General features: G+C 42.6%; 2 protein-coding genes across 2 annotated transcripts; both read left to right on the top strand.

Annotated features, from left to right (window-relative positions):
* Positions 1-69,243: 69,243 nt before the first annotated feature.
* Positions 69,244-166,934, top strand: LOC124798835 (cytochrome P450 6k1-like). Its single transcript, XM_047262366.1, has 7 exons — positions 69,244-69,466; positions 75,815-76,053; positions 97,964-98,226; positions 102,610-102,803; positions 115,607-115,828; positions 123,314-123,565; positions 166,837-166,934. Exons 1-7 carry the CDS (start codon positions 69,244-69,246, stop codon positions 166,932-166,934), a joined length of 1,491 nt encoding a protein of 496 aa, XP_047118322.1.
* Positions 166,935-168,708: 1,774 nt separating this feature from the next.
* LOC124798834 (cytochrome P450 6k1-like) lies at positions 168,709-229,635 on the top strand. Its single transcript, XM_047262365.1, has 7 exons — positions 168,709-168,783; positions 175,614-175,886; positions 191,887-192,149; positions 196,416-196,565; positions 208,528-208,736; positions 221,557-221,808; positions 229,466-229,635. Exons 1-7 carry the CDS (start codon positions 168,709-168,711, stop codon positions 229,633-229,635), a joined length of 1,392 nt encoding a protein of 463 aa, XP_047118321.1.
* The last annotated feature ends 14,041 nt before the right edge of the window (positions 229,636-243,676 follow it).

Genomic DNA, 243,676 nt, shown 5'->3' with positions numbered 1-243,676 from the left:
ACAACACTATAATCAGCTAATACAGTGTGAAGTTACGCAAATCACAATTGAAAGAACACACATTTGCATATCGAGCAGATTTTAATTGAAATGGATTAGGTAATTTCAATACATCATCAGTCTCTGGTACAAAACATCTTTCATCTGTTGTCATAAATTTCATTCTTCCCGTCAAGCATTTGTAAAATGACACTTCAGCTCCATCTTTTAGGACTTTAAGAACCTTAGCAACGTTATGTCTGAAAGTAGTAGAGTCTTTACCATAAACGTTCACAATCACAGTGTTTCCTGAAGAATACACCATACTGTCTTCATAGAGAAGAGATCCCTCAGACTCTGCAGTTCTTCCAACTCAGAGCTTTCTCTTTGGTCTCCTATTCTGATCAGACTTCTTTCGTATCATCCTATTAGATTTCCTCATTTCCTTTTCATTTAATCTAACTTCTCCTTCAAGAATGTTTTTAATGGGCGTGTCTGTCAGAATCATTGATTTTGATTTCTTGGTTTTTCTTGGAAGAGGGGCTTTGGGATGAGGCCAAGTGTCTTCTGGAGAGATTGGTTCAGTTTTCTGTTGCCATTCATCTTAACTTCTTTACAAGGCTGAGGAATATTTAAATCTGTAGTTATGGTCTTGTCAAAAACAGCAACATTGGAAGTAGATGGCATATCATTTCTCTGGTTAGATTCAGTGGGCAAAGGCTGATAAGTTAAATAAGTTGGGAGATAGTCTTCAGGTCCGAAAAGTCTCTGTTTAGTGGTTCAGTACCACATGTCCTAAAACCACTGCATATATTTCGGCTAGTGAATGCAAGGGGAAAAGCTCCGCCAACCAGTCCAGCAACATCATACATTGATAGATCTTCCTGTATCTGCCATAAGATCACAACATGCTGTATTATAGAACTTCCTGAAAGATGCAAAAACTTGCACATCCAGAAGTTGGTGCTTATGGCTTGTGTGAGGAGGCAAAGTAAGCAAAATAATTCCATTTTATTTTGCATATGATACTGCTGCTATGCTTGTGTGGCTTTCATGATTGTCAAGAATCATGAGCTTAGGATGTTCCTTTGTAGGCCTTTCATGTTTTACAAAGGGCTGCAGGTACTCCTTAATGTTGAAAATCCCTCTCATGTGGAGTATCTTAATAGAAATTTGAGAGGTGTTTTGATCACCTTTCACAGTGAAGTCAAAGGTTATGGGATTATTTGTTCTTTGTTCTTTTGTCTGATGATAGCTTTCAATACAGGCAAACACAAGACATTTGTTCACACCTGTTGAGTTACTCTCAAGTTTTAGAACAGCCACTCAGTTTAGCAATCTGTATCCTATTAACGGAGATGATTTTACACTGCAGCAGTGGTAGACTAAGTGGGGGTGGGTGGGTAGGAGGGGGGGGGGAGTCCCCGAGCCTCTGGTCCTTCGAACCAAACCATTCTTAATCAAATCACGAACACTGAAATATGTTCAGTAAATTTACCTATTGTCAGACTATGGAAATTGTGAATGAGTGTGTTCAAAATTTTTATAATTTTTGTGAAATGTTGCAAGGAACTTAACAACTGTAGGATGATAACCAGTTGTCAGCTTGGCACATTTATTCTACATGCAATGTTTCCTGATACCTGTGCTACCCATATAGGCATACAGTACAGTTTAAAGACATGTGCACAAGTGCACTGAAGAGCTTAAAATTGATTTATTAATTTCTAACTGAAGAATTACATTTTCTAAGATTATATATGATCATAAAAGAAGGTTGTATACATGGAAGAAGCCTGGAGATACTGACAGGTTTCAGATAGATTATATAATGGTAAGACAGATTTAGGAACCAGGTTTTAAATTTTAAGACATTTCCAGGGGCAGATGTGGACTCTGACCACAATCTATTGGTTATGAACTGTAGATTAAAACTTCGAAACTGCAAAAAGGTGGGAATTTAAGGAGACGGGACCTGGATAAATTGAAAGAACCAGAGGTTGTAGAGAGCTTCAGGGAGTGCATTAGGGATCAATTGACAAGAATTGGGGTAAGAAATAAAGTAGAAGAAGAATGAGTAGCTTTGAGAGATGAAATAGTGAAGGTAGCAGAGGATCAAGTAGGTAAAAAGACGAGGGCTAGTAGAAATCCTTGGGTAACAGAAGAAAAACTGAATTTAATTGATGAAAGGAGAAAATACAAAAATGCAGCAAGTGAAGCAGGCAAAAAGGAATACAAACGTCTCAGAAATGAGATCGACAGGAAGTGGAAAATGGCTAAGCAGGGATGGATAGACGACAAATGTAAGGATGTAGAGGCTTATGTCACTAGCGGTAAGATAGATACTGCCTACAGGAAAATTAGAGACCTTTGGAGAAAAGAACCACTTGTATGAATATCAAGAGCTCAGATGGAAACCCAGTTCTAAGCAAAGAAGGGAAAGCAGAAAGGTGGAAGGAGTATATAGAGGGTCCATACAAGGGTGATGTACTTGAGGACAATATTATGGAAGTGGAAGAGGATGTAGATGAAGATGAAATGGGTGATACGATACTGCGTGAAGAGTTTGACAGAGCACTGAAAGACCTGAGTCGAAAGAAGGCCCCAAGAGTAGACAACATTCCATTAGAACTACTGACAGCCTTGGGAGAGCCAGGCCTAACAAAACTCTATCTGGTGAGCAAGATGTATGATACAGATGAAATACCCTCAGACTTCAAGAAGAATATAATAATTTCAATCCCAAAGAAAGCAGATGTTGACAGATGTGAAAATTACCGAACTATCAGTTTAATAAGCCACGGCTGCAAAATACTAACACAAATTCTTTACAGATGAATGGAAAAACTGGTAGGAGCTGACCTCGGGGAAGATCAGTTTGGATTCCACAGAAATGTTGGAACATGTGAGGCAATACTGACCCTATGACTTATCTTAGAAAGTAGATTAAGGAAAGGCAAATCTACGTTTCTAGCATTTGTAGACTTAGCGAAAGCTTTTGAAAATGTTGACTGGAATACTCTCTTTCAAATTCTAAAGGTGGCAGGGGTAAAATACAGGGAGTGTAAGGTTATTTACAATTTGTACAGAAAGCAGATGGCAGTTATGAGTCGAGGGACATGAAAGGGAAGCAGTGGTTGGGAAGGGTGTGGGACAGGGTTGTAGCGCATCCCCAATGTTATAAAATCTGTATATTGAGCAAGCAGTAAAGGAAACAAAAGAAAAATTTGGAGTAGGAATTAAAATCCATGGAGAAGAAATACAAACTTTGAGGTTCGCCGATGACATTGTAATTCTGTAAGAGACAGCAAAGGACCTGGAAGAGCAGCTGAATGGAATGAACAGTGTCTTGAAAGGAGGGTGTAAGATGAACATCAACAAAAGCAAAACAAGGTTAATAGAATGTAGTCGAATTAAGTTGGGTGATGCTGAGGGAATTAGATTAGGAAATGAGACGCTTAAAGTGGTAAAGGAGTTTTGCTATTTGGGGAGCAAAGTAACTGATGATGGTCGAAGTAGGGAGGATATAAAATGTAGACTGGCAATGGCAAGGCAAGCGTTTCTGAAGAAGAGAAATTTGTTAACATCGAGTATAGATTTAAGTATCAGGAAGTCATTTCTGAAAGTATTTGTATGGAGTGTAGCCATGTATGTAAGTGAAATGTGGATGATAAATATTTTGGACAAGAAGAGAATAGAAGCTTTTGAAATGCGGTGCTACAGAAGAATGCTGAAGATTAGAGGGGTAGATCACATAACTAATGAGGAGGTATTGAATAGGATTGGGGAGAAGAGAAGTTTGTGGCACAACTTGACTAGAAGAAGGGATCGGTTGGTAGGGCATATTCTGCGGCACCAAGAGATGAATACACTAAGCAGATTCAGAAGGATGTAGGTTGCAGTAGGTACTGGGAGACGAAGCAGCTTGCACAGGATAGAGTAGCATGGGGAGCTGCATCAAACCAGTCTCTGGACTGAAGACTATTACCTAAAGTTTAGTTTAATGTTAAAAAAACACGTTTGTTGCACATTATAAATGAAGAGTACTTGTTGTTGTTGTTGCTGTTGTTGTTCAGGACTTCAGTCCTGAGACTGGTTTGATGCAGCTCCCATGTTACTCTATCCTGTGCACGCTTCATCATCTCCCAGTACTTACTGCAACCTACATCCTTCTGAATCTGCTTAGTGTAGTCTCCCTCTACGATTTTTACCCTCCACGCTGCCCTCCAATGCTAAATTCGTGATCCCTTGATGCCTCAGAACATGTCCTGCCAACAGGTCCCTTCTTGTCAAGTTGTGCCACAAACTTCTCTTCTCCTCATTAGTTATGCGATCTACCCATCTAATTTTCAGCATTCTTCTGTAGCACCACATTTCGAAAGCTTCTATTCTCTTCTTGTCCAAACTATTTATTGTCCATGTTTCACTTCCATACATGGCTACACTCTATACAAATACTTAGTGTAACAGTTTCTCGGCCATTGTCAAGACCTCACAAAATTTAGCATTATAACCATTTAACCTGTAATTTTGCATAGTTTAATTAGTTATTGTGCTTAACATTACCCATTATACACAGTGTAATTTCAACGTTAAGAAGCAAGTTTGATGCAGAACACTCTGTGCTAGCAATTGCATCTTTGCCTACAGTGTTTGGTTACCTAAGAACTAGTGTCCCTTTGATTCAGGTAAGCTGTTTTATGAAAATGACCTGATAGTTTGAAAGAAATAAAACCATCAGTAGAAATAAAATAGTGCACTTGTTATTCATATTTAAGTATGGAATTGTTTTACCACAAAGAATCCATAAACAAATGTTTTTCTTAACCTTTCCATTGTGACCGTATTTGCCCAATCTCCTGAGCCACTCCCTTCATGAGACAGTTTGTACTTACATAACCAAGTTCTATCCAACAAATTACCACTTTCTCCCCTTTTTGTGAGATTCTGGTTCTATGCCTGGTCTTCTATGGGAATATCTTGTAAACTGACGGTCAGCATTAACAAAACTGGAAACTGTCCATTCTGATTGCCCCATATTCTTCATTTTGTTGACTGTTCCCCTGTCCTGAAACAGGCTTCCACTTCTCCCTTCTAAAATGTGTATAACACATTGCTTAAACATTTTGCACCAACTTGTCGAACTGTTCCCAGGTCTGAGGGATGTTACAAAATATTGCTTTGAACCATGGAGGATGTGTTTGATGATTTGCTTTTCAGGATATGGTAAACTCAATGCCAACACACTTTTTCTAACTCTATCCACATGCCTAATGATAGGTTCATGATAAACGTCTTCCCTCCCATATTCCTTGTAAATGTCTTCCTGCAATGACAGGTTTGATAATTTGGCTTATTTCCAAGCTAAACTGACTTATTGTACTCCCTTCTCATGTTATCACTAAAAATGCTTCAACAAATCACATTTTGCTTTAACAGCTACTAACTTTAATATCTCTAGATCTTCATCTACCACATGGGCTTTCTGTTGAAAACCTATGATAAAATACAAAAACTGAATAATTTTTGAGTGTAATCTAATGATAAATTAAAACAATTATGAAAGTACATGAACAATTGATCTGGGATTGTGTGCTCCACCAACTAACCTCTCTCCTGTTACCTCAGCCTCAGCAAATCTGTAGGCTCACTGATTATTTACAATTTCTGCTGTTGGGTACCTGTACTACTGTGCCAGTCAACCACTGTTACCTGCCCTGTGCCACAGAGCCTGTCACCCACGCTTTTTACATATTCCTTTATGTGCTCTTCCTCTGAAGGATCAACACCTTCCAACTCCTCTAACCATTCTATGTAATCTAGCCTGTAATATTCTAATTTGGTTGCCCTGTATTATAGCTTCCCTGAGCAATTTCCAATATCTCTTCCAGAGTGGCATAAACAGGAGAAGTGGTCAAACATACTTCATTTGTCCAGTACCTACCATATTATGGGGCATTGCATATTGTGCCACAATTGCTCAATCAGTTCCTCTACATCCCATGGTTCTACCACTCAGCTTTATAGTTCATAACATAACTCTCCTCTCCTTAAATGAGCTGTCCCCTTCACTGTCCCACACGCATTCTGGCACAATCACGATAACTAAACCCTCCAAATAGTTCATCTTAGAATCCCCAAAGAGAGAGATGTCTGTCCAGACAAGACTTTCCTAGTCTCTCAAATCACCAAACCTATCTATAGTCTGGTTCAGGTCCTATGATGTCATCATTATCTGGACTCGGGGTCAAGACATCCTATCGTTATTCCTTCTCAACTGTAACACTGCCTCTTCCATCTGCTTCACCTGATCCTCCTAAACATATCATGCCACCTTTCCTGGATGTTGACATTCTATCTGATGGCTCCATCCACACCTCTGTCCTCATTAAACCTGCCAACCACCAACAATACCTGCATTTCGACAGCTGTCATTCCTTCAACACCAATCCCTCCCATATAGCTTGGTCACCTGGGGACAGCATGTCTACAGTGTCAAGAACTCCCTTGCCCAGTCTGCAACTGCCCGGGGTGGCCAAGTGGTTCTAGGCACTACAGTCTGGAACTGCGCGACCGCTACGGTTGCAGGTTCGAATCCTAACCCAGTCTGCCAAGGGTCTCACCAATGCTTCCACAGACAGGCACTAACCCCCAGATCTGGTCCACAACCAGACCACCTGTGCCATTTTTCCCACACACTGCCAATCCTCTCACCAACCCCAAGAACCAGCTACAGAGGAGTGCCGCCCCCCCCCCCCCCCCCCCTTTGTCTCTCAGTACTACTCCAGAGTGGAAAACTGAACCAACCCTTTATCAGGGCTCTGATGACCTATGATCATGCCCTGGAATGTGGGATATCCTACCAAGAAAGCTGACCCCTTTCGTCCCCCCAGCCCCTTTCGGCCATTATGACAACACAATGGGAGAAGCTGATAATAGTATAAATTTTATTCTGCCTGCTGCATACATCATGGAAAATGTCTAGCAGCTTAACTTATGGTGCCAACTTTGTGAATATACATTCGTACTCGTCTGTTTCATACTCCTAAGTTTCGTAGCTTTTTTTATTCTGCAGAAAGTTTCAGCTTTTGTTCTGTGTACATCATTCTCTGCATTAGTTATATTTGAAGTTCCAGTTGTGCTTCTTCATTTGTAATTTTCTTCAGTCTCTGGGTAATGACTTGCATTTCTGCTTGAAATTTGTCATAAGCGCTGCAGGTATCGCTTCTGCGAAAACCAAATTTTATATTGAATTGTGAATTGAATTTACTTCTATAATATTATAAGGTATGTTACAGAACCTTTTTTATGCACACACATTTGATGCATTTTCCTAACATTCAAGCCTGTAGAGAAATAAAGTTTCTTACTTAAACTGCAGCAGTAATGACTTGGCCTACATCTGAAAAAGGCAATGTGCTATTTAACTGCTTCAAACACCTCAGGAACTTTTTTAATATGCAAATGATTGTATCTTCCATGCATATCTTTTAATGCTGCACCTAGAGTCTTACCTAAGGTTTGCAAAGTCTGTACTCTTCATGATGTGATACCGGGGATAGCAATGAAGGCTTTAACACAGACAGATATCTTGGTCACGTTTTGACCATCTGAGACATGCACTTTATAAGAATATGCATTGCCATGGAACTCTGCATGGTCCAAATCTTGTCTAGGCCTATGTTGCTTTACAGGGGTAATGGACATCAGTCTAAAGAAGTAGGTATTCTGCTCATCCTAATGTTTCATTTGATTGTGATATCTGTACAGGAGACACATTTTCAAAACCTTTTAATGTCTTGCACATACAGTCATGTCTGCCCTCATGAGATGATAAACAGTGTCTTCATTACCTTGTACATTTTGCCATAGCTGTTTCTCTTCTCAGAAGACTCCTCTGTGTTAGATACATTTTGAATATCATCTACGTCATCTTCCATACTTCACGTATTATATTCTTGCAAATAAACAGCACCCACAGAATAATAATTCTGAAAACAAAAGACTGAGAACAATAAAAGTAGGGTTGCCAAAAGTTTTTTCAAGGAATACAGAATACAGACTATAGGAAAGAGTCGGAAACATGCAGGAATGACAGTTGTCATTTTCCCATACATTGCAATTGACATCTAGCAACATTTCCATTCATAGGTAATTTTCAGGTCATTACTAAACAACTATCAGTGTTCTTGCTGTATAATGCTGTATGTGCATTTTACTCATCTTCAGCTGTGCATTGTTGCTCCTAGCTCATTTTTGACAAAAATGTGACACCATCACTTTTCCTATTACCTCTTCAATTTCTCTACAAAGTTAATATTCTTGTCAAGTTGCTAACAATTCCTCAGAAAACAATACTGGATCTCACCATTGCCTCAAATTAGTGATGGTACTTTCTCTTTTTACGTACATAACAGTGACATTGGCTTAGAGTGACATAGACAAAGGACAGGCTGTTTAGTTTAGATGGGCCATGTGTGACAACCATGATAGATTTCTGTCCAACTGCATTCATAAGAATTTAATACATCTATCTTGTTTAGTTCCAGACTTCTTTGTGTTACTTGAATATCATTTATTTTAGATTGCTTTGTCGTAAACTGTATCAGCTATGTGTTTGAAATATTTAATTTTAGGCTATTTACACAGAACATGAGATATAGCTTTTCTACAAATTTTATGACATTTTCAGGAATTTCTCCTGGATCTTTATTTTCTATCAGTACTGATGTAGCATCAGCTAATAAAACTGAATGCTCATTTATATTTAAGACTTTTATGTGAAAAAGAAAAAGGATTGGGTCTCATATTGAATGTGTGATACCATCTGTGAGATAGTTCTCCAGTTTGAGTAGTACTTTCCTTTTCTTGATGTTATGACAACATTTTTGCCCCTCTGTCAAATATGTCTTAGATAACTGTAAGGCACTACCCATAATACAGTACTTTTTTCATTTCATTAAATAGTAGAGAGTAATTAAGGAAGCTTTAGCTTTTCACTCAAGGTAGCAGCTGTCCTGTTAATTCATTGGGTTACATTTACGTGATGCAAGCAAAAATAGTATTATGCAACATAGTGATAGTTCATTGTTAACACGATGTGTATATTATGGTCGTCAGTTTTCGAGCTATAAGACAAGCTGTGGATAAAGCAGTCTGCTCAACACGTAAATGCATAACTTCAGGAGTTGTTCAATGGAGTGGGATATGTAGATAAAATTGTCTAAATCTGAATGGTTCTGGTAACAGAGTACATGGATAAGTAACCAGGGCACTATCTATTCAATCCTCATCATTTCCAGTATTTCCACTAGATCTTTGTTAGGACATATTTTTCCAAAAGACAGAGCTGTTGATTAGTATACACAAAGTTGCAAAAATTAATGGAGAAACGAAAAGCAGCTGCCTTGACAGTATAAAGAATTGTTCTTGCGGCCTTCAGTCAGACGACGGGTGTGATGCAGCTTCCCATGCTACCCCGTATCCTACATGAGACTCTTACTAACACTTAAATCTATATTCAGTGTTAACAAATTCCTCTTCATCAGAAATGCTTTCCTTGCTATTACCAGTCTAAATTTTATATCTTCTCTACATCTGCTGTCATCAGTTATTTTGCTGCCCAAATAGCAAAACTCGTCTGCTACTTTAAAAGTCTTGTTTCTAATCTAATTCCCTTAGCATCACCTGATATTATTTGACTTCATCCCATAATGCTTGTTTTGATTTTGTTGATGTTAATCTCATATCCTCCTTTCAAGACGCTGTCTGTGCTGTTCAACTGATCTTCAAAGTCCTTCGCTGTCTCTGACATAACAATAATGTCATTGGCAAACCTCAGCCTTTTTCTTTCCATGAACTTTAACTTCTACTCCATATTTTTCTTTGGTTTCCATTACTGCTTGTTCAATGTACATATTGAATAACATGGGGGATAGGCTATAATCCTGTCTCACTCCCTTCTCAACAAGTGCCTCCCTTTCATACCCCTTAACTTTCTTGATGTTATGACAACATTTTTCTCTCTCTGTCAAATATGTCTTAGATAACTGTAAGGCACTAACCATAATACAGTACTTTTTTCATTTCATTAAAACTGCCATCTGGTTACTGTACAATTTGTAAATAGCCTTTTGCTCCTTATATTTTACCCCTGCTATTTCAGAATTTGAGAAAGAGAAGTGTTTGACGATGTTGACTGGAATACTCTAAGTCTACAAATGCTATAAATGTAGGTTTGCAGGGTCAGTAATGCCTCATGTGATCCTACATTTCTCCTGGAATCCAAACTCCTCTTCCCTGAGGTATATGCAAATAATTTGTGTAAGTATTTTGCAACCATGACTTTTTAAACAGATAGTTTGGTAATTTTCAAACCTGTCAGCAACTGCTCTCTATGGAAGTGGAATTACTACATTCTTCTTGAAGTCTGAGGCATTTCATCTGTCTCATACAGCTTGTACACCAGATGGAAGAGTTCTGTCTCCCAAGGCTATCAGCAGTTCTGGTTCTAACAGAATATTATCTACTCTTGTGTCAACTTAGATCTTTCAGAGCTTTGTCAAACTCTTCTCACTGTATCATATTTCCCAACTCATCGTCATCTATGTCCACTTTCCTTCTATAATATTGCTTTTAAATTCATTTCACTGGTACAGACTGTCTATATACTCCTTCCACCTTTCAGCTTCATTTCTTTGCTTAGGACTGGTTTACCATCTGAGCTCCTGATATTCATGCAGCTGCTTCTCTTTTCACCAAAGGCCTCTTTAATTTTCTTGTAGGTGGTATCTCTCTTACCTCTAGTGAAATATGCTTCTAAATACTTGCATGTGTCCTCTAGCCATTCCTGCTTAACAATTTTGCACTTCCTATCAATCTGGTTTTTTAAATGTTTGGGTCACATGCTTCATTTGCTGCATTTTTAAATTTTCTCCTTTCATCAATTAAATTCAATATCTCTTGCAGTATCCAAGAATTTTTACTAGTCCTTGTTTTTTATCTATTTGATCCTCTGCTGCCTTCACTATTTCATCTCTTAAAGCAACCCATTCAGCTTCTATTGTATTCCTTTCCCCTGATCTAGTCATCCATTGCCTAATGCTCCCTCTGAAACTCTCAACAACTTCTGGTTCTTTAAACTTATCCAGGTCCAATCTCCTTAATTTCCTACCTTTTTCCAGTTTCTTCACTTTTAATCAACAGTTTATAACCAATAAAGTCCTCATCTGCCCCTGGTTCCTAAATATCTGTCTTATCATTATATAATCAATCTGAAACCCTTTGGTGTCTCCAAATCTCTTTCATATGTGCAGGCTTCTTTTATGATTCTTAAGCCAAGTGAGAAACAATCAAAATACATTTGAACTTCTTTGTGAATCAATTAAAGAAACAACCAGGTCACATGCCTTATCCAGTTGAGTCACCAACCTGATATAGTTTTCTGCCAAACATTATACCACAGATTCCTTACTAAACAAATTCCCACAGGATCTCATCTACACCAGGATTTTCATGCCAGAATTATCTGTAGAATGTCCCTTGTACAAAGGCAGTGCTCAACTGTAGACTGCAAAAGGGAAGTATGACAACTATGTTGCATGCACCTTTTATGTACTGGGCATGTTTGTGGTCTGACCAGTGTAGTCTTTGCTACAGTATTCTGTAGACTTGAATCTAATCATCTATCCAAATCCAAAAACCCTTTGCCAAGCTAAGAAGAGCACAGAACTATTCTTCTGTTATACATCTCATCTGGCTGCAACATAATACAGTTTGTTTGGCTTTGTGATTGAAAGTAGTGCTGTAGATTTATTTATTTTTTCATTTTGTGTCTTTTGTAATTGATTAGTCTCTCACTTGAGCAAAATATGTCTCTGCTGCCATGTTATTTTCATTTGTCACTAATGAGAGGCCAATAAACAAGTGTAGCAAAAGTCATACTTCCTTCCTGTGGCAGTCGTGCAGAGTGGGCACAAATCTTTAACACGTTCAATGCCACTTGAATACTGATGGATGTTTCACCAGGCCAGGAGGCTCTGCTTTGGCCATTGGTGGCCTGGTTGCAGTCAGTACATTAAGCCTTCTCTTATTGGAAGCAGATCATTTATAATCAAGGATGACTTTTTCCCCATATTTGTGCTACACATGTCATTTAAATAACCAATCATTTAATGTTTTCTCAGTTCAGCAGTCAACAAAATGAGTGGGAAATGATAAAATTTTATCACACTTTTTAGGAGAACAAAAGGGTACTTTAACAAAATGATTTCCTAAAATTCTATGTAATTTTGATTAAATGTAGCCAATACATGAAAGGAATAATCCAGACTTTTGGCAGATAATTATCCTCATCATCTTGCAACTTATCACACATACTACTCCTTAAAGTTTTGAAAATCTGATAAGAATACTCATTTTCCTTCAACACAGATTGCAGATGTTCCAGCAACATGTGCCCAGTGCACTAAAGTTTAAAGGCTATTCATATTTTCTGAAGAAGAGTGGTGACAAATAGACACCCGTAATGTAGATCTGCTGTAATGGTACCATTCAGTAATTTACAAAAAATCTAAACTATTAGTTAAAGTGGACTTCAAAAACAGCAGAGCATTTGATTGATACAAAGTTCCAATGAACACAACCAAGAGGTAAAAACAACAAATTGTAATGTACAATTGAAATAAATTTTTAATTGATTATTACTTACCTTTGGGATGTCTAACTCCAGTATTGGTCTGAGTTGTTGAGTAGTAATAACCGAATAAATTTTTGCTCATGTTTCTTCTGTTTATTACTTCCAATTTATTAAAAGAGATGAGTACAATTGGTAGCACAAACTAAGTTACAGTAACACAGATTAAAGTTTAACTGAGCTGACAGCAACTAACTAAATTGGTGGGTTCCTACGGCTGGACAGTAAATAATATACAATAATTACCATTTTACAGTCCATTGACATATTTATAAATTTTAATTATTATTATTAGAAATTGTGATATTACATAAGTATTGGTTCAGGATCTGCTTTTAAAAAGCTAGTAACATGTTTAACATAAATTTGCTAAAAATGTCTTCAGTACCAAAAGTAAAAAAATATATTTTACAAACCATTAATCTCAAAAGATATTAGTTTAATTTTTAATTATGAAGTTGATTTTCATACTAACATTTTTGCTGAATCTCCATCAAATACTGAAGAAGTAATTACTGATGAACATTTTCTGAATTGTTTGTGTGTAACTTCAATCTGATGTTTTGTTCTAGAACATTCCACATGGTACTTTTACGTATCATGATGATATTATGGCACTTACTAGTATACTTTTTCAGTAGGCTTTTAAACTTGCAGTCTCATAAAATATCAAAATTATAAACAACAGAAATTTAACAGTAATTACATAATGTTTATGTACTCATGACCTGTGGGTCAGGTTCTGTGTATCAGGTTATGTAAGGACTAATCAAAAAGTTTCCATTTGAGGACATAGTTGTGGCTTACATGCAACATACCCTGACTCTAATGCAAGTATATAAGCACTGACATGTTGGCAATGTATTAGTGTGGCATTCGTGCATTTCTGATAGCATGTGGTTAAATGTGGAACGGTGAGCTACAGTGGTGTTATTGCCAAATGTGTCCAAAGAAGACCAACACACTGTTGTTATTTTCTTGGTTGCTGAAGGACAAACAACAGTAGACATCCACTGGAGAATGAAGAACATGTGTGGTGCAACACATCTGTTGAAAACCATCATTATAAAGAGTTGCACCATGTTCTGTGGTGCTCACAATTCGACACAAGTTGCTGGTCGATCTAGGAGGCCAGCCTAATCTGCTTCAATGGTCCGAGCATCACTGGGGAATGCTACTGTGCAACACTGGAGAAATTACAGCATGCAATTACAGAGAAACATCTGTGAAAACTGCAACAAGGGGTGCTGTTGCTTCGTGATAATGAACATCCCCATATCACAAATGTCGTAATACAGAAGTGAGAGAGTGGGACACTCTCTTCAGGCCCTTAAAAAATACCTTGAAGGACTAATGATTCCTGTCAGATGAGAACATGCAGCAGGTTATGGATATCTTCATGCAGCAGGACTCAGTGTTTCACCAAACAGGTATCTTGAACCTGGTGTCTCTTGAACCTGATGCATGAGTGCCTCAGTGCTCTTGGAAATTTTGCTTGATTGACATACAAATTCTGGACTTTACAGTCTTAGTGCAAATATTTTTTGAACACCCCTCACATATTAACCTATAACTGTGGGCACTGACTTATAAAAAATTTTGGGGCAGGGGGGCGTGGGGGGGCATATTGGGGGTCTTGCTCCAGGAAATTTTCTAAATTTTAGATGAAAAATAGTGAGTTTTTTAAGCATTTTAGAGTCATATAATCAACTTTAGAACCCTGAAAACTGAAAACTGGACTCTTGATAACTTGACACTCCGGGAAATTCGACAAGCCTGACACATTTTTTGGCTTTGAAAACATAAATACCCATGATATTTCATAAAAAACTAATTTAATTTACAGTAATGATCATGCTTATAGACTATTACAGAGCAGTGAATATATAGTTCTGAAAAGATTGAAATTATATTTAAATAAATCCTAAACTATCATTAAAGGAATAAAAAATATATATTGCTGTCACACACTAATAGCACTTTGATTAATAAGTGAAATAGCTAATTTAAGCTTACTTTGAATAAGGCTCAGGGTTCATTAAATAAAAACAATGTCTCAAAGTTAATGCTTTAATACAGTTACTAAAGTTAATACAGTAAGCCTAATACTTTCAGTCAAAAGGTATGTAAATAGCAGGTTTTAATTGGGTCTTACACCCTAAAAATATTTAAGTGTTTGAAAATAACTAATACAGTAATATAGTAATACAGTGGTAAACTATCACTAATATTTCGAAACCGAAAATTTAACTTATGCATGTATTTAATTTTCTATTTTATAAAGATTTTTAATATTGCTCTAAATGCCATTATTAGGGGTAGAATGTCTTTACATAAGTGCAAATGTCGACTGTCTGACTGGATTACCGAATATGAAGTCATTGATGAATGGTCAGATATTCAATTCATCCAAAACATTTCACTAGGCATGAAGAACAGCCAAGTTGTTCAATTGCTTCTGTCCCATTGTTGATCGTAAATATGACTTCAGACGTCTAAGGGTGCTAAATGACTGTTCTGCTGTTGCTGTCATGATTGGAACCACTTGGAGAAGCTTAATGCACTTCCCTACTTCCCATAACATTTCTCCAACTTCTGGCTCTTGAGTAGTGTACTTTCTTACGTCATGCATGTTTTTTAAGACCAGTTGTTTTTTATCAGCAATATCAGCTAACATGTTCAAGTATAAGTGCAGTCTCTCAATGTCTAGGTCATTTTTTGAAAAACTCAGTTGATTTTTCAAATTTGTTTCACCTCTATTTACTAAAAGCAAGCACTTTTGTTCAACTGCAATGACCTGTGTGAGTCCAGTTGAAGCAAACTGCTCAGTAATGCAAGATTGCACTGTTTCACAAACTTCAATGTGAATAGCTTTGTAGTATTCCTTTGGGGTTTTAAAACTGTGTAGTGATGTGGCTTTGTTGTTTACATATTTCTTTGGTATACGTAGATTCTGAGGAATCAAAGGATCAACAACTTGTGAAGGCTTTTCTTTTAAACACAATTCCCAAAAGTGTTCATAACATCATGTCTTCCATTCAATCTACAAATCAAGCCCTTATATATGTTTTGCAGATCAGCAACACTTAGATCAGGGCATTGAATTTTTTCATTGACATCCTCTACTGGGTTCATTGCACGGCAATAAAGACTTCAAAAGAAATCAGTCTTGAACGGTAACATTGACTCAATGTAACCTGCACATTTGAACCTGCCTCTGTTTTGTCCTCTGCAGAAAATGTTTCCAAAAACTCTAGAAGTTCTTCAAAGTTTTTTAATATTCTCAAGATACTAGAAGCTCACATAATCTATCGAGTTGGGCAAAGGGGTTTACAACTGCCAAGTCTAAACAGTGCAGTGCACATAATGTGCTTTTGGTTGTATATCCAAAACTAACTTATTTAGTCCTGTGAACGTACCTCTCATATTTGAGGCACCATTATAGCACTGTCCTCTTAAGTTATCCATTGACAAATCAAGACAAGCAAAAATATCTTATAAAATATCAAACAGAGCTTGTGATTGAATGCTGAGGGTCTCGTATAAGCCAATGAAGTCTTCATTGATGATTAAGGAGTCATCGACATTATGAATATAAAATGGCACTAGTTCATGAATCAAAGAATCACTTGATTTGTCAACCATAATAGGAAAATTGACTGAAGCCAATACCTTTCTCAACACAGACTTCCCTAGGAGATCAATGATCTTGTTTTGAATATAGTGAGACGTCCACTTATACCCCGAATGCCATAACCAGTCTTTAAACTCAGGTATGTCATTCTTTCAGAGTTCCAACAATTGAAAAAAATGTTTGTTTATGTCTTTATGCTGTCTAATTGCTAGTCCTTGTCAGCATAGAAATTGCATGGTAGTAAAAATTGTGTCAAGAGCTAAATGGCCTTTCTTCATATCACTATCTAACTGTTCATTCAGTTGGGAGGCCACACTCTGGTTAGTGATAGAAATTAGTTTCAGAACACCTTCTTTATGCGTAAATGTACGAGGGCGGTTCAGAAAGTAACCTCCGATTGGTCACAGTGCGGGTTGTAGGGGGAGTAGCGACGCCATCTGTGCGTTCGCGCACTCAACAGGTCAGTCGGCATCAAGCCGTGGTCGAGTGAACGTCGTACCTGCGCTAGTTTAGTTTTTGTGGCAGTTTGAAATGTGTGCTGCAATAGAAAACCTCGCCAAATGTGAAGTGCGTGCTGTCATAAGGTTTTTTACAGCCAAAGGATATTCTGCAGCAGCTATTCATCGTGAGCTTTGCGCCGTGTACGGACCAAGAGTTATGAGTGAAGGAGTTGTCCGTGAATGGGTACGTTTATTTAAAAGTGGACGAGAAAATGTTCATGATGAAGAGAGGAGTGGTAGACCATCATTGGTGACTGACGAACTCGTTCAGACAATTGATGCAAAAGTTCGTGAAAATCGACGTTTCTCAATGTCGGAGTTGTCTACTGGTTTTCCACAGATTTCTAAGACTCTCTTGTACGAGATAGTGACAGCAAGATTGGGTTACCGTAAGTTCTGTGCACGATGGGTGCCCAAAATTCTTACCGACCACCACAAAACTCAAAGAATGGCCTCTGCATTAGACTTTCTGTCACGTTATGAGGACGAAGGAGAACCATTGTTAAACAGAATCGTGACCGGTGATGAAACCTGGATTAAGTACGTGAACCCTGAGACAAAAGAACAATCAAAGATGTGGGCACATTCAAATTCTCCTACCAAACCAAGAAAAGCCTCGCAAGATTTTTCTGCCAGAAAACGGATGGCAACGGTGTTTTGGGATGCCAAAGGGGTGTTGTTGGTTGAATTCATGGAACGTGGTACGACCATTAATCAAGATGTGTACTGTGAAACAATAAAAAAGTTACGACGGGCTATACAGAATGAACGCCGTGGTATGCTGACTTCTGGTATCGTTTTTTTGCACGATAACGCCCGTCCTCACTCTGCTTGAGTCCTTCAAGTGGGACGTTATCAATCATCCACCTTACAGCCCAGACCTGGCGCCAAGTGATTATCACCTCTTCATGCATTTGAAGAAATGGCTCGGGTCACAGCGGTTTGATGACGACGAAGAGCTCAAAGATGCGGTCACAGGCTGGTTCCAGGCACAAGCGGGTGATTTTTATGCAGAAGGAATTTCAAAGCTTGTGAAGAGATACGATAAGTGCCTCAATCGCTATGGAGACTATGTAGAAAAATAGTGCAAAGATGTAGTTGTAAGATGTATATATTAAAATATTTTTATTTAACTTGGTGTATTTTTTTAAATCAACCGGAGGTTACTTTCTGAACGGCCCTCGTATTTTCATGAAGACAGAATTTTTCAAAAGCTCTTTTCCTTTTTTTTTAAAGAAAATTATAATAGATTCTTAGCATCTGCCTCTTTGCGGGTTTTGCAAAAAACTTCTTTGGTAGATGCTTCATATTCTAGCCATGTGTATTTGATCAACCAAGACTTCTGAAATGATCTTCCCTTACCGGATTGTCTAGGTTTTGGCTGTGAACAGTTCTCACCTGAAGATAGCAAAGCAATTGATGACACAATAATTGTTGGAGGTTGACTTGCAGTATCATCAACTTCCAAGCGTGTCTTTTTGGTAACAAATTTATCCATTGCAAACTTAATTCACAATACACTAAGAGACTAAAGTAAATGATTAAAATATAGTCATATAAAATAGTCCACTAGACACTATAGTTGGAACACTAAACATGTCTGCAGCATGCACTGAATGAAACTATCCACACTGAATGACTGCCACAGCAGGGTTGGCTTTATATAGCCTAGGCGTTGTAATGTCTCGAATCGTCAAGGCGACGCGAGGTGGAGGGTTCCAGGTGTTTCTGCTCCAGTCCTTTTGATGTCACCACGGCTGCAGCACTGGCCCACCGGCGCCAGACTTTATCTGAAGGTTTGTGCACTGGGACAAATTGTAAGTGTGCCCGCACCACCATAACACTATCATGATTCACACCACTCATTTTCAGTTAACCTGCTTACTTCCGTAATAATTATTTGTTTTACTCACTACTGAATGTATTTTAAATGGGAACCATCGTCAAACAAGGAAATAAAAAATTCCAGTATAATATAATTGATAATTTTCTTAAATTGGGGGGTCTCCCCCCCCCCCCCCCCCCACCCCCCAACGAATTTTTGAGGGAGCTCGGGCCCCCTCAGGCTTTGTGGAGTTGGCGCCTGTGCCTATAAGAACTGAATAGTAAACTAGTCTGACATATTAAATTGTATGTTTGGTCTCCTGGTAAAAGGCATGCTCCAACAAATCCTCTGCTTTCTGATAAATTGTCCAGTAAAGGTAGATAACCATCTTTTTCAACATCCACTACAAACTGGTTATTCATGTGAGTTAAATGCAGATGTAAAAATCAGAATATATTTTTGTCACCATGAAGCTTTTCTAGAAAAGTTTCACCTACAAACCTTGAATATGGTTTAATTTATAATGACTCAAATGGCCTCTCTTTAATGTATTACATAAAGCCCACGCTGATGAACCAAAATATTATGATTATTGCCCAGTGCAAGACTGGGTGCTGCCTGAAGGTGTTGTGGGCATGTGATGCACTAAGGAGAATATTTAAGTGGAGCAGAGATGAGTGGGGAATCATTCTAGCAATGATTTGGGCAACAAATGAGGAAATCTACTAACATGAGTGTCTTTGACAACATACAGATTGTTATGGCCTAGTTCCTAGGAATAAACATCTCTGAAATGCCAAAACTGGTCAGCTGTTCACATGTCGCTGTCATGAGCAACTACTGAAAGTGGTTGAAGGACAGTGAAACTGTAGTAGGCAACTAGGTGTTGGACAGCAATGCCTAGTCATAAAAGTGGGCGTAGGAGGTTTACCCTCTTCGTTAATCATGACAATGCTGGTCAAGTACAGGTGCTCAACAGCATACGATTCAGTGCAGTTTGATGAACTTGGGGTTCTGCAGCAGATGGTCTTTATGTGTCTCCATATTGTCTCAATGACATCATCAGTTACCTCATCAATTATGACTGCTGTGGGCACTGTGTCATCGACATCAATTGAAATGCGTTACCTGGTCAGATCAACAACATTTCTTGTTACACCAGGTTGATGGCTGTCTGGATATGCCATGCAAGCAGGCTGGTGAGTGCAGTTTCATGCTATCAGAGACATTCACCTGGGCTTTGGTGGAATCTGTGGTTGTAATCGATGGCACCACGACAGCATCGACATCTTCTAGTAAGATAACTAGGCTTATCACAAGGTGAAAATTGTGATGCGGTGGTTTGAGAAGAATAATAGTGAACTCATGTTGATGTCATGGCTGTCAAATTGGCCTGATCTCAACTTGATGGACTGCTGCTGGACACTATCCATGTGCACAAAGTGCTGACCCATGACTTATGGAAATTGCATGTCCTGTGCATAGACATTTGGTGCCACATACCTCTAAAAACCTACCAAGGACTTGTTCAATCCATGCCACACAGAATCACTGCTGTGCTGCAAAATGGTTCAAATGGCTCTGAGACCTATGGGACTTAACTTCTGAGGTCATCAGTCCCCTAGAACTTAGAACTACTCAAACCTAACTAACCTAAGAACAGCACACACATCCAAGCTCGAGGCAGAATTCGAACCTGCGATCATAGCGGTCACGCGGTTCCAGACTGTAGCACCTAGAACCGCTCGGCCACCCCAGCCAGTGCTGTGTTGCATTCCAAAGGTGGACCAACTAGCTATATAATGTTTTGGCTCATCAGGATATTTCCTACCACAAGGAACAGGGAAATGCCCTTGGCAATTCCATCAATTTCTTGAAAATATTTACTGTCGATAAAAAAATAGGTTTAGGATATCGAATGTGGCACCATGGCAGTGTATGGTTCAAACAAATCAACATGCCCTAGTAATGAAGTAATAAAATTCACTTGAAGATGGCTTTGTTATTAGGCAAAATGTCAAGTCAAGATGTCGATATCATTTAGCTGGAATTCCAAAATCTTGTGGAATACTCTATATACTGCGAAAAACTGTTACCATACTATTGCTGGCCTCATATGGTGGGAGTAGCTGAATACATAAAGGTTGAATGAACTACCGTAATGAGTACTGAAATCAACTGCTCCAAGTGCTGTGCTTCAGTAACAGATTTAAAAACATGGAGTACACTACAATTACAGATCCCAACAGGAATTCTTATGGACTCCATAAAAAATTTAGAGATAGTATTCATGGAACTTTGAAATAACTCACAAATTATTGTATGTGGTTATTTCATCATTTGTTTATCAGTTATGTAGTGTTGTCGAGAGCATTTAGTCAGTTAGCTTCATGTTCCATGGATCACTTGCACAATAAATTGGTAGAATTTGGAATGAGACTTTTTTATTCACATACAAATTATTTTATAAATGTGGATGCATCATTGTTCCTTTTGAACTGCAGTGGACTGTTTATGTTGTAAAGCAGAAGCCAGGATGCCCAATTCCTTAGAGATGATCATGGTTGAGCACCACACATTATTCTTAGAGCCCATTTTTGAGCAATGAAGACTTCCTTTCTTAAAGGTGAGTTAGCCCAGAACATTACTCCATATGAAGTTGTTGTTGTTGTTGTTGTTGTTGTTGTTGTGGTGGTCTTCAGTCCTGAGACTGGTTTGATGCAGCTCTCCATGCTATTCTATCCTGTGCAAGCTTCTTCATCTCCCAGTAACTACTGCAACCTACATCCTTCTGAATCTGCTTAGTGTATTCATCTCTTGGTCTCCCTCTACGATTTTTACCCTCCACGCTGCCCTCCAATACTAAACTGGTGATCCCTTGATGCCTCAGAACATGTCCTACCAACCGATCCCTTCTTCTGGTCAAGTTGTGCCACAAACTTCTCTTCTCCCCAATCCTATTCAATACTTCCTCATTAGTTATGTGATCTACCCATCTAATCTTCAGCATTCTTCTGTAGCACCACATTTCGAAAGCTTCTATTCTCTTCTTGTCCAAACTATTTATCGTCCGTGTTTCACTTCCATACATGGCTACACTCCATACGAATACTTTCAGAAATGACTTCCTGACACTTAAATCAATACTGGATGTTAACAAATTTTTCTTCTTCAGAAACGCTTTCCTTGCCATTGCCAGCCTACATTTTATATCCTCTCTACTTCGACCATTATCAGTTATTTTGCTCCCCAAATAGCAAAACTCCTTTACTACTTTAAGTGCCTCATTTCCTAATCTAATTCCCTCAGCATCACCCGACTTAATTCGACTACGTTACATTATCCTCATTTTGCTTTTGTTGATGTTCATCTTATACTGTCCTTTCAAGACACTATCCATTCCACTCAACTGCTCTTCCAAGTCCTTTGTTGTCTCTGACAGAATTACAATGTCATCGGCGAACCTCAAAGTTTTTATTTCTTCTCCATGGATTTTAATACCTACTCCGAATTTTTCTTTTGTTTCCTTCACTGCTTGCTCAATATGCAGATTGAATAACATCGAGGAGAGACTACAACCCTGTCTCACTCCCTTCCCAACCACTGCTTCCCTTTCATGCCATCTGGTTTCTGTACAAATTGTAAATAGCCTTTCGCTCCCTGTATTTTACCCCTGCCACCTTCAGAATTTGAAAGAGCGTATTCCAGTCAACATTTTCAAAAGCTTTCTCTAAGTCTACAAATGCTAGAAACGTAGGTTTGCCTTTCCTTAATCTAGCTTCTAAGATAAGTCGTAGGGTCAGTATTGCCTCACGTGTCCCAACATTTCTATGGAATCCAAACTGATCTTCCCCGAGGTCAGCTTCTACTAGTTTTTCCATTTGTCTGTAAAGAATCCGCATTAGTATTTTGCAGCCATGACTTATTAAACTGATAGTTCGGTAATTTTCACATTTGTCAACACCTGCTTTCTTTGGGATTGGAATTATTATATTCTTCTTGACGTCTGAGGGTATTTTGCCTGTTTCATACATCTTGCTCACCAGGTGGTAAAGTTTTGTCAAGACTGGCTCTCCCAAGGCTGCCAGTAGTTCTAATGGAATGTTGTCTACTTCCAGGGCCTTGTTTCGACTCAGGTCTTTCAGTGCTCTGTCGAACTCTTCACGCAGTATTATATCTTCTATTTCATCTTCATCTACATCCTCTTCCATTTCCGTAATATTGTCCTCAAGTACATCGCCCTTGTATAGACCCTCTATATACTCCTTCCACCTTTCTGCTTTCCCCTCTTTGCTTAGAACTGGGTTTCCATCTGAGCTCTTGATATTCATACAAGCGGCTCTCTTTTCTCCAAAGGTCTCTTTAATTTTCCTGTAGGCTGTACCTATCTTACCCCTAGTGATATGCGCCTCTACATCTTTACATTTGTCCTCTAGCCATCCCTGCTTAGCCATTTTGCACTTCCTGTCGATCTCATTTTTGAGACGTTTGTATTCCTTTTTGCCTGCTTCATTTACTGCATTTTTATATTTTCTTCTTTCATCAATTAAATTCAGTATTTCTTCTGTCACCCAAGGATTTCTAGTAGCCCTTGTCTTTTTACCTACTTGATCCTCTACTGCCTTCACTACTTCATCCCTCAAAGGTACCCATTCTTCTTCTACTGTATTTCTTTCCCCCATTCCTTTCAATTGTTCCCTTATGCTCTCCCTGAAACTCTGTACAACCTCTGGTTCTTTCAGTTTATCCAGGTCCCATCTCCTTAAATTCCCACCTTTTTGCAGTTTCTTCAGTTTTAATCTACAGGTCATAACCAATAGATTGTGGTCAGAACCCACATCTGCCCCTGGAAATGTCTTACAATTTAAAACCTGGTTCCTAAATCTCTGTCTTACCATTATATAATCTATCTGAAACCTGTCAGTATCTCCAGGCTTCTTCCATGTATACAACCTTCTTTCATGATTCTTGAACCAAGTGTTAGCTATGATTAAGTTGTGCTCTGTGCAAAATTCTATCAGGTGGATTCCTCTTTCATTTCTTACCCCCAATCCATATTCACCTACTACGTTTCCTTCTCTCCCTTTTCCTACTGCCGAATTCCAGTCACCCATGACTATTAAATTTTCGTCTCCCTTCACAATCTGAATAATTTCTTTTACTTCATCATACATTTCTTCAATGTCTATTGAATGAAAATGTGCACAATATGTCAGGTTACTGATTTGTGTGTCTCAAAGGTCTGCAGTGATTCTAACTGCAAATTTGGCTGAACTAAGTTGTTGTAAGAGTTCCAAAATGTGCTTTTTCCAATTTAAATCCTCATCAGTGTGGACACGTAAGAATTTTGAAGTTTCTGCCTTATTTACTATTCACCCACCATGTGTTACACTTATTATTGGTGCAGTGCCTCTAGATGTGTAGAACTGAATATGTTGCATTTCCTAAAAACTGAGTGTGAGATCATTCACAGAAAACCAGTCAAATGATACTTTTAAGAATTTAGTTTTATCATTTTGTCTGTTGCTGTTTGTATGCTTGGATTGATTACAGTACTAATCACACACAGAAAGAACTAATTCTGCTTGTTGTATAATGGATGGAAAATCATTTAAGTATATGAGGAACAATGGCGGACCTAAAATTGAGCCTCAGGGAACCCCATGTGAGATTTCTCCTCAACCAGAATAATGTTCCCAGACGACATAGGTTGAATTATTAAGTACAAGTTTCTGCATTCCTTTGGTCAGATGACATTATCCATTGTATGGCTGTACCATCAATCCCATAAAATCTCAGTTTAACTAGGAGAACATTGTTTGCTACACAATAAAATGCCTTACACAGGTCACAGAGAACACTAACTGGTGCTATTTTGTTAGTTAATGCTTGTAAAATTTGGTGAGTGACTGTGTAAATGGCATTCTAAATAGAGCAACCCTTCTGAAATCCAAACTGTGATTTACTGAGGATGTTATTGTTGCACAGAAGAAATATTTAGTCTTGAATGCATCACCTTCTCAAAAAAATTGGAAAACATCATCAGTAGTGAAACAGATTGGTAGTCACTGACATCCCTCCTATCGCCTTTATTACAGAGGGATTTAACATCATAATATTTCAGTTTCTCTGGAAAAATGCCTTGAGTTAGTGATGGTTATTTCCAGTTTTTGTTGGATTCACACAGTAACATTCCAAAGAAAGACAGAGGAATATAGTGCAACAGAACTGCTAATTTATTTAAAAAAACCAACTGTCTCAGAGATTCAATTCTTTTTAAAAAGTATTTTTACAACACTCTGAAACCAGAATGAGATTTTCCCTCTGCAGCAGAGTATGCACTGATATGAAACTTGCTGGCAGTTTAAAACAGTGTGCTGGACCAAGTCTCAAACTCAGGAACTTTGCCTTTCGCAGACAAATACTCTATCAACTGAGCTACCCAAGCACGACTCACGGCCCATCCTCACAGCTTCAATTCTACCAGTACCTCTTCTCCTCCCTTCCAACTTCACAGAAGCTCTTCTGGTAGAAATGAAGCTGTGAGGTTCGGTCGTGAGTCGTGCTTGGGTAGCTCAGTTGGTAGAGCACTTGCCCTTGAAAGGCAAAGATCCCGAGTTTGAGTCTCAGTCCAGCACACAGTTTTAATCTGCCAGGAAGTTGCAACACACTGACTGTTTTCTGTCACGTAGGTCAGGGACAATTACAGTGGTTAACATCTAGGGTCAAAGTATCTTGTGCTACAAATAGAGAGTTTTACTTAATACAGAGGATTAATTGTAAACAACACTGCAAGCACAATTACTATTTTTGTCACTGTCATCCAAAAGGCAAAAAGAGATGTACTATGAACAAAAAATACACAATACCAAGAATGAGACAAGGACAATGTGGAGCGTTATTTGACATTAAATGAATAAACTCAGCAAAGCAGACTATATTCATTCCCTTGATGACAGCAGTATTGGGAAGCTGCTGTTAAATTACAATTATTGACCATGAAATACAGTGAATTCTTCCCAACAATAGAGGAAGACAGACAAGAAAAGGTTCTTAAAGGCAGAGCCATTACATTTATTTAGAATGTATTGCATACTGCCACCAGACATAGTTTTGCCATTTCATCTGTTAGACAGATCACAAACACTATTAGGGGACTAAAATCAGTAACTCTTCTGGTTGTGTTGGTCTCTTCTGGCTGTGTTGGTATTTCAGCTAAACTATTAAAATCTTGTGTAGCCTCCTTCTTGGGTTACTTTTGCAATGAGTTGATGAGTAATTTCTGTACTAACGTACATTTACAAGAGTGGAGTTCATCTGATTACCTTCCATTAGGCATGTCGGTGCATTCAACGGTCATAATGTGACTTTCAAACGATAGAGCAGAACAATCAGTCATCTTCTTCTTGCAGGTTTTATTTGGCAAATCTAGATTCTGGCTAGTGCCTAGCCATTATCAGTGCACCATTTCATAGTGTCAATACATGTTGTAATACGTCAGTCCCCTGTTATTTAGGCGTCCGTCACAGTTCTTTCAAGACCACTGTTTACTTATATACACTCCTGGAAATTGAAATAAGAACACCGTGAATTCATTGTCCCAGGAAGGGGAAACTTTATTGACACATTCCTGGGGTCAGATACATCACATGATCACACTGACAGAACCACAGGCACATAGACACAGGCAACAGAGCATGCACAATGTCGGCACTAGTACAGTGTATATCCACCTTTCGCAGCAATGCAGGCTGCTATTCTCCCATGGAGACGATCGTAGAGATGCTGGATGTAGTCCTGTGGAACGGCTTGCCATGCCATTTCCACCTGGCGCCTCAGTTGGACCAGCGTTCGTGCTGGACGTGCAGACCGCGTGAGACGACGCTTCATCCAGTCCCAAACATGCTCAATGGGGGACAGATCCGGAGATCTTGCTGGCCAGGGTAGTTGACTTACACCTTCTAGAGCACGTTGGGTGGCACGGGATACATGCGGACGTGCATTGTCCTGTTGGAACAGCAAGTTACCTTGCCGGTCTAGGAATGGTAGAACGATGGGTTCGACGACGGTTTGGATGTACCGTGCACTATTCAGTGTCCCTTCGACGATCACCAGTGGTGTACGGCCAGTGTAGGAGATCGCTCCCCACACCATGATGCCGGGTGTTGGCCCTGTGTGCCTCGGTCGTGTGCAGTCCTGATTGTGGCGCTCACCTGCACGGCGCCAAACACGCATACGACCATCATTGGCACCAAGGCAGAAGCGACTCTCATCGCTGAAGACGACACGTCTCCATTCGTCCCTCCATTCACGCCTGTCGCGACACCACTGGAGGCGGGCTGCACGATGTTGGGGCGTGAGCGGAAGACGGCCTAACGGTGTGCAGGACCGTAGCCCAGCTTCATGGAGACGGTTGCAAATGGTCCTCGCCGATACCCCAGGAGCAACAGTGTCCCTAATTTGCTGGGAAGTGGCGGTGCGGTCCCCTACGGCACTGCGTAGGATCCTACGGTCTTGGCGTGCATCCGTGCGTCGCTGCGGTCCGGTCCCAGGTCGACGGGCACGTGCACCTTCCGCCGACCACTGGCGACAACATCGATGTACTGTGGAGACCTCGCGCCCCACGTGTTGAGCAATTCGGCGGTACGTCCACCCGGCCTCCCACATGCCCACTATACGCCCTCGCTCAAAGTCCGTCAACTGCACATACGGTTCACGTCCATGCTGTCGCGGCATGCTACCAGTGTTAAAGACTGCGATGGAGCTCCGTATGCCACGGCAAACTGGCTGACACTGACGGCGGCGGTGCACAAATGCTGCGCAGCTAGCGCCATTCGACGGCCAACACCGCGGTTCCTGGTGTGTCCGCTGTGCCGTGCGTGTGATCATTGTTTGTACAGCCCTCTCGCAGTGTCCGGAGCAAGTATGGTGGGTCTGACACACCGGTGTCAATGTGTTCTTTTTTCCATTTCCAGGAGTGTAGTAGTCGTGAAAGAGCTGAGACAGATGCAAGAACAACAGGATCCTGACATCATACTAGAACATTTACTGATACTATGAAATGGAGCATTGATAATGGCTAGGCACTAGCCAAAATCTCGATTTGCCGAATGAAACGTGCAAGAAAAGTGTGACTGATTGTTGTTCTCTATCATTTAAAAGTGGAGTTAATAATTTAACTCAAATTATAGACGCCCCCCCCCCCCCCCCTCGAAGGCTCATGGTTCTTTGCGAGTTTGTGCATGGCGCACACTGGGCCCCTAGCTATTGCAGCCTATTTTTCCTTCCCTGGCTGCATTTCCTTCATTGTGTCCCTCCCTCTCTCCCTTTCCTCATTCCTTCGTTGCTGCCCCCTCCTTCCCCTCTCTTGGTGTTCTGATTTATGTCGACCTGGCTATCCACATGGTTCTCTGTATGGCTTGCAATTTTGTTTCTCCTGCCTGTTCTCTTTCATCCTTTTTGGCGTTTAGGTCCCCACTTGGGGTTTGATCTCTACTTGTAAATTTTCTTGTTTTAGTGCGGGCCATTTGGGGAAGAACTCCCTCCCTAGCGTCTACAATGTGAATTCCTCTTCCACCTTCCCCTCTTTCTTCTCCACCATAGCCCCCCTTCATCCCTCTGGCTGAGCCCCCTGACAATACAGGGATCACGTTACTGATACCTGAGCTGTCCCCTCTCCATGCATGCCAAGGAGATTGCTTGTCTTCCTGGAGCATCGGAATTCCTGGCAACAGCCACCATGCCAGGTAGCCCTTGGTATGGCTGGGGGGCACCTGTGGAGACAGCCCTGGTTGGAGTGAATGGCATGAGGGTGGATGCTTGGCACATGAAGCGTATCAAGGTGCAAAAATACAGCCGTCCTCAAATGGCTGTCTCTTGGAATAGTAAAGGTTCATTGAAAACTTCTTCATATGACCCAGCAGCCTCCCTTCTCTGACCATTCCCTGGGCCCTGGAAGAAGAGCCAGGCTTGCCGTCTTGGGACGAAATACTTTCCTCGCTACCTCATCTGTACTGGGACAGACACTGACACACTCATCACCACAAAGCCATTGTTTTTTGTGTAGAATATTGAGACAAGTTTGGTGAAGTGGAGTCTCTCAGTAAGACATGGCTGGCCTATCTGTTAATCAAAGCTGCTTCTGCTGCCTAATCTGCAGCTCTTCGTGCTTGTGACCATCTCAGTGTCTGTTACCCCTCACCATTCTCCAAATATCGTCCATCGAGTGAATTTTCATTGGGACCTCATCCTAAAAACTGTTGAACTCCGGGCTAATCTGGAGCGACGTGGTATTCATTTTGTTTGCCATGTGCAGAAGGGTAGTAAAGGCAACCATACCTTCATTTTGGCTTTCGAGGGAGATACCCTCCAAGAGGAAGTTAGGGTTATGTGCTACAGATGTGACATGAAGTCGTATGTCTCCACACCCATGATGTCGTTTCAGTGCTTGCATTTTTGGCATATGTCTTCTCGCTGTGTGGTGGACCCTCTGTGTGGTGACTGGGGACACGCACCCCATGAGGGAAGCCCCTGTGTTCCGCCATCTATGTGTGTCAGTTATTATGACCGCCACTCTTCTCGCTCGCCAGACTGTCCAGCTCTTTTTTTTTTTTCCCCCCATCAGTCTTCTGGTTTGATGCGGCCTACCATGAATTCCTCACCTATGCCAACCTCTTCATCTCAGAGTAGCACTTGCAACCTGCGTCCTCAATTATTTGCTGGTTGTATTCCAATCTCTGGCTTCCACTATAGTTTTTACCCTCTACAGCTCCCTCTAGTATCATGGAAGTCATTCCCTCACGTCTTAAGGAGACTTGGACGTGGAGGGGCTGCATTTTTATGCATCGCTCTCAGTGCACATTACTCTTGATCTTCAATGCGGAGGAAGCTGTGTTTTTTACCAAAAATGAATGACATTAACTCAAGCTGCAAAAGGAAATATATTGAAATATCTGTTATAGTTTAAGAATTACAGTATTTTGCCTGATACATATTTTTATGACACACGTTCCCATTCTGGTATCATTTTCTGCTCCATCATCAGTGTAACAGCATTCAAACTGTGGCAGACTACTGTCAACATTCATAGGAACACATTATGCCCCTCGTTTTGTAGTTTGGAGTATATCTGAGGAAACAGAAAAACCCTTATTACACCATATTACTATTTTGTCCAAAAATGCCGCTAAAATTATATACAGAATGACAAACATAGATCATCCCTGCGATGTATTAGGCATAATACAAAGATACTATTCCATTCATCACTTGAGAGAAATTTGGTGAACATGGATAAAACCATTGTGAGGTTACATGTACGTAATGTTCTGAAAATGTAGTTTCGAGAGAATCACAAAAGAATGTTCAGTGTTTTTGAGTCACCGTATGTCTCTTTCAGAACATTCCAGCAACAGAATCTTGCTGGTCAGCTGCTTCTTTATGCTCTGTAGACTTCTTCAGGATCCTTTTCCTTGCTCTGGACTCTTTAGTGGTGGCTTCCACAGCCCTTTCAGCTTCAGATAGTCGCTGACGATCTATGGCACTCAGAGCAGCTCTCATATTATTTACTGCCTGGATGCATGCGTAATTTGTCCATTACTTTTGACCTGCTGATTACACCATCATTGAAACAGATGACAACATCCATCACACCCATTTCGAGTACTGTCCATCCAACACATTGTGTTTGGTACTCGTTGCCGTACGTAGCTGTTGAAACTCTCATTAGGGTTTTGTGTACGGCTATGTAGACATTTGCCAAGTAATTTTGTATCTGCAAGGTCCCTGTATATTGGCTTTTTTCATGAATGTGGCAGGCAAGAAATATTCATGGTAGTATTCCTTGCCTGTCGCATGAGTGTGGCTGGTTTGCAGACATTTGTCCAAAGAGCTTTTAAGAGCAAATCAACAACTGAAAATTAGATAAAAACTACATTTTTGAAACGGGATAAAATTCTTTCAGATGGCGACAAAAAATGTTTTCGAAAATTTGTCATTTCACGTCCAGGTCCCCTTAACAGATGTCCCATCATCCTGTCCCTTCTCCTTAGCATTGTTTTCCACATATTCCTTTCCTCTTCGAGTCTGTGCAGAACCTCCTCGTTCCCTACCTTATCGATCCACCTAATTTTCAACATTCGTCTGCAGCACCATGTCTCAAATGCTCCAATTCCCTTCTGTTCTGGTCTTCCCACCGCCCATGTTTTGCTATCATACAATGCTGTGCTCCAGACGTACATTCTCAGAAATTCCTTCCTCAAATTAAGGACTATGATACTAGTAGACCTCTCTTGGTCAGGAATGATGCCTTTTTTGCCATTGCTAGTTTGCTTTTGATGTCCTCCTTGCTCTGTCTGTCATTGATTATTTTACTGCTTATGCAGCGGAATTCCTTAACTTCATCTACTTCGTGACCATCAATCCTGATGTTAAGTTTCTCGCTGTTCTCATTTCTGCTACTTCTCATTACTTTAGTCTTCCTTTGCTTTACTGTCAATCCATAATCTGTACTCATTAGGCTGTTCATTCCATTCAGCACATCATGAAATTCTTCTTCAATTTCACTTAGGATAGCAATGTCATCAGCAAATCGTGTCATTGATATTGTTTCACCTTGAACTTTAATTCCACTCCTGAACCTTTCTTTTATTTCCATCTTTGCTTCTTCGATATACAGATTGAACAGTAGGGGTGAAAGATCACATCCCTGTCTTACACCCTTTTTAATCAGAGTGCTTCATTCTTGTTCGTCCACTCTTATCATTCCCTCATGGCTCTTGGACATATTGTATATTACCCGTCTCTTCCTATAGCTTATCCCTATTTTCCTCAGAATTCCGAACATCTTGCACCATTTTACACTGTCGAATGCTTTTTCCTGGTCGACAATAAATTCAGACTGCATGTCGCCAGACACATACATTTTACACACCAACGTGAATAGTCATTTCCTTGTCACTTCCCCCAATGATTTTATAAATTCTGATGTAATGTTATCTATCCGTTCTGCCTTATTTGATCTTAAGTCCTCCAGAGCTCTTTTAAATTCTGATTCTAATACTGGATACCCCATCTCTAGTGAATCGACTGCTGTTTCTTCTTCTATCACATCAAATCTTCCCCTTCATAAAGGCTTTCAATGTATTCTCTCCACCCATCCGCTCTCTCCTCTACATTTAACAGTGGAATTCCCATTGCACTCTTAATATTACCATCCTTGCTTCTAATGTCACAGAAGGTTGTTTTGACTTTCCTGTATGCTGAGTCTGTCCGTCCGACAATCATTTATTTTTCGATTTCTTCACATTTTTTATGCAGCCATTTCGTCTTAGCTTTCCTGCACTTCATATTGATTTCATTCCTCAGCGACTTTTATTTCTGTATTTCTGAGTGTCTCGAAACATATCTGTACTCCCTCCTTTCATCGATCAACTGAAATATTTCTTCTGTTACCCATGGTTTCTTCACAGTGACCTTCTTTGTACCTATGTTTTTCTTTTCAACTTCTGTGATGGCCCTTTTTAGGTATGTTCGTTCCTCTTCAACTGTACTGCCTACTGAGCTATTCTTTATTGCTGTTATCTATAGTCTTAGACAACTTCAAGTCTATCTCGTCATTCCTCAGTACTTCCGTATCCCATTTCTTTGCGTACTGATTCTCCCTGACTAATCTCTTTAACTTCAGCCTACTCTTCATCACTACTACATTGTGATGTGAGTCTATATTTGCTCCTGAGTATGCCTTAAAATCCAGTATCTGATTTCGGAATCTGTCTGACCATGATGTAATCTAACTGAAATCTTCCCGTATCACCTGGCCTTTTCCAAGTATACCTCCTCCTCTTGTGATTCTTGAACAGAGTATTTGCTGTTACTAGCTGAAACTTGTTACAGAACTCAATTAGTCTTTCTCCTCTCTCATTTCTTGTCCCAGGCCCATATTCTCCTGTGATCGTTTCTTCTACTTCTTCCCCTACAACTATATTCCAGTCCCCCATGACTTTCATCTCCCTTTACATACTGTATTACCCTTTCGATATCCTCATACATTTTCTCTCTCTCATCTTCAGCTTGTGACGTCGGCATGTATACTTGTACTATCGTTGTCGTTGTTGGTTTGCTGTCGATTCTGATAAGAACAACCCAATCACTGAAATGTTCGCAGTAACACACACTCTGACCTATCTTCCTATTCGTAACGAATCCTACTCCCGTTATATCATTTGCTGCCACTGTTGATATTATCCTATACTCATCTGACCAGAAATCCTTGTCTTCTTTCCACTTCACTTCACTGACCCTCACTATATCTAGATTGAGCCTTTGCATTTCCCTTTTCGGATTTTCTAGTTTCCCTACCACGTTCAAGCTTCTGACATTCCACGCCCCGACTGTTATTATTTCGTTGATTATTCAATCTTTTTCTCATGGTAATCTCCCCTTTGGCAGGCCCCTCCCGGAGATCCGAATGGGGGACTATTCCAGAATCTTTTGTTAAAGAAGAGATCATCATGACACTTCTTCAGTTACAGGCCACAAGTACTGTGGATACACGTTACGTGTCTTTAATGCCGTGGTTTCCAGTGCCTTCTGCATCCTCATACCATTGTTATTTGTTGATTCTTCCGCCTTCAGGGGCAGTTTCGCACCCCTAGGAGAAGAGAGTGCCCTGAACCTATGTCCACTTCTCCGCCTATTATGACAAGGCCGTTGGCAGAATGAGGGTGACTTCTAACGCCGGAAGTCTTCGGCCACCAACGCTACTTATTAATCAAAATTTAAGCAGTGGCGGGATTCGCACCCGGGACCGAAGGTGTTTTGATTATGAATCAAAGACGCCACCCTAAGACCACGGGTGCGAATCCTATTGGATGTAGTGCAGCTAAATGTTTGGATGGACATGGCTGCATCACTATGGAGCTCCAGCATTCTTTGATGGCGACGTGTGGAATCACCTCAGTGTCATATATCTCAGTCGATGGAGTGGTAGAGGTGGACCAGTTTCATGGCCAGCACAGTCACTGTATCTGATACTTCTTGACTATTTTCTGTGGGGTATTATGAAGAGTATTGTATACGGTATACCTGCAGCATCAGTAAATGACCTTACTACTCGAGTTCATGCAGTGTTTGAAATACTTCAGAGGCGACTGCCTCTATTGGTTGATGTGCGTGAAGCTCAGCACTACTGATGTAGGTTCTGCATTAATGTGAGACATACGTAGTTCGAAGCGCATCTGTAATGTAGACAATGTGATGTCACTCAAATTGGGTTTATTGACGTAGTGTGGAATGCACACCCATCTCAGACTTTGATGCTCTCCAGTGCTCAGCTTTTCTGGATATGGGTCCCTTCTTGGAAAGCGATCAGTGTACATTCCCATACAACATACTAAGCGTCGTCGATATCAATTTTTTTTTACCCCATGTGTAAGGAGCATGAACAACATCAAATGTTTAGTGATATCGCTGAAGGATATGGAGATTTTGTGTAACTGTGCGAGACAGCGTTATCAGCATCTGGCAGTTTGAAAGGGGTCTCTTGTGGGTCTCCATTTGGCTGGCTGGTTGAATTGTGCAACTTCCATATTTTTGGGCCATTCAATAGTGGCAGTGGCTGGTCGTTTGACTGCATGGGAACATGAAGGCGGTCACAATCGTGGTCTAGGTTCTGGTTAATTATGTCTGACCACCACAAGGAAGAATCTTTGTATGATGCAGCTTGAACATAGTAACCGCACTGCATCTGGGCCTGCCGTCCAAGAACAAGTTACGGATTCCCTTCAACATCGTGTCATCCTGAACCTTTGGTCAGAAACTAGCAGCAGTTGGACTACAGAATTACCATCCCATTTGTAGGCTGCCATTAACACAACACCACACGCAGCTTCATTTGGAATGGTGCTGCGGTGAGGAAGCATGGACTGCTGATAAATGGCACTGTATTGTGTTGAGCAATGGGTGGCGGTTCTGCACTACCCCCAGTGACCTTACTTAGTCTGCAAGGACAGTGGTGACCTGCTGAGAGGTGCCGTTCTTCCAGTGTTTAAGAGAGGCACAGTGATGTTTCTCCTGGCATATGATCTGGGGATTCATCAGGTGTGACCACAGGTCATGGCTGCTAGTGACTGAGGTAACCCTGATGGCACAAATATGTATCATGGACATCCTGTAGCTTCGTGTGTTGCTTTTCATGTGGTGTGTGGTGGAGAATGCTGGTCCACACACGGCACGTGTCTCTGAAGTGTCTGCGTAATGTTGAGGAACTCTTGTGGCCAGAAGCGTCCTCAGAGCTCTCCATAATGTAACAAGTGTGGGACCAACTCGGACGACAACCCTGCCCCAGTGCCAGTATCTGGGTTATAAAGAACCAGTTACAACATTTATGGACGAGCTTGCTCCAGAAGCGGATAGAACAGCCTTATGACACCCTTAGTGCATGCATCCATGCCCGTGGGAGTGCTTAGTTGTAAATTTGACTCGATTTTGTAATCACTGACATAAAATCATATACCCTCTGAAAAAGTGAAATGTCGTTTCGTTTCCTCCTACCCCTCTAGATGCTTCACTTCCTTGTCAGTGTAAATGGAATTAAGAGCAACAAGTGAATGCAGTAAAATGTAATACACTGTTAAATATCGATTGTACTTTTGGATTTCTGATTCTCTTCATCCACAATGGATTTCCTTAAAAGGGGGTGGGGGTGTGGGGGTAGGACGTAAAACGGGCCGACTTCGGGCAGGCTAGGCACCACAGGAAAAATTCAATTTCCGCTGCCTATATCTTTACAAATAAATTCATAAAACTTTGTTAGCATGGTCAGGAAGGCTTCAGGATTTACGCTCATAGCAGTGGAAGTTCAAAAACATAACAAAATTTTTTTTACACGTAAAATTTCATAATTTTTCACTTACTATTGGCTGCATTTGTTGCTACAGGTACACTTTTTTTCGTAAGTAAGAGATACTCTTCGATGAATTTTGCACAGCATACAAACCATACTTACAGGTGTATAGAATTCTAGAATTTATTTAATTTATGAAAAAATGAATGTGCTGTTACGTTTTAGACTTCATGTTTAGAAAAAATTCAAATATTGTAGTTAATTATCTCAATTTTTACCATAGTTTTTAATAGATTTGGAAAATTCTAGAGTTTTGCATAAAGGAGTTGGTGTTTAATAAGCAGTGCAAAATTCATCGAAGAATCTCTTACTTATAAAGAAAAGTGTACCTATAGCAACAAATGCAGTCAATAGTAAGTGAAAAATAATGAAACTTCAAACGTAAAAAAAGTATTTTGTTATGTTTTTAAGCTTTCACTGCTATGAGAGTGAATCCTGAATCCTTCCTGGTCACGCTGACGGTTTTATGAATATATTTGTAAAAGTATAGACAGTGGAAGTTAAAATGTCCTGTGGTGCCTGTCCTGCTCCAAGTCGCCCGTTTGAGATCCTACTCGCCTTAATATCATTTTACTTCTAAGACAGATGTAAGAGCACTTAGGAAAATAAAAATAGATTACATGGATTGTACACCTGCAAGTTTTTTTTTGTTTTTCCTTTGGAGAAGTGCTATTCTACAGACATTCTGTGTCATGATGAAAAATTGCTGAGAAAGATTTTACTAGGGAACTTTCCCCGAAACATTACAAGAAATAATAAAACATTTTAACATTCTTTCTGTGTCAAGAGGGATACAGGCAAAGCAGACGATTATAGGCGATAATAAAATAAAAGCCGACTATTAAAACTGAAACACCATAAAGGCAGAATGCAGCTATCATCAAGTGCACTACATACTCGGACATGCAAATGAGGAAGACGTCAATGAAGCTGCACAATGCAGTTAGGGGTACCTAAGGACAAATTACGCAACTGATTTCTCATTCAGAAACTGCGTTTGCGTGTTGTTTGCGAGAAGAACGTGTTAGGTCTCTCGTAAGGAGGAGAAAGGTTTTCCCGCACGTGTTGGAACTCCACAGCGGTGGGACCGTGGACCATCGAGAGTGCGGTTTATTTTTCCTCGATATTGCTGCTCACTTTGGTCGAGATTTTGTGAATGGCACGAGAAAATTAAATCACTATGTTTAATAGGGATATACTGAAGGTCATGGAGGATTTCGATGACACCTCCCACACAAGTGGACAGGCGTATCGTTTGCTCGGCCGTGTGGTATGGTGCAGACAAGACGCTTATCTTCAAACAGGAACTGGGTTCATTTGCGTAGGAGGCCTCTCGACACGGATAGTGAGATAGCGTCTGGAACATACTGTATTACTTGTGTAAAGGACGTCATATTCCTCCTATGACTGCAGAAATTTTTATTTTGCTATTAAAAATTATTTTGGAAATGCGTAACGATGGTGTAACGCCGAAACTACGACAGCAAAAAAAAGGTTCTACAGCCATAAGTGGAATACGACGTCCTTTAAACAAGTTATACTTGCTGCAGAACCATGTTCCAAGCGACGTTACATCATGAGCTTCCTGGAGACGTGGTGGGACACCGCAGGAAGTACTGGCCCCACAACGAACTTGCGACGTCACACTAGTTGCTTTGCCCGACATACTTTGCAAATGCAGGGCTCTGTCTGAGGCCAGGTGGGATAGCAGTTTGTCGACGAAATGATACATACAATAAAGTCCTTACCTTTATCATATGTTATCGAGAGCGTGAGTGTAATTAACCATGCAGTTACGAAGTATTAAACTTCTCCAAAATATGTGTACCAAGGCTAGAAATCGAACTCATGTCTCCTGCTTAGTAGGCAGGCGTGTTAGCCACTAAGCTTCCTCGGCACAGCGGTTTACAGAACTGCACGGATTATCCTGACATCCCTCCCTCCTCTATCCAAATCTCAGTGCTGCCGCAGTCTACTTTAAATTCCCCCTTACACGCGAACAGAACTGCCAAGGCTCTCCATGTTCTAGAACACCACCTCAGCATCGAACGTAAATGAGAGATCCAGCTTGAAACACAGGTGCAAGTACTTACACAAATGCAATGACGAAATTTCAGAGACTTTAGTGGTCTCAAAAAAAATTATCATACAGAAATGATTTTTATGTATATAGACGTTTTTTTTTCTTTATTGATTTTCAATTCCCCCCCGAAGGGGGCGGGCCGGCAGCAGCTTACTACGCTGCTTTACAGCCTACAGACTTTTTTTTAAATAAAGGAAGAAGAAAGAAACAAGGAAAAACAGGCGATAAAATGGCTATTTAAAGTGTAAAAGGGCGTAAAATGGCGGAAAGTTAAAACAGAAAGCAAAAGGGGTTGGCAATGTAGATAAAAGACACAGAAATCAGACAAGTAACATAGTAGACACACAATTAAAAAACATGGCGACAGTCTGGTTTCTGTTCGCAAGTGATAAAAAGCACACCCAGCGACAGTATGAACTGTTCGCTACACTCCCCAAAAGACACAACACGGAGCACGCACTGGAAAAACACGCTGTAAAACACTGCACGAAAAAGGCAGCACAAAGATGGCACTCCCAATCCAAGGCAGATGGGGGGGGGGGGGGACCTGGAGTAGGGGGAAAAACAAGGAGGGAGGAGAGGAAAAAACAAAAAGGGGGGGGGGAACCAAGGAGGGAGAGGACTAATAAAGGGGGAGAAGGGCAGACGCAAGAGGGAAGGAGAGGAGGCAGAGGAGGGAAATGTAAAAGGACGCGGGGGAGAGAAGGGGGCAAAGAGAGCGGAGGTGGGGAAGAAAGAGGATGGAAGGGGGGGGGGGGAGAGGGAGCCCGGGAAAAGGACAGAGGAAAGGAGGGGGAGTGAGGATCAGAGTTGATAGGAGGGGTAAATGGAGGGAGAGAGGGCATCAACCGGGAGGGGGACTTGATGGAAGCCACCTTGGGAAAGGAGATGTAGGGTGTAGAAATGGAGGGTAGGGGGACACAACGGTGAAGACGTGGCAGGGGGCGGGGATCGGAGAGGAGAGGAGCAACCAAGGGGTGAGGGGGTTCAAGATGGCGGGAGGTGTAGAGGATGTGGATATGTTCGAGGAATAGGAGCAGATGGAGGAAAGGAATGAGATCATAGAGGATCTGCGTGGGGGACGGGAGGCGTATACGGAAGGCGAAGCAGAGTGCATGACGCTCAAGGATTTGGAGGGACTTACAGAATTTGGGGGGGGGGGCAGATATCCGTATATAGACTGAAGCAGCGAGTCTATATACAGATTATCTTGATAACTACACATCAGGTAAAACTAGTGGGTAAGAGAAGTTCATAAATGATACTACACGTGAACCCCAGCTCCCGCCCCCTTGGGTGGTGTGGGGGGCAACTTTTAAATTTTAAATGGAAACCCCCATTTTTTATTGCAGATTCGGATTCTTCGTAAAAAAGTAATCAAGTTTTGTCTGAAACATTTTTTAAACTATTGACAGATGGCGCTGAAATCGAGAAAAATTAAAATTGGTGAAGAGCTCCGATTTATTTAGAACGATCCGAGATGGACGCATCAAATCGATACAAAATGTGCACCTCATGACGCCAAATTAAGCCTTTTTTTTTATACGCAATGTATCCTACCCGCCACAGTTTTTGATGGAGGGAGGCGGAATGGTATTAACATCTCGTCACGGAGCTCTTCACAATTTCATTTCTCACCCGACTGTGTCGCTACCGTGGCCAAACTGCGAACTATGGCTCAGTATATTGACAAGGGAACCACCTCATTGCACCCCCTTCAGATTTAGTTATAAGTTGGCACAGTGGATAGGCCCTGAGAAACTGCACAGATCAATCGAGAAAACAGGAAGAAGTTGTGTGGAACTATGAAAAAAATAAGCAAAATATACAAACTGAGTAGTCCATGCACAATATAGGCAACATCAAGGATAGTGTGAGTTCACGAGCGCCGTGGTCCCGTGGTTAGCGTGAGCAGCTGCGGAACGAGAGGTCTTTGGTGCAAGTCTTCCCAGCAGTGAAAAGTTTAATTTTTTATTTTCAGACAATTATCAAAGTTCAGGCAGTCACACATAATCAGCTTCGCTCTCCAAAATTCCAGGACATGTTCAGATTTGCTTGGACACATGCAGGATTTGACAGTCTACACACGGAAAAATTTGAAAACGTTAAAAACATATGTTTTGACAGAGCACAAGGAAAACTGTGCGACTGAGAAACTGTTGCATTCATTTGTTGCAGTTTATGTGACAAACTCTTACGTTTTCATCACTTTTTTGGGAGTGATTATCACATCCACAAGAAAACCAAAATCAGGCAAGGTAGAAGAATCTTTTTACCCATTCGCCAAGTGTACAAGTTAGGTGAGTCGACAACATATTCCTGTCATGTGACGCACATGCCGTCACCAGTGTCGTATAGAATATATCAGACGTGTTTTCCTGTGGAGGAATCAGTTGACCTATGACCTTGCGATCAAATGTTTTCGGTTCCCATTGGGGAGGTACGTCCTTTCGTCTACTAATCGTACGGTTTTGCAGTGCGGTCGCAAAACACAGACACTAAACTTATTACAGTGAACAGAGACGTCAATGAACGAACGGGCAGATCATAACTTTGCGAAAATAAAGAATGTTAACTTTGCACTCGAGAGAAGACTTGAACCAAAGACCTCTCGCTCCGTAGCTGCACACGCTAACCACGGGACCACGGGACTCCTGAGATCATATTCTGCTTGATGTTGCCTATCTTGCGCATGGACTACTCAGTTTATATATCTTGCTAATTTTTTTTCATAGTTCCACACAACTTCTTTCTGTTTTCTTGGTTGATTTGTGTTCAGTTTTTCAAGGCCTATCCACTGTGCCAACTTATAACTAAATCTGTGGGGGGGTGCGATGGGGAGGTTCCCTTGTGAGCATAATTCGCAGTTTGCCATCTTTCGGCCGGTCTGTGATGACAGAATCGACGTGCAAGCCCTGAATATTTCTTGAACAATTTTGCAGAAACTACTTGGTAAAAGAATTTCATTTTTTCTTTATTTGTGGCTTTATATGTCAGGTTCATTATGATGAACCCATCATTTCGTTAATGGACATATTTATTTTGATATTTATGTGGAAGTTAGACACTGCGAGCAATTAGAAAAGTTTGCAATGAAAAATAGGGGTCGCTATGGTTTTGCATTTGATGCACATTACAATATATTTTGCTGCCTATGAAATTTAGCTAACACATTGAATTTTTATTTAGACTTAGTTGGTGGTCTCTATCTGTCACCAATCTCGAGAAAACTATCTGTCGTAGAGCACTCATTTGCGATCGTACCACGCCAGCGATAAAGCCAGTGTGAAATATGCACAGTGTTCCTGATATTCCTTAAATGGTTAGAGATATCGAAATGAGATTTTGGCAAATGATTGCACATTATCTACCGTGTTATTCTTCTAACTACATACTTTTCAGACGAAAGAATATAATTTTAAGGGCCATCGATAGCTGATGAAATGAGAAGTGCTAAGGGATGTGAACAACATAAGTGAAGTGACTAGATGTTTATTTTGGACCGAGGGTATGCTTTTTCAGAAGATCCTGACCCTGCTTTTCCTCTGTACATCACTTAAAAAATTTAATAAACCACTGTTTCAGAATTCTCCCGCAATTGCGTCTGCACAACATGTCAGTGAGTTGAGACTCTGTGAACTCCGCTGAATTTTGGCAAACGGAGCAGATTTTAACATGGCAGCCAGAGAAATGTGTAGGTTGTACTCAAAATTCTCCACTCGTCATTCTTGTCTGAAAGTTGCAAATGGTTAACAAAACAAGCGAAAATAAATCGCTATATTTTCAGTGGAATTCTTTTTAGATACCAACTAAAGAAGAGGTGACCTTGCAAATGTGGGCGTGGAGGGGACCTGCTTAATATTCACCAAACGAACTTCCCCTCCAGCGCTTGGCATTTGCCCTACAGCACTCTGAGCGACCCCCATCACTGCCATTTCCCTCATGCTTCCGCAGTCGACTGGTACTTTTGGCGGCCATGGCATTTTGCGCGCCCTATACCTAAAGCTGCTACTGGGTTTCACACTCAGCAAGTTGTTTTGAGAGAGAGGGGCCAGCGCCCCCAGTGTAAGGCAGCCAGTTTTCTGCCTAACTCTGGTGGCAGGTACGAACGGACTATAGCTTTGCGCAAACTCTGCTGCTGAACCACTGGCAATGGGGAAAATACGCTACTAAACGTGTTTTGAACTGTTGGTGCTTGTTGTTGTTGTTGTTGTTGTGGTCTTCAGTCCTGAGACTGGTTTGATGCAGCTCTCCATGCTACTCTATCCTGTGCAAGCTTCTTCATCTCCCAGTACCTACTGCAACCTACATCCTTCTGAATCTGCTTAGTGTATTCATCCCTTGGTCTCCCTCTACGATTTTTACCCTCCACGCTGCCCTGCAAAAACGTAAGAAGAAATTACGGAAAATACGCTACTAAACGTGTTTTGAACTGTTGGTGCTTACTGGGCCAATAATACAGCTCCCTAACAAGAGCACCAATACGATAGTTATTGGTGGGCGAGGGCCTGAGACCTGGCGTATGGAGTATTTTCAATACTTTAGAAGACGAATGGCGACTTTTAAGTAGCCATAAAAAGTTGCAATTCCGAAACTGTGAAAAATCTACGTAATCCGTTTTTAAATAGTTTTCTTGAAAGAAAAGGTCCTGACAACACTAAATTTCTTCCTTACCCTGAGAGCGAGGGGGGGCGGGGGAGAGGAGGACCCTCCACTCTTCCCCCAGGCATGGGCACCCTTGCTCCCTAGCGCTAACTATGCTGACAATGCATGGAGTTCAATACAGTGTATGTAAGATATTTATGTAGGTACACAATACTGCTTTGAAGCTTGTTCAGAAGGCGAATCCCTTGACATAACCAGAAGAATTTGAACTAAAAATTTAGGCATTTTAAGATTGTAGCTATATATGACGGTAGTATCTGTTCCCGAAAGAAAAGTTACCATTGATGACCATGCAGCTATTGCTAGAATGAAATGATAATTAAATGGACACCCTAGCTGCAAAGAGGCGTTGATATATTTCATTGGGGACATGTTGAAAATGTGTGCCCCGACCGGGACTCGAACCTGGGATCTCCTGCTTACGGTGTCAAGTAATGTCAGTCCGATTTGTTCAGCAAAATATCTTCAAGCAGACGCTTATTTGCAGTAAACAGTGTTAAAGGAGCCAGTTACGAATGCGAAAATAAGACATTCTAGTAGATTCTAGTGCATAAAAATTCAAAAATGTAGACTGCATCTACAGAAAGATCTGCTGGTCAACTGCAAATCCATGTTTCCTGGATATTCTCTATCTCTATTTACTTCTAATGCCCAATAATTTCGTCTTTCTTCATTCTGTATAGAAACGAGCTTACAAAAGGTACCAGTATTGTTGTTGTTGTTGTTGTTGTTGTTGTTGTTGTGGTCTTCAGTCCTGAGACTGGTTTGATGCAGCTCTCCATGCTTCTCTATCCTGTGCAAGCTTTTTCATCTCCCAGTACCTACTGCAACCTACATCCTTCTGAATCTGCTTAGTGTATTCATCTCTTGGTCTCCCTCTACGATTTTTACCCTCCACGCTGCCCTCCAATACTAAACTGGTGATCCCTTGATGCCTCAGAACATGTCCTACCAACCGATCCCTTCTTCTGGTCAAGTTGTGCCACAAACTTCTCTTCTCCCCAATCCTATTCAATACTTCCTCATTAGTTATGTGATCTACCCATCTAATCTTCAGCATTCTTCTGTAGCACCACATTTCGAAAGCTTCTATTCTCTTCTTGTCCAAACTATTTATCGTCCGTGTTTCACTTCCATACATGGCTACACTCCATACGAATACTTTCAGAAATGACTTCCTGACACTTAAATCAATACTGGATGTTAACAAATTTTTCTTCTTCAGAAACGCTTTCCTTGCCATTGCCAGCCTACATTTTATATCCTCTCTACTTCGACCATTATCAGTTATTTTGCTCCCCAAATAGCAAAACTCCTTTACTACTTTAAGTGCCTCATTTCCTAATCTAATTCCCTCAGCATCACCCGACTTAATTAGGCTACATTCCATTATCCTTGTTTTGCTTTTGTTGATGTTCATCTTATATCCTCCTTTCAAGACACTGTCCATTCCATTCAACTGCTCTTCCAAGTCCTTTGCTGTCTCGGACAGAATTACAATGTCATCGGCGAACCTCAAAGTTTTTATTTCTTCTCCATGAATTTTAATACCTACTCCGAATTTTTCTTTTGTTTCCTTTACTGCTTGCTCAATATACAGATTGAACAACATCGGGGAGAGGCTACAACCCTGTCTTACTCCCTTCCCAACCACTGCTTCCCTTTCATGTCCCTCGACTCTTATAACTGCCATCTGGTTTCTGTACAAATTGTAAATAGCCTTTCGCTCCCTGTATTTTACCCCTGCCACCTTTAGAATTTGAAAGAGAGTATTCCAGTCAACATTGTCAAAAGCTTTCTCTACGTCTACAAATGCTAGAAACGTAGGTTTGCCTTTCCTTAATCTTTCTTCTAAGATAAGTCGTAAGGTCAGTATTGCCTCACGTGTTCCAGTGTTTCTACGGAATCCAAACTGATCTTCCCCGAGGTTGGCTTCTACTAGTTTTTCCATTCGTCTGTAAAGAATTCGTGTTAGTATTTTGCAGCTGTGACTTATTAAGCTGATAGTTCGGTAATTTTCACATCTGTCAACACCTGCTTTCTTTGGGATTGGAATTATTATATTCTTCTTGAAGTCTGAGGGTATTTCGCCTGTCTCATACATCTTCCTCACCAGATGGTAGAGTTTTGTCAGGACTGGCTCTCCCACGGCCGTCAGTAGTTCCAATGGAATATTGTCTACTCCGGGGGCTTTGTTTCGACTCAGGTCTTTCAGTGCTCTGTCAAACTCTTCACGCAGTATCATATCTCCCATTTCATCTTTATCTACATCCTCTTCCATTTCCATAATATTGTCCTCAAGTACATCGCCCTTGTATAGACCCTCTATATACTCCTTCCACCTTTCTGTTTTCCCTTCTTTGCTTAGAACTGGGTTTCCATCTGAGCTCTTGATATTCATACAAGTCGTTCTCTTATCTCCAAAGGTCTCTTTAATTTTCCTGTAGGCAGTATCTATCTTACCCCTAGTGAGATAGGCCTCTACATCCTTACATTTGTCCTCTAGCCATCCCTGCTTAGCCATTTTGCACTTCCTGTCGATCTCATTTTTGAGACGTTTGTATTCCTTTTTGCCTGTTTCACTTACTGCATTTTTATATTTTCTCCTTTCATCAATTAAATTCAATATTTCTTCTGTTACCCAAGGATTTCTACTAGCCCTCGTCTTTTTACCTACTTGATCCTCTGCTGCCTTCACTACTTCATCCCTCAAAGCTACCCATTCTTCTTCTACTGTATTTATTTCCCCCATTCCTGTCAGTTGCTCCCTTATGCTCTCCCTGAATCTCTGTACAACCTCTGGTTCTTTCAGTTTATCCAGGTCCCATCTCCTTAAATTCCCACCTTTTTGCAGTTTCTTCAGTTTTAATCTACAGGTCAATAGATTGTGGTCAGAGTCCACATCTGCCCCTGGAAATGTCTTACAATTTAAAACCTGGTTCCTAAATCTCTGTCTTACCATTATATAATCTATCTGATACCTTTTAGTATCTCCAGGGTTCTTCCATGTATACAACCTTCTTTCATGATTCTTAAACCAAGTGTTAGTTATGATTATGTTGTGCTCTGTGCAAAATTCTACCAGGCGGCTTCCTCTTTCATTTCTGTCCCCCAATCCATATTCACCTACTATGTTTCCTTCTCTCCCTTTTCCTACACTCGAATTCCAGTCACCCATGACTATTAAATTTTCGTCTCCCTTCACAATCTGAATAATTTCTTTTATTTCATCATACATTTCTTCAATGTCTTCGTCATCTGCAGAGCTAGTTGGCATATAAACTTGTACTACTGTAGTAGGTGTGGGCTTCGTATCTATCTTGGCCACAATAATGCGTTCACTATGCTGTTTGTAGTAGCTTACCCGCATTCCTATTTTCCTATTCATTATTAAACCTACTCCTGCATTACCCCTATTTGATTAAGGGATCTGACATTCCACGCTCCGATCCGTAGAACGCCAGTTTTCTTTCTCCTGATAACGACATCCTCTTGAGTAGTCCCCGCCCGGAGATCCGAATGGGGGACTATTTTACCTCCGGAATATTTCACCCAAGAGGACGCCATCATCATGTAATCATACAGTAAAGCTGCATGCCCTCAGGAAAAATTACGGCTGTAGTTTCCCCTTGCTTTCAGCCGTTCGCAGTACCGGCACGGCAAGGCCGTTTCGGTTATTGTTACAAGGCCAGATCAGTCAATCATCCAGACTGTTGCCCTTGCAACTACTGAAAAGGCTGCTGCCCCTCTTCAGGAACCACACGTTTGTCTGGCCTCTCAACAGATACCCCTCCGTTGTGGTTGCACCTACGGTACGGCTATCTGTATCGCTGAGGCACGCAAGCCTCCCCACCAACGGCAAGGTCCATGGTTCATGGGGGGGGGGGGGGGTACCAGTATTATTGATTAAAATTCCTGGCAGATTGATCTGGTTTTAAGCTGCGAGGGAGTTTCATTTCAGCGTATACTCCACTGCAGAGTGAAAATTCATTGTGGATTATTAGTGCTGTATATTAGTCATTTCAGATGTCTGTATGTAATTAGAATTTGTTTCATTATTATTATTATTATTATTATTATTATTATTATTATTATTTATTTTATGGCCTTCGTTGGACCACTGTAGTCAAAAATACAAAGTTCTAAACAAGTTGTTACACATGGATACAATTTGGTTTGACAATAACTTAATATATTTAGGTAATATAATTATTAGAGCCTATTCTTATATGAAAGGTGTTTTGCTCTTCTGTCTGCCCAATATTTCTTCATTCTTTCAGATATTTTCTTTCTTTCTTCATCTGAGACAACTCTTCCTGTACTCCTTTTATTGATTTTCATTTGCAGTCTGGTTTGCGGGCCTTGCAGTATTCTGATTTTCTCTGTCTTGTTTTTTAGGTCATCTACTGTAATTTGAAGTTCTTTTATATCTTCCTTAATATCTGTGATCCATTTAATGTCGCTCTTGCTATTCCACAATTGTTGTATTATTTTTTTTACTAATTCTGTTTTCTGGAGTTCTCATCAGATGTCCAAAGAATGAGATGCGTTTCTTCCTGATTGTGCTCATGACTGGTTCTATTTTCGTATATACTGTTTCATTTGATGCTATTCTCCAATGTCCATTTATTTTATACTGTTTATTTATACATGTCCTAAATATACTTCTTTCTATTTTTAGTATTCTGTCAATTTCTGCTGTATTAGTTGTTTTGAAGATAGTTTCAGCTGCATACATTATTTCTGGTTGTGTAACTGTTTTATAGTGTTTTAATTTTGCATCTATAGATAGGCTTTTTTGTTGTATGTAGTTTTGGTAATGTAATTTGCATAGTTCAGTTTTTTATTCTATTTTGCCATGATGGCTTCTCATTTAGATTGTATGTTATTATTTCACCTAAATATTTAAATTTATCAACAATTTTGATTTCCTGTTCTCCTATTGTAATTTTGTTTGCAAGTGGTGGATCAGTTAGCATAATCTCCGTTTTTTCAAATTATATTCTAAGGCCTACTTTCTCTGCTATTTCTTGTAGTGATTTCACTTGTTGCCTGGCTTCTTGAACGGTGTTGGCTAGGAGAGCAAGATCATCAGCGAATCCCAGGCAGTGTAAGCTAATATCATCTTTTGCACTTCCAATTCTTATCCTCTTTGGATTGTCCTTGTACCATTCTCTCATTATGTATTCCAGTGCACAGTTCAAAAGTAACGGTGATAGGCAGTCACCTTGTCTTAAGCCTGTTTTTATGAGGAATGGTTCCGAAATTTCTCCTCTAAACTTCACTTTTGATTTGGTGTTGGTTAGAGTGAGTTGTATTATTTTAATTAGTTTTGGATGGAGTCCTAGATTTCTCAAAATTTTTAATACTGAAGGTCTGTGGAGACAGTCATATGCCTTCTTAAAATCTACAAAAGTTATTGCCAGAGGTTTGTTCCGTTTCTTGTAGTATGCCATAATCAATTTTAAACTAATTATCTGCTCTGCACAGCTTCTCCATGGTCTGAAACCTCCCTGATATTCCCCTAACTCCTGTTCTAATTGCTCCTTGATTCTTTCATATAGGATCTTGGATAGAATTTTATATGTGCAATCTAGGAGAGAGATTCCTCTGTAGTTGTCTGGGTTGCACTTATCTCCCTTTTTGTGTTGTGGGTGGATGATAGCGGTGGTCCAATGTTTGGGAAATTGTTCTGTTACCCAAATTTTTGTTAGAGCCATGTGTAAGGAGGTCTTGACTGTGTCACTTGCATATTTCCACATTTCAACAAAAACCTGATCTTCTCCATATGCCTTATAATTTTTTTGTTCTTTAAGAATTGCTACTACTTCTTGGAAAGTTGGAGAGTCTAGTTTGTTAGGTTTGGTTTTTATTGGGGTATTTATGTTGATTTATAAGGGTTCTTTGGGTTCCTCGCAATTCAGAAGTTTGTAAAATGCTTTTGCCATGATTTCTGCATTTTCCTTGTTACTGTGTGTCATTCTTCCATCTTCATCTTTCAGTAGTAGTTCAGGGGCCTCATATTGTTGTAGTTGTTTCCCAAAGATTTTGTAGTAGTTCCTGGAGTTGGTTTTATGATAATTACCTTCTATAGACTTTATAATATCTTTATGAAATCCTCTCTTGATTCTTCTAATATTTTGAGTGAATTTTTTTCTTTCATTTTTTAGGTTGATGGCATTTTCATCAGTTTTATGTGTTTGAAACTTTAAGCATGCTTGGTGTCTATCTTCATGGAATTTGTCACATTCTGATGTCCACCATGCATGTTTCCTTCGTGGGTTCAAGGGAGCTAGATTCTCTGCTTCTTTTTTAAGATTAGACACTAGTTGTTCTAGATCATCTGTTAATTTGATGATTTGAGTTATTTGTTGGTACTTATTATTTTTAATTAGCTGATGTGGGTCAAACCTCCTTTTTATTTTATTAGTTTTTCCGGTCCTCTTCTTTAATGGTGTGAATTTGATTTTAATTTCAACCATATAATGGTCTGAGCCTGTGTCTACTCCTCTCAGTATTTTAACATTGTGGATCTCCTTATGAAAATTTTTGTCCATACAGACATGGTCTAGCTGCCACTCGCCCTCCCTCAGTCTGGATGTTTCCATGTTTTAAGTTTACTTGGCTTCCTCTTAAAGTATGTTGATTTAGATATAAGGTTGTGTACTCTGCAGAGTTCTACAAGTCTTTGACCGTTTTTGTTTGTAAATTTATGTGGACTCCATTTTCCAATTATATCTTTATATTTCCTTTCTTTTCCCAACTGAGCATTGAAATCTCCCAATAAGATTCTTACATTCTTTTTATTTACTCTGTTCACAGTTTGTTCTAGAAGGTCCCAAAATTTATCTACCTCTTCCTTTGTTTTTGTTAGACAACTTTTTTCATTTGTTGGGGCATGAGCATTTATTATTGTATAGGTTTTATTCATTGTTTTAAAGCTTAGAGTCGCAATTCTTGGTGATACTGCTTGGAAATCCGTTACTGAATCTTTTATTTTTATGTTTACTAAAAACCCTGTGCCAAACTGGGGACATTGTTTCATTGCCCTCGGTCCTGGTTTCCCATTATAAATTCTGTATCTTTGTGATTAAAATGGGTCCTATGTGGTGTTTCTCATTTCTTGGATCCTTGTTATTAAAATTTTTTGTTTATTTAGTTCATCTGTGAGCTCCTTGAGTTTTCCGGTCTGAAGTAGTGAGTTTATGTTGTGTGTTGCTATATAATTTATTTGCTCATGTTTAATCTTCTTTTTGTGTTTTAGTGTGCATTTGGATGGTTGCAAACGCTCCGATTCATTGCTGTCTTCTAGTTGACTACCCACCGAATCCGATGTAGCCTTTTCCTGCCTTTTTGAGCAGGACGGTGGAATTTTTTTCCTAAAAGACCTTTCCATTTTTGACTGTCGAAGGTTGTCAACCTTAGTTGGAGCAAGCTCCGATCTACAACTCCGGTTTTTAACCGCAGAGGGTGTCTTTGGTCCACGAGAACTATTTTATTTCACTCAAGTCCTCCAGTAAACTGGTGAGGACTTCCCTATCCGCCACCTGGGATGCGCCACGTAGGAGTATCACCTCTCCTCCTACTATGACAGCATAGTAGGTTCGTGGAGAATTTGTTTCATGTAACCCATAACTGAAAATAAAATGATTATCATTAGAAAATTATGACTCTATATTTATTTTATTATGTCGTCTCATTGTCACTGTAGGAGTATACCATGGGAAGCAAGGAGAGGATGTTGTTTGGTGGCTGATATCCTCTTCTATAACACAAACAGTACCTATGTATTAACAGGGTTATCTGTTCATAAGAACAAGACGTTACTGAAGATAGTCCAGGTGTTGTGGTACAAGCTCCTTTGTAGTAGTCCACGTTAACCTGACTGCTGGTGAAGTAAAAGTCCCACTATGCACACTACTCTGGTCTCCAGGTACTGGGTGACTGAGCTAGAGGCTGAGCTAGCTGCAACTGTGACTCCCACTTGGCTACAACTGATGACTCGACTCATTGACTCACTGGATGACTGACTGGCTCCTCTGGTCTGTGGCAGCAATCTAAATACTCGCAGTCGAGGGGGTGTTGGAGGTGTATTTCTTGCAAGTTTGTCTTTGGCCTCTCTCCTGATAGTCTTGCTTGCTCCGGTGCCTACTATCGATATTCTTGCAAAATTTTTTCTTCTCGGAGTGCTGGCGACAGCTTTCACCAGCACGTTTAGTATAATTTCAGCTTGACATAAAATATAGAATTTTAAAAAAAGTAATCAAAATTGCTGTACAGGAGACTAGTACCACAGATGGCCCGGTTACCAGACTTCGACGCTACTCATTCAGCTGTATTAATCCGTCTAACATCAACAAACTTTTTTATACTTAACACAACTATCATTTTCAGAGGCAACTTTTTTGATTTTTTCTTTTTTGAAATTGTGTCGCCCTCTTTTAGGAAACTGATGTCTAGGCAGAGATTTTCAAATTCCGTACTGTTAACATATATAAACAAAATCGAAAAGGCCAGTCCATAAATTTCCCTAGTCGGCTAAAAGCTCATATGTACGCTCACTGGAGTAAAATCTATACAAGCTCCTAGGTGATCAGAGTGGAAACACATACAGAGTGCGTAACAAATCCGACAATAACTCTAATACCTTCTTGTCGTAAAGGTTTGACACTGTCACGTAGGAGGCCAGCGACCATTCTTGTAAACATGGGTAGATCTGTAATTACGTCATATTACGTAACATTCAGGACTGGTAACGCTCTTGTCCGTTTGCTGCCTTGCACTTGGATTTCTGAAGATGGAAATAATTCCCAAACGCACATTCATACTTTGTTATCCATAAATTCATTCTTCACCTGCTATCTGACTTTTTACGTGACCTACCCAGCTTAAGTATAGACCTACGCGTGTTTACACTGCAGCCATTTTTAAGACTGGGAAAGACCGACTCGCCTAGTGTGCCATCTAGTGGCAGTTCTAGGCACTGTGAGGCGTGAAGAGCCGCGATTCCAGAAAGCTCAGGACTTACCGTCGAGCGTGGGGACAGGCCGATCCTTAATCATAGCCGAAGGCCTAATATACCTTGAAAGGTAACTAATGGTTATGAGCTGACAAAACCAACGAATATGTTGTCATGATAGTAGCTATAATGCTTCTATTGCCGAGTATTTTACCCTTATTGGATTTCAATAAGTGCGTTTTTTTTCTTTTTTTTTTCGTTAGTGCAGGCGGGTATTATCTGTAGATTCAGCAAGTCCCAACACTGTACAAAATCTGCATACAACAGCCAAAGGAAATGTTTCCAAAACGAACGTCGTACTGTTCTGCCACATCCTCTCTAAAACCAAAACTGTAGTTACTGTAAGTTTAATTGCTCACCGGCAGTGGCATTTTTCTGGTTGCAGCATAATGGGCGCATGAAAATTTGAATATTTATAATCTGATGAGCGCCTGATACGCCAGGAATCTGTGATTGCTGAGCAACCTTGAAAGATATGAGTACAAGAGCTGACCTTCGTGTCGTGGTATCAGTGAGATTCCCCGATACGTACGTAAAAACGCCAGTGATACTGACTGCGAGGTCGCTGGGAAGCAGTATCTGATTCCTAGTTGTCGACGTCGTAGTGGTAAGTACAAACCTACATCTCTGCTGACGGGTGCTTCTGGCAATCGGTTTAGACTACTTTTGTGATCTCATAAAAAGCGAAGTTAAGAAGTCTCTTGCTTTCCTTCACATGATGCCTATTCTATTCGTTTTACAAAATTGTTTACGTTTCATTAATTATCTAAAATTTTTTGTTAGACTGTCGATGGAGCAGCGGTGAGAGTGAACATCAATTTTCACACCCAATAATGTTATTCAGTCCGCAGCTCGTGGTCTTGTGGTAGCGTTCTCGCTTCTCGCCCATGGGGTCCCGACGGGGTCAGGGATTTTTCCTGCCTCGAGATGACTGGGTGTCCTTGTGGCGTCTTCATAATCATTCATCCCCATTATGGTCGGAGAATGGCAATGGCAAACCACCTCCATTAGGACCTTGGATAGTTAGGCGGTGCGGGTCTACCGCATCGTCCCCAACGCTCGTCGGAGTATGGGACCTCATCACCATCATGTTATTCAAGCGATAGAAAAAAATCTACTAATCCTACTGCCTCCATTTCTGCAGAAAAAATGTTTTGCAAATACAGGAGGTGCAATGTAGGTCTGACAAAAGAGAAACGAAGCTCCTCGCGTTATTATGCAACTAATTCACGTGCAGCATTTGTATGCGACATATTTTTCGATCATGAACAGTTTAGTTAGGCTGCAGCAAGAGTAATCAAAATCTACTAACAGAGAGTTTACTAAAGATGATTTGATACGTTGTTCCAGATATAAAACGCAGTTGAGCTTCTGTGGTGCCTCACGGCAAACGAATGTTCTCAGCAAAGGAAGAGACCAAAGCAATCGCGTGAGGACTTACAGGGCTCGTGCTCTGAAGGCTACAACCAACAGTTGAACATACACCGTCAGTAAACAGCAGTAACAACAGAATGGTTCGGTCAAGGGGAACTCAGTGACAAGGTGAACTGGTAGTCATTGGATGTCACCTGAGCAACAGATCCATCAGGGATATTCCAACCCTTCTAAAACTGCCCATGTCGATTGTACGAGGGTGAGTCAAACGAAAAACTTAAATTTGTAATAAAAAATCGAAATTTCGCGCCGTTATCCTGTTAGTTGGTAAGCATGCTACAAATAGTGTGCAGGATGGCCTGTAGGTGGTAGCATAGTGCAGATGCACACATACCGTCGCAGTATCAGTGTAAAGATGGCCGCCCCACTTGCGACTTGCACCAGGGAAGAATAGCGTTCTGTTATTCGGTTTTTGCGTAGTGAAGGTGTGAAACCTATTAAAATTCATCGACGAATGAAGGTTCAGTACGGTGATGCATGTTTGTCACAGTAGCAAGTCTAAGAATGGAGTAGGAAGTTCGCAAATGGTGTGACTTCAGTGGAAGATGCTTCTCGTCCAGGTCAGGCACAACGAGTTGTGACTCCACACAACATTGCAACAGTTGAAGCCATAGTGAAGGAAAACCGCCGAGTGACACTGAATGACACTGCAGCATGTTTACAGATTAGTCGCGGGTCACCACACCACACTGTGCATGATGTGCTCCAGTTTCACAAAGTGTCTACAAGGTGGGTGCCACGGCAGCTGACTCCTGAAATGAGAGGACGACGTGTGGATGCTTGTGAAGAACTTCTTCGGCACTTTGAACGAGAAGGTGAGGGCTTCCTTGCATGAATCGTAACTCGGGACTAAACCTGGGTTCACTTCCACCAACCGGAAACGAAGAGAGCGAGCAAGGAATGGCGCTATTCCTCATCACCAAATAAATTTCGAACAGAGCCATCAGCAGGGAAGGTTATGCTGACTCTCTTTTGGGACGAAAAAGGCGTCATTTTGGAGCATTTCGTGCCTTGAGGGACCACTGTCACCCGTCCATCATACACAGATCTCCTAAAAAATCATCTGCGGCCTGCAATCAAATCAAAGGGACGTGGATTGCTGTCAGCAGGTGTCCTTTTGCAACATGACAATGCAAGGTCCCACACTGCCTGTACAACAGTTGCAACCATCACAGACTTGTATTTTGAGTGTCTTCCTCATCCACCATACTCACCAGACTTTGCCCTAAGTGATTTCCATATGTTTGGACCACTCAAAGACGCTTTGGGAGGAAAGAAGTTCCGTTCTGATGAAGAGGTATGCTACGCGGTGATTGAGTGGTTGCGCGGACTACGAAAAGAATTTTTTTCTAGAGGAATTTATGCACTTTGTAAGCGCTGGAGGACTTGCATTGAGCGTGGGGGAAATTATGTTGAAAAGTGATACAGCTTTTTACCACTTCTGCACAATAAATAATATTTAAAAAAATATTTAAGGTTTTCATTTGACTCACCCACAGCTAAGCCGAGATCAGGCAGACCTGATCACAAAGACCGTCTAGCACTGTGAAGGGTGGTTGAGAAAAAAAAATAAATCTTGAAATCAACAGAAGGAATAAATAGCAGTCTATTTCCCTGTCACTGTAGGTAGGGGGTTACAAAGAATGTGTACAATGATCAAGCATCTCATGAGCTATGCATTTCTGTAGTGAGTGCTAAGCGACGCTTGGGGTGCGTGAGTGGACACGGCTGATTTAAAGTGAATCACGCTATACTTTGCGGGATCCGATGGGAGGATTCGGGTTTGATGGATGCCCGGAGAACGTTACCCGACATCATGTGTAGCGCTAACAGTGAAGAATGGAGGAAGTGGTGTAATGGTATGAGGTGGTTTCTCGAGGTTAGGGTGTGGTGCCATTATTGCGGTTAAGAAAACACCAACTCTGCTCGAACATTATGAATTACATCGAAGAGAACGGTCTGTTGACACACAGTCAACACGGACTTAGAAAATATCGTTCTTGTTAAACACAACTAGCTCTACAGACACACACGAAGTGGAGTGCTATTGACAAGGATTTCAAATTGATTCCGTATTTCTAGATTTCCGAAAGGCTTTTGACACTGTACCACACAAGTGGCTTGTGGTCAAATCGCTTGCTTAAGGAATATCGTCTCAGTTATGCGACTGGATTCGTGATTTTCTGCCAGAGAGGTCACAGTTCGTAGTAATTGACGGAAAGTCATCAGTTAAATAGGGATGATTCCTGGCGTTCTCCAATTTAGTGTTATAGGCCCTCTGCTGTTCCTTATCTATATAAACTATTTGGGAGACAATCTGAGCAGCCGTCTTAGGTTGTTTGCAGATGACGCTGTCGTTTATCGACTAATAAAGTCATCAGAAGATGAAAACAAATTGCGAAAGATTTAGAAAAGATATCTGAATGGAGCGAAAATTGACAGGTGACCCTAAACAACGAAAACTGTAAAGTGATCCACATGAGTGCTAAAAGGAATCCGTTTAACTTCAGATACACGATAAATCAGTCTAATCTAAAGGCTGTAAATTCAGCTAAATACCTAGGAATTACAATTACGAACAACTTAAACTGTAGAGAACACGTAGAAAATGTTGTAGGGAAAGCAAACCAAAGATTGCGTTTTTTTGCCAAAATACTTACAAACTGTAACAGATCTACTAAAGACACTGCCTGCACTACGCTTGTCAGTCCTATGGAGCACTACTGCGCGATCTGGGATCTTTACCAGACAGGGTTTTAAAGGAGTATAGCGAGAAAGTTCAACGAAGAGTAGCACGTTTTGTGTTATCGTGAAACTAGGGAAGAGTGCCTCACTGACATGATACAGGATTTGGGGTGGACACCACTAAAACAACGGAGTTTTCTGTTGCGGTGGAGTCTTCTCACGAAATTTCAATCACCAACTTTCTCCTCCGAATGCGAAAATATTTGGTGGAAGTCGACCTACGCAGGTAGAAACGATCATCATAATAAAATAAGGGAAATCAGAGCTCCCACGGGTGTTCGTTTTTTCCGCGCACTGTTCCGGGGTGGAATAACAGAGAATTATTGTGAAGATGGTTCGATGAACCGTCTGCCAGGCGACTAAGCGTGATTTGCAGAGCATCGATGTAGATACGGAACTGCAGAAGAATATGAACACATTCTTTATCTTGATTACTGTGTACAGTGGAGTAGCACTTCGGGGACGATGATTGTATCAATATGACAATGCCCCCCCTCCCCCAAAACAAAGCAGAATCTGTGAGGCAATGATTATTGGGCAGTAACATTCCTACAACGGACTGGCCAGCCCAGAGTCCCGATCTGACCCCGATGGAGTACCTTTGAGATGAGTCAGAACGTCGTTTGCGCTTCAAACCCAGCGTTCAACACAAACTGCCTTCTCTGGTTTCTGATTTTGGCGAAGAATGGGCTGCCGTTCCTCCACGAACATTCACGAACTTCACTGCAAGCGTCCCCAGTAGAGTTCAGTCATAACAGCGAAGGTTATACACACTCTGCATTAATATCCACTAACACGTTTCGGGATGCTTTTGATGAGATAATGAATTTGGTATCCAAACAAAATTCCAGCTTTAGCATCGTTTCTCTTGTGGAAGGTCCCGTAAATGACAATTTACAGCAGAGCGAAAGCGAAGACGTATCTCTTTTCTTTACGAATGTTAAAGTTCTTCAGTTGTAGGTGAAAAAGTTTACTTCTAAAAGACCATTTACTTGGTTTATTGAGTTCGTTAGTAACACGCTTCCTAACAATGTCTAGACGCATTCGTACTCATATTAGCAATTAAATTAGTTCCACATTCACAATGGAATTTGTCATTGCTATATTACTTTTTCAAAATTTAACTATCACCCTATAACAGTTCTCAGTAGCCTTACTAATCGTTCAAGTAATGATACAGCTCGCCAATGGACGCTACTGAGAATGATAATACTACTATATTCTCTGATATCACGTGTAATTACGCTCTCCCTTCGTAAATAAACCGATTAATCACTGAGTGCTGCCCTGCCTTTCGAAGGAAAAGTTTCAAATCATGTTTTATCGGCATACGTAGACTGTTAATTTATTTTTGATGCTACTCGATTGGATACATTTTCACGCGAAACCTGGACGACGACGACTGCCCCCGCTTCGTATAAAGGCGGGTGGACGGTAACGCTTGAGCTTTGTTGAGCGAAACAGCAAGACAGTATCTTCTGCCGGGGGTGGCGCTTTCAGCACAGACTATTTCGGATGTGATTGATTTCGCCGAACGACCATCCGTAGTAATTCCTGTTACACGCAGATCCATCGGCGGTAGCAAAGCACCTTAACAATGAGCACCCTCAATAGAAAGCATCAGAGACAGCTTTAATATATTGCAGTTACAAGAAAATGGTCGGCTGTTGCCAAATTTAGAGGAACGATGAATATTTTGCGCTTTCAGAGACTAACAGACACAAGTATCAAAAAAATGGTTCAAATGCCTCTGAGCTCTATGGGACTTAACTTCTGAGGTCATCAGTCCCCTAGAACTTAGAACTACTTAATCTAAGGATATCACACACATCCATGCCCCAGGCAGGATTAGAACCTGCGACCGTAGCGGTCGCGCGGTTCCAGACTTAAGCGCATAGAACCTCTCGGCCACAGCGGCCGGCCCTGCCTCCTCACAACCCTTCCCTCTACCACCTTCATCCCCACACTTCGTCCATTTTCTAACTGCCTCCTCACACCCTCTCCCTCTTTCATGTCACTACCGCTCGCCCCATCTATCATCTGCCTCCTTGCACCTTCTTTTTCCACCTCCTAACTACCTTTCTCCATCTGACACTTGGATACTACATCTCCCCCTCCTCCCCACGTCTCTGTCCATCTCCTCCTCACTGCCCACCTGTTTGCCTACCATGCAGCAGGCCCAGGTTCGATTCCCAGCCGGGTTGGAGATTTTCTCCACTCGCGGACTGGGTGTTGTGCTGTCCTCATCATCCTCTCATGATCAGCGACGCGCAAGTCACCAAGTATGGCGTCACCTGAAATAAGACTTACACCTGGCAGTCAAATTCCCCCCAGAAGGGGCCTCCCAGCCATCGCTGCCACACGATCATTTCATTTCATTTCCCTCCTCCCTTCTCTCTCTGTGCATCTCCTCCTCCCACTCTCTGTGTCCATCTTCTGTTCACCTTGTTTTCGCCCCTACCCCAATGAGAGGTATGTGGCTCTTAACCTACAGTGTTTCTTTACAGACAATAACGGATGTATCACGTTCTGTTGAAATTGATCCACTGGTTTAGGAGAAGGTGCAGTACATATCTACATATTTACACACATGTACTAACTGAGAAACCTAGTGTTGCATGGGTATTTATTTATTCCTATCTTCTATTATCCCATCACCTCCCCCCCTCCCCCGCCCCCTCTTTCTCTGTGTGTCTCCTCCTCATTTCTGTCTCTGTCCATCTACTCTTTCCCTTCTCTCTGTCCATCCCCCTGTTTCTGTTCATTTCCTCCTTCCCAACATCTCTCCATCCACCTCTCCCCCCCCCCTCTCTCTCTCTCTCTCTGTCTCTCTCTGTATCTCTCTTCCAGTCACCTCTCTCTGTCATCTTTCCTCTCCCTGTCCCTGTCCATCTCATCCTCCATCTCTGTGACGATACATTCCCCCCCCCCCCCCCCTATCTCTCTGCTCAGTCAGTCGTGCCAGTCCACACACACATTCCCTCAAAAACATTCTGGCAGTAGGCCTACCCACACAATACACTGACCATACAGGCAGCCTAGATGTCAGGCGTTATCACTACTTTACTCCAAACCCAACCCAATCCCAATTGGCATTAGGTAGTCCTTATCCCCACAGTGCTTCTTACCAGATAATAAGTGTTATGTGCACTAAATTTGGCTGAAATCGGTCCAGTCGTTTAGTAGGAAAAGTGTAAATACACACACACACACACACACACACACACACACACACACACACACACACACACACACACACACACACACACACACACGCACAAAATCCATTTTATATATGTGTATATAATAGAGATATAGATTCTATAGCTCTTTCAAAAGTGAGAGTTCAGTATGAGTACCAGAAAAACGTTTTGCACCAAACTCATGACTTGCATAGATGGAGTTGTTGTTACTATCATTCTATAGAAAGACCTTTCTCAGTTCTCTTTTGTCCACAGCAAGACGCTGTGTACAGCAGCTACCTGTCTAATGGAGATCTACATCAAAATCTACATTACTACTCTGCGATTCACACTTGAGAGCTTGGCAGAGTGTTCATCGAACAACTTTCAAACTATTTATTTACCCTTCTACTCTTGAATGGCACGTGGGAAAAAACGAGCATGTAAGTCTTTCTGTGCAAGCTCAGATTTATCTTATTTTACTACAATGGTAATTTCCCTCTGTGGAAGTCAGCAAAATATTTTTGCATTCAGAGGAGAAAGGTGGTGGCTGCAATTTCTTGAAAAGATCTCGCCGGCTACGAAACACGCGTTCGTTTTAATGCTTGCCGCTTTTCTTGTGCATCATATCCGTGCTACTCTCTCCCCTATTTCACGATAATACAAAACGAGAGGCCCTTCTTTGAGTTTTTTCCATGTCACCCGTCTGTCAAATTTACTAGTAATCCCATACCTCACAGCACAGTACTCCAGAAGAGGATGGACAATTGTAGGGTTGGATTTTGCTGCATGTTGTTAAGTGTTCTTTCAATAAACGGCAGTGTTTGGTTCGCCCTTCCCACAACATTATCTACGTGATCGTTTCAGCTTATGCTTTTTGTAACTGTTGTCCATAGGTATCTACTTGTGCCGACAGCCTCTAAATTTTTTTAGTCTATCGTATAACCGAAATTTAACGCGTCCCTTTCAGTACTCATGTGGAGGACCTCACTTTTTATTGTTTAAAGTCAACTGTCACTTTTCGCGTCGTATAGATATCTTGTCTAAATTATTTGACAGTTGCTCTTGATCTTCTGGTGAATAGTAGACGGCAAATGACAGCATCATCTGCAAACAATCTAAGCGGACTGCACAGATTGGCCCCTAAATCGTTTATATAGCTTAGGGATATAACAATTCCTCGCCGAACGCCAGATATCACTTCAGTTTCACTCGGTGATTTTGTTAGTTACTGCAAACGCTGACCCTTGTGGGACGAAATCACGAATAAAGTCCCACAACTGCGAAGGTACTCCACAGGCACGTAATTTGATTAGAAAGCTGTTGAGAGGAACAGCGTGAAAAGCCTTCTGGAAATCTAGAATTATGGAGACAAATTTCAGATCCACTGCCGAAAGCACTAATCACTTCGTGTGAACAAATACAAGGTGCGACAATAAGGTAATGAGACTGATTTTCTTTGCAAGATGTGGTAATCCTGCAGGCTTGCGTAGGCACAATGTCTTTGACCTTGGTCTATAAGCTGCTTCTAGTCCAAGTAACACATCGATGCAACTGCTCAGTCGTGAGTTGTGCTCTAATAAGTTAACACGTGTTTGTCTCTCTCGTCACGGAAATGGAACCGCATAATATTTCGCAACGGTATGCCATTCTTATTGCGTTAAATTGAGTGAAACGCGACAACTTACGGTAAGCTTCAGAAAGCTTTTGGAGAGGAGGTTATGTCAAGATCTCAAGTTTTTCGTTGGCATAAAATGTTTAATGAAGGCAGAACGAAAGTTGAAGATGAAGACCGCAGTGGACGACCATCAACCTCATGGACGGATGTCAACTTGGCCAGGGTGCGTGAACTCGTACGATCTGATCGAAGACTGTCCATGAAAATGATTGCAGGAGAACTGAACATCAATCGAGAAACGGTTCGTCTAATAATAACTGAAGATCTTGGTATGAGAAAGATTTGTGCAAAAATGGTCCCCAAAAATCTCACACCACAACAGCGAGAAACACGGAAAAATGTGGCAGCCGATCTGTTAGAGCAAATGGAAATCAATCCAGAATTGTTCAGCTGTGTTATCACTGGTGATGAAAGTTGTTTTTTTCACTACGATCCAGAGACAAAACGCCAAAGTTCGCAATGGTGCTCAGAGGGATCACCCAGACCAAAAAAAGCTCGCATGTCAAAGTCGAAAGTGAAATGCATGCTTGTGTGCTTCTTTGATTCCAAGGGAATTGTTCATAAAGAGTGGGTGCCTGCTGGACAAACAGTTAACCAATATTACTACAAAGAAATTTTAGAAAGACTTCGTAAAAGAGTTCTTCGCATCCGTGCCAACATTGCTGATAATTAGATTCTGCATCACGATAATGCGCCATCCCATACTGCCCAGTCAGTAGAGCAATTTTTAATCTCAAAACAAATTTCAGTACTACCACAGCCACGTTATTCACCAGATATCGCTCCGTGCGACTTTTTTCTATTTCCAAGAGTCAAAACGGCGGTCAAGGGACACCATTTTTAAACAACACAAGATGTCCAAAAAGCTGTTACGAGGGTCTTGGAGGATATTACAGAAGATGAGTTCCAGAAATGTTACCATCAATGGCAGAAGCGTTGGAAAAGTGTGTGCAGTCAGAAGGGAACTATTTTAAAGGAGACAACACTAAACTTGACTAAAACGGTAAGCATAATTTTTTTTCACATCAGTCTCATTACTTTATTGTCGCTCCTCGTAGCTAATTGTGTTTCATAAAAAGACATTTTCTGAATACGTGCTGACTATGCGTAAATAAATAGTTTTGTCGGGGTATTTAATAATGTTGGAACGCAATATGCGTCCCAAACAGGTAAAAGGACAGCTGCATTGTCAGTGCACTTCAGTGGAACGCCCTGTGTCTCCAGTCGTGCACAGTGCGACTTGGGTAGACTGTTCAGTCTGTCAACAGGCGCGGAAGAGTAATTACAAGCTTAGACTGTGCACGCGCTGTCAATTTACGGCAAGATGACTCGTCAGTACGAGAAGTTGCCCTCCATATTGGAGTACGCCACAGCGATGCCAGACGAACGCTCAGCCGCTATCTTGAGACACGAAACATCGAAGAACTGACTCTAAATAGAGACCCGCATTCCACACCAACTTACAGGAGTTGGACAGAAATATGGGAACAGCGCGAGAAATGCTTGCTTGAACATAGACGCAGATGCTAGCCAAGCCTGCAGGTTGCACTGTTGGATCTGACCGCGAGCGGTACCTGTGCTAGTTAGTTAGTTAGTTACGTGTTCCATTGATCAATAGCACGGAAAAACCGTTATGATGTGGAACGTGTCAAATGCATAAGAAATGCACACAGGAAACAAGATTTTTTTGTTTACATTATAATGTTATACCTAAATATTTCTATTATCTATCCCATTCCCTTAAATGGCACAAAATGCATATATTATATCTCCAGATTTATTTACTCATATTCAAGAATTTTTCTATGGTATGGAAGGAGTTGTCAAGGAGGTATGATTTCAATTTGTTTTTGAAACTATTACTGCTGTCTGTCAGACATTTTATTTCATCTGGTAATTTATCAAAAAGTTTTATAGCAGCATATGTTACCCCTTTCTGTGCCAAAGATAGGTTAAGTGAAACATACTGTAGGTCTTTCTTTTTTTCTGGTATCATAATCACGAATGTCGCTGTTGATTTTGAACTGGCCCATGTTGTTGGAAAAAAATTTCATTACTGAGTAAATGTACTGTGAAGCAGTTGTAAGAATTTCTAACCTTTTTAACAGATGCCTACAAGACTTGCGACTATGAACCCCACACGTTATTCTAACTACTTTCTTTTGAGCAGTGAATACCGTTTGCCTAAGTGCTGAGTCGCCCCAGAATATTATTCCGTATGACATCAGAGAGTGGAAGTATGCAAAGTACACTACTGGCCACTAAAATTGCTACACCAAGAAGAAATGCAGATGATAAACGGGTATTCATTGGACAAATATATTATACTAGAACTGACATGTGATTACATTTTCACGCAATTTGGGTGCATAGATCCTGAGAAATCAGTACCCAGACCAACCATCTCTGGCCTTGATACGCCTGGGCATTGAGTCAAGCAGAGTGTGGATGGCGTGTACAGGTACAGCTGCCCATGCAGCTTCAACACGATACCACAGTTCATCAAGAGTAGCGACTGGCGCATTGTGACGAGCCAGTTGCTCGGTCACCATTGACCAGACTTTTCAGTTGGTTAGAGATCTGGAGAATGTGCTGGCCAGGGCAGCAGTCGAACATTTTCTGTAACCAGAAAGGCCCGTACAGGACCTGCAACATGCGGTCGTGCATTATCCTGTTGAAATGTAGGGTTTCGCAGGGATCGAATGAAGGGTAGAGCCACGGGTCGTAACACATCTGAAATGTAACGTCCACTGTTCAAAGTGCCGTCAATGCGAACAAGAGGTGACCGAGACGTGTAACCAATGGCACCCCATGCCATCACGCCGGGTGACACGCCAGTATGGCGTCACGAATACGCGCTTCCAATGTGCGTTCACCGTGATGTCGCCAAACACGGATGCGACCATCATGATGCTGTAAACAGAACCTGGATCCATCCGAAAAAAAGACGTTTTGCCATTCGTGCACCCAGGTTCGTTGTTGAGTACACCATCGCAGGCGCTCCTGTCTGTGATGCAGCGTCACGGGTAACCGCAGCTGATAGTCCATGCTGCTGCAAACGTCGTCGAACTGTTCGTGCAGGTGGTTGTTGTCTTGCAAACGTCCGCACCTGCTGACTCAGGGATCGAGACGGGGCATCACGATCCGTTACAGCCATGCGGATAAGATGCCTGTCATCTCGACTGCTAGTGATACGAGGCCGTTGGGATCCAGCACGGCGTTCCGTATTACCCTCCTGAACCCACCGATTCCATATTCTGCTAACAGTCATTGGATCTCGACCAACGCGAGCAGCAATGTCGCGATACGACAAACCACAATCGCGATAGGCTACAATCCGACCTTTATCCAAGTCGGTAACGTGATGGTACGCATTTCTCCTCCTTACACGAGGCATCACAACAACGTTTCACCAGGCAACGCCGGTCAGCACGTTGTAGGTGTCGCCACCTGCGCCAACCTTGTGTGTATGCCCTGAAAAGCTAATCATTTGCATATCACAGCCTCTTCTTCCTGTCGGTTAAATTTCGCGTCTGTAGCATGTCATCTTCGTGGTGTAGCAATTTTAATGGCCAATAGGGTAAATGTAAGCATTGATGATTACATGTCCGGGAAAGTGTTCATAGTACACCACGACGTCGCTGTTCCATCAGATACGCAACATTATCTTATTTGGATGTACGGGGAGTTGCTGCTTCGTCTGGGTCCAAACATTCCTCTCTTCTTCCTATGTTATCATAAGAACACTTTCATGTCTCCATTAACGATACAGGATAAGAATGGACAGCGTCGTTCAGGTGTCAATTGATGACGAACAAGCAGAGATGCACATATGCCCACACGCTGATTTTTGTAATTTTGGCTTAGTGTATGCAGTACCCATACATCCGATTTTTGAACCTTCCATATTACATGCAAAAGTCGCACGATGTTGTAATGACAACTGTACATCACATTGGATCAGTGTGGATTCAATATTCATCAAACCCCGAACGTTTTCCTGAACGTGGAGAGTCGCTAAGGTCAAAACGATCCTCTTCAAAACGAGAAAACTATTTACTTGCAATGTCCTGTCCAATGCATTATCCCCATTCACGGCGCTAATGTTCCTGGCTTCCTCCGTTGTTGTCACAGCTCTATTGAACTCAGACAGAATAATTTGCCGGAAATGTTCCAATTCCTCCACTTCGCACTCCATTTTCTAGCGTCCACAGCTCCATCCACTATTTCCAAATGACCAAACGACAAGATGTAAACTCACATAGCACAGGTAACTAGAAATAAAAATGACAGTATCTCAATAAATCCATAGCAACCGGAATACCAACATACAAAAAAAAAAAAAAAGATAGCCAGGAGCATCTTCGTGGTGTCGACAGCAGCCACCAGCGCTACGCCTATCGAATACACCAGAGACTCCCTACGCACAGTCTTGCTGCTAGCTGGACTGGTGGTAGCACTTTGGAACTCACGAATTCCTTTTTCGTGGCTTCATGCAGCTTTTTACAACCACCCACCGCAATGTTCAACGGTCCCTGTCCATCAGTGTGTGAGGTCTGTCTGCTCTTGTCTTGGCTGTGGATGTATCTTAGCGAGTCCACTTAATAATCACATTTCCAACCGTCGACTAGGGCGGTATTAGAAGGGTGGAAATGTCGTTGATGGATTTGTTACTCAGATAACTTCTAATGAGTATTCCACGTTCTAAGTGACTGAGCTCAACCTTACGAACCATTGTACTGTTGCTGCTGCCGTACTGACAACACAACACAACACAATACAATACTCTACGCCTCCTTTTATACCGGACGGGCAGCCTCCCGCGACATATAGTGTTCAGTACCGTATTGAACACGAATGTCCGGATACTTTTCATCAGATAGCGTATTATAACGCTCAGGGTAGAGCAAGAAGGTACTGAATGCTATTAGCAGATTTGGATTACTATGAAAAATTAGGACGAAAGAGTACAGCTTGTGACACATAAAGGGAAGGAACAATAAAGTGTGAACAGAATGAAATGACAAAATTCCTTCACTTCATCAACAAATTCTGGACAAAGAAAGACATGCCGAACAGATGGAAAGTAGCCATAGTAACGACTATACTTAAGAAAGGAGACAGAAACGCTATGAGAATTATATGGGCACTTCTCTACTCAACACTGGATGTTCAACATTTTCAAGGATAATATCACAGATTCGCAGTAAGTTTCGAAAATATCTTGTTGAAAGAACAAGCTCGGTTCAGGAAGAGTACGTCCTGCTGAGAAGAAACATTTGTCATTAGATAAATAATCACAGAGCATGTAGAATTTAACAGAGAAACACACTTTCAGTTCACTGACGACATAAAAGGCTTTAATAATGTAGAGAGCACAATGTTTTGGGAAATCCTAGATATTTAAAAAGAGTAATCCCACAAATGTAGCAAAACTCAACAATCGTCATTGCCGGAAAGGAACATGTTATAATAACGACAAATCTAGGCTTACGACAAGGATTCAGTTTGTCTCCAGTGCTTTGTCTTGATGATGTTGAAACTTCTTTACTTAAATGTGTGCATCTACGTTATTTGATTCTGAAACAGGTGAGTAAAACTGAACGTGCTGAGCCTACTTCCCCTTTTTTTTCTTATCGTGTCAACACTGACTCACAATATTCTAGCGCAACGCAATCTGACTGCTCAAAACAAAACAAAATAAATAAATAAATAAATAAATTACAACCTGACTTCAAATAATTAATACAAAGAAATGGCCATGAATAAGAAGCAGTCCTGACAACGTATACATTTCATTAAGCACTTACCCCACAAAAATCTTCATTGCGCGAACTACTGCAGTACAGCGAGCGTCAAAACTGCCAGCTAAATAAAAGATTCTAACTACTAAAGCCATGTGGTTAGCAAACGAAAGATTTTGTTGCAAACCAACTACGCCTACGCTAACACTTCAGACCTCTACCCTTCATCAATGCCAACTTCTCACATCTAACATCCATCACTGCTGGCGACTAACTTCCAGCGAGTCCAACCAGCCACAGAGTCTCTTACAAAGAAAGCGCAGTCATAGATCCAATGCAAAGCGCTACACAGCGCTGCCAACACAGAAGCAGCCCACTTACAATGTGACGAAACAATGGCAAAAAAAGAAAGTTTTCCACATTTATAACATTAACCGACGAAATTAGATAATAACACTTTTTGGCGAAGACCAAATTTGTATCTCACTGAGGGCAGCCTTCCAGAAGCGATTTATAAATTAAATATAACTGGCAAGAACTAGAACTAAATCGTTTCGATTCAAGAAACAAAAATCACAGCTTTTATAGGCCAAGACCTGGCCCCAAAGAAAACTGTAATAAACAGCTAGAAGGCAGAGTGGAAGAACTCGACTTCTTGGGAAATGGCATCTCCTCCACAAACAAAAAAGAAATACCAAGAAAATTGAAAGATTTAGTTACGTTACTGGGACCACATAGAGAACACTGGACTATAACAGCTGGAAATGAACAAAGAATGCAAACTGCGGCACTAAGTTTTTTGAGAAGAGCACCTGCTAGATTATTTGATAGTATGAAGACTACATCAAACAGACAAGAACCAGGACCTAAAAGTATTAACTGAACAGATGAAGGAATATAGAAATCAATGAAGTGACCCTGTTGTGAAAGCAGAATGCACAAAATAATAGTGGATTATCGACCAATGGGGAAGAAGTCAACAGATACACCAAGAAAGAGGTGGAGAAATCGATTAGAAACTAACAGCAGCCAATACTGGCACACGAAAAGAGGACATAACAAGCAAATGCCTTACACCTGAAGAAATATGAAGTAGCACAAGATTAAGATTTAACAGATGTGCAAAGATATGCAATTTTCAAACAGACTGCCTTTACATTGAGGTAACAAAAGTCATAAGATGGCGATATGTACATACACAGATGGCGGTAATATCGCCCACACAAGGTATAAAAGGTCACTGCGTTGGTGGAGCTGTCATTTGTACTTAGGTTATTCATGTAAAAACACTTCCGAAGTGATTATGGCCGGATGACACGAATTAACGAACTCTGAACGCGGAATGGTAATGGGAGCTACAAACATGAGACATTCCGCTTCGGAATTCGTTACGGAATTCAATATTCCAAGATGAACAGTGTAATGAGTGTGCCGAGAATACCAGATTTCAGGCATTATCTCCCACCAAGGACAACGCATTGACCAAAAGCCTTCACTTAACGGCCGAGACCAGCAGAGTTTGGGTAGAATTGTCAGTGCTAACAGACAAGCAACACTGCGTGAAATAACAGCAGCAGTCAATGTGGAACGTACGACGAACGTATCCGTTAGGACAGTACTGCAAAATTTGGCACTAATGGGCTGACAGCAGACGACCGACGCGAGTGCCTTTGTTAACAGCACGACATCATCTGCATCGCCTCTCCTGGGCTTGTGACTACATCTTTCAGACCCTAGACGAGTGGACAACCGTGGCCTCGTCAGATGAGTCCAGATTTCAGTTGGTAAAAGGTGATTGCAGGGTCGAGTGTAGCACTGATCCCATGAGGCCATGGACATAAGTTATTAACAAGGCATGGTGCAAGGTGCTTGTGGCTCCGTAGTGGTGCGAGCTGTGTTGCCATGAAATGGACGGGTCCTCTGGTCCAACTGAACAGATCATTGACTGGAAATGGTTATGTTAGGTTACTGGGAAACCATGTGCAGTCATTCATGGACTTCATGTTCCCAAACAACAGTGGAATGACTATGCTCCATCTCACTGGGCCACAATTGTTCACTAGCGGTTTGAAGAACATTCCGGACAATTCGACTGAATGATTTGGCCATCCAGATCGCCCGACACGAATCCTGTCGAACATTTATGAGACATAATCGAGAGGTAATTTTCTGCACAAACTCGTGCATCAGCAACAGTTTCGCAGTTATGGACGGCTGTAGAGGCAGCATGGCGCAGTCTTTCTGTACGGGACTTCCAACGACTTGTTGAGCCCATTCCACGTCAAGCTGCTGCACTTCGCCGGGCAAAAGGAGGTCCGAAATGAGATTAGGAGGTGTCCCATCATTTTTGTCATCTCAGTGTATTTTCACTATTGTTTTGTTTTTATTTCAGAGTCAATTTTTTTCCTACTTCGTGAGGCTCAATCTTTCATGTGCTACACCCATTCAAACTAAACTTAACCATGTCAGCATATGAAGGGCTTATTTCAATAGTGGTACAAGTCCATTTTTGTTCATTTTGAGATACAGAGTCCTAAAGTTAAATGAGCGCTGAACAATCTGCAGTTGAGACACCAGAAATATTCAAGCATATGGCTTCTTGCTAGAGATGAACCTTTCTTTCTGTTTGTTTGGATCATTAATTTTAGAAGAATTATAGACAGAAAAGTGGAGGTAATGGACTTGCACCACTATTGAAATAAGCCCTTCATATATGCTGGTGGTAATGCAGATCTTTTTTCCTTTTTTGCCGTTCACAGTTTCTTTTCGAAACTGAACCTGCTGTGCGCTTCCCATACAGTAGGGTTCATCATGTCAGTGAGTGGTACCTACGTTTTCTACCATTCGCGAAACACCGTTTTCCCCCATTGGTCGTCAGCCAAATTTTGCTGCTATCTGCTACATTATCTGTCTGTGCGATCCTGTAACGTTCCACATGTTTTGTGAGAGATGAATTTCTAATTTTATTCAGTTAGTGTTTGAAATCACTATGATGAATGAGATGAAGATTAATGTGTTGGGTGTGATGAAATCTCTTACGAAACAATATATAAGACGATCGGATTCAATGCATTTCCTGTTCACATCGTCTCTGGCACTCTCAGGCAGTGGTATCCAGGGTGATTTGAACTTTGGCCGCCGCTGCTAGCGCCGTCGCCATGGCAATGCTGCTGGAGTCGTGGTGGAGCGAGGCAGTGCTCGCGGTTTTCGTGCTGTTGGCCGCGTTCTACCTCTGGTTCCTCTACTGGTACGCCTACTGGAGACAGAGGGGCGTGCCGTACGCCGAGGCCGTCTTCCCATACGGGAGTATCGGGAAGGAGACCATTCTGGGAAAGATGCGAGTAGAGTTTAAAATACACGAAATCTACGAACGATATCGAGGTATGTAATAAACTTTTGTACTATTTTCCCTTACATATGGTTACGATCACCTCTCGCTTTGTAATACAGTAATTCAGTGTCACTTAAGTGTTTCATAAGTTTTTCAATTTTCATAATAAACTTTTCAAATGAATGTTTATCTAAATGAATTGTAACTGTCGTGTGCGTATACGAGAGTACATCAAGACTATCTGCGGAACATTTTTCTAGTTCATTACAATAACAGTGAAAAATTTACAATAACATCATTTATAAACATGTTAACCCTGCTTTGCAGCGCAGTTTGTCCCAAGTTATGTAAGCTCTCCAATACATTCAATTAAAATCTTCAGTTGCATAGCGAGCCACGTATCCCATCAGTCCAAAAAAATTCGACACTGGGTTAGTAAAAACTAGAGAAAAGTTAAGATGACAGTTTTAATGCTTCAGGTGTTCTATGTGGTCTCCCCTGCATCTTATTTAATACAACCACCTGAAACAGTTGAAAGAGTTCTTCTTTGGGATGTTGTTCAACTTTCGTCACATTCGCACCTTCCTCGGTTTTGGCCAACCATCGGGGACTCATTATGCACTTTGTCGTTTTGTGCTAGGTTCGTATTGGTAACACCAAGTTTCCTCACCCGTGATGAAATTTTCCAGAAAAAACTGTCCGCGTTTTTCAAAAATGGTTCAAATGACTCTGAGCACTATGGGACTTAACTTTTGAGGTAATCAGTCCCCTACAACTTACAACTACTTGAACCTAACTAACCTAAGGACATCACACACATCCATTCCCGAGGCAAGATTCGAACCCTCGACCGTAGCGGTCGCGCGGTTCCAGAATGTAGCGCCTATAACCGCCGTTTTTCATTTCAATGACGTTGCAGCAGGTTTCGCGTTGTCGTTTTTGTTTGGGAGTCACTGTCTGTGTGCAAACTTTGCACACGCTTTTTTCTTTTTCAAAACGTTCTGGAGGATGTCTCGAACACTTAATTTAGAGATGTTGTTCTGCAGCGATTTGTGATGCAACAACGTTGGCACACTATGGCCGCACATCACATCCTGTGCTTAACACTGCTTGCCCACAACTGACTGGTCGAATGCGTATCTGTTGTTTACATCTGTTAATTACAGAAGCCACCGTAGTTACTGCGCTGATGTCGCTTATACACACACCAAGAATGAAATCAATTTTGAAACACTTCTTCATCACAGGTGAATCGATGGTCTCTTAAAACATCTTTAATTGGACCAAATAAATGAAAAAAATGCCGTTTGACTACAGACCTCGGTGCGTTTTTCGATTTGCAGGTCGGGTGTTTTCTCCTGACACTTTTTCCTAATAAGTGTTCCCAAAAGTGTTCGGTGGACATCCCAAAAAACTGTTAGCACCATTTTTCCCGCAGAGGGTTGACTCGTGCGTTTTATTTTGGCTGGCATTCCGAGACATTTCCATTCCATGCTCTAGCGTTTTTCCTCTGATTCAGAATGATGAACCCATGTTTCATCTACAGTGGTTTATTTACTTACTTGACCGTTCGGTATTTAGAAAGCCATTCATCACATAATGTATTAATTAAATATTCTGTTAGCTCTGTACGGAGTTAAAATATTCTTTACATATATTCTTATAATGCTGTACAATATTACAAATATTCTTGTGACACTCTGTGGCTGAGTCCGAGAGTCTGTGTATGTTCTTCAGATCACCCTCATAGCCATGCACTTCACACAGAAGTAAATGGTCCTCTGACTGGATTTCTGCGCACTCATATTCAGGATTGTCTGATAGGCCCCATTTGTTCATTAGTTGCTTACGCCTACCAACACTCGTCCTGACAAGATTCAGAGTTGTCCACAATTTCCTCGGGTGGCTATATCCATCGATCTTCTAGTTGGGGTCGTTCACCAATTTTCGGTTCCTGTGTCCACTTACAGCCCATAGTTCTTTTCAAGCTGTTTTCGAGTGCAGCCTTGCAGTTCTTCGACGATTTTCCATAAAGATGACTTGGATTTCTATAGGTGCTAGGTATATGGGGAGTTCTGTGTTGTCTAGGATTTTGCTGTATGATCTTGTGGCTACCTGTGATTGCATAGTTTCAGGAGGCTCAACATTTGCTAGGACGGGGAGCCAGGCACAGGAGGTGGCCCTGAATGTCCCGAGATCATCAGCATTGTCTTCTTCAATTCGACGTCCACTATAGCCACGTGTGCACTTCTCATCCAGACTGGTGACACAGTATTCAGACACACTGTGGACAAGCGCTAGTGCCGAATTCCTCCACGTGCTCGCTCCACAACCCCATGCCGTTCCAGATAGTTTCGTCAAAATAGCATTGTAGGATTTTAGTTTCTGTTTTGTACATTCTGGATATGAGTTACATGTTAGAAATTTTGAAATTTGTGTTAAGATCTTATTGGACCAAACTGCTGAGGTCATCGGTCCCTAAGCTTACACAATTCTTAACCTAACTTAAACTAACTTACACTAAGGACAACACACACACACACACACACACACACACACACACACAGGCCCGAGGGAGGACTCGAACCTCCGACGGGGGAGCCGCGCGAACCGTGCAAGGCGCCCGAGACCGCGCGGCTACCCCGCACGGCCAGTTACATGTTAGAGTGCGACCTACAGTGATCAAACTAAATGTCACATATTTCTTTATTGTTAATACTGGACGTAGTAGGAAACAAAACTTGTTTCGTTCTGTCAGATACAATCGCAACAAGACACAAATAAAGAAGATAAAAACATTTCCCCTTTCATAAATCCTTACCAAAGGTTCCTCTGCAAACACTGCAGCTTCTCCTCGCTGTCATCTTGCATAACACATTGTTTTGTGAATAATTTGGCACTACTCGTAACTGGAGACACTTAAGAATGCTGTGAGCTATACTCTTTACCAAGTTGTCTAGATTAGCCTTTGGGCTATTGCTAATCCCTCCACAGCGGCCTCTGTGTAGTCTCTGGTGTGACAGGACGATAGCCAGTCGCTCGTTTTAGTATGGTCCACGCATTTTCAATGCAGTTAAGATCTGGACAATATGGGGGTCATTCCATCCGACTGTTTGTGTGCTCCACTAGGAAGGTCTTCACTTCACAAGTTTGTGACGATGGCGGTCATGCACTGTCGCACATCGGCGTGAATCCTGCACCAATATGCTCACCAAATGAAGCCATAATGCGTACAAGGATGTCATCCCAATACTTCACAACAGTGATCTATTGTATTGGCACAAGGAGTGTCATGCGACCATACACGATTGTATGCCAAAACATGATTGGATCACCTTGATGAGGGTGGTGGTCTACAGTACAGTTGGTTTTTAAACATTGTCCTCATTGCCTCCACACACGAATACCAGTATTGGTAGGGTGGAGGCTGATACAGGTCTTATCAGATAAGAGCGTTGTGTCTCATTGCTACCCAGCCTACAAAGAGTGGTTTCATGCCCATGCGATATGAACCCCTCTCCAAACCCGATTTAGAGGAGGAGCCTTGACTTGTCTTCTGGCACGTAGTACCTGTTCATGGAGCGTTATACACAGATATCGGTCCTGCACACCTTTTCTATTTTCTTCCGCGGCCAGTACTGTTGTGATCCTTAATTGAACCTGTCGCTAGAAACTTGTTACAGATTCAAGAGACATTCAGTGCGACGTCCGCCTGCCTGTCTCATCCACTGTCCCACTGGCGTGACTATACGGAGACTCTGATCGTACGTTATTGTTGTACAAGCCATCCTGAAGCAACACAACTCTAGTGATGATACACAGCACAAGGACTGCAGTGTTTACAGCTGACACGGTTGCCATAGACAACTTATACTGCCCTCTCACGGTACAAACATGGATTGCTTCCTATAGATTTGCGTTACAAACAAATCAGTGTATTGATATCACATCGTGTTTCTGGATCACGACGTTTAGTTTTAAAGTTTCGGCAGTGTGCAATATTTATTTCGACCACTGTAGCCTATACCCCCACAAAATGATGAAAAGAGAAAAATGTAAACCTACTAAATTTTCTTTGTTCATGCAGTGAAACTGTCACAACAGGCATGTTGTCTTGACGTTTAAATTTATTACTTCTTTGCTACTAACTCTATTCATAACACATTTGCCAGGCAGTATCCAGATATTCCGTTGAATGTACATAACGAAGTTACATCACTGTAAGACACAGAGAGACGGGTAGGGGGACATGGCCAGAGAAAGGGAAGACGAGGACATGGACAGGGGGAGGAGAAGAGGTTATGGACATACGAAGGAAAGAGGAGATGGAAAAGAGGGAGAGGAGCAGATGCACAAAGAGAGGAGGGGAGGGAGTAGCAGAGAAGGGAGAGAGGGGGGGGAGGAGTTGGACAGAGACTGGGGGCTGGAGGAGGTGGACAGAGAGAAGGGGGAGAAGAGGATGGATCGACAGGGGGCTGAGGAGATAGAGAGGGGGAAGGAGGAGATGGTCTACTAGAATTGAAATACACACATCAAGAAAAGTTTTGCACCACCTCGGTTCCGAGAGTTCCGGAACCTGTGCAGAAAATTGGAATAGAGATCAACATAAACACCATTTCCGCCCTTTTTATTGCTCATGAAAACCACATTGCATATTGTACCACCATGCATCGAGACCATTAGGGTTTGTGGTCCAGATTGCTGTACACACCGGTACCTCTAATACCCAGTAGCACATCCTCTTGCATTGATGCATGCCCGTATTTATTGTGGCGTACTATTCACAAGTTCATCAAGATTGTCCTACTCCTCATCGGCGATTCGGCGTAGATCCCTCAGAGTGGTTGGTGGGTCACGTCGTCCATAAACAGCCGTTTTCAACCTCTCCCAGGCATGTTCGATATGGTTCATGTCTGGAGAACATGCTGGCCACTCTAGTCGAGCGATGTTGTTATCCTGAAGGAAGTCATTCACAAGATGTGCACGGTTGGGGGGGGGGGGGGGCGGCGGCGGCGAACGGTCGTCCATGAAGACGAATGCCTCGCCAATATGCTGCCGATATAGTTGCACTATCGATCGGAGGAAGGCATTCACGTATCGAGCAGCCGTTACGGCGCCTTCCATGACCACCAGCGGCGTACGTCAGCCGCACATAATGACACCCCAAAACAGCAGAGAACCTCCACCTTGCTGCACTCGCTGGACAGTGTGTTAAAGCCGTTCAGCCTGACCGGGTTGCCTCCAAACACGTCTCCGACGATTGTCTGGTTGAAGGGATATGCGACATTCATCGGTGAAGAGAACGTGATGCAAGTCCTGAGCCGTCCGTTCGGCGTGTTGTTCGGCCTATCTGTAACGCGCTGCATGGTGTCGTGGTTGCAAAGATGGACCTCGCCATGGACGTGGGGAGTGAAGTTGCGCATCGTGCAGCCTATTGCGCACAGTTTGAGTCGTAACACGACGTCCTGTGGGTGCACAAAAAGCATTATTCGACATGGTGGTGTTGCTGTTAGGGTTCCTCCGAGCCATAATCCGTAGGTAGCGGTCATCCACTGCAGTAGTAGCCCTTGGGCGCTCTGAGCGAGGCATGTCATCGACAGTTCCTGTCTCTCTGTATCTCCTCCATGTCCGAACAACATCGCTTTGGTTCACTCCAAGACGAGTGGACACTTCCCTTGATGAGAGCCCTTTCTGGCACAAAGTAACAATGAGGACGCGATCGAACGCGGTATTGACCGTCTAGGCATGGTTGAACTATAGACAACACGAGCCATGTACCTCCTTCCTGGTGGAATGACTGGAACTGATCGGCTGTCGAACCCCCTCCGTCTAATGGGCGCTGCTCATGCATAATTGTTTATATCTTTGGGCGGCTTTACTGACATCTCTGAATAGTCAAAGGGACTGTGTCTGTGATACAATATCCACAGTCAACGCCTATCTTCATGAGTTCTGATGCAAAACCTTTTCTGATGTGTGAAAATTCTTACCCAGGCAACACCAGGTTATCAGCCAGTAAACAATAAGATACAGATTATGTGCTACTTCAATTTTTTAGACAGTTTGTAAAATTAATTTCCCATAACGTAGTTTAAGTAACAGTTGCACTATTGCTTCATTTTTCTTAAACTCACTTATAAAATTATAAAATTTTCTAAATCTACGGAGAAAAAATTGGAAACAGGAACGGTGGTGATAGTGGTAGGACGGGGGGGGGGGGGGGGGGGGGTTCGCTATTCTGCCAGGGACGCAGATTCACTTTGGTACTGAGCTGCCCCTGGGACAAGACTGTTTAAAATAATATCAAGAAGTGTTACAGCTTGCCTGCAGCGTCTAATCACCACGGTACAGGGAACTACAACTCAACGTTTTCTCAATACTGTTTTGTGTTGCCACAGACGAGCGCTTCCTTGGCATTTACGCGCTGCATACGCCGGCGCTTCTGGTGATGGACCCCGATCTCATTCGCGACATTCTGGTCAAGGACTTCGACGCATTCCAGGACAGGTGCATACCGTTCGATGACAGCGAGCCGCTGAACCAGCACCTGCTGTTTCTCAACGGCAGCAAGTGGAAGAGGCTGCGCTCCAAGCTCACCCCGGCGTTTACCTCTGGAAAGCTAAAAATGATGTTCGAGGTGAGCGGATTCAAGTGATTAAACGGTGAATGTAGAATGTGAGTGCTTCGCAGTGACAAATTTCTGTGCAACGTGACTAATTTGTAAAACTATGTAAGACTGAATGACAAACAAACGATCTAGGTAATTTCCATTTCTCCTGAGGGTGAAGTTTCTTAGTACGAATGATTCCGGGTAGATTTGAACCATACAATCCACAGGCATATTTATTTTAATTTTCTGAAATTTTGTGCACTTTCCTTTTCGCAAGCTTTTGGGGAATGTAAATACCTTCACTGCCTCTCGTATTACACTGTCAACTGACATCAATGTGACCACCTGTCAGATTCTTGAATAATCACTTTTTGCAGGCCTGGCCGTTGCGAAACGTGCAGGAAGAGACTTATTGAGGTTCTGGAAGGTACCGTTAGGAATGTGGAACCAAGCCGATTCCAGTTGTAACCTCCCCACAAAAATTTAAAAGAAAAGACAATATTATTTATAAATACTAATGGACATTGCGCTAAGTGTAAACTTTCCACTGAAATTTTAAAGACAGAAATAATAAATGAATAGGAGCCAAGAATAACCTCCCTGCAATGAAATGTACTGACAAAGGCAACAAAAATGTGAAATTCGCAATCTGACTCTGGTGTAAGCTCCCACAAAAATAATGAAAAACAATTCAGTGCTAAAGAAACTTCAGTGACAATGAAAATTCAATTACACCGAAATATCGGTCTTTGGCCCTGTGCAAAAATCAGAATTAAATTCTTACCTCATTGTAACTGCTAGTCAAATTTCTGCTCTTATTCTTGCGCATGGCTTGGAGGAACTGCATTGCAAATAATAATATTCCTTTTTTTTTGTGATTTAACTGAAATTTTTCTTTAACGGAAGTGGAATGAAAGGGGATGTGCAATTAAATAAATTTTGTTTTGTAAAATCTGCTTTGGAATAAAAATTGTTATTGGGGCACTTGTTGGAGATTAATTACAATAAATAAACTTTACATTATGTGAAGATTACCTTAATTAATAATATACCTCATTCAGCATCTTGACCAGTGTTGCCGACAGACTACATCACACACCCGCACTGGGCTGCTACTACTGACCGACCGCTCTGCATGACGACTACTAGCGTACTGCTCGCAACTGTACTGTACGACTACTACTAACAGACTGCTCGTAACGACTACTGACAGAGTACTGCTCGTAACACTCGCGCGGTCAAGCGCATACTCTCTGGTCAGAGACGCTGCAATGCCTCGCCATCGCTGCTACGTTACATACGTGTTTCATAACCCTCCACTGGGGGGCAAAAATTTGGCAGCGATGGTGAGTCATTTGGACTTGCCAAGCGCGGCAAAATTTTTCATTAATTAGTCAACTTGTACAATTTACAGAATGTTTAGATACATGAATTAAATGTGGTGCACATGCACAGAGTACAAAACATTTCAGACAAAGACAAGATATGAGTACAAAACATAGTAGCAAATCAGAAAAATGTATATACAAATTATTTGACAGAAAACAAAGTGCACAGGCACTGAAAAAAAAAATCATGTTAACAAGTGACATGAGTGCACATGCACTGCAGTTGAGAACATATCAGCAAATGATGAAATGTATATACAATTAGTAACAAATGACATAAGTGCATACGCACTGAAGTATTGAATAAACAGAATGAGTACAAATCATATTGAAAAATGAGAAAAGTGCACAGGCACTGAAGTTCAGTAGAAAACATATTAACGCCTAACATAAGTGCACATGTAATGTAGTTCAGAACATATCATTAAAATAAAAATGTATATACAATATAAAAGATAAGAGTGTACATATACTGTACTTCAGAAGAAATCGAAAAAATGTCTTTAGCATTTTCGCAATAAATAAACATAATGGCAAAACATCATGTCGACCAGTGACATAAGTGTACTTGCACTGGAGTTCAGCAAATCGAAAAAAAATGTATAACCCATGAACATAAATGATGTTAGCAAAAAAATGATTTTCACTATGTGACAAGAATTAGGATAGGAAAGGGAAGGATTGCATCATGGTTGTAGCACTTTAGATTGCACACAGCTGTTCTGAAAGTCCATATCTTTCCACAGAAGTACAACACCAAGTGATACAACTTGAAGTTCTTTTCCCATCAGAATTTATCAGTGTAGCCAAGACACTGAACTGTCGTAGTAATGTTCCATGTTTTCATTTTGGCAGTACATTAGGTACACCAAACAGTGGGACCATAATAACGTCTTCATCGCTCACGGTGGTGGACAGCATGTCGTGTCAACACCACGCTCTTACAAGGCACACCAACGTAGAGTTAGTGCAAAACCAAATATAGTGCTCCATGATCACTAGGATAAACAGGACAAATGGACATTGCAGTAATGCAGGGTAGTTAGTTCATAAGGTAAAGGACATTAAGTCACATAATATTGACAATTACAGTCTTCATTAGTAGTTTGCGGCATTCATAGCCCAGTTATTGAACATTTCTGTACCAAGTATGTAGTATTACAGAAAAATGTTCATTAATTGTTTTACATAGAATCAGTAACCTTCTTTTCCTAGTTACAAAGTATAGCATGGTTAATTAATCATTTGTCTTTCCAATAGTATTAATCATTAGCCTTTTCCTAATTACAAAGCATTATTAAACAGTCACATTCCTTTCCAGTTACAAAGTATGGCATCGTTAATTAATTATTTGTCATTCCAATATAGTAAGAATTATTAGCCTTCTCCTAATTACAAAGCATTATTAAACAGTAATTAAGATTCATTAGCCTTCTAATTACAAAGCATAGCATCATTTGTCATTTCAATATAGTAAGAATCATATTCTTTTCCAGTTACAAAGTATAGCATAGTTAATTAATTATGTGTCAGTTAATTAATCATTTGTCATTTCAATAGTAATAATCATTAGCTTTTTCCTAATTACAGTTAATTAATCATTTGTCATTCTAATATAGTAAGAATCATTAGCCTTCTCCTAATTACAAAGCATTATTAAACAGTCGCATTCTTTTCCAGTTACAAAGCATAATTAAGAATCATTAGCCTTCTTCTAATTACAAAGCATTATTAAACAGTCACATTCTTTTCCAGTTACAAGGTATAGCATTGAAAACAAGAGCTAATTAATGGCATAATTAATAACAATTCATTGAGTGACACTAATTATTGGCACTCAGTGGCCAGCAAGTATTGAATGGAATAAAACATATTTCATCATTCAGTATTATTCAGATCATTATGAAGTCATTATTAAAAATCAGCTAATTACAGTCATAGCATTAATAATCATGGGCATTATAAGTAGTCTCATTACAATAAACAGTGGCAGTTATTAGCCAGTTACAAAGCATTATTTTATACATATATTTTTTTTTGTATCATTAAGAAGTCATTACTGAAGTGACATACTATTCAAAGTTGATCAGTATTATTCAGAATTATCATAAACTAGTGACATTATGTGGGATTGGTAATACATTTTTTTTTTGTTAGCAATGCATTGCGTTGGGATCGATAATTAATTGCTGAGGCATAACACTATTTGTTTTTGACCTATTGCTGCAAATGAGGATAGGTAACGTCATTCGTCATGAGTCAGCTGTAGCAAGGTTATGTAACAAGGCAGTATATGTGATCACATTTATAAATGATAGACACAAATGGGTAAAAAATAAAAATGCAAGTACTAGAACAGGTATAATAAGTAACAGGTTTAGTAAGTATCATGAAAAGCTTCTCCTGAAAAAAATACAAAATGGATTATTGACCTGAAAGAAGAAACGCACACTATGCTGAAAAGTAGTGAACTTCAAATTAACAGGTAGTGAAATGTGTATAAAAATGTGTTCCATAGCTGTCCTTTCCAAAACTTTCCGTCATCCTACTATGCAATATAACACCTGCTGTCAATACAAACTGCAACAAATACTTAAATAACTACATAACATAAATACATAACTTCAGCATTATCCTCATCTGTAATGAAAAAAAAACTTCATTATCAATCACTTCATTATCCACATTATCATAACTTCATTATTATCATCACCTGTAAAGAAAAACTTCATTATTCATAACAGCATATCCTTCATCATTATTCGTCAGCATTCATTATCATCTGTAAAAAAAAAAATCACTTCATTACTCATTATACAACTATTCCTTATCTCTAGCATATTTCATCACTAAAACTAAGATGTGTAGTTCTGTCTGACAGCCTGCATCAATCACCTTGTATTCTGAAAGAAAAAATTAGTTAAGACTGCTATTCTACGATGAGTATAGTATATTCTTGTTAATGCTTGTTAATCCTGATCCATTTACTCTTCCTCATAAAGTTATCGCATCTCCTTTCGTTTATTCCGTGGGTGAAATTCCCATTTCTGTTGAATTTATTTCTTACACGCATCATTTCTTTCTGAAATTGATGAACAAGGATTAATGTCTTGCATTTAAATCATATACCCACTAAATAATGACTGGTTTATGGTGACACAATTAACCATACAGCATAACATGACAGAAAACGTAATATGTCAAAGACATTGACAGTGTTCGAAGCCAAAATGTACAGAGAATATCACAATGCAGCAGCAAAATGTAAAACAGTCACGATGTTGAGATGTCATAAGGCAAAAAAAAAATGTCAAAGTCACTGGTGTGTTATATCTTAACTATTTCACAGTGCATACAAACAAAACTGGAGTACAATCATACACACAAAAAATGGAAAATGTGCACGGTCTGATGTGTAACGACAAGAAAAGCGACCTGCTAACCTTACCTTGCCGGGCACTTGCCAAAAAAAAATACGATAATCATCAGTAATTAGTCAGGTGAATATAATTGCATTAGTAAATGGCATCATAGTGTGTTGAATCATAAAGTGTCTTCATTCAATAAACGGTTTAATGTTTGAGATATGGTGATTGCCTTTCGATTTTCTAGTTCTCAAAGTTTCGACGTGTACAACATTGGGGTGAGGGACGCTGCGAATCCGATATGGACCTGCGTATAGAAGTTCAAATTTACTGCACTTACCTTTTAATTTGCTGGATAAATAGTGTGTACGTACTAATATCTTCTGTCCAACGTGAAAGTCTCGGCGTCTACAAACCTGTTTTTGCTGTCTTCTCCGGCGCTTTGCGGCACGTTTGATGTTGTTCAGCGCAATGTCAATTATTTCGTAGTGTCTTAGTCGACGACATTTAGGGAATTTAACTAATTCTTTAATTTTGTTTGGTGGTTCAACGTTTTTCAGTATAACAGACGGAGATAGCATAGTGGATTCATTTGGAATGGAATTAATTACATCTTGGAATGAGAGTATGTGTGTATCCCAATCAATACGTCTTTTGTGGCAGTATATTCTACACAGTTTACCAATTTCTTTCATTAATCTTTCACAGGGGTTCGAAGAAGATCGGAGAAATGTTTCTGGCTCGTAACATGCGTGTCCATACGCTACTACGAAATTGAGATCCATTGTCAGAAATTACTTTCATCACATGCCCTATATGAAATAGAAAATGTTTTACAAATGCCTTCGAAACAGTTTTAGCAGTAGCTTTGCGTAACGGAGTGAAAGTAACAAATTTTGAAGTGAGCTCAACAGCGACAAATATGTAGCAAAAACCTCTGTTAGTTCTCGGAATCGGACCAAAAATGTCTACAGCGGCCATGTGTCTTAATTTAACAGGTATAATGGGATATAATGAAGGAATATGTGAAGTGGTGTCTGATTTAGCTTTCTGGCAAATTTTACAAGACGCTAAAACTCGTCGTATACGTTTCTCCATGTTAGTAAAATAACAGTTCTGTCTCAGTATAAGAAAACATTTTCGTGCTCCGTAATGTGCGTAACTTAAATGAGTGTACCAGATTAATTTGTTGACCAGTTCGTCAGGAATGCATAATAACCAATTGTTGCTGTCAGGATGAGAGCGGCGAAACAGAATGTCATTGCGTACAGTGTAGTGGTTCCTAATCGTTACATTATTCTTATCTAGCCAAAGGTGTTTAATTTCTATCCACACATTGTCTTTATTTTGTTCTCGTGCTATGTCCTGTAATGACGATGAAATAAAGTTTTCAAATGCAACTTGCTGAATGTACATGACACTGAAATTTGTTTTGCAGAAGTTGGTTGCTACGTCTTGCTGATTGTTGCCGAGAGAACGCGATAGTGCATCTGCTATAACATTTTGTGTGCCGGGAATGTGGACAATCGTAAAATTAAATTCCTGTAAATAAAGTTTCCATCTACTTAACCTGTCGTGAGTAAATTTAGCCGAAAGTAAAAATTGTATCGCTCTGTGATCTGTGTAAACGGTGGTATGTCTGCCATAAAGAAAATGCCTAAATCTCGTAAAAGCCCATACAACACATAATGTTTCCAATTCTGTAACGGAATAATTTCGTTCAGCAGGTGACAGAATGCGGCTTGCAAATGCGATGTTTTTAATTACTGTAGAACCATCTTCTTCAATTTCCTGGAAAATATGTACGCCTAAAGCGGTGTTGGAACTGTCGGTGGCAATGGAAAAATTTCTAGTAAGATCTGGGTGCGATAAGAGTGGAGCATTCAACAAAGCATGTTTCAAATAACATTCTCGTGAACAAAATTCTGCGTGTCAAAAGTAATGTTTGCGTTACTGTAATATGCAATCTGTGCTGTATCTGGTTAAAATCTATCGTACGTGTTATTATTTACTGGAGAATGTTGTGGCATATCCACTATATGAACTGTTCTGTTATTTCTTACTGACGTGTTACGCTATGGATGACACCTATTGTCTGTTTCATTCATGATTATTCGTTGTTGTTGATGTTGTTGCTGCTCATAAGATCGACTGTTATTAAATGTACGCTGAAAATTGTGCTCATCATTTTTTTTTTTACGTCTGTCCTGATAGTAATTTCTATACGGCGCATTGCGATACGAGTTGAAATAGTGTGTTGTCTGTACGTAGTTATTTCTTTGCTGCCATGCGTCACTATTTGTTGGAGCTGGGACTATACGTGCACGCGGCGAAACATTAAAGTTTGGTTGACCTTGTAGACTGCATTGTTGGTTAGGTATGCTAAGCGGCTGACTTTCATGCTGTTGTGGTGAAAAGGTCTATTGTTACCAAAAAAATGCGTTTGCTGTTAATTTTACACATACTGATGATTACGATTTTTATCTGTTATTTAAGTTCTCGTGATTCTGGAGTGCCTAATGAAAATTGTCATATTCGCTAAAAATTTGTCACATCGGGTTTTCTTTACATATTCTTAATCCTAGATAGAGCAATAGTTAAAGAGCAGTTTTGATAGATATAAAGGATAGTAGAAGAAAAGGCAGCAGTGCAGAAAACTAAAGATGAAACAGCACTACTACAGCTCGGGGCCCTATGCTCGCTACGGCACATATTCATTAAAGCGTAATGAATCCCCTGAGGTCAATTACGCACTGCAAATATTTTTTAGCTTTTGTGTTAGAGGCAATGGCGGTACAAATTCAAAAGCAAATAGTTGTATCCAAGTTAATTCTAGTTTCTGCATTATAGGCAATGCTGTTGTAAATACAAAAATAAATTGTCGCATCTGTTTCAAAGCTAGTTTCTGCATTACACGCAATAGCGGTGAAAGCATAAAAACAAATTGTCGTATACCGTGCAAAGCGTGTACCTGTACGCTGTCATTGTTAAATTCCTTACATTTTTTTGCGGATAAAAATTGCTCGTAATCTACGTTCTCGTCATTGAATTTGAAAACACGTTCGGGTTTGTGTGAGAATTTGTTTGTCTGTGTCATTTCGTACTTCAAGTTACGTAGCTTTTCAGATTTTAAGTCGCGTGGCTTTTCGGATTTTAAGTCGCGTAGTTGCTGTAAATTGCTCACATTATACACGCTGCGTGAGTCAGACAAATGTTCGCAAAGTGGCGGATTCTGTGACGTATTGGTGACTGAAATAGTTTTTAATTCTGTTGCTTTAATATTTTCGCCAATTTGGTTGTTGTGTCGTTCACTTTTATTAACAATTTCCGTATTCAGAGTGTGTGAAACTTCCAGTGGCTCTAAATTAAACTCGTCGCGTATCTGTAATGCGTTTTTAGGCCATTGTTCAGTGACTGCATTAATTTCGTGTATCTGTGTTTCGTTTGCTGAACATTGTTCGGTGACTGCAATAATCTCGTCTTTATGTGATTCTCTTGTGCCTACACGTGTACTACTTAATTCTTGTGCAACAGTGCCAACCTTTTCATTACTGTTATTAGCACAAGTCTTAGTATTCACACGTAATTGTTCTTTACTGTCCTGACATTGCACGGTAACAGCTGTAATCTGCTCACTAATTTGTTTGTTCTGTTCTTTAAGGTCGTCATGTTTTTCGTTTGTGAGTTCGAAACTTTTATCAATTGTTTCTCTAAGTTGTTTGAAATGGTTGTCGAAACTTTCATCAAGTTGTTGTTTGAGTTTTTCGTTATCTTGTTTGATCTGTTCACTAAGTTGTCTGATCTGTTCACTATGTTTGTCTAATTTTTCGTTCTGTTGTTTGAAATTGTTGTCTATTTTCTCACTTTGCCTTTCATTCTGTTCTATCAATATTGCCATAAATTGCTCCAAGGTGACATTACCTACTCTATTCTCAGTACTGTTTGATGGTGTATCTACAATTGTCGCGTTTTGTGTGACCATTTGATCATTCTGTAATTTACAAAAAGGTTTATCAGTCGGATGTACACTGTCAGACATTATTTCGGAATTAAATAGATCCGTCGTACTTTGAGTATCCTGTTCATTTTCATTAGACAAATTTGCCTGTACGTTACTTAGATTTTCTAAATCCGGTGTGTTAAGCTCGGCAGCGCTCATTACAATAGAGCGTTCTGCGTCATCAATTGTCGTCAAGTTAACAGACGAGACAATTGAGTTCGTTTGTTCATCATTAAGACAAAAGTCATCACTAGTGGTTGGAATGCATTGATTGTCAGTGAACGCAGGATTGTCATCATTACACTGCGTGTCACAATTACTATCGGTCACGCTGTTTAAGTCGGTAATTTCATTCAAAATACCTCGCGATACACTATTCACAGTCTTTCGCGGCATTTTTACAATAGTCACAATTTTTCACAAAATAAATAAGCACAATGCAAAAGCAACACACAAATACAACAGAGCAACGAATTGCCGTTGACCTGTAGAAAGAAAGTCACAAGTTAATAAAAGCGTTGCGCCAAATCCTAATTATATCTAAGCAAATAAGAGCAGATATCTGACTGTTGTTCAAAAGACTCTCAACGAAATACGATCCTGGCAGGGTCGCCAAGTGTAACCTCCCCACAAAAAATTTAAAGACAAGATTATATAGAAATACTAATGGACATTGCGCTAAGTGTAACCTTTCCACTGAAATTTTAAAGACAGAAATAATAAATGAATAGGAGCCAAGAATAACCTCCCTGCAATGAAATGTACTGACAAAGGCAACAAAAATGTGAAATTCGCAATCTGACTCTGGTGTAAGCTCCCACAAAAATAATGAAAAACAATTCAGTGCTAAAGAAACTTCAGTGACAATGAAAATTCAATTACACCGAAATATCGGTCTTTGGCCCTGTGCAAAAATCAGAATTAAATTCTTACCTCATTGTAACTGCTAGTCAAATTTCTGCTCTTATTCTTGCGCACGGCTTGGAGGAACTGCATTGCAAATAATAATATTCCTTTTTTTTTGTGATTTAACTGAAATTTTTCTTTAACGGAAGTGGAATGAAAGGGGATGTGCAATTAAATAAATTTTGTTTTGTAAAAACTGCTTTGGAATAAAAATTATTATTGGGGCACTTGTTGGAGATTAATTACAATAAATAAACTTTACATTATGTGAAGATTACCTTAATTAATAATATACCTCATTCAGCATCTTGACCAGTGTTGCCGACAGACTACATCACACAACCGCACTGGGCTGCTACTACTGACCGACCGCTCTGCATGACGACTACTAGCGTACTGCTCGCAACTGTACTGTACGACTACTACTAACAGACTGCTCGTAACGACTACTGACAGAGTACTGCTCGTAACACTCGCGCGGTCAAGCGCATACTCTCTGGTCAGAGACGCTGTAATGCCTCGCCATCGCTGCTACGTTACATACGTGTTTCACAGTGCAGTGATCAGCTGCACTAGGTGCCTCGGTTGAGGATCCATGGTGTAAATAGCCCGATCGAGCTGGTCCCACAGATTCTCAATTGGGTTTAAATGCGGAGGGTCTGGTAGCCAGGGAAGCACCGTAAACTCATTCTGGTGGTGAAACTTCCTGGCAGATTAAAACTGTGTGCCAGACCGAGACTCGAACTCGGGACCTTTGCCTTTCGCGAGCAAGTGCTCTACCAACTGAGCTACCCAAGCACGACTCACGCCCCGTCTTCACAGCTTTACTTCTGCCAGTACCTCGTCTCCTACCTTCCAGACTTTACAGAACCTCTCCTGCGAACCTTGCAGAACTAGCACTCCTGAAAGAAAGGATATAAGTAAAGCTGTGAGGACGAGGCGTGAGTCGTGCTTGGGTAGCTCAGTTGGTAGAGCACTTGCCCGAGAAAAGCAAAGGTCCAGAGTTCGAGTCTCGGTCCGGCACACAGTTTTAATCTGCCAGAAAGTTTCATATCAGCGCAAACTCCGCTACAGAGTGAACATCTCATTCATTCTGGTGGTCTTCGAGCAACGCACATACTCTGCAAGCTGTGTGACGAGTTGCATTGTCCTGCTAGTAGATGTTTTGTGCCGAGGAATAACAATCTACATGTATGGGTGGACATGGTCTCCAAGGACATACTTGCGTTGACCCACTATACCTTCTAGAATGACAAGATCACTCAAGGAATGCCACAAAAACATCCCCCAGATCATAACGCCACTTGTTCCAGCATGGATCCTTCAGACGGTTGTTGCAGACTGTTTGCTTTCAGACGTTTCACACCGTACACACCAACTCCCATCTGTCCTGTGGAGTAGAAAACGTGATTCAATGGACGTCCAGTTGCGGTACTGGCGTGCAAATTCCAGCCTCCTTTGCCGAAGGACGTCAGTCAGCATAGGTGCATGAACCAGGTGCCTGCTACAGGGGCCCATATGCAACAAAGTTCGCTGAACGGTCTTTGAGGAGACACTGTGGGTAGTCCATTTGCACGTCTATTCGCGCCTACACATCTCTGCAGCTGTCGTTCTCTCCTGTCATCTATGGCCTGAGGTGCACCACAGTTGCCTCGACCCCAATTTTGGATAGAGCCATTTTGCCATGCAAGTTATACTTAAATCATGGCGGCATGCGAACAGTTCATAGACTTAGTCGGTTTGGAATTGCTTCCATCCTTGTCCCAAAGCCAACGATTATGCCCTTTTGGACGTCAGATAATTCGCTCCGTTCCCGAATTACGACGACCACTGCATTGTTCCCCCCCCCCCCCCCCAACCTCCCCCCGACATGCTTTCCACTGTTGGTGGTGCTAACACTGTGAGTAGTTATTGCACGTTGACGTCGAACATACGCGGTGGTCACTTTAATGTGACAGAACCATATATATTACATTGCTTATGGTGTTCAATCTCCATGTCCCAGCTGATTGACAATTACATTACTAAAATTTAGCCGTTTAGCTCCAATTAGTTCTGGTATGGAAAAAATGATTGTATGGCATTGTTGGCCGGGAGGCCCCATTTTTCTTTAGTTGACGCCACATCGGCGACTTGCCAATCAATGAGGATGAAAATGATGAAGAAGGACACACAACACACAGTACCTGCTGGGAATTTTTTCTCCCACAAAAACAGTAACGGAAATGGATAGCTTACAATAAAATGATAAATAAGGTGACAGATAATTGCAGTCATAAATTACAGCAATCGAAGAATGAGGAATGATGTGCAGTCTTTAGCAGTAGCACACATTTAGCACCTTCACTGTCACCTCCAACTGGTGGCAGCTCAGCATGCACATTTTCTTCTTCTGCAGCCTGAGGTTCGTCATCATCATTTCCCATACCCAAATTAATCATTCAGTAAATCCTTGATGTGTGTTCCTTCCAGGGTAAATTACGTGGAGAGAAGAGCAGTCCTGAACAGAGACATCACAAACTACTTCACTGCCTTGTTATTTTCGTCAGTTCCAGCCTTCTAAACGCATCCATAGGGAGTTCAAGAGCTTCCTTTATAACAGACCCCAGATGTTCGCCGTGATATTATTGTATTCTGCTGTACTATTGATTTATTTTTCATGTGTGACTTGCAGGTGAGGTTAGGGTCGGGAGCGAGACACAACCCATCCCCTCTCCACGAGGAATCTACGTGTTTCTAGCCTATACCGATTCTGTTGAAGACAATTCGGAGCATGCTACCATATTTCTTATTGTGATTCCGATACTTAAGTGTTTTATCGAATTCATTTTCCATATACATCGTGTATTCAATATGTTCATCGCTCCCAATATTGTTAAAAATGTTACTTGCATATTTGCCCATTAACCAAATCACTGCGTTATTTTTTGCCTGAGGGTAGCAAGTTTCTTCTGGTCAGAAGAAAATGTTAGTCGGTACATTGTTTGCTGAAGTTCTTGTTATTTGAGCAGTTTTCTCTCTGGTCCACCCCCAGTTGATAATCCGATCTCCAAATTTGTGACGATGAGGCTCACTATCAACGAGGTTGCATTTGCTGCAGAGGTTAGTGTCACTTAAACCGATGGCAAAGAGACGCTCATTAGTGCTGATGTGTTATTGACTACCTTGCATCACGCTCTTCTCACGTCAGACGAAAGAACATCACTACTGATGTTTTTCCAGACTACATTCCATGCTATTCCAGCATATTTTGTTTCTATGCTATTTTTCCTTTCGTGTTTCCGTCTTTCAGCTAAAATCGCCTTCGCTGTTACATTTTTGGAGTTTAGAAGCTTTTTGCTGAGATAGCTTAGTTAAAGATAATATTCCCTAATATGTTTTAGTTTAAAACGTATTTTACTTTCTGTCCTGACAATGTCGTATAGTTTTGCTGTAATGCATCCTGAATCGTTACACATTGTGCTCCATGTTCGTTTGACATACAGTGCCATTGCTTTGGACTTGATGTCGGTTAGTCCCATTCCTTCATTGCTTGGATCCAAAACTGCTGTCTTCAGAATCGAACCCGGGCCCCCTGCGTGGTAGGCGGTAACGCCACCGCTACGCTATAGAGGTGGACGGTTCTGGTGATATACCGACACTTACTATGAATGTTCCACCTGCTAATTCATCCTGCTTATGATAAATGCCATGTTTCATTCATTGCAGATTCCTGATTGATTTACACGTCACCCCACAATTGAAGGGATGTCGTCGTTCTTAGTTTCAGAATCGAAATCAGTTCCTAAACATATGTTCCACACTCTGTACACTGTGTAGCGGGTCGAATTTCGCAGCAGCCATTAGCAGCTTTTTTGCTTTCAAGTTTCATTCTACGGAAAAATGACTACATGCCCCTTTAGGAGCCCTGTTCTCTCTTCTCTCATTCTCTGGATGTATGTGAGGTGTACGATAGCGGCAGCATAACTGTCGTACAGTCTTCTTAAAATTTACCCAATAAGGTATCACGTGAACAACATAGCGTCTCTTAGACCGCCATCTAAGTTATGTGAGCGCCTCCCTTGCGCTATCCTGTGGACCATACCGTCCAGATACGAACCCAGCGGCGTGTCTCTGAATTCATTCGACTTCTTCTTCTATCGTGTCTGTTTGACGAGGACTGTGAATTTGCCACGTCAGCGTCTTGTAAGCGATTTATTTTAAGCATCAACTGTCCTTTCCCACAGACCTTCTATTTGGCTTACCTGTTACTAATTTTACGTGCTCCTCCCGTTTCATCTCGCTTCTTAGCATTAGCAATACATACACTTGTAAGTATGTTAAGAACTGTGTTAGGAGCTGGTATACTAACACGAGTAGATAGGCTACGTGCTAATTTACTGTAGCTATGGCTTGTTTTGGGGTCCAATAATGAATTTTGTAAATGTTATCTGACTACGAAGTAAGCAAAAGAACTAATCACTGCAGCATACACTTACAGAAAAAACGCACAACGTGAAACTGATATCAAATGTGGTACGCACGTGGCTATGCACAGTGCCATGGACTGATGCCCTTGAACGTAATCACAAAAATTTTATCTGAAAAGGGTCTAGCGGAGATAACACCTCACCAGCAATTGAATAATAATGTAGTTCAAGAACAAAATAATTGTGCACGCACTATTGTGAAAGCTGTAGCCCTCCTGAACAAATAGTTGCATGGAAATATCAATTTATACATTATATAAATCTGCCCAGCAAATTTTCATCCCTGCGTCATCGGCGAAACTTATCTTTTGCAATCTGTACATTGTACATACAGACAGCGGGATATTTATCAGTAAACCTTGAGAGAGACTGTATATGAATTATTTTATGATCTGTATCGTAAATGATCACTGAGTTGACAAAGGGAATGTTGCTAACAGCCGTGTCCAAGATGGCATCGCGTAACATGTGTATCAACATTACGAGAGCATAAAGGAGTAACAACAATAATGAACTGATACTCTGTATTAACGTCAAAATAATCAAGCAGTAAATATACACCAAGTGGGCCTTACAATGCACTTGAACATGAATTTCCAGCAATCATAGTAACACAAGCTTCCTGTACATGTTTTCCAATAATGCATTCAACAATCTAAAGTGCGAGAGACAATGACGGAACTAAGTCCACAATGCATTAGACTGAATAATTATGACACGGTTCTGTAATCAGCTTCCAACTGACTAATAGTGATCGATCTCGAAGCCTCTGTAGTACCACGCGACTAATTGCAAGACCACACTCGCAACTCATCACCAAGTCAGCATGCGAAATGATAGCAATTTAAATGTGAAATACTAATATCACCCAAGTTAAATATCTTAGACGATACGTACCGTGTTTTACGGATTATGAGACGCACGGGTTTATTCGAAACATTTCCTCCAAAATTTAGGTCCGTCTTAAACTCGAAATTAATATAAAAATGTCCAGAGTTCTATTTAAAATCCCGCCAGTCTTAATAATGGCCATATATTCGATGCCGTGGGAAAGTTATCTCTATCTTTCTGGCAACATAGGATTCAACTGGCAGCTGCGGTGCATCGATGCGACGAACATGAGTTGTGGGGATCCACAAGCTAGCTAACACTCTTTCTCCGGCCCCGCCATCACAAACCCAGAATACTGTCTAGCGCATGATGCGTTATTGCAGTCTACGGTGCCAGCGAACTTGAACTGAAAGTGATTTGTGTTATCGGTAACATTACAATATTTTTTTGGTAGCTAGTTTCGTAATGAAAAAAAAACAGCTATTCCTATGATGCGGACTATAAATTGGAAGTAATAGCATACGCAAAATGACATGGAAACAGAGCAGCTGAACAGCATTTCGGCCCTACACCAACAGAAAAAACCATTCCCGACTGGCGAGCTAGTAAAGACGAACTGAAAAAAAACGAGGAAGACTAAATGTGCAAATAGAGAACAGAATGCAAAAGGGCCAAAACTAGAACATGACATATTGAAATGGATTGTATTCAAGGACACTGTCAAAATGGCATAGGAATCAATACAAAAATGATTCGAATACGCGCTCGTAAGCTAGTGCTACAGTGGAACTGAACAGAAGTTCAAATGGCTCTGAGCACTATGGGACTCAACTGCTGAGGTCATTAGTCCCCTAGAACTTAGAACTAGTTAAACCTAACTAACCTAAGGACATCAGAAACATCCATGCCCGAGGCAGGATTCGAACCTGCGACCGTAGCGGCCTTGCGGTTCCAGACTGCAGTGCCTTTAACCGCACGGCCACTTCGGCCGGCGAACTGAACAGACTGTAAAGGTGGTTCTGGTTGGTGCTACTGATTTATGAAGCGTCATGGACTTAGCATGCGAACCAAAACCTAATATCTCAGAAAATGCGACGAGAATATGAAGAGAGATTATTATCTTTACATCGCTTTATTTTTCAAAATTGAAACAAAACCAATATGGAACTAAGCCAAATAGCGAACATGGACAAAAATCCTCTGACATTTGATGTGCCGAGTAACACAACTGTTGCCCTGTAGTTGCTAAAACTGTAACTATAAAAACAAGTGGACATAGAAAAAATGCACTACTTTGTTGTCCTTTCATGCTGTGTTGACGGTATGATAATTTTCAATCGCAAAACAATGCCAAGACCTCTTGCAGTACCACCAGGTGTTGTTGTTCACGTAAATGGACGAGGATGGTATGAAATTATGAATTAACATAGAGTGGGAGAGAAGTAAAGATGCTTTATTGAAGATGAAGTCTCTTCTTGTGCTAGATTACTTTAGCGGTCATTTGAAAAATTCTGTGAAAGAGAAACTGAGACATGGAAATACAGAGCTTGCTGTTATTCCGGGAGAACGTAATCCACAATTGCAACTTCTTGATGTCTCGATAAATAAACCATTTAAAGCGTATATGAGAGAGGTATGGAACAAATGGATGATGGATGAAACCCAACGTGAATTCAGGCCGAAGTGAACTTTAAAACGACATAAGATCAATCAGGTGTATCAGTGGATAAAACAGTCGTGGTCTAGAGTGAGAGAAGACATTATTTTTAAATCTTTCGAGAAGTGCTGCATAAGTAACGCTCTCGATGGCAGTGAAGACCGTCCTATATATGACGATGAAGATAAAGAAGAAAGTTCAGATGACAATTTTCAAGGATTTTAAAGATCAGTTCGTTTTTACAAACGAAAATTTTTTGGCTTCGCAATCTAATGATAAGAATGGAAAAAATTTTATTTTCTCAAAAATTTCTTAAAATTTAAGGTGCATCTTTTAGTCCGAGCCGTCTCATTACCCGTAAAATTCGGTATTAATAACCACTGCAAAAACTGTAATACAGGAACCGCCGCCTCTGAACAGCTTCCAACTCATGTACTCTACGTCCATAACAAAAGAGTAATTTTAATGTCTGCTCCATGGTCCAAGATAACCGCCTAACGGCTGACCGGCGGACCCACCAAAGGTGAAACGCTCTACTGTCGCTGCCTCACAAAGAGATAACTTAAAGACTTTTGCACGACCTGTCGATACCGATTACGAGATATCTCTGAGAAAAGAATTCAAAAGTTATTTTGCGATCTAAAGAAAACAAGACGGTGAATGAAAAGGAAGTGCTGTTTAATGTAACATCTTTCACATCACAGAGTCAAAACATTACGAGTACCTGCTTAATAGCGTTTTTAACGCAATACAGTGTGTCTCAGAACTCTTTCCCTGATTACAAATATGCACAAAACAGAAAATATGACACGCACACACAAATCTTTTATTGGCGATTTATCAGGGGATGAATATATAACGACTTAGTTTTGTGCTATTAACTAATTTTCGTGGCAGTGCAGACTCATCATCAGATGGAGGTGTGGCAGGCATGTTGTATCGTGGACCAAGCGTAGTTAGACGCTGTGGTGATAGGGTTGGTGAAAGTGAAGGAAATTTAGTAATCTGTAACGAAACGTTTATGAAACGGAAATGATGTTACGTTCTTGGGTAGTTACAGTGCGCTGCATTGTGGTATCCATAGAAGATCCGTTCACATAATGTGCGTTATCATGTATACACACAAATATACACAGTATTTAGCTGCACCTGGTTTCACACTTATTCACAGAATGTAAACAATGGCTGCAATATCTATACAATAGATCCATGTTACTTGTATATTGCCAATATAAGAACACACCTGCAGCAAACAAGATCCACTTAAATATATTATCTGTACTTATAAACATTTATTTTGTAATACAATGCATCTCAGGCCGAAGATCATGATGTAGCGAAGTTTTATGTCTGTTGGATACATGTTCTTTATATTTACATGCAGTAAATAAGTGTGAAACCAAATTGAGCTAAATACTGTGTATATTTGCGTGTACGCTCTAATAATATACATTATGGAAATGGATTTGCTGTGGATACCACAATACAGTGAACTGTAAGTAGCCAAAAAGTAACATCATTTCATAAACCTTTCGTTACCGATTACTAAATTTCCATCGTTTTTGCCAACCACAATCGCCACAGCTTCTAGCTACACACGGTCCACGGTATAATGCCCCTGTAACACCTCCATCTGATGATGAGCCTTCAGTGCCATGAAAACTAATTAATTGTACAAAAATAAATCGCATCTAAAATCCAAAAAAGCGACACATTGTATATTCATACCCAGATAAATTACGAGTTTCAACAGCTGCAGTTCGTCATCCATAATGGATATACTGAAACATATCTATTATCTTGAAGTGCAGGTAACATACTCAGGTTTTTGTATGCACATACACCATAAATAAATGTTGACGTGCGTGTTTTTCGTTACGCTAAGGATATCCGTGTGGCATTCCAATTCCATCCATGTGATGGCCAACATTTCGTGAGGAGTGGGTGTTATGATGTTAGTAATACTGCGCTGTAGTGGTGCGATGTCGTTCGCTGGAGTTTGGTAAACCTGGTTCAAGTGGTTAAAATGGCTCTGAGCATTATGCGACTTAACTTCTGAGGTCATCATTCACCTATAACTTAGAACTAATTAAATCTAACTAACCTAAGGACATAACATACATCCATGCCCGAGGCAGGATTCGAACCTGCGACCGTAGCGGTCGCTCGGTTCCAGACTGCAGCGCCTAGAACCGCACGGCCACTCCGGCCGGCGGTAAACCTGGTTCTTGACGTAATCCCAAAAGAAGAAATCCGATGATGTCATATCCGGTGATCGTGGAGACCAGATGATGGGATCACAACGCCCGATTCATCTTCCCGGAAATGCTGCATCGAAATAGACACGAACATCTAACCAGCAATTAGGTGCTGCACCATCTTGTTGGAAAATTAAGTCCGGGATGTCCTGAATCAGTGAATCAAATGACCGGAAAATATCAAGATAGGTATTGGCTGTGATTGTCATTTCACTGAGGGAAAGAGGTCCTATGACTTTACTGTGCATAAGACCGCACCAAACGTCGGGCTTCGGGCTGACTCTGACGATCTGGAAGACAGCTTGGGGATTCTTGGACCCCCAGATCCTAGCAATGTGAGGGCTGACAGCACCATTCAAATAAAATGTGGCCTCATGTGAGAAGAAGACACGTTGTCGAGAGTCATCATCTTCTTCAGTCTCAGCCAGCATGGCAACAGCAGTTTCATAACGAGCACTGTAATCCGTTCGTTTGGGAGACTACACGGTCTGGACTTCGCACTCACGGAAAAGAAATTGTTTATGTAAGGTGCGGTGCACTGGTATCTTTGGAATCTGCAGCTGACATGAGCATTTACCCACTGGCTTCTTGACGCTTCTCGCGACGACATCTGTCACCGTGTGAATGGGTTGCACACTATGTCGAGACCTGCCTGTTCCAGAGAGATATTAGACGCTCCCTCTTTCCTTAAGCCTCGCACACCACGTCTTGATGCTTTTAACAACTAATGGCTATCTGTAATATGTCGTCCGGAATTTTCTCTGGACTGTTTTTGCTGACTGTGTCTCGTGGTACCGGAGGACTTATTGGGCTTTATCCTTGTTTGAGTACATGTTGTTTCCAAATCGTGTCCGATTCCGCTGTTGTTACATCATTGGGCCTCGTAACAAACAAAGTAACCGTAAGTGCGTATGTACACAGAAACTTGTATACGTCACATGCAATTCAAGGTAAAAAGTATTTATCTGTGTGTCATATTTTATGCCTTATGAATGTTTGTAATCAGGAAAAGACTTCTGGGACATCCGGTACAGCAGCTATTTTCAGTGGCAGAGGTTCAGCAAGTCAGTGGTAGGTTTCCGGAGGTATGTGGCACCAGAAGTCTACGGATAGGTCACTTAATTTCCATAAATTACTGGTCAGTGGTTTGTATGCGCGAAACTGGCGCCCTATGGCATCTCAGATGTGCTCCATCAGGTAGAGAGAAGGCAAATTTGATGGCCAAGAGGCCAACGTGAGCTCCCGATCAAGCTCCTCAACGCACTGTAACTCGATTCTGGCCTTCTGATACGGACTTGCTGAAAGTTTCCATCGCCGTTGGGGAAGACCTCATGCATGAAGGTACGCAGGTGGTGCGCAATAATGTTGACGCAGTCAACAGCTGTCACGGTGCCTCCAGTTGCCATCACAGCTCCCACAGAACGCCAGGGGAATGACACCCACGGCATAACACTACGTCCACGCACGTATCGAGCAGCCGCTTGTTTGGATGACGGCTTATCCGGACACGACCATCGCCCTTGTGTAACAAGAAACGTTATTCATCCGACCAGGCGGTACATGACAGATAAATGTATCTATTACGTTTTCGTTGTGAAGAAATAAATATTCCTTAATTTGTTTTCAAAAAGTTCGATTTTCAGACTCTTACGAGGTAAGCCGAATCAGAGGTGCTTCCCTCTGTAGCCTTGGGGAACTATTACATTCGGCTCACTTGTGTTAGTTCTATCACAAACTTCACAGATCATACGTCCATCGATCAGGGTACATTTTTTTTTCCGGCTCTCGCTCTAGTACTGTCGTATGAACAAACAAAAAAGAGATTTCGGTTGTATTTTAAACATTATCCCAGTCATATTTAAAAAAAGTATTCTATATTCTCTGAATGCTTTCGTTTATGACGTTTCAATAACTGGTAACAAAATGAAGTGGAAAATTAATATTATGTACGTCTACCGACAAAGGTACACTAACCAGCTGCTGACACCTATGATACAATGATTTCTATCAGACCAGAAGCTTACAATGCACAGACTCAAATGCATGTTACTCCAGTAGCTGCAGCTATAGACACTGTGCAATGGCACTTTAATTGTTAAATAGCCATTACAGTATGTTAAAGATAGTGCAGATATTCCTACGTGTAGCATATGACCCTCCATGTGCAATAAATTGATGGTCATAGTATGATAATCGGTACAAGTCCTGATCATTTTATATGCGGTACCTTAATATCTACACTCCGGTCTCGTAAACTGACATACGGCCGGGAGAGCGGTGTGCTGACCACATGCCTCTCCGTATCTGCATCCAGTGACGCCTATGAGCTGAGGATGACATTGCGGCCTGTCAGTACCGTAGGGTCTTCATGGCCTCTTCGGGAGGAGTTTAGTATTTTTTGTTTTTTAAATAACTACACACATCATTATGTCGGTTGTTTCTTCTCTGTGTGATACAGTTCCCTGTAAACACAATATAAATTTTGCGATGTGATGCTTTCTGCGCATATATATTGCACCGCTAAGTGGACTATGCCTGTCAGTATAGACTACATGTATTGTGTCTACACACCCACACATCAACGCCTGACCTGGTTCCTAGGGGAAAATAAGCATTAAGGGCTTACTCTTGCCACATGTACTTTGATGTAGTAATCAACCCAAAAACATACGACTTTTAATGGCCATAACTATTGGCCAGAAAAATGACTTAAATACTTGTGTAGTGTTGCTCAGTACACCGTCCTGTCACCAACTGAAATATCAATATTTATATCCATTACACCCTGTATAACAACGTATAAGGTATACTGTCTTCATAAATTGAGCAGGAAGAACAGAATGTATCTCCAAATAAAAAGCAGAAGGTTAAAGGCGAAATTGTTTTAGGGTCTTAACGAAAAGTCTACATAGGTTTCGTAGGATTCTTTTTTTTTTAATTTTTCAGGTATATCCTATGCAGTCTATATCGATTTACAGGCATCATGAAGTTCCTTAGATTCGTGCGCGCTGCAATTCACTGATGGAATAAAAACGTTGTAGCAATTTATGTTGTTGCCTGCAGACGATGGACAGATGTGGGCGCGAGATGGTGGAAGTCCTGGACGATGCAGCGCGGAGCGGACAAGTATTAGAGGTTCGCGACGTTTCGGCCAGGTTCACGACTGACGTCATCGGGAGCGTCGCCTTCGGCGTCGAGTGCAACTGCCAGCGCAACCCGGACGCTGAATTCCGACAGTGGGGACGCCAGATCTTCGAATTCTACCCGTCAGACAGGGTGGAACATCTGCTACTCGCCATCCATATCCCTACGGCAAAGCTCTACAGGTAAGTCTTAGTAGCTCCATCTCAAGACATTCCGTAACCAGTCTGTGCTGGATATTCCCAATGATGCTTTGAAATTTAAAATACTACTTCAGTTTAGGCTCGCAGCTTCTAGCTTGTCGGTTTATAGTTGTTTTACAGTTAAGGTCTCGTTGTGGTGTATAGCAGAATTATGTGTGTGCCCTACATGGCAGGTAAACTAGGTTCAGCTTTCAGAAAGTTCCCTTTCAAAACCGTCCAGATTTGCCATAGTTTCACTGAATCACTTAAAGCGAACAACTGGGTTGTTCCTTTGAAAAGACGATAGTCGATTTCATGCCCCGCCCTTTCCAATTCTATCTTGTAATCCGTCGCCATCGAATTCGTGGATCGTGAACCATAATCTTCCTTCCTTCCTCCAATTTGAATTGCTTGCAAATTCCCATCTGAGGGACCCACCATCAGGAAGAGCTATTTTGAATTTAATCCAGGACTTTGGCACGAGATGTTTACGCCACCACTTCTTGTCCCATTGCAGACCACATACTGAAGATGAAGATGTATCACACCACCAGCGTTCAAACAGGCTTCCTGCTGATCGAACGTCATGTAGCAAGCGTGCGTTATCGAACTCGAGTACGGAACAATGTTAACTCATCAGCAATATTATTACCCTACGAGGTACGTTCAAGAAGTAATGCAACATTTTTTTTCTAATAGCGGGTTTGTTTTATTTGGGATTCCATTACTACGTATTATTCCCCAGTCTTTTGGCTACAAAGCCCTATTTTTCAACATAATCTCCGTTCAGTGTGATGGCCTTACGCCACCTTACGTGGAGGGCCTGTGTGCCCGCATGATATTACTGTACTGATCGACGTTGGAGCCAACGACTTACTGAATCAATAATCCCCCCATCATCCAAGTACTGCTTCCCGCGGAGTGCATACTTCAATGGGCCAAAAACAAAGAGAAGTCACAAGTTGCGAGATCCGGGCATTGGGGTGGATGAGGAAGAACAGTCCAATTAAGTTTCGTGAGCTCGTCTAGGGAGCGCAGTTGTGTGAGGCCCTGCGTTGTCATGGAGGAGGATGTTGTAGTGTTGGCAGAAGAGCCAACACCGTGCCCCCAGAGGAGGCCGAAATGCACGCGTTTAATTACACGCTGACTGGCGTGAGGTCTGGAACAGGAAAATGTCTTGAGAATGTCAATTAAAGTACGTAGATGATGTAATACTTAACTTTAATCCACAATTGTAGAACATCTCTCTTGATGATACATGCTTCACATAATAAATATCAATTGAATACGGCGCCTTGCTAGGTCGTAGCAAATGACGTAGCTGAAGGCTATGCTAACTATCGTCTCGGCAAATGAGAGCGTAGTTGTCAGTGAACCTTTCCTAGCAAAGTCGGCTGTACAACTGGGGCGAGTGCTAGTACGTCTCTCTAGACCTGCCGTGTGGTGGCGCTCGGTCTGCGATCACTGACGGTGGCGACAAGCGGGTCCAACTTATACTAACGGACCGCGGCCGATTTAAAGGCTACCACCTAGCAAGTGTGGTGTCTGGCGGTGACACCACAGATGTTAAGTCCCATAGTGCTCAGAGCCATTTGTCATGGAGGAGGAGAAGTTCGTTTCCATTTTTGAGCGACGATCACGCTGAAGTCGTTTCATAAAGTTCCTCAGGATAGCAAAATACACTTCACAGTTGATAGTTGCACCATGAGGGAGGACATCAAACAGAATAACCCCTTCAGAGTCTCAGGAGGCTGTGGGTGCAGCTTAGAAATTTTATCCGGAGGAGAGGCGCTGTGACGCCACTCTATAGACTGCTGTTTCGTTTCCGATTGGAAGTGATGAACCCATTTGGCAAAGAATTATCACGATCAGCCTCGTAACAAGCAGGCAACTTCGCACAGATGGTCATTCATTGCTCTATATGATAATGTGTTATGTGGTGAGGAAACCAGCAGGCTCACACCTTCGAGTACACCAATTGCTCGATTCCCGGCGGGGTTAGGGATTTTCTCTGCCTCGTGATGTCTGGGTGTAGTGTGATGTCCTTAGGTTAGTTAGGTTTAAGTAGTTCTAAGTTCTAGGGGACTGATGACCATAGATGTTAAGTCCCATAGTGCTCAGAGCCATTTGAACCATTTTGAACACCAATTGCTGGACGAGTGTGTCAGTATTAACAATAGAGGCCTCCACTTATGCAGAGAGGTGTTTGATTGTGATCTGTCTGTCACCTCGAATGAGAGTGTCTGCATGTTCCAATATTGCAGGAGTCTCAGACTGGACAGGTTTGCGCGACCTTGTTGCGATAATGACAGACGGCTCGCCCAACGACTCACCGTGCTTTTGTCCACTGCCAGATCTCCGTAGACATTCTGCAAGCGCCTACGAATATCTGCGATGCTCTGGTTTTCCACCAAAAGAGACTCAAAGACAGCCCTCTGCTTGGAACACACCTCCTCTATAGACGCCATTTTGTAGGATACATTTAGCGCCACTACCTATCAGAACTTCATGAAACTATAGGGGCAGAAGCGGAAATATTCCACAATGTTCGACAACAAATTCTGCATTTTTTCAACCGAAATTGACCGAGAAAAAGAAATGTGTTGCATTACTTATTGAACACTCCTCGTATTATTAACCTAAGACTCAACCATAAACACACTTTGGCCTCATGTGTCGAAAACGAATAGCTTCAGTGTCTAACGAAATACATACTTAAAATGGAAACGCTTTTTTTCTACAATTTCTTTCTTTCTTTTGCTTATGCCGTTTTTCCCACAGATACGCAGGGTCGGCATGGTTAATCGGATGTGGCAATGTTAGTTGAAGGGGTGGCCAGATGTCCTACCTGCCGCCACCCCGTACCCCCCGGGAAGAAATCAGTGTACCCCAACTGTCTGTGATTAGTGTAATCCATGGAATAGTGTGAAAGTGTTCAGATGTCTACGAGCCGTGTAACTGAGGCGGGACGTGGGGACCATCCCGGTATTCACCTAGGGGGATGTGGAAAACCGCCTAAAAACCACATCCAGGCTGGCCGGCGCACCGGCCCTCTTCGTTAATCCGCCGGGCGGATTCGATCCGGGGCCGGCGCGCCTACCCGAGTCCAGGAAGCAGCGCGTTAGCGCGCTCGGCTAACCTGGCGGGTCGCTTTTTCTACAATTTCTTCAGCATAAATGAATGTTCAGATTTGACCAAGTTATGAACTCCCCCACAGTCGGCTTATCAGACCACACGCCTTGCTGAATTTAGTTATTCTTCAATGGTGTAACAAGTGTGCAACACAGTTTTATGGTCACTGATAACAACGTCTTCATTGTAACGATGTTATTTACTAAAATTTCCATAACTGTATCAAGTCTTGTGGGGTATGTAATTATGTAACACAGTAACAAGTTTCGAACGCCTTCAGGCTGATCTTTCGTTCGTCATAAGAAGGTAACTAAGTAATTCTCGTTGTAAACAGCTACAAACTGAAATCCCATTTTTTTTTTTTTTTTTTTACCGCACAATGATCAAGAAACCCAGGCGCAATATTTCCGATTGATGAACTCTTGCGGCCATAGAGTGTAGTTACCACGAAACGATGTTTGCATTAAATTGCTAATGTGTTTAGGGGTGCAGTCTTGCTGGAATACGTGTGATGTCCCCATGGCTACCTTTTCCATCCAGCACATTATCGCAGACGATAACTCGTTTATTATAACCGTATTTCTCACATTTTACTTATGCTGAAAAAAAATTAGGCTTATGGTTTCAGCGTCACTGTAAATGCAACCCGGGTTCCCGGGTTCGATTCTGGGCGGGGTCAGGGATTTTCTCTGCCTCGTGATGACTGGGTGTTGTGTGCTGTCCTTAGGTTAGTTAGGTTTAAGTAGTTCTAAGTTCTAGGGGACTGATGACCATAGATGTTAAGTCCAATAGTGCTCAGAGCCATTTGCACCATTTTTTGTAAATGCAATCAATCACAAGGAAACTGACAATAAATAGAAGTAGTGTCAAATCGTCATGAGATTCTATACAAACATCTATCGACGAGAGTAGCACCAGCGAATTGTTTGAGAGTGCTGCTAACCCTATCTGATGATTTGTATGCCCCTTCGCGTCTGCTGAACATTCACAGAAGGTCGCTGTGGATCACCTATGGAGTTACACAGGGGGAATGTTAAATAAGGGAAGACACTTTAGTAGTTGATTCATGACAGGGAAATTAATAAAGGAGTTCATAATAACATATGTTCGGAAATGGAAAGTGAGTTTGCCATAAAGAGGTATTTGACAGAATTAAGTTAATGAATGTGACCGATAACAACTGCGCCAGAAATTTTAGATTTTCTAACATTCTTATCTGATTAATGTTGTCAGTGTGGTTTGGGTATGTTGCAGGAGGATTATAGGCCGGAAAAAGGTTCTCCATTATTTTGAGCGCATGGTGAAGGATACAGTGAGCTACCGAGAGAGAAACAACGTTGTGCGCAACGACTTCATGCATCTGCTGATACAGCTCAAGAACAGAGGCTTCGTAGACGATGACAAGTCTTCCAGCGCAAAGGCTCAAGATGACGACATCAGTAACTGGAGTAAGTTTTCACTTCTTTTTTAACGAATAATGCGAGTTACTTTACTTCAGTGTTACGTTCTTTCAGTCCTACTAGGAATTTAATTCAGTAAATCCGTATAATATAACTGATCCTATTCCTGATCCCCCGTGAGCTTAAACCACGGAACTCCCACCATACATGTGCTGGCTCATGCCTTGTTCACGCAGTTCACTTTCAAAGAAAAGAATCAAGAGTCGTGCATAGCGATGTAAGATTTTCTGGAGCACTTATCAGAAAGCAAGGAAGACCGTCACGGCAGTTTAAACAGGTTATAGAGTTCAGCAACTGATCATATGTAGCAGCCAACTAATGGAAAGAGACGTAATAAACTACTACAAGTGCTGCACAGTATCCGTCCAGTAAGAAAGTTTCAGCCGATTCCTCTAGACGCAGTTAACTGTGCGCCAGACTTTCCCTTCTGAAACAACGTTCCAAGGCTTTAAACTGTCCAAGTTTGAAGTTTATAAAGGCAATTCGTCTTAACATGTATAACTAGCGTCGCCGCAAGATTGGACATGGCGTAGAGCGGCTTATTTACACAGCTGGGCGTTGTTTAATAACATAGGCTAACGGAAAAAAGTTTTTGAAAAACTGTTTTTACTTTGATAGCTCATCTTTATAGATTTTTATGAGCTGAATTCAAACCTAGCCTTAGTTTTTTTTGCATCATCCATAGTTTTCGAGCAGTATGCTTTTTATTATACAGGGCGTTTCAAAAAGAAAGAGCAGATTTCAAACATTTATTTCTCAAAAACTACAAATGATAGAAACACAATTCAAACGTTTCTTGTCAGAGAAAGGTTCAAAGTTTTTCAATGGTCCGCGCAGAAGTTCCATGCAAATCCGCAGTGGCGCTGGCGTTTGTTTGTAGGAAAATGGCGACGACACCACAGGAACGATCATTTTGTGTGCTGCAATTTGCAAAGTTAGAGTCCATTGTTGGTGTGCAACGTGCATTCCGCCGTCAATTCAACAAACAGCCGCCTCGTCATAAGCAAATTTATGAGTGGCATCACAGATTCGTAGAAGATGGTTGCATCTGCAAGCGAAAAAGCACGGGTCGTCCACGCACATCGGATGAAAATGTCGAGCGTGTCCGTGCAGCTTACGAAAGGAGCCCTAGAAAATCCACGGCACGGGCAAGTCACGAACTAAACATGTCTAAAACAACGGTATGGCGCGTTCTGAGTAACCGTCTGCACATGAAGCCGTACAAACTGCAGTTATTGCAAGCATTGCGTCCTGACGACCACAACAAAAGGTTCGAATTTTCAACTGCAATTCTACAGGACATGGAAGAGGACAATTTTGCCGAACGATTAATTTTTTCAGATGAATCAACGTTTCACATTTCTGGTAAAGTTAATCGGCATAACGTACGAATTTGGGCGAGTGAAACTCCGAGGGACGTTATTCAACATGAAAGAGACTCACCAAAGGTTAACGTCTTTTGTGCAATTTCGGTAAACAAAGTTTATGGACCTTTCTTTTTCATGGAGAAAACTATCACAGGAACCATTTACCTGGACATGTTAGAAAACTGGCTATTTCCTCAACTTCAGGAAGATTCAAATCACTTCATCTTCATGCAAGATGGCGCCCCACCACACTTCTCTGAACCTGTACGACGGTACCTAAATAACACCATTCCAGGACGGTGGATTGGAAGAGCAGGAGCACAAGATCAATGTCATCGTCTGTGGCCTCCCAGGTCACCAGACCTTACTCCCTGCGATTTTTATTTGTGGGGGTACATAAAGGACTGTGTTTATGTCCCACCTATGCCCGCTACTCTTCAAGAGGTACGACATCGAATTGTTGCGGCCGTGAATTCGGTAACTAAAGACCAGTTGCGTCGTGTGTGGCAAGAAATGAGATACCGGTTTGATATTTGTCTTGTAACAAATGGTGCTCATATTGAGGTACAGTTTTGATATTTGTTGTGTAACATTTGGTACTCATATTGAGTGAAGGACCGTTGGAATTGTGTTTCTATCATTTGTAGTTTTTGAGAAATAAATGTTTGAAATCTGCTCTTTCTTTTTGAAACGCCCTGTATAGTATAAAAATCCTATGCTATACAGTAAACGGGGAAATTAATGAAACGCTTTGTTACAACATAAGCATGGTTTGCATTTACAGTAAGCTACTTAAAAAAATGATATGTGTTAATATAGGTTTCACTTATCAGCTGGAATTGGTTTTATTTTCTTTCTCTTTTTTCTTTGAAGCTTCTCGTGTAGCTTTTTCTACAGTGAGTCGCTTGCTGAACTTCTCGGTGAAGTGACCAACAGTAATCCCCCATCATGTTGGTGTTCCAGCGGCCTTCGTAGCGTTTTTCCATCACTAGTTTCAGATGAATTAATAAACAGTTCCTTTTTGTATTCAGTACCAAACTCACTCATCAGACTCGCAATATATGAGTAGTACTCTAAATCACCTTCTTGTTGAAAAAACTTGGAAAATTGCAGCTATGTCCTTCTATACATATACATGCTGGTCCCAACTGCCAATAAGTTCAGTTCTTTTAATCTAGAGCCAGTAATTCAGCTTTTTCTTTCGTTAAGCCCAGATCCCTAACCAAATCGTTAAGCTCGGTCTGAGTAAACAATTTGGGCTCTAGACTTTTTGTATTACAATGGAATTCATCATCTGGTTCATCTAAATCACACTGTACATCTGAAAATACTTCTGTTGGAATAGAACTTACATCATCTGGTGGTTCAGGAACCGGCAAATCTACACCATGCCCCACTGGTTGGATGGCGGACGGAAGGTTAGGGTGGCTTATTACCTTCTTGTTTTTCGAATTATTACCAGTAACGTCAACACTGAAAAAGTAGCAATCATTGGAATGGTTTCTTTCCTCCCTCCATATCATAGGAACAGCAAATCTACAGACATTTTTCTCCTTTATGGACCATTTTCTCAGATCTTCAACACACACATAACATACCTCATACGGCGCCCAAGATTTATCTTGATCACCACGTTTAGATCAAAAGTAAGATAGATAAACCTTTTTCACAAAGTCTGTAATGTTTCTTTGGGGTTTTTTAATCAGCAATTCATCACAAATATAACAAAAACTGTCAGAAGAGCTTTTACAACCACGATTAGACATTGTACTGAGCACATGTTCAGGAAATGGGAAAGTGAAGTTAGGTTGACAGTAAACAAAACATGATCTGTTAACACAAAAATAGAATCGACCTTTTCTTGCCAGGAAATGTTTTTTAGCAGTGCTACCGACGTCATCTACATTCATTACACCCCCTTTTTAAATTATTTTAACTATATAAAATCTGTTAAATTCTTTAAAAAAATCGCTTTATTTAATAAAGTTAACTGTAGAATGTGAAGAAATCGTGGGTAATATAGTGTTTTAAGTATCATATCTGGATTTCCCACTCCAAAAAACGTAAGAATAAGGTATTTTCAGCAAAAAAGTTTTTCCATCGTTGGCCTGTGTAATGAACAGTTAAAGTAGTTCAATTTCAGTTCTGAAAACTTGTTGAGGAACGATAAACGGCATACTATTTCCAGCCTGGAGCTGCAGAAGGATAAATATTCATACATTACTTTTAGGGTGATTGGTGAAGAAGCTGTAGGATTTCTTGCACTCCCTCTTGTTCTAATGTTGATACTTGCTCTTTTCTAGATTTTATGCACATTATTTCACATACAGTAAATAAATTTTGTGGTCTTACACTCCTTGTACTATAAACTGAATACATGCGCTAATCAGCCAGAACATTATGGCCACCTACCTAATACCTGGTCTGTCCACCTTTGGTACGGATAACGGCAGCGACGCGTCATGCCATGGTCTTGGTAGGTCAGTGGAGGAAGTGGGCACCATATTTGCACACACAAGTCACCTAATTCCCATAAATTCCGGGGAGGGGGGCGATGATCGCCATGTTCAGTCACATCCCAGATGTGTTCGATGGGGTTCAGATCTGGCAATTATTTTGGGGGTGGGGGGGGGGGGGAGGAGGGCAGCACATTAATTGAAACTCGCCACTGCGTTCCTCGAACCACTCCATCACACTCCTGGCGTTCTGACAAGCATTGTCTTGATGAAAAATGTCACTGCTGGGAAACATGATCGTCATGAAGGGGTGTACGTGGTTTGCAACCGGTATACGACACTCCTCGGCCGCATTGGCGCCTTGCACGAGCTCCACTAGACCCGTGGATGTCCACGTGAATGTTCTCCAGAGCAAAGTGCGCCGCCGGCAGGGCAGGTGGTACGCAGATGTTCTGGAAGACGACGGTTTCGCGCCCTCCCATCGGCATGAAAAAGAAGGTATCGGGACTTTTCAGGCCATGCAACGCTCTGCCACTAGGCCAATGTTCCAGTGCCGATGGTCACGTATCCATGTCAGTAGTAGTTTCCTATGTCGTGGTATTAAAATTGGCACATGCATGGGTCGCTAGTTGCGTCGTTAGACATGTTCGGTGCACTGCGTGTTCAAACACATTTGTACTCTACTCAGCATTAATGTCTGGTGTTAGTTCCGCAACACTTCGCCACCCGTCCTGTTTTACCAGTCTGCACAGCCAACGACGTCCAACGTCTGTAATGAGGGATGACCACCCAACCCCACGACGTCTGGACGTGACCGAGCGAGGTGGTGCAGTAGTTAGCACACTGGACTCGTATTAGGGAGGACGACGGTTCAATCCCGCGTCCGGCTATCCTGATTTAGGTTTTCAGTGATTTCCCTAAATCGCTTCAGGCAAATGCCGGGATGGTTCCTTTGATAGGGCACGGCCGACTTCCTTCCCCGTCGTTCCCTATTTCGATGAGACCGATGACCTCGCAGTCTGGTCTCTCTTCCCCCAAACAGCCTAAGCCCAACGTCTGGACGTGATTTCACCTTGGTTTCGCCACGTGTTGAAGACACTCACCACAGCATTCCTCGAGCAGCCGACAAGTCCTGAAGTTTCCGAAGTGCTTGTGCCGTCTACCTCCGGGCCATCACAATCTGCCTTCGGACAGGCTAAGGTAGATCGCGCCCCTGGCACATATTACACACGGACACAACGCTTCCTGATATTACGTGTACCATACGTACATGAACCCCCCATGAACCATTGACCTTGCCGTTGGTGGGGAGGCTTGCGTGCCTCAGCGATACAGATAGCCGTACCGTAGGTGCAACCACAACGGAGGGGTATCTGTTGAGAGGCCAGACAAACGTGTGGTTCCTGAAGAGGGGCAGCAGCCTTTTCAGTAGTTGCAAGGGCAACAGTCTGGATGATTGACTGATCTGGCCTTGTAACAATAACCAAAACGGCCTTGCTGTGCTGGTACTGCGAACGGCTGAAAGCAAGGGGAAACTACAGCCGTAATTTTTCCCGAGGGCATGCAGCTTTACTGTATGATTACATGATGATGGCGTCCTCTTGGGTAAAATATTCCGGAGGTAAAATAGTCCCCCATTCGGATCTCCGGGCGGGGACTACTCAAGAGGATGTCGTTATCAGGAGAAAGAAAACTGGCGTTCTACGGATCGGAGCGTGGAATGTCAGATCCCTTAATCGGGCAGGTAAGTTAGAAAATTTAAAAAGGGAAATGGATAGGTTGAAGTTAGATATAGTGGGAATTAGTGAAGTTCGATGGCAGGAGGAACAAGACTTCTGGTCAGGTGACTACAGGGTTATAAACACAAAATCAAATAGGGGTAATGCAGGAGTAGGTTTAATAATGAATAGGAAAATAGGAATGCGGGTAAGCTACTACAAACAGCATAGTGAACGCATTATTGTGGCCAAGATAGATACGAAGCCCACGCCTACTACAGTAGTACAAGTTTATATGCCAACTAGCTCTGCAGATGACGAAGAAATTGAAGAAATGTATGATGAAATAAAAGAAATTATTCAGATTGTGAAGGGAGACGAAAATTTAATAGTCATGGGTGACTGGAATTCAAGTGTAGGAAAAGGGAGAGAAGGAAACATAGTAGGTGAATATGGATTGGGGGACAGAAATGAAAGAGGAAGCCGCCTGGTCGAATTTTGCACAGAGCACAACATAATCATAACTAACACTTGGTTTAAGAATCATGAAAGAAGGTTGTATACATGGAAGAACCCTGGAGATACTAAAAGGTATCAGATAGATTATATAATGGTAAGACAGAGATTTAGGAACCAGGTTATAAATTGTAAGACATTTCCAGGGGCAGATGTGGACTCTGACCACAATCTATTGGTTATGACCTGTAGATTAAAACTGAAGAAACTGCAAAAAGGTGGGAATTTAAGGAGATGGGACCTGGATAAACTAAAAGAACCAGAGGTTGTACAGAGATTCAGGAAGAGCATAAGGGAGCAATTGACAGGAATGGGGGAAATAAATACAGTAGAAGAAGAATGGGTAGCTTTGATGGATGAAGTAGTGAAGGCAGCAGAGGATCAAGTAGGTAAAAAGACGAGGACTAGTAGAAATCCTTGGGTAACAGAAGAAATATTGAATTTAATTGATGAAAGGAGAAAATATAAAAATGCAGTAAGTGAAACAGGCAAAAAGGAATACAAACGTCTCAAAAATGAGATCGACAGGAAGTGCAAAATGGCTAAGCAGGGATGGCTAGAGGACAAATGTAAGGATGTAGAGGCCTATCTCACTAGGGGTAAGATAGATACCGCCTACAGGAAAATTAAAGAGACCTTTGGAGATAAGAGAACGACTTGTATGAATATCAAGAGCACAGATGGAAACCCAGTTCTAAGCAAAGAAGGGAAAGCAGAAAGGTGGAAGGAGTATATAGAAGGTCTATACAAGGGCGATGTACTTGAGGACAATATTATGGAAATGGAAGAGGATGTAGATGAAGATGAAATGGGAGATATGATACTGCGTGAAGAGTTTGACAGGGCACTGAAAGACCTGAGTCGAAACAAGGCCCCCGGAGTAGACAATATTCCATTGGAACTACTGACGGCCTTGGGAGAGCCAGTCCTGAATAAACTCTACCATCTGGTGAGCAAGATGTATGAAACAGGCGAAATACCCTCAGACTTCAAGAAGAATATAATAATTCCAATCCCAAAGAAAGCAGGTGTTGACAGATGTGAAAATTACCGAACTATCAGCATAATAAGTCACAGCTGCAAAATACTAACACGAATTCTTTACAGACGAATGGAAAAACTAGTAGAAGCCAACCTCGGGGAAGATCAGTTTGGATTCCGTAGAAACACTGGAACACGTGAGGCTATACTGACCTTACGACTTATCTTAGAAGAAAGATTAAGGAAAGGCAAACCTACGTTTCTAGCATTTGTAGACTTAGAGAAAGCTTTTGACAATGTTGACTGGAATACTCTCTTTCAAATTCTAAAGGTGGCAGGGGTAAAATACAGGGAGCGAAAGGCTATTTACAATTTGTACAGAAACCAGATGGCAGTTATAAGAGTCGAGGGACATGAAAGGGAAGCAGTGGTTGGGAAGGGAGTAAGACAGGGTTGTAGCCTCTCCCCGATGTTGTTCAATCTGTATATCGAGCAAGCAGTAAAGGAAACAAAAGAAAAATTCGGAGCAGGTATTAAAATTCATGGAGAAGAAGTAAAAACTTTGAGGTTCGCCGATGACATTGTAATTCTGTCAGAGACAGCAAAGGACTTGGAAGAGCAGTTGAATGGAATGGACAGTGTCTTGAAAGGAGGATATAAGATGAACATCAACAAAAGCAAAACAATGATAATGGAATGTAGTCTAATTAAGTCGGGTGATGCTGAGGGAATTAGATTAGGAAATGAGGCACTTAAAGTAGTAAAGGAGTTTTGCTATTTGGGGAGCAAAATAACTGATGATGGTCGAAGTAGGGAGGATATAAAATGTAGGCTGGCAATGGCAAGGAAAGCGTTTCTGAAGAAGAGAAATTTGTTAACATCCAGTATTGATTTAAGTGTCAGGAAGTCATTTCTGAAAGTATTCGTATGGAGTGTAGCCATGTATGGAAGTGAAACATGGACGATAAATAGTTTGGACAAGAAGAGAATAGAAGCTTTCGAAATGTGGTGCTACAGAAGAATGCTGAAGATTAGATGGGTAGATCACATAACTAATGAGGAAGTATTGAATAGGATTGGGGAGAAGAGAAGTTTGTGGCACAACTTGACCAGAAGAAGGGATCGGTTGGTAGGACATGTTCTGAGGCATCAAGGGATCACCAATTTAGTATTGGAGGGCAGCGTGGAGGGTAAAAATCGTAGAGGGAGACCAAGAGATGAATACACTAAGCAGATTCAGAAGGATGTAGGTTGCAGTAGGTACTGGGAGATGAAGAGGCTTGCACAGGATAGAGTAGCATGGAGAGCTGCATCAAACCAGTCTCAGGACTGAAGACCACAACAACAACAACAACGTGCGTCTGACTAGCAGCCATTCCTTGCAAGGTGACTCTGCTATCGCCTGGACGTGTTTTAATCGACAGTAAGTCGGTGGTCATAATGTTCTGGCTGTTCAGTGTATGTTCCTTATATTGTAACATAGTGTCTACACATCCTTAGAACAGATACGTATTGTGTATGCGTACATGATACTAGTTAGGTGTTTTTCGTACTATGACTTATCTAAAGCTTGAAATTGGAGTTCCTGTGAATTTTGCTTAGATACTGTGGAGAGTTTAACCCTCTGACACTGTGTCCATCGTGCAAGGAGTGATGGGTAGAATTTTACAACACTGCATCTATGAGGCCAATTCGCGTAATATCTGCAGTGTGGGCTGCTGTAATACATCAAAACTCAGGACCATATGCTGACGCAAGGTGCAGCTTTTTGAGATGATCTTCATTACGTCGTCTTCTGGACACATCAGTAGTTCTCGTGTAGCACGAAAATACTTTCCGAAGGAAGAAAAATAGGAATGAAGAACGATGAAAGTTTTTGCGTCTCGTCGACGAACGGGTCACTAGAGATAGAAAACAAGATCGGGGTAGGGAACAAAGTGGAAAGAAATTGTCTGTGTTCTTTTCAGAGAATGTAATAACCACATAGCAAAATCATCTGCTCTTTGCTTGCAATCATTTGACAAAATTTTATTTGAATACCTCAAACTGTTTATGAAACGTGTGGAATGTTGTGGATATTTCATTCTGGCTGTATCGCTCTGTCGGTGCGATCGCAAATGATCACGCTACGTCAGATCAATTTTCTCGAGACTGGTGATAGATAGAGACGTCCAGCCAAGTCTAGCGAAAAATTCGATATGTTAAACATTTCATACGCAGGAACATGTTACCGGTTTGTTATATGCATTGAACGCAAAATCATAGCGACCCCAATTATTCATTGCAAACTTTTTTTCTAATTTCAAAAATTTTCAAATGTGTGTGAATTCCTAAGGGGCCAAATTGCTAAGGTCATCGGTCCCTAGACTTACACGCTAGTTAAAGTAACTTGAACTAACTTATGCTCAGAACAACACACACACCCTTGCCCGAGGGAGGACTCGAAACTCTGGCGGGAGGGGCCGCGTAATCCGTGTCACGGCGCCTCAAACCACGCGGCCACTCCGCGCGGCTTTTCGAATGGTTCAAATGGCTCTGAGCACTATGGGACTTAACATCTGAGGTCATCAGTCCCCTAGACTTAGAACTATGTAAACCTAACTAACCTAAGGAATCGCACACATCCATACCCGAGGCAGGATTCGAACCTGCGACCGTAGCAGCCCCGTGGTCCCGGACTGAAGCGCCTAGAACCGCTCGGCCACAACGGCCGGGGCGGATTTTCGAATTTAGAGCAGTGCCTTATTTACACGCAAATATCACAATGACAGTGACTACTAACGAAACGATGGACACATCATCATGAAGCTGACACAATAAAGCAGTGAGTAATGTACAAATAACTTTTTTACCGAATGGTTTCTGTAAAATCGTTTGAGAAAGATTGCAGGGCCTGCGCCTCGATTCTGTCATCGCTGACCGGCGAAAGTTGGCGAACACTGTCGGCCCGCCCTTCTGAACGAACGAGTGAACTCGCTCAGCGCTTTGGACGAAAACTGATCACTGTGCATCAGCCAACTTACCCTGTGCTGACTAATGACGGGGGCTCCCTCCATCCGTAACGGCCACCGTGTCAGAGGGAAGGTGCAGTTCGACAGCTGAAGCCTATGCACAGATGCGTTATGTCCCTTTATTAAGAATCTGTAAACGATCGTATTGACATATTATATCAGTATGAGGCTTAATTCGACAGATATAGACCCTGAAAGGCAATAGTTTCTTATTTATTTATTTACACGTCAAGTTCCGTAGGACCAAATTGAGGGTCAAATCTCCATCGTCATGGAACGTGTCAGTGCATGAAATTACAACATAAAAGTAATAACAGATAAAAATAAATTGTTTATGAACCCGAAAAAAGTCAAGCCATTAGTTTAAGTAAACGCAATCAACAGTACAACAAGAATCAGCTTAATTTTTCAAGGACCTTCTCGAGAGAATAGAAGCATAGTATCGAAAATAGTCACATAAACTAAGGACAGACCAAAGCGAAACAATTCAAACCAAGAGCTGCCGAAGGAAAGTCTCATAAAACACAAGAAGCGATAAAAATACAGCTCTGACGTCAACATCGTTTACTACAATATTGACAGTCTAAATAAATAAAAATGTAAGTATTTATTTGAACAAAATCTTTAATCTCCGTAAGATCTGCATCGATTGCTTTGAAATTTTGACGCAAGGGAGCGCTATCTCATAATTTATAAATACATATTTAATATAGAAAAGAGAATCGTTGTTACCAAAATTCTCGAAATGTACTCGTCCAATTTGCTTCAGATTTTTGCTAGATATTCTAATGGGCATTCTGACGGACCTAGGCCATATATATTACATGTAAGTACATATGTAACGTATTAAGAAGAAACGTTGTTTCCAAAATCACTCACAGTTCTTGACTGGCTTACTTCAGATTTTTACATGTTACTCGAATAAACGATCGGTCATAGGGAAACATTGTTAACGAAAAATGAAAAGCTATTGACCAATTTACTTTAAATTTTGTTCGACAGATACTACCGTGAGAAAGAAAATACTGCGCTTTGCCCTGCTATTAATATGTGCGGTTTCGATTTCTTTCTCGCAGTCGGTTTTCACAGTAAACAGAAAAGTTGTATTTATGCTTTATCTCCCCATAGACGCGCAAGTCACCGAAGTGGCGTCAAATCGAAAGACTTGCACCCGGCGAACGGTCTACCCGACGGGAGGCCCTAGTCACACGACATTTTTACACATTATGAACAGGATACTACTGCGGAATATGATTTGGCAATAACAATGAACAAGGCTCAAGATCAGGAAGAGGTGAAGGAGCAGATGGACAGAGAAGGGGTGGAAGGCAATGGACATAGAGTGGGTGAGGAGGAGAGGGAGAGAGAGAGGGGCGAGAAGGATATTAGTACAAGCGTATGCCCTATTCCCGTTGATATTTAGCTGTTGTGAAGCATTTCCAGGTTCGCTAGTGTAAAGTAAAAATACGATGGTGACGTGGAAATCATGTGGGAGTGCCCTGTTCGTTAATATTTCCTTAGAAGAAAATTTTCTTCTTCCTTTCACATCTTTCAGAGGTAATGAAGCTTTGGCAGATACTCCAAGATTTGTTTTTTCCCCTTCCTTCTTTATTCTCTTTGTTGTGTAATTGGAATAACTATCGCCCATGCAAACCCTCTCGGGCACAATTTTCAATGAGATTTTTGATTTCTCGTTCTCCTCTTCCGATATAAGTTTTGATCGCTTCGTTTACAATCACAAGTGCCTTATTATGAAGAACATTCCATCCACCTATGGTGCGTGGAGGCTGCAGTGCCTTGCTACACACTGAACGGATATCAAGCAGAACACTCGAAGTGCGAAGGCAAATGAGGTGACCGCCTCTTTGTACAACGAGATGGAGTCGACCAGCGCTCACTACAGAAATACGTTTCTGCGCAAAAGTCACCTTATTTTGCGCGGGGTCTGACTGATTGAAGGGTGAACTGAGAAAACAGGTACGAGCACCACGGATGCATGAAGGTGGAGACTCATGGATGGAGGAATCTTGGGGAGGCCTCCGTGGAGCATATGATTACGAATACGTTACGCTGCTGCTGCTGCTGCTGCTGTTGATGATGATGATGATCATCATCATCAACATAATTATTGTCGTCGTCGGACCTTGTTTGAAGATGGTTCCCCTCCAAGTCTTCCTACTATTATTCCAGCTCTATCAGTCGTTCCTATCGAACGACCTGGCGCAGTGGTTAGCACAATGGACTTGCGTTCGGGAGGGCGACGGTTCAAATCCGCGTTTGCTCCCCTCCTCTCAAATCAATCAGCCTACCAACCAATCAAACGTTCCCTTGTCACTATGACTACTGTTAGAGATTAGATGGTTCGCCTCCAAGTCGCCAGCCGGCTGTTGTGGCCGAGCGATTCTAGGCGCTTCAGTCCGTAACCACGAGGCTGCGACGCTCGTAGGTTCGAATCCTGCCTCGGGCATGGATGTGTGTGATGTCCTCAGGTTAGTTAGGTTTACTTAGTTCTAAGTCTAGGGGACTGATGACCTCAGATGTTAAGTCTCATAGCGCTTAGAGCCATTTTTTTCCAAGTCGCCCTACTATTATTACAGCTCTATCAATCGTTCCGTTGTCAGTACAACTACAGTCATATATCTTGTTGCCATCAAGCTCGACTATACTGCAGACTTTCTTTTTTAGCTGTCGGTTAATCCCTTCACAACTTCTTATTTTCAATATCTGCCTGTGGCTTTGCAGAGCTATCCGACGGAGACTTGGCGGCCCAAGCTATGCTGTTCTTCTCGGCGGGCTTCGAGACGTCGTCGACGACGATGAGCTACGCGCTGTACGAGCTGGCCCTCAACCCGGAGGTGCAGCGGCGGCTCCACCAGGAGGTGGACGAAACCCTGCAGAGGACGGGCGGCCGCTTCACGTACGACGCCGTCATGGGGATGCCCTACCTCGACAAGGTCATCTCAGGTGAGTGCTGGCGGCTGGGAGCACGTTTGTCTCTATTCCTGAGACGCCACCGCAGAACGATCGTCATCACGTATTGTTCAACTGCTAACAAGGGTCAGTCTGCACTTTCGCTGTAATAGTCTTCACGTTGGCAGTGTGACTTAGTGTCGTCGCTAGTCGTTAGATTAGGGTAGCCAGGTTTTTTCTAAGCAAAAATCAGCATTTTTTTACGAAACCTAGACAAAACGCAAGAGGCTGAAATACAACGTAAGAAAGCACTGCATTTTGCCTTACTGATATTGCTGCTCGCTTTTCAACCTCCTCAATATGATCTTCCCTTCTTCTCCGTTGAGAAAACAACGAAACTACAGCCACGAAAATGAGTAATTAATATTCACTGCTAGTTACATTTCTAATGTAGCCACTGACAAACGGTTTGTCTGAGCTCGCCAAGTTTTACTCATAAGGTTGAAATTTCTTCTGGAGCAGCAGTGGAATACTGGGTAGAAAACACGGAACAGACAACTGCGAATAGGTTTTCACAGTTTTCATAGCTACGAAAAAGTTTTATCCACTTATCATCTGACTTCAGCTTAAAAAAGTTCTCTTCTTCCTTGAGAGAGCTGTTTAATTGCACACATTCTTCGAGCGTCAAATCCTCGTCTACACGAAGTTCATATCGAGAAATCACTTCTATGAATTCTGAAACTGGGCACTGTTTCCCTGATAGTGGAAATGGTTTGAAAGCTTTGTACACGCTCTCTTCAAAGTCAAATCGTTTGTCAAGATAGTCGGTATCACGATGCAAGTAATCGGCCGCTTCTCTTCTGAATGTTTTGACACGGTCAGCATTTACTGACTACAAGACAACAGAGGATACCACAGAGCCATAAAACTGATTTTCCTTTATTTGTTTCAGAGATGTTCTAAAGTGACTCTTAAGGTCAAATAAGTCCTACGGCCAGATGACACCTATCTCCTCGCCTGGTTTTAAGCGTAGCCACATCAGTTGGCTTTGCGCTCTTCTGAAGTAAACACTGCCACTTCAGTCTACCTTTGCACTAATGAAGAACACCATTCGACAACCGGTTTTTTTGTGGTCTGAAGGTGCAATAGGAGCTGATGTCCATAGAAGACTATCAGCACAATATGGAGGCAATGTTTTACCTGGGCGAAGTGTTTCACAAGCCTCCGAAGAAGCGTGAAGGTCGAGGAAGGAGCACGACGTCAAGTCACATCCGCTACTGATGCCAACATTAAGCAAGTCCGTGACCTGATTTTGAGTAATCGAGGAGTGACTGCTGATGAAGTGCAAACCAAATGCACGGTTCGTTCCGCATATGACATCATCCATTTGCGAAGAATGGGTCCCATAACAGCTCAACAAAGAACGCCAGCGCAGTGGTGTGAGAATCTGTTGGCAGCTACTTGACCATCGCGCTAATGAAGGTGAAATCTTTCCGAAAGAAAGCCTTGGTGGAAACAGAGAGCAAACCCCAGAGTATGGAATGGAAACACTCTGGAATATCCAGCATAAAAGGAATTAAACAGTTGATCCTTTGCAGGATAAGCGATGATCACCGTTTTTTGGGACTCACAACGGTCAGTTCTGGAACATTACCTATAAAAGGAGTCAACAGTAACCAGCCAACGCTTCGTGGTGCATTTAGCAACTAGTACAAACACAACGTCGAGATCTATTGTCAATCAGCGTTATTTTATTTTATTTTTCTTACATGGCAGCGCGTGTCTACATATCGCAGGCCGCCCAGGTCAAAACTCTTCACGATATGCATGCATAGAGTACTGATCTCGCACCGTCGGTTTTCTATTTGTTTGATCCACTTAAAGATTGTATCGAAGCCCATCGATTCACCTTCGATGAAGACGTAATGGAAGCGTTGAGCAGGTGTCTTGCTGCTCGACTGAAAATCTCATTTTCTCAGGGTTTTGGAAATCTCTTCCAAAGAAAAGCAACGTCAGTTCAGGAACGAGGGCGGCGGCTTGAAATAACAACTGCATATAACAGATGTACATTCAACCAGCCAGTTGCGAGGAGCAGGAAGTATTAATTGCAATGGGGCAACATCTAAAAAAATCACCTGTTCAAGACATTCTTCAGAATGTTTAGAAAACAGAAAATTTTGTGAGAAGTATGACCCGCACACCTTGACTCGTATACTAGAAGCTAAAACGCGCAGAAACCTGGCGCACGTTAATTAAATGCAAAATTTGGAAAATTGTGCCCTGGAATATATCACGACGGGTAACGGGACTTGGTGTTCCCATTACGAACCCACCACAAAATGACAAAGTGCAGAAATTTATGTGAAAGGTTAAATCTTTGTCGACGTAACGGACATTGAAGCCAATGTGGTATTCAAACTGAACATCCCAAAAAAATACTTTTCTCACAATTCAATGTGGTTTCATGAAAGTTCGGCGCGTATTACGCAAGTGAGGGGAGGCTGTGTAGAACACCTGAAGCAATAAACCACTTTTTTATTTTTCTCTATTTTTTATTAATCCAGCCTCGAACTTCATAGACTGACGGGTACAGACGAGGGCGGGCTGAAAAAGTAATGCCTCCGAATTTTTTTATTCTGTTCTCAAGATTGACTGAGGTATTACATGTCATGCATATTATTCGGTCGACTATCTCGTTATGCTGAAGCAAGCTGCATTCCCCTGTCGTCAGAGGGCTCCAAATTGTAGTCTGCAACTGGGTCGTGTACTCTGTGACTCTCAGAAAACTGCAAGTACCAACTCGAAGAGGTCGTCCACACGTGGAGCTCCGTGTCCTTCAGCACGACTCTGGCAGACCACACACACGATCGCTGCGACTTGTGCAACAACAATCAGATGCCTTAGGTTCTCTGTCACTGATCGTCCGACTGGGCCCCACACAAGTTTCATCTGTTTCCAAAACTTAAGGAACGACCTCACTTTGATAGTGATGAAGCCTGCGAGCAGAGGTATGGTTGTGGGTCTGTCAAAAGAAATCAAACATTCTATAGTGACGGCATCAACAAACCGATGTCTCGTTTGCAGATATCTGTTCATCGCCAGGGTGATGCTGAGAAATAAATATGTAGACAAGAAGAATAACTATGTACAATGTTAATAAAGTTGCTTTATTTAAAAAACCATAAGAGTTTCCGCATAAAGAAATCGGAGGCATTACTTTTCAGTACGCTCTAGTACAACATAATGCATCTGAATGAATCTGAACCTGCATTATCTCCTCCCAAATGGATGGATGTATTTCGTTAGTGTTTACCTCACCGTACAGTGCAATTATTCCTAAGAATATGAAAGTATTACTATATTTTTTTAATTGTTGGATGTCACTGCGTGATACGATGAGATACACTCAAAAGCGGAATTCTTACCATGTCTCGAAGTTTTCGCTTGCAGATCGAGAACAAGTATATGGTGTAGATTTTTCAGCACCTTACAGCATAGCTATTGCGGAAGTATTAGAGGTACATGCCTTTGAATCAGGTGAATAGTAACCGAAATATGGATTTACTGACTGCATGTGAATAAAAATGTAAAAATGTTCTTTATTACAGCTCTTTGGGCACTTTTCTCGTTGTTGAGAACAACACCCTATGTTACATAACCAGCAAAGATTTTACTAGGGAGATACACATTTTACTGGCAAACACATCAATGAACTAACGCGATGAGTTGGTGTAACTAACACATGAAACGCGCAGCAACAGACTCTAAAAAAATCATATTGCCTTGCACTACAGTGTTAGACTTAAAAGCAAATTTTTACGTGAATCTACAGCAGTTGTAACCTTCATACGGGATACATTAATGCGGTGTCTGTGATTGACAGCGTAAAGATGGATGCTTATCTCTGCTGCTGGCGATTGATAGCCATATTAAAGCATGAAATGTATTCGCAAATTGCGAATACGGTGACACCACAGCTATAAAATTTACTGGAACAAATGAAAATTTGTACTGAACTGGGACTCGAACCCGGATTTCCCGTTTATTCGAGCGGTCCCCTTAACTGCTTCGGCTATCCGAGCACACTTCACGGAGAGTCCTAAACTTCCATATGTCCCACTGTCGCTGTCCACAGTGCTCTCGCAGTGATGTGATTCCTGAACGGGGAGAGACTAGCAACACAAATTTTCATTTGTTTCCAGCAAATTGTGTAGATATGGTGGTGCGGTGCTCGTATCTTGCGAGTACATTCTGTGCTTCTTCCGGGAAACGTTATTTCCTCACCACGAGCGCTGCTGCTCTTCAGTTTACAGACAGCATTTCTATTAATATAACGTCGTTGCCATTAAAATTCCAATGCCAGAAACCATAGGAAATAAGGAAGATTTACTTAGGAAGAACACACTATCAAATTAAGAGGTGACGTAAGGATACACAGGGAGAAAAATTAGTACACACGATTTTCACCGCTGGCAACAACAATGGTCATAACACTGGTTGGGCATAGAGCCCAACTGAGCTTGAATGATCGATATAGGTATGTCACTCCATGCTGTTTCAGCTCTATGAGAGTACATCAATTGTAGTGGCTGACGATGGTGGCGAGTCAGTCACTGGGCAAACCACAACAAGATGTTTCTAGTGGGTGAGAGATGTGAAGAACATGCTTGCCAGGGCAAATCTCGAACACCTTCTTCATTATCGTGGGTCAGGAAGCACGGGCAACATGCAGTCATACATTACATTGTTGAAAGATAAACACCAGTGTGACCTCGAAGACAGGGCTCAGCCACCAGGCTTAACACGTCATAGATGTACAGCATGCTGTCTAAATTACTGGCTATGTCCACCGGAGATGTGATCATGTTGTTTGCCCAATGCCACTCCATACCATTACATTAGATAATGGGCCGCTATGACTATGATCAACCCAATCTCGCAGCGTTCGTTCTTCTCGAAGCCTCGGCACATGAATACGTCCATAATGATGCTGTGCAGAAACGTAGGGAAAAGACGACGTGGTGCTACTCTTGTGTTCAGTGTTGTCGTTGGGCTCACAACTTTCTTCTCTGCTGTCACGTGAACAGAAACTGCAAAAATGACTCTCATGCTGACAGTGTATGTTGTTCCGTTCCTCGTCGCACTATCCATGTAGATACCTATCTTGCTGCACAAAAAAATAAATAAATAAATAAATAAATCCATTCCTTGACTGAATCTAAGCAATGTGGTTGGACGATCCTGCACAACGCAGCGAACGAAAGTCGTGTGGGGCGATTGAGATCCTGCACAGCCCTTCTAAGCCATTGGATTCCATGTTCACATGACAGTCGTGTGGGACCACTAAGATCCTGCATGGCACTAAGTATGAACCTCCTGAACCCACCAATTCCGTATTCACATGACCATTGTGTGGGGCCACTGAGATCCGGCCTACTGAAGGCATTGTTTCCCGCATTTACATGACAGTCGTCTGGCGCCATTGAGGTCATTGGGATACGGCAGGGGATTGGATGCGGCCCTCCTGAATGCGTCGATTCCATATTCGTATGACAGTCATCTGGGGCCATTGAGATCCAGCATTACATTGTCTATGACCCTCTTGAACTCATCGATTCCATATTCACACGACAATTCTGTGGGATCACTGAGATCCGGTATGGTATTGAGTATGATTCTCTTGAAATCATCGATTCCATTCTCACATGATAGTCATGTGGTGCTATTGGGATCCTGCTTGCTTTATACCAAAATCCTCACCCAGTAGATGACGAACGCCAAGGCCTCGCCCCAAGAGTCTTACCCCAGACTATTGGGTGTCACATTCGACATTTGTCCCAATAGGCCATCCCGGTAATTTGCTCATAGTTGGAATAAAAACAGTTAGTTTTTAGAGCTCTAGAGCAGAAAAACAACTATGTTACAACTCGTTGAATTACGATTCATTTAAGATAAGGAATTAGCCTTGACTCTTTAGCATCGATTAATCACATGAATAAATTTACCAGTCAGTAATAGGTTATTATATACCTTCTTTTATCAAACAGCATGCCTTTAAGCGAATACTAATTTGAGAAGTTTCAAACAGACGCCATTTACGACAAAATACCTCTCGGGTAGTGCAACACTTTGGCATAGTTAAATCAGCCAAAACACACACAAGTTAGCGCTGATACCCCCTTAGAAAAATAAAATTACTCACCAGTGATGGGGCGATGGAACACCCACGATGGCCACTAAGTTCAGTCGCGTTTGACAACTCAGTTATTATCCAATAAGCGGACAGGAGCTCACCATTAACTCGTTGTCTGACTATCGTAACGGCCACTCGGTCCCCTAGCAACGCCTCCGTGGCAAATAACGTTGCTTTGTCGGACTGAATTTTCCACACGAGCAGTGGAGATGCCACGGAGGAAACGAAAACATTGGCTCTGTCTATCCTTCACGTATCCACCTCTAAAGAGGAAAACCTTTTTCATTTGCACATTGTTGCTCTCCACCGTCCAGGGCAACCTTCGCGTGTTCGAGCCGCTAGTGAACTGACCACCACTGTCCGGCCAAGCCCCACATTTTACTTTACGCTGGCGCGGCGTCTCCAGAGTACCCATCCAGAAGACGTTCGCTCTCGTAGGGCGCCAAAGAACTCAGTCAGGGCACCGCTGCTAGTTTACCCAGAATACAGGTTGGGGCAAATTAAAATGCCTCGGACGAGTGGACACGTTTGGCCGTGAACGTATGCATATAATCAGAAGGAAAACACCAACAGGATGGAGCAACTGCCCATGTAGCCGGCCGAACCTTAAAGCACATTTACACTGTCGTCACGCCTGAAGAGCTGTTGGCAGAGGTCAGTCTGGCCGTGGCCCTAGGTGGGCATCCAGATCACCTGATCTGTCATATGCGATCACTTTGTGTGGGGAGCCCTCAGGTCTAACGTGTATCGCAAAAACCCACATAGCCTTCAAGAAATGCAGCAGAACATTTCGGATGCGATTGCAGCAATTCCAGCAGTCCAGCTTCGATCCGCCTCCAGAAACTTGCTGACCAGGGCCCAACATCTGTTATAGTCAAGTTACTACTGTATTTCCTTTCCTCTGCAGTGTTACTTTGTACACTAGACCTCTGTTCTCCGGGCCACCTTTATTTGTCCCACCTTGTTAGTCGATAAGGAGGTATCATTTAGCACAATTCCTGTTTGTAGGGAAGTCTTGATACTAAGTTTCAGTGACTGCTATCTTTGTTCTTTCTATTATCTTCTTTTTCAGATTGTACCTAAGTCTCTAGTGAACATTGTTTTGTGGACTTGGGCACCAGTGTAGCGTATGTGTTGATGGTGAATTGCAACATATTGGTCACTACTTCTCTGTTCCAAGTTGTAATGTCGCTCATACAAAGAGCGTGCTGCATCCCACTAACCTGCGACCTACTGTACACTTGTACTGCGTACCACTGTACGTCTTGGACGTTTTCCTGCTTTAGTTGTAGCACTATCACAGAGAATAATGTAGGAATTTGTTACACATCTCGAATTTATTGCAGAAACCTTGAGGAAATACCCACCGATAACTATACTACCACGGAAGACGACCCGCTCGTATCAGATACCAGGCAGTAAAGCCGTCGTCGACAAGGACATCGCAGTGGCCGTTCCGATCTACGCGCTGCACCACGACCCCAGGTACTTCCCTGACCCGGAGCGGTTTGACCCCGAGCGCTTCTCGGAGGAGGAGAAGACCAAGAGGCACCCGTATGTGTACCTCCCGTTTGGTGAGGGGCCACGCAATTGCGTGGGTAAGTATCAGCATTTCCTGTGCTCACTTCCATTACTTGGTATTACTTGTGGCAGTTATACTGTACACTCCTGGAAATTGAAATAAGAACACCGTGAATTCATTGTCCCAGGAAGGGGAAACTTTATTGACACATTCCTGGGGTCAGATACATCACATGATCACACTGACAGAACCACAGGCACATAGACACAGGCAACAGAGCATGCACAATGTCGGCACTAGTACAGTGTATATCCACCTTTCGCAGCAATGCAGGCTGCTATTCTCCCATGGAGACGATCGTAGAGATGCTGGATGTAGTCCTGTGGAACGCCTTGCCATGCCATTTCCACCTGGCGCCTCAGTTGGACCAGCGTTCGTGCTGGACGTGCAGACCGCGTGAGACGACGCTTCATCCAGTCCCAAACATGCTCAATGGGGGACAGATCCGGAGATCTTGCTGGCCAGGGTAGTTGACTTACACCTTCTAGAGCACGTTGGGTGGCACGGGATACATGCGGACGTGCATTGTCCTGTTGGAACAGCAAGTTCCCTTGCCGATCTAGGAATGGTAGAACGATGGGTTCGATGACGGTTTGGATGTACCGTGCACTATTCAGTGTCCCCTCGACGATCACCAGTGGTGTACGGCCAGTGTAGGAGATCGCTCCCCACACCATGATGCCGGGTGCTGGCCCTGTGTGCCTCGGACGTATGCAGTCCTGATTGTGGCGCTCACCTGCATGGCGCCAAACACGCATACGACCATCATTGGCACCAAGGCAGAAGCGACTCTCATCGCTGAAGACGACACATCTCCATTCGTCCCTCCATTCACGCCTGTCGCGACACCACTGGAGGTGGGCTGCACGATGTTGGGGCGTGAGCGGAAGACGGCCTAACGGTGTGCGGGACCGTAGCCCAGCTTCATGGAGACGGTTGCGAATGGTCCTTGCCGATACCCCAGGAGCAACAGTGTCCCTAATTTGCTGGGAAGTGGCGGTGCGGTCCCCTACGGCACTGCGTGGGATCCTACGGTCTTGGCGTGCATCCGTGCGTCGCTGCGGTCCGGTCCCAGGTCGACGGGCACGTGCACCTTCCGCCGACCACTGGCGAGGACCACTGGCGACAACATCGATGTACTGTGGAGACCTCACGCCCCACGTGTTGAGCAATTCGGCGGTACGTCCACCTGGCCTCCCGCATGCCCACTATACGCCCTCGCTCAGAGTCCGTCAACTGCACATACGGTTCACGTCCACGCTGCCGCGGCATGCTACCAGTGTTAAAGACTTCGATGGAGCTCCGTATGCCACGGCAAACTGGCTGACACTGACGGCGGCGGTGCACAAATGCTGCGCAGCTAGCGCCATTCGACGGCCAACACCGCGGTTCCTGGTGTGTCCGCTGTGCCGTGCGTGTGATCATTGCTCGCAGTGTCCGGAGCAAGTATGGTGGGTCTGACAAACCGGTGTCAATGTGTTCTTTTTTCCATTTCCAGGAGTGTACATACTGAGCAGGTGAATAACGCTTTACAGAATATCTCTTTTAATGTGCAGTAATGAAATGTAAGAATGTGAACATGTTTAAATACAAAGCATCAACGAGTATAAACTGACAATCTGGCTGTCAAAAGTGCTTCATGGAAAAAATTCTACACAAATAGAAATTACGTTACTTTTAACAATCTAGCAACAAACAGAGAGTCAACAGTTATTCACTGATGCCGTATGGCCGTCTATTCCAATTAGACGTTGATTGAGAATAGGGCTATAGGCGAAACAAGCTGGTAGTAAGCAAGAAGCACAGCAAATTGAACTATGTGCTGTTTGTGAACCGTGACTGTGCAAGATAATTATTTCTTTCTAATTTCTGCTACCAGTCACTTTTTTATTTTATGGTTAATCTAACATAATACAACGCGTTTCGAACATGTTCTGTTCATCTTCAGGCGTTTATACATACAGAGAAATGTTACTTAAAAATAACCAGCCTTAAACTAGATAATGGAGAAAGAGTTCTAGATTAATCTAGTTAAAGACTGTTTATTTTTAAGTAACATTTCTCTGTATATATGTGTGTATGTATGTATAAACGCCTGAAGATGAACAGAACATGTTCGAAACGCGTTGTATTATGTTGGATTAAACATAAAATAAAAAAGTGACTGGTAGCAGAAATCAGAAATAAATATATAAACATATTGTGACGTATTCTACGTTGCGGGCCCGGCCGAAACGTAAAAAATAAAGAAAAATTAACCAGTGATAGGACCTCTCACACATCTCATAACTTGTGCACACATTGCAGAATGAAATACTTAAACACCTCTATTTTGTTCACAGGCATGCGACTTGGTCTCTTGCAGGCGAAAATCGGTCTTGCACACCTCATGTCAAAGATCGAATTCCAGAAATGTGATGAGACTGAAATTCCTATCGAATACGATCCGCTATCCATAGTGTTAATGCCGGCGACCGGTCTTCATCTCAGAGCGAAGAGGAGATCTGTGTGAAAACTAATTCTCGGTGTAAAAAGGTTTAGGAGAAGACCACATATTCCACTTCAATGTACAATGTATAGCCTTAATAAATCTCTAAACATTAATATCCTGCTTGTTTTTCACGGTTTTAAACGCCAATGCTTAAATTGTTAACTATATAGCTATCGTCGATAATGAATGCCTACAACAATGTGAATAATAAACATCACAGTTATCTTCATCACAACACAAAAATTTTGTGACTGATTTGTAGGATGAAATATGGCTGCAAGTGTAAACTTGATGTTATGCACACTGTGACCAATTTTATTTTCAGCCAACGACGTACAAACATCTTCAATGGGTGATTTTAAATTTTCTGGATGGACTATTTTTATAGTAATGTAAAAGTATGTAAACGTATGTTCTTCAGCGCATCAAATACAATGTAACCCTGTTACACCAAATTGCGAACAGTGCTCTTACATGTTAGATGATGAATTGCGTATAAACCAGTATGAAATAGAAAACAGAAGTAACTTATTTCAGAATCACCACAAAGAAAGGTTGTTGATTGACGAAGCAGTAGAAGTAACAATTACCGCCAAGTAAAATGCGTATTAAAGTCTAAGATTTAAATTAAGTGAGTGGAGGTAATCATTCCATGTCCCACAGAGGAACTTGAACTCGTAAGTCAACTAAGAAACATGTAGAGCCTTGCTGATCAACCTATGAGAAAATTTAATACAGTAATATCATTCACAGTGACATAGATATAGCCTGGAACACCAGTTACAATCAACTTCATCGCCAGCGTAGCAATTATATACATTTTTAGTGTCGCACAGCAGATATACACTTGGGTCTTGTATAAATAAATTTAATAATTTTTCTTTTTTTCAGTCGACAGTTACAGAGAGTTTCTGTTTCTTTCTTCAGTGAAAATAAGTAAAATGAAATTACACTTCACGTAAACCATGGCTTGTTTATGTTGCCCATTATCACCAGATTACCTCAGGATCGCCTTGCCACGTACATTAATTATCTCTATATTTTAGACATTGTTTTAGAAGGTAGCACTTTAATTCATTCACATGTGCTGGTAAAATTTACCAGAAGACGAGAGGGTTGGCGACAACCAAACAGAAAGTGTCATGGAAGACGGCTCTTCTGGTGGCAGGTCGAAAGGATCCACCTGCACCAAAAGACTTCATTATAACATCCAGAATGGAAGTCTCGAATAGAGGCTCTCCATCAGACAAGCCTAATGGACTGCCAAAATTGTTGTAATTCACAACAGGCGTGGTCTTCTCTCACTTCTCCATCAACATCTAGCAATAGTACAATGCTGTCCGATTAGTCAGCTTCTGTATGTTGTTTTGCCAGTCCTAATATCTGTTGTAATGTATCCTTGAACCATGCAACTTCTACTTCCAACTCCATAAAAATGTGCACCATTTTTCCCTGATGTCTCTTTTTAATACTTAGAACCAGAGTTCATTCTCATTTGATGGCAAATCTTTCAATCTGCAGCGAAATGTTCAATACGTTTGCTACTTCAGCGGCTTACCCAGGAGACCTTCCGTGAAGTTTAGAAGTCATCAGAGAGATACAGGCATAACTAAGGTTTGTCGTAAGAGTTTATATCTGCTCCTGTGAACGCCTTACAAACCGATATCTGATTTGGGAATCTCTGTCTGACATAGATGCAAACCAGCTGGTATATTCACGTGTCCTAACGCTTTTCCCACTTACATCCTCTTCTCTGGCGACTTTGCTGCTAGATGATGTTTACTACAGAACTCAGGGAGTCTTTCTACTCTCTTATTCCTACTGCCAACCCCATATTCTTCCATATCCTTGTCTTTTATCCGTTTCCTACTATAACGCTTCGATCTTCTATGATTATTAGATTTACGTCATCTTTTACACAGTAAGTTACCTGTTCAATGCCGTCATAAACTCTGTCTGTTGACCTTTCGTTCGTGACGTTGCCATGTGAATCTCTATAATCTTTAATTATTTAGCTAGGGACCGTACGTACTTTTCTAGACCATGGTCAACTATTTGTTCGAACATATATGACGATTCCTCTACATGTTTATAACCTGAATCAAATGATTTTACCTCCTGTGTGATCAATGGATATCAACAGGTCATGTGTTTTGCAGGCATGTCAGCCATGAACTAAATGATTCTAGTATTCAGTCCCTGCCGATCTTGTGATTTTTCCGGAACACGGACTTCACCTTTGGAAATGCTTTCTGGATGTGAAAGACATATTGGTTACACCTTAGTTTATATTCTGTACAGTAGCTTATCTCTTTGCTTATAATCACGGCAAAAACGAATAGAGCTTATGACGGGCAAGTTGCGATCTATGGTCATTAAGCTCTGAAACGAACACTATGAAAGTGTGTGTCTGACACACTGACGGAAATGAAAGTGTTACACCATTCCGGTATTTATCAAAACTTTATTCAGATGCTCATCACGTAACGGGCATTAAATGATTATTCTTTCATTCAATTCCGAACTGGTGTCCAGTAAATATCATGTATTGGTTGTGGCATTAAAGCAGCCAACCTCTGGGCGTCACCTTTTCTTAATATGCTGTGTCAGTTCTTGATGATTACTGGTTGGAGGCTATTTTTTAAGTATGCGTCTTCCCATTGCATCAAAAGCATGCCCCGTGGGTGACAAAAGAGGAGATCTAAGATTAGTCAATGGCCCGTACATTCCGCAAGGCGTTTGTGCTGTGATCAGCAGAGTGGGTTTTTCTTAACATTTCTGAAATATCCGCTTTGTTCGTTAGTCATGAAGGGTATAACAACTGTGATCACACTCTTGCCACATACTAAATAGCATTTGCCTCCCGTCAACAATTACGAAATCAGTCCTGCTGTCATGTCCCACGCCGTGACTTCAGGAGTGGATTAGGTATCGATCTCAAAACTTGCTGTTCCCCATAGCCTTTCACCATATTGTTTATGAACATGTTGTTGTTGATCTGACCGACAATAGAAGGAAGCAAGACACATCGCTGAACACCAAAGAATGCCACTCCATGTTGCAGCTGACTAGTTTTAGACCACGCACGCCCTGTTGTCTGCAATTTGGTACAAGCCGCAAACAACGCAAGACAACTCTACAAATCGAGATCTCAACCCAGCTTTCTGTGACTGTTCCAAATGGTTCGTGTTGAGACTCTACTCTGCCTGTAACTTGTTCCCTGATTTCAGCTGTTGTCATCCGTCCATTCGTCAGAAGCAATCGAACAATTGTGCGATCTTCTCGTGGTGTGGCTCTTCTTAAAGAGCCCAGTCTACAGGTCTCGCCACACTGTCGCCCTGGGTTCATTACGTCACCATTTGTCCTGCAGTCATTGCGCTTAGCCAACTGTCTGTGCGTTCTGACACTATGATGTTCCTACACTACCGACCATTAAAATTGCTACACCAAGAAGAAATGCAGATGATAAACGGGTATTCATTGGACAAATATATTATACTAGAACTGACATGTGATTACATTTTCACGCAATTTTGGTGCATAGATCGTGAGAAATCAGTGCCCAGAACAACCACCTCTGGCCGTAATAACGGCCTTGATACGTCTGGACATTGTGTCAAACAGAGCTTGGATGGCGTGTACAGGTACAGCTCCCCATGCAGCTTCAACACGATACAACAGTTCATAAAGAGTAGTGACTGACGTATTGTGACGAGCCACTTGCTCGGCCACCATTGACCAGACGTTTTCAATTGGTGAGAGATCTGGAGAATGTGCTGGCCAGGGCAGCAGTTGAACGTTTTCTGTATCCAGAAAGGCCCGTACAGGACCTGCAATATGCGGTCGTGCATTATCCTGCTGAAATGTAGGGTTTCGCAGAGATCGAATGAAGGGTAGAGCCACGGGTCGTAACACATCTGAAATGTAACGTCACTGTTCAAAGTGCCGTCAAACGAACAAGAGGTGACCGAGACATGAAACCAGTGGCACTCCATACCATCACGCCGTGTGATACGCCAGTATGGCGATGACGAATACACGCTTCCAATGTGCGTTCACCGCGATGTCGCCAAACACAGATGCGACCATCATGATGCTGTAAACAGAACCGGGATTTATCCGAAAAAATGACGTTTTGCCATTCGTGCGCCCAGGTTCGTCTTGAGTACACCATTGCAGGCGCTCCTGTCTGTGATGCAGCGTCACGGGTAACCGCAGCTGATAGTCCATGCTGCTGCAAACGTCGTCGAACTGTTCGTGCAGGTGGTTGTTGTCTTGCAATCGTCCCCATCTGTTGACTCAGGGATCGAGACGTGGCTGCACGATCCGTTACATCCATGCCGATAAGATGCCTGTCATTTCGACTGCTAGTGATACGAGGCCGTTTGGATCCAGCACGGCGTTCCGTATTACCCTCCTGAACCCACCGATTCCGTATTCTGCTAACAGTCATTGGATCTTGACCAATGCGAGCAGCAATGTCGCGATACGATAAACCGCAATCGCGATAGGCTACAATCCGACTTTTATCAAAGTGGGAAACGTGATGGTACGCATTTCTCCTCCTTAAACGAGGCATCACAACAACGTTTCACCAGGCAACGCCAGTCAACTGCTGTTCGTGTATGAGAAATCGGTTGGAAACTTTCCTTGTGTCAGCACGTTGTAGGTGTCGCCACCGGCGCCAACTTTGTGTGAATGCTCTGAAAAGCTAATCATTTGCATATCACAGCATCTCCTTCGTGTCGGTTAAATTTCGCGTCTGTAGCACGTCATCTTCGTGGTGTAGCAATTTTAATGGCAGTAGTGTATGTCCGTCACATCAAAGATTCGACGTTTCTCAAAGTCCTAACTAAGACGACAAACAACACTTGGACGTCCTCTGGGTATGCCATATTGTGATCTCCACCTGCTAAAGTTCAGTAACAATCACGTAATCACGCCATTCTTCATCTGTAAGACTGGATTTTTTCTGTACTACGAGGACGAACCAGAATTCCTTTGCCCCTATTTTTTATTAGCCGAAATAAGGTATATACAGGTAAGTGCCAACATATGTACTCTTCTACACGTCTTACGCTATTTTTCCACATAGTCCTCACACCTTTTCAGATATTTATCCCATTGCAGCAATAAATGTATGTGGCTTCTTCCATGAGTGGAACCACCGTCGGACTGCTGTCTTGGCTACATCGTTGCTCGTGAATCGCTGTCCTGCCAGTAACTTCTTCAGTGAGCCGAAAACTTGGGAATCACTAGGAACGAGATTCGGACTGTATGGTCGGTGGCCCGGAATCTCCCAGTGAAATGATCGGAGCTTGTCGGCGGTTCTGATTGCCACATGTGGCCTCGCATTGTCGTGTGGGATAACCACGTTATCCACATCGGGAATGTCTCGGCGCTTCTCCATTAAGGTAGCCCACAGACATGACAATGTGGAACAGTAACTGTCGGCATTGGCAGTTGCATCTACTGTCATGAAATTCAACGGGAGCGGTCCACGGCGATCCCAGAAGACGGTTAAGCATCACTTTCCCAACATATGGCACCGTTAGGAATTTTTTTGTCACAGGCGAACTCAGACGTTTCCACACTGTGCTCTGTTTCTTCGTTTCCGGCCTGAAATGCAGTAGCCGCGTTTCATTGCCAGTAACAATGCGGTTCTGGAGACTGTCACCCTCTACGGCATACCGTTGCAGATGATTCAGTCAACAAATCATCTGCTTGCCTTTCATTATGTCATCCAACTGCTTAGGCACATACCGACGTGAAACCTTCCGGAAATCTAACGGTTCGTCAGCGATGTCGTTGTCACACCCATACGAAATGCCAAGCTCGCGGGAAATGTCAGTGACGTGCACTCGTTAGTGAGCTTTCACCATTACATCCAGGCAGGAAATGTCCTCAGTCTGTAACGAAAACGGCCTTCCCCAACCCTCAGTGTCATTGAAATCTTGATGGCCTTTTGCAAACTCACACCACCACTACCAACACCACCTCCACCTCCACCTCCACCTCCATCTCCTCCTCCTCCTCCTCCTTCTTCTTCTTCTTACACTTATCAATGGTCCAAATGGTAAGCACTATGGGACTTAACATCTGAGGTCATCGGTCCCCTAGACTTAGAACTACTTAAACCTAACTAACGTAAGGACATCACACACAGCCATATCCGAGGCAGGATTCGACCCTGCGACCGTAGGAGCAGCGCGGTTCCGGACTGAAGCGCCTAGAACCGCTCGACCGCTTGGACCGGCTTACACTTATCAGAACGAGACATTTTTCCCCATGCACGAGTTGCATTTCTCTGTGGATTTCGATGGGGGTTCGTTGCTCGGCCCATAAAAAACGAATCACACTTGGTTGCTCTTACGCCGTGGACGTGTGAAGCACAACCTCCATCTTCAACATTGACAGCAGCGGTTTGTCGCAGAACTACCGGCGGATAAGTCCTGGCCGGTTCAAGAAAGGACCCCCACTGGAAATGGATATGATGGCTTTGCATTTACAGACGTAATTTGGCTAAGAAATAGGGACAAAGACTTTCTGATTAGCCCTCGTAAAAATAAGCTCTGATTACGACAAAATGTTTATCAGCACATGTAAAATCCATGGAAGTATTGGAGTCACCGTTTGGTAGCGTTCGGTCAATTTGTTCATGTTGTAGCATTTCCTATTTCCATTAGTGTAATTAATTAGCATAGGAACGACACGTGTTATGAACAATCTCTCAGCTTATTGGGCTAATTAAAATATTCGTATACTTCGCCTATCGCACTGGACACGGTAAAGATTGCTATGATGTTTGTTCAAAAATGGCTCTGAGCATTATGAGACTTAACATCTGAGGTCATCAGTCCCCTAGAACTCAGGACTACTTAAACCTAACTAACCTAAGGACATCACACACATCCAAGCCCGAGGCAGGATTCGAACCTGCGACCATAGCGGTCGCGCGGTTCCAGACTGTAGCGCCTAGAACCGCTCGGCCACAAAGGCCGGCATGATGTTTGTTGGGAGAGTGTTATCTTGCAACTGGATACCAGTTCTGGTCCGAGTCGAAGAGCGTAAATGCAGTGCTCATTATGAAACAAATCTTCGAGCGTAATAGACGAGCGTGTTCAATGCTGCTTCTTCTCAAAAAATGGTTCAAATGGCTGTGAGCAGGATGGGACTTAACATCTGAGGTCATCAGTCACCTGGAACTTAGAACTACTTAAATCTAACTAACCTAAGGATATCACACACATCCATATCCGAGGCAAATGGCTCTGAGCACTATGGGACTTAACTTCTAAGGTCATCAGTCCCCTAGAACGTAGAACTACTTAAACCTAACTTAACTAAGGACATCACACACATCCATGCCCGAGGCAGGATTCGAACCTGCGACCGTAGCGTATCCGAGGCAAGATTCGAACCTGCGACCGTAGCAGCAGCGCGGTTCCGGACTGAAGCGCCTAGATCCGCTCGGCCACCACGGCCGGAACTTCTTCTCTCTGCATTATTACTATAACTGATGGTTGAATTTGACCACTGTGCACTACGATAACGCCATCACAGAGAGAACAACGAAGTTAGATGCGCACCAGGTTACATATTTATTGTTAGTGGGTCGCCTCACCATGGAAAAGTAGTAGGACAATGTAAAGGATCTTGGAATCTACGTCAAAACTGAGAGTAACAGATATTTATTTGCTCTAATGGCTGACAGAATTTATAGTTAGAATTAACAGAGAATAAAGTTCTCTAAAACTGAAATCAAATTACAAAATGACTCTAACACATAGGGCGCCACTAAAATTTGTGGAGAACTCTATGGAGAAAGCGCAACAAGTTCTGCTCTTAAGGGCAATTCGCGAAATCAAAGTTAAGGATACAACAAGACGCCAGAAACTCTAACCAAATTAAGCAAGAGTTGCGTGGCCAAGTAAGCAAGTAACGAGATGCTCACGACGTAGCTCATGCTACCACCATTGCCACGTTTACATTTCTCCAAAATCAGCAACCCATGTGCCCATCAGCACCAAACAGCGGCCCAAGACGTGTGGCCCTCACAGCTAGTGGCTATCGAATCAGCACAGCAGAGTGGCCCAAAGGAGAAACGCACAGAATCTTATTTTACGGCCCTCAGCCACCTAACTTTCAAAAATACTACATGTAGGGGACGACTTATTGCTGTTGCCAATGTGATGGAAGAGAATGTCGCTTATTTAATGAAAAAAATTGGGAGATGCTGCAGAAACCTCCAACTTACGGCGTATAAAACGCACCGTAACAAATGATAGAGGTTGGTACTGGGATGGAGCAGTGTTTCATCGATTGGTTGGCTTCTTCAGGCCGAACACAGTGGTCGGCCAACTGAACTCGACTGGGTACAGCACATTTTGGAGCGAAAGCAGTACGCTGGTCGGGCGGCGTTTTGATGTCTTGTTCTTTGATGTCCAGACAGAACAGACACAAACGTCATTCTCAGTTACTCCTTGGGGATGGCAGTGGCAGCACCGTATCTTCCACTCAGGACTATGAGGCGCCGGTTCTGCCAGCAGAGGCACGAAGCAGCTCGCAAGCTTACCTCTGCGGAAACTGCCCATCTCCCAGGGGACTTTCGCCCTTCCTAACGAGATTCACTGATTGCCTGCTTCCGACGAAGAAGACCCAGAAGCCACACCAGAGGAACATCTTTTTAGTGAGAAAAGCAAAACTTTCCTCCTAGCAAATGTGTACAGTACTCTCCAAATAAAATTAACTGTGAAAAGGTGGCAAAAATGAATCAATATCATGCAGCACGACAGTAATATCACAACATAATTTTTCATAATGTAGACACACATTACCCCATTCAAAACTGCACTTGAAACCGAATAAACACATTCAGGATTCACTGTAACAGTGAAGAAACAACATAAGAACATATAAGATAACATAGCAATGCAATTATGACGCTCTTCCGCAAATGTTCAAATGTGTGTGAATTCCTATGGGACCAAACTGCTAAGGTCATCGGTCCCTAGACTTACACACTATTTAAACTAACTTAACCTAACTTAAGCAACTTACACACACACACACACACAGTTACAAAAAGGTACCGCCAAACTTTCGGGAAACATTCCTCACACACAAATAAAGAAAAGATGTTATGTGGACATGTGTCCGGAAACGCTTAATTTCCATGTTAGAGCTCATTTTAGTTTCGTCAGTATGTACTGTACTTCCTCGATTCACCGCCAGTTGGCGCAATTGAAGGAAGGTAATGTTGACTTCGGTGCTTGTGTTGACATGCGACTCATTGTTTGGTCAGGCATTGTTGGTGATGTCTTGATTGGGCCCCATGTTCTTCCACGTACGCTCAATGGAGCACGTTATCATGATTTCATACGGGATACTCTACCTGTGCTGCTAGAACATGTGCCTTTACAAGGACGACACAACATCTGGTTCATGCACGATGGAGCTCCTGCACATTTCAGTCGAAGTGTTCGTACGCTTCTCAACAACAGATTCGGTGACCGATGGATTGGTAGAGGCGGACCAATTCCATGGCCTCCACGCTCTCCTGACTTCAACCCTCTTGACTTTCATTTATGGGGGCATTTGAAAGCTCTTGTCTACGCAACCCCGGTACCAAATGTAGAGACTCTTCGTGCTCGTATTGTGGACGGCTGTAATACAATACGCCATTCTCCAGGGCTGCATCAGCGCATCAGGGATTCCATGCGACGGAGGGTGGATGCATGTATCCTCGCTAACGGAGGAAATTTTGAACATTTCCTGTAACAAAGTGTTTGAAGACACGCTGGTACGTTCTGTTGCTGTGTGTTTCCGTTCCATGATTAATGTGATTTGAAGAGAAGTAGTAAAATGAGCTCTAACATGGAAAGTAAGCGTTTCCGGACACATGTCCACATAAAATATTTTCTTTCTTTGTGTGTGAGGAATGATTCCTGAAAGTTTGGTCGTACCTTTTTGTAACACCATATATATATATATATATATATATATATATATATATATATATATATATATATACGCCCGAGGGAGGACTCGAACCTCTGGCGGGAGGGGCCGCGCAGTCCGTGACATGGCGCCTCTAACCTCGCGACACCTACGCTCGGCGCTCTACCTCAATGCTGTCGTATCTTAATATGCCGATCAGTTTTCGTACAACTCAACAAGAGAAAAATTAAACGCACTCATTCAGTCATATCAGCACATACATTCTAAAACCGCAGAGATATGCTCCTTCGTACACATTAATCGCTAATTTACAGAGACAAGGAAACACTTTTCATAATTGTGCAATGTGCGTTTCGGGCAAGGACTCAAAATGCTGCTTTGTGCACTGCAGTGCGAAACAGTTTGTAGATTTTAAGTAAACGCTTTGAGTTTCATTAACGAAATACTGCATTAATAAATACTGTACTGTTCGGTGTCTTGTACATATTTGCTTGGACGAATCTCACAAAGGCGCAATTGATAGCAGCTACCTGACAACTCGATTTAAACCAGCACGTTTGGCAAAGTTTTTACATAAGTGACACACACAGTTTACTACTGATCTAATAAGAAACAGTTTGACTGACTAGGCTACACAAAATACCGATTTTTTTGTTGTATTTTAAAGTCAGATATGACTTACAGATAGAAGTTGGAGGGACTGCTAATATCTATAATCACTGCAACGATTATTTTTGCGTTAATTTACTGTCGAAAGAAGTCCGTAGATACCGGATATCTTTGTGCTACACTATGTGTGGAGAACAAGGGGGCATGTGCCTTCCAACAGGATCACGTGTAGCAAAACACTGTAATGTTCAAACCAACCGTCGGGTCGATGACTGCCTTACTATCAGACAGGACAATTCTAGCCAGCATCCACTTACATTTTACGAATAGAGTTCGATGCTAGCTTAACATCCACTTCTGTCTTCTAAAGTTATTTACGGATTTATAATCTGACATGGGCGTTGGTGTCATCAAGTAAGTTACCTTGTTCAAACTAAAGTACAACGAAGGCCAACAGTTAATGATTATTCTACAACATTTGTTCATTATTGTTCTTAATTACTCGGTGTCAGTCGTTACCTAGGTTATTTTCCTGTAATGAGACACAGCAAAATGGATCAATAATCCTAAATAAATCTTAGGAGTGAACAACACTTGTTCAAATTCGTTTTGAGGTAAGTCACAATCTTTTCCGGTACCTCTAGCTGTTGACGAAACTCACAGATCACGTATTTAACTATCACATTAGCTAACAAAATTATTTCCTAAGGCTTTTAATTTTTTTCAGAGATCACTAAGTCGAAATTCAGTGCGCTGTAAATAATTAACCTACATCGAAACAAGTAAGGCAGATTATCTCGTCAGTTATAAAGATTAGATATTTTTTGCGTGCAGAAAAATTAGAATGAAGGTCGCATTTCTGTAATTATCTTTGATGTGTTTAGATAACGGTCCCTCTAATGTATCAGACAAACCTAGATCGTTTATATGATACACAGATCGAATAAATCAAATGATCCCCTCACGATAACGTTTTGTGATGCATAAAGAGTAGGTAGAAAAGCACAAAGATCGAAAGTTGCAAATACAAGATTAGGTTACAAAAGAAACGGTCGGCGTAAAATTCCATGTGTAAAATCAACGATTGTATTTGTCCCTGATAACGAATAGTAGTGTGTTCGGGTTGTATCACAATTAATTGCGACAACTGACGCAATCGAAAGAGGCAAAACCGTTCAAGTAAGTAAACAAAGAACCTGTTTGAGAGATATCTGTGAATGTGTGGCACACACTGACTTAAGTAGGAAATATTCTCCTCTTTACATGAAATAAATTTGAAACGTGAACTTTTCGATTAAGTTCTCATACAATTGAGCTCACATTTCGCTCACGACCTACATCACAGAAAATAGAACTTTGCGTAGGTTCGTTAAATGTTACAGTTTTCTGTTCACTGGTATCGACATCTGCGTAGATACTATGCAAGCCACCGTACGGTGCGTGGCGGAGGGTACCCTGTACCACTACTTGTCATTTCCTTTCCTGTTCCACTCGCAAATAGAGCGAGGGAAAAAACGACTGTCTATATGCTCTCATATGAGCGCTAATGTCTCGTATCTCATTTTCGTGGACCTTACGCTCAATGTATGTTGGCGGCAGTAGAATCGTTCGGCCGTCAGCCTCAAATGCCGGTTCTTTCATCTGTTGTACGAGGTTCCTTTTTGTCGTCCTTCCATTTGGATGAAACACTCCTCTCGTCTCTGCTTTCAGACACAACTGACTCATCTGTCAAAGCTCGACAAGGCTGTGAAATCTACTGATTTACGGGAGTTCCATAGATTTTTGAGAAGACCAGAGGATTGAAGTCAGGTGATCTAGGTGGCCAACGTACAGGTTGTGGTCGACCTGTCCGTTTTGGACCATATTGGATGGTTAGATGTCGCCTTATATCGGCGACAAAATATGTCGGAGCCCCATCATACTTGTACCGCATTCCTCAGCTATGCGGGAGGGGAACATCCTCGAGGAATCCTAGAAGATTCCGCCACCAAAAACGAAGCTACTCTCGTCTATGAATGTGTGGCTCAGTGCGACGGTCACTTTCTACCCATAACCGCACACAGAAAGAGATACGTTGCTGGTCGAGAGATTCATGAACAGTATGTGGGTTTACGTCAGGTATGATGCAGACTGAAAAAGTTAACATTATCAAGTAGATTTGTGCCGACTAGAAAAACACTTCGGCATTATCGCAGTGGTAACACCGGTTCCGGTCAGATCACTGAAGCTAAGCGGTGTTGGGCTTGGCTACCACTTGGATGGGGGCCGTCTGATATGCCGAGCCCTGTTGGCACGCGAGTTACATTCAGCCCTCGTGAGGCCAGTTGGGGAGCTACTTGATTCAACAGTAGAGGCTTTGGTCACGAAAAGTTCCTTTAATATGACCTGGTGGGGATACGAAACGCTCGAGCAGTAGTCGAGAATGGGTCGCAATAGTGTTCTGTACGCAGTCTCCTTCATAGATGAACTGCACTTCCCTGACACGCTCGAAACAAACCGAAGTCGACTCCACTATTGCAGTTCTTACGTGCTCGTTCCACTTCATATCGCTTTGCGACTTTACACCTAGGTATTTAGCCGACGTGACTGTGTCAAGCGGCAAGTTGTTAATGCTGTATCCAAACATTAAGGTATTGTTTTTCCTGCTTATCTGCATTAAGATAACATTTTTCTACAATTGGAGCAAGCCGCCGTTCATTACACCAACTAGAAATTTTGTACATCCTCATACAGTCGCTCTTCACCTCTCAACGACGTGAGGAGTCGCCAGAAAAGAGACGTGCTTCAAATTCCATATTAAACTGTACGTTCTCTTTCCTCGTATGGATAACTGGGATACGTTAGGGACACGCAAGTCACCGCAGTGGCGTTCAATTGAAAGACTTGCCCCAGGCCGTTGAGCCACACGAAATTATTTCTATACAGTCGCTGAACGACGACATCTACCCCTACACCACACGGTCATCAGCAAACAGCCGCATAACTCGTCTGTCAGATCATTTATGTATACTAGATTAGCGCCCGCTGCTTCGCTCGCGTATACTGTCTGGCCTGCAGAGATCTTTCCTTTTATTTAATTGAATTTTTGTGTTGTTCACATATTGCAACACCTAAAGATTTCGTGTTAATTAACGCCATGTAAGTAAGGTTTTCTTCCGAATGTACTTTGACGAAAAAGCGATGGCTTTTGCTTTCTTGTGGAGATACACTACCGGCCATTAAAATTGCTACACCAAGAATAAATGCAGATGATAAACTGGTATTCATTGGACAAATATATTATATTAGAACTGACATGTGATTACATTTTAACACAATTTGGGTGCATAGATCCCAAGAAATCAGTAACCAAAACAACCACCTCTGGCCGTAATAACGGCCTTGATACGCCTAGGCATTGAGTCAAACAGAGCTTGGATGGCGTGTACAGGTACAGCTGCCCATGTAGCTTCAACACGATACCACAGTTCATCAAGAGTAGTAACTGGAGTATTGTGACGAGCCAGTTGCTCGGGCACCATTGACCAGACGTTTTCAATTGGTGAGAGATCTGGAGAATGTGCTGGCCAGGGCAGCAGTCGAACATTTTCTGTATCCAGAAAGGCCCGTGGAGGACCTACAACATGCGGTCGTCCATTATCCTGCTGAAATGTAGGGTTTCGAAGGGATCGAATGAAGGGTAGAGCCACGGGTCGTAACACATCTGAAATGTATAGTCCACAATGCGAACAAGAGGTGACTGAGACGTGTAACCACTGGCACCCCATACCATCACGCCGGGTGATACGCCAGAATGGCGATGTCTAATACACGCTTCCAATGTGCGTTCACCACTATGTCGCCAAACACGGATGCGATCAACACGATGCTATAAACAGAACTTGCATTCATCCGAAAAACTGACGTTTTGCCATTCGTGCGCCCAGGTACGTCTTGAGTACACCTTCGCAGGCGCTTCTGTCTGTGATGCAGCGTCAAGGGTAACCGCAGCCATGGTCTCCGAGCTGACAGTCCATGCTGCTGCAAACGTCGTCGAACAGTTCGTGCAGATGGTTGTTGTCTTGCAAACGTCCCCATCTGTTGACTCAGGGATCGAGACGAGGCTGCACGATCCTTTACAGCCATCGGATAAGATGCCTGTCATCTCGACTGCTAGTGATACGAGTCCGTTGGGATCCAGCACGGCGTTCCGTATTACCCTCCTGAACCCACCGATTCCATACTCTGCTAACAGTCATTGGATCTCAACCAAGGTGAGCAGCAATGTCGCGATACGATAAACCGCAATCGCGATAGGCTACAATCCGACCTTTATCAAAGTCGGAAACGTGATGGTACGCATTTCTCCTCGCTATATGAGGCATCACAACACCGTTTCACCAGGCAACGCCGGTCAACTGCTGTTTGTGTATGAGAAATCGGTTGGAAACTTTCCTCATGTCATCATGTTGTAGGTGTCGCCACCGGCGCTAACCTTGTGTGAATGCTCTGAAAAGCTAATCATTTGCATATCACAGCATCTTCGTGTCGGTTAAATTTCGCGTGTGTAGCACGTCATCTTCGTGGTGTATCAATTTTAATGGCCAGTAGTGTATTTCCGTAGCAATTTTCATCCCCTAACAAATGTTTGTTTATATCTAACCTAGAAGTGAAATACCAGTTTTCAGAAGTTTAGCTTTAAAATTTTTTAATGCAACGAAATATTTTCATAAAATTTTTGATCCCCTATTGTGCACCCTTAGGGGTTGAATTTCCAGAAACACTGAAACACGTATTTTTTTATTTCTAACTGAGAAGTCAAACTTAAATTTTCATAGATTTAGATTTAAAAATACGTTCATAATAAAATATTTTCACAAAAATCTCATCCGCTATTTCACTCGCTTAGGGGTTTAATTTCCAAAAAACAGTGAAACACCTATTTCTTTATTTGTAGCTGAGAAGTCAAATAACATTGTTGAGAGATGTAGCTTTAAAAATATTTTAGTAGTTCTTTAATAATCATATGTTTTCAATAAAAGCTTTCACCCAGTATTTCACCCCCCATAGGGCAAAATTTCTAAAAATGCTGAAACACGTATTTCTTTACTTCTGACCGAGAAACGAAATACCAATTTTCGTAGGTCCAGCTTCAAAACTGCTTTAGTAGCGACATTTTCCAAAACAATTCCATCCCCTGTTTCACCCCCTTAGGGTTGGAATATCGAAAAATCGCTTCTTAAACGAAGCGTATAGTATAAGGTCCACATCTTCGCCAAATTTCAAGTTTCTGTCCGTAGCGTTCTGGGCTGGGCGATGTTGAGTCAGTCAGTCACTCAGGACACTGCCTTTCATACAGTATATATAGATAGAGAACAAGAGTGATCATGCCACAATACCCCGGGCACACCTGATGAACCCTTGTCTGTGATGAACATTCACCGTCGAGGATAACATACTGCGCTCTATTACATAAAAAAGTCTTCGAGTTACATTTCTGGGAACCCATTCAGTATCCTCGTTAACAGTATGCAGTGTGGCACCGTGTCAAATGCTTTCCAGAAATTAAATATGGAATTTCCCTGTTGCCCTTGTAACGCCGGAAATGCATATCCTCCTATTTTCATCTATTGTACTATAAACTTTTTTTCCTTATTTTATAACCTGAAGATATGACATTTCGGTGTCTTTATATATTGTATTTGTTTTACAATTTATATATATATATGTATATATATATATATATATATATATATATATATATATGCATTTATGTTGATGTATAATTGGTTTGTTATGTAAATATTATTTGTATTTTTACGCTGAGTCTGGCCTAGGGAAAACAATGTTATCGAACGATTACATCGATAGGTAGTGTGGAGAACCAAAGTGTTTAGGATCTTTGGTAGTGTTAACTCTGCCGCATGGAGCGCGGCCAGGGGGAGTCTGGCTGGAGTAGGGCGGTGGAGCAGGTGTGTTGTGTGACGCTCCCGCGAGTTGCCGCGCTTTCGGGGTTTGGCAGCACGTAATTGCGCTCGACTTGCTATGATGGTTTCTGACACGGTGTCGCGGACGGGAAGCATTAGCTGGCGCACATCAAGAGCCCGTTTCGCCTGGTGACCGTGTCGAGAAGAAGGCGCGCCAACATCCAGCTTCTGCAACAGCGACGGCCGGCAATGAGTGACTGTCGCCACCTCCTCGATCGACAACTTCAAACCTTCAATCAACCAACAAGGAAGACTGGAAGCACGTAAAGTTTTAGAACTGTATGGCAGACCTCAGCTTTTCAAACTGTTAAATTTTTCTCACTAAATTACAGTAACGTAGCATGAACCTTTGTTGCTCATTGTCCCAATTGCATTACCAAGCAGGGTCCCTTCCTTTTCTGGAATGAACCCGAGCGTCGTAGAAATTCAAACGCCAGTATTAAAGTAATATCATTCCATTTCACTGCTTTAATTTCAAAGTTCAGTTAAAGTATTCATAGCTGGCTACAATATTTAGATTACACAAGCACAAATTAAGAGTGCGAGCTTTGTTACCATATTTTAGCTTACCTGTGACTGCAGCTCAGCTTAGTACGTACTAAATTTTACTATTGTTAATTGTTCAGAATCATTTAATTCAAGTTCAAAGTTAAATCTCTTATTTCTAAATTGCGTAGATTCAAGTAGCTTTTGAAATGATTGTTGAGGTAGCCCAAGACTAACCTTATTTTATTGAATTTCGTAGTGCTTCAGAAACAAAGTTCACTATTAATTTCAGTCACTAAATTAACTTTCAACTTTCCGGTTTTATTAATTCTTTTGCTAAATTAAGTCAGAGTGTAACGAAATTTATTACTTCTGACAAACATTCGCTTTTCACACAACACGTGTCAACCTTCAGTTGCAACGCTTTTAGTGCTAATAATATGTTTATTAATCTTTCATTTTCAGTTATTATAGTAGTTGTCCATAGGACTGGCGACCGTAATTTTCCCCAAATCTCAAATATCTAACTAACGCCAATTAATTGTTAACGTAACGACCGCACATTTACTTTCTTTATTAACTTTACCCCTTTTCAAAATTAATTTCCACCAATTTCATTTGCATTTTTCCTTTCATTTAGATGTAACCCTTTCCTCCCTCTTTACCGACAGATTAACTTCGGTGACGATTGCTTTTCCCAAATTTCCATTAGGTACACGCGGTTTAATTTTTCACTGTGATTAAGGTCGGTAAGTGAGGGGGAGGTTACACCCTTCATCCATGATTCGCTGGATACCGTGCGGGGAAAGGGCAAGCTGACATTCGCACGAGCGAAGCTTTCTGAGCCCATACTGATTCGTGAACATGAACTTTTCCGTATCACGAAACTGAACTGGCAACACGATCAAGAACTCTGCAGCAAACCGATGTCAAGGACATTATGTGCTGCCACCGCCAGACACCACACTTGCTAGGTGGTAGCCTTTAAATCGGCCGCGGTCTGTTAGTATACGGCGGACCCGCGTGTCGCCACTGTCAGTGATAGCAGACCGAGCGCCACCACACGGCAGGTCTAGAGAGACGTCCTGGCACTCGCCCCCGTTGTACAGCCGACGTTCATAGCAATGGTTCACTGACAAATACGCTCTCATTTGCCGAGACGATAGTTAGCATAGCCTTCAGCTACATTTGCTACGACCTAGCAAGGCGCCGTATTCAATTGATATTTATTATGTGAAGCATGTATCATCAAGAGAGATGTTCTACAATTGTGGATTAAAGTTAAGTATTATATCAACTACTTGCTTTATTTGCTACTGTTAATTCCATTAACTGTTCCAGACCTCACGCCAGTCAGCGTGTAATTAAACGCGTGCATTTCGGCCTCCTCTAGAAAAGCAGTGTTGGCTCTTCTGCCAACACTACACATTAGTCTATAATTTAGCGGGTCTGTTCTATTATCCTTCTTATATAAGGAAGTCGCCTACGTTCTTTTCCAGTTGCTTGGGACTTTGCGCTGGGCAAAAGATTCGTGATAAATGTAATCTAGCCTTAGAGTAATCACTGTGAAACCGATATGAGATTCCAGAATTTGAGAATTATTTGTTTTCAGCTCTTGAGCTGCTTAGCTACACCAAGGGTGGCAATTATTATCCTCTCCGTAAGAGAGTCTGTGGGACGGTCAAACGACCGTATGTTAGTACGCTCTTCCTGTGTGAATGAGTTCCTAAGTGCGAAATTTAATACTTCAACTTTCCTTTAGCTGTCTTCTTTTGCCACATTAGACTGGTCAACGAGTGACTAGGTAGAAGCCTTCACTTAGTGATTTTACTAGGACCAAATTTTTTTGGGTTCTCAGCAATCTTTTTCTAAGATTTGACAGTGGCAGTTGTGTGCTTCGTGCGTCGATCGTTTTACTGACGTACGAATTTCTACTAACCTTTGGGCTGTCGACATTTGCACGTTCATTTTTGATCCGGGAGTGCTAGTGTCTGCTTCCTCAACATTTTATGAATTTTGTGTTCAATTTTAATGGCTTCATCAGCTTGCCTATGCTGCTTATTGTCGTTGTTAACAAATTTCCCATTTCGTGAAAAGCTTTTCTTGCTATTGCCAGTCTATATTTCATGTCCTCTCTTGTTCTCTCACTTACTTCCATACAACATTATCAAAAGCTTTCTCCGAACCAACGAATGCTATAAACATCTACATCTACATCGATACCCCGCAAGTCACCTGACGGTGTGTGGCGGAGGGTACCTCTCCCCCATTTTCTGTTCCATTCGCGCACGGGATGAATGATTGTCGGTAAACCGCTGGATTAGCTTTAATTTCTCAAATTTTCTCGTTGTGGCCGTTTCGCAAAACATATGTGGGAGGAAGTAATATGTTGACCGACTCTTTCCGGAACATATTCTCTGGGAATTTCAGTAGTAGCTCTTCAAAGAAAAAAATGGTTCAAATGGCTCTAAGCACTATGGGACTTACCATCTAAGGTAATCAGTCCCCTAGACTTAGAACTACTTAAACGTAACTAACCTAAGGACATCATACACATCCATGCCCGAGGCAGGATTCGAACCTGCGGCCGTAGCAGCAGAGCGGTTCCGGAGTGAAGCGTCTAGAACCGCTCGGCTACAACGGCCGGCAGTAGCGCTTCTCTTGCATAGTCTGCCACTGGAGTTTGTTGAGCATCTTTGTAACGTTCGTGCTCCAACTAAATAATCCAATAACGAAACGTTCTGCTCTTCGTTGGATCCTCCCTATGTCTTCTATTAATCCTGCCTGGTAAGGTAGCAACCACATTTCGCAGGAAGCTACATTCATCCTCTCCCATTTCGGCTTTAACCAATCGTTCCATCATTTTGTACATAATAGTGAACAGTCCTCAGGAATCGGTGATACAAGTGTTTTGCAAGCCATTTATTTCGTGGATGACCTACATTTCTTAAAGGTTCTTCCTATGAATCTCATTCTGGCATCTGTTTTTCCTAATGTTTGTTTTATGTGGTCATTCAACTTCAGCTCGCTCCGGATGGTAACTCCTAGATCTTTTATCGTGGATACTGCATCCAGCAGCTGTTCTACAGCAGTGGATTTTTCTCCCATGTCCGTATATTATTTTACATTTACGAGGGTCGTCCACAAAGTAAGTTCCGTTTCTATTTCTATACGCGTCAGCGCTACGATCGTAGTTCCGAGCATTCGCGGCAGTTACTCTGACTCAAGGAGAAGACATGTACGCCATTTTCAGACCGCTGCTGCCGACGCGTGCTTTGTAGTGCTTTTTTATAATGTCAGCCGTAATTGAAAATTCCACCGCGTGTGAAATAAGATCTGTGTATCGTTTTCTAATTGCAAAGAAAGGTAAACAAAAGGAAATTCGTCGGCAAATCTGCGAGGTTTATGGACAAAATACTATGAGTGATTCAATGATTAGAAGATGGGTCAGAATGTTTAATGAAGGACGTGATCAAGTGCATGATGAAGAACGAAGTGGACGCCCGTCTGTGGTTACTGACGGGGCGCGTTTGATCATCCTCCGTACAGACCGGACCTCGCTCCTACCGACTTTTCATCTCTTCTTACACCTAAAATCTGTCCTTGGTGGTCAGCACTTCAACGATGATGAGCTGAAAGAACATGTTACCACATGGTTGAATGCACAGGCGGCAACCGTATATGAAGATGGCATACAAAAACGTGTACCACGCTATGACAAGTGCCTACAAAATTTCGGAAGCTATGAAGAAAAGTAGTTTGACAGTTGTAGATTTTTGTGCAATAAATATTTTTTCTGTATCTGTACACGTTTTATATAACTAAACGGAACTTACTTTGTGGACATACCTCGTATTTACGTTCAGAGTCAACTGCCAGTCCATGCACTATTGATCAGTCCTCTGCAGGTCCTTCTGCAAAATCGACACACTGCTCTGGCGTTGCTAGCTTCTTACAGACAACTGCATCGTCTGCTAACACTCTTATGGGGCTTCAAATGCTTTCTTCTAGATAATTTATATACATTGTAAGCAATAACAATCTTGTCACTCTTCCTTGGGGTGCTCTTGAAATTACCTTTAAATCTGTCGATTTTTTTCCGTTCGTTTTTATTCACACTATCTTGTAAGGAAAGTCATCAAGTCATTATTGCCTCGAATGTTTATACAATTCTCAGGAAGTCAGTTTCACCTTCTCCCAGTTCGGCTACACATAATTCATGTTTAGTATTTCTCAAGCATGGTTTGGAAATACACCTATCAGTACCTGCCTTCTCGCAATTTGGTGTTTTTATTACATTCTTCTTGAAGTCTTTGGCTGTTTAACGAGTGTCATGTACACTGAGCTGACGAAAGTCATGAGACACCTGCTAATACCGCGTAGGACCTCCTTTTGCCTGGTATAGCCAGCAGCTCTACGTGGTATGGAGTGAACAAGTCGTTGGAAGTCCGCTGCAGAAATATTGAGCCATGCTGCCACTATGTTGTTGTTGTCGTGGTCTTCAGTCCAGAGACTGGTTTGATGCAGGTCTCCTTGCTACTCTATACTGTGCAAGCTTTATCATCTCCCAGTACCTACTGCAACCTACATCCTTCTCAATCTGTTTAGTGTGTTCATCTCTTGGTCTCCCTCTACTATTTTTACCCTCCACGCTGCCCTCTAATACCAAATTGGTGATCCCTTGATGCCTCAGAATATGGCCTACCAACCGATCCCTTCTTCAACTGCCTCTATAGCCGTCCATAATTGCGAAAGTGTTTTCGGTGCAAGATTTTGTGCACGAACTGCCCTCTCAATTATGTCTCACAAATGTTCTATGGGCAGCCAGATCCTTCACTCGAATTATTCAGAATGTTCTTCAAACCAATCGCGAAAAATTGTGGCCCGGTGACACGGCGCATTGCCATCCATAAAAATTCCATCGTTGTTTGGACAAATGAAGTTCATGAATGGCTGCAAATGGTCTTCAAGTAGCGGGACATTCAGAGGACCCAGTCCATTTCATGTGAACACAGGCCACAGCATTATGGAGCCAGCACTAGCTTGCACAGTGACTTGTTGACAACTCGGGTCTACATCTACATCTACATTCATACTCCGCAAGCCACCTGACGGTGTGTGGCGGAGGGTACCTTGAGTACCTCTATTGGTTCTCCCTTCTATTCCAGTCTCGTATTGTTCGTGGAAAGAAGGATTGTCGGTGTGCCTCTGTGTGGGCTCCAATATCTCTGATTTTATCCTCATGGTCTCTTCGCGAGGTATGCGTAGGAGGTAGCAATATACTGCTTGACTCCTCGGTGAAGGTATGTTCTCGAAACTTCAACAAAAGCCCGTACTGAGCGTCTCTCCTGCAGAGTCTTCCACTGGAGTTTATCTATCATCTCCGTAACGCTTTCGCGATTACTAAATGATCCTGTAACGAAGCGCGCTGCTCTCCATTGGATCTTCTCTATCTCTTCTATCAACCATATCTGGTACGGATCCCACACTGCCGAGCAGTATTCAAGCAGTGGGCGAACAAGTGTACTGTAACCTACTTCCTTTGTTTTCGGATTGCATTTCCTTACGATTCTTCCAATGAATCTCCGTCTGGCATCTGCTTTACCGACGATCAACTTTATATGATCATTCCATTTTAAATCACTCCTAATGCGTACTCCCAGATAATTTATGGAATTAACTGCTTCCAGTTGCTGACCTGCTATATTGCAGTTAAAAGATAAGCGATCTTTCTTTCAATGTATTCGCAGCACGTTACACTTGTCTACATTGAGATTCAATTGCTATTCCCTGCACCAAGCGTCAATTCGCTGCAGATCCTCCTGCATTTCAGTACAAATTTCCATTGTTACAACCTCTCGATACACCACAGCATCGTCTGCAAAAAGCCTTAGTGAACTTCCGATGTCATCCACAAGGTCATTTATGTATACTGTGAATAGCAACGGTCCTACGACACTCCCCTGCGCCAAACCTGAAATCACTCTTACTTCGGAAGGCTTTTCTCCTTTGAGAATGACATGCTGCGTTCTGTTATCTAGGAACTCTTCAATCCTATCACACAATTGGTCTGATAGTCCACATGCTCTTACTTTGTTCATTAAACGACTGTGGGGAACTGTATCGAACGCCTTGCGGAAGTCAAGAAACACGGCATCTACCTGGGAACCCGTGCCTATGGCCCTCGAGTCTCGTGGAGGAATAGCGCGAGCTGGGTTTCACAGGATCGTCTTTTTCGAAACCCATGCTAATTCCTACAGAGTAGATTTCTAGTCTCCAGAAAAGTCATTATACTCGAACATAATACGTGTTCCAAAATTCTACAACTGATAGACGTTAGAGATATAGGTCTATAGTTCTGCACATCTGTTCGTCGTCCCTTCTTGAAAACGGGGATGACCTATGCCCTTTTCCATCGCTTTGTGGGGTTTGCGCCACTCGAACCCTACCATCAGGTCTTACTAACAAGGGGAGGCCGCCAATTGTGAAATTCAGATTCGATTCATACAGCGCATAATAAAAGCTCATGGCCAGAGGTGTAATGTGGCAAAGCACCAAGATGCACTTCTCAGCCGTTGTCGAGAAAATCGACGGTTAAAAGAAACCGTTGCGGTGAAATACTCTCTACGATTAATAGTTTTCTACAGCGTCGTGGCGCAGCGGTAAGCGCTTGGGTTTGTAATCCGAAGGTCGCCGGATCGAATCTCGCACCATGCAACTTTTTTTTTAGTATTTGTTTCTTGTAATTCAAATATATATATATATATATATATATATATATATATATATATATATATATATATATATATATCAGTTGCAACAATTATGCATATAATAAGTTGTTGAAAGTCGTTTGTCGTGGAAAAACTGGCGACTTCGAACATCATTATGTTTTCCGCAAACAAAGTTGTATTTCACAAATGTTATTAATTGTCTTCATAATGTTAACCACGTATAGTTAACGCAAGACGTAGTAACAATATTCCGAAACGAATACGTATAGCGTACGTCAAACGTTCGAATTGGAATAGAGACCCTACTAACACAAATTCGCTGTGGCAGGTATGAAATATAAACTCCGTTACTCGCTCGTTACACTTGAAGGACAGATGTTGAATTGGCCGAAACGAGCCGCCGCATAACAGCGTAGTTGCGTGCTAACTTCGAAAGAAGGTAGATGCGGTCCCTAGCGCAACTTATAACATCGTCGAAAATCAGTGCGGACGGGAGAGCTTTGGTACACCCAGTTAAAAAAACGGAAAAATGGAGGCGGTACAATTGGAGAGCGATCCGCCTTCACCAACATGCATAAGCAATTCATTAATAGTTTATATATATATATATATATATATATATATATATATATATATATATATATATATTTAATTACAAAAAACTAATAATAAAAATTTGCTCGGCGCGAGATTCGATCCGGCGACCTTCGGATTACGAACCCGAGCGCTTACCGCTGCGCCACGACGCTGTAGAAAATTGTTAATCGTAGAGAGTATTTCACCGCAACGGTTTCTCGACAACGGCTGAGAAGTGCATCTTGGTGCTTTGCCACATTACACCTCTGGCCATGAGCTTTTATTATGCGCAGTATGAATCGAATCTGAATTTCACAATTGGCGGCCTCCCCTCGTAAGTGAAATCAGAACTCATCTGACCAGGCTACTCGTTTTCGAGTCGTCTGGGGCCCAAGCGATATGGTCACGAGCGGTGGGGAGGCGCTGCCGGTGATGTCGCGCTTTTAGCAAGGGCACACTGCTGCCGTAGTCCATGAACACCAAATTTAGCCGTTCGTCGTACGTCCCACACTGATTTATTCACACATTGTTGCTTGTCTCCACGCGAACGTCGGGGCTCTCGGTCGTCAAGTGAACGCCATGGGTCACTGCATTGTCAGTGGTGAGAAGTAATGCCTGAAATGTGGTATTCTCGACACACTCTTGACGTTATGGATCTCGGAACATTGAATACCCTAACGTTTTCCAAACTGGAACGTCACAGGCGTCTAGCTTCAACCACCATTTCATGTTAAAAAGTCTGTTGATTCCCGTTGTTCGGCCTTAATCACTTGGGAAACTTTCTCACATGAATCACCTGAGTGAAAATGACAGCTCTGCCAACGTACTGCCCTATTTACCTTGTGTACGCGACACTGCCGCCATCTGCATACGTCCATAACGCTATCCCATGACTTCTGCCCCTCAGTATATGTCGTATACCTAGGTGGAACAGTTTTTCATCGTTGATTTTCCAAAGTATCGTCTGCTCCACGAGCCTTGTTTTGACTTAGTCTTTCCGCACTTTGTTAGATTTTTTCTGTGATGATGGTGATTCGCTTATTTTCAAACCAGCCTCCAACCAGCAATATTCGTGAACCAATAAAGCATGTACACTACTGGCCATTAAAATTGCTACACCACGAAGATGACGTACTACACACGCGAAATTTAACCGACAGGAAGAAGACGCTGTGATATGCAAATGATTAGCTTTTCAGAGCATTCACACAAGGTTGGCGCCGGTGGCAACACCTACAACGTGCTGACATGAGGAGAGTTTCCAGCCGTTTTCTCATACACCAACAGCAGTTGACCGGCGTTGCTTGGTGAAACGCTGTTGTGATGCCTCGTTTAAGGAGGAGAAATGCGTACCATCACGTTTCCGACTTTGATAAAGGTCGGATTGTAGCCTATCGCGATTGCTGTTTATCGTATTGCGACGTTGCTGCTCGCGCTGGTCGAGATCCAATGACTGTTAGCAGAATATGGAATCGGTGGCTTCAGGAGGGTAATACGGAACGCCGTGCTGGTTCCCAATCACCTCGTATCACTAGCAGTCGAGATGACAGGCACCTTATCCGCATGGCTGTAAGGGAGCGTGCAGCCGTGTCTCGATCCCTGAGTCAACAGATGGGGACGTTTGCAAGACAAAAACCATCTGCAAGAATAGTTGGACGACGTTTGCAGCAGCATGGACTGTCAGCTCGGAGACCATGGCTGCGGTTACCCTTGACGCTGCATCACAGACAGGAGCGCCTGCGATGGTGTAGTCAACGACGAACCTGGGTGCACGAATGGCAAAACGTCAGTTTTTCGGATGGATACAGGTTCTGTTTGCAGCATCATGATGGTCGCATCCGTGTTTGGCGACATCGCGGTGAACGCACATTGGAAGCGTGTCTTCGTCATCGCCATACTGGCCATACTGGCGTATCACCCGGCGTGATGGTGTGGGGTGCCATTGGTTACACGTCTCGGTCACCTCTTGTTCGCATTGACGGTACTTTGAACAGTGGACGTCACATTTCAGGTGTATTACGACCCGTGGCTCTATCCTTCATTCGATCCCTGCGAAACCCTACATTTCAGCAGGATGATGCACGACTGCATATTGCAGGTCCTGTACGGGCCTTACTGGATACAGAAAATGGTTGACTGCTGTCCTTGCCAGCACATTCTCCAGGTCTCTCACCAATTGAAAACGTCTGGTCAATGATGCCCAAGTAAGTGGCTCGTCACAATACGCCAGTGACTACTCTTGATGAACTGTGGTATGATGTTGAAGCTGCATGGGCAATTGTACCTGTACACGCCATCCAAGCTCTGTTTGACTCAATGCCCAGGCGTATCAAGGCCATTATTACGGCCAGAGGTGGTTGTTCTGGGTACTGATTTCTCAGGATCTATTCACCCAAATTGCGTGAAAATGTAATCACATGTCAGTTCTAATAAAATATATTTGTCCAATGAATACCCGTTTATCATCTGCATTTCTTCTTCGTGTAGCAATTTTATTGCCCAGTAGTGTAGATATGTCGACACGCAAGTATTACAGAAAAGCAACGTGAACTCAAATGAAAGTCGCTGGAAGAAGTATTTTGTTTTTATTTTTTTATTTATTTACTTTTTTTTTTTTTTTTTTTACGGAACAATATTGAGAAATGAGTTTCCTCGTTTGTGTGTTACGACCCGAGACAGGTCGCGATATTATCAAGAGGTCGAACGGAGAATGGGGGTGAATGGTGCTTTAGAGCGTGAGGTTGCTAGCCGACCGTGTTGGCCGAGCGGTTCTAGGCGCTACAGTCTCGAACCGCGCGACCGCTACGGTAGCAGGTTCGAATCCTGCCTCGGGCATTGGTGTGTGTGATGTCCTTAGGTTATTTAGGTTTAAGAAGTTACAAGTTGTAGGGGACTGATGACCTCAGAAGTTAAGTCCCATAGTGCTCAGAGCCATTTGCACCATTTGAGGTCGCTAACGAAACATAATTCAATTAACAATGATTTATCGTGGCTGTGGACGTCCGCCACAGCCTCAGCACTCTCGATGAGTGAAGCTACACTTAGGCTTGGCCCCAGATATCTGCATGGCCTGTTATCGGTTGCCGAGATGTCGCTTAGGCGGAAGTCCCGGCAGCAACAGGAAGAACCTGAGTGACGGTGCCAGTATGCAGCCGCTAAGGCGGTACTTGTACTGCCCAAAAAGCGGTGACAAAGGTGCTCAGCGTCTAACAAAGAACGTCTTGAGTGCGAGGTCGCAGGTTCAATCTTTATTGATGTTCATTTGAAAGCGTCGTTTTGATAATTATGACACGATAGCTGCTAATGACTCACCCTGGGCACCAGGACGACAGAAAGTGAGTCTCCGGGAGTGCAGAGATCAGCCTCCTATGTGATGTATGTATTACACGCCGATGGACATAGCCGATTTTGTGGCGGCGTTCGTAGCGACAAACAATTCGCTGTAGAAACGGCTTACGAAGTCACCGCCACACTTTTAATAGCGGGCCGACCGGTCCGCTGGAACAGTGAACAGAAAGATGAAAACCCAAACACTCTGATTAAATAAGAGTCGGTACTTATCTTTATTAGCGAAGATACAGAAACACAGTAGTGAACTCCGTGTCTACAGAAATCTGTCTAGTTCGAGTCGGAGCGGGTAGGTCAGCGTCGGCTGACGACAAACAACAACTCTGCTGCGATGAACACACAACTGACTAGCAAGTACACAATTCGGTGGCGAGTATACAACTGAGCGGCGAATACAGAACTGTCCTAGCGCTCGCGACTCTAGCGCTTAAGAACCCAGAAGCCAGCGGTGGCGCGCGCAGACTTGCGGCGATTTCCTGTCTCGCTGGCGCTGCTTATGCGGACGGCGTCCGGACTTTGATGCTGCCAACCTTTTGGCAGCGAGCTCAGGTGGCATTACTGGCTAGGATATAACAGCCGACATTCAAAAAAATGTTCAGAACAGACCAAACCGTGCTCCATGAACACTGAATGAAACATGGCGCGCCACAGTGATCACAAAGGTTCACACCATAAAGATCGAAGGCGGACTCCTAGGGAGTCACAAACTCCGCACAACATTCAGCTAGGTATCCACATTTAAGGATGCGTATACACGCTGTTTCCGTAAGAGCGAGCAAAAATTTAAGACATCATACAGGATGCTACACTGAACAATTTGAGGTAGGGAAACTGGGGTCGGAAAAGCCAGTTTACGGGGGTAATAGGAATAAAATCACGTTACTATGTACTTTGTTATTTACATTAGATACAGTTAACTGCAAATACCATCACTGACACAATGAACGTACCATTGTCTCTTACAAAACGTGCTGAAACTGATGTCCATCAACATCAATGCAAGCATGACATCGGCGAAGAAGATACTGACGCACCTTGACAAATATCCCTGGTGTGTTTCGAATCACATCAGAGGCAGATACAACTCTGGCAACTAATTCCATCTCCGTATCCACTGCGGGCTCATACCCAAGTGAGTTTACATATCCGCATAGGAGACAATCAAGGAATCAAGGAGATTCAGGTCAGGTGACCTCTCGTGCCATGGAATAGGACCTACCCCTCCAACCCGGAGACCAGGAAATACAGTACTGAGATGACTGCGGGCATCCACACTGAAGTGAGGCGGTGTACCGTCATCCTGTATCCACATCCTCTCACGAACAGCCAAGGGTACGTTCTCCAACAACTCACGCACAGCTCTTTGCAAGAAACCTCAAGTATGGGTGGCCTTTCAGGCGGCCTGGTAGAAGATATGGACCAATGAGATTGTCACCTATCATGGTAGCCCAGATATTCACAGTAAAACGTACTTGATCTTGTGACTCTACTACAGCGTGAGGTTTTCCCTCATCACACATATGGCTATTCTTGCTGTTCGAAATACCATTGCGACCAAATGAGGCCTCGTCAGTAAACAGCACAATTTTGAGGAAATCTGGTCGATCAATCCATTATTGGGGCAATCACGGACAGAATGCGACCCTTCGTGCAAAGTCAGTCACAAGCATTGCATGGACTCGTTGTGGATGATATGGGTGTAATGTAATTGTTGTTCGTGGAGTACTCGCCACACAATCTTATGTGCAGCGCCCATTTCACGTGCAAAACGACGAGTACTTGTACTGGGTCCACTGCAACAAGTTCCAGCACTTGCTCTTCAAAATCGGGTGTGCGAATGTTCCTCATGTTGCCAGGTCCCTCGTTTCTTCTTTCCAATGAACCAATCTCCCGCATTCGTCAATCGATAGAAATGAACGTCGTGACGGATAGTGACTGTTAGGAAATCGTTCCCTGTACAGCCTTTCAGGAGTGAGAGCATTGCAACGTACTTCCCCACACACAAGGTGCATGTCAGTGAGTTCTGCCAAACTGTACCAGTACTACTCCATAGTATTGCACTGTACTTCTCTGAATAGAACTGAGTAATGAATGGGCCTGTCATTGATTCATAGCACGTTCTGTCTTGGGACAGTGTAAATACGATACAACAGAGCCACCTTGTGTTCAAATGTGTGTGAAATTTTATGGGACTTAACTGCTAAGGTCATTAGTCCATAAGCTTACACACTACTTAACGTAAATTATCCTAAGGACAAGCACACACACTCATGCCCGAGGGAGGACTCGAACCTCCTCTGGGACCAGCCGCACAGTCCATGACTGCAGCGCCTTACACCGCTCGGGCCACCTTATGGACTAGTAACGTAAACAAAGCCTGCATCATGAATGCTTAGCAATCAGGCTGGTCTCCTTGTTTCTTTGCAGGAAATAAAGAATGTACATGTAAATAAACAGCACAACACGTGTAAACCTGTACGGATGTTAATTGTAAATATTCTGGAAAACAGTAATGATAGAGTACGCTGTAGACAAGTTTAATTCCATATCTCCTTAAGCTGCGTTCTCCGACCACAGATTCCCTACCTCAATTTGTTCAGTGGAGCGTTCTCTATGTCCTGTTACATTTTTGCACGCGCTTCCGGAAACACCCTGTGGAATCATATTGGTGGAACGGGATGATGAGAACTGATGGAATGTGATTGCACGGAAACGAATGCGAAACAGTGTGTCGTGGGGCTTATCGTGAAACTGCTATCCTTTAAGGCGTTGCTGCACATAGTGCTATAGTATGCTTTATAGGCACGGAGAAAACAACTTCCAGAGGCTGAATTTGACCAGTGGTTCTGGGTGGTTGCAGTTGTCATGTCACACTTTTCAAGAGGGACAGTTTGCGTGAAAGGAGTACGATTTTATACGCAGACTAGTAATCAAGCAAAATCAAGTTATTTTGACCAGCTATTAGACAAAGGCAGTGCACATACCATAGTTGTAGTTCTCGTATTTTCATTTTCCCTCTCTTGCTGCTGTGACGTAAATGTTCTCTTCCGCCCTTGCAAGATCACGCACACGAGAAAAAATCGTAAGTAGCAGAGCAACTCCAACTTCTCGCAACACAATAAGTAACTTTACAGCCAATTTCTCATCCAGATTAACAGTGGGCATTATGGTATACGAATGTGTTAAGCCATTGATGTTAGTTGATCTTGATACATCTTTCTTGGTGTGTCTAATTTCCTGTTCCTTTCATATGCATTTCCTTTCCAAATCCAGATTGGTCGGAGTTGAAAACAAATGCCTTACTCAACGATGGGATACGTTTATTTACCTCACCTACAAATTTTTTGGCGGATTCCGCAGTTTGCTGTGCTTCGTCAAGTTGACACTTTGCTTGAAATTTCGTTATCTTACGTCTCCCAGTTTTGTAGAACTGTTTGAAGTTATGCAACCAACCACTGCCTCTCTTGAATCAGTATAGTCTATGTCGCTCGTAATTTGATGCACGTAACGCAGTAGGTCACTATCATGCACTTCCAGTGGTTAGCACACTGGACTCGCATTCGGGAGGATGACGGTTCAATCCCGTCTCCGGCCATCCTGATTTAGGTTTTCCGTGATTTCCCTAAATCGCTTCAGGCGAATGCCGGGATGGTTCCTTTGAAAGGGCACGGCCGATTTCCTTCCCCATCCTTCCCTCACCCGAGCTTGCACTCCGTCTCTAATGACCTCGTTGTCGATGGGACGTTAAACACTAATCTCCTCCTCCTCCTCCATGCACTTCCTGCAAATCGTATCGAGCATCCTTGAAACGCACAAACACCAGTTTTTGTGACAAGTGCGCCTTGTCCTCACTTGAATATCTGCAGTTTTTCTTATGCACTACTCCTTCACATTGCTGCTGAAATCTGTTCATAATTGTTTTTTTGCTACGCTCCGTATGATCTTTCACGCAAGAAATTACGTTTCGAACCAGACCCTTGGACAACGTTTGTCCTTTACTGGAGACGAAATATGCGGCTTCCTGTGCGACAAGGATGATGAATTACGTGCTGCTGTTTTGATATCATTTTCACTTGTTAAGCACATATCGTTATCATTGTACTTCTCATGTCCATTGTCCGCACAGTCGGACGTATACGACACCACACATCCCACTGACTCTCTTGCAGAAATCCTAATATTTCACCAGCCACTTCTTGGGTCCCTTTCTGACCAAATGTCAACTTCGACAACTGTTGTAGTAGAGTTAATACAATGTTGGCTCTATTTATCGTTCCAGTGCTCTGTTTTGCATCAGCATCACCAGCACTGTAGCACTGTTGTGAGTTACTCGTCGACTAAGCATTTCAACAATGCTCCATAGCCTCATGTTGTGTTCACAGTGCCGGCCGGTGTGGCCGTGCGGTTAAAGGCGCTTCAGTCTGGAACCGCGTGACCGCTACGGTCGCAGGTTCGAATCCTGCCTCGGGCATGGATGTGTGTGATGTCCATAGGTTAGTTAGCTTTAAGTAGTTCTAAGTTCTAGGGGACTGATGACCACAGCAGTTAAGTCCCGTAGTGCTCAGAGCCATTTGAACCATTTGTGTTCACAGTTGGATACCTCCAATCCCGGCCCCTGTTGCTATTACCTGCCGATACCATTATTGCGTGGTAGACAATATGTGGGACATCAAATACCGTAAACATCATTGGCCTTTGGCGACATCGCACTCAAGGTGTTCCTTGTAAGTCGAACAGCTTGCAGACGGGCAGAGCAACTCTTCATCCAAGGACGATCGGCCCGGTCCCCATCCTCAGTCAATCACCGTTGTGTCCGGCAGAATTGCGGCTTGCAGATCAGAAGACCCCTTCACTGCCAGATGGCTGTGGAGTTGCAGCAGTTGACTGAAAGTTGGCGAGAGCATGTAGACACTTGTTGATTTCACCAGAACATCCTGCAACCAAACAGAGCTGTCTTCTATCAGTATCCGTAATGCAGATGAAATGGCCTTGAGAAGGGTGGATGTTTTATAGCAGGCGAAGAAGTAATCCCCACCCACAATGGTGACCGAATCTGCTCTCGATTTCTGAGCCTGTTAGCAGTCTGGCTGCTCTAGTGTCTAACTGAAGTGCTGAATCAGTTGTTCTTGGCTTCTCCCTCGCATAGTCTGATGAAATCAGCCCATAACTTTCTTGCACTTCGGGTCACCCGTGTGGATATTCAGTTACCGTTGCATAGCCGGCAGACGCGCCCTACTTAGCCGTCTCCATCGGTACCGTACTTCACAAAATATACTTTTTGAAAGGAGTCATTGCCGCGATGAGACTTTAAGTGTTTATTATCTATTTATTTCACTATCGTGATTTCGGCTGTCGAAAGTTTAGAGAACCGGCGTTTTCGACGGACTGCATATCGATCCTAAATTCGACAACTTACAGAATACGTACTTAACTGTCATAGCTACTCTTTTCAAAAACCTTACTTGAGTGGTCTGCTGACTTTTAAATGTCGTGGTACACTATGTTAGGTTTGAACGATATCTATAACCGTAATGAACACACGTGCACGACAGTAGCGTACCTTTGGAGTTAGATAAGCTTTTGAATGTCTTCTCGTGTGGGAAGTCCTTGATGTGAGAGTAATTCGTGATACCTGTAGAACCGTGATTGATAAGAACACAAAAACTGAACCTGACGTTTTCATATCAGATAGATTCGGCGATACGCACGTAAAACACAAGTGATTCTGCCCGCGAAGTTGCTGAGCGGTCCCGTCTGAGGCCTGGTCGTCGCCAATCCAGTGGTGAGTACATGCTGCTGGAATACCTTTCTTGGGCGACACATTCCTCTTCTCCGTCGCACTACTAGTTTGATTCTGACACACTGCCTTGAATCCATTGTCTTTACTTTTCTTTTGCTGAACTAAAGCGAAAAATTGATATAAATGGACACCCTTTCCGATACGTATTTGTATCGTTTTGGCGGTTGAGACGAGTACGCGAAGAGCTCGGTGTCATATACTTAAATATGACATACATATACTTCTGTTGAGGAAAGAGAAGGGCAGAGTCATACCCGGTACTGGAACGAGGTGTATTCCTCTCGAGTAGCAGTAAGGGGTTTGGCTAGTTTAACCTGAGACCTCCTATTTGAAAGCAAGCCTGCAGCTGCGTCTAGTGACGTCACAGCCTGAGTGCTATACGCAGGTACGGGCGCATTTGTGGTGGTACTTCAAGTTGCCATTTCCAGTATGAAATTATGGTGCTTAAGTATGAACCGTCATATACTGAGCATTTCATGCATATTATATTGCGATGTAAAGCAACTGAGAAGGGGAACAAAACTATAAACACTTCAGGAAAATTACTTTAAGCACAAGTTACCCTCGCGGCGATTGTCATTTTCGTACCGGGCGTATATAAAGTGCAGCTCTCACGGAGGTCCAATGTGGGCTGTAATCATCGTATGGCAGCGAAACTTGGTTAATATGCTAATACTTTAACGCGGAACCGATTTTCGCTGGAGAACAAATTAGTTTCATTTCTGACAAGCAGGTGAAAATCTGGTTATGTATTCGTATGACGGTATGATATAGTTCCATTTCCGACCACAAGGTGAAAATTTGACTCGTACCCTATTCATATGACGGTATGATATCCACGTTCTCATTTGACAAGCAATAATGCGAGCGGACAGTATGGTTGTCGAGAAGAGAGTCCGTGATCTGTTTCATGTGAACGGCAGCACAATTACAGTACTGCATTGCTAGGGTATCGTCGAGTGAAAGGTCTGAGGAGAGTCCCGATGTCATTAAAAAAGTCAAAGAAGATGATAATGGTATTCGAAAACACGAGTGGGCTTGGTATGGCATCTGGAAGAGGCGTTCTATCCCGGTGGATGTTATTGACGATGTTGCTGTTGCTGTAACTGACCATTCAGCACGTGCCCCGAGTAGTACCACTGCTTGTGCAGTGTCACAAAAGTTGTCCATCTCACGGTCAACAGTAGGGGAAGTATTGCGGTCTATTTTACACTGGTACCCGTGCAAGATCCAGACGGTGCAGTAACTGGAACCTTATGGTCCGCACCAACGTTCTATGCTCATTGGTTTCTGACACTGATCGAAGTTGATGACATGTGACCGAGTAAAATACTATGGAGTGGCGAGGCACTACAGGCTGCAGGCACCACACACTGCAGTGAATACACTGAACTGCCGAATATGTGGTACTGTTAAACCGCCTGTTGTGCTATAAGAGCCATTGCACTCGCCGTATGTGCCAATATAGTGTGGATTCACATGCAGCTTCATTCTCTATCCATTCTTGTGTTTCTCCAGCCAGTAGTCTAGCTAGCACAACTGTGAGTAGGGAGTTAAAAAGAATATGGTACAGTAGTCGAGCCACACATTTTTCTAGATAAAGCTAAGCGAAGCTGAAGGTGGTGTAAAAAGCGACGGCAGTGGACAGAGAATGACTAGGAATACGTGATTTGGAGCGATGAATTATGCTATAGCTCGTGGGAATACGATGAGGGTTTGAGTTTGACGAATGCCTGAAGAATGTTACCTGCCATCATTTGTAGTGCTGACAGTTAAGTACAGAGAAGGCGGTGTTATGGCCTGGGTCTGTTTTCCGTTGGTAGGGTGTGTCCCCTTATATTGCGCTTACGGAAACGTTACTGCGTACAGTAGAGGAACAGTTCGGAGAGGATGATTAATTGTATCAGCACGACAATGCAACCTGTCATAAAGCAGCGGCTGACAGACAATCGTTTGGGGCAAAAACATTCCTGAGATTGATTGGCCTGCACGAAGTTCCGACCTGATCCCAATGGAACATCTCTGAGGTGAGCTAGAAAGTCGACTTCGTTTCAGACCTCAGCATCCACCATAACAACATCTATAATGGCTGACGCGCTGTTCATTGTAAGTGGGGACTCCAGAAGAATGATGGGAGATAGTATAATGCAGCACTCCACGAGCTTGAAGGATGACGCAGATGTGTCAAGTTGTCACTGGCACCTCACACATCCATGTATACTATGTGGTTAAAAGTATCCGGACATCCCGAAAAACATACGATTTTCATATTAGGTGCATTGTGCTGCCACCTACTGCCAGGTACTCCATATCAGCGACCTCAGTAGTCATTAGACATCGTGAGAGAGTAGAATGGGGCGCTCCTCGGAACTCACAGACTTCGAATGTGGTCAGGTGACTGGGTGTCACTTGTGTCATACGTCTGTACGCGAGATTTCCACACTCCTAAACGTCCCTGAGTCCACTGTTTCCGATATGATGGTGAAGTGGAGACGTGAAGGGACATGTACAGCTCAAAAGCGTACAGGCTGACCTCGTCTGTTGACTGACAGAGACCGCCGACAGTTGAAGAGGGTCGTAATGTGTAATAGGCAGACATCTATCCACACCGTCACACAGGAATTCCAGCCTGCACACGATCCGCTGCAAGTACTATGACAGTTAGGCGGGAGGTGAGAAAACTTGGATTTCATGCTCATAATCCACACATCACGCCGCTAAATGCCAAACGACGCTTCGCTTGGTGTAAGGAGCGTAAACATTGGAAGATTGAACAGTGGAAAAAACGTTGTGTGGGGTGACGAATCACGGTACACAATGTGGCGATCCCATGGCAGGGTGTGGGTTTGGTGAACGTCCGGTGAACTTCATCTGCCAGCGTGTGTAGTGACAATAGTAAAATTCGGAGGCTGTGGTGTTATGGTGTGGTCGTGTTTTTCATGGAGGGGGCTCGCACCCCTTGTTGTTTTGCGTGGCACTATCACAGCACAGGCCTACACTGATGTTTTAAGCACCTTCTTGCTTCCCACTGTTGAAGAGCAATTCGGGGATGGCGATTGCATCTCTCAACACGATCGAGCACCTGTTCATAATGCACGGTCTGTGGCAGAATGGTTGCACGAGAATAACATCCCTGTAATAAAGTGGCCTTCACAGAGTCCTGACCTGAATTCTATAAAACACCTTTGGGATGTTTTGGAACGCCGACTACGTGCCATGCCTCACCGACCGACATCGATACCTCTCCTCACTGCAGCACTGCGTGAGGAATGGGCTGCCATTCTCCAAGAAACCTTCCAGCACCTGATTGAACGTATGTCTGCGAGAGTGGAAGCTGTCAGCAAGGCTAAGGGTGGGTCAAGACCATACTGAATTCCAGCATTACCAATGGAGGGTGCCACGAACTTGTATGTCATTTTCAGCCAGGTGTCCGGATACTTTTGATCACATAGTGTATCTCTTGCTGAAGTGGAACCTAGCAAGAAATCCTTAGATAAAATAATTAAACGATGCAGCTACTAGAAGAAGCGCAGTGACGAGATATCTAGGGGTCTCGTGGACGAACGTCGTAACTTTGCACATGACAGAGGAGGCAGGCAGAAAAGGCACCAACACAATGAACAGATCTGTAGCCATCGGAAATGGGCGATTTCGACTTCCCTTGTACATAATCAGAGCATACCGCCAATCTATAAATAGCATCAGTCGTAGGATATGACGCGAGGATTTGAACTCACAGATTTCAGGATGTGAAGTCAGCCTCATTAGTCAGAAAAGTTAAAGGAGGAGCGCTACTAAGATTAACGGGCGCCTACTGCAGTACCCCAAACCATGCACTGTTAGTAACTCTACGAATATGCCACTGGATTTGGAAATTAGGAAAAGGGGAGCACTTTATTCCTTAAAGAACGGCAATCAGATAAAAGTACGAAGGATACTTTGAACTGCGATTAGTACAGAAATGTTAATACAAGATAGTATATTGCGACTGTGGCAAAATGAATGGGACCCATTAGGCAGGGGAAGGAGGACATACGAACTTCTCCCTAACATGTGGGAGGGACTGAACATGTGATTTCTTCAGCCATCGAGTGGACTGATACATTACCAGACTGGTCATGGCCCGTACACTACGTACCTGTATAAAATTTTAAAAAGGCAAACTAATGATAGTTGTGCCTGCAACAATGTGGGCACTCCAGAGCCAGCATTGCGGGATTGTGCGCTCTGAGAAGACGCAGCCGGTAATGGTCGTCAGGCATTAAGAACGCTGGATCCCCAGACCAGCACTGAGGAACGAGTCAACCTGGCGCATCTTGGACGGTACTGCGCCCCGCAGTATCCAGGAAAGCCAAGGAAGACTTCACATGGTACTCAGTCGCACGGCTGTACGCTGCCATTCCGTCTAGACTAGACAGATGGAGAGAAGAGAACTGAAGTCGGCGACCACTGAAGAATCTACATTGCTTTCACAAGCTGCGACATCGTCGCGAAAACACAGTGACCCGTATATGTAATAAGTTTCCTTTAATTTACGTCTATGGTCACAATCTTTTCTGTTTAACAGATTACCAGTTTCGGTCTCATAAAAACAAAGTCCTAATGCACTGCGGCCATAGTGGCATTGTCAAATGTTAAATGCGGAATCAGCGCCAGCATCGTCAAATACATATAAATCACATCACATGCACGAGTCATGTTGTCAGTAAAACTACTGTTTAAAACAAGCTTGTTTTAAACAGTAGTTTTACTGACAACATGACTCGTGCATGTGATGTGATTTATATGTATTTGACGATGCTGGTGCTGATTCCGCATTTAACATTTGACAATGCCACTATGGCCGCAGTGCATTAGGACTTTGTTTTTATGAGACGGATCTGATGATGGTCATTAAAGACCGAAACCGGTGATCTGTTAAACAGAAAAGATTGTGACCATAGACGTAAATTAAAGGAAACTTATTAAATCTACATTGCGTTGATGCAAGTGAATACGGGACTCTGAATTCTAAGACGTGGCAGTGAGGTACGGGAACGTTGCTGACGCTGCCCTAAGCCCAAGGAATCCGGCAGCCAATGCTGTTGACCGGGGCATTATGAGGGGGGGGGGGGGGGTCAAGCAGCGGAAACAAATTCGAACACTTTAGATACATCCTAAGAAATGAACAGAACAGAATCTGTACTACTTAAGTAGCGATAATAGCTGGATAAATGTAGCCTTACAGCGGTAGAGAATAATTGGTAGTAGTAAGTAGCATTTTTGTATAATTACAGTTGTTTAAAATATTTATAGGTACTAGAAACAAATAATTAACACATACACTTATTACTATACATAAAAATGTGATTGTATGGACTATGTTAGCTTTCCAGACTTCAGCTTTCCAGGCATCAATGTGAAGAGCAGATAATTAAATAAGTAAATAATAATCATTACCTTCTCTGTTTTTGGCTATTAAGGAAGAATATGCGACCATTCCTCCACAGACATTCAGACATCGAAAGTGACCCGAGTTCTCTAGGCGCGCAGTCCGGAACCGCGCGACTACTACGGTCGCTGGTTCGAATCCTGCCTCGGGCATGGATGTGTGTTAAGTCCTTAGGTTAGTTAGGTTTAAGTAGTTCTACGTTCTAGGGGACAGATGACCTCAGATGTTAAGTCCCATAGGGCTCAGAGCCATTTGAACCAACAGAGTTCAAGCTGTCATAAAGGCGAAGTGTGGACACACCACACATTAATGTCCACTATTTGGCGCCCAGATACTTTTTATCCGATAGTGCATATGCGCTTCAGCTGTACAGGTATTAAAAATTACTTAGTTAAATATAAAAATGCAAAAGCATTGCTGAATTTGCTCAACTGAGTCGAACTGTTTAGATTTGGTGACGGATATCTGCGGGAACAATAATGTTGTGACTGTTGTGCAGCTGACTGTGTTGATGTAGGAGCTGCTGTAATTCGACCAGAGGTCGTCTTCTGTGGCTACAAGACCAGCCCCAGATAGAAAAGACCGGATGGAATGGAAGTAAATGACTGTAAAAGGAATTTGTGTATGTCTGAGCAAATAAATGAGAGAGTGGATTGGAGAAGTGAATTTTCCATTTATTATGTACAGTATTGGTGGGCAGCATGGAGGGTAAAAATCGTAGAGGGAGACCAAGAGATTAATACACTAAGCAGATTCAGAAGGATGTAGGTTGCAGTAGGTACTGGGAGATGAAGAAGCTTGCACAGGATAGGGTAGCATGGAGAGCTGCATCAAACCAGTCTCAGGACTAAAGACCACCATCACAACAACAACATGTACACTGAACAGCCGAAACATTACGACCACTGCCCACCGCGACGTCGGATGCCATCTGGTGGCTTTGCGGGCATGTTATACGGTAACAAAAGTATGTAAGCGGAGCATACACGGATGGGGAATCATCGGAACGAAGATACAGGCTGCAAATGGAGAAATCCATTGAGATAAGCGACTTGACAAAGGGCAGGTTACTATTGCGCAGAGCTTGTGAACGAGTATTTCGAAAATGGCGAAGCTAGTCGTACGTTCCTGTGCTGCTGTTGTGAGCATGCATGGAAACTGGTAGAAGTACAGAGAAACTACCACTATGAACTAAATGGTTGGATGTCCACGACTCTTCTCGTAATGTGCGTTTCCGAGGCTTGTCTGATCTGTAATGTGGGATTGATGGTGATCTGTGGCATCGCTGCTGAAAGAGCACAATGCTGGTGCAAGCACAAGTGTTTTGGAGAACACTATACTTCGTACATTGTTGAACATGGAGCTCCGCAGCAGACCACCGCTACGTTCACCCAACGACATCGCCAATTACGATTGCAGTGGGCACGGGACCATCGGGATTCGACTGTTGATCGCTGGAAAGGCGTCAGATCTTCCGGTAAATCACATTTTTACTAAACTAGGTCGATGGCCGCCTCCACAAACGCCGTAATCGAGGTGAACGGCGGCTCGAAACGTGCAGCGTGCCGCGCGCCGCGGACTCAGGTTGGTGGGAGCAGTATTATGCTATGTGAGACATTCTCCTACGTTTGCATGGAACCTGTGGTAGTAATCGAAGACACGCTGACAGTTGCAAACTACCCGCAACCCTTCATATGTGAAGTCTTCCCCGAAGGCGATGTCATCTTTTAACAGTATAATTGTCCATGTCTCGGAGTCATAGCCTTGACTCGCTTGCTCCATTGTACCGTTCAGATGAGTTGCGTGTGTTCATGTAAAAATGAGTACAAGGGAGTGTATGTGGTCTTATGTTGTGTTTTAGGTTACCCTCATTTTGTGTGTTATAGCACCATTCGCCTCACACAGTCATCGTACGGGCACTGATGACCGTGATGTTGAGAACCCTCCAGATGCTGTAACAACAACAATAACAACAACAAAATAACAACAAACGTGCTACAGTAGTTTGAGAAGCATTATAGTGAACTCATGCTGATGTACAGCGACCAAATTCGCAAGTACTATGGGACCCATCTGCGTCGCTATAGGACGCCATAACCGCGTACATAAATCAATGGCCGGTTATTTACGTGTATTACATGATCTGTGCGTTGACATCTCATTCCACATAGTTTCACAAACCTGCCTACAAACTGTCGGCTCACTGATACACGGAATTAGTGATGTATTTCGTTCTAAACGCGGACAAAGAAGTTATTAAGCAGGTGGTCATATCGTTTTGGCTCATCAGGATATGTATTGCGAGGGTTGGGGTAATAAAATAGGATGAGTAGGCACTGGCCATTCTTATGGTGGGGAGTGAATGCTAGAGGGTAGTGACGCTGCGCCATCTGGGATGGGACTGGCATTACAAAAGGGTGTCTAGACGAGAGAAAGTGATGTGGGAGGGGTTGTAGGAGTATGTGGCTGTGGCATTATGATTGTAGCGTTCTTTAAAAAAGGTTTTGTGTTTTTGTTTGCCGATGAATATGTAATGCGTAATGTTTGTGTCATACAAATTTACTGTGTGACGGGTTGTTGAGCATATGACTTAATCCGCAAAACCAATACCCAGTTTTCATAATGAAATCAATGCCTCTAAAATTTACCAAGTTTTGTGAGCACGTAGTTCCACGGCCCTAGTTTTGTGAGCATGTAGTTCCACGGCCCTGTATAATAAACTGATAACATTCCCTGTGCAAATAAACAATGAAATAAATTTGCCTTAGTTCTAGAGTCGCAACGGATGTAATCTGTGTATTCTGCGCTTTCCTCAGTAGGCATATAAAATATACAATCTTGGCACAGTGAATTGCAATGTCGACCGTAAAATAGCTTTATACAAATAATATTAGTAGATCCGTTGGTAAATGAATAACCTTGCAAATGTTCAGTGGAAATACTGGATATTGAGCCAGCGCTGTGCAATTCTGGCCGCATTGAAGCTGTTACAAACATTAACAGTTTTCTGATTCTGGCACATTAATATTGTTCTGACTCTGATTGAAAAACGATTTCTTTAAAAAGATGTTCATTGGGTTCAAATAAACACGACATGGAAGAGAATGAGGTACTGATAAGGGGATATCCTAAGACCAAATGCTTCAGTTTGGAAATTGTATTCAAAATAAAAGTTTCTTCTTCACAACATCTGATATGAAACATTTTACATGAACTTCAATATCAGTGAACTTCTCAACTGTTCTACAATTATCACTTACTGTCGCAATTAAAAACACTTGGATTGTTACGTGACAAAAAGTCTGACATCGTTTGACCAAATAAATTCCAAAATTTAACTTCTCTGTATCAGGATTACAAAGCACACAAAATATTACAAATCGGGTATACCAAATCAACCTATACATTAAATCCGATGGAGAATACTTCGTTCCTACATTGAAGGTTCAGCACTAAAAATTTGCGAAATCCACATTGCGTTGCTGCATACTTAAAACTAAATATACATAATTTCATTTTGTTATTATAGGGTGTGCAATAATGGCAAAGTGGAGTAGAATAGCATCATAAAAAAATAGCACATTACATGGTATCAGCAACGACAAAATAGCATAGGAAATAAATGAATATAAGTTGTATAGAGGCTGTATACAAAAGGACACAACTTCGTATTACGAAGAAATGTTTGAATTACCGTTTGCAGTGGTCAGACCACCCAAGGGATGTGACCCATTGGGGCTGGACACACGTCAAAATAAATGTCGTCTCTTCCAGTTGTTGTTGTCATGTACACCCGTAAGAAAACAGAAAAATGTGCAAAGCCTAAACTTGCGGTAAGAGAACCGACCTGCAAGATTCTCCACACCGGGCACGACGCCACCTAATAAAACGCTGAATAATCGAGGAATCGTGAAAACAAGGTGACAATAGAATTTATATGAACATAGGAAGTGTGTCAAGTAAAAGTCTGGTGTGTTTTATAGATATGTGAACCCGCATGTAGAACCAAAAAAGCATAATTTGCATAAATTGCTGGTAATGCAAATAAAAACTTCTGCAAGACTAATGCTAAATATCATAGTTCCTGAAAAGTAGCAAAAAAATTTTTAAACAAAGGTGAAATGTGTTGAAAACATATGTATAAATAGCAGTAGTGTGCTGTCTTCAGAATGCAAGACATCGAACTGAAGAAATAATTTATGTCATCAAAATTGGTGCATATCAGTAGTGTAAATGAAGTAGCTGGTTACACAGAAATTTCGTAGAATAAATGCTGTAATATTTTCTTCTGAAATTCTTGCTACTTACATAAGCGTGCGTATAGCTCCGTTCATAATCGCATCCTATTCTTGGCGCTAAAACTTACTTTATTGGTATTTCAGTAATTCTCATTATTGCTATACTACACAAATTGAAATTCAGTACATATCATTCAGGTGTTGCATAGCTAAAAAAGAGTTATAAAGAAAATTGACAAATTCAGTGTATCAGTGACAGAACCGTGTAACGTCGCAGTCCGGGAAAGCAAAATCGTATAAAAAATAATTTGTGTGATGGCAGAATCTCCTTATTGTATTTACATCGCGCAACATAACTAATCCAGTTCTGTGTTTCACTTGGCATAATTTTTTTCATATGAATGTAGATGTGATTATTTTTGGACATCGATGTTTTCAAGTAAATATGCTTGACAGTTAGGTGCTGGTGGTATTGAAACCTGGTTATTTTGTTGTTAACTGATTTGCTGCTGATGACTTTGCGATTAGTTTCGTAGGATCTGTGCGAAGCTTTTAAATCAGATGGGCATTGCGAGTAAAAGGAAACAGATTTGACGTCAGTGGGCCTGATATATGTGGAGGAGAGTTTTGTTTTGGTCGGCGTAGCGCTAGATTGCTTTGAAGTAAGCTGTGGCGTGCAGTTGTGCAGCCCGACGGTATTGTTGACCGCATCGCTGCTGGTTTCAAGGACGGCGTGCCACTTAGCTGTCGCGGGTATCATACTGTCTGTCCGTGCCATCTTGTTTCTCAATAGGCTGTGCTATCCGTTGCCATTGACCTTGATTAATTTGTAACATTTGAGAAATCTTCGCATTATCAGAACTGTTTTCAGCTTGTATAGGATAACTGTGCTGGGTCGGTAAATCAAAACCTGCGTGTTTGCTTGTATTAAATAAACGGCGAATTGAATATAAAATATTTTTCCCCTTCCGTAATCTGATGCGAAAATAATTTAGAACTGTTTTTGGCATTATCCTGACGGGCTGTTTCGTTAGATGGAACTGATTGATCGTAGATAAAATAATCCTGTTCACTTAAAATGACATCTGCAAATATACTGGTCTTCTGATATGCTTTCTACGGCGTTGCTTTCGTGGCTTAGGCTTTTCTGTACTGGTGCTGAAGGTATTACTCTGAGCAGTTTCACAAACTTTATCTGAAATATCAAAAAATATTGCTTGGCAGTGTAAGGTCAGCTGTGCCAGAAGATAATATTTTTTATGAAAGCTTCTGTCAATTGTAGTTCTCTAACGTAATCAGAGTGAATATGCTGTTCGTTAGAATTAGAAGTGGGCTGTTCAAATTAATTCGAACTGTTGTGACCACCATTCATACGGGCTGTGACATCAGATTGGGCTGGTTTAGCGTCGATAATAAAACTCTGTTTACTCAAAATAACATCTGCAACTGTGCTGAAGTTCTGAACCTGACTTCCACGACTTTGCTGTGTTTTATTTTCTGTAGTAAAGGGCAACGTAGCTGCTTTGAAAGAGATAAACGGAATGGTGGTATATTGCGTGGTTTCACAGGAATCCGTAGCAATAGTAGATCGAACAGAAGTGTTGTTAGAAAAAGTTTACTTCTCAGAATGGGCTGCTAAGTATATCGGTGGGCTCTGAGGGGTATACGTAGTTTGCTTTTGCGCAGCATTATTTGCACAGTTAAATGATTCAATATAAGGGAAATTGTCTCGGTTTTCAAAGAATTTTGCGTTGTGACGCAGTGACAACCCAACATTTTTGATATGCGTCACGGAAGGAAACAAACTCTGCTCTGTGTCGAGACTGAATGTGGCGTCTGATGTTTTATTGTTCGCATCATTAATCTGAGGACAATAAAAGTTATTTGTTGAGGATTGATTTGGCTGTATGACTCTGGTCTGCAAATCGATCGGTGGGGAATAGCAATGAAATTTCTGACGTGGGAAACTTAAGTTTTGTTACCAGATTTGGTAGGCACAATGTGTTCATTAATGTTTTCCTAAATTGCCAAACTGCTGGTGCTGAAGGTAGCGTCAGAGGAAAAACTGACGATTTCATGTAGCTTAATGTAGGTCCTGGTTAATTTCTTGTAAAATTTTGCTCTGTGTTGTCGATGGGTTTTTTAATAGGATGTGACATTTGCGACGTGGCAACGTCTGTAACAGAATTTATACTAGCGTCTACGTGGGTTGTACGACTATTGATCAACTGCTGTTCTACTTCCTGTCTTTGTAATGCTAATGACTGTAAAAACTGTGTGTTTACGGAGGAAGACTTTGTATCGTTTTTCTGAGGTCTCAGTGTGAACTTTAAGACGTGCATCTAATCGAGTGTCTTGTTGATCTACTTTTCATTAACTGATTGTATTTCGTATGTAAGCTTTTTGTAGGTTTCACTATATTAATGTCTTAAAGCATTAATGTCATCTCTCAACGGTTTGGTAGTGTCTGCGCATTGCCTGGCTATGGCTTCAATTTTATCGGAAAGTCGTTTTTCAGTGGCCTTAACGGTTGTCAGTTCAGTCGTTTCTGTGTACGATTGAAGCTCGTCACGTATGCTGCAAAATTGTTCATTGAACTGAGTGGTGGTATCAACTTGTTTATCTCGTATTTCTTGTATCACGGAACATTATTCTTCTCGTATGATGAGAAATTGTTCATCATTTTTGTTATTCTGTTTAACCATCATTTGCATGAGACTTTGAAGCATCGCTTCCGTATTCTTTTCAACCGATGTGTCGGGTGTCACCTGTGTTGTGTTTCGTGGTGCGGAGACATCATCTACAACCATGGACGTCTCGTTTGTTGCAATATCTGCATAATTACTGCTAATGGAATGTGACGGACTTTTTACAAACAGATTGAGTACTTTCCACTGCTTTGCCTCTGACATACTATTGGTATTCTGACTCACTGTACAAGAATTGGGAAGTTTATTCGCCGGATTCGGTAAAGAATCGTGTTCTGACACCTGCAGGCTAGAAACATTTACCTCAGCGTCGTCCGCTATGCCGGAATGGACAGTCTGAGCAGATGGTAAACTAGGTGAAATCAAATTATCGGTAAACTATACATTATTTTGAGAAACGGAATTCAGGTTTCCTTCTTCTTCTGCTCCCCGCAGAGTGGTTACTATCATTCTCAACATTGTTGTCAATAATAGGAAAAACGTCTATTTCGGTATCTCTAATTGTTTCAATAGTGCCGGAAGCTTAACACTTTTGCGCGGCATCTTAACAGATGCAGAGTACAAAGCCAAAGACAAAAAAAAAATTGAACCATCACATCAGTGGAAAACAAAGCAGAGCATAAGAATGCTGATGATCTGTGGAAGAACTTTTGTACAAGTTAGTAAATTGCGTTGCGAAAAAGACTGTTATAGCTACAGAGTGGTTGAGAGAACAGAACCTGACTATTTTAAATATCAAGGATTTCACAGAGCGAACGACTGGCAGAGCTGTCGCCAAGTATAATATTCTTTATAAAAAAAGGTTTTGTTTGCCAATGAATATGTAATGCGTAATGTTTGTGTCATGTATATTTAATGTGTGATGTGTTGTTGAGCAAATGACTTAATCCGCAATATCAATACGCAGTTTTCATATTGAAATTAATCCTGAAATTTATCCAGTCTCACGAGCACCCAGTTCTATGGCCCTGTATAATAACCTGATATAATTCCCTGTGAAAATAAACAATGAAATAAATTTGCATTAACATCTTCAACTTTTGTAGTCCTGTCTTCCTCAGTTGCGTGTAATATTACGGTATACTGATAATTTTTACTTATGGACCGTCTGACAGCAACTGAATAAAACACAATGTTAGTGCCATACGCGTTTCGCCTTTATTTTCTGCAAGGCATCATCAGTGGCCTGGAATATGTACATATGTTAGCTATTTTATTTACATTTTTGTCACTGTGCCTATAGGTTATAAACAGTTCTGGTGGTTGGTATTTCCTATTAAGTAGTAATGTTTTGAACTGTACTTGCAGAACTGTTTATAACCTATAGGCACAGTGACAAAAATGTATATAAAATAGCTAACATATGTACATATTCCAGGCCACTGATGATGCCTTGCAGAAAATAAAGGCGAAACGCGTGTGGCACTAAAATTGTGTTTCATTCAGTTGCTGTCAGACGGTCTATAAGTAAAAATTATCAGTATACCGTAAATTTGCGTTAGTTATGGAGTCGCAACGGATGTAATCTCGGTGTTATGTTCTCTCCACAGTAGGCATAGAAAATATTCAATCTTGGCATAGGTAAGTGCAATGCCAGCCGTAAAATAGCTCCATACAAATAATGTCAGTAGATTGGTTGATAAACGAATAACCTTGCAAACGTTCAGTGAAAATACTGGATATTGGGCCAGCGCTGTGCAATGCTGGCCGCATTGAAGCTGTTACAAACATTAACACTTTTCTGATTCTGGCACATTAATATTTTTCTGACTCTGATTGAAAAACGATTTCTTTAAAAAAATATTCATTGGGTTCGAATAAACACGACATGGAAGAGGATGAGGTACTGATAAGGTGATATCCTAAGAGCAAATGCTTCAGTTTGGAAATTGTATTCAAAATACACAAAATCTGATATGAAACATTTTACATTAACTTCAAAATCAGTGAACTTCTCAACTGTTCTACAATTCTCACTTACTGTCGCAATTAAAAACACTTGGATGACAAAAAGTCTGACATAGTTTGACAAAATAAATTCCAAAATGTAACATTTTTGTATCAGGATTACTAAACACACAAAATATTACATATCAGGTATACCTAATCAATCTATACATTAAATCTGATGGAAAATACTTGGTTCATACACTCAAGCGTCAGCACTGTAAAAATTAGCGAAATCCACATTGTGTTGCTGCATACTTAAAACTAAATATACAAAATTTTATTACTTTACGAATTTCTTCCAGTTGCTTTATCTTTGAGTTACAGTATCAATTCATTGCTCTTCTCTAATTGCCATGGACAATGGTTACATTGTTAGCGATCAATATTACTTCAATTCTTGATGTTCTTATAGCCTTACAAATTAACGATACATACTTCACACTTTTATAGAAATAACTACGACCTGTCATTTACGGACTCTGTGTGAGCACAACCAACACCATTCATCACTTAACTTTATAGAAACTGTATTATGCTGCGTCCATAGACCAGCAACTAAATTCTCACAGCTAGCCACTAGCTTTAAGCATTACATCCTACCTATACAAGAGTGCAACGGCGACTGTTACTGCGCTCAGCACGCCCCTACTTAGAATCGATTCTGCCACTCAGGCAACATCTTTGATTCAGTGTTGTCAAAAATACAGTCTCTTCTACATATGACAATCGTCTCAGGTCATTTTTCATGAATTATATTACAAAATCTGGTTCCACGTCCAAGTGTGCCCCTCACAAGATGAAATACGGAATGAGTAGCCAGTGTTATTTGTTGGAGAGTACAGGTTCGTTGAAAGGGATGGATAGTTTTGAGAACTTGGATTACGAAAAGGATTACAGTTCTGCTGTGGGTGCGGAACGTAAGGAATCGTTTGGATGGAGTGGTGCTTCGATATGGCGGTTGAAGACGGTCAATTTAGGATCAGTGGGAGCAGACTTAGCTACGCTTTCTTAGGACTGGGTTGGGCGATACAGGTTGCAGTTTCTAAAAAAAAGGCGCCGATTTTAGATTTATAACGACTTCACACTATTTATAGTTCTTTCTTCTACATGCTTACTGTGATAAAAGAATGCTAGATCGATAACGGTCCAGAGATAAAACAAAAAAATATGTTTTAACAGCTAAGGTGAAATCATTCTATGGAGGATTACGGAGTCACAACAGCTGCGTCATCTTTCATGAAGCAACTGTTGTCCATTAGAATGATCATTTAATGCATAACATCCTGAAAGTTATGTAGCCAATAGCTGTTAGTAAATGTTGCAGTAGTGCCGTTACTATAAACTTCCTGTGTCCACTCCGACATCTTCCATTCCAGGCCGTCGTCAGCAAGGTAACACGAGATCTGCTGGTCCCCGCTAGCACCACCATGAGCGTCATGGCGATTGTGCTGGAGTCTTGGTGGGGTGCGGCGACGGGCGTCGTTCTAGTGCTGGCCGCAGCAGTTTACCTATACTTCCTCTCCTGGTATTCCTACTGGACGAAAAAAGGCGTTCCACAGGCGGAAACAGTTTTCCCTTACGGAAGCCTAGGAAAAGACGCTTTGTTCGGAAAGATGAGGATTGAACTTAAGCTACACGAAATCTACAAGCGACATCGAGGTGCGTATGGACGTTCTAAACTGCTTCCGTTTCTGTAATCTTCTCTATTTCAGTTGTTGTTTCTTGCGCTTTTGTTGTTGTTTCTGTTTCCACGGTGCTTTTCCGCAGAAAAGTGGTTCTGCACAGCTTTGTCTTGCCATAGATGAGCGCTTCCTTGGGTTTTACGCACTCTACGCACCAGCCTTCCTGGTGTTCGACCCGGATCTGATTCGCGACGTTCTGGTCAAGGACTTCGACGCCTTCCAGGACAGGTGCATACCGTTCGATGACAGCGAACCGCTCAACCAACACCTGCTGTTTCTCAACGGCAGCAAGTGGAAGAGGCTGCGCTCCAAGCTGACCCCGGCGTTCACCTCGGGGAAGTTAAAAATGATGTTCGAGGTGAGCGGAAATAACATTTTTAAAACATGGTGACGTCTAACAGCAATTAGAGACTATAGAACGACAATTAAAACGTAGCGATACATTTTCTGGAATGATATCAACTTTTATCAGTTCTGTGTAAAGTGAGGTTAAATTTTGTTTCTTCGCGAGGTAAATTTCCTTAACTGTCCATGTTTGCTAAGATATGATGTGTATACGAGGGTAATCCCAAAAGTAAGGTCTCCTATTTTTTTATAAGTACATAGACCTATTTATTTCTACAATGGTTTACATAGGTTTACAGCTTGAACATTTAGCTATTTTTCGATATAATCACCATTTCTGTCGATGCATTTTTGTAGAGGCTGTGGAAGTTCTTGTACGCCCATGTCATACCAGCTCGCCGCCATGCTGTTCATAAAGTTATGAACTGGCGTCATTGTTGCTTGGTCTCAGGTGTAAAGTGTTATGCCCAGGTTTCGTCACCCGTGAAAATTGAGTCCAGAAAGTAGTCCTGTTCGGTTGCTAGGCGGTAAAGAAATGCGCGGGAAGCATCGACACGTTGCCGCATGTGGTCCTCAGTCAGGATGCGTGGCACCCATCTTGCGCACACCTTCCGGTAGTTCAATGTTTCCGTTAAAATTCTGTGAGCGGTGCTTCGGGAAACCTCAGGAACCAACGTGCAGAGATCATCCAGGGTGAACCGCCGATCTTCACGCATGCTTTGCTCAACCTTCAACACTGTCTTCTCCGAAATTGACGGTCTCCCGCCTCTTTGTTCGTCGTGAATTTCGGTCCGACCAGCTGCAAACTCTCTACACCACTTACGAACATTTTTGACATCCATGCACGAATCGCCATACACTTTCGTCAATTGGCGATGGATTTCAATCGGCGCAGTGCCCTTTGCGTTCAAAAACCGAATAACTGCGCGCAATTCGCACTTGGCTGTAACATCCAACGGGAACTCCATTCTCAACGGCTGCCAAGCCGACAGCTCCTCAGCGTAGCGTGCGCATGTTTACACACAGCGCGTGAAGCACTCTTCATAATAGTGTGACCAACTGCGACATAAACAGAGTTCTGTACATATAAAAAAATAGGAGATCTTACTTTTGGGATTACCATCGTATTTTGTAGTAGTACAGATGAGGATTCAGAGCACAGAATTCAAGTCTCACGGTAGCTGAACTGCCGCCTGACAGTAAATTGTAGAATTACTCAGTTCCAAAATGTTTCATTCAGAAGAAATGATTTTGGTTGCTTCAAGTGCAGTCATTACAAAGAAACGCAAAATACACTGTGCAACATAATTAAAGGGTCAGTTTTTCGAAACCTCTTAATTATCTGCTATTGCAACACAGAAGTTTGAAATTTGGCTCAAAGGTGCGTACAACCTTTCTCTGCAAGGGTTTTGCGTGGATCCAGGCAACGTCACCTTCGGAGTCGGCGACGTTTCAAACACCAAGGTCTCGATACATGCGAAAAATACCAGAGCTCGAAAGTTCTAGGCGCTTCAGTCCGGAACCGCGCTGCTGCTACGGTCGGAGGTTCGAATCCCGTGTCGGGCATGGATGTGTGTGGTATCCTTAGGTTAGTTAGGTTTAAGTAGTTCTAACTTCTAGGGGACTGATGACCACAGATGTTAAGTCCCATAGTGCTTAGAGCCGTTCGAAAGTTGATCTGAGGTGTAAGGGGAGTTAATGATGCCACGTGGGTACCATATTTCGCCATAATTCTGCACAATGTGTCTTTGGACGTCTCACACGATAGAAAGGTGGTCACATCGACTCCGACCCACATTATCACCCTTTTGTGATGATGACCAGAACAGCGACGCCTAGAGTTGAAATCACGCAGTTTTCTTGCGGGTGGCCGAGGGAAACATTTCAGACCACCGTTCATAATCGACACGAAGAGGCCTCAGGGGGTGCCATGATGGGCGTCAATAAAACCACCATAACCCATCGGGCGTTGATTCCCACACATTTCGCGGTCGAAAACGACTGTTGGCAGCGCAACCTTTGACACTGCTGCCACCCCCGGACGATTCAACCCTTCTCCAAGGACATCGTGGGCCTGCAGTCCCAATGAATGTGATCGTATCTTTATAAAAATCACTCAGTGTTTGTTGGTATATGACGTAATCAAATAAAGAAATTGTATTTAAACTTAGAATGTTCTCAAGAAATCTGCAGCAAACCGATGTTAAGAATGTGGCCTATAATTCTGCTACTTCGTTCTTTTACCCTTCTTCCATACAGAAGTCACTTGAGCTTGACAAACCATACGGCGGCTACAGACAGCTGAAGACAAAGCTCTGTGCCTCCCTCGAGAAAGAAGGCGTTAAGGTTCAATGTAAAACGAATAACTTCAGCTCTCTGCAAACGCCAGCTTTCTATCTTGATTATGTGCTGGGAGTTAGTTGTAGAGACGCTGTAATTAAGGGAACTGCTGGCCACACTTGTTGATATGGTCTTCAGTTCAAAGACTGGTTTGATGCTGCTCTCCACGCTAATCTATCCCGCACAACCCTCTTCATTTCTATTCTGCTATTGTAGTCTACGTGCATTTGAAACTGTTTACGGTATTCAAACCTTCATCTCCCTCTACAATTTTACCTCCCCTCCCCCCTGCCGTTACAAAACTGACGATTTTGTAATGCCTCGATATGTGTCCTATCAAACAGTAAATAATTTACCCGAGGCTTCGTTTTTGAACTCACCAGTTTTTATTTGTTTCGTCAGTATCATTGATAAATATTCCCCGTTACTTAAAATCCGTCTGCTTCGCTCAACGATAGAGAAAGACTCATATGTAGGTTCAGATTTTTTCAGGCACGAGGACACGCACAAAAGTGTGGATGCGTGCACGCAAAACGGATTGTCTATGCTGACAAGTTAGTTTACTTTGCGGTGCAGATACGACTGTGCAGAAAATATTAAGTAGTATATTAGGTGATATATTTGCGGGAAGACTGTTAGGTGCACAGAATAAACAACTATCACACTGAGGTGGTTGCATATTAAGGTAGTAATTATCAAAATATCTGTGACTACACCTTTAACACACTATATACACTGAAGCGTCAAAGAAACTGGAACAGGCATGCGTATTCAAATAGTGAGATATGTAAACAGGCAGAATACGGCGCTGCTGTCGGCAGCGCCGGTATAAGACAACAAGTGTCTGGCGCAGTTGTTAGCCCGGTTACTGCTGCTACAATGGCAAGTTATCAAGATTAAGTGAGCTTGTACGTGGTGTTACAGTCGGCGCACGAGCGATGGGACACAGCATCTCCAACGTAGTGATGAAGTGGGGATTTTCCCGTACGACCATTTCACAAGTGTACCGTGAATATCAGGAATCCGGTAAAACATCAAATCCCCGACATTGCTGACGCCCCCAAGAACAGGGCCAACGACGACTGAAGACAATCGTTCAACGAGACAGAAGTGCGATCCTTCTGCAAATTGCTGCAGATTTCCATGCTCGGCCATCAACAAGTGTCAGCGTATGAACCATTCAAGGAAACATCATCGATATGGGCTTTCAAAGCCGAAGATTCACTCGTGTACCCTTGATGACTCAAGACACAAAGCTTTACGCCACGGCTCGGCCCATCAACACGTCATTGGACTGTTGATGACTGGAAACGTGTTGCCTGGTCGGAGGAGTCTCGTTTCAAATTGTATAGAACGGATGGACGTGTGCGGGTATGGAGACAACCTCATGAATCCATGGAGACTCCATGTCAGCCGGGGACTCTTCAAGCTGGTGGAGGCTCTATAATGGTGTGGGGCGTGCGCAGTTGGAGTGATATGTTACCCCTGATACGTCTAGACACGATACACGTACGTAAGCATCCTGTCTGATCACTTGAATCAAAAATGGGTTCAAATGGCTCTGAGCACTATGGGACTTAACATCGGAGGTCATCAGCCCCTAGAACTTAGAACTACCTAAACCTAACTAACCTAAGGACATCACACACATCCATGCCCGAGGCAGGATTCGAACCTGCGACCGTAGCAGTCGCGCAGTTCCGAACTGAAGCGCCTAGAACCGCTCGGCCACCGCGGCTGGCCGATCACCTGAATACATTCATGTCAATTCTGCATTCCGATGGACTTGGACTGTGGCACAGCAGCAGTTTATGTTACAGTAGCTCATCAATCCTGGTCAGCGTCCAGCACCGCCAATCGCGCCTGTTCATCCTGAAGATGAAGACTGGGACTCAGACTACAGACGTTTACAGTTCCACTTCTAGGCGAGTAGCATAATCGATGTTGCTGAACAGAATTATTTTCTGCTCCTTTTAACCTCCGAACATTGTGTCTTCAACAAAAATTACGTTCTCACGATAAACGTGAGTGTTTAGGTTTGTCTGAAATCAATAATTTGCTCTGTAAGTGTTACGAGCAGAATATATAACAACTACGCTCGCATTTTTTCATTGACAAGAAGTTGCACCAGTTATAAACGATATAGGCACAGAGCTGACGCATAAATGTTGGTTTTTGTGTGAAAACCAAAAGTATTAACAATCCTATGCTAAATCTTTAGTGTGTCATGTAATAATTTCTCAAGCACCCGATAAAGATTTTTTGTACAGAGGAACTGAAGTTAACAACACTATTAACAATAGCAAGAGCTTATGAGATATCGATGCAACATAGCACTATTTTGAGCTGTCGTATGCAGCACAGCAACATTTTGATGAAGTGAGGTTGTTTCATAAAATGAAATTCCCATTCACACCACAGTAAGCGAGGTCAGCTCGGGTGTTGACCTTCATCGTCCTTCTCCGCATTCAAAGTCTGACATCTTTCCAGGGATAAAGCCCAAACAACAAACCAACAGCATTTGATAGACAGTCCTCACGTAGTCCCTCTAACATCAAACCTCGCTGTAAAAAATGGTTCAAATGGCTATGGGACTCAACTGCTGTGGTCATAAGTCCCCTAGAACTTAGAACTACTTAAACCTAACTAACCTAAGGACATCACACACATCCATGCCCGAGGCAGGATTCAAACCTGCGACCGTAGCGGTCGTGCGGTTCCAGACTGTAGCGCCTTAAACCGCTCGGCCACTCCGGCCGGCAAACCTCGCTGTAGAAACAGCAGGAAGCGATATCTGGAATTCCCAGATTGTTTTGCTAAACATACGTACATTCAGTTACCGCACAGAAAAATGCACTTTATATAGTTCCGCAAGCAATGACATGTGATGGAAGTTTCCAAAAGCCACACAACGTCGCACTAACAACGCCACAGCAGTGTAATCATGTTATAGCCACAGTTGAACCCTTTCACACAGCGGCTGCAAAAGTTTTCTCTCTCACTAATGATCGACAACCTGTTAATGAAATATCTTGGAGATAGCGGTTCACTAGCTTCTACCACACATATAAAAAAAAAAAAAAAGTTTTGTATCATCCCGGTTAACAGAAGTCAAGACATTGACTGTGGGTATTGTGTCAAAGACACAGTCCCTTTGACTGTTCAGAGATGTCACTAATCCCGCCCAAAGATGTGAACAACCATGAATGAGCAGCGCCTATTAGATGGAGGGCGTCCCACAGCCGATCAGTCCAGTCATTCCACCAGGAAGGAGTTACACAGCTCGTGTTGTCTGTAGTTCAACCATGCTTAGATGGTCAATACCGCAGTTGGATCGCGTCCGCATTGTTACTTTGTGTCACGAAGGGCTTTCTACGAGAAAAGTGTCCAGGCGTCTCGGAGTGAAACAAATTCTGGTACCGCGCGCCGCGGAATTTGAATCCGCGCCAGACGTCATGGACGTCGAAGACCCTAGAGGTCGCTGCACCGTAAGCTGTGGCGGCGCGCGCCTCCTGGCCCGCTTTTAGTGTGGGGGCGCCACAGTGGAACACGTGGTCCCAGCGGACAATAGCGGCGCCCCCGATAGCGTACTTACGCGCCGGCCACTCGCTCAGCCAGTCCCCTCCCCCCCTTTATGAGTCCTCTCCCTCCTTGGTTCCCCTGCCCCCTTTTCGCTTTTTCCTCTCCTCCCTCCTTATTTTTCCCCCTCCTCCAGGTCCCCCCCCCCCCCCCCCCCCCCCAAATCTGCCTTTGGCTCGGGAGTGCCATATTCGTGCCGCCATTTTCGTGCAGTGTTTTACAGTGTGTGTTTTTCCAGTGAGTGTTCCGTGTTGTGTCTTTTGGGAAGTGTAGCGAACAGCCATCATACTGTCGCTGGGTGTGATTTTTTATCTCTTGCGAACAGAAACCAGACTGTCGCCATGTTTTTTAAGTGTGTGTCTACTATGTTACTTGTCTGATTCCTGTGTATTTTATCAACATTTCCAACCCCTTTTGCTTTCTGTTTTAACTTTCCGCATTTTTACCCCATTTTACACTTTAAGTCACCATTTTATCGCCTGTTTTTCCTTGTTTCTTTCTTCTTCCTTTTTTTTTAAAAAAAGTCTGTAGGCTGTAGAGCACCGTACTAAGCTGCTGCCAGCCCGCCCCCTTTGGGGGTATTGAAAATCAATAAAGAAAAAAAAAAGCTCAGCCAGTCAGTCCAATATCGCTTACGTCAGTTTACACCTCGCTTGCGGTAGACTGCTTTCTTCCTGGTTCGTGTACGAGTTTGTTTCCTTGTGACTCTGTTGTTCGGTCTTGTCGTATTCGTTCTGTCTTACGGTGGTCGTGTCCGTCCTTTTCCGTTGTGTTGTTCGCGGACCTCTCCGCGGGTCCCGCCGCGCCTTCCGTCAGTGCTACCCCGCCACCGTCCTGGTCGCAGTTACAACACAAATCGATGTTGTTCGGAAATGGAGGAGGTAAAGAGAGAAAGGAACTGTCGATGACATGCCAGGCTCGAGCCGCTCAAGGGCTACTACTGCAGTGGATGACCGCTACCTACGGGCTATGACTCGGAGGAGCCCTGACAGCAACACCTCAATGTTGAATAATGCTTTTTGTGCAGCCACATGACGTCGCGTTACAACGCAAACTGTGTGGAATAGGCTGCATGATGCTCAACTTCACTCCCGACGTTCATGACGAGGTCCATCTTTGCAACCACGACACCATGCAGCGCGGTACAGATGGGCCCAACAACACGTCGAATGGACCGCTCAGGATTGGCATCATTTTCTCTTCACCAACAAGTGTCGCTTATGCCTTCAACCAGACAATCGTCGGAGACGTGTTTGGAGGAAATCCGGTCAGGCTGAATGCCTTAGACACACTGTCCAGCGAGTGCAGTAAAGTGGAGGTTCCCTGCCATTTTGGGGTGGCATCATGTGGAGCCGCTGGTGGTCATGGAAGGCGCCGTAACGGCTGTACGATACGTGAATTCCATCCTCCGACCGACAGTGCAACCATAACGGCAGCATATTGGCGAGACATTCGTCTTCATGGACGACAATTCGCGCGCCCATCGTGCACAGTTTGCGACTGACTTCTTTCAGGATAACGACATCGCTCGACTAGAGTGGCCAGCATGTTCTACAGACATGAACCCTATCGAACATGCCTGGGATAGATTGGAAAGGGCTGTTTATGGACGACGTGAGCCACCAACCACTGTGAGGGATCTACGCCGAATCACCGCTGAGGAGTAGGACAATCTGGACCAACAGTGTCTTCACGAAATTTTGTATAGTATGCCACGACGAATACAGACATGCATCAATGCACGAGGACGTGCCACTGGGTATTAGAGGTACCGGTATGTACAGCAATCTAGACCACCACCTCTGAACGTCTCGCTGTATGTTGGTACAACATGCAATGTGTGGTTTTCATGAGCAACAAAAAGGCGGAAATGATGTTTATGTTGATCTCTATTCCGATTTCTTGTACGGGTTCCGGAACTCTCGGAACTGACCAGGTGCAAAACTTTTTTTGATGTGTGTAGAAATGAGAAAAGCTATGCTCATATTGGTTCTTCGTGTCTTCAGCAGACATCGCAAGGGTCACAAGCCTACTGCAAGCAATGCATGCTTCTGCGCGATAAACGCACAGTAACGGCGATATATGAATAGCGAGCCATCCACTTGCATTCTTAGAAGTGCCATCACGTCAGGTACAAAACATTTTTGATATGCTCGGTATTTCATTTTTCGGTTTTCAAACAGTAAATGAGATTAACATGGTATCAGCAGTTGTACTATTCGGTGATCTGGATTCACTGTGTACCGAATTTCCAGTCCTGTTTTCTCTGGTCTTAAGGTGTGGAAATAATTGTATAGCTCGTACTCTGCTAATGTCTCATGCAGAACCTTGCTACTTCAGAGCCAGACCAATGCCAGTATCTTTGTGAGATGACCTTGCAGTGTCCGGCGGCCGGTAAGATTCGCAAGTGTACCGTCACAAGGACCTTGCCGCTGACGTGCAGTAGGAGACAGAAACCTGGCGGCCTGGTGGCTGAAAGACACTTCTAATCGTCTTGTGCTAAAGTCTGTACGACACTTAGGCAATTCTTTCGTTACCTGCCTGTTTACTTGATTTTTTATTGGACAACGTTTTAAATTGCTATACTAATGATTATTGACAGATCTGCTTCATCCTCGACTATTGGGACTATTCTCTTGGTGTGTTGCACAATTTACGACGACCTGGCATGGATTGGAATTATGAACTGTCAAGTTACTTCCAGTTAATTAGGATTTTTTTAAAATGATTCTTGCACCTAATATTCCTTGTTGTTTGGAAAGGTATCTGTTACGAAGGATAATGAAAATCCGAATAAGTGGAGCTACAGCTACAACCAAACAGCTATCGTGTGACTACTTTCACCGATAACGATCGAACGAAATGTTAACAAAAAGGGTAAAAATAGAAAATAGTGAAATTTGGAGTATATAAACTGGATCTGTTATGAGAACGGAAGCCAAAGCATTGACTCGAGCTCAGATGTAAAAAGACAGTTAATACCATGAATTAATCAGAAAACCAGCAGAATAATTTGCACTGAACACAAGCACGTAAAAGTTAATTGATTGCAAAACAGTTCGCTTAATGAGTAGCTATGCGCTAAACACTGTAATGCTGTTACTGATTTCAGAAGTCCAGATGTTCATAAATACTTGTTTTCTATTATGGCAAGTTATTTCTGCAAAGTTCGTAATGTTTCATATAGCGAAGAATAAGTAATTTGACATTACACTGTTGCGTAATTTGCAAATGTGAACAGAGTTTGCAGTGCAGACAAAAACATGAAATGTATTATTCCCAATTAATGTTTCGTCAATATTCATTTAAATTTTGCTTTTACTCTTTTACTGTTGGTCATTATTCTTTAACTAGCTATTCTACCAAGCAACAAAGTTTACTGACGTTAAATGACAGTTCTAGGAAGTTCTCCGTTTTGTAAATAGCACTTCTTTATCTTATTTATCGAAATAAATAAGCTTCTTACTTTCAGTATTTTACTATTCTTTCACTACTGGTATTCTCACATCAATATTAGTGATAGGATAGGACTCTGTTAAGTAAAAGATTGACGTAAAGTTCATTTATACTACAGCAGTTTCTGCACTAAACACTTTGTTATTGAGTTAAGAAAATCTACTAGGCTGGCTGGCCTTGAACAATCTAAAGATGAATGTGGTCAGATCTGACTTTGATGTGTTGGTGCTACACGATTTAAGGCATTATTAGTCGACAATGTATGGCCTCCCTTTATCGTCGCTCAATGTAACAAGTCTGAGGCCACAGAACTCTTCTTCAGTATTAATTCCTCCTGATGAACATCTACCGTTCCCATTTAAAATCATAGAATATGCCTGGCTGCCGGCCGGAGTGGCCGAGCGGTTCTAGGCACTACAGTCTGGAATGGCGCGACCGCTACAGTCGCAGGTTCGAATCCTGCCTCGGGCATGGATGTCCTTAGGTTAGTAGGTTTAAGTAGTTCTAAGTTCTAGGGGACTGATGACCTCGGATGTTAAGTCCCATAGTGCTCAGAGCCATTTGAACCATTTTTATGCCTGTATATATACGAAGATAAAAAAAAAAATTGCATCACCCCAGTTCCCAGAACTTCTGAAGATAGACGTTGACTGTGGATATTGTATCACAGACACAGTCCCTTTGACTGTTCAGAGATATCACTAAACCCGCCCAAAGATGTAAGCAACCATTCATGAGCAGCGCCTATTAGACGGAGGGGGTCCCACAGCCGGTCAGTTCCAGTCATTCCACCCGGAGGAAGGTATACGGCTCGTGTTGTCTGTAGTTCATCCATGCCTAGACGGTCAATACTGCGGTTCGATCACGTCCGAAATTGTTACTTTGTGCCAGGAAGGGCTTTCAACAAGGAAAATGTCCAGGCGTCTCGGAGTGAACCAAAGTGATGTTGTTCGGACATGAAGGACATACAGAGAGACAGGAACTGTCGATGACATGCCTCGCTCAGGCCGCCCAAGGACTACTGCTGCAGTGGATGACCGCTACCTACGGATTACGGCTCGGACGAACCCTGACACCAACGCCACCATGTTGAATAATGCTTTTCGTGCAGCCACAGGACGTCGTGTTACGGCTCAAACTGTGCGCAATAGGCTGCATGATGCGCAGCTTCACTCCCGACGTCCACGGCAAGGTCCATCTTTGTAACCATGACACCATGCAGCGCGGTGCAGATGGGCCCAACAACATACCGAGTGGACGGCTGAGGATTGGCATCACATTCTCGTCACCGATGAGTGTCGCATATGCCTTCAACCAGAAAATCGTCGGAGACGTGTTTGGAGGTAACCCGGTCAGGCTGAACGCCTTACACGATACGTGAGTGCCATCCTTCGACCAATAGTGCAATCATATCGGCAGCATATTGGCGAAACATTCGTCTTCATGGACGACAATTCGCACCTCTATCGTTCACATCTTGCGACTGACTTCTTTCAGGATAACGACATCGCTCGACTAGAGTGGCCAGCATGTTATCCAGACATGAACCCTATCGAACATGCCTGGGATAGATTGAAAAGGGCTGTTTATGGACGACGTGAGCCACCAACCACTCTGAGGAATCTACGCCGAATCAACGTAGGGCAGTGGGACAATCTGGACCAACAGTGCCTTTATGAACTTATGGATAGTATGCCACGACGGATACAGGCATGCATCAATGCAAGAGGATGTGCTACTGGGTATTAGAGGTATCGGTATGTACAGCAATCTAGACCACCACCTCTGAACGTCTCGCTGTATGGTGGTGCACCGTGCAATGTGTGGTTTTCATGAGAAATAAAATGGGCGGAAATGACGTTTATGTTGATCTCTATTCCAATTTTCTGTACAGGTTCCGGAACTCTCGGAACCGAGGTGATGCAAAACTTTTTTTGATGTGTGTATTAAAATCTTGCAGTTTATTCCTTACATTCCGGCGCACCACGTCTGCACTTGACCGCAAGTCGCTAGCATCTCTCACCGCCGACTACTTCTGACCGACTCCGCGCAAAACGCACCCAGCGACACTACTCCTCACTTCAAACGTGTTCTTTGGCTCTGTTTAGTCGCAAACTTTCCTGACCAGGCCAGCGTTTGTGCTACATCTTAATTACAATACTCTTTTTTAATCAGTTCGTTGGAGATAATTCTTTGACATTTAACTATATGACAACGTTAATGAAATAACCCCCCCCCCCCCCCATGAACCATGGACCTTGCCGTTGGTGGGGAGGCTTGCGTGCCTCAGCGATACAGATAGCCGTACCGTAGGTGCAACCACAACGAAGGGGTATCTGTTGAGAGGTCAACAAACGTGTGGTTCCTGAAGAGGGGCAGCAGCCTTTTCAGTAGTTGCAGGGGCAACAGTCTGGATGATTGACTGGTCTGGCCTTGTAACACTAACCAAAACGGCCTTGCTGTGCTGGTACTGCGAACGGCTGAAAGCAAGGGGAAACTACAGCCGTAATTTTTCCCGAGGGCATGCAGCTTTACTGTATGGTTAAATGATGATGGCGTCCTCTTGGGTAAAATATTCCGGAGGTAAAATAGTCCCCCATTCGGATCTCCGGGCAGGGCTACTCAGGAGGACGTCGTTATCAAAAGAAAGAAAACTGGCGTGGAATGTCAGATCCCTTAATCGGGCAGGTAGGTTAGAAAATTTAAAAAGGGGAATGGATAGGTTAAAGTTAGATATAGTGGGAATTAGTGAAATTAGGTGGCAGGAGGAACAAGACTTTTGGTCAGGCGAATACAGGGTTATCAATACAAAATCAAAACGGGGGAATGCAGGGGTAGGTTTAATAATGAATAAAAAATAGGAGTGCGGGTAAGCTACTATAAACAGCATAGTGAACGCATTATTGTGGCCAAGATAGATACGAAGCCCACGCCTGCCACAGTAGTACAAGTTTATATGCCAACTAGCTCTGCAGATGACGAAGAAATTGAAGAAATGTATGATGAAATAAAAGAAATTATTCAGGTAGTCAAGGGAGACGAAAATTTAATAGTCATGGGTGACTGGAATTCGGTAGTAGGAAAAGGAAGAGAAGGAAACGTAGTAGGTGAATATGGATTGGGGGGAAGAAATGAAAGAGGAAGCCGTGTGGCAGAATTTTGCACAGAGCACAACTTAATGATAGCTAACACTTGGTTCAAGAATCATAAAAGAAGGTTGTATACATGGAAGAAGCCTGGAGATACTGACAAGTTTCAGATAGATTATATAATGGTAAGACAGATTTAGGAACCAGGTATTAAATTGTAAGACGTTTCCAGGGGCAGATGTGCACTCTGACCACAGTCTATTGGTTATGAACTGTAGATTAAAACTGAAGAAACTGCAAAAAGGTGGGAATTTAAGGATATGGGACCTGGATAAACTGAAAGAATCAGAGGTTGTACAGAGTTTCAAGGAGAGCATAAGGGAACAATTGACAGGAATGTGGGAAAGAAATACAGTAGAAGAAGAATGGGTAGCTTTGAGGGATGAAGTAGTGAAGGCAGCAGAGGATCAAGTAGGTAAAAAGACAAGGGCTAGTAGAAATCCTTGGGTAACAGAAGAAATATTGAACTTAATTGATCAAAGGAGAAAATATAAAAATGCAGTAAATGAAGCAGGCAAAAGGGAATAAAACGTCTCAAAAATGAGATCGACAGGAAGGTGCAAAATGGCTAAGCAGGGATGGCTAGAGGACAAATGTAAGGATGCAGAGGTTTGTCTCACCAGGGGTAAGATAGATACTGCCTACAGCAAAATTAAAGAGACCTTTGGAGAAAAGAGAACCACTTGTATGAACATCAAGAGCTCAGATGGAAACCCAGTTCTAAGCAAAGAAGGGAAAGCAGAAAGGTGGAAGGAGTATATAGAGGGTCTATACAATGGCGATGTACTTGAGGACAATATTATGGAAATGGAAGAGGATGTAGATGAAGACGAAATGGGAGATATGATACTGCGTGAAGAGTTTGACAGAGCACTGAGAGACCCGAGTCGAAACAAGGCTCCGGGAGTAGACAACATTCCATTAGAGCTACTGACAGCCTTGGGAGAGCCAGTCCTGCCAAAACTCTACCATCTGGTGAGCAAGATGTATGAGACAGGCGAAATACCCTCAGACTTCAAGAAGAATATAATAATTCCAATCCCAAAGAAAGCAGGTGTTGACAGATGTGAAAATTACCGAACTATCAGTTTAATAAGTCACGGCTGCAAAATACTAACACGAATTCTTTACAGACGAATGTAAAAACTAGTAGAAGCCGACCTCGGGGAAGATCAGTGTGGATTCCATAGAAATGTAGGAACACGTGAGGCAATATTGACCCTACGACTTATCTTAGAAGCTAGATTAAGGAAAGGCAAACCTACGTTTCTAGCATTTGTAGACTTAGAGAAAGCTTTTGACAATGTTGACTGGAATACTCTCTTTCAAATTCTGAAGGTGGCAGGGGTAAAATACAGGGAGCGAAAGGCTATTTACAACTTGTACAGAAACCAGATGGCAGTTATAAGAGTCGAAGGACATGAAAGGGAAGCAGTGGTTGGGAAGGGAGTGAGACAGGGTTGTAGCCTCTCCCCAATGTTATTCAATCTCTATATTGAGCAAGCAATGAAGGAAACAAAAGGAAAATTCGGAGTAGGTATTAAAATCCATGGAGAAGAAATAAAAACATTGAGGTTCGCCGATGACATTGTAATTCTGTCAGAGACAGCAAAGGACTTGGAAGAGCAGTTGAATGGAATGGACAGTGTCTTGAAAGGAGGATATAAGATGAACATCAACAAAAGTAAAACGAGGATAATGGAATGCAGTCGAATTAAGTCAGGTGATGCTGAGGGAATTAGATTAGGAAATGAGGCACTTGAAGTAGTAAAGGAGTTTTGCTATTTGGGGAGCAAAATAACTGATGATGGTCGAAGTAGAGAGGATATAAAATGTAGACTGGCAATGGCAAGGAAAGCGTTTCTGAAGAAGAGAAATTTGTTAACGTGGAGTATAGATTTAAATGTCAGGAAGTCGTTTCTGAAAGTATTTGTATGGAGTGTAGCCATGTATGGAAGTGAAACATGGACGATAAATAGTTTGGACAGTAAGAGAATAGAAGCTTTTGAGATGTGGTGCTACAGAAGAATGCTGAAAATTAGATGGGTAGATCACATAACTAATGAGGAGGTATTGAATAGGATTGGGGAGAAGAGAAATTTGTGGCTCAACTTGACTAGTAGAAGGGATCGGTTGGTAGGACATGTTCTGAGGCATCAAGGGATCACCAATTTAGTATTGGAGGGCAGCGTGGAGGGTAAAAATCGCAGAGGGAGACCAAGAGATGAATGCACTAAGCAGATTCAGAAGGATTTAGGTTGCAGTAGTTACTGGGTGACGAAGCAGCTTGCACAGGATAGAGTAGCATGGAGAGCTGCATCAAACCAGTCTCAGGACTGAAGACCACAACAACAACAACAATGAAATAATAAAAGGTACCTTTGACAGAAATTACATCAAAGCTACATTATGGTTGAAGAATAAATTATGCGAAAAAATTATTAGGCACTTTTGTTGTGTTTCATGCTGATTACAGTTTATCCATATTTTCTGTTTAATAGAGAGTGTGTTGCACCTTAGTGGCCGTAACAGTGGTCGCTGCAACTATTCCGCCCCACTATCAGCTAAGCTCTTTCTCTAATGCCCTCGTAGTTAACGGGACGTTAAGCACTTAGCTATCGTCTTCAACGCGCCCCTTCTCTGTTATACACCTCAGGGAAGACATATTCTTGTAATGAGCTGTTCTATTGTTTAATTATCAGTCCTACGACACAACTGATGCTCAAGTTTCTTAAATTATTTTGATACAATTCGAGAGCGACTGCGCCCTCCGTTATCTGCAGACGTTGTGGGCGAAAAGACGGATGAGCACGATACAACAGTAGAACCCAACAAAATTCGCTGTTGAGGGACAATGGCACACTAACATGTGTTCGCTTCGTACCGTATAAACATCCTCCATACCAGAATACCTCTTCAAGACTTTGTCGGCCATCGTGATTGCCTCTGACAGCGTGAGTTTTCCCGGAATCAAAGTATGCAAGATACACACTTATCACAGTCACACATTTAAAGCCCAGTGCTTAAAATGTCCCCGGAGATACAGTGTCCCACACAACGGGTATTCGCGACCTGTCCATTGTCAACTATCTAACTTATTCTGTGCTCCGCTGACACACCGATGGCCAAAACATTTGTCGACGTCCTGGTTACGTGATCCGGAACTATTCCAATCGCATTTGTGGCAGGAGCATCCTTTCTCCAAAACAATACCAACATGTAACTGAGTTGCTCATTAGCGTACTAAATATTCTTGCTTTGACCTGTTCCTATAGTTCGTTCCTCTCGAACCAGTCACTCGAAGCCAAATTTATTCCTGAACATTTTTGCACATGTCATTTACCACGAAAATAAAAGGAGAGCTTGATATGATTGCACGTTGGAACTGTCATTCGACTGTAAATTTACTTCTGGACGTCTTTGTACATATGTCATTTACCACGTCATGAAATGTAGAGCTTCATATGGTTGTACATTTGCCGCTTGCAGACGATAGACAGATGCGGCCGTGAGATGGTGGAAGTCCTGGATGATGCAGCGAGGAGCGAGAAAGTTGTAGAGATTCGCGACGTTTCGGCTAGGTTCACGATAGATGTCATCGGGAGCGTCGCCTTTGGCGTCAAGTGCAACTGCCAGCGCGATCCGGACGCTGAGTTTCGGGTGTGGGGCCGCAAACTGTTCGAGTTCTACACATCGGACAGGGTGGAACAGCTGTTACTTGCTGTCCATCCACCTACTGCGAAACTCTTCAGGTGAGTAATAGCAGCGTTATTGCAAGACACTCTGAAAGCCGTTGCTATCTGAAGACGTCTACAAAATGTAAAACAATGATCCACTTTAGTTTGTTCTTGGTATATCCATAATTGAAACTGCTGACTTGGGACGTCAGCTAGTACAATATATGTTAAAAATGACGTAATTCCTCCAGCTGTATTAAAGTGTTGGTTTTATTGGTAACTAGTTTTGATGTTGTTTCAAGATCGTCTTCAGGCCCATCCTTGTTGACAGCAACCGTATGTGTCTAATATTAGTAGTTGCCAATAAAACCAACACCTTAATACAGCTGGAGGAATTTCGTCATTTTTTAACTTTAGTTTGTGTTCGGCCATTTTGCCCGGAATATATCCCTTAGTGTTTACGTCATGTCGTTCATAAACATACAATTCTATGTATTTTCTCCACATCAGTCCATTTTCTGTCGATATAGAGCGTTATTCATAAGTACTCTGGGGTTTCAGAAGACTACAACGCGAAAATTAGAGGATATATTGGAAATTGACACTTAGCAGTGGATAGAGTATCTCTCCAGTTTATAAGGCACATCGCAGGTGCTCAGTATGGGCACCGCTTGTGACACGGCAAGCGTCAATACGTGCATGTTATTCATTGAAGACGTCGATACAAATCCCTTGGGAAGGCGCGAGTGCGTGCTGCTTCCAGAAATCTTTTCATTGGGTTGCCTGTCTGCAGGTGAGAGCTCGAAACCGAAATATGGAGTAGATGATTTAACTACGTACTCTAACATGCTTGCTCCCTAGTACAACATCGCCATGGCAAAAATTATGAATATGAACTTGGAGGGGTGTTCTATCCGCAGGTATGTGTCTGGTGTTTGCTTTGAAGGAGTTTTCGCACAGTCGTCTTCTGAAACCGTGGAGGTACTTGTGGGTAACCCTGAATTACAACAACAGAGCTTTCTGTTCTGTGTCGATGCAGAACTATTTGAAGCTGATGAGAACTGTTACTATACTTGAAAGGGATCTTAAATATTAATAACAGGCAGGAAAAAATCTTGGAGCTCTCTATGAAACCTCAGATTCTTAAATTTTCACTGATATCAGCGAAAGGTATCATGTCCGCATAAGCGGATTCGTGTGTGCGTCACTACGAAATTGTGAAATATCCTCTCTCTGTCAAATCGTTGTACAATTTGGAAAGCGTTGAATCGGGATCTCTGAAACAAAAATACTTAGCTCATAGATAATCTCATATGTCTGTTTATGTACATGGACATGTCTTTATTAACGGAGAAGCTACTAATTTTTTTTGTTTTTTACAAAAACGCGTGGCACCCATCTGTCCTTTATTATTAATACAGCCCCAACAGAACTGCAGGATATTAAAAGAACAAACAGGTATCGGTGCTCAACAGGTGGTGTGTCAGATGCGGCTTTCACGTCTGATTCACTACCCCTTGAGTACCGATGCCTGTTAGTTCTTTTAACGTTCTGAAGTTCTGTTGGGACACTATTAATACCACTGCTATGTAGGTATGACATGACACATAAATAATACAAGAACTTTTATACAGTTATGACCGTTATTAAAGAAAACTGGTAGTGATAACTAGGGGCATAATTTCTATCATGCATTTTATAAAATATTTAACAGCTCTTCGTAATCCCCGTCAGATTTTTTTTCATGACAGTACCTTTTTCTTTCGACTTTTGTCACAAGATTCTGAATAATTGTAGTTGATTGATTGTATTTGTTCATAGTCCTTTGAGTTGAAATCCTAGGTCGTAATTTAAATGTGGAAATTTAACCAAATTTTCATGCAAGCCTCACGGAATCCAAACAGGAATCCCGGAGCCGACACACAGCCAATCTAGATGTCTTCCGATCTATGTAACTTCTATCCGTCTGTATTCAATAACATTTCATGTTCTCGCCTTAAACGTCCCAGAAATCTACGCTACTCAATATTCAAGGTGTGTATTAAAAAAATTCATGGGGTGTTTCCAAAAACCCATTTTTCACATAATTATCAAAGAAAAGATAACATAAATTGGAACACAGAACGTAACATATTATTTGGTGTTTATATAATATTGCGGTACTCCAACAGTATTTAAAAAATTTTAGAAGATAAGTCTCGTGGAAGATGTAACAAGTGTAATACTGCCACATATTTCCTCTGCGTTGACATTTGTGATAAATTTTTGTGGGTGTTTTGATGTTTTTCGGCGAGAGAGAATCAGTTTGACATGTTCTTGTGGCTTATCCATACTATTTGTGCAGATTTACTCTCACTAATCATGAAACTAATCAGTGTTATTGAATCAGAGTAACAGCTTTGCTTCCTCTGGTATACATGATTCTGATACAGCCTTCAAATTTTTGGGTTGTACGTTTTACTGTCACACGGGAATTCCTTCTGAATACGAGCTCCGTGTTTTAAACCTTTTTTTTCTGAAGAAGCGCAACGAGCTCCGTGTTTTAAACCTTTTTTTCTGAAGAAGCGCAAAAGTTAAACCCTCTCTTCGTGTAAACGTTCCTGGAGGCTAGAAATGGTGATGAACGTATAAACTGCCCAAACGCAGTTTTGTTTCGTCTTAGTCGCTGTGTTTTGTTATTAACGGAAACCTCTTTCTACGGTCTTTTGACTACACGAAACCGCTAAGTAACTCTCTAATGGAGATAAAAGTGAGTTTGCATCCTCAGGCACTCCTTTATAGCACCCTGTGTCTCCAACCGTGGACGAAAAACAGATCCTTGAGTAAACCCCGCAGTCCGTTGACAAGCTTCCAAGGGCCACTTCGACCTTAGGAAATCCGCCCGTTATCATTTTGCAGTGAGGTGGTTCATCAGCGTGGACCACATCTACACTGACGAAAAATGAGCGTGAAATTCAATACACTGAAGATATGCTATGAAGTAGCCCGCAGTGAACAAAACATGCTAGTGACCGCTATTATATCGTTTAATCTTGATACATAAAACTTACGAATTTCATGTAATTGATTTCTCATGTATGAATTGGTCCATTAATTTAGAGAATGGTTTTGATAAATATTTTGGTTAAATCGGTCTTTCCAATTTACTGTTGGTTAAATAACACTGAGCAGTTAAGAGTATCTCCGCCGACGTTTTTCTCCGTGGTACTTTAAAAAATCTAATTTCACAATTACAATTCCCAATTTTAAAAAAATAACACTACTTTTATCTTGAAACTAGGCAATGTATTTCACTACATAAATGGTCTCTTCTACTTCTACGGAATAAAGTTTCAGTTGCAGTTTTGCAGTTTCTATGAGTATTAGAATAGAATAGCTTCTTATCAGGCAAACAGAACGGCAGCTGATCACGAATACAGGTCACAGGTATTTGTTTAAGATTTAAATAATATAATAATAATAATAATAATAATAATAATAATCAGTGAACGTGCAGTTGGCCAAAATTGAGTTCCTTGCTACTGCGGCCCTTAAACTGCGCATTCTTATAAAAGCCAGATGCACGGACCATCTGCAATTTATCAGGATCGATTAGCAACATAGCACACTGTAGACTAATGTCGCATTTCCTAACGATGGCTAAAAAGAAACTATTAACGAAGTACATTAGTGTCTTTAACATCACTGGCGTAAATCATGTACATGGCAGTTTTAACCAGCTGTATCTCAGAAACTGTTAAGAATAGATCATACATTTACGATTAAGTCTGTTTCCCTTCAAAAGGACAACAATACTATGTCTTAGTATCCACGTGGATGCATCATGTTTGCACTATGGGAATAATAATATCCGTTTCATTGAATGTGCACCCAAGTGTTTTATGTAGTTGTTCTGTTAGCACTGGGGGACTATCCGAGGAAAGCTTTCGTATGTCCATCCCTTTAGCAGGAGGTCTCTGGGGCGACGGCCATTTACTATCGTGACAAACAAATAAAAACACCTACAGCCGTCCTTATGATTTTATTTTATTTTATTTTGTCGCTACCAGTTTCAACGCTTCAGTGCCTGAAGATGACGTACTCAGTTGTTGAAACTGGTAGCGACAAAATAAAATAAAATCATAAGGTCGGCTGTAGGTGTTTTTATTTATTTGTCACGATCCACCTTTCATCTAGAACCACCCCATTGCAGTGCATAGAATTAAAAGTGAAAACTTTGCTACTATTTTATAGCTACAAATGGCGTTAGTGTCTTCCATTCTTCACAACTTTATCAAAATGCTACCAACTTTTATCACAACGTTACTAATTTCGTTGTTTGCTGTCTACCTCATCTTTCAGGGCGATTGTAGGCAGAAAGGAAGTTCTCAAGTACTTCGAGGATATGGTGAGGGATACAGTGAACTACCGGGAGAGTAACAACGTGGAGCGCAATGACTTCATGCACATGCTGATACAGCTCAAGAACAGAGGCTTCATGGATGACGAGAAGTCTGGTAGTGCAAAGGCCCATGACGACAACGACAGCAACTGGAGTAAGTGAACGGCATACACCGCAACAATAATGATGAAATATGTATTTTATTGTTAACTTATAAATCATATCTGAATTTCTTTCAATAAATACGTATTATGAAAAAACTGGATCGAAACAATCACAAGCAGAGATGACGCAACCATACGGTCCATTGACATTAAAATGACCACTGGCCATGTTAGACGTCAACGTCAATATCCACAAACAGACCCCAGGTGGCAGCACTAGCAGAGGAGGGTATACAAGTATGTCAGAGGGACGCGGAAAACACACTATCCAAAATCGTCGCCGAAGTAACTGTGGTGTACCACGGGCCATAGATGGCAGGGATGAACGACGGCTGCAGAGATGTGTACGGACGAACAGACGTGCAACTGTTGAACATCTGACCGCCCAGATGAACCAAGGGTCTACCAACAGGTTCTCGTCAACGAACGTTCTGCGAACGTTGCTGCATATAGGCCCCCGCAGTAGGAACCTGGTTCATGCACCCATGCTGACTGCTGTCCATCGGCTACGAAGGCTGAAAGTTGTAAATAGACGCTGCAACTGGACATCCACTGAGTGACGACAGGTGGGCTTTTCTGATGAACCACGTAGTATGTTGCATCAGGCGGATGGTTGTTGGCATGTACAACGCGAAAGCAAACAACCTGTAAACAGGAGGGAGCTTTATGGTCTGGGGAACATCGTTGCATCCCCGGGTTCCCTCGTCATTCTGGAAGGCACAATGGGTGAACACAAGAAAGTATCTACCTTTGGAGACCATGTCCACCCCTATAATAAATTTGTTTTTCCTCAGCACACAGTGTACGTGCATGACGCAAAGAGCACCAGGATGAGTTCGCCATACTCCCCAGATTCAAACCCAATCCAGAAACTGTTGGATCATCTCGATCGGGCTGTTCGCGGATCCTCAACCGAGAAATCCAGCGCTGCTGGACACGGAACGAAGTCGGTGTGGCTCCAGATCCCTGTCGGCACCTTCCAGAACCTCACTGACTCTCTTCCTGCACCTCTTGTAGCGGTGGTTATTCAGGTTTTAGGCATGCGGTCACATAATGTGTAATAATCTTATGTGCGTTGACGACTTACCTGGGCAATTGTGTGTGCACATTCTTTTCTACGTCCTAGAAGGACATTCACTATTTTTTTTTTATTATTCTGTCATCAATCTTCCGAGTGTTTTGTCGCAACCCATTAGAAATGGTTCAGATGGTTCTAAGCACTATGAGACTTAACATCTTAAGTCATCAGTACCCTAGACTTAGAACTACTTAAACCTAACTAACCTAAGGACATCACACACATCCATCCCCGAGGCAGGATTCGAAACTGCGACCGTAGGAGCCGCGCTGAAGCGCCTGGAACCGCTCGACCACAGCGACCGGCTCAACTCAACTCACTACCGTTTTCTCTCTTGTCTCAGTCTCTTCATCTCAATGTAGACCTGCACACCATTTCTTCAATTACTTATTCTCTGTATTCTAATCTGCGTTTCTCCTACACTTCCTCTAGCACCATGGAAATTATTCTCTGATGTCCTGACACATGTCCTATCGCCCTATTCTCTCTTCTAGTACATTACTTTCCCAGTCGATTTTGCGGAGAACCTGCTTTTTTATCTTATCAGACTACTTAATTTTCAACATCCAATTGTAACTCCACATCTAAAACGCATCGATTCTCTTCTTTTCAGATTTCTCCACAGTTCATGATTCACTTCCATACAATGCTGCACCCCAGACGAACACGCTTAGGTATTTAATTCTCAAGTTAAGGCCTATGTTTGATACGGGTGTTCATTTTATAGCGAGGAATGGTCTCCTCGTCTGCGATAGTCCCCTTCTAATATCCATTTTCATCTTCTGTCAAGCATTATTTGCTTCCAACACTACATAATTCCTCCACATGGTTCACAACCTTCTCCCCCACAGTTTCGTCTTTCTTTCGTTTTCTCTCGGGCCACAGTCTAGCTTCGGTAGCTGTTTATCCTATTCAGCTAGTCCAATAATGTTCCCGCGCTTCCACAGATGACAATAATGTCATTAGTGAGTCTTATCGTCGACAGCCGTTCACCTCAAATAATAATCTCACTTATGAACTTTTCTTTTATTTAATGGACATACACTATCAAATAAAAAGCATCTGGACGCCTATTAGAAGAAGACATTAATATGGGGTGCGTCCAACTGCCGTTTACGATGGCTTGAACTCTTCTGGAAACACTTTCATTGAGGTGCCTGAATGTCTGTGTATTCTTCCGCAAAAGCCGAAACCAGACAAAGTAGTAATGTTGGATGCTGGGGTCTGGACCGAAGTCGACGTTCTAATTCATCCCAAAGATGTTCCACTGAGTTTCGATGGGGACCATGGGTAGACTATTCCATTTGAGAAATGTTATTACCCATGAAGCATTGCCTCAGAATTGCTGCTTTATGAGAAGTCCATCGTCATCCTGATACAAACTATCATCGTCTCCAAACCCTTCCTGTTTTACAGGCAGTACACAATTCTGTAAAGTGTGTTCATATCCTTTTACCTTAACCCTTTCCTTAAGCACAATATTGCGATAGCACTGCAACTACGAAAAACAACCCGATACCATATAACCACCTCCTCCGTGCTTCGTTCTTGGCACTACACATGATGGCAGGTAACACTCTTCGGGCTTTCACCAAAAACTAAGCTTTCCATCGGACTGCCACAGGGCACAGCGTGATTTATCATTCCAAATCACTCGATTTCAATCATCCACTGTCCAGTGGCATCCCTCCTTACACCAAATGAAACATTCCTTAGTGTTGACTGCAGAAATACACTACTGGCCATTAAAATTGCTACACCAAGAAGAAATGCAGATGATAAACGGGTATTCATTGGACAAATATATTATACTAGAACTGACATGTGATTACATTTTCACGCAACTTAGGTGCATAGATCCTGAGAAATCAGTACCCAGAAAAACCACGACTGGACGTAATAACGGCCTTGATACGCCTGGGCATTGAGTAAAACAGAGCTTGGATGGCGTGTACAGGTACAGCTGCCCATGCAGCTTCAATACGATACCACAGTTCATCAAGAGTAGTGACTGGCGTATTGTGACGAGCCAGTTGCTCGGCCACCATTGACCAGATGTTTTCAATTTGTGAGAGATCTGAAGAATGTGCTGGCCCCGGCAGCAATCGAACATTTTCTGTATCCAGAAAGGCCCGTACAGGATCCGCAACATGCGGTCTTGCATTATCCTGCTGAAATGTAGGGTTTCGCGGGGATCGAATGAAGGGTACAGCCACGGGTCTTAACTCATCTGAAATGTAACGTCCACTGTTCAAAGTACCGTCAAGCGAACAAGAGGTGACCGAAACGTGTAACCAATGGCACCCCATATCATCACGCCGGGTGATACGCCAGTATGGCGATGACGATTACACGCTTCCAATGTGCGTTCACCGCGATGTTGGCAAACACGGATGAGACCATCATAATGCTGTAAACAGAACCTGGATTCATCCGAAAAAATGACGTTTTGCCATTCGTGCACCCTGGTTCGTCGTCGAGTACACCATCGCATGGGCTCCTGTCTGTGATGCAGCATCAAGGGTAACGGCAGCCATGGTCTCCGAGCTGATAGTCCATGCTGCTGCAAACGTCGTCGAACTGTTCGTGCAGATGGTTGTTGTCTTGCAAACGTCCCCATCTGTTGAGTCAGAGATCGAGACGTGGCTGCACGATCCGTTACAGCCATGCGGACAAGATGCCTGTCATCTCGACTGCTAGTGATACGACGCCGTTGGGATCCAGCACGGCGTTTCGTATTACCCTCCTGAACCCACCGATTCCATATTTTGCTAACAGTCATTGGATCTTGACCAATGCGAGCACCATTGTGGCGATACGATAAACCGCAATCGCGATAGGCTACAATCCGACCTTTATCAAAGTCGGAAACGTGATCGTACCCACTTCTCCTCCTCACACGAGGCATCACAACTACGTTTCACCAGGCAATGCCGGTCAACTGCTGTTTGTGTATGAGAAATCGGTTGGAAACTTTCCTGATGTCGGCACGTTGTATGTGGCGCCACAGGTGCCAACCTTGTGTGAATGCTCTGAAAAACTAATAATTTGCATATCACAGCATCTTCTTCCTGTCGGTTAAATTTCGCGTCTGTAGCGCGTCATCTTCGTGGTGTAGCAATTTTAATGGCCAATAGTGTATGTGGGATATAAGGAGCTGCTCTACCACTGTGCCCCATTCTTTTTAACTTTCGAACTGACGAGTGGTTTCTTCTGCTGCTTTCATGAGGTTTCTTTTATAATGGCCCTCCGGAATGTTCAACGGCTAACTTGTATTTGTTTAGGTGTGGTTATGTAATTTTGAGAACATTTCTCGTGGAGAAACAGCGGTCTGGCCAAAAGTACTTTAAAATGGATTAAAAACTGTCTCGACCGGAATAAAATATTTATTTACAAGGGTTATCGGTTTCGGTCCGAGTGTGACCATCTTCAGACCATTCATCGCCGTCACTTTCCATCATGGCATAAACGGTCTGAAGATGGTCGCGTTTTGTCCTAAACTGTTAACCGTTCCAAATAAATATTTTATTACGGTCGAGATTGTTTTTCATTCATTTTTAGCTGTGGTTCTTTCTTCGCATTTTCACTTCAGTGACACCACCAACAATCGACTTGGGCAATGTTAGAAGGGTTAGTAGGTTCATTACTCGGGTAACACCCAGTGACTGCTCCACGTTCGAACACAGTGACCTCTCCTCACCAACCCAATCTACTGACAACATAATGCTGCCTGCCATGTTTTATATTGGCCGGTGTGCCTCTCGTGACATCTAGTGGTCAGTTCCCCATTACACAGTAGTGTCCGGACACTCTTGATCAAAAATGGCTCTGAACACTATGGGACTTAACTTCTGAGATCATCAGTCCCCTAGAACTTAGAACTACTTACACCTAACACCTAACTTACCTACGGACATCACACACATCCATACCCGAGGCAGGATTCGAACCTGCGACCGTGGCGGTCGCGCGGTTCCAGACTGAAGCGCCTAGAACCGCTCGGCCACTCCGGCCGGCTACACTCTTGATCAGGCAGTGTTCATGTTGAGCAATATAGGAGAAAGACTGGGTCCTGTTTGACGCCCTCACTGCTCGCAACACTTGTTTCTTACACTTCTGTTCTTATTGTTCCCTCTTTGTACTGGTCGATATCGAATGTTACTTTTCTTTCTTTATATTGAGCACAGTTACAGAAAGACGGAATAAGTTTGTAAGAGCCGTTAAGAAATTGGCACGATGTGAGAGATCACGACTGATGTTTAAGAAAGGGTATTAAAGATGGAGCAGTACTTCAATTGGACACGGTAGGAAAAGAAACTGGATGTGATTTAATCTACATCTAGATCTACATCTACATGGATACTCTGCAAATCACATTTAAGTGCCTGGCAGAGGGTTCATCGAACCACCTTCACAATTCTCTATTATTCCAATCTCGTATAGTGCGCGTAAAGAATGAACACCTATATCTTTCCAAACGAGCTCTGATTTCCCTTATTTTTTCGTGGTGATCGTTCCTCCCTATGTACGTCGGTGTCAACAAAATATTTTCGCATTCGGAGGAGAAAGTTATTGATTGGAATGTCGTGAGAAGATTACGTCGCAACGAAAAACGCCTTTCGTTTAATGATATCCAGCCCAAATCCTGTATCATTTGTCTGACACTATCTACCATATTTCGCGATAAAACAAAACGTGCTGCCTTTCTTTGAACTTTTTCGATGTACTCCGTCAGTCCTATCTGGTAAGGATCCCACACCGCGCAGCAGTATTCTAAAAGAAGACGGACAAGCGTACTGTAGGCAGTCTTCTTAGTAAGTCTGTTACATTTTATAAGTTTCCTGCCAATAAAACGCAGCCTTTGGTTAGCTTTCCCCACAACATTTTCTATGTGTCTTTCCAATTTAAGTTGTTCGTAATTGTAGTACCTACGTATTTAGTTGAATTTACAGCCTTTAGATTTATCGTGTAACCGAAGTTTAACGAATTCCTTTTAGCATTCATGGGGATGACTCCACACTTTTCGTTATTTAGGGTCAACTGTCACTTTTCGCACCATTCAGATATCTTTTCTAAATCGTTTTGCAGTTTGTTTTGATCTTCTGATGACTTTATTTGTCGATAAACGACAGCGTCATCTGCAAACAACCGAAGACGGCTGCTCAGATTGTCTCCCAAATCGTTTATATAGATAAAGAACAGCAAAGGGCCTATATCACTACCTTGGGGAGAGCCTGAAATCACTTCTGTTTTACTCTTGACTATCCATCAATTACTACGAACTGTGACCTCTCTGAGAGGAAATCACAAATGCAGTCACATAACTGAGACGATATTCCGTAAGCACGCAATTTCACTACGAGCCGCTTGTGTGGTACAGTGTCAAAAGCCTTCCGGAAATCCACGAATACGGAATCGACCTGAAATCTCTTGTCAATAATTAAGAAAAGTGGTATTTGCCAGAAGCGATAAACAAATATTTGGAAAACCAACATAAAAATGGCTTGTTGATTATTTGTATCATTTCGTTGGCTTGACATACATTTTATTACTGCGGTGAATGTAAGGGGCAGTCACATGAAAACCGAACAGCCGCCACAGCAGGACCATGGAATGCTTTCATTCTGGGACAAATCTCATAACAACGCGTGTGATGATTGCCTTCGAATGGAACCATACCACGGTCTCGTTGGGGCGGCTGTGCAGTTTTCATTTGACTGCCCCCTCGTTGCTCTAAATGGATTCAAACCCGACATCGCAAAACGTAGTATTCGACCGAGTCACAGTAAGTGGCGAGAAACACAAACAATATGAAATTAGAATTATATATTAATATCTTCAGCTGCTGACGGGCGTTGATACATATCAACGTGGACAGGTGAAGATGTGTGCCCCGACCGGGACTCGAACCCGGGATGTCCTGCTTACATGGTAAACGCTCTATCCATCTGAGCCACCGAGGGCAGAGAGGATACTGTGACTGCAGGGACTCTTTCGCGCACGCCTACCGCGAGACCCACATTCTCACATTAAATGTCCACACACTACTTTCGTAGTGTCCATCCTACCAAACACACTCATTAGTAGTGGAAGACATTGTTACCAATTCCTGTAAGAGTTCGGGTAATATGTGTGCATCCGCACAGAAGAAGGAGGTCATGGCCGGTCTTACTCGTGGAAAACATTCTTACCAAGTCCCGTAACAGTTCTGGTAATATGTGTAATATGGGTAACATGTGTTCGAAAGAACAGACACCATATCCACATAAGTATACAGTTCTGGCAATACCAGCCATGACTTCTTCTTCTGTGCGGATGCACACATATTACCCGAACTCTTACGGGACTTGGTAAGCATGTCTTCCACGAGTAATGAGTGTGTTGGGTAGGGACACGACGAGTGTAGTGTGTGGACATATAAGGTGAGAATGTGGGTCTCGCGGGAGGCGTGCGCGAGATAGTCCCTGCAGTCGCACTATCCTCTGTGCCCTCGGTGGTTCAGATGGATGCCAGCACGGTAGCTCAGCGAGTTCGCAGAGGGCTGCTCGCACCTCTGTAATAAAAAACAGAGTAAAGGAATCAACGATCAACTTGAACGAATGTCTTGTGACGTCTGGCCAGACCAAACGCAACGATCAATACCGAACAAAATGAAAAAAAAAAAAAAATGGATAGACCGTCTTCCGTGTAAGCAGGATATCCCGGGTTCGAGTCCCGGTCGGGGCACACATTTTCACCTGTCCCCGTTGATATATACCAACGCCCGTCAGCAGCTAAAGGTATTAATATATAATTCTAATTTCGTTCTAGACGGCTGCAGGTCACCATATCCATATAAGTACAAACAAAAGGGGTGATTACAGAATATCGGAACAGTTATGAGACTAGTTAAGAATGAATTTGAAATCTGATTCAGTACGACATCTTTGCTGGAGAGGCGTCGCCAGAAGGTAGGTGGCGTCCGGCGTTACGGAAGTGTCGTAGCACTGTCACTGTTCCACAACACATATAGATGACCTGCAGAAACCGAGCGTAACTCTCTGAGGTTGTTTGCAGGAGATGCATTCGTATACGTGGAAGTCAACCAGATATGAAATGCAAGGAGACACACTACAAAGGCAGACAAGTGGTGGTGGTTGTTAGTGTTTAACGTCCCGTCGACAACAAGGGCATTAGAGACGGAGCGCAAGCTCGGGTTAGGGAAGGACGAGGAAGGAAATCGGCCGTGCCCTTTCAAAGGAACCATCCCGGCATTTGCCTGAAACGATTTAGCGAAATCACGGAAAACCTAAATCAGGATGGCTGGAGACGGGATTGAACCGTCGTCCTCCCGAATGCGAGTCCAGTGTGCTAACCACTGCGCCACCTCGCTCGGTAGGCAGACAGCCGACCCTCAACATAGAGAAGAGTAATATAGTGCATTAATGTCGGTGACACGGTACAATTTCTGTGACTACGAGAAGGGTGATCAGTCACTGGAATGGATGACACCTGTGCGATATCTACCGGAATTATTTCATGATCAGAGACACATGAGCAACTGAATCAGAAACGTTTGCAGTAGACTGAATTATCCTTGCCCATCACTTTGTGTCGCGGAAACCACAGGATAGCGAAAGTGTCTGGATCCCCTATTGCTACATGACCGCGCAGTCGCCACTTGAAGTCTCGGGATGCTACTACAAGGATCTTACGTCTCACTCGATGACGTGCGAGATGAACTTCATAGAAGTCGTACGATGTATGGGTTAAACAAAGCACCCTCAATCCCGTGCTTGTTCGTCAAAGCATTGTGGCAGTATTCGGCATTTATGAGGTTAGGTGATCGGACGGTCGGAGTATTTACAAGAGGTGTTGAAATTTGGGAATTTTAGGTAACGTCTTATGGGACTAAACTGCTGAGGTCATCGGTCCCTAAGCTTACACCCTACGTAATCTAACTTAAACTAACTTATGCTAAGGACGACACACACACCCATGCCCGAGGGAGGACTCGAACGTCCGACGGGGGAAGCCTCACGGACCGTGACAAGATGCCTTAGACGGCGCGGCTACCCCGCGTGGCCAAAAGGTGTTGAGATTCAGTTATTAGCATATTCCATGGCTCATATGCGAAGTCTTGTTACAATGTGGAACGAATCCAATTCAACAACTACTTTACACTTTCTAAGAGAAAAGTATGACAACATGCTGACATTTTGCTGACTGTCTAAGGTACTTTTTTTAGTACAGTGGTTTATCCTCTGCAGATCATGCTGTGTTTTATCGTTTAGTAAAGTGACAAGAGGATCAAATGAATTTCAGAATTATTTACACGAGATGTGGTACTGACACTAAACAATAAAATGTTTGAAGTCCTCGACATGAATACTAAAAAAATTCCGTTGAATTTCAGTTACACAATAAAACATAGAAAATTTAAACATTGTCGAATCAACTAAATACCCAGGAACTACGATCAGGACTAACTTAAATTGGAATCATCACGCAGAAAATATTGTGGAGCACGCGAATCAAATATTGTATTTTAGTGGCAGAAAACTTAGGAGATGCAAAAAAATCTACTAAGGAGACTGCCTGCACTTTGATGCGCGGTATGGGATTCCTAGCAGATAGGATTGACAGAGGACATCGAATAAGCTCAAAAAACGGAAGCTCGTTTTGTATTGTCACGAAGTAGAGGAGAGAGTCGCACATGTGTGGTAAGCGAGTTGGGTTGGTCACCACTAAACCAAAATAGTTTTCCGCAGCGGCGAAGTAACCAACTTTCTCCTCCAAATACCAAATTATTTTGCTAACTTCCGCCTTCATAAGGAGTAATGACCACTGTAATAAAATAAAAGAAATCAGACCGCTCACGAAAATGTTTACTTAGTGAGTGGAACAGTTGAGAAATGGTCTAAAGATGGTTTTATGAACCCTCTGCCAAACACTTAAGTCTGAATTGCAGAGTAATCATGGTACATGTAGAGGTGCTCTCTTACACATTATGAAACTGTGCAGTTTATTAAAAAGAATAGTCAGATAGATATTATTTTAGTTTCTTGTTTCAAAGATTGTAATTCCTTTTTACGTACAGACGTACATCAGTGTCACCAACGATACAGCTGTCGAATAAAGGACATGCGGATGTATGTGTACATCTCAAAGCAAAACTAAAAACAATCTTACACATGTGGTGTAACTGATGCATCTACTAAGATTTAACAGAACTTAGCATTCACTGACATAATGACCCGCATACGCGACCCATGGCAACCAATCGAATTCTTATGACAAGTTTAATCCACGTTTGAAAATGTGCTCCCTACATACATTATATATTACAAACTGGAAACACGTAGTCAAAACGAAACTTGATAAATACTAACGATATTAGGTTGCTGTCTGCTTTTCACAAGAACATAGCTAAAGTGGGCACAGAAATACCCACCTGATACTTCTGCCGGCCGGGGTGGCCGAGCGGTTCTAGGCGCTACAGTCTGGAACCGCGCGACCGCTACGGTCGCAGGTTCGAATCCTGCCTCGGGCATCGATGTGTGTGATGTCCTTAGGTTAGTTAGGTTTAAGTAGTTCTAAGTTCTAGGGGACTGATGACCTCAGAAGTTAAGTCCCATAGAGCTCAGAGGCATTTGAACCATTTTTTTTGATACTTGTGTCTGTTAGTCTCTGAAAGCGCAAAATATTCATCGTTCCTCTAAATTTGCCAACAGCCGACCATTTTCTTGTAACTGCAATATATTAAAGCTGTCTCTGATGCTTTCTATCGAGGGTGCTCATTGTTAAGGTGTTTTGCTACCGCCGATGGATCTCACTACCTTGACTTTCTTTCATGTTCTCCCACTGTTCTACGGATATCCTCCTCATTCCTTATCTTATCAGTCGACCTAATTTCCAAGATTTGTCTGTAGCACTACATCTCAAATGCTTCGTTCTTTTCTGTTCCGGTTTTCCCACAGTCCATGTTTCAGAACCAAACAATGCTGTACTCCAGACGTACATTCTCACACGTTTGTTCCTCAAATTGAGGCCTATGTTTGAAACTAGTAGACTTCTATTGGCCAGAAATTCCACTTCCTCCGATGACTTTCGAAATTTCGACAGAATGTTATCTATCTCCTCTGCCTTACCTGATCTTAAGTTATCCTAAGCTCTTTTAAATTCTGATTTTAATACTGGACCTATCTTTTCCATGTCGAGTCCTGTTTCTTCCTCCATCATGTCATGAGACAAGCTCTCCCCCTTCAGTGTACCCTTTCCACTCATCTGCTCTCACCTCTGCAGTTAACAATGGAATTTCATGCGCTCTTAATCTTACCGCCCTTGCTTTTAATTTCACCGAAGAGTGTTTTGACTTTCCTGTATACTGAGTCAGTCCTTCCGACAATCATTTCTTTTTCGATTCATTCACATTTTTCGTGCACTCATTTCTCCTTATTTTCCCTGCACTTCGTATTTATTTTATTCCTATATGATTTGTATTTCAGTATTCCTAAATTTCCCTGTACATTTTTGTACTTCCTTCTTTCGTCGATCAACTGAAGCATTTCTTTCGTTACCCATGATTTCTTCGCAGTTACCTTCCTTATACGTATATTTTTCTTTCCAACTTCTGAGATTGCTATCTTTAGAGATATCCATTTCTCTTCAACTGAACCGCCTACTGAGCTATTCACTATCTCAGTATCTATAGCCTCAGAAAACTTCAGGCGCATCGCTTCACTCCTCTTCAGTATCCCGCTTCTTTGAACATTATTTCTTCCTGACTAGTTTGTGGTACCGTACCTCACACTATATACTCGCCTTTTCCTTTGCAGAGCTGTCGCAGAGCGAGTTGGCATCTCAGGCCGTGCTATTCTTCTCGGCGGGCTTCGAGACGTCGTCGACGACGATGAGCTACGCGCTGTACGAGCTGGCCCTCAACCCGGAGGTGCAGCGGCGGCTCCACCAGGAGGTGGACGAAACCCTGCAGAGGACGGGCGGCCGCTTCACGTACGACGCCGTCATGGGGATGCCCTACCTCGACAAGGTCATCTCAGGTGAGTGCTGCAGCCCTAGCAGTTAATGACGCAGGACCCAGCATATTTCGCGCACCACTGCAAGACAATCCGTTCGCACTCATCTTCCCCATCTTACTGTACTTTTATACACGTTGCAAAGATCGTCAATATATACCGTACGCGCCTAGGAAAATTACATTATAAACAGTAATAGCCTGCCCGATTAGCCGAGCGGTCTAACACCCGGCTTTCCGGAGCGGGAAGGAGCGCCTGGTCCCCGGCACGAATCCGCCCGACGGACTTCTGTCGAGGTCCGGTGAGCCGGCTAGTCTGTGGATGGTTTTTAGGCGGTTTTCCATCTGCCTCGGCGAATGCAGGCTGGTTCCCCTTATTCCACGTCAGCTACACTATGTCGGCGATTGCTGCGCAAACAAGTTCTCCACGTACGCGTACACCACCATTACTCTGCCACGTAAACATAGGGGTTACACTCGTCTGGCGTGAGACGTTCGCTGGGGGGTTCCACCGGGGGCCGAACCGCACAATAACCCTGGGTTCCGTGTGGGGCGGCGGAGGGGTGAAGTGGACTGCGGTGGTCGTCATGGGGTGGTGGACCAGTGCGGCTGCGGCGGGGACGGAGCCTCTCCGTCGTTTCCAGGTCCCCAGTTAACATACATGCAACAGTAATAACCACAGTTTTGTGCATCCCAGATTCCACAAGCCGCTTCATCGATCCGTAGGCACACCATACCGATTCCTTGGGGTCTGCGGAGAAGGTTGTAGTGAAATCTGCCTCTGATGTTGTCTCCTGGTTCCCCAGTTGCATGGAAGACTCCTGTGTGTCGAAGGAGCATCACCGTTGCCTCCTTTATAAAAATAAACATGGATGTTGCAAAGAGAGATCTTACGAAACTCAGCTTGCTCTCAACGGCGCTGGAGAGTGCCGTTGAGATGGGCGCCCATGTTGATGCCATGTTGCCTGAGTTCAGGGGACATTCGATACAATTCCGCACTGTCGTTTAGTGAACAAAATACGAGCTCACCCAGTTTCAGACAAGATTTGCGGCTGGATTCTGCAGGCCACCTGATGGTGTGTGGTGGAGAGTACTTCTGGTAGCACTATCACTTACACTCTTCCCTGCTCCATTCACGAATGGCGTGTGGGAGAAATGATTGTTGGTGATTCTCCGTATAAGGTTCAATTCCTCGGATTTTCTAGTTGTTGTTATTTCACGAGATGTCTGTGAAAGGAAGTAAAATGATGCCTGTCTGTTCTCAGAATGTACTCTCTGGGAATTACAGTAGTGAATGTCGCCATGATGCAGTGCTTCTGCCGCTGGAGTTTGTTGAGCCTCCCCGTTTAAATGCTCTCGCACCGACTACACGATCCCACGACAAAAAGCTCCGCTCTGTTTCGGATTTTGTCTCTCTCTTCTATTATTCGGCAAGGGTCCCAGATTGATGAGCATTACTCAAGAATCGGTCGAAAAAAGTGTTTTGTAGGACACTCATTATGTGGATGAATTACATTTCCTTACGATTCTTCCAATAGATTGAGCCTGGTCCCTGCTGTTGTCTCCCCATTTGTAGAGAGAACTCCCGCAACCATCCCTGTTTCTGCACGCTGGCCCGCATCATCCTGGTCCTGGCCCGATCAGCGGTGTGAGACTGTGCTTCCGCTCTGATGATGTTACTGTTATATTCGCCGAGCGTACTCTCTCAGCAGTCCACTTGCCGGGGTTGTTCACTTCAGCCATCTATGCTGCGAATTTTTGGTTACTAACCGCAGACTGTCTTAGTGCGTCGAACAAAGGATGAGCGATGAGGTGTCGTGATACCGAAGACTTTCTTGAATCTGCCTTGGAAATATTATCTAGAATCGGTCACTCATTGGGAAGTTTGTCTTCTCCCAGTTTGGTGCCAGTAGGTGGCGTAAGAACTATGGCCCATCATGAAATGTGTCATTTTCCCAGGAGGATACAGGTGCTGCACTCTCAGTCTCGCTTTTGTGTCAGAGAGGGTGATGTTTGGACATCATCGTATCATTTCTGCTGCAGGAAATTGCAAATTTCCTCTTTGCTTGAGGTCCGTACACCTCTTGCACGGCCCAGTCGCATTAATGCGATCACCACCTGTGTTAGACTCCAATGCGCGATGACCACTCACAGGTGGCAGCTGGGAGCACTAGCAGTAGAGAGTACATGAGGCACGTCGGGGGAAAGCGGGAAATAGTGAAGTGGTTGTCGTAATGCAGAAAAGGAGCGATTTAGCTAACGTTCCAAACGGGCATGATCAGGCCAAAGATGAAAACACTTCTGAAACGGCTGAGTTTGTAAACAGTTCGTGTACCGCCGTGCTTAAAGTACACAGTGAATGACAAAATGGCGCTATCCGAAACCAGCTCCGTGGCGACTGTGGTGGACCACGGACCTTAGATGGCAAGGGCCAACGACGGCTGCAGGGATGTGTACGGCGAATACACGTGCAGCTGTTGCGCAACTAACCGCGCAGATGAACCAAAAGGCTACCAACAGTATCATCTCAACGACCATTCAGCGAACATTCCTGCATATGGGCCTCCACGGAAGGCACCTGGTTCATGCACCCATACTGACTTCTCTTCACGGCAACGAAGGCTGCAATTTGCACTCCAGTACCGCAACTGGACGTCCAGTCAGTGGCGACAGGTGGCCTTTTCAGAGGAATCAGGCTTTCTGCTCCATTGGACAGATGGGCGTTGACTCGTACAGCGTGAAACGTCTGAAAGCAACCACCTTGCAGCCGGGTGGGAGCGTAATGGTCTGGGGAATGTTTTTGCAGTATTCTCTGGATGATCTCATCTTTCTGGATGGCACAGTGGATCAACACAAGTATGCATCTATCCTTGAGAACGATGTCCACCGCTACACGCAGTTTGTTTTTCCTCCCCACGATGTCATCTACCAGCAGGACAATGCAACGTGTCACTCAGCTCCCATTGTGCGAGCGTGGTTCGAAGAGCGTCAGGATTACTTTACCATATTCCCTTGGCCACCAAACTCCCAAGATTTAAGCCCTACCGAGTATCTGTGGGACCACCTCGATGGGACAGTACTCACCATGGATGCTCAATCGAGAAACAAAAATATTCAAAGGTGTGTGAAATCTTATGGGACTTGACTGCTAAGGTCATCAGTCCCTAAGCTTACACACTACTTAACCTAAATTATCCTAAGGACAAACAGACACCCATGCCCGAGGGAGAAGTCGAACCTCCGCCGGGACCAGCCGCACAGTCCATGACTGCAGCGCCCTAGACCGCTCGGCTAATCCCGCGCGGCAATCGAGAAACCTAGAGCAGTCGACGTGGCTCCATATTCCTGTCGGTTCTCCCAGAATCTCACTGACTGTGTTCCTGTACGTCTCGCAGAGGTCTGCTTTGCTGAAGACGGTTATCCAGGCTTTCGACCGGTGGTCACTTTAACGTAAATGTCGTGCGACTAGGGCCTCCCGTTGGGTAGACCGTTCGCCGGGTGCAATTCTTTCGATTTGACGCCACTTCGGCGACTTGCGTGTCGATGGGGATGAAATGATGATGACTAGGACAACACAACACACAATCCCTGAGCAGAGAAAATCTCTGACACAGCCGGGAATCGAACCCGGGCCCTTAAGATTGACATTCTGTCGTGCTGACCACTCACCTACCGGGGGCGGACGGTTACTTTAATGTGACTGTACAATGTACATCCCGCATTGTTTCTTTATCCAGTACATTGCCTCGTAAAGGAAAAGTAGTGGCTCTTGTTACGGTAGCCGACTTAAACGGTCTAGAATTTGGGATTTCAAGTAAAAGTTGCTCCAGAACTTATGTCCAATGACAACGTAATCAGAGGACGAAGCAGTGATAGTCCGGGATCAGGGTCATGGTCTCTGTCGGTCCGTTACGGCCAGGGGATATCGGCTGGTACGTACTTCTCAATTCAACAACTTTATCAGCAGCCGTACACTTCAGATTATTTTATTTCGAACGCTACCAGTTTCGGCTATTCATTTTGCCATCTTCAGGCCGCATACGCTTTTTCGTATCAGCAAGTTTATCGTATTATGGCACCATTCCCAATTGACAGAAGACAGCTAGAAACAAGCGTGGGAAAAGGACTAAAAAAGATACCATACAGAAACGCAGGTCCAAAAATAAAAATTAAATGGTCTTCACCACTTTGCTTTGACGGATAAAAGGTAAAATGCGGTGGAAAGCCTGCGCGTCTTTTGCTTAAACGGCCGATAAATCAGACGACAAACCTAAGCGGGAACGTAAACGGTTAAAAAATGGGCATTTCATCAGGGAGTGGCGGCCAGTTAAAACTTGGGTGCCATGTGAACAAAGTGGTGCAAAAGCCACTTATCAAATGACGATGGCTAAAAAGGCAGTGCCCAATACGCAGCCGAGTTAAAATAACCTCCTTCCGGCAGCAGCGCCGATAGGAGGATGACCAAGCCACTGCAGTGTGCGAGAAAGTGTCATCACTAAGTAACTGTAGTAGGATGCACGATGACTTAGAATTTCTGGTGTGAGGAATAACTGCTTGCTCTAAATGTGTAAAAATGTAAGTTAATGCGTATGAGTGGGAAAAACAATCGTGTAATGTTCGAATACAGTATTAGTGTTGTTCTCTATATACATAAACGACCTAACGGATAGGGTGAGAAGCAATCTGCAATGTTTGTCTGTTTTGTTTTGCAGCTTTACATAGTCGTGTCGTTTAAATATCTAGGCGTAATACTGCAAAGTGACAGGAAACCTAAGGTGGGTTGCAGGGAAGCCGAATTATTGACTTCGGTTTATAGAGAGAATTCTGGTAAAGTTTAGTTCATATACGAAGGAAACCGTGTGGAGGACACTATTGCTACCCATTCTTGAGTACTCCTAGAGTGTTTTTGGATCCCCTCTGGCTCAATTACAGGAAGAGACAGATGAAATCTAGAGGTGTCCCGCTAGATTTGTTAGTGGTAGATCCGATCAACAGGCGAATATTACGGACACGCTCCGTAACCGCAAATGGGAACCTCTGGAGGGAAAATGTCGTTCTTTCGCGAAATATTATTAAGAAAGTTTAGAGAACTGGTATTTGCCCCCGGAATTTGCTACGGAAGCAGAACAATCCCACTGTTGCTAACATACAGAATGTCCGTAATTAAAGTTTCAGTTTCAAAACGCTATAGAAAGAGAATCACTGCTCAGAATGACGTCAAATTTGAACAGCATATTATTGAAACAGGGGGAATATGACGATTATCGTTTGAGTTGCACATTACGTCATCAGTACTATTTAATGGGCATGAATGCCCAAGTTCGGCAGTCGACAGTTGCGGCACTGCTACCGTCAATCACGGCAGGGTCGTACCCAATCAGATGGGAAAAATAGGATTTTAATTGTGCCTAAACCAAAACCCCATGAAAAGCAGAATAATATTGCTTTCTAAATTTCGCTAGACATGTTCAATATGTTGTCCACCCGCCGGCTTAGCCGAGGGCACTAATGCACTGCTTCCTGGACTCGGGTAGCCGCGTCGGCCCCGGATCGAATCCGCATAGCTGATTAACGACGAGATGTGGTTTATAGGCGGCTTTCCACACCTCACTAGGTGAATACTGGGCTGGTCCCCACGTCCCGCCTCAGTTATACGACTTGCAGGCATTAGAAAACGTTCGCATTATTTCATGGCTTACAGTAGACACAGACAGCCGGGGTACACTTATTCCGTCCCGGGGGTCACGGGGTGGCGGTTGGAAGGGCATCTGGCCACCCTCTGACACTAACACCGCCAAATCCATAGTAACTAGGCCGACCCCGCGTTGAAGTGGGACAAAGACCCACAGAAGATGGTGTCAAGTTGAAATCGAGAAGAACAATGTTCCACGACAGATCGGAATATCTCGGGGATCAAGTTCAGAATGCGTTGCGCAATGCGTGCCTTTAATTCAGCTAAGTATGTAATTGGATCACCCAACACAATACCTTCCAGATACCCCACAGTTACAAGTCAGACGGATTAAGACCTGAACGGCCAGACTGTAGGGAAATGATTGCTGATAATTATAGAATTTCCCAATGCTCGTGCAGCAGCCGTTTCACTGGGTGTACAATGTGTGAAGGAGCGCCGTCTTGCATTAAGATGATCCTACCCACACATTCACTTTGTTGCAGGGTTAGTGCACAAAAGACTTTCATAATATTTTCCAGTGATGGTACAGCTAACAGGACCCGCACGACTCATCTGCTCGAAAGAATACGGCCCGACGATAAACGATGCCGTCAACGTGCAGCACACAGTCACCTATGCAGAATGATGTGGTAGCGGTTAATGAGCATGCAGATTTTCCGTTGCCCATATTCTGGATTTCAGCGTATTGACATGTCGATGGAGATGGAAATGGGCTTTGTCTGTCCACAAAATGTACCTTGGCCATTCATTACCCACTTCTATACAAGGGAGAAATTCCAGAGTGAACGCTAGTTCTGCTGGCATGCAAGCAGGATGCAACTCTTGAACATTGATGATTCGGTACGGATAGAAATGCAGGATGTTTCGTAAGATTTTATGCATTGTGCTGGCAGGCACGTCCAGCGTTCGGAAAATTCCCCGGGCACTGCAGCTTTACACGGCACCGCTCGACTCCTGCAACGCTGCGGCTTCTTCTTCGACAGACGTCGGATCAACTGCTTTCCTCCCTCTGCCACATTGCACTCCAAAACAACCTGTCTTTTCGAATTTTGTAATCAATTTCTTCAGCCCCTTTGCAGTTTGAACCAATCCTTTTTTTCATACCCTTGAGATCCGCGACTTTCTGCAGAGCTGCTGGACCACGGTCACCGTTTGTGTAAAATAGCTTTATCTGCAGTGCCCGACCCTTCATGGTGACAGTCAGGTTAGGCATCCCGGACGCTAACTGAGGAACAGCCGTGTGCCGCGCATTTGTTGGTGATGATGATGATGATATTTGGTTTGTGGGGCGCTCAACTGCACGGTCATCAGCGTCCGTACAAAGGTCCCAATTTTTTCACAATCCAAATTAGCTACGGTCACGAATGATGATGATGATGATGATGAAATGATGAGGACAACACAAACACCCAGTCGCCGGGCAGAGAAATCCCCAACCCGGCCGGGAATCGAACCCGGGGCCCTGTGATCCAGAGACAGCAACGCTAGCCACTATACCACGAGCTGCGGACGCGACTGTTGGTGTGCATATTCTGAGGCTTACACCGCCATCTGTTGGTAAAATTTTCGTTATTTTTTCTCAAGATGTTTCTGCCTGCGTCTATAATATGGTATTTAAAATTGACGTCATTCTGAGCAATGGTTCTCTTCCTGCAGCGTTTTGAAACTGGAACTTTAATTATGGACGCACTGTATATCTCGCGTAAGGAGTGCAAAGGTAAGATAAGAGAAAGCAGAGCTCGTACGGTGGCCACGGTCGTTTTACCCTCTTTCCGTTTACAGTGGAACAGGTAACGGAATGATTGGTAGTGGTATAGGATACCCTCCGTTTGCGAAGTATATATGTAAATATAAATATAGATAGGTCTTTGATGGTACATCTAAACGATACATAATACTAAATTCCTCCTGAACAGGCCATGAAGGCCCAACGGGACCGACCGGCCGCCGTGTCATCCTCAGCTCATAGGCGTCACTGGTTGCGCATATGGAGCGCCATGTGGTCAGCACACCGTTCTCCCGGCCTTATGTCAGTTTCCGAGACCGGAGCAGCTACTTCTCAATCAAGCAGCTCCTCAGTTTGCCTCACAAGGGCTGAGTGCAACCCGCTTGCCAACAGCGCTCGGCAGAACGGATGATCCATCCATCCAAGTACTACACCAGCCCGACAGCGCTTAACTTCGGTGATCTGACGGGAACCGGTATTACTACTGGGGCAAGGCCGTTGGTCTCTAAACCATATATAAGACCTAAATCAAAGCAGTAGGACAATTGTTGTTGTGGTACGCCGTCTACTCATCTGCCGAGGTGCACAATTGTGTCTCCTTGAGTGATTCGTGATGGAACATACAGCGGCACTTAGCTAAATAAACTGCCGATGTTTTCCTGCTCAAGACGGGATCATATCTTTGTACACTGCGTTCCAAACGGAAAACATAACAGTACAGTGATTTTTGGTGTTTTCACACCTGTCCAACATACTTTAAAGGTCTATTCTGCTAGATTGTTAATTGTCAGAAATGTATTCGTTTACATTTCCATACAGGGGAGACATTTTACTTGAAAGTCGTCTCCCCGGTGTCGGTGGATAAATATGATATTGCAGTGCCTACGTTATTCCGAATTACGATGTAATATTCCTTCGGACATGCATATCGTATCGTAACAGGCATAAGGCTAGAACTGTAGTGTCAAACCGAATCGTCTTGCGCTGCAGAAGAAGACGTGGCGTCCTCTTAAAATACATATCTGTAAATTAGACAAACAAGTTATCGCCTAAGGTGTATGCGATTTTGTAATCGATTTCCGCAACTTTTTCTTTTACGTCGTGTAGACCGTTTGTCTGGTGCAAGTCCTTCGAGTTGACGCCACTTCGGCGACTTGCGTGTCTATGGGGACGAAATCATGATATTAAGGACAACACAACACTCAGTCCCTGAGCGGAGAAAATCTCCGACCCAGCCGGGAATCGAACCCGGGTCGTTAGGTATGACATTCCGTCGCGCTGACAACTTTTTTTTTCTTCCATTTTGTTCGGTATTGTTCGTTGCGTTCGGTCTGGGCGGACGTCACAAGACATCCATTCAGGTTGATCGTTGATTCCTTTACTCAGTGCTGAGCTATTGTGCCGGCTTATCTCATAATGTTCTATTTTGTTCGTTGTATATGTTCGGGGCGGACATCGGACATCTCATGACACCCGTTCAGGTTGTTCGCTGATCAGTTCACACAGTTTTTTTCTTTTTTTTTTTTTTTTTTTTTTTTTTTAGGCGGTAGCTAACCGCCGGCCAGTGTGGCCGAGCGGTTCTAGGCGCTTCAGTCTGGAACCGCGTGACCGCTACGGTCGCAGGTTCGAATCCTGACTCGGGCCTGGATGTGTGTGATGTCCTTAGGCTAGTTAGGTTTAAGTAGTTCTACGTTCTAGGGGACTGATGACCTCACATGTTAAGTCCCATACTGCTCAGAGCCATTTGAGGTAGCTAACCGCCACTCAGCTACCAGGGGCGGACTCTCTTACGATTATTTGTAATGAATACAGACAATTTATTCTGTAATGTTGTTCGGTTAATTCCTTGTAAAAATTGTCAGTGATCCGGATTGTGGACCACTGCGTGATGTCAAGGGTTTTAGGTGAATGTTAAGTCGTTTACTTGGCCAGTACCTTTCACGTAAGCCACGCAAAGTTGTGCACTCGGTACGTATATTGGTACTCCAACGAACCTCTAGAGTGCGCCATGTTTCTTCTGCAGGACAGAGGGTTTGGTTTGACACTACAGTTCTAGCCTTATGACTGTTAAGTTTCTTGTTGGCATTTAGCTTTTTAAACGATGAAGTTTAAGCATCAATTGACGATACACGACTGGTACGTCAGAGTCGTGATGTTCATATGTACCCTATGGTATGTACCGGAGGTTCGTATTTTATTATTCTTTACTGTTGTTTATTGTAATGACCATTATAAGACTCTTGTAACATCTACCGTATGTAGAAAGAACATTTTCTTATTTATCAGGTCACCAGATGATGGCGTAGCGTGGAAACGCGTCATGACAAGAAACAATAAATAAATCCACAAAAAACAGTGAATATTTTTGAGCAATATTACAGCATTTTTAAAGTATATTTGATAATCGCATTAAAACCTTCGTTATTTCCTGTCTTTTTTGTCTCTTGAAGGAGTATATTTCGCCTTGATTGTCAAAAATGTTATTTTTTACGACTGACCAATTTTAGTGGAAATGCCTTTACAAAGTGGAAACTACAATCAGACACAAAATATCTTTTTACTTAAAATTTGGGAACGTGGAAGAACACACAAATATAAAAGTGCGAAAGAGAGAAAAGAGTAAACACTCTCAGTCATCATAGGATAATATTACTTCTGACACTTTCGTCGTGTACATAAGAACTCATGCCCCTGTATACATCATCTTGTGAAACTACGGACACACATTCCACACGCAGAACAATTTAAGCAGAAAAGAAGTTTGACGTAAGTTTCAGAATTAAACTTGCTCCGATTACAGGAACAGCTAAAACAGAAAACTAACATAGACACTGACTGCGCAGGGTAAACTCCAACAAACACCGACATACTCATTCTTATACACGTATAGGAGAGACTTTGGTCGTTGCAGAGATAATGTCCATAGAGGTTACACGTTCTAAGCACAGAGGGCAGACAGATAAACCGCTACGGTGTGAATTTAATTAACCTTCTAAGATGAGATACGTAGTCGGCAAAAAATGTGCAGACCTTTAAATGAAAACCATTGTGACCAAAACGTAATATTACGTGAACACAGTCTGATTTAAAAATAGTACTTGAAATTACTTGCATGTCCCCTGATACATTACCTTAGAAAGTAAGCTTTCAATCCTGCCCACTTAAAACATGAGTGAAGTTTTGAAAATACCTCCTATGGCAAACATGATGTTCTTACCCAAGCCATAATAAATGGAAGAACCACCCGCAGCTGCCGCCTCCATGACTTCTGCCTTACAACTTACAATAGTCTTATTCAATTAACTATTACACTAAAATATCTTGGACTAATCCTCGACCGGCAACTGACATGGAAACACCACTAGCAAAAAGCTTCTAATAGACTAAAAATAGTAAACCTACTAACTAGCTGAACTTGGGGATTACGTCATTCCACTAACCTTCCACGTGCGAGATCTGACCTGTACCCTCCAACGGAAACGTCGCATGGATATCCACTCAACATAGTTTCTATCAGTCCGTCAAAGTCCTTGAGCGCCGAGCACTCTACCTCGCTTTTTAGATCCATTTACCTTCCCCATCTTGTAAACTTTACCATCTCATGTATTTCCCAACTCTCCTCACTCACAACGAGCACCACATAACAATCTGCAGCGCCGCAAACTGGGCTCCAATAATCCTGTTGTCTCCCATACAGTTTCCATTCCTAGAACCCTGCTGAGCCTATACACATTCCACCAACCCTGTATCTCCCCACTCCCCATATCCTCTCCCAAAGAAATTTATGCTGCCCCCCTCAACCATACTGATATTCCTTTACCCACCCTGCGAACTGCAATTCCATCCACCCATCCCATCTCATCAGATCTCCGCTCCCCCTAGCCCTCTTTCCTTCTCGTCCCTAATGACCGTGTTGTCGACGGGACTTTACATTCTAATCTATCTTCCTTCCGTGCCGTCCTCACCCTTCCCCCCCCCCCCCTCCCCCCCCACTTGGTATTATACCGAAACAGACACCCCGTACTAATCATTTCCATTTTTTCCTTCTCTATCGATACTACACATCAGGCGCAGTGTCTTACTTTTACAGCATGTTTTAAACGCACTCTGTATTGTTTTAATTTTACCTTTTAGTTTTCCCGTTTTGATTTTAAAAGACGAAGTAAATCAAGCCTGTTTTGTGTGAAACTCTCATTATGTTCATCTTTTATAAATATCCCACCTATTAATTCGCTGTTTTTCGTCTTGCGTTTATGTTAACTATCCTTTGTGTTCAGAGGGGGTTAACTGCAATGCTAACAGTCCACCCCATAGTCCGTATGGAATGAAATCACAATAAATGAAAAAGAATCAGTTTTTTCATTTAAAATATTTTCAGGACCCTTCCGCAGGGATCATAGATTTTAAGGTCCTTCAAAATGTTAATTATATTAGGTTTCTTAGCTACACGCTGTACTGATTATACGCCCGTGCTTCGCTCCGGAAGTTAAAGAACGACCTTCGCACAGCGTCGCTTTTTAAGTTTCCGTGCCTCAACTGGTAAAAACGGACCTCTTATAGGATCACTTTGTCAATAAATTCATTTTTCCTAGGCAAGAAGTCAAATATGAATGGAACATATCGAAAAGAGCAAAGCAGTTTCGTTAAGTTTTTTATACAGAAAGCGAAATCAGTAAATCATTATATCCTAGCCAAGTAAATTCAGCATTAGTTTGTCTTTGGTAAGATGAAACTGCGGTGCTTCATTCTGTCACTGACATAAACTTTCGAAAATACTTTTCACTGACTAGTAAGCCAAACATCCGAAGTACTAAGGCGAGTAGACTTCTAAAACTTTAGATCACGTCCTCCTTTGTTATTGTGATCCTATTTTGATAAAGAAACGCTCTACATGTCCCAAAGGTACGCTCCACGAAAATTAGTTATCTTGATTAGCGTGTTCAGTTTTGGAGATTGGCGTTTTCAAATAGAGTAACAGACAAACACGACGGTTTGAGATAAAACTTTAGATCAAGAGTCTTTTTTCGTATTCTGATTTTGATGAAATGAAGCCTATACGTTGCCCCAGTTGTCTTTGAAAACCCTATGAAAATTCGTCTAGTAGTTTTGGAGATCAGCGTGTTCAAACAGACAGACTTTACTGTTTTATTATTGGTATATAGATTTAGTGTTTGTAATAAGGAGACTGGATTTCCTAAAACACGTCAGATTTTTAGGAAATCTGATTGCAGTTGGCACTTGAGAAAGATATTTCAACAAAAATTGGCCAATTGTAGCACACGAAACTTTTAACAATCATGGCGGAGTGTATTCCTTCAAGACTGTGGCACTCTGCAGAAGTACATTTACTGCTTCTCTCTATTCGTATATTCAGTATGAATCAGTCAGCTAGTTTCTCAACGTCATTGGTTTTTTTTGTTACAGAAACCTTGAGGAAGTATCCGCCGGTGGCGTTCCTCCCAAGGAAGACCACCCGCCCGTACCAGATCCCGGGTAGCAAGGTGGTGATTGACAACGACATGGCGGTCATCGTTCCCAACTACGCACTGCACCACGACCCCAGGTACTTCCCTGACCCGGAGCGTTTTGACCCCGAGCGCTTCTCAGAGGAGGAGAAGACCAAGAGGCACCCGTACGTGTACCTGCCGTTCGGTGAGGGGCCACGCAATTGCGTAGGTAAGTCTTAATGCCCTCCATCTCCTTTGTATGTTTTGTCAAAATCACCGGAAAAACCGCAGAAGTTTAGTTTAAGGTTTTTCCCAGAGGAAAATTCGTTGATTTAGTCACACTTGTGAAGTTTTAAAATCTATCGGAAATTTTGTGCAATTTTTTGGGTTGCACATTCGATAGTGGAAATAAGTGTTTGGCGTCAATGGCCGGGAGGCCCTTTGGGGGGCAGGTCCGGCCACCTTGGCGCAGGTCTTATTACATTCGACGCCACATTGGGCGACCTGCGCGTCGGATGGGGATGCAATGATGATGAAGACAACACAACACCAAGTCCCTGAGCGGAGAAAATCACCGATCCAGCCGGGAATCGAACCCGGGCATGTAGGACAGCAATCCGTCACACTGACCACTCAGCTATCGGGGCGGACACATTCGATAGTAAAATAATGTGACTGACGAACATATCGTATCTGGAAACAAGAGGTCCAAAGACACAGAATAAGTTAGTATTCTTGGCTGCACACCTTCGGCTTCAGGAACTAGAATATCTGCTCGAAGCCAAGATGTTCTAAAGCAGTGATATTTTGTCTCGCCTCCGAACGAACCTGTGTAGTTTGTTATGACAATTGAAGTAAGGCCTTCTCATATTAGCCTGTTGTTGTATAAAATAAATCGTGCAGAACAGTATATGATTGTTAAAAGCAACGTCGTCCTGCACTAAACACATGTTCTACAAAAAATCTAGTTTCACTTCCCACTTGCCAGACGTAAGCGGAGCCTGTACTCACAAATGCTTACGCTCTCTATAAATCATGACCACATAATCAGATATTCGAATAACATGTCACAGTTGTGAAATAACATATAAGTAAAGATTTCATTCAGATGACTAAGTAGACAAAATAACCGCCCAGACGGTACTGCACTTCTACCATGTTCTTTCTCAAAAGTAAAAATCTTTTTATCCTTTTACTGGCTTTGAGTCTGATTCAGCTTCAGTAGTTACTCAGAACGTTCCCAATAACAGCACTGTCACCGCTGAGTTTCATCAAAAAGACGAGAGAGATGTCAAAGAAAACATGTCACTGCAGGACGTAGCCAAACTGATACTGTAACACAACTGCGACTTCCACTACTCTAAGACAAAGCGGACGATCTTGGTAACAGCGTACCGTCAAAGTTCTATATCAGTAAATAGTAAATTAAAATTCAGCGTGATGAAGTTCTGCGCTGAGTGCCCACTGTTCGACAGTTTGCGACGTGCTGGAAGGTTCAGCAATCACGGGCCGATGCTATGACTCAAGTTTCATGTCCAGTTAGAGCAGAAAACTATTAATGCAATCAACAGTATACGCCCATTCCAAGTTTATTTTTTCTGAATATGCACAGCTTTTTTATTGCATATAGGAACACGTACACACACATACACACACAAACACATGTACACAGGCACACACACACATACACAGACGGAACACGTAAAATGTGTGTATGGCTTATACAGTCGGTCAGCTTCTTTCAGTTTAAACTTCACTTTGCCGTGCACACAAACGTGTGTTGTTTAAAATCTCTTATCTTAACAGGGCCCTGAAGAATAAACGATATTTAGATACAATTCATCATCTAATTTATACATGTTTATCAGTAATTCATACTTGTTAAACCCCCTCCCCCCCCCCCCCCCACACACACACAGAGCAAATCATAGCGTAATCTTTCAATAATCTTCAGATTCAATACAGCAGTAACCCTCATGCCTTCTAGGACATTAGCATTCCACAGCCTCCACTTCGTCTTCACTTAGTTAGCCAAGTACAACCAAAAGATCCCTGAGAAACTACCTTCGAAACTAATCACAGTCCAAGCTCAAATTCGTTACCAAATTTTCTCACAATCAAATTAAAATTTCCACAAAGCTCGTCTCCAACACTCACACGTCTTCCTTCCGACACGGCAACCCCTATTCTTTTGTTTCAGCAACGATATTTCCCCAATCTTGACAACATTTTACATAGATAAAATGTATTTCCAACTGGGCCATCAAATTACAGTATGTACAGAATAATATTTTCAGATCATCATCATCATCATCTTGGACAGTTTCCAGCAACTGGCTGGGTCTGTCGGGAACACAAGCCTCTCCATCGTGTTCTGTCTTTCCACCATTCCCCCTCTTCCAACTTCGTCCAGTTCTCTCCTCTTCTCATCACACATTCCTTCACTCCCTTCACCCATCTATCTCTTGGTCTTCCTCTGGGCCTCTTCCCCTCCAGTTGCAGATCAAACATCCTCTTTGGAATTCTTCCCTCATCCATTCTCTTCATGTGTCCATACCACTGCAGTCTTGATTTTTCTATCCTGTCCTGTACTGGTTCCTCCTTTAGTCTTTCCCTCACATACAAATTTCACAATAGGCCTAGCAAGCCAGTAGTGGATAAATCAACTGCTTTTAAAAAGGGAACATGCAATATTTTCAGATAATATTATAATTACAATTTAGACAATATTTACAAATTTACAGCTTGACACAACACATACATTAACAGCAAGTGGGATAATTCACAAAATAATAACGAAGAATGAACAAACGATTACAGATATAAGTCTGTTTTTTTTCCTTATTGATTTTCGATTCCCTCCTAAGGGGGCGGGCTGGCAGCAGCTTAGTACACCGCTCTTCAACCTACAGAATTTTTAAAACATAAGAAGAAGAACAATAAAAGCAGGCGATGAAATGGTGACTTAAATTGTAAAACGGCGGAAAATTGTGGAAAGTGAAAACATAAAACAAAGGGTTGGCGATGCTAATAAAATACACAGGAAGCAGACAGGTAAAATAGTAGACAGACAATTAAAAAAACACAGCAACCATCTGGTTTCTGTTCGCAAGAGATATAAAAATCACACCCAGTGACAGTATGATTTCCGCTCGCAATACTTTGGAAAAGACGCACAACACTTAACACTCACTGGAAACATTGCCAAGGGCAGATGGGTGGGGGACCTGGACAGATGAGGGGAAAAAAGGGGGTGGAGAGGAAAAACGTGGAGAGGGGGGGCAATTGACGGAGGGAGAGGACTCATAAGAGGGGGGGGGGGCAGGGCAGACACGAGAGGGAGTGGGGAAAGGAAGAGGAGGGGAATGCAAAAGGACTCGGGGGAGAGAAGGGAGGCAGAGAGAGGTTAGGTGGGGAAAAAACAGTATGGAAGGGGGGGGGGGCAGAGGGAGCCTGGGAAAAGAACAGAGGAAGGGACGCAGAGGTGAGGATCAGAGCTGATAGGAGGGATAAATGGAGGGAGAGAGGACATCATCCAGGAGAGGGAGTCGATGGAAGCCACCTTGGGAAAGGAGATGAAGGGTGTAGAGATGGAGGGTAGGGGGGACACAATGGTGAAGGCGAGGCAGAGGGCGGGGGTAGGAGTGAAGAGGAGCAACCAGGGGATGAGGGGGATCAAGGTGGCAGGAGATGTAGAGTACGCGGATATCTTCGAGGAATAGGAGGAGATGGAGGAAAGGAATCAGATTGTAGAGGATCTGCGTGGGGGATGGGTGGCACATATGGAAGGCGAGGTGGAGTGCATGGCGCTCAAGGATCTGGAGGGACTTACAGAATTTGTGTGTGTGTTTGTGGGGAGGGGGGGGCGGGGGATAGATCTGTGTGTACGTAGTATTAAAAATCTCCATTTCAAATTATGCAATATCAGCTCAATGTGTGTGTGAAAGATACATCATTCAGCGAGGTCGTCAAGATTGTACATGGTACATAGACTACAATGGGCATGTCGTATGTTTACCTACGAGGAGCGCACAATAAGTGATGCAACATATTTTTTTCGGGCAATTTCGGTTGAAAAATTGCGGGATCTGTTGTGGGACATGGAGAATATTCCCGCTTCATTCCCTGTAGTTTCATGAAGTTTCGATAGGTGACAGCGCTATATGTGGCCTTCAAAGTGCCGTCGTGGAGTTTTTTGGCGGAAAATCAGAGCATAGCAGACATCCGTAGGTGCGTGCAGAATATCTGTGGAGGCCTGGGAGTGAATAATATTCACGGTGAATCTTTCAGCGAGGCGTCTGTCATCGTCGCAATAAGGTCACGCAGACCTGTCCTATCTCTAACGTGCCAGCCGACCGCACACAGCTGTGACTCCTCCAATGTTGGAACGTGTGGACACTCTCATTCCAAGTGATCGACGGATCACAATCAAACACTTGGCAGCACCAATCGAGAGGTTTCTCACCGCCTAACAGAAGAACAAAGGAGGAACATCTGAGCAGAATTCCCTCCGCTTTATGTGGCTGGTCTGACCATTTTTTGTCGAACATCGTTCGCATAGGTATCGCTGAATGTATAGTGATACATGAAGATGCAACAGATGCCATGAAACTCGGATCTTTACAGTATACGTGCCTACAGCTTCACGACGTCTACAGTGCACAGAGTGGCTTGTGAGATGTCAACTTCTGCACATGATGTTGGTTACCGGTAACACTGAAGCTTGTTGATTTCTGGTTTGTTGTTCTTGTACCGTACTGAACTCGCACTGCCTCGTGTTGTCCCCAAATCTTGTCGCTCCTAACCATAACCTTTTCAGAGGAATCCCCAGCAGCAACTTTTTCATTGTTTCTCGAGAGTAGCATTTCTGCTGCTACCATCAGTCTTTGGAAGTAAAGAGTCTTCTCGCCTCGTTTGTCTTACTTGTGAAACAACATTTGTGCCTGCCATAATATTTGAGTCGTGTTTCAGCTCTCCGAGACACGTTGTGTAATTAACCTGGCCGTGTTGCGTGATGCAAACGTGGCTCGTATCCCACTATTTTAAGCTTTTAATTTAAGTGCATGAGGATTGTTTGAATACAACAGGTCGTGAAAGTTCGTCTTTGGTCCTTGACTGACGAAAAACAGGTACGCAGCTCCCTAGCCTGTCTATTTATGCATTACCCTTATGTAAATTTTATACTTTGTCCATTTCACATACGTTTGTCAGCGCTAGAATTGCTATATTTTATAGTTGCTATTAAAGAAATTATAATTTCGAGCTCATGGTAATGGTACATGTAGAATGTTGTAACCAACAAATATGTTTAGTTACAGGGTTGTAGATTTTATCTCTTACATCAGCGCATATCAAAAAGAAGATTAAATGGTCTATCAGTTCAATATACGTTAACAGGCACCAAGCACTAATTTCTGTATAAAACGCCCAAGAAATTCTGGTACAACGGTTTTCAGCTATAAATATTTTTATACAGTGTTACAAACTAGTGCAGATACTCACGACATGTCATTATAACGAATGAAAGATGATAAGTGAAACGATCTACACAGGGTGTTACAAAAAGGTACGACCAAACTTTCAGGAAACATTCCTCACACACAAATAAAGAAAAGATGTTATGTTGACATGTGTCCGGGAACGCTTACTTTCCATGATAGAGCTCATTTTATTACTTCTCTTCAAATCACATTAATCATGGAATGGAAACACACAGCAACAGAACGTACCAGCATGACTTCAAACACTCTGTTACAGGAAATGTTCAAAATGTCCTCCGTTAGCGAGGATACATGCATCCACCCTCCGTCTCATCGAATCCCTGATGCGCTGATGCAGCCCTGGAGAATGGCGTATTGTATCACAGCCGTCCACAATACGAGCACGAAGAGTCTCTACATTTGGTAGCGGGGTTGCGTAGACAAGAGCTTTCAAATGCCCCCATAAATGAAAGTCAAGAGGGTTGAGGTCAGGAGAGCGTGGAGCCCATGGAATTGGTCCGCCTCTACCAATGCATCGGTCACCGAATCTGTTGTTGAGAAGCGTACGAACACTTCGACTGAAATGTGCAGGAGCTCCATCGTGCATGAACCGCATGTTGTGTCGTACTTGTAAAGGCACATGTTCTAGCAGCACAGGTAGAGTATCCCGTATGAAATCATGATAACGTGCTCAATTGAGCGTAGGTGGAAGAACATAGGGCCCAGTCAAGACATCACTAACAATGCCTGCCCAAACGTTCACAGAAAATCTGTGTTTATGACGTGATTGCACAATTTCGTGCGGATTCTCGTCAGCCCACACATGTTGATTGTGAAAATTTACAATTTGATCATCAGAATCGATTCTGATGATAAAATTGTAAATTTTCACATACTGACGAAAGTAAAATGAGCTCTAACATGGAAATTAAGCGTTTCCGGACACATGTCCACATAACGTCTTTTCTTTATTTGTGTGTGAGAAATGTTTCCTGAAAGTTTGGCCGTACCTTTTTGTAACAGCCTGTAGATGGTACATTTAGATCTGCGAGTGTACTTTGCTTGTTGCACGAGAAACAGATCCAAGGGACACACGACAATACATTTCTCTCTGTTTTGCGTCATAGGTTGTTACCATTGACGTGAGTTCTTTAGTAGTCTCGAAACTCCCGCTGACAGTAGCTAATGTCACTATCGCAATTTAGCAGGCGGTTGTTCCCCCACGTTACGTCCGCAGCTCGGTAGCTCAGCGTGTTCGGTCAGAGAGCTGGTTGGCCTCTGTAATAAAAGACTGAGTGGAAGGATCAACAAACGAACTTTAACGGATGTCATGTGACTTCCGCAACGACCAAACACAAAAAAAAGCTGCTGCCTCTGGATCACGGGGTCCCGGGTTCGATTCCCGGCCGGGTTCGGGATATTCTCTGCCCGGGGACTGGGTGTTTGTGTTGTCCTCATCATTTAATTATCATCATCATCATTTTTAACAGTGGATAGATTGGACTGTGAAACAAATTGGATTGTGTAACAATTGGGACTTTGTACGGGCGCTGATGACTGCACAATTGAGAGCCCCACAAACCAAAACATCATCCCCCTCCCACGTTACTGAGTGTGGAGCCGCAGATCATTCAATGCCAGGAGCACTATTGTATGGAGTTTACGAGCAAACCTCCACTGAAAATATGTGATGATATTTATTATGTTTTCAATTACAGTTGGTTCAAATGGCTCTAAGCACTATGTCACTTAACACTTGAGGTCATCAGTCTCCTAGACTTATAGCTACGTAAACATAACTAACCTAAGGACATCACACACATCCATGCCCGAGGCAGGATTCGAACCTGCGACCGTAGCAGCAGAGCGATTCCGGACTGAAGCGCCTAGAACCGCTCGGCCACAGCGGCCGGCCCAATTAGAGTAAGGGCAGCGATTATTGTGAGAATAGTAGTGATGAACAAGATAATGAACCGAGTGATCGTGGCAATGAAAGTGGTGAAATAGCTGTAAATGCTCGAAAATTCCTGCACTTGCTTGGAGGGAACCACCGGCAAACATCATAGCTCCACATGAACTACGTATGCCGCCTTACGGAACACAATGGTCGTCTTGTAAACGAAATTCTGTTATTGTGTTTCTCAGCCTCCGATCACACAAAATTATGTAATTTAGTTTCCTTGTGTAGTGATTCCGTTATACTTTTTTATCTGCGGTCGAGGTTTCTTATGAATATGTGTCCTCTGAAAGCATGCTTGCATGAGAAAGTTTTGCGCTGCTAACACGAACGTCTTCACCATCGTATTATACGTACTATAGCAGTCTTAATGTAAAACAATGTTATTGCCATACTATGAATAAACGTTAAAATAATGAAACACAATATGTTCGATTTTCTGTTCACAGGCATGAGACTGGGCCTCCTGCAGTCTAAAATCGGCCTCGCTCATCTGATGTCAAAGATTGAATTCCAGAAATGCGATGAGACTAAAATTCCAATCGAATTCGATCCACTAACCATAGTGTTCATGCCCGCAACTGGGATTCACCTTCGAGCGAAGAAGAGATCTGTGTGAAGAGTGAAGATGAACTGTCCTAACAGAAACGTTTACGAGAAGACCGTATACTCTATAGCCGTGTAACATGTGTATCGTGAATAAATCTCTAAAAACTATCATTTGTCTGAACAGCAAGAATCAGTGCGCGACTCCTTCAGTTGTGTGTACATGGTTGTGACTGAAAATAAAAAAAAATAGGTAAATGTCTTCTTTGACTCTGATATCAAGAGGTAGAGGTCTAGGTGGGGAACCCCATGTAGCCCCGTAGCCTACTAGACTAAGACAGGCTGTGCAATGTCCAGTGAATTCATGATAAAGTTGCGATTAGATAAATACCAACATTGCGTGAATGTATCAAGCATTGGCAGCCTTGGCCTTCAGACAACAGATCAGCGGTATGTGTTATCGTGATGTGTAGACTTTCGTCCTCTGATTGCACCTCTCTTACAGACTAAACGCCGTTTACTGTTCTTATCCCATAGCAGAAAGTCGAGAAGACAGCTGTGTTGTGTTTTTTACTAGTGCTGTCATTCTATAATCGTTCGATTGTAAAACAAAAAGTCAAAAATACGTTCGCTGCGTTGAAATGTTTACAGAAGATGCTCTTGTTGCGAGAGAAAGGTTGTTTTCTGAAAGCAATAATAAAACCCTGTTAATATGAGTACAGTGTCGTATGACATGTTTTCATACGGCGCAGATCAAGAAACAACGGAAGTGGCAACACAATATAAAACAAGAAGACAAAAAATAAGGAGAAGGAACCAATTTATCACCTAATGCGCTACCAATCAGTCGCCATTGTTTAAGATTTTAACAACCCCTGTGAAGGATGTCTTACCATTTTGAAAGAATTAATCCTATAGATAAACGTGAAATGTGCAATCAAGAATTAAAATCAGTTTTTGATGCTAGTCTCGAAGGCTGGAACACGGAGAAAGAATGAAAGATGAGAGACAAACACTTATTTTTTTAAACTGGATCAGAACCGGTATCGAACCGTCTGTCCTTGGTACCAACGGTGTAAAGTTCACACAATAAGTGTGCTCGCTGCTTGTTAATGTTAGTATATGATTCGAGCCAACGTAGTAATATGGAAAGTATTTGTACCTAAATAAAATAAATTTAATTTTAATACCTTTGTTTCTGAAAAGTTTCAGCTGCATTTGATAATTTCTTCGCAAATGATGTCTTCGGAAGGAAGATGCTGATTGAAAGTGTCCAAAATATACCAATGTCCATAATTTTTTTAAAAAATACGAAAAGATCAGTTTGTTTTATTCAGGTGACTAGTAGACTGCACAGTAAAAAAAGCCGCATTCTTCCATTTACTGTTGTCACATTATTCTTCTGATACAGTTCCAACTCAAATTAAACGAAGTCTATTATCTTTCACAAACAAATTCAGATATACTGCTTCTAAAAGTAAAAGACTTAGATTACGAATGTTGGTGAAAGTAAACATTCTACTTCTAAAATAACACAGTGAACAACTTGTCCTGACTTCTCATCATTTTGAGATATGACAATATACAGAGCAATGATATTGTTACCTGGGATAAACTAAAATGGGAAAAGGTTTGTATAAAAGAAAACTGGGGTATTTTAAAAAAATTACTCAGTTTCGTTAATGCACGTTTTCTGTTTAAAGCATGGTACATATTTCCAATCATTTCACGCATTTCCTATTTCTTTTGAAGTTCTGTTTCCTGTCGTACAAGTATACAGTGTAAACACCAATCACAGCCCATACGAAAGCAAGAAGGGTATAGCCACACGAATCGCGTTATATCACCCACGAGTCACACATTGTTACAGGCGATATTGTATCCAAGACGACACCCCTGCCTTGTGTGTTCATAAATTTCTCAGGTAGTCAAATTTATCTTCCCTCAGTTCGGCTTCAATAAATCGCTCCATTCTTTTGTACATAATTCGTTTTAATGTTTTACAAGCATGGCTGGAAGGTACTCACATCTGTCAGACCATGCATTCTCGCGTATTATGCTTACTACACACTTCATGAAATCTTTAAACTCGTAATCTCCGCTCACACGCCCTGGCGGATGCATTGGTGCCTACCGACTGCCGTGTTATCCTCCGCCAATGACGTCACAACACGTAATAGCTCGCCGTTGTCTGTTTTCGTGACCTGGAGCCGATGTTACTCGGTCAAGTAGCTTCTCGATTGACATCACGAGGCTGTCTTCACCTAGTTCTAGTCCTGACACCACGGAAAAATCCCTGGGAGAACTGGGTTCAAAAATTGTTCAAATGGCTCTAAGCACTATGGCATTTAACGTCTTAGGTCACCAGTCCCATAGACTTAGAACTACTTGAATCTAACTAACCTAAGGACATGCCCGAGGCAGGATTCGAACCTGCGACCGCAGCAGCAGCGTGGTTCGGGAGTATCTCGTACACCACGCATACTGGTTGGAACAGTTTTATCATTCTTGTTTCTCCCGGGTATATTAATAATTCTCAAGGAATATCGTCTACTAGAGGTTTCTTGTTTTGCCTCGGCCTTTCACTGCTTTCTCAAATTGTTATTGCGACCTCAGTTCATCCCCTTTCCATAACACTGTCTTCAAATTTCTCACCTTCATAAAACCAAACCCCTTCTACATATCTTCATCCTTCAGCCTTGCCTTCGTTGCTTCGTAGTGTGGTCCCATCTGAGCACTTGATTTCATAAAGCTACTTACTTTTTCTCCTGAGGTTCAAAAAATGGTTCAAATGATTCTGACCACTATGGGACTTAACATCTGTAGTCATCAGTCCGCTAGAACTTAGAATTAATTAAACCTAACTAACCTAAGGACGTCACACACATCCATGCCCGAGGCAGGATTCGACCCTGCGACCGTAGCGGTCACGGGGTTCCAGACTGAAGCGCCTAGAACCGCACAGCCACCCGGCTTCTGTGGTTCGTTTAATTTTTCTGCAGCCGATGTATATACACCACAGCTTTTTTTCTAGTTCACTTTTCTAGGATTCTTTAATTTCCGCATTTATTTATTACTAAGACTGTAGAATTAAGCTGTAGATGTTTAACGTTATATAGCGTGTCACATTGAGAGAAATATAGACTCTATAGAATATAACGACTCGTTTTAGAATCACAAGACGTTGGCGACATTCGTAACACTAATAAATTCCCATAGTCATGCAACCATCTGCAGTCTTGCAGTTCTCATTCAGTCATTCCTGCTTCGCCATTTTACACTTTCTATGAATCTTATTTTTTAATCGTATAAATTGCCTTTCCTGCCTCGTTTGCTGCATTTGTGTGTTTTCTCTTTTACTAAATAAACTTTTACATCTCGTGTGTTACACAAGGATTTCTACTAGCCTTCGTCTATTTGTCTAATGTTCGTCCCGATCCCTTCAGTAGCTCATTTCTCAAAGCTCCTCACCGATTTCATTCCTATTCCTTATTTCAAAGTTGTTGCCTAATAAAAATGGTTCAAATGGCTCTAAGCACTATGGGACTTAACATCTGAGGTCATCAGTCCCCTGGAACTTAGAACTACTCAAACCTAACTAACCTAACGACATCACACACATCCATGCCCGAGGCAGGATTCGAACCTGCGACCGTAGCGGTCGCGCGGTTCCAGACTGAAGCGCCCAGAACCGCTCGGCCATGTTGCCTAACAGCCTCTTTTAAACTCTCAACAGTCCGTCGTTATTTAAAATCATTCAAGTAAAATCTCCATAACTTCGCACCTGTTTGAAAATTCTCAAACTTTAGTCTACATTTCACGACCAATAAATATTGGTCGGAGACTACATCCGTTTCAGGAAATGTTTTTTGAAGTTTAAAAACCCGGTTTCTGAATCTTAGTATTACCATCATATAAACTATCTGTAACGTTTTGGTGTTTGCAGGCGTTTTCCACGTACACAACCTTCTTTCGTGATTCTTAAAACACTGTTAGCGTGGGCTAATTGTGCTCGGTGCATAATTGTACCAGGTAGTGGCGTGGCGTTTTGTTCCTTTCCCCCATTCCACGTTCTCCTACCATTTTTCCTTCACTTACCTTTTCCCATGTTTAAATATTAGTCTCCATAACAAAATTTACATTTGTTGTTGGACAAGGAACATTTAACACCTAATGCAAACAATGACAATTGTTACATAAACGTGAACAGCAGTATGAAGACAAACATGTCGCTTCTTAACTGGTAACGGCGCTATTTATGCAAATAAACAGCATTATTGACAGTGGCTGGTTGCCGATTTCTCCTCTGCAAGAATCAGCTTTTGAAAACATTCTTATTGACACTTAGTACAAGTCAGTTTCCTGAAATGACATTTATAACGTTCTTAACAAAGTATTTATTTTATAATTTGCCTCATTACTTTTTTCGGTGATGTAGTGAGCAGCATAATTCTGAGGTATCAGAATACCTTCTCAAATTGTTGGATACGAATCAGTTATGTACAGAGATATATTGTTTTTTCATTCTTCTGATGAGTTTCAGTTTTGGCACTTAGAACATTTTCCATTTCCACTCTTCAAGTGATTATTAGTGAGCAGTCATACAGTCTCTAGACTTCTATGGAAACAACCAATTTCGTCAGCCACTGCTCCGAGAGCCTTCCCGGACTGAACGAATAATACTTGTTGTATCAGATCAGGTGGAACACAAAGGCGTAAGATGTCACGTACGAACGACACTCACCGCTACAAATTATTTGTCAGCGAAATAAAAGACGGCATTAAACAACAACGACTGTAGTGTCAGGCCTACTGCGCATATTATCATTTGATCGCCAAAGTTGGCAGCGAGAAGAATAAATGTACTAGCAGCTGGAAATGCAGAGACCTCTACCGGTTCAGTACTAGGAAGGCGAAAAAGCAAAGAAATGGTATCTTACGGACTATGAGAATCTACGGACTATAAGACATACCTTAGTTCTTAAACTTTTTTTAAATAACATTTTTACCGTTTTTATTATTAGATTGCAAAGCCAGAAAAATTCTTCGTTTATAAAACCGAACTGTCGTGTAAAATCCAAGAGAATCGCCTTCTGAAATTTTTTTTTCTTCATCATCATCTTCCTCTTCGTCGTCATTGTCGTTCTCATCGTATACAGGGTGATTCACGAAGATATGCAAATATTTTAATAAGCTAGTCTACAAGTAAAACTAAAGAAAAAGTTCACATAACTATAGGTCCGCAAATGATTAGTTACCGAGTTACGGCTAATAGAAGATTTTGCCTGCAATTTAGCAACTTCAATATGAAGCCATCACAAAACTGTACGAGGTTAAAGTAAAGCAAGATTTCCATTTATTTTGTTGTTATTGATCTGATGAATCTAATAAAATACGTTCCAGACGTGTATGTGCAGAAGTTTTACAGAACATGCAGAGAAGCAAAGCAGTAATTTCCTAAATTTTTAGTTTACTAACTACTCAGCCCAATCTGTTTTTTAAATTCCATACAATTGCACTAAGTTTTCAAAAGAAGTTGTAGAGAATTTAATTTTGGAAAAGTGATGTTAATAACGTTGACTGAAACTGTAATGGTTCAAATGGCTCTCAGCACTATGGGACTTAACATCTGAGGTCATCAGTCCCCTAGAACTTAGAACTACTCAAACCTAACTAACCTAACGATATCACACACATCCATGCCAGAGGCAGGATTCGAACCTGCGACCGTAGCGGTCGCGCGGTTCCAGATTGAAGCGCCTAGAACCTCTCGTCCACAAAGGCCGGCCTGAAACAGTATGAATGTGTCAAATAAGCTGCTTTTATTAATATCATAGCACAGGTGAATTCATTTTAAACTCCAAAAAAGAAGCTCATTGTCAAGAAAGTTATACAGTATACATACAATTTCAGAATACATTCACAATAAATGTTCAAAAATCTCTCTTCCGAGTTCAGTGCATTTAGCTGCACGTGTATGAACAGATTTTATTGCTCGTTTCAGTTTAACAGTGTCATTCTTAATTTCGTCTATTGCATTCATAATGTTCTGGAAAACTACTGCAGATTCACATCTGGAACATGTTTTATTAGATTCTCCAGATAAATAACAACAATATAAATGGAAATCGTGCTTTACTTTAACCTCGTACAGTTTTGCTGTGGCTTCGTATTAGCGAAGTTGCTAAATTTCGGGCAAGATCTTTAATTAGACGTAACTCGGTAACTAAACATTTGCAGACCTACGTTTATATGAACTTCTTCTTTACTTTGACTTGTAGAATAACATATTAAAATATTTGCAAATCTTCGTGAATCATCCTGTATATGATGGTCTTCACTGTCATCGAGAGCGTTACTTGTGCCGCACTTCTTGAAAGATTTAACAATAATGTCTCCTCTCACTCTAGACCATGACTGTTTTATCCACTGACACTATTGTTTGATTGCTGGTTCTTTTAAGGCTCCCTTCTGTGTGAATTCATGTTGGGTTTCATCCATCATCCGTTCGTTCCATCCCTCTCTCACGTTAACTTTAAATGGTTTATTTATCGAGCTGGCAATTGTGAAGTTAAGTCCTCCCGGAATAACAGCAAGCTCTGTATTTCCCTGTCTCAATTTGTCTTGCACAGAATTTTTCAGATGACTACTAAACTGATCTAGCAAAAGAAGAGAACTCTTCTTCAATAAAGGACCTTTCCTTCTCACCCACTTTCCGTTAATCCATCATTTCATACTAGCCTCGTACATCCAACCCCTGTCATACACGTGACCAACAGCACCTAGTGGTATTTCGGAATGTTCTGACTCTGTTTTGCGCTTGAAAATTGCATTAAGTTTAGTAGAGTCAGCACAACATAAAAGGACTACAGTGCAGTGCATTTTTTCATGTCCACTTGTTTTTATAGTTACAGCTTTAACACCTTTCATGGCAACAACCGCGCGGGATTAGCCTAGCGGTCTAGGGCGCTGCAGTCATGGTCTGTGCGGCTGATCCCGGCAGAGGTTCGAATCCTCCCTCGGGCATGGGTGTGTGTGTGTTTGTTCTTAGGATAATATTGGTTAAGTAGTGTTTAACGTCCCGTCGACAACGAGGTCATTAGAGACGGAGCGCAAGCTCGGGTTAGGGAAGGACGAGGAAGGAAGTCGGCCGTGCCCTTTCAAAGGAACCATCCCGGCATTTGCCTGAAACGATTTAGGGAAATCACGGAAAACCTAAATCAGGATGGCCGGAGACGGGATTGAACCGTCGTCCTCCCGAATGCGAGTACAGTGTGCTAACCATTGCGCCACCTCGCTCGGTGGGTTAAGTAGTGTGTAAGCTTAGCGACTGATGACCTTAGCAGTTAAGTCCCGTAAGATTTCACACACATTTGAACTTTTTTTTTTTTGAACATGGCAACAGTTCTGTTACTCGGCACATAAACTGTCAGACGAGTTTCGTCGATATTCGCTATTTGGCTTTGTTCCACACTCGTTTTCTTACGATGTTGAATAATAAAGCGATGGGAAGATAATATTTTTTCTTCATACTCTTGTGACATTTTCTGAGCTATTTTGGATTTGGTTCGCATTACGAAACCAGCTAAAGTAAAAAATATCGTACTGTTACCAATAATACAAATCACTTTCAGTTTAAGTTTTCTTGCACCGTAGACTGCAATGATCACAGGCTAGAAAGGTTTCTGCGTTTGCCCGCATCTCGTGGTCGTGCGGTAGCGTTCTCGCTTCCCACGCCCGGGTTCCCGGGTTCGATTCCCGGCGGGGTCAGGGATTTTCTCTGCCTCGTGATGGCTGGGTGTTGTGTGCTGTCCTTAGGTTAGTTAGGTTTAAGTAGTTCTAAGTTCTAGGGGACTTATGACCACAGCAGTTGAGTCCCATAGTGCTCAGAGCCATTTGTTTCTGCGTTTGTGATGAGGGGATGGGAAGGAGACAGTGTTAGCAAGCTTGTGAATCCCCACAACTCATGTTCGTCGCATCGGTGCACTGATGCTGCCAGTTGAACCCAAGGTTGCCAGACAAGGACACGCTTCCCGCGGTATCGAATATAAGGCCATTTTTAAGACTGGTGGGAATTTTAAACAAAACACTGGACAGTTTTACATTAATTTCGAGTGTAAGACGCACCTGAATTTTGGACGCTGTACAAAGACGGAAGCTGACGCATCTTATTTAATCATAAGTAAACAGAAATAAAAATTTCAAATCGCATTTCATTTCATGTATAAGACACCTATGATTCAGGAGGAAAATAGATATCTGATATAAATACAGCTTACTGTTTCAAATTAGTCTATAATCGCTACAAATTCTAACAAAATGTGTTATTTCCTATGATAAATTATGTGCATGGAAAAATACGCGTTTAAAGACAGCAGGATCACACATTTGATTTTTAGAACGTTGTGCATACGAGGGAATACAAAGATCAACTTGTTCGAAAACTTTGTAGGAGGATATACGAGGGTTGGAACTTTAATAGTGGCAACTATTTATTTGCAGCTCGTACAAAATAGATACCTGTTTCAAAGTTTTACTGGCCTTCAGAGTAGTCACCAGCATTGTGCACAACCCGTTGCCAGTGATATGGAAGTCGTAGGATACACTTAGCAGTGCCAGATGTGTTAACAGTTCGAGCGGCGCGGTCTGTTGCCCGACGAATTTGCAGCAGTTCTGAAGCGAATGCCGTGGTCAGGTCCTGCAGAAAGTGTCATCACTTCTTTCGCTATGTTGTTCATTTTTGGAACACAACTTACGACCAGCTTAGAGACAGAAGTGATGACACTTTCTGCAGGACCTGACCATCATTTTGCAGGACAATGCTCAAGCACGTACAGTGCAAGCTGTTACTGATATGTTTGACTGATGGGGCTGCTAAGTGCTATACCATCTATTGCACTCCCCTGACTTAAGCCCTCGTGAGCGCAACTCGATTTCTAAACTGAAGGAAACACTTCACGGCATTCGCTTCAGAACTGCTGCAAATTCGTCGGACAATACACCGCACCGCTCGAACTGCCAACACAACTGGCACTGCTACGAGTATCCTACGACTTCCACATCGCTGGCAACGGGTTATGCACGTTGCTGGTGACTACTGTGAAGGTCAGTAAGACTTTGAAACAGGTATCTATTTTGTACGAGCTGTAAATAAATTGTTGTCACTATTAAAGTTCCAACCCTCGTATAATTTGGAGTATTCCGATTTTACTGAAGTTGCAAGAGATAAAATTCATTCTCCACCAACACAAACTGCGCCGGACAAACATTGATAAACGATCTGGATGACTGGTTGGCAAAATAAAATGGTTCAAATGGCTCTGAGCACTATGCGACTTAACTTCTGAGGTCATCAGTCGCCTAGAACTTAGAACTAATTAAACCTAACTAACCTAAGGACAACACACACATCCATGCCCGAGGCAGGATTCGAACCTGCGACCGTAGCGGCACGCGGTTCCAGACTGAAGCGCCTTTAACCGCACGGCCACACCGGCCGGCTAGGCAAAATAAAATTACCCTCAATACACCTGTAGTGTCGAAGATCTCCATATTTAATGATTATACATACCTCTGAGAAGCGTTCGCAGAAAGGTGCAAACGGTTTGACTCCTGTGATTTGGGTGCCACGGATAGCAGAAACTTAGATGTCTATTGGTGACTTTGGTGACTTCTGGCTGCTATCGCTGCTCCGTGCTCTTACTGCATTTCACGGCTTCCTTAAGATTTTGCTGGCCGGGGCGGATTCATTCATAACGCTCTCAGCCGTCTCCTCTCAAACAATTGCCGGGCAACGCGCTGGCCTCGCGCAGAGAGCCCTGCATTGTTGAGAGCTGCGTCACGTCGCGATGCTTTTGTTTGCTCCAAGAGACTACGAGGGAAATTAAAAACAAGATAGGAAAAACACAACAAAAAATTAAAATTAGAAGGATAAGTGGAAAGCGTAGTAAAATCGGTAAGTCAAGAGAAGTCTTTCGATACGTTAAAATAATGTAACACTGTTCTGGACGTAAAGACATTCGAATACTTTCTTTACGCAGATCAATGGTCACTCTGTATTAGGGCACGAACAAGAGTTCATTTTTATATGTAACAAGAAACGTCGTGACTGATTCAAAGACTCATCGTCGCCCAGCCCAAACCGCTGAGGTCAGAAACTCGAAATTTGGCGAGGGTGTTCATTTTATGCTGTAGGCATCGCTTATGAAGAGATTTTTCGAAATACCGCCCCTGAGAGAGTCAAACAGGGGGTGAACGATTTTTTGAAAATACGTCGCTATTCAGGCAGTTTTGAAGTACGGAATTTGGCATTTGGTTTGTCAGTCAGAAATAAAAAAAAAAATCAAAACCTATGGGGATGAAATAGAGGGTGGATGTTTTTAAAAAATAAATCGTTCTTAAAGAACTGCCGAAGCATTTTAAAGCTGAATTTATGAAAATAGAAATAAAAATTACGTGTTCCATTGATTTTGGGAACTCAATAGGCGCGGGGGTGAAATGAGGGATGAAAAGTTTTATGATAAAATTTCATTATGAAAGCATACTCTCTTTTTGGTCAGAAGTATATTTGGAAAAGACCGTGCTTCTATGGCCTTAACTAGCGTGAACAATTCAGAAAGTGTTGCAATTAGTGTACTAAATAGATGAAAGCTACACTCCTGGAAATGGAAAAAAGAACACATTGACACCGGTGTGTCAGACCCACCATACTTGCTCCGGACACTGCGAGAGGGCTGTACAAGCAATGATCACACGCACGGCACAGCGGACACACCAGGAACCGCGGTGTTGGCCGTCGAATGGCGCTAGCTGCGCAGCATTTGTGCACCGCCGCCGTCAGTGTCAGCCAGTTTGCCGTGACATACGGAGCTCCATCGCAGTCTTTAACACTGGTAGCATGCCGCGACAGCGTGGACGTGAACCGTATGTGCAGTTGACGGACTTTGAGCGAGGGCGTATAGTGGGCATGCGGGAGGCCGGGTGGACGTACCGCCGAATTGCTCAACACGTGGGGCGTGAGGTCTCCACAGTACATCGATGTTGTCGCCAGTGGTCGGCGGAAGATGCACGTGCCCGTCGACCTGGGACCGGACCGCAGCGACGCACGGATGCACGCCAAGACCGTAGGATCCTACGCAGTGCCGTAGGGGACCGCACCGCCACTTCCCAGCAAATTAGGGACACTGTTGCTCCTGGGGTATCGGCGAGGACCATTCGCAACCGTCTCCATGAAGCTGGGCTACGGTCCCGCACACCGTTAGGCCGTCTTCCACTCACGCCCCAACATCGTGCAGCCCGCCTCCAGTGGTGTCGCGACAGGCGTGAATGGAGGTACGAATGGAGACGTGTCGTCTTCAGCGATGAGAGTCGCTTCTGCCTTGGTGCCAATGATGGTCGTATGCGTGTTTGGCGCCGTGCAGGTGAGCGCCACAATCAGGACTGCATACGACCGAGGCACACAGGGCCAACACCCGGCATCATGGTGTGGGGAGCGATCTCCTACACTGGCCGTACACCACTGGTGATCGTCGAGGGGACACTGAATAGTGCACGGTACATCCAAACCGTCATCGAACCCATCGTTCTACCATTCCTAGACCGGCAAGGGAACTTGCTGTTCCAACAGGACAATGCACGTCCGCATGTATCCCGTGCCACCCAACGTGCTCTAGAAGGTGTAAGTCAACTACCCTGGCCAGCAAGATCTCCGGATCTGTCCCCCATTGAGCGTGTTTGGGACTGGATGAAGCGTCGTCTCACGCGGTCTGCACGTCCAGCACGAACGCTGGTCCAACTGAGGCGCCAGGTGGAAATGGCATGGCAAGCCGTTCCACAGGACTACATCGAGCATCTCTACGATCGTCTCCATGGGAGAATAGCAGCCTGCATTGCTGCGAAAGGTGGATATACACTGTACTAGTGCCGACATTGTGCATGCTCTGTTGCCTGTGTCTATGTGCCTGTGGTTCTGTCAGTGTGATCATGTGATGTATCTGACCCCAGAAATGTGTCAATAAAGTTTCCCCTTCCTGGGACAATGAATTCACGGTGTTCTTATTTCAATTTCCAGGAGTGTATTTAACAGTCACCAAGACAAATCAGCTTTGTCACAATTGCATAGAAAAAGAAACAGATCTTTAATAGATTAATTTTTCAGCAGGCCTAATATATGTCAATAAAATTGTTTTTGTTGTAATTATTCTGTAAGCTACACTTGACTGATGACAAAATAGGTACTACATTTAAATGCGATTCCATGTAAAGGAATGTCCGTTTGAGATGAGAGAGTTCAGTATCGATCGCAAGACTGAAACTAATAACTATAGAACCACTAAATAAATAAATGTCGTGTGACTAGGGCCTCCCGTCGGGTAGACCGTTCGCCTGGTGCAAGTCTTTCGATTTGACACCACTTCGACGACTTGCGCGTCGATGGGGATGAAATGATGATTAGGACAACACAACACCCAGTCCCTAAGCTGAGAAAATCTCCGACCCAATCGAGAATCGAACCCGGGCCCTTAGGATTGACATTCTGTCGTGCTGACCACTCAGCTACTTTTTTTTTTTACGACCCCCTAAACAACAGTCTAGTATCATAACCACTACACCATGGTGACTGTGCTTATCTCATTTTGTTCGTAACTGATCGTTGTATTTGTTCGGGGCGGAAGTCCTATAACACTTGTTGAAGTTCTTTGTTAATACATTAACTCAGTTTTTTTATCGCAGAGGACGGCTGATCCTCTGACCGAACATGCCGAGCTACCGTGCCGGCACACTTTAATTACACAGAGCCTGGCAGCCGTGTAAATAATCACTAATTCTTTTATAGTAAGCGGATTTACACAAGATCAATGGGCATAACAACATATAAATTCGATTAAAGGAAAACGGAAAAAATCTGTGTAGACCAGACAGTCTATGCTTTCGAAGCAGCAGGCGCTAATCTAATTGAATATGTAGAAGGAATAGGACTGGATGTGAGTCAGAGTTTCGTCCAAAGCAATGAGGGGCAACCGTCATGAGTGGTGTAGACAAAGACGAATCAAATCACAATTTAAACTTAGTACTTAAAGGCGCTGCAGGGGCTAAGAGACCAATCAAGAAACAGTTACATATTTCGATATAGCAGATAACGTTTACAGTTTTATTGGTCTTAGCATGGTACGGTGGTAGAATTAAAAAACTTGTTCCGTGTTTACTTTCAAGGTAATGCAAAGGATACCAAATCCGACACGTTTTTTTGGCAGGCAAGAATCCATTTGTAGACTTAAAGTTCATTGACGTTCTTAAGGTTCTGATAAACATAGTTCGTAAGAGCAAAAAAATGTAAAATGTAAACTTCCACGGCAGGAAATGCAATAATTATTAAAATATTCCCGGCTATAATGCCATGGTCGGATGAATTTAGCATTAAAATTCAACGTCTCGTCCCTGTCAGGTAAAGACATTTCCAAGAAAGATCGTAGCTTCTTTGAGTGTCCAGTTCACATCCTGGCTCCTTCGTTAGGAAAGAGGTGGGCGTTGAATTGAATAACATTTGGATCCCGGCGCAGAAGAAGATGTGTACCAATCTTCCAGCACTGGGCAATAGCAGCTGCGGGTGACAGCAACTGAAACGGGCAACTGCACACGGGTGTTCAAAGAACTGTGACGTCACGCCATTGAGCGGTATCGCAAACGGAATTTAGTTGCAGACAGCACGAGCAAGGGTGTGAATCGGACGCTGCAAGAAGCTACGATCCCTCTCGAAAATTTCCTCTCCGGATGGGGACGAGACGATGGGTTTTACTGTGAAATCCATTTGACCACGGCATAATAGCCCGGAATATAGTATTAATTGAGAGAAAAAATGTAAAGATCAGAATACAGCAAGTTTCAAAGAAACCATCCCGGCATTTGCGTCAAGCGACGTATCGCTCGTTTGCTCTCAGAAGTACACTGCTCTTCAGTTCTGAAGGTCGCAATACACTCATGCTCATAAATTAAGGATAATGCTGATACATGGTGAAACAACGCTCTGGTGGTCGGTTTGCGGGTTTAAATCAGCTCGGGATATAACAATGCGGTGCATTTGACCTGCGGTCGTCGCACAGTGGCGCTGGCAGCAG

The sequence above is a fragment of the Schistocerca piceifrons genome, chromosome 5 (genome assembly GCF_021461385.2).
Source record: "Schistocerca piceifrons isolate TAMUIC-IGC-003096 chromosome 5, iqSchPice1.1, whole genome shotgun sequence".
In the NCBI taxonomy this organism is placed as follows: Eukaryota; Metazoa; Arthropoda; class Insecta; order Orthoptera; family Acrididae; genus Schistocerca; species Schistocerca piceifrons.
Note: the sequence above shows the minus strand (reverse complement) of the source record. Positions and strands in the feature narration are given on the sequence as shown.

Coding starts and splice junctions, on each gene's coding strand:
- LOC124798834 (XM_047262365.1), top strand. CDS start 168,709: ATGTCGTCTCTTCCAGTTGTTGTTGTCATGTACACCCGTAAGAAAACA. Junction 192,150..196,415: donor CCTACTGCGAAACTCTTCAG/GTGAGTAATAGC, acceptor CTCATCTTTCAG/GGCGATTGTAGGCAGAAAGG. Junction 208,737..221,556: donor CCTCGACAAGGTCATCTCAG/GTGAGTGCTGCA, acceptor TTTTTGTTACAG/AAACCTTGAGGAAGTATCCG.
- LOC124798835 (XM_047262366.1), top strand. CDS start 69,244: ATGGCAATGCTGCTGGAGTCGTGGTGGAGCGAGGCAGTGCTCGCGGTT. Junction 76,054..97,963: donor AGCTAAAAATGATGTTCGAG/GTGAGCGGATTC, acceptor TGTTGCCTGCAG/ACGATGGACAGATGTGGGCG. Junction 115,829..123,313: donor CCTCGACAAGGTCATCTCAG/GTGAGTGCTGGC, acceptor AATTTATTGCAG/AAACCTTGAGGAAATACCCA.